Source organism: Callorhinus ursinus, unplaced genomic scaffold, assembly GCF_003265705.2.
Source record: "Callorhinus ursinus isolate GAN/ISIS: 27379988/994484 unplaced genomic scaffold, GSC_fseal_2.0 scaffold1, whole genome shotgun sequence".
In the NCBI taxonomy this organism is placed as follows: domain Eukaryota; kingdom Metazoa; phylum Chordata; class Mammalia; order Carnivora; family Otariidae; genus Callorhinus; species Callorhinus ursinus.
The window spans coordinates 73,995,448-74,235,320 of NW_027397063.1; the positions used below are offsets into that span (position 1 = coordinate 73,995,448).

The 239,873-nt window shown below is 39.7% G+C and overlaps 4 protein-coding genes and 1 non-coding gene across 15 annotated transcripts in view; 4 read left to right on the forward strand and 1 right to left on the reverse strand.

Moving 5' to 3' along the window:
• MCF2L2 (MCF.2 cell line derived transforming sequence-like 2) overlaps positions 1 to 17,775 on the forward strand; it is a 259,995-nt gene extending 242,220 nt beyond the window's left edge. The window contains exons 27-30 of one of the 2 annotated variants that reach the window (XM_073896620.1): positions 10,899 to 10,943; positions 14,122 to 14,210; positions 14,606 to 14,687; positions 14,790 to 17,775. In XM_073896620.1, the coding sequence (XP_073752721.1) occupies positions 10,899 to 10,943; positions 14,122 to 14,210; positions 14,606 to 14,687; positions 14,790 to 14,806 (233 nt within the window). In that variant the 3' untranslated portion in view covers positions 14,807 to 17,775. Of the gene's footprint in view, positions 1 to 10,898; positions 10,944 to 14,121; positions 14,211 to 14,605 lie in introns of both variants that reach the window. The other variant, XM_073896615.1, reaches the window with a different exon arrangement.
• Positions 17,776 to 28,420: 10,645 nt separating this feature from the next.
• On the forward strand, positions 28,421 to 63,935 carry LAMP3 (lysosomal associated membrane protein 3). 6 transcript variants are annotated; one of them, XM_025878028.2, is made up of 7 exons: positions 28,422 to 28,658; positions 35,492 to 36,237; positions 37,326 to 37,454; positions 48,697 to 48,754; positions 52,047 to 52,217; positions 54,071 to 54,206; positions 63,369 to 63,935. In XM_025878028.2, exons 1-7 carry the CDS (start codon positions 28,610 to 28,612, stop codon positions 63,385 to 63,387), a joined length of 1,308 nt encoding a protein of 435 aa, XP_025733813.1. In that variant the 5' UTR covers positions 28,422 to 28,609; the 3' UTR covers positions 63,388 to 63,935. The 6 variants fall into 6 exon arrangements, with proteins under 6 accessions (XP_073752798.1, XP_025733813.1, XP_073752782.1 ...); XM_073896681.1 differs by lacking the exon at positions 63,369 to 63,935 and adding an exon at positions 56,627 to 56,858; XM_025878020.2 differs by lacking the exons at positions 54,071 to 54,206; positions 63,369 to 63,935 and adding an exon at positions 56,627 to 57,068.
• A 6,066-nt stretch (positions 63,936 to 70,001) lies between these two features.
• MCCC1 (methylcrotonyl-CoA carboxylase subunit 1) lies at positions 70,002 to 129,826 on the forward strand. Of its 2 annotated transcripts, XM_025878040.2 has the most exons (20): positions 70,057 to 70,212; positions 71,045 to 71,177; positions 73,904 to 73,950; positions 75,384 to 75,520; positions 79,128 to 79,223; positions 87,552 to 87,673; positions 88,092 to 88,239; positions 88,327 to 88,448; positions 94,507 to 94,618; positions 96,432 to 96,513; positions 103,888 to 104,015; positions 107,146 to 107,329; positions 109,649 to 109,758; positions 113,940 to 114,156; positions 115,926 to 116,012; positions 122,458 to 122,507; positions 125,427 to 125,564; positions 126,906 to 127,013; positions 128,626 to 128,697; positions 129,488 to 129,826. In XM_025878040.2, exons 3-20 carry the CDS (start codon positions 73,929 to 73,931, stop codon positions 129,614 to 129,616), a joined length of 2,064 nt encoding a protein of 687 aa, XP_025733825.1. In that variant the 5' UTR covers positions 70,057 to 70,212; positions 71,045 to 71,177; positions 73,904 to 73,928; the 3' UTR covers positions 129,617 to 129,826. The 2 variants fall into 2 exon arrangements, with proteins under 2 accessions (XP_025733824.1, XP_025733825.1); XM_025878039.2 differs by lacking the exon at positions 71,045 to 71,177 and having other exon boundaries at positions 70,002 to 70,212.
• A 23,233-nt stretch (positions 129,827 to 153,059) lies between these two features.
• Positions 153,060 to 188,550, forward strand: DCUN1D1 (defective in cullin neddylation 1 domain containing 1). 4 transcript variants are annotated; one of them, XM_025878064.2, is made up of 7 exons: positions 153,060 to 153,175; positions 169,345 to 169,561; positions 170,745 to 170,913; positions 173,133 to 173,263; positions 183,705 to 183,787; positions 184,034 to 184,130; positions 185,662 to 188,550. In XM_025878064.2, the coding sequence occupies exons 1-7, from the start codon at positions 153,164 to 153,166 to the stop codon at positions 185,739 to 185,741; spliced, it is 789 nt and encodes a 262-aa protein (XP_025733849.1). In that variant the 5' UTR covers positions 153,060 to 153,163; the 3' UTR covers positions 185,742 to 188,550. The 4 variants fall into 4 exon arrangements, with proteins under 4 accessions (XP_025733849.1, XP_025733864.1, XP_025733855.1 ...); XM_025878079.2 differs by lacking the exon at positions 153,060 to 153,175 and adding an exon at positions 157,356 to 157,376; XM_025878070.2 differs by lacking the exon at positions 153,060 to 153,175 and adding an exon at positions 157,570 to 157,717.
• A 33,921-nt stretch (positions 188,551 to 222,471) lies between these two features.
• On the reverse strand, positions 222,472 to 222,597 carry LOC112834668 (small nucleolar RNA SNORA35). The gene has a single exon (XR_003210987.1). It is a non-coding gene; the product is annotated as a small nucleolar RNA SNORA35 (small nucleolar RNA).
• Between the last annotated feature and the right edge of the window lie 17,276 nt (positions 222,598 to 239,873).

The following is a 239,873-nucleotide window of genomic DNA, read 5'->3' on the forward strand; positions in this document are numbered from 1 at the left end:
TTCTGAACAGACCAATTACTAGTAACAGAATTGAATCAGTACTTAAAAAAACTCCCAACAAACAAAAGTCCGGGACCAGACGGCTTCACAGGTGAATTCTACCAAACATTTAAAAAAGAGCTAATACCTATTCTTCTCAAACTATTCCAAAAAACAGAAGAGGAAGGAATGCTTCCAGATTCATGCTATGAGGCCAGTATTACTCTGATACCAAACCCAAAGATACTATAAAAAAAAAAAATTACAAACCAATATCCCTGATGAGCACAGATGCAAAAATCCTCAACAAAATATTAGCAAACTGAATTCAAAAATACATTAAAAGGGTCATTCATCACAATCAAGTGGAATTTATTCCAGGGATACAAAGATGGTTTAATATATGCAAATCAATGTGATGCATCATATTAACAAAATGAAGGATAAACATCATATAGTCATCTCAATAGATGCAGAAAAAAACATTTGACAATATTCAACATCCATTTATGATAAAAATCTCAACAAAGTATATTTAGAGGAAACATACTTCAACATAATAAAGGCCATATATGAAAAACCCATAGTTAACCTCATACTCAACAGTGAAAAACTGAGAGCTTTTCCTCTAAGATCAGGAAAAAAACAAGGATGTCCACTCTCACCACTTTTAATCAACATAGTACTGGAGTTCCTAGTCATCAGGCAAGAAAAAGAAATAAAAGGCATTCAATTTGGCAAGCAAGAAGTAAAATTTTCACTATTTGCAGATGACATGATACTATATATAGGAAACTCTAAGGACTCCACCCCCCCAAAAAAAACAAAAAAACTATTAGAACTAATAAATGAATTCAGTAAAGTTGCAGGATACAAAATCAACATACAGAAATCTGTTGTGTTTCTATACACTACTAATGAGATAGCAAAAAGAGAAATTAAGAAAATAGGGGCACCTGGGTGGCTCAGTTGGTTAAGCGACTGCCTTCGGCTCAGGTCATGATCCTGGAGTCCCGGGATTAAGTCCCGCATCGGGCTCCCTGCTCAGCGGGGAGTCTGCTTCTCCCTCTGACCCTCTTCCCTCTCATGCTCTCTATCTCTCATTCTCTCTCTCTCAAATAAATAAATAAAATCTTAAAAAAAAAAGAAATTAAGAAAACAGTCCCATTTACAATTGCATCAAAAAGAATATCTAGGAATAAATTTAACCAGAGATGAGAGACCTGTACTTTGAAAATTATAAGACATTGATGAAAGAAATCAGAGATGACACAAATAAATGGAAAAATATATGAAGTTCATGGACTGGAAGAACAAATATTGTTAAAATGTCCATACTACCCAAACCAACCTATAGATTTAATGCAATCCCTATCAAAATATCAATAGCATTTTTCACAGAACTAGAACAAATGATCCTAAAATTTGTATGGAACCACAGAAGACCCCCAAATAGCCAAAGCAATATTGAGAAAAAAGAACAAAGTTGGAGCTATCACAATTCCAGATTTAAAGATTTACTACAAAGCTATTGTAATCAAAACAATATGGTACTGGCACAAAATAGACACAGATCATTGGAACAAGATTGATAGCCCAGAAATAAATCCATGCTTATATAGTTAATTAATCTATAACAAAGGAGGCAAGAATACACAATGGGGAAAAGACAGTACCTTTCATAAATGTTGTTGGGAAAACTGGACAGCTACATGCAAAAGAATGAAACTGGACCACTTTCTTATACCATACACAAAAATAAATTCAAAGTGGATTAAAGACTTAAGTGTAAGACCCAAAACCACAAAATTCCTAAAAGATAACATAGGCAGTAATCTCTTGGAAATCAGCCTTAGCAATATTTTTCTGGGCAAGTCTCCCCAGGCAAAGGAAGCAAGAGCAAAAATGTAAACTATTGGGACTGCATCAAACCAAAAAGTTTTACACAGCAAAGGAAGCCATCAGCAAACCAAAAAAGGCAACCTATTGAATGGGAGAAAACATTTGCAAATGATATATCCAATAAAGCATTACTATCCAAAATATATAAAGAACTCATACAACTCAATGCCAAAAAACCCCAATCTGACGAAAAAATGAACAGAGGACCCGAATAGACATTTTTCCAAAGAAGACATACAGATGGCCAACAGACACATGAAAAGATGCTCAACATCACTGATCATCAGGGAAATGCAAGTCAATACCACAATGAGATACCACCTCATGCCAGTCAGAATGGCTAGCATCAAAAAGACAGATAAGAAATGTTGCTGAGAATGTGGAGAAAAGGGAACCCTTGAGAATAGTGGGGTTGTTAAATGGTGCAGCCATTATGGAAAACAGTACAGAGATTCCTCAAAAAACTAAAAATAAAAGTGCCATACTATCCAGTAATTCCACTTCTGGGTATTTACCCAAAGAAAAGGAAAACACTAATTCAAAAAGATATATGCACCCTTATGTTTAATGTAGCATTATTTACAATAGCCAAGATATGAAAGCAACCTAAGTGTCCATAGATAGATGAGTAAATAAAGAAGATGTGGTATATGTACACAATGGAATACTACTTAGCCATAAAAAAGAATGAAGTCCGGCCATTTGCAACAACATGGGATGGACCTAGAGAGTATTGTGCTGAGTGAAATAAGTCAAAGAAAGACAAATATTCTATTATTTCACTTACATATGGAATCTAAAAAACCAACAAACCAATCAAAAATAACAAAAAAGAAATAACTGGTAAATATAGAGAACAAACTAGTGATTGCCAGGGTGTGGGGGTGGGGAATGGGGATTATAGGTGAAGGGGATTAAGAGGTACAAACTTCCAGTTAGAAAATAAGTGAGTCACTGGAATGAAAAGTACAAAAAAATAAGGTCCTAGAACCAGGTCCTAGCTTGTAGATAAAAAGAAAAGCCCTACTGAACTCAAAGACAGGCCCAGAGGCATTGTCCAGCACCTTCCTTTTACAGACTGGCAAACAGAGGGTCAATTCCACACAAATTTTAGGCGGCAGACCAGAGCAGGGCCTTAGGCTCGTCCCTGAGAGAAGGTGAGACTTCCCAAACAGAACACAGAGACTTCCCAGACAGAACACTTTAGGCAATGGGGGTGGGAGGTTTCAGGATCAGGAATATCAGGACCTTATGTCTGTCTAGCATTTTTCAAAGCTCTGACAGATACCAGATTATCATCCCAGTCCATTCCTATACCACCTTGAACCCTTGGGATTGCTGAGCCTAATAGCCTTGTACGCTCTGGGCAAGGCACCCACACTCTCGCAGAGTACTCTATCACAGCATCTACTATTAGAATTTTATGATGTGTTTATGTTTTTCTCCCCACTAGGCCATGAATTCCTCTAGAGCATGAAGTTTGTCTTAGTAGTTTTAGCTTCCTTTGGGCCTCATATTAGACAAGGGCCTGGCACTCATAGGTGCTCAGTAAATGTTTAGTGAATAAACAAATAAAAGAACTCATTGAATAATCACATCAGGCTGGCAAACTACTCTGCAAGCAGAGTCAGGGGTGATGAGGTTTAGCTCAGGACACATCTCATTCATCTCAGACCTCCAGGGCCTAGCAAGTGTTTATTTGTTGAGCTAGACTAACACAAAGGAGTTACTATTAATAGTCGGCATTTCAGGACAGGGAAGAGGGAAGGAGGGAGCTAGAGTGAGCCAATAAAACAGCTTATGAGAGGATGAAAGGGCATTCCTCCCCCTCACCTCTCCCACTTTAAGACTGGTACCCAGGGGCTCCTGGCTGGCTCAGTCAGTAGAACACACAACTCTTGACCTCAGGGTTGTGAGTTCAATCCCCACGCTGGGTGTACAGATTACCTAAGAATAAAATTTTAAGAAAAAAAAAAAAAAGACTTGCAGCCAGTTAGATGTTAACTGTATAATCCAGCAAGTGGTGTCCACTGACACTTCCCTTGTTGAATATCATGCACAGAGCCGGGCCAGGTCTTAGACTAAAGTGAGGAGGAAGATAAAGCAGGTCCTTGAGACTTTAGGAGAACCCAGGTGAGCCAGCACAACTCCACCTGGTATAGGGAGGAATGCACGTGCCATTCTTTCCTATGGTCCAATGTTCATGTATATTTCTCTAAAACAAAGGCATTGGAGTGGAATTTGTACCCTGGATTGAAAATATGGAAAGAGCTACCAGCAGTAAGGAAGACCCAGTCCCCAGCATACATGGGATTAAAGGTAGGATCCAGTGGGAGAGTGGGGTAGCAAAGGGTGATACCAGCTGCTGAGAAGCTGAAGAAGACATTGCCTTAGCCTTTCCTGAATTATGTGAGCGAGAAGAAAGATATATCAGTTTTCTGCTATTCATTTGTGTAGATTTAACTAGGCTTGAATTAAAATGAAGGGCAAATGTTTCACATTGAAAGTGACTCCCTCTTTGGAAAAGCTGTCCTTTTAAGGAAATGCTTGTAGAGATACGAGCATTCATTGCCAGAATGTCTGTGCTTGGGAATAAAAAGACACCAGGTTGTGGCAACTTTACTTCTTGCTCTATCCAAGATTTATGGATTTCACCTCCTCTCCAAGCTTTCCATGGAAAGGCTAGGAGCACTTGATCCAGGTGCTTCCCCATAAGACTTCAGCCCTGACTTCTTCGTGGGTCAGTTTTCTGGTGGCCAGAATTTGGTATGGGATCACAAAGAAAAACACGTGTGGAAGCTTTTTATACTTTATATTTAATGACATAATAGATTATGGTTTATGGGGTTCCAAATGTGCTGCTTTTGTCGTCATCTTGTCTTTCCCTGCCTGTTTAAACTGGAGATAACCTTTTCCAAAAGACCTTCTACTTTACGCTTTTACCACTGCCCATAATCAAAGTCTTGGGAATTCAGTATTTGAGATTTTGGTTTTGGACTATCATGTAATTACTTTGATGGGACATGAGGTATGTATTCAGGCCTACGATTTATTTAGAAAAGGCCTTTGGAAGGAATTTTAGTTCAAAACACATTTATTGAGTGTCTACAAAGTACAAAATTCATTGAAGAAACACACACAGATCCCACACCCCCACTCAGGGGCAAAGCTAACTTATGTTTCTTGGTCAGACTTCTAGACCTTTGGATGCTAATGAGCATGAAATGGCAAATTAACAGGAAGATGGTTACATAATAAGTAACTGGATGTGCAGTCTTGGTCGACAAATATTAATGGCAATGCCATTTAATAAAGCAGTGATTGTCAGGGCACCTGAGTGGCTTAGTCAGTTAAGTTTCTGACTCTTGATTTCAGTTCAGATCATAATTCTCAGGGTTATGAGATCAAACCCTGCATTGGGCCCCATGCTGGGTGTGGAGTCTGCTTGGGATTCTCTCCCTCTGCCCCTCCCCTACCTAAAATAAATAAATAAAAATAAAAGAGTGATTTTCAACTAGGGTATATATGTGCATTCTAAAATTTTGTATTTGGAAAATACAGACCAGGAAAAGTGAGGCTTGAGAAAAATCTTGGCTGGTGAAAGTTCATAGACTATAATATAGTCCCTAAATTTGCTTTGCATGATAAGGCCTATCCCTCTATGGGATGTAGCAGAATCTCTAGGAGGTGTGAAATTTTTATGTTTTGTTTTCCATGGGTATTTTGTAATGGCTTGTGAAAAAAACATTTTTTAAGAAAAGATAAAATCAGATTTTTATATCCTAAATAATCGGTTTTATCCCCCAATATTGTCTCTAATCAAGTCACATCCTGGCTTCCTTTTCTACTTTGAAAAGTTCAAAATGAAGGAAGACCCCTGATATTGGACCCCCTTTCAGCTGGGGCCGTACAGATGAGTAAAATTTGTGTTGAGAATTCCATTCCAGGTTATTTATTTAACAGGCAACTCTTCAGATTTTCAAGGACTATTAGAAAATTGAGCCTATCAACCTTATCTGGTCCTAAAGTTTATTTTATTCTTGAAGCCTTTAACTCCTTTTTTCATGTGCCAAGAATCTCTTAAAGAGATCTTTAAAAGCCCCTTTGCTTGAAGATATTGGCATACATTGGTCAACACAGTGGCATAATCTATAAATTTACAGACATGAGCCATTTGATAGAGTTATAACTCCTTCACCCAAAGCATAAGTCTGTGAATTGTCCAGGTGCCCTTCTTTTTTTTCCTTCTATCTATCCTGCTAATTCAAAGTGATCAGACTCAAAAGTGTGAGATGAGCAGAAGAATGGATAACATTTAGTTGTGTCTTAGTCTAGAGTTGGCTGTAGACTGTTTATGTTTATGTTATCTGGTGTTATCTGGCGCATGCATGTATGCACTTCAGTGCTAGGAAAGCAGGGTGGTTTCAGAAGTCAGAAAGATACAAGGGAAAAACTGATGTCCTTGTGAACTTACAACTTTTTCACAAGTTAGTTTCACAAAAACCAGTCAGCTCTTCAGAAGATTGGCTGACACCTCAAAACAAAACAAAACAAAGCAAAAAAGACCCCAAAACAAGAAGCAAAACTCAAGAGTTACATTGTGAAAAGTAGTATATAGTGCACTGACAGCACCAAATGCTGGTGATGATAGGAAGCAACAGGAACTCTCATTCACTGCTGGTGGCCATGCAAAATGGTATAGTTTGATAGTTTCTTACAAAAGCTAAAAATTGTTTTACCATACAGACCAGCCATCATATTCCTTAGTATTTACCCAAATGAACTGCAAACTATGACATATCCATATGATGGGATATTACTCAGGAATAAAAAGAAATGAGCTATCAAACCACAAAAAGACGTAAGGAAACTGAAGTGGCAAATTGCTAAACAAAAGAATCCCATCTGAAAATACATACTGCATGATTCCAACTGTTTGACACTCTGGAGAAGACAAAACTATAAAGACAGTAGAAAGATCAGTGGTTACCAGGGATATGGGGGAAGAGGGGATGAGCAGGCTGCACACAAGAGATTTTTAGGGCAGTGAAACTATTCTGTATGATATCGTAATGGTGGATATAGGACATTGTGCACTTGTCAAAACCCACAGAACTGTCCAACACAAAAAGTAAACCCTGATGTAAACTATGGACTTTAGTTAATAATAATGCATCAGTACTGGTTCACTAATTGTAATGAACGTACCACACTAATGCAAGATGTTAATAATAGGAGATATTGTGTAGGGAGCCAATGGAGAGGGGCTATATGGGAACTCTGTATTTTCTGCTCAATTTTTCTGTAAACCTAAAACTGATCTAAAAATAAAATCTGTTCATTTTTTAATAAAAAAAATCACACACAGTAGTGTCACAGGGGCTTTAGACACCTTGCCTACATCATTTTTGTCAGGTGCGTGCACCCACTGCCCAGTTGCTATGAGGTTAGCTGCTAACAGCTCTCAGTTGTGCCCTTCGGAGGAGTGCCCTCAGCTGACCAGAGCTGTCTAGCCAGGAAATGCCTGACAGGTTATGGCCTCCCTCAAGGGCAGCTTTTGGCCAGCCAGCCAATGGCTGACTGATTCGGGGTACAAAATGGGACACCTGTGGTACCATCTATGGTCCAGGGTTTCCCAGGAGATCAGGCTGGCGCTAGACTAGAGCAGAGCCCACTTCTTCCCTGCCCTGTCTTCTGTCCTCAGTGCTCTTACAGGTTTCCTCTGAAAGCCCTTTCTCCACCACTCACTTGTGCAACCTGCTGCTGGGAAACCTGACCCAAGACAGTACCAGGAAAGGTCCTAGAAAGAATGGGATTCTGGCGTTATTAGGTCACTTGCTGGCCAGGTGGCAATGAGGATTCCATTGCTGCTGGTTAGGTGGCGTGTGGAAAGCCCTAGGCCCTGGTTTGTGGTAGCAGTTCAGTTGCTAAGATCTTCACCTGTGGTGATACCTGGGGTCAGACACAGGGGGACAGGGATGCACCAGTTGGTGCAATGTCTCTAGGATTTGAGAAGTTTGGGGAAAATATTAAGTATCAGGACCACAGAATTGGGAGGCTATTGCTAAGCACCATGGATGCACTGAAGAGAGTGAAGAAAGTGACAGCCTCAGATTAACCACCAATTTAAAGCCCCATGTGAGAATCAGAGGGCTTCCTTGCCAGTGTTCAGCCCCTCATCTTCTACAGCATGGCACTCTGTGAGAGAAGGATGAATTCTCAGCCTAGGCAAATGCGCTGCCTGATCATTTGGGGCTCCTAGTGCTAGTAGAAGAGCAGGCAGGTCATGCCCTGATAGGGAAGATGTGGGACTGTAAAGCTTGAGATGAGAACATCTAGGTCTAGCCCCTCTATCCCCCTGGGCTGGCGTAGTGGCCTACCCCCCCCTTGTTGGGAGGGAGACTCTTCTCCCCACAAAATTATGCAGAAGCCTCAAATGAGATGTACATGACAATGCTTGCCCTTCTCAGGATGTGTCCCCACCTTCCTTCCAGAATAATAATTAGCATCTAAATATAACAATGATCTGACTGGGGAAGAGGCACGGAGACCTAGAGACTTAAGCTCAAAATGTGAGGCTCTTTGTATTGTGTTCATGCCCATCAGAGAAGATCCATTGCAGAAAAGGTGCCTAACAGCTAAACCGACTGGATGACTTGGCCAGCAGGTGTCAGCTGGCTTTTGCCTTGGTACCCCAGTGCCTGCACAGTGGGCTCATAGAGACACCTTCACAGCAGAGTGGGAGGCTATGCATGGGCCCAGCAGCATGGGCTTCCTGTTGTCAAGACCGACATAGCTTCTATCACTGCTGACAATCAACTGGCCGGCACAGATGGACACTGAGCTCCCAGTTGGATACTATCCTTTGAGGAGAACGGTCGATGTCATCAGACCCCCTCCAGGCTGGAAAGTACAGTAATTCACTCTGAGCAGGAGTGACATGTGTGCCTTTCCTGCTCACAGGGGCCTCCACTGTTCGAGGACTCATGTAGCATCTGATCAACCATAAAGCATTGCTTTAATGGAGAGACTTGGCCGTCGGCGTATCACCACAGGACTGACCTACAGTCCTACCACACATCACCCCATTTAGAAGCTGCCGGCCTGATAGAGCTGTGGAATAGCCTCCTGAAAGCGAGGATGTGCAACAGTTTAGACATGGCACTGTGGGGTGGGGGCTAGCCTTCAGGATGCAGTATATACCTTAAACCAAGGCCATGTCATGGTACTGTGCCCTCAGTAAGCAGAATATATGAATCTGGGAGGCAAGAGGTTGAATGAGTTGTGACCTTATTCATTATCATGCTCTAGTGACTTGCATAGGGCATTTGTCTTTCCCATCCCTGCAACGTTCGTTAGTCTCAGTGAGTTTAGAGGTCTTGGTTCCCAAGGGGGGAGTTTCCACCAGGGGACATAGTAAGAGTCCTACTTAACTTGAATCTATACCCCCTGCTGCTGCAATTGGTTTTTAGGTTATACCGTTATCATCTCCCTCCCATTCTAGATACCCCTCCTTCTCATCTTCTGCTGGTGGTGTGCCCAGGGGGTGTCCCGGACTCTTGTCTGGCTACTTCTTTTACTTGCCCATTTAGAGTTACAGCTGGGTGTGGAGGTGTTGGGGGATGTTCCAGTGGGTCACCTGAGCATCAAGCACATTCCTCTCTGACGCTGTTAGGTAACAGCCTGAGCTCCTCATGAGGATTAGGATCAATTGCTTCCTCCAGTGTGGCAACCGCTTTTTTTGCCTGTGTGTCTAGTGGCATGAGGATGGAGTGGTGGGACTCCCTATGATGAGGATGCAGTGTTGGGACTCCTCACAATGAGGATGGAGTGGTGGGACCCCTCACCATGAGGATGCAGTGGTGAGACTCCTCACGATGAGAATTAAATGAGATGAAGCTTTCAGATTAGGGCCTAGATGGCTGTTTGCATATTATCATTAGCAGCTAGTTACCCACATTTGTTCCTCCAGAGAAGGAAAAGAAAGGCTTACCCCTAATTTAAAGGCATGTCTCCACCCCACTACCCCGCCCCTGCTTGTGCGCGCGAGCCCACGCCCTCTCTCTCTCACAAAATAATAAATCTTTTTTGAAGTTTTGCATATTGTAACAATAGAGAAAAATCTAGTTTGAAAGAAAAAAATAGTTCGATCATTTGAAATCTGAGCGGTAAGGAGTGGGTGGCCTCCGAACAAGTGAGCTCTACAGTGGAGTGGTCCTGTTATTCCATCTAGTGGACAGCACGGGAAAGGCATGATTTTATCTTCAAAGGTTGTAATTTACCAAAAACATGTATCCTGATAAAAACTCACGGGTTCACTTGTTAATAAGTTTCATTCAGTTTTTAAACCAAAATGAAAGATCAGAATTCCAACACTAAGTTTGGAAACTAAATTCCCAAAAACATTTAGGATTTATGTGATGTATGCTAGAAAGATCATCCACTGAAGGAAAAGAGAATATACACCAGTTCTTAACTAGCATGAATTTTCACAGCCCACCTTTCCCATTCTTCTTATCCTTCTCCACCAACATTTTTATGCTTATTCTGGTACATGGACTGGGAGTGCCCCAGAGACTCAAAGTATACCTTCCCAACACACCACTAGACCTTCACTGGTACCAGAGCCATTCTGCTCATTTTCCAAGTATGCAACTATCACACGGGGCGCCTGGGTGGCTCATTCGTTAAGTGTCTGCCTTCGGCTCAGGTCATGATCTCAGGGTCCTGGGATCGAGCCCCGCATCGGTGCTCCCTGCTCTGCGGGAAGCCTGCTTCTCCCTCTCCTGCTCCCCCTGCTTGTGTTCCCTCTCTCGCTGTCTCTCTGTCAAATAAATAAATAAAATCTTTAAAAAAAAAAAAAAGAATGCAACTATCACTTAAAATTTTGTTGTAATCAAATTGAATATTTTTCAAGGACCTATGTATTTGTGTGTGTATATGTGTGTGTGCGCATACGTGCACACTGTTTCCTTTTACAGCCGTTTATTACCTTTATAATTTGTTTCCTCCTCCAGATATTTATGAGGGTGAAGACAATGGCAAACAAATCTCCCCCAAATGTGAGTAATAATAGCATACTTGGAGTACGCACAGCTGTTCTGAAACCTTCCCTTTAGTATTATTGTAATCACTATTAACAATAATAACAGGTATTATTTATTAAATTCCTAAAATGTACCATTTTACTTTATAAGCCCTTTTGCTAATCTTTATATCAAAACTGCAATAGATATTAATATCCCCATTGTTATAGACAAGAAAACTGGTGCTCCGAGAGGCTAAGTGGCTTACCCAGGACCACACAGCTAGCGAATGCGTGACAAACTCAGAACTGTACTCAGGTCTCACTGACCCCAAAGCCTCTGCTCCTACCCTTGGACAATGGGCCTTTCATTTATTCACTCATGGCATCTGCCAGACCCTGAGCCCAAGATTCTGGGGTCTCCTGAGTGTTGTCACCCCTATAGGACCTAAGACTTAGTCCCTAAGGCCCCTAAGGGCCCATGGCCAGTGAATCCAGGAGGAAGGGATTCAATATGCAAATGACAAAGATGCAGCCGCCTCAGACTGGGAGCTGCGCTTTCATCCCCTGCACTTCCAGCTTGGACTGACGGCCGTTCTCCAAGGTTTGCTGGTTCTGCGAATTCAGAGTCTCTTCCAGGGGGCGGGGGGAGGGGGGCAGTGGGATACTGGGTGAATAGGGTATAGTCTCTGCTGCCAAGAGCCCCAGGACCCTCGGGGGAGACATAGGAGGGCTCACCCGGGGCAGCTGCAGTTTGTGTCCCTTCAGGGGTCTTATGAGGTGATTGTGGGTGAGCCCACCACCTCCACAGCCCCTCTCCTCCTCTGTCTCCCAGAATAGAATGGGACAGAATAGAATAGAACCCAACAGAATAAAGTAGAACAGAATAAAAGACTAGAATAGTACAGATCAGGTGAGCACATCACACCCTGTAAGGGGACTATTGTTCCATAAACTTGTTTTCATTTTAGAGATGTGTTATGTGTGCACGCTGTGTTGGGTGTAAAATGGGCATCTCTCTGTGGCTGCACCCCAAGGAATATAGACAACTTTGGTCTAGGCTAACTGGGGGCCTGGGGGACCCCAGGCATCCCCCACCCTCACCTGTGGTACCGGGAATGAAGGAGGCCATGTGTGGTGACAGTCCCCAGCAGGGAGGTGGCATTTGGGTATTGTCAGCGCTGGGAAGATCATTTCTCTTCCCAGGCTCAGGCCGTTCCTCCCTGAAGGCAGGGAAAGGCCCAGATGACCTCGAAATAATGCAGTCAACCTGTGGCCAGGTGTGTGAGGTCCTGTGTGGCAGCCCTGTGCCAGGCTGAGGGCCCCCTCCCCCTCCGGCTGGGCCCACAGGAGAGGGGCAAGCCGCCACCAGTGCCTGGTCATCATTTTATCCCAGGTGCCACTTCCCTGCAGAGCGGCTGCAACTGGCTGTCAGGTCTCTCAGTTCCTGCACTGCTCCCCAGCCCTGCCGCCCCGGGGGCCCTGAGTGCTCCACGGCTGCCAGAGGCCTCAGGGCCAGGCCCCACCCCTGGCCTCCCAGCAGGTGGCTCTGGGACCCCTGTCCCCCCCACCCCCGCTGTCTCTGGGCCACTGAGGCCATGGCCCCCAGAGGAGCAGCCCTTCCATTCACACAGTGCTGTTGGGGGTGCAGGGGGTGGGGAGGGGGGTAGACTTTACCTCCAACATAGTGTGCACACATAATACATCTCTAAAATGAAAACAAGTTTATGGAACAATAGTCCCCTTATAAGTATGCTGTCCTCATCTGATCTGATCTGTTCTATTCTGCTTTATTCTATTGTGTTCTTTTTTTTTTAAAGATTTTATTTATTTGAGAGATTAAGAGAGCGCAAAGGAGGGGGAGGGGCAGGGGAGAGGGAGAAGCAGACTCCCCGCTGAGCAGGGAGCCTGACCTTGCAGGGCAAGGTCTCCGTTTCCTGCCTTATAGCCTCGCAGCAAGACTGCCAATCCACATCCTCATTGTCTGGTCCCCAGTGTAAGGGGGTCTGGGTTGGATGACTGCCCTAGAGACGAGTCTCTGGGTGTTACTGTGGATGTCCCTGAGTCCCATCAGGAGGGGGGCAGTGGGAGGCACCTCTCTGAGCCAGTTTCTCCTACGCCCTCCACCCCTCACCCTACCACGTGCTGTGCTGGAAATTAAACCAGGTTTACTGCAATCTGAGAGCACTGTGTCCAGCTGCCTTACAACTGTCCAACATCAGGCGGGGTCCCTGGAGGCCTCTGGGAAGGGGCTGCCTGGCCGCTCCCTGTTTTGCTGGCACAGCCCCCACTGATCTGCTTTGGGGAGAGCCCTCGGCCCCAGAAGGCAGCTTGGGAGGCCTCTGAGCAGCAGGTCACGAGAGTTCCCACGTGTGTGATTCCTGCTCACTGCTATAACTGTGCCATCACCCCCAAATGTAGGCTCCTCTGGGATTCCTGTGTCCAGAAAGTCCTCGCCCCCATGCCCTGCTTATGCCCTTCAAGGCCTCACCCCAACCCTGCCCTTGAATTGTCACCTGAACAGAAACTTCGTCCTGCACTCAGAGTCTTGTGGGACTGATTACTCGGCTGCCGCTCAGCCACTCAGCCAACGGAACTTGGTCAAGTGATTATTCCTCTCTCGTCTCAGTTTCTCATCTGTATACTGGAGCTAAAGCTCTTACAGGGTTCTCTGAAGCGTAACTTTTGGCCAACTGACACCCCAGCAGGCACAAAGCAGGGCCCAGTGTCTGGTGGAGGTTGCTGGCATGACTGGCCAGTTAATGAAATCAATTCACTGGAGAGAGAGGCAGGATGTACTTGCTCCTCTGATTTCCCATGGGGAGAGCGGTGACAGAGGCTACCAAGGGAATGGGAAATGGGCCGTAATCAGGGGAGAGAAAAGAGGGCAAGGGGAAAAGAAGGGAGGGAAGAAGGGTGGAGGGCAGGAAGGTCGTCAAGCACAACAAGACAACCATTTTCTTGGAGGACAAGGAAGAGAGCTATGAACACCATGTAGACATGTCTTCTCAGTCACAGTTACAGAATTTTGAGCTGGAAAAGGGAACCTGGAGATCACAGACCTCCACCTCCCCCCAGGTGAGGCAGTACAGGTCCTGGGAAAGTATGAGTTAAAGATGGGGGAAAATGGGTTCTTGGGGACAGGCACTGCCTGGGACATCTGGCCATCCCGTATCCAGCACAGCTGGCCAAATTCTTCCCTTTCTTTCTCCAAGGCTGCTCCAGCAGAGAGTTTATCTCCATGGCAACCTTTGAGGAGCCTGAAGGTGCAGAAGAAATGGAAAAGGAGAGCAGTGCTCTGAGTGTAATTTATTTTCTTCTTACCTCTTTCATTTTTTCCCTCGTTCCTATTCATCAGCTTCTCCTGCCTCTTCCTCTCCCCGTTTCCTCTCCCCTTTCTCTCTCCCCCCTTTTCATGATTCTCACCCAGAAGGACCAGGCCTAACCCAGGAAGCTGAGGTCACTGGGTCTGCAAAGTGCCTCAGACCCTCTCAGCCTAGCATGGCCCCTGTCTCCTTAGCAATGCACTGGTTTCTGGCCATAAATATGGAGCTCCTGCTGGGATCCCGAGTGACCCTGTTTGAGAGCTAGGGTGGGCCCCAACCTGCCGGCGGGAATCACCGGTTGCGCCTGGCCCGGGCTCGGGCACTCCTCGGCACTGCCAACTCTGAGGGTGCACCACTGTCCTCTCCCTTACAGCTATCCGGACTTTTCCAGTTGGACGACAGTTATGAAACGTGTTCCTCCAAATCTGTCCTGCAAACGAGAGAAAGCATCCAGGGTAAGAAAGAAGGTGGCGATGAGGACATGTGAGTGTGAAAGAGGAAAGAACAGTGAGCGAATTGGTTAGCCATCGCTCCCCTGACTCTTCTTGGAATTTCAGACGACAAACAAAACTAAGCCAGTGTGCACCGGCTTGCTCGCCCCGGCGGGGGAGACGGCTAATCTGCGGGCAGAAGCAGTGCGGGCGAGGGAAGGATGCCGGAGGACCCTCTTCCCCAGAGAACTGACACTGGTTCCAGACCACAGCGGCTCCCGGCTCGGCCGAGCCGCCCCAGGCCGCCTTCGTTCCGGGCACAGGCTGCGGCGGGCGCCGGGGGCCGGGCCCACCCTTAAATAGAACGCGGCCAAGGGGCCTCGGACCCTCCGAATCTGCCGCGCTGGCGCGGGGGGAAGGGCCAGGACCACCTTCCAGAGGCCTGAGGAAGGGTCCACCGCCTACCGGCGGAGCCCACCCTCCGGCTGCCGGCGGCGGCGAACCTGGGAGCTGCTCCCCACGCGCCTGCGCGAGCTCCGGGCACTGGGAGCAGGCGTCCGCCAACTCCCGGGCTGCTCCACACGCGCCTGCGACTGCGCCTGCGCCAGCGCCGGGCCTTGCAGACGCCGGCGAATCCCCGGGCTGCTCTGCGCGTGTCTGCAGAGGTTAGTGGAGCCCAGCCCTGGAGGGCTTTGCCCAAGGTTTCCCAGCGTTGGCGCTCTGACTTTGGGGGCTGGATAATTCTTTGTTGGGGAGGGGAGGGCTGTCTAGTGCATTGTAGGCTATTTGGCAGCATCCCTGGCCTCCTCCCACAAGATGCCAGTAAAATCCCTCTCCCACCCGCTCACCCAAATTATGACAATCTTTTTAAAAATGCCTTCAGACATTGCCAAATTTTTCCTCGGGTGGGATTGGGGAGATCTGTTGAGAATCTCCTATCCGAGCCTCGGAGGAGCCGAAACTCTACAGGGGCAGCCCTGTGCTCCTCTTGAATCCCCACAAAAATGTTCCTGTGGTGTTTGTGTTACTTTGTTCCAGGATTGTGTCCTTTCAGAGAGGGTTGGTTACAAGTTAATGTCTGAGGTATTTCGTTTTAGATTTATTTGTTTTAAAATTAGTTTGTTATCTACAGCTATTTATTTTTCGTTTTGTTAATTTTTAGTTAATTTCTATTTTTAGTTTTCTAGTTATTTAATTTTATAGCTTTAAAGTTACTTTGTTTATAAATATTTTGTTTTCAAGGTTATTTCGTTTTTGAATTATTCATTTTCAGTCTCTTATTTACAGCTATTTTAAGTTATACATTTACAAATTAGCTTTAGAATTATTTTAAATTATCTTCACAATTATTAATATCTGAGTTATTTATTTTTATAGTTATTCTGTTTTTTAGTTATTGGAGTTTTTTGAGTTATTTATTTTTACAGTTACTTATTTGACTACTAAAAATTCACTGGAAGTTTTAAAACTATTTTAGAATTATTTTCAGGATAAAGTGTTTTTAGTTATTTTAGAGTTTTTTCCCCTTGTTAATTTTAGAGTTACTTATAGTCACAGTTACTTATTTTTAGTTGTTTTAGATTTGGGCTTGTTTATATTCATTTATTATCTTTTAGTTTTTTGGTTTTAAGTTATTTTCAGTTGTTGCATTTTTGAGCATTATATTTCCTGAATTTTTTATTTTCAGTTTTTGAGAGATTTAGTTTTGAGTTATTTTCAGTTATTCTCAATTATTACTTTTCATTTACATCTTTGCCACTTAAAATTTTTTTCTGTTCTGTATTTTTACTTATTTCATTTTCAGATTTATTTTCAGAATTATTTAGTATTAGAATTACTTAGTCTAGGGGATCCAAACAAAAGAGAGACATGACATCGGTAATTTTAATGGAGAGAATTTAGTATAAAGAATTGTTATGCAGCTATTGGAGATTTTAAGAAGAAAAAAAGTGATAAGGTGATATCATGGAGACGGTAACTGCAAGGCGCAGCTACCAAGGGCTGAGGGAGCAAAGGGAGGAGGTTGGAGGTGGCCCCGCAGAGCTGGGCTTAGCCCTCTGAGGAGGAAGTGCTGCTTCATCGGACAGGTGTCCCAGGAGCTGGAAGTTGGTCTGGGAGCTGCCAGCTTGGTGCTGGTATCTTTGAAAGGGGGGGGTGGGTGATGAGGCTGGTTATGGAAGTGTTGGGAAGATGGCCAACTGCAGCTACTGGAATCAGCTGTTGCTCTCAGGGTGCAGACCAGTTGCTAGGAGGATGCTGACAGGAACTCAGGCACACAGAGGTCCCCCTCTCCCCTCTTACAGCCTCTGGTCAGTCTGCTCTCAGGGTGCAGACCAGTTGCTAGGGTGCTGAGGCACACAGAGGTCCCCCGCTTCCTTCTTACTGCCTCTGGTCAGTCCGCTGCCCTCTTACTGCCTCTGGTCAGTCCGCTGTCAGGGTGCAGACCAGTTGCTAGGGTGCTTAGGCACACAGAGGTCCCCCGTTCCCCTCTTACAGCCTCTGGTCAGTCTGCTCTATTGGCCGAGCCTGACAGACAGTAGCTGGCAAAGGAGGTGAGTGGCCCCAGGCCCCAAAGCAGAGATTAGAAGGGTGGGCTGAAAGCTGAGAAATCATGGCTAATAACCAGCACACTGACCTCTGGAGTTGTTTACTTTTAGAGTTAGTTTTGGAATTGTTAGCGTGATTTGATTTTAACTTTTCACAGAACGTGGGATCTGGCTAAGTTTTTGGTTCCCAGATTTGTTTCTGGAACGCAGTGGGAACTTCTTAAACACCTGAGGACTGTCTCCCATGTGACTCAAGAAAATTACTTCAGAATCAAGAAAACAAAAATAAGTATCTCACTTTGTTCATAAAGAAGCCCTTTGACTTTGTGGCCAAAAAAGGGCAGAGACTAAGGGACAGACCATTAGGGAGAGGCTCTTCAGCACAATTGTCCAACAGGGTGTTCTTTGAAGATTTTCAGAAAGCTATGTTGTGGAGCTACCCTCTTGTGCCCCTTTCCTAACAACAAAGTATCTTTCTCAATGGAGTGTGTTTCACATTTGTAGACTACAATATTGATTATTTGAACACTAAAATAAAGTTATTTCCAAATCCATAGGAAATCTTATCTCCTTCTACTTGCATTTTTTTTCCAACACATATTATTCCATTTTGGCCATAAAACATTTACTTGTTTATTTGTTCATTCTAATCAATACCTATTTCCTGACCACTCCTGTCCTCAGGAAGGTGCTGGCATCAGGAGAGAACAGGAAGGCATGATGATGAGTGAGAAACTCTCAGTACAGTTGGGGGAGACAGATGAGGAAACATCATCACAACACAGTGTGACAAATACTATGGGGGCACGAAATCCTGCCACTGACTTCCTGATGTCATCAGGGAGGGCGTGACATCAGGGCTGGGTCTCCTGGAGCAGGCGTTTTCTTCAGGTGGAGGAGAAGGACATCCTGGTCATGCACAGGCACAGAGGCGTGGAGGAGCTATGTATGGCAGGGAGGATGCATTGACAGAGGCCACTGGGCCACAGGGTTCAGAAAAGTACTAGCGTAAGGGCTGGCCAAGTGCTGGCCCTGGTGCTTGACAGATAAGACCTCATTTGGTCCTCACAGCCAGTCTGCATGAGAGTAGGAAGCAACCTCAAGAGTCAATGCTTTTCCTAAATAGAAAACCTGAATAGACCTATAACCACTAAGGAAATTGAAGCAGTCATCAAAAATCTCCCAACAAACAAGAGCCCAGGGCCAGATGGCTTCCCAGGGGAATTCTACCAAACATTTAAAGAAGAATTAATACCTATTCTTCTGAAGCTGTTTCAAAGAATAGGAATGAAAGGAAAACTTCCAAGCTCATTTTATGAGGCCAGCATTACCTTGATCCCAAAACCAGACAAAGACCCCATCAAAAAGGAGTACTACAGACGAATATCCCTGGTGAACATGGATGCAAAAATTCTCACCAAAATACTAGCCAATAGGATCCAACAGCACATTAAAAAGATTATTCACCACGATCAAGTGGGATTTATCCTGGGCTGCAAGGTTGGTTCAACATCCACAAATCAATCAATGTGATATAATACATTAATAAAAGAAAGAACAAGAACCATATGATCCTCTCAATAGATGCAGAAAAAGCATTTGACAAAGTACAGCATCCTTTCTTGATCAAAACTCTTCAGAGTGTAGGGATGGGGGGTACATACCTCAATATCCTAAAAGCCATCTATGAAAAACCCACAACGAATATCATACTCAATGGGGAAAAACTGAGAGCTTTCCCCCTAAAGTCAGGAACACGGCAGGGATGTCCACTATCACCACTGCTATTCAACATAGTACTAGAAGTCGTAGCCTCAGCAATTAGACAACAGAAAGAAATAAAAGGCATCCAAATTTGCAAAGGAGTGAAACTCTCACTCTTTGCAGAGGATATGATACTTTATGTGGAAAACCCAAAAGACTGCACCCCAAAACTGCTAGAACTCATACAGGAATTCAGTAAAGTGGCAGGATATAAAATCAATGCACAGAAATCAGTTGCATTTATATACACCAACAACAAGACAGAAGAAAAAGAAATTAAGGAGTTGATCCCATTTACAGTTGCACCCAAAACCATAAGATACCTAGGAATAAATCTAACCAAAGAGGCAAAGGATCTGTACTCAGAAAACTGTAGAATACTCATGAAAGAAATTGAGGAAGACACAAAGAAATGGAAAAACGTTCCATGCTCCTGGATTGGAAGAACAAATATTGTGAACATGTCTATGCTACCTAGAGCAATCTACACATTATGCAATTCCTATCAAAATACCATCAACTTTTTCAAAGAAATGGAATAATCCTAAAATTTGTATGGAACCAGAAAAGACCCCGAATAGCCAGAGGAATGTTGAAAAAGAAAAGCAAAGCTGGTGGCACCACAATTCCGGACTTCAAGCTCTATTACAAAGCTGTCATCATCAAGACAGTATGGTACTGGCACAAAAACAGACATGTAGATCAATGGAACAGAATAGAGAGCCCAGAAATGGACCCTCAACTCTATGGTCAACTAATCTTCGACAAAGCAGGAAAGAATGTCCAATGGAAAAAAGACAGTCTCTTCAACAAATGGTGTTGGGAAAATTGGAGGGGCACATGCAGAAGGATGAAACTGGACCATTTCCTTACACCACACACAAAAATAAACTCAAAATATATGAAAGACCTAAATGTGAGACAGGAATCCATCAAAATCCTTGAGGAGAACACAGGCAGCAAACTCTTCGACCTCAGCCGCAGCAACTTCTTCCTAGAAACATCACCGAAGGCAAGGGAAGCAAGGGCAAAAAACTATTGGGACTTCATCAAGATAAAAAGCTTTTGCACAGCAAAGGAAACAGTCAACAGAACCAAAAGACAACCGACAGAATGGGAGAAGATATTTGCAGATGACATATCAGATAAAGGGCTAGTATCCAAAATCTATAAAGAACTTCTTAAATTCAACACCCAAAGAACAAATGATCCCATCAAGAAATGGGCAGAAGACATGAACAGACATTTTTCCAAAGAAGACATCCAAATGGCTAACAGACACATGATAAAGGGCTCAACATCACTTGGCATCAGGGAAATCCAAATCAAAACCTCAATGAGATAGCCCCTCTCACCAGTCAGAATGGCTAAAATTAACAAGTCAGGAAACGACAGATGTTGGCGAGGATGCAGAAAAAGGAGTACCCTCCTACACTGTTGGTGGGAATGCAAGCTGGTGCAGCCACTCTGGAAAACAGTATGCAGGTTCCTCAAAAAGTTGAAAATAGAGCTACCCTATGACCCAGCAATTGCACAACTGGGTATTTACCCCAAAGATACAAATGTAGTGATCCAAAGGGGCATGTGCACTCCAATGTTTATAGCAGCAATGTCCACAATAGCCAAACTATGGAAAGAGCCAAGATGTTCATCAACAGATGAATGGATAAAGAAAATGTGGTATATATACACAATGGAATATTATGCAGCCATAAAAAACCCGAAATCTTGCCATTTGCAACGACGTGGATGGAACTAGAGGGTATTATGCAAAATAAGTCAATCAGAGAAAGACAGGTATCATATGATCTCACTGATATGAGGAATTTGAGAAACAAGACAGGATCATAGGGGAAGGGAGGGAAAAATGAAACAAGATGAAACCAGAGAGGGAGACCAACCATAAGAGACTCTTAATCTCAGGAAACAAACTGAGGGTTGCTGGAATGGAGGGGGGTGGGAGGGATGGGGTGGCTGGGTGATGGACATTGGGGAGGGTGAGTAGTATGGTGAGTACTGTGAATTGTGTAAGACTGATGAATCACAGACCTGTACCCCTGAAACAAATAATACATTATATGTTAATAATTTATTTTTTATTTTTTAAATACTATGTATTCTATTTCTCATTTGGTTGATCCCAGTTAGTGAATTAAAGGATCTGAGAACTCTTTCATGAAGGAAGTCTGTATTTTTTTGTTAAACTCATGATTTCCCAAACCTGTTTGACCACAGAATCCTTTTCTTTGTGGAATGTAACATTCCTTGTATATTAGTAAGGGGAAAGCTGCTGTAACAGAGATCCATCCGTATAGTGCCTTAAAGAATATTTCTGTCTCACAGAACAGCCTGGATTGTGTATGCAGCCTGCTCTGCTCCACAGTCATTGGGTGTCCCAGGTCCTGGTTTTTCCACCATCCTCTAGAACTTTGTCCTTGTATATGACTGAAAGCATGTCTCAGGAATGCCCAATTTCCAGCTTGCAGGAAGGAGAAAGAACTTGGAAGATTGCAGTGTTTTAAGGCCTAGCCTACAAATGTCACACAATAAACACTTAAACACCTTTAGGGGGCTGGTAAATCCAACTGCAGCTCAGGAAAGACAACAGAGTAAAAACCAAATCTCTGATGCTGAGGGAGGGGCAGGAATATGTGCCAGGCCCAGAGCTGCTGGGGGAGGAGGTACTGTGAAGACCACACACAACCTCCCACCCCAAGACCTGGGGGCATAGTGCCTGCATGACTGAGATTCAGTCAGAACTGAGCACTTACCCTTCAGCCCCAGGCCAACTGACAAGCACTGGGCAACAAGCAACAGTGGGCTACTGTGGGGAGAGCCACAGTGCATGCTGAGAGGTTGTCTGACAGACACCAGGGAAGACCTATATTGAGGATGGAGCAGACACTGAGGAAAACATTTGGGCAAACAAGTCCATACCCTAAACACAGGTAACACTTGAGGAGTTGGAAGTGTGTGGTGTACCCAAGGGTAAGTATAGCAACAAGAAACCAAAGATCTACAAGGAATGAAGACTGCAAGAAATCATAATCACATGAGTAAATGCAAAAGCTTTTTTCCCCTATTATTTATATCTCTAAAAAGATAATGGATTGTTTAAATAGAAAATAATAACAATATGTTGTGGAATGTATAATAAGTGCAGAATTAAAATGTATGACAACAACAGAACTGAAGCCAAGATGGAAGACATTGAAGTACACTGTTGTAAGGTTCCTGTATTATATGTGAAGTGATATTGAATCATTTGAAGGTACATTGTGATACCTTAAAGTTATATACTATAAACTCTAGAGCAAACACTAAAATAACACGCAGTTATAACAAATAAGCCAACAAATGAGATACAATGGAATTTTAAAAATGCAACTAATTCAAGAGTTGGTAGAGAAAGGAGAAATGAAACCCAGAACAGATAGGAAAAATAGAAAACAATTGCCAAGATGGTAGATAGAATTATAACCAGTCATATGATATAAACACCTCAATGAAAAAGGAGAGATTGTCAAATGGATATTTAAAAAAAAGACCAACACTGTGACCTGCTTTAACAAACCCACTTTAAGTATTGTTAGATTAATTAAACAAGGAGGCCATCAGCCTGGGGTGGCTTTAGTGCCTGAGTAGCTTAAGCAAGGAAACCAAAACCTATGCCTATAATGCTTCAAGTTTAGGAAACTGAAACCTAAGTACAACCAATCACAAACAGCCAGCTAGATTTTCTCAAAGAATGCAACCACTTAGGTTATAGCCAATCAAATAATTTCCTTGCTTTGTTTCCACCTCTTCTCTATAAAAGTCTTTCCACTAGCTCCTGAAAGTGGAGTGTTCCTAATCACTTCTGGTTTGGCACTGTCCTATTTGAATTGATTTTTACTCAAATAAACAAAAATTTTAATATGCCTCAGTTTATCTATTATATAAAGACACAAATAGATTAAACGCAAAAGAATGGAAAAAGATATACCATGCTAACACTAATAAAAAAAAAAAAGCCAGAATAACTATGTTAATATAAAACAAAGTGGGTCTCAGAATAAAAAATATGACCAAAATAAAGAAGATCATTAAAAAATGATAAAGTAGCTAATCCATCAAGAGGATATAGCAATCCTAACTGTTTACACATCAATAACAGAGCTTCAGAATACACAAAGCAAAAACAGAACTGCAAAGAGAACAAATCCATAATTATAGTTTGATATTTCAACTCCTCTCTTGCAAGAATTGATAAAACAATAGAAAAATGGAAGAATATAGAATACTTTAACACTATCAACCAACTTAACCTATTAACATTTATAGAACACTGAATCCAACAACAAAAGAATATAAACATTGCTCTTAAGTGCACCCAGACAGAACATTGTTATGGGCTGAACTGTGTCGTCTCCTCTCTACCCCACCCCCTCCATGTTGTGTTGGCCTTAGCCTATTGATAGTGATGCTATGGGCTAGAAATGCCTGAGGCACCCACCTGGGCCATATTACTCATAGAGAGCCCCCACAGACATTTCTCTCCATAGGGTCAATGTTGTGACTGGACAGGCCTTTCTGATTCTTATTATGACTTTAAGTACTTCGGCAAGAAACCATTAGGGAACTTTGAGGAACAAGATTTATTACTCACAAGTCCTGGAGGTTACATGGCATATCTGAGAGCCACAAAGTGAGGTAATGGGTAGAGAGAGGCAGAGAGCACAAATCTGGGGCTCTGCTTTGATTAGGGTCCAAGGCTAGAGTGCCTAGATTCACTCTTTATTAGCTAATTTTAAGCATAGAGAGAGAACTAGGGAACAGGAAGGGAGAAAGCAAAAGAATGTTGAAGAAGAACCAAAGTTGGAGGGCTAACAATACCTGATTTCAAGGTTTATCATAAAGCTACAGAAATCAAGGCAATTTGATCTTGACATAAAGACAGAAAATCATATCAATGGAACAGATACATATGGACAACTAATATTCAACAAAAAAACACAGGCAATAGAGTGAAGAAAGGATAATCTTTTCAATAATTGGTGCTGGAACAACCAGTTTTCTATATGCAAAGCAATGAACTTGCATCCACATCTCAAACCATATGCAACCCTCAATAAGATTAATAGTTTTCGCATCAGGAATCACTGAAGCCATAAGGTAGTGAGATGATATATTTAAAGTGCTAAAAGAAAAAGTCTGTCAACTAAAAATTCTATAGCCACAAAACTATTCTTCAAACCCAAAGGAGAAATTAAGACATTCCACATAAATGAAAAATGAGATACTTATCACTAGCAAACCTGCCCTACAAGAAATAGGAAAAGGAGTCCTTTGGGCAGAAATGAAAGATTACTAGACAGTAACTCAAAACCACATGAAGGAAGTACCAGTAAATGTAACTCCATAGGTAAATATAAAAGACATAATAAATATACTTTTTTGTTTGTCTTAGCTCTGGCTGCGATAACAAATTACCATAGACTGGATGGCTTAAACAACAGATTTATTTATCAGTTTTGAAGGCTGGGGAGTCTGAGATCAGGCAGCCAGCATGATTGGGTTCTGGTGAGGGCCTGCTTCCTGACTTGTAAAAACAGCTAGCTGCCTTCTTGTTCAGTCTTCACATGGTAAAGAGCAGTGAGAGGGCTAGCCTTCTTCCTCTTCTTATAAGGACTCTAATCCTGTCATGGAGGTTCCCACCACTGTGAGCTATAATTACTTCTCAAAGGCCCCACCTCCAAATACCATCACATTAGGCCTTCAGTATATGAATTTGGGGGGAACGCAAACATTCAGTTTATACCATTGTTCGCAATTCTTTCATCTGATGCAAAAGACAACTGCATAAAGCAGTTATTATAAACCCATGATGACAGATGTACAATGTATAAAGAAATAATTCATATGGCAATAACAGCAAAAAGTGTGGGGGGCAGGCAGTGGAGCTATATAGAAGTAAAGTTTTTACATGCTGTTGAAATTAAGGTGGTATTCGTACTACAGGCTGAGATGTTCACAGTGGTCTTCAGGGCAACTACTAAGAAAGTAACTTTAAAAATATGGTAAATAGGACAAGGGAATTACAATTGTACACCAGAAAATATCTATTTAATCCATAAGAAGACAATAATGAAGGAGTGGAGGAACAAAAAAAGACATAGAAAACACAGAGCAGGGGCACCTGGGTGGCTCAGTCAGTTAAGCATCTGCCTTCAGCTCAGGTCATGATCCTGGGGTCCTGGGATCAAGCCCAGCATCGGGTTCCCTGCTCAGTGGGGAGCCTGCTTCTCCCTCTCCCTCTGCTGCTGCCCCTGCTCGTGCTCGCTCTTTCACTCTCTCTCTCTCTGTCAAATAAATAAATAAGTGAAATCTTTAAAAAGAAAACAAAGAGCAAAATGACAGGCATAAATCTTACATTTAATGTAATCACATTAAATATAAATGGATTATACACACCAATTAAAGTGCAGGTACTGGCAGAATGAGTAAAAAAACATGATCCCACTATATGCTATCTACAAAGACACACTTCAGACTCAAGGACACAAATAGATTGAAAATAAAAAGGTGGAAAAAGATATACCATGTACAGAGTAACCAAATGAGAACTGGAGTACCCATAATAATATTAGACAAAAGAGATTTTAAAACAAAAATTGTTACTAGAGACAAATAAGGACATTTTCTAATTATAAAAGGGTCATTCTATCAAGAATATATAAAAGTCATTAACACAGAGAAGCCTAACAACAGAGCCCCAAAATACATTAAGCAAACACTGACAAAATTGAAGGGAGAAATAGACAATACAACAACAGCAATTGGAGTTTTCAATACCCTACTTTCAATAATGGATAAAACAATTAGACAAAAAACCAAACAGGAAATAGTCTCGAACACTACAGACTAACTAGAACTAACCAACAACTATAGAATGCTCCAATTTTAACAAAAGCAAAACATGCATTTGTCTCAAATGCTCATACACCATTCTTCAGGATAGATTGTATGTTAGGCCATAACAGATTAACTTGTTGCCTCAATAAATACGAAGCAATTGAAATCATAAGTAGGTTCTCCAATCCTAATGGAATGAAACTAGAAATCAATAACAGAAGGAAATTTACAAATGTGTGGAAATTAAACAACAAACTCCTAAATAACCCTGATAATGGGTCAAAGAAGAAATCACAATGGAAATTAGAAATTAGAAAATAATTTGGAATGAATTAAAATGAAATTATAACATACCCAAAATTATGGAGTACATCTGACACAGTGCTTAGAGTTTCCGGTGGCTTCTGAAACACTCAGCTGGGGCATCTCTTCTCTAGTCAAAGGCAGGAATCCGGATAACTGGAGGATGTCTGAAACCACTCTCCTGAGTAGGTCTGATCCTCAGACCTACTCAGGAGAGTGGTTTCAGACATCCTCCAGTAAATGTTGACTAGATCAATGGTTAAGTCTTCTCCCCTGAAAACCACAGGGCCCTTACCATGTGTCAGGTTAACTCCTGCTTCCATGTACAACTTCCTTCAAAATGTTCAGTGGCCCCATGTCCTCTAGGGTTGAGGCTGAACTCCTCAGTCTGGCTTTTTGGCCTTTCCAAAATGACACTAACTTGACCTTTCAACCATATTCCCCTCTTTTTCTCCAATATTCTCCAGTCAGGGCCATAACCAGTCAAGAGATTTTGCTCCCTGTGTGCTAGGAGAAAGGACACAGACTTCAGGGCTAGGTAGGCCATGATGCAAATCTTAGCCTATTGTATGATGCTGGGTGGTTCAGTTTCCACATCAATAAAATTGGAATTTAAAAAATCTACCTTGAGGGGCGCCTGGATGGCTTAGTTGGTTAAGTGTCCGACTCTTGATCTCAGCTCAGGTCTTGATCTTAGGGTTGTGAGTTCAAGCCCTGCGTTGCAGCCTACTTAAAAAAAAAACAAACCTACCTTGAAGAGTGCCATATGTGTTACACAGTGCCAGGCACATAGTAAAGATTCCTTATATGGAAATAATAATAATAATAATAGCAATAATAATCATAACAATAATATTGCTATTCTCCAATGATCCACATCCTCTATGACCTACAAAGTCTCTCCAAGATCCAACAACCACCAAGTCATCTCTGACTGTACCTTTCCTCATGAATGTAGTTCTAAGCAACAAACATTTGATCAGTCTAGCTATTATTGTATATTAATAAATATTGTTTCTCATCTAGGCATCAAGCAACTTGAAAGTTTATATTATATTCTAGTTTAGAACACCTCGTCAGCAGTAGTACAGCATAGTGCTTAAAATCCTAGACTCTCAAGCCAAACTGGATTCACAACCCAATTTCTTCATTTATTACCTAAGTGACTGGGCAGGTCACCTAACCTCTCAGTGCTCAGTTTCCCCATCTGTGAAATGAGACAGCAATGATAACAGTGCCCACATAGGGTGGCTGTAGGACTTAAATGGAGTAAGAAAAGTGTCTGGCATATGGTATCTGCTTAATTATTGTCTGTAGAATAAATTGACTCAAAGTCCAGAACATTAGGCAGGTAGTTGCTAAAATTAGATCAACCCACACACATTAATCTTCACCTTCCACCATAAAAATCCAGTTTGGAATTACACTACTCACTGTGGTAAATTTGCTTGATTAGAGTGTTTAGGGCAACATAGTAAGATCAAATCACTGTAGCCAAAGTTGTTTTTCAGGAAATTGTTTTGAGACTAAGCTGAAAGCCCTAAACCTAGTAATCAGGAGAGTATCCTAATACACTTCCTAAATGTGTATTCCTCACTGGGACTCACAGTCCTAAGAGATAGACCATCGTTGTTTGGTCTGATTAGTAGAGGAAGGAGAAAGGACATGGAAAGGTTGCCTTTCCAGGATATTGAGTATTTTTTTGTGTTCCAGATAAACAACCTGGGAGTAGGCAATATCATCCCTGTTATACAACAGAAGAAACTGAGGCTCAGAGACATTACCCAAGGTCATACAACTGGTGACCAGATTCAAACCCAGCTCTCCCTGACTCCTAAGCTCGGACTCCTTCTGGTCCCTACAAGGTGAGGTGGCCACGGGCATAAAGCAGGGTTACCTCAGACTTTTCGAGACAGTGCTCTCGCCACTGAGTTTTCAGACTCCTGCTCACCTTCTTTACTCAGGGGTTGCTTTTCTCCTGGCTGAGGAGAAAGGTACTCAAGATCTTAAAGAAAAATGGAGACCCAGCTTCTCAAAGAAGCTGGCACCACCACCGATCCTCCATCTCTTGTGGAGAAATGGTCTCAGATGCCCTTCCCGTTGGCTGGAGTAGGGAGGGGAATTGCCCACCCCTCACAAACACTAAAGGCGGAGATGAATGTGGCTGCTTTCACACAAGGGCCACTTCTGGTTTCTGGTTTCCCTCCCCACTCAGCCTACCCCTTGGGAGGGCGTTTCAGCTACTCGTCATAATGAAAGTGACGTTGGTTTCTCTGCCACGAGTGAATAAGGGGCGAAGAGAGGTATCTTCTTTGTTCCTGGAGCCTGCCCTGGAATTGACCTCGTGCTCCTCAGAAGACCGAGGGGTGCTGAGCGCACCAGCGCAGTGGGAGCAGAGCCGGCCCCTGGTGAGGCAGCGGCTATCTTGGTTCCCCAGTCATGTCCTGGCAGCTGTCTGCAGTGGTGGTGCTTTTCGTGTCCCTGGCTGGTGAGTGACACCCGTGGCTTTCCATGGTGACCCTGCCAACTCTGGTCCGATTTGATTCAAATGCATTCTAGTGCCACGGACCAAGGGAAGACAGGACAGCCTGGAGAACAGCCATGTGGCTTCAGCTAGTGTGGGTATTTGGCTTGGGGAGACCTCCTCCTTATTACCTTAAATACAGGGAGCACCCTTTCCTGTTTCTCCCAAGGGCTTTCACAGTTTAGACTTGAGTCAGGCAGAGTAGGTATCAACTCCAGAAGGCAGTGACACTATACCTGGTTCCCGGATGGGTTCTGGGCACCTTATCAGGGAGAGTTTGGGAAATCACGTAGATTTAAGAGATGGAGAACTGAGCCAGACTTCAGAAATGGGACTCTTGTTAAGCGCATTACGTGTTGCTTTTCCTGTTTTTCTCGAACGGAAGCGCTATGTTTGCATTATATGAACAGTGAATTGTGAAGAGGAATGAGATGCGGTCTGGCAAGCTGTGCCATTTCAGAGAGGTATAAGCTAAGGAGTCAACTATTACACTTCAGGTCAGAGAAGCTGTCTGGGAAACTGGGCTTTTAATGATTCTTTTATGTGCCCACCCCCTGCTTTCACAAAGAGCATTTTCTCGGTAGGACATTGAGTCCTCTTGTGTGTCATTACCTAGTTGCTAGTTAATTCACAATTCCTTCCAGAAGCACTGAGTTGAACATGTGAGGGAACTGCACGGCCCCACTAACATGCTCCATGCAGGGGATGCAGAGGCACTTGATTGTGACATGAATTGTCAGACAGTTGGGTGAAGGGTCAGGCCAGTGTCCTAATCTGTGGCTGTTTTACTTCTGCCACATTTTCAGAAATAGAATTTCACATTCTTCTGGAGGCAAAAGGTGAAATCTAAGCTAATAAAAAGGCAAAAGATCTCAGTCTAGCGGTCACCCTCAGTGACCTGTGAGCAGATGACTAGCAGATTCAGAAATGAAATGAGTGCTCAGTAATTCCCAGGGAGGTAGACAGGAAATACCCTGCTGCCCTCCTCTGAGCTGCAGATTCTCCAGGGTGAACCGAGTGAACAAAGTGTGTGAAGGGTCCCCATTTTCCAGATTAAGGAATTGCTCGTGGTCCCTCAACTAGCAGGGGGCAGCCCTGAGATTTGCATCCAGGAAGCCTGGTTTCAGGGCCTTGCACGCATAGGTTCAAGACATACTTGAATTGGAGATGAGCAAAAACCATTGGACATTTTGGTAAGAGAGACATAGCTTCTAGGTGAACTAGCTCTGTAATCTTTATCCACTCACTTTGCTGCCCTGGTCTCAAATTCCTCCCCCACAAAATGAGGGGATTTAAATTTGTATCAGTTACGTTTAGCTTCAGCTGCTCCTAATAGACAAATAGGAGCAAAATAAACAAGATAAATATGTGTTTCTCTTTCATGTGAAAACAAGTCCAGAAGAATCCATCCCAGGTCCGGCGTGGGAGCTCATTATCGTGGACTCTCCCTCCTATGTGTGACTCCCACCTGCAAGTTCTTTTCATGGTTCTAAATGTCTGCTGGAGCTCCAGCCATCACATGCAATTTGCAGGCTGGTTTGAAAAGGAAAACATAAAAGCAATAGAGTGGTCACGTAGGTGATGGAGTCCCCTTCAAGCAGCATTCCCAGAAGGCCCACATAACCCTATGTTATGGGGTTTGGCTCAAATGCAGTCACACATTCTCACCCAGATGGAAAGGAACCTTGGAGGTAGGGTTCTTTGTTCCGGGCAGCAAGTGCACAGCTTAAATTTGTGGTTCTGTTACTAAGGAAAAAGGGGAGGCTGGATTTGGGAGTAGTTAACCAGCAGTCTGTGCCACGGGACTGGAGCCACTTCTGTATGAGGGTTCTCTTTGAATCTAAAGTCCCACAGAAAGTAACAGGTAAGATTTATATCTTTTTACTAAAAGATTGAAGGTTAAATTGTGAAACTGTAAACAGAATCTTAACTAAGGGCCCACCCCTGTTGCTTCACACATCCAGAAACCGTCTTCCTGCTGCACCCAGCTGGGGCTGCTTCTGCTCCCTGGGGAGGTGCCAGAGAAAGCATTTGGGGGCTAAAATTCAGTTCTCTGCCCCTGGGTGTGGCCACGGGGCTACATTTACTTCCCCAATGTGTTCCCAACTGCAAAGAGTAGCCTCCAAGACCTGCCAGGCCAGTTCCCAGCTGGCCCCTTACCTCACCTCCCTCCTCATGTTCCCATCATGCTTTACCCCCTTGCTATTCTCCAGACCTACCAGACTCTGAAGACCCTGTGTCTTTGTACATACTTTTCCCCTGTCTGGGATACCACTTAATTTCTTGTCCGCCTAAAGAATTTGTCTTGGTGTTGGATTCCCCACCCCACCTCATAGCACTCAGGGCTTCCTTCTATAATAACGCTTGTCACACTGAGGAATGGGGTCCACTTATGTGTCTGCCTCACAAGGCTTTGAGCCCCTGAAAACAAAGACCCAGTGCCTGGCAAGGAGCCAGGCTCAGAAGAAGCTCCTACATATCTGTTGAATTGGGTGTGGCAGGGTAACTAAAACAAAGGCTATCTGGGAAGGACCAGCCATCCGGGAAGTACCTAGAGAAAAAAACCCTTGCATGGTCACTGAGTTTCCCAGGGCTGGGCTGATGAGTCATCTCTCAGCTCCTTCTATAGGTTGTAGGCGAATCCAAACCCTCTCGCACCTCTTCCTGCAGCGCATCATCTAGAGGAGTCCAAGCAATGGGTCTAGGTTCTAGGGTACTTGTTTGCTGAGTCTCCTGAATCCTGGAGAGAAGATGCTAGGGGATTTGGGTTGTGGGTTTGACAAATCAGCATGTGAACTCCAGGGCTGTGTCCTTTTGAGTAGAGGAAGGGTTGAGACAGAGTCTGAGCTATGTCCTGCCCCCTGCCCTCTTTGTGGGTGTCAGACAGACTGGTGAACTTAACTAAACCTTTACAGAGTCAAAGGTCCTGTTTAAGAACTGTGACCCAATTTTGACAAAGATTGGTCATATACTGTGTGGTCATATACATAGACTTTATAAAATAGAGTATTTTTCAGAGCCTTATTTCTATTAACTACCTAACATATGAACTTTCTAGAATGTATTATAATGCACAGTGTACCTACTCCTATCAGTTTTCCATCTAATTACCTGCCCATCTTTTATACCCCACACTTCTACAGGGAGATGGGAAGGGGAGGAGAGAAGCCGCAGAGGGGAAGGAGAGGACTATTAGAACAATATTTCCCAGTTCTATCTGGGAACACACTCTGGTTCAATCTGTAACACACTCTGACACTTGGTCCAGCCACCTGCTGGCCCAGCTTTCTGCCTACCACAAAGCCACACACTATATCAAGACAGCATGATTGCCATCACCTTCAGCCACCCCATAAATACTTCCTGCACACCAAATACATCTTGATGGGTACCATGAGTCATCTTGTCCTGTTTTGGAGGCTGTGTGCTACCCAGTTGAGGATATTCTACTCAGCTGAGAAAGGTTTGCTTTAGTTCATAAGCATATACCATGCATTGTGAGATTTTTTGAAGGATCTAATGATCCCCACCCCCCAAGAGAACAAAAGGCAAGTGGTTTCCAGTCTCCCAGAGTTCTCTGCAGCAATCTTTGCTTACCACTACAAGATATTCCTCAAGAGTCCCTCTGGGAGTGAATTCTCTTTCTCCATAGTAACAGTGTAAACTTAATGGGGTTTCTATTAGGGTCATGACTGAGGAACCAGCAACTCAGATTTAGCCCAAATGAATTGTGAAAATAAATCTTTCACAACTGTCAACCTTCATAACAATCTTGAAAGGAAAAATCTTGCTCCAAGTCCTACCATGCAGGCATAAAGTGTCCACATATAGTGATTTTATGAAGGCTTACAAGGAAAACCTACAGTCCATAAAAATCCACAACTCTCAAGTATCATACATTTCAAATTCTCCAAATGAACATTTTAGATACAAAAAAAAAACCCATTTAGTAATAGTTTCACGTAACTTAATGTCATTAATAAGCCTTTCTTTTTTTTTAAGATTTTATTTATTTATTTGACAGAAAGAGAGAGAGACAGCGAGAGAGGGAACACAAGCAGGGGGAGTGGGAGAGGGAGAAGCAGGCTTCCTGTGGAGCGGGGAGCCCAGTGCGGGGCTCGATCCCAGGACCCTGGGATCATGACCTGAGCTGAAGGCAGACACTTAACGACTAAGCCACTCAGGCGCCCCTAATAAGCCCTTTTAAAGGTTATTCAAGGCAATTTGAACTGGTGCTTTTGTCTTTCTCATTTTTCAAGCCAGCTGTGCAGAAATAATTTATAAGCATTACTACTGGGCTTGAAGTTAGAACTTTTCTTCTGGAAAATAATCACTATTTTATCGTATAAGCTTTTGAAACCCTCACCAAAGACCATCATTATGAGGGTCTGGTGATTTGGCGTCCCTGGAAAGGCACCCTGCTCTTCTTCTCTTCTCTGTTTTTGTCTCCTCTCACCATTCTTCCCAGTGATGCACACCACCTCCACCCCACACCAAATCCAAGGGCAGGCTTTGGTTCAGACAGGGGCTCAAGTCTCACCTCCAAAATTTACTAGGTGTCTCACTTCCAGAATATACTAGTTGTGGGATTATGGTCAAGTTGATGGGATTTTTCTAAGCCTGAGTTTCCTCATCTGAAAGGTTGATAAAGATAGAACCCATCAGAGGGTTTTTGAGAGGAGTCGGTGAAAGATGACCCTTGACCTGAGGCCTGCCATGTAGTAAGTGTCCAATAACTTGGACATTTTATTGCTATTATTATAGTAAAAGTAACCACTTAGAAATATAATGAATGAAAGAGGGAGATAGTAAAGGAGTTTATGGATGATTTTGATTAGATGTGAATTTCAGGATTCTAAACACCAGCATAGAATGATTCCTTTCCGTTTTACCCATGTTTTCCCAAGTCACTGGCCAGCATTGGGGAGCTCCAACTCCAGTGAGTGTAAATACAATGGGCAAATACAATGAAACCAAAGCATTGAAGAGACAGAGCCATCTCTCAGTGTGCCTGATTCCAAACTCTCAAGGAACATCATCTGCATTTTGCTCAGCTTTCGGATTTGCTATGTGCTTGGGACAAGGCAAGGATAGAACTATTCTGGTTGAAAAAGAGGCAGAACCCTTCCACCCTTAAGGAATGTCCCAGGAGAGAACCTGTGACAGTAACACACACTATAGGTACGCTTGATGGTCCAGGAAGTCTTCACTTAAACCAACTTGTTTGAGCCTTACAATAATCCTAGAAGGTCTACAATGTTATTATCCTCATTTACGCATCCACTTATCCATCCAATTCATATGCACTGAACACTTTCTGTGCATAAGTACTGGTAGTGAAAAAAAATACAATAAAAAATACAATCTCCACCTTGAGGTTGCTTTTAATCTAGTGGGAGAGATGCACAGTCTAAATAAATAAACCAATAAATAAACATATAATCAGAGCTATTATTCTGCTGGAACACACTGTGTGGGCAGGCTTACTATTAAATATGTTAATACCATCCCCTCATATCATTACAAGTTGTGATTAGTGCAGTGCAGGCAATGAATATAACACGTGATGGGGAATTGTGGGGTGGGGAGCTATTTTATATAAGGATGTCAGGGAAGACTCTCTGAAGATCTGGCATTTGAGCCAGATGAAGGACTATGAAGGACAGCCCACCAGATGCATCAGAGCAATTATGGCTTAATTTTCTTTTCTACTTGAGAAAGCCTGGGCCATTCAAAAGGTGAAGTAAGGGGGCGCCTGGGTGGCTCAGTTGGTTAGGCGACTGCCTTCGGCTCAGGTCATGTTCCTGGAGTCCCGGGATCGAGTCCCACATCGGGCTCCCTGCTCGGCAGGGAGTCTGCTTCTCCCTCTGACCCACTTCCCTCTCGTGCTCTCTATCTCTCATTCTCTCTCTCTCTCAAATAAATAAATAAAATCTTAAAAAAAAGGTGAAGTAAGAAATGACAAGAACTGGTCTGTCTTTACAAAAACTGACAGCAAAATAAAAAATAGAAGGGAAACAAATCTCCCATCATTGGAGGTATTTATGCATCGATTGGATGAACACGTGGCAAATATTCGTAGGTACAATTCACACACCAGATTAGGGTTTGGACTAGATGATCATTAAGACCCCTTTCAAACCTGGGATTGTATGATTGTATGCAAACTACACAGCTCTGTGTAAGTCTTTATTACCACCATTCATGCTGTCCAGCTCTATCAGGGCATCACAGCAGTACCCCACCCAGGACCACTCTCCATTCGGAGCTGTCTGGATTCACACTAGAAGATGGGGAATGAGGGGGCATCCACACTTAGATTAAGCATGACCACTTTGCGGTGTTAGTACCACACCCTGTACAGACAAAGGGGCTGGACACAGAAGAATATCTGCAGTATGATCACAACCCTGTAAAAAACATGGGTGCAACCCAAACTTTTAAGTTGTGGCCTTGTGGTAGAATCTTTGGTGATCTTCACTTCATTGTTATATCCTTATAAATTTCACCCAAATCTAAATATATGCATATTCCTCATGAAAAGTAAATGAGCATGTTTGGAAATAAAATAAATCATGTTTATCTTCAAAAGAATTAAAAGTAGAACTACCATGTAATCCAGCAATCACATTTCTGAGTGTGTATGTTTATGTGAAGGCAATAAAGTCACTACGTCAAAGAGAAAAGTAAATAAATGCATGTTAATTTGTTGTGCAGAAACATCAAAATGGGGGTGGGGGAAGGAGGCACCAATGTGAATTCTTAGTGTGGTAACACTTTTATTTCCTAATTTACAGGGATTTTGCATTATGGCAGTCAAATAAGAGCAAAAATGTTTCCAGAAACCTCCGACTATCAATCTACAGTAGCAGCAACAGCAGAGGCCACAGCAAAGCCTTTCCTGCAACTAACTCACCAAGTCCCTGGCCAAACTTCAGCAGCCAGATCAATGGATGGTCACGTCCCCTCTCAAAGAGCTGCCCCAACCTCCAGCTCTGAGCCCCCAACCACACATACAACAGTAAAAACTCTGGTAACAACTTCCTTGATAACTACAAACAGCACCCCAACTACCAGCCCAACAACCCACACCCTAGTCACAACCTTGGCCACACCCAATAACTCACACACACCTGCTCCAGTCACTGAGGTTACAATTGGCCCCAGCGCAGCCCCAGGTTCACCGCCAACCACCGTCCCTCCAGCGGCGCATATGACAGGAACCAGCCCACCAACTATCAGCCACACAACTAGGAAAACCACCCAAACCAGTCACCAGACTGCCCTTCCAGCAACTTTGTTCACTCCACCACATAACAGCACAACCAGTCACAAGTCTGCTCAACCCAGTCATGCCCCAGGCCCAACCACAGCTGCACACAATACCACCCAAACGACCTCACCTAGTACCACGGCTTCCGGACCCACTCTTGCACCTCGGGCTTCGTCAGCCAAGACTGGAATTTATCAAGTTCTAAATGGAAGCAGGCTCTGTATCAAAGCAGAGATGGGGATAGAGCTAACGGTTCAAGACACAGAGTCGGTAAGTTGGGGCCATAGGACTGTAACACTGTCTTCAAAAAGTGTTAGTACAGTGTGTCTTGCTGAGAATAGGCATTCCCCTGCATCTTGTGTCTTTTAAGGAAATAAAGGGCTGCAAGCTCGTCTTTCTCCAAGGTGCTCCATTAAAAGATGAATCTGTTTGCATTTAGAAAATGCAAAAATAAAAACTGATAGAGACTGGCTAGAGGAAGGCACACACTAAAACTGTAACTATGCACACCTCTCACTTTTAGCCAACACGGACAGAGTGTTGAGGTGTCCTCCATGTTGACCTCAAGCCTCAGCAACTCTGATGACTTCAAGCCTCAGCAAGTCTCCTGTGAAGTGAGGGGTTTGGCTTACATGGTCTCCATGGTTCCAGCCAGCTGCGACATTAGTATCAAAAATCCAGGTTAACAAGAAGATTAGAAGGGGTGGCGGTGGGGTTAAGATTATTCGATTTACTAAAGGAATCACCATAAAAATAATACTTTCTTTTTCTGCACAGGTTTTATGAAACTTCCACATTCAGGTTTTCATCTGAAGCAGAAGTACATTACATAGCAAGATCTTTCCTGTAGTACCTTGTAACATGTTTAACAAAAATTAAATTCTATGCAGTATGTCAGGAGAAGACTGGCTATAAATGATCTATTGAGGACTCTTACTATGGGAGAACTCCTTTAAAAAATCTTTGAGGGAGACAAACCATAAGAGACTCTTAATCTCAGGAAACAAACTGAGGGTTGCTGGAGTGGAGGAGGGTGGGAGGGATGGGGTGGCTGGGTGATGGACATTGGGAGGGTATGTGCTATGGTGAGCGCTGTGAATTGTGTAAGACTGATGAATCACAGACCTATACCTCTGAAACAAATAATACATTATATGTTAATAAAAAAATTTTAAAAAATAAACAATCTTTGAACGTAGCAGTTTGGGAATGAGAGGTGTTTCCTGGGGACTTTGAAGTTTTTGAGCGAACATGCACTAGACTTGAGTTTCGGGCTCACTTACTAGCCTGTGCTTCTGGTTCCCTAGCTAGAGTTTTCTTTGATATCTCATTGATCTGATCTATTTTATTTGGTTTAGGTGTTTTCACCTCAGAGATACTTCAACATCGACCCTAACGCAACCCAAGCTTCTGGGAACTGTGGCTACCGAAAATCCAACCTTCTCTTGAATTTCCAGGGCGGTTTTGTGAATTTCACATTTACGAAGGTGAGGGCTGAGCTCCTTCATACTAACTGGCTCTAGCATCACTTTCCCTTTCCCTCACCCTGGGGTCCGGTGGTGCAATCCCATACTTCACTTTAAGTTCCAAAGGAAGTAGATCTCAGAGCCTTTTGAGATATTCCCCGATAAGAATGAGGGGCATGGAGATGGAGAAGAGGGAAGTGTCGACATCTTATGTTTGCCTCCTAACCCCTTAAGCCTACTCCGTGCAACCCAAGAAGGCCTTCAGTGCCTCTGAGGGGAGACTTGGCCTTGGGGAACCCAGCCACAGGTGCCCTTTGCAAACCACCCAAAGGAGGAAGTTGTACAGATCAACAGACCCGTTGAAATTCCCAGTGGGCACACAGAAATAGGATTATTCTCAGACCAAAATCAAATGTCACCATGGGTTCTTTCCAACTGTGGCAGGTAAGATTCAGGGACTAACCGGGCACTGGGTTTTCCAGACCATATTACAAAAGGGATGGACAACAGAGTGGAGCAGAAAGACGATGGACATGAGGTCGGAGAGTCTTGGCTGAAATCTGACTTTGTCACTGTTCTCCTTGTGACATCAGGCAGGCAACCTAACCTGTCTGAGCTTTATTTGAACACTTAAGAAATGGGGGAAGGGAATTAAAGACCACCTCTGTAAAGAGCATTGTCCAGTACTTGGAAAATAGATGTTCAAGAGCCAGTAGCTATGATTACAGTGGCTCAAGTGGGTAAATGTCTTGGCGATAAAATGTTGGTCATCCCACTCTCAAAGGAGAGACTTATCCCTGCTTCTCCCAAAGTGCCGTTCAAATAGGCCAAGTAAGAGCTGGCCGGGGTGGGGCGGGGCGGGGGGGGGGGTTGTTGCCGAGAGTACATTTGCAGCTGGGACTTGGTATGGGCCTCCTTCTTACCTGTTGAATGTGACCCCTGAGGTTAGAGGGGTCTTGGGTGGCAGAGCTTGGAGAGGAATGAGCATAAACATAGGCATGAAACAAGTTAAGATTGGCTCTCAGCCATGACACTGATTAGCCACATGATCTTGGACTAGTTGGGGCATGTTTTCTCATCTATAAAATGGAAATAATGACACCTCCTTAGTGGGACCCTTGGGAGAATCAGAAATGGTATATGTAAACTGTCTTGCACAGTGCTTGGTATATAACAATGTTCAATAAAGGGTGTTGACATTCTTAACTTGGTGTCAAAAGCTTTATCCTCCTTGTGCATATGGTTCTCCTTAAGGTGGAGATGCACTGGAGAAGTCAGGGGTTTCCTTTCAGTATCAAATGGGAAAAACATATTCTTTCACACCAGAACATTCTAGGAAGAATATGTGCTCTACTTCTGGACAACTGGGGTTAAACCTACAGAGGGGTCAGGAATTCTTTTAAAGTCACTTCAGCAAAAGGGTAGAGGGTACAGGCATAAGCATCTCTGCTTTAGTTCAGGGCTTGATTCCACCCAGACTCCTGCCTGTGTGAGTAACTGTCTGAAGGAAGGCATCAGAAAACCCCAGCGTTTTTCTGTAGCACACAGTGGCCACTGCCTTAGGCAGGCCTGCAGGAGTTTCTTTGGCACCTTTCAATGTCTCTTTTTGCTCCTTTCCTCTGTCTCTGGATGCCCTCTCTGCCTGCCTTTCCAATGCCTTCAGACTGGATTCTGTTTGATTAAACTCCACCCAACAGTCAAACCCCTACCTTTCTGGAATTCTCTGTGCCGCCAGAGGTATGGGTAGGAAATGAGTACTGAGATAGAGCTAGAAGGACCAGCAGGGCCTCTCTCCCCTCCACCCCTCTTCTGGAAGAAGCAAGGAGAGCCACTGTCCTTGGCCCCAAGTTTGCATTAGCTGCTTTGCCTGAGTCCTGCCAACCAAATTCACTTTATTCATTTCATTCCCCAGCACCAATTCCTCAAGCAGCTGACCTTAGCTCTACAACAAGAGGGAAGCAAAAAAGCTTATAGAAAGCAAAAGTTCCCACCAGACTTAGTCCTTCAGGAGAATTTCCACATTTTAAAAGAGAACTTGTTTAAGCTAAAATAGTGACCACAAATTTGAAGATCACAAGGGCTAAGTATAGAACTTAAGGAGAGAAGTAGGCTAGTAAAATTTTTTTCCCCTTGAAACACGCCATCTTTCTTTTTTATTGTCCCACTTTTGCTGAAGACTTCATCTTCCCATTAAGTCTGTGTAGGAAAAACCCTAGAGGAATGAGATGACAGAGGCAAGCCTCAGAAGTGAGGAAACACAAGGGAGGGGTAGGAAGTGCCCGTCCTCCCCAGAGGGGCAGCCACTCCTCAGCTCCGGCTGGTAGGTGCCAGTGGCTGGGCTGGCCTCCCTCCCTGGGGACTATCACTCTCCTTTATGGTGGACATTCATTCTGGATGACCGGGTACACATTCTGAGTGGCTACGGCCCTACCATGTCAGTTGTTAGATATTTTAGATATCACCTCTCTCAGGTGGTCACAAGAAACCAGTGTTGTCAGATCTTCTGACTATTCAAGACAAGACAGAAATCCAGATCTTTTTATTTTTAAATGCTGGCAACACATTTTTTTTTTTGAAAACTTGAACAAAGCTGGCCAAACAGAACACAGTTGTAAGCCAGATTTGGCCTGTGGACGCTCTGCCCTAACAGGTGGTCTGTGCAAAATGTATTTAAACAGGGAAGCCATCTTGTTTCTTCCACAGGAGAAATGGCCTCAGCAATTCTGTCAGCAACTTTTCCAAATGTGGTTAACCTCTAGACCACATTTCTCAACAGCAATAGTATTAACATTTGGGGCCAGATAAGTCTGTGATGGGGATTGTCTTGTGCCTTGTGGGATGCTGAACAGTATCCCTGGCTTCTCCTTACTGGATGCCAGTAACAACACTCAGCCCCATTGGTGACAACCCCAAATGTCTCCAAACATTGCCAGATGTCCCCTGGGGGGCAAAAATCACCTCTGGTCAAGAACCACCGCTCTAGAGAAAAAGAAAGTCTTGGAAAATAGTTTATGTTAGTTATGACATCATAAGTGTTATAAATGAGAACCAAGTTGGAGAATGGTAAATGGATGCTGGTAAGCAAGCTTGAATTAACAATTTATTAATAGGAGTTTACTGAGCACCTACTGCGTCCTGAACACTGAGCCAGACATTATGGGAGAAAATAAAAGAAATATAGGCTATAGTTCCAGGTTTCAAAACATGCACCATAATACGTAATTTTTTAAATTGAAATACTGCCAATGACAAATGTAAAGAAAATTCTGCCTCCCAAACTGTTCCTTGATGTTGTTCAATCAAGACTTAAATTATCCATGTCATTTATATGTGACCACGGACAAGTCGCTAGCTCTCTTTCTGAGCCTGTTTCCCCCTCTGTGAGATGGGGCCAACCACCACCTATTTTGTTGGGCTGCTGTGAAGGTGAGCCAGGTTAGTGTATCTGGCAATGCTGAGCATGGTGTCTGGCCTGTAGCGTGGTTAGGAGAGGTGGGTTTCTTTTCTCATTTCTCTCATTTCGTTTTTTATTTTTTACTTTTTTTAATTTTTTTTAAAGATTTAATTTATTTATTTGAGAGAGAGAGAGAGAATGAGAGATAGAGAGCACGAGAGGGAAGAGGGTCAGAGGGAGAAGCAGACTCCCTGCTGAGCAAGGAGCCCGATGCGGGACTCGATCCCGGGACTCCAGGATCATGACCTGAGCCGAAGGCAGTCGCTTAACCAACTGAGCCACTCAGGCGCCCTCATTTCATTTTTTAAAGAACTGAGAACCTTTCCATGTCAGTGTCTCGTTTGATTAAGGTGACAAACTAAAAGTTGTTCAGGCTCTCCAGGTGCAAGATAAATAGACCTCCCTTCCCCCACTCCCCACAACTTCCTTCCTTGTTTTAGAACATCTTTTAGTAACTTTGTGTAGAGTTTATTTTTCCATGCTCAACACTACCCCTTTCTCATCCACCTGGCTGTCAGGGCAGTTCAAGGCTTCCAACCCTAACTCAGGGATGGGACATAGGAGAAATCAGTGGGGTGGGGGTGGGGTTGGCGGGGCAAGGGGGTGCAGTACCAGGCCAGGTGGTGTTCTGGCCAGCCAAGGTCTGGAAAGCTAATGCTGCCCACTGCCCTGCTGTTTACCCAGAGCCTTGCAGGGGTATTTGGAGCCCTGTTAACTGAGAGACTCCTGAGAACTGTTACCAGGGTTCAAATGCAAACACCCTCAGAGTGCACTATTTAGAGCTTCCCCAGTATGCTCTATTATTTCATGTCCCATTTTCCCCTATGCTTTCCTCTCTGCCTGGAATGCCCCTCCCACCCCTCACCCCTTTTGCACTCATGCTTTAAGATGACTCATATATCTTCACCCTGTGAAGTCTCCCCACTGCCCCAGCCCCCACCTCCATCCCCGATAAAACTGGGAGGCTTTCTTCTTTTGGTTTCCTGACCCTCCATTGATTTTTCCCGACCTCCATTAATGTACTTATCACACATTTTGCTGTCTTGAAGGCGTGTCTGTGATTTATTCAGAGTGCCCAGCCCTGACTTTGTACATAAGTATATCTTTAGCAAATTATTTGGTGAGGAAATGAATCAATAAAGGAATGAATCTAAATTTCACAGACTCTTGGCCAAGCTGCCAAGAAGTAGATCAGCAGCTCCAAAGAAATAGCCTCTTTGGCTTCCCTTTGCTATATACAGAGCAAAGGTTTCTTGACATAGTCACAACAATGCTGAGCAAAAAAAGGCCTGATTGATGTTGAAGACAAAAATCCACATCCTGAACATCTGGGACTATGAAACTCCCACAATGCATTTTGCTAAAGTTAGGGAGAGGACCCTGGACTTCAAGGTCATTGGTATGCCTTCCAGGGCAGATTGATTGGCTGGTTTGCTCTGGACCTGGTCCTTTGCTAAGAAGGATGTTTAGGTCCCTTGGGGAATTAGGTCCCTTCTGAGGAGATACTGCTGAGCTCTTAGATACTGGTGATGAGGAGCCACTGTGTCCAGCACCCAATCGGTTGAATGGGGGAATGGGACTTGTGCAAGAGGTCCATTCCCATGGACACACCGTAAAAGCTGAAGTACCACAGCTAGCTGTTCAGAGTCCTTAGCCCCTTTTGGCAATGCTGATGGGTACACAAAGGATTTTCACTTTGTTTTCAAGAATCTGGCAGGGTAGATCTTTCTCACTTTCCAACCTGAACCCCAAATGCAGAAAACATCTGGCAGAGAATCACTTTATGGGTATCAAAGGAGAAAGTAGATACTATAAACTATATAATGTGTAGCATGTAATCTCCCTTGCGTTTTGGGTTCACTGTGAATCTGCTTGAAGTTCCCAAACCCTCCACCCCTTCCTCTGTACCCACCTGTCTCCCATCCCCCAGAGCTGAGGTTTCAGCTCTGTTTCTTTGATGAGTAGGCTGTTGAAGCTTAACTTGCTTGCTCTCTCTCTCTATTTGTGGTAGATCTGAGCTCTAAGAAATAGACAAAAAAGGATCATTTGAGCTCAGTGAGAGAGGTTTACTGGGAAGGGGCAATCTAATTTATTGTCACCATGGTGAATAACACCGGTTAAAATTTGAGTGAAGACTCTTAAGTTTTTTACATGGATTCCTTCATTTAATCTTCACATTAAACTAAGAGGTAAGTCCTGTTATAATTTTCCCCATCCTACTGAATAAGGAAAAAAATAAAATTTTTGGAATGTTCACAATGATTTGACAACTCAAACTAGGTTACACGGGAACAAAAAGGTATTTTTTAAATTGGTATTAAAAAAGTCTTAGCAAAGCTTTGTTCTCCCAAATAGGAGGTTAACCGCTCTCTTTATAACATTTCTTTTTTCAAAATTTTTTAAATTAAATTCAATTTAGCTAACATATACTGTATTATTAGTTCAGAGGTAGAATTTAGTGATTCATCAGTTGCATATAACAGTGCTCATTACATCAAGTGCCCTCCTTGATGCCTGTCACCCAATTAACCCATCCCCCGCCCCCCATCTCCCCTCCAGCAACCCGAAGTTTGTTTCCTAGAGCTTAGTGTCTCTTATGTTTTACCTCCCGATTTTCATCTTATTTTATTTTTCCTTCCCTTCCCCTATGTTCATGTTTTATTTCTTAAATTCCACATGAGTGAAAGCATATGGTATTTGTCTTTTTCTGACTGACTTATTTCGCTCAGCATAATACCCTCTAGTTCCATCCATGCCATTGCAAATGGCAAGATTTCATTGTTTTTGATGGCTGAGTAGTATTCCATCGTGTATATATACCACATCTTCTTTATCCATTCATCTGTCAGTGGACATCTGGGCTCTTTCCACAGTTTGGCTATTGTGGACATTTGCTGCTATAAACATTGGGATGCAGGTGCCCTTCGGGTCACTATGTTTATATCCTTTGGATAAATACCTAGTAGTACAATTGCTGGCTCGTAGGGTAGCTCTATTTTCAACTTTTTGAGGAACCTCAATACTGTTTTCCAGAGTGGCTACACCAGCTTGCATTCCCACCAACAGCGTAAGAGGGTTCCCCTTTCTCCACATCCTCTCCAACACTTGTTGTTTCCTGATGTTAATTTTAGCCTTTCTGACCAGTGTGAGATGGTATCTCATTGTGGTTTTGATTTGTATTTCCCTGATGAGAAGTGATGTTGAGCAAAAGTGCTCATGTGTCTGTTGGCCATTTGGATGTCTTCTTTGGAGAAATGTCTGTTCATGTCTTCTGTCCATTTCTTGACTGGATTTTTTGTTATTTTGGGTGTTGGGTTTGATAAGTTTTTTATAGATTTTAGATACTAGCTCCTTATCTGATATGTCATTTGCAAATATCTTCTTCCAGTCTGTAGATTGCCTTGTAGTTTTGTTGACTGTTTCCTTTGCTGTGCAGAAGTTTTTATCTTGATGAAGTCCCAGGAGTTTATTTTTGCTTTTGTTTTAACCAAGTGATTTGTTCTGCAACTTGGTTTTTCATTGATGGTGAGGACCAGGAGTTGACAAGCTGTGGCCCCCAGACCAAATTCAGGCTGCCACCAAAAAATGTACAGTCTTCAGCCTAAGAATGACTTTTACCTTTTTAAATGGCTGGTAGGGGGTGGAGGAAATTGTGTGGAGCCTGGAAATCATATGAAATTCAAATTTCAGTGTCCATAAATGAAGCTTTCTGGAAGGTGGCCACACTCTCTTGTGTATGTGTTGGTCTATGGCTGCTTCTGTGCTACAATGACAGAATTGAGTGTCAGCTACACAGAGCCATGAAGCCTAAAATATTTACCATCTGGCTCTTCACATAAACAAGATTGCCAACCCCCTTTATAGAATAAACTTCAGACCTACTACCATTCAAATTATGACAAATTCTGAACTCCTGAGTCGAAAAAGAAATTTGTTCTAGTTTAAATAAAAGACAATTTCAGAGTGCCTGGCTGGCTCAGTCCGTGGAGTGTGTGACTCTTGATCTTGGGGTTGTGAGTTCAAGCCCCACATTGGGTGTAGAGATTACTTAAAAAGAAAAAGACATTTTTATTTCTATTCTCCTATTTCCATTTCTATTCCAAAACTCTACAGAAAAAGTGGGCACAATTGTCTAGATAAGACTCATTTGGTATCAGTAGCATAAATTATATAAAATTTGGAATCTCAAGGAAACTAAACATCTGTCTGTGCTTTTGTTTACTTGAGTTCACCTAACAAATGCTTTTCCTTTATCCTAACCATGGACATAAGCTCAGGCCCAGGAAACATTTGGCTAATAGAAGGAAACCTGGATACGAGCTCCGGACTCTGTCCTGTTATGTCATTAAGGTGAACTCACAGCAGGGCACCTGGGTGACTCAGTCGGTTAAGTGTCTGCCTTCGGCTCCGGTCATGATCCCAGTGTCCTGGGATGGAGCCCCGAGTTGGGCTCCCTGCTCAATGGGGAGCCCGCTTCTCCCTCTCCCTCTGCCACTCCCCCTGTTCATTCTCTCCCCCTCTCTCTCTCAAATAAATAAATTTTTAAAATCTTTAAAAAGGTGAACTCACAGTGAATGTGAGCACTCTGCCATCTGCTTTGGAAGGACTCACTTTTGGCATTACCCTAGACAGTACTAGTTCTTGGGAAGTAGGAATGGCCCTTCCTATCAGGGCTGGCTTCATGAGCATGTGACTTGTGCAGTCAGCGAGGCCCATGCTTGGTTTAAGCTTTGCTGTCACCTCTTGAAATTCTTCAATGATTTTTGAACAAGAAATTCTACATTTGGGGGACGCCTGGGTGGCTCAGTCGGTTAAACATCTGCCTTCGGCTCAGGTCATGATGTCAGAGTCCTGGGATCGAGTCCCGCATCGGGCTCCTTGCTCAGCAGGGAGACTGCTTCTCCCTCTCCCGCTCCCCCTGCTTGTGTTCCCGCTCACTCTCTCTCTCTGGCAAATAAATAAATAAAATCTTTAAAAAAAGAAAAGAAATCCTACATTTGGGTTTTATATCAGGCCCCACAAATTGTGTAGCGGGTTCTGTTTCCAATAGATGGTTAAATACAGACAACTGCATTTCAGGAAATGTGAAAGAAAGTTCTTGCACAACGAATTTTTTGTCCATACCCACATATCCCATGGAGGTAAATGTAGGGCAGGATCCTGTAGACCAGATTTTGCTTTGTGTCACCTACAAACAATGTGAATTAGAGGTAGATGCCTAACTCCTCTGAGCCTCTTTGTTCTCAGCCGCAAAATGGGGTGATAATATTTATTCTGTCTCAGGGGGCTGTTCTGAGGATCAAAGGAGGCAATGTAGGTGACAGCATGCACTTAGTAAACTGTGAAGCCTTTGTAGAAATACAAAGCCTTTCCTTATGTGAGGATAGATCAAGGAGATGCCACAGGAAGGGGAAGATTCCAGGAGGTACCCTATGGAGCTCAGAGCTGACCTTATCACTGTTCTCCTGCTGTTCCTTAAAGCAATCTCACACTGCAACCCATGCAATTTCAAAAAACCAAGTCATGCTCATGTCACTGTCCTGCTTAAATCCCATCAGTGGATCCTTTCTGCTCTTAGGATAGGGCAGGGGTCTTGCATCAGTGACCTGGGGCCCTGAAGTCTAGGTCTCCTATATGCTAAAAAGGACCCCAAATAAAGAATAACCTGAATAAATGGTTTGTGAAAACAACCGAAGAAGGGCCTGGGTCACAGATGTTCTCTCTAAATCAAATGGATGGTCCAAGCATATTGTTCACCTTGCCTTTGAGACCCAAGAAGGAAGGAGCCAGGTCTTATTCCTCATCTAGGACCTAGAGCAATGCCTGGTCTAGACTGGACATAAGAGAAGTTAAATGCTAGACGTGGAAACAAGAAGCTTGGGGTCATATCTTCCCCTGCCACCTATTAGGGCTGGGACCTTGGGCAAGTCAGTGAGCCTCTAATTCTTCTCCAAGTTGCTGTGAGGATTACGTACGGCATGGCAAAGAAGTGTCTGCTCCAGTGCCTGGCATGAGGTAAGGAGCCAGTATGTGGTAGGTGCTATTCAACAAATTATAGGATCTAGAGTTGAGTGTGTCAGTAGCAGTTACCTTACTAAAGCAGTTTGTATTTTTAGAACCCTTATATTGTGTAGGGAATCATCATTTTACCTATAAATAATACACAAATGTACTTGAATATAGTCAAGATTATTATTGTTAAATTTCTTTACGGCTAGACCTGGAACTTCTAAAGGTAATTCAATTTCAGATTCTGATTTTTGTTGCTCTATCATTTTTTTGCACCTCTTACTTGTGGTTAGTTTTCTAATGAATGTTTATAAATAATAACTAAGTCACCTACTTTTAAAAACCCCAAAATCTCCTTTTTCAACTTACCCTTCTATATCTCAATTCAATTCCCTTTAATATTTCACACCCTTAGTCTCTCAGGAGGTTATAGGGCTGTTTTGTAATGGTTTGTTTTGTTTTTCCAAAAGGGCAATCCCTGAATAAAATGGGGAACACTGCATAATATTTCTGAACACACCTCCTAGGGTCCACTTCTAGAGAACACCCAGTGATCTCAGAGTAAATCATTTTTTTCCAGAATCCCTTATGGTGGCCCCATCTAACCATTTTGGAGACATGAACCCTTTAATCTATTTAAAGCAATTGATACCCTCCCCAGGAAAATGCATGAAAAATTTTGCATGCACTGTTTTTCCCAGAGAGTTTATGAGCCCCATGAAGTCCACCCATGGTAGCCTTAAAGATGAGTGGTCTCGGGCGCCTGGGTGGCTCAGTTGGTTAAGCGACTGCCTTCGGCTCAGGTCATGACCCTGGAGTCCCGGGATCGAGTCCCACATCGGGCTTCCTGCTCAGCGGGGAGTCTGCTTCTCCCTCTGACCCTCTTCCCTCTCATGCTCTCTATCTCTCATTCTCTCTCTCTCAAATAAATAAAAAAAAAAAATTTTTAAAAAAAAAAAAAAAAAGATGAGTGGTCTCAGGGTGCCTGGGTGGCTCAGTTAGCTAAGAACTGACTCTTGGTTTCAACTCAGGCTGATCTCAGGGTTATGAGACCGAGCTTAGCTTGGAGTCTGCTTGGGACTCTCTCTCCCTCTGCCCCTCCCCTCTGCTCTCTCTCTCTAAAATAAATAAATAAATCTTTAAATGCTGAAGTTCTTCCTTTTTTTTTTTTTTTAAAGATTTTATTTATTCATTTGAGACACAGAGATACAGAGAGAGAGAGAGCATGAGCAGGGAGAGAGGCAGAGGGAGAAGGAGAAGCAGGCTCCCTGCCAAGCCAGGAGCCCGATGTGGGGCTTGATCTGACCTGGGATCATGACCTGAGCCGAAGGCAGACGCTCAACCATCTGAGCCGCCCAGGCGCCTGAAGTTCTTTCTTTAAAAAAAAAGATGAGTGGTCTTGGTTTTAATCTCTACCCTAAGATATTCATTACTAGTAAAAGTTTAATGTATACCCCTCCAACCTCTCCACCTTCCAGATGTATATGCATTTTAACAGGAAGAAACTTGGCCTAACTGAAGAGACTTTGGACTGGTGGAATGTGATTTTTAAGCTCTAGCAACAAGTATGCAGGAGAAAAATTTGGGACCAAGAGCAAGCCATTACTTATTATTTATTTATTGTGTGGTATATTTACTTTTTTGAAGTTTTCAGACACAATTATGGTTCCATACCAACACACCCCCAAAGCCCCATATCAAGGATTGAATAGCTAGAATCCTGCCTAAACAAAGTTTGTAAACCAGAATCATAAATGTAAAAAAAGATTGCCCAAAGGTTAACACGCTGCTGTTTTACAGGATGAAAACTCGTATTATATCAATGAAGTGAGAGCCTATTTGACAGTCTCAAATCCAGGTAAGTCGTTAGAGAAGGCCATTCCACCAGCAATGACTCTGTACCTCGGGTTAGCTCATTTTTCAGCCCACTGAATTTGCTAATCTTTGATGCTGCTTTGGAGAAACAGACTGAGAGAGGAACCAGGAAAATGCACTCTATCTTTGTATGCTTCCGTTTGCTCATCTGCTCATGAAGGAGGCGGACTACATTATGTCAGAGATCATTATCAGCAACTCTAGAGAGTTTTGTGACTTTGGGACAGATTTGCTAGTGATGGTGCAGTCTCTTCTGAGCTCCTGGAATCATGCATTCATTCTACAAAAATGTGGATAGTGCCAGCTATGTGCCAAGCCCTGTAAGAGGCAGTAGAAATCCATATTATCCAAACATATGGTCCCTGCTGTCATGGAGCTTACATTCTAGAAGTGGGGAGAGGACCACAGACAGGCACATTAAATTATAATAGACAGTTAAGTAGTGTTAAGTTCAATGAGCAAACACAAGCAGGTTTGGGGGTCGGGGAGGACTGGAAAGATATTTTTAGGTAGGGCCTTTGGGAAGCCCTGAGGAGAGGAAGGCCTCTCTGAAGAGGTGAAGTTTGAGCAGAGAGATAGCCCCATTTGGGGGCATCTGGGTCTGGGGATGCTTTTTTCAGGTGGCAGGAACAACAGATATACAAGTCCTTAGAAGCGAACATGCGCGTGTGTTCGGGGAGCGGCTAGTGCCACGTGTGCCCGAGAGAGTGAGCAGAGTAGCAGATGAGGTTTGAAGGGCATCCAGGCCAGAGCATGTAGGGCTTCTGGGTAAGGCAAGGTGAGGACTTTGGATTTGAGTTTAAAGTATGAAAGGATGCCATTGGAGGGTTTGGTGTAGGGAAATGGTATATCAAATTTACATTGATAAAGATTCAGTTTGGTTGCTGTATAGAGAATGGTCCACAGTGGGGCTAGTTGAGAGAACTCCTGTTAAGGTTTCCATCTAGGAAAGTAATGCTCCCAGTCAAGTTGGGGGAATTTCTCAGAGGGCTCAAATGTTTCTCTGGAAAGCCCAGCCTTTGATAATAAACCATTGCCAGGCACCTTCTCTGTGCCAGGTACTGTACGAAGAATTTTCATGTCTGTTTTCTCCTTCTTAAAATTCTCTTTTGACTGGCTTAAGCTTATCTTATTAAGGAGCCTATACTAAAGAAACTTGCCAAGAAATGAAAACGTGGAGAAATGTCTATTTAAAATACAAGATATATTTTATTGATATTGTTCAAGAGGATGCTGCCCATGATTATTGGTTAAAAGTAAGTAAGATGTCATAGTTGACAACTTATTTTCATATATAGTACCTCACTTAGACAAGTGTACTCATAGAGGCTGGGGAATAAAATATTGTGAATGCTAACATAAATTAGCTAATGTTATCACAAGACATGGCCTAAATTTTAGCCAGGAGTAGGGTAGTAATGTCTCAAGAGGAGGGGAAGGGAAGGTCAGACCAGCTAAGTTAGAGGCTGAGAAAGGGGATAAGACAATTCTAGGTCCTAAAAATCCAGGCTCAGCAGTAGCAGTAGGAGCTATAGGAATCACAATGATGATAATTTGCACGTCAGTGGTGGCGGGGGCGGCATTAGTAACAGTAGTTAGTTGTAATTACAGTGGTAATGACTGTTGTAATGTTAGCGGGAGTGATTGTAGTAGGCCACCCTGGGATATAACACATGATATAGTGGTGTAGATGGATAATTCAATGCATCACGTAGGACATTTGCACGTACATATGCAAGAGTCTACAGTAAATAGTACAGGGATGGGTGGGAAACACAATAGTGTATTGGTTAAGATAGCAGGCTCTAGAGTCAGACTGCTTGAGTCCCAATACCACTTACTAGCTGTAGGCTCTTAGGCAGATGTTTTGAATTCTCTGACTCTCCATTTTCTTGTCTGTAAAATGGAAACAGCAGAACAGATCTCAAAAGATTGTATGAGAATTAAACAGGACAGGGGTGCCTGGGTGGCTCAGTTAGTTAAGGGTCTGCCTTCAGCTCAGGTCATGATCGCCGGGTCCTGGATTGGAGTCCCACACCCGGCTCCCTGCTCAGCGGGGAGTCCGCTTCTCCCTCTGACCCTCCCCCTTCTTGTGCTCTCTCTCTCTCTCTCTCCGATAAATAAATAAAATTTAAAAAAAAAGAATTAAACAGGACAGTGCCTACAGAGTACTTGCTTGCTTCCTGGCACATAGCAAGCAGACACTTAATGTGGGAGGGAGGCTACCTTAGATACAAGCAAACACACCCACAGAGACAGGAAAGGAGGGAGACTTTCAAGCTCCCTCATTAAGAGCCCATGGGTATTCCTTTCAGGCACAACTTTGGTGAATTCATGAAGGTCCATAGTCTGGTCCTCAATCGCAGGAGCTGTCAGCACTCCCTTATATATTGTCTGTCTCTTCAAGGAGACATTTAAACCAAAGTCATGAAACTGATGTATAAAATCAAAATGTAAACATGTACATTTATTGTGCAACTATTTCTTACAGTAACTGCCAAGGGGACTAGACAGTTGGGTCCTCTGGCCAGTGAACTTTCTCCCATTCAAAAAGCCAAGGTATAATCAGAAAGGTGTGGGGTGAATGTAGAATTAGAGCAAATGGAGTTAATTATATGATTAAAAGGTTTACCCCATCTGCCTTGAAGCATATGCTTCCTTGAAAAGGGTGTACCTGTCATAAAATAGCACCAGTCCTTGAGCAGGTCTTTCACTCCCCAACAGCACTCTGGTGGACAGAGATGGGCCTCTCCCTTCTCTGTGTCCCTATGGATGGATGTAACAACCCCTCCTAATGATGGGATCAGCCTGTCCTTTTGCTATATTAATACAGTCTGGTAACATGCAGATGTTCCACTTGGTGACTGCGTATGTCTATTCTGATCCAATAAGGGTTCATGTGACTGTCACAGAGAGCAATCTTACTTCTCTTATTTCTGAGGTTTTTGTGGGCACGTCTCTGTAGTCCCCAAGCACTGACAATAGTACCCACCAACTCTGCCCCCAATGACTCAAGACAACTGAAGAAAAAGTTCCTAAAAGTTCTCACTTCAAAGTTATCACATTCTAATTTATGTAAGTTTGCCCCCATATACTACATAATACCAGAAAAAAGTCCCTAAAGAGCACCAGAGTGGGTCTTCATGAAGAGAAGGCAGAACCCCCTGAAAGCCACATCTCAATGAAGGCCATTTAACTGCACATGGGCCACCCAGTAACAGTTGATACTCAGTGGATATATGCCAAGTGTCTATATTTCATCCTTGTGTTTTCAGAGAAAATTTACCAAGGAATGAAAAGTTCTGTGGTGATGTTTGAGACTGTGGTTGGGCATTCCTTCAAATGTGTGAGTGAACAGAGCATCCAGCTGTCAACCCACCTTCAACTGAAAACAATGAATGTCCAATATCAAGCCTTTGATTTCGAAGATGACCACTTTGGAAATGGTAAGTCAAGTCTTCATCATGTCACAAACAAAAACTTCAGAGACCCAAGGGTAGTTTCAAGTTGTTTTTTGTGTGTGCAGCTGTCAAAAGGGACAAGAATCACATGAGCTTCCTACAACAGTATGGTTCCACAAAGTTTTTAGGGCCAAGTTTCTCTGGCCAACTTTCCCTCCTGCCATTCCTTTGAGTCAATACCAACCTCAAAATCGGACACTAACTCGTTCATGTCCACGACTCTCCCACAGTAGGATACATTCTCCTGGTATGTAATTCTGACTCCTCAGGAATATTTGGAGACTTTAAAGATCCTAAATAGTAGTCATATCTAAAATTCAAGATTTCAGAATAGATTTTTTCCCACGTGCAGAGGGAAAAAAGAAAGTTGCAATAATTCAAGACAGAAATGTACTCTGTTGGGCCCCCTCTTCTCGATTATGAGCTCAATTCCCCTGGCTAGAGCTTCTTTGTAGTTGGTGTTAGTTTCTATGCAACTTCTGCTTTGAGTTCTAACCACTGCAGAGGGAAGCAGGTCCTAGGCAGAAGGCCAGGGACAGACCAGGGTGACTTTCTGAAAAAGCCCTTTTTTCCCTTCTGGGAAAATGGGTTATAAAGATTCCTAGATATGTCCAGGAATTGAATTTCAGTTTCTAAAACATTCTTCTCATAATAACTAAGAACATTATGTATATCTCTCAATTTTCATAAATAGATTTAGCTAGAAGTTTAGCTGTAAATTAAATTTCTGTAATGTGAATCCAACTTCTCTTTGAGTTCCATTATAAAGTCGAAGATGTGCCTACAAAAACCTTCTGATATACTTGCTGGGAAGCATTGAGCAGAGGAAGGATTAAAGTGTTGCTGGCCCGGATCCCCTGATTTCTGTAGATTTTGTCTGAGTCTTCAAATCTCTGCCTCCGTTTTGGACCTTTACCACAGTGCTAAGACAAAAATACTAAAATTTCTTAGTAGGTGTGGCACCCACTTTGTCATCTGGTCTCAAAACTTCCAATTTGGGGAAACTTAAAAATTCATGATGAAGGTTTGAAAAGCATCTGTAATTCATCATGTGATCTAAAAAAATAAGGTATACACTTGCTCTTCCTCCCCCTCTGAACCTCTGTGAAACAGGAAGTGAGCAGGTGGGAAACCTTGTAGTGGCAGAGGTGAGAAATAAAACCTTTCAGCAACATACACTGGCCTCTCTTAGCAGTGCCCATAGGGACATGTAGAAAATTTATCTTTTCATTTTTTCCCTGCCCTTCCTCCCCTTTTCATATAATTATCAAACTTCCACATTCTCAACCCATTTCAAGGAGCTAAAATCCCAGAGCCTGTAAAATGTTTCTCCAGTACCTGGAGCCCCAGGCTGTCTAGCAGCAACCTTTAAGAAGCAGAGTCTGGCTAGAAAACTTTGGCCATGCAATTTGACACAGGTCTCTGTTGCCAGAGTTGGGAAAACATGGCCCCAGAACTTCCACGGGCTTACGGTTCTGATCCTGACTCTCTAGACCAAACCGATGTTTCCCAAAGTTGGATCTGCCTCCCAGCTACAACAGAATCATCTGGGCCCCACCTCCAATGCACTGAATCGTAATTTCCTGGGTGTGGGGACAGGGTATCTGCAATTTAAGATAGCCCTTAAGTGATCACAAGCACTGCACGCTTCAGATCATCGCATTGACCTTCCCTCGTTTTCACCTACCCGTGTGTCTGAGGCAGCAGGTGTGAAGCCCAGCAGCTCCACTCCACCTCTCGCTGGGTTTCCTTCTCTGCGCGGCTGAGGCAGGCAGGCAGAATCAATTCCCAGCCTTGCGGCCAGCTTGTAACACCTGTTACTCTGACTTCAATTGCAGCGGATGAATGCTTCACTGACAGAAACAGGAGAGAAAACCCTGTGGCCGTGGGCCTGAGTATCGCAATACTGCTTGTCGTTTTGCTAACAGCATGTCTGGTGGCCAACAAGAGGCCCAGTACAGGATATGAACGCATGTAAAGCCCCACCTTCTTCAAAATGTGCTAGGTTAAGGCCTTGGGAATTCTGGCTTCATATTCAGCCTGAAGTAAAGGGATCAATTTTTCTAGTTGCCTATCCCACCCTCCTAATCCGATTAGCAAACCTGGCTTTCTACCGAGGGGCCAACGGAAGGCTACGAAAAGGTAGCCCCCACGGCACTTTCTCCTGTTGCACAGGGAGACTGTGCCGTATGGGCTTGAATTCCACTCTCCACACCTGATAATACAGGGCTGGCTTCGAGAATTAGGGACAAGAGGCGGGGACATGAGGAAGGTGCTTGGGGGAAGGAGAAAGCAAACACCTAAAGGGAGAATTGTAAGAAAGACATTTTCAAACTGCACTGATTTTTCTTACACATTTTTAAGAGTCTCAGTATCCAGTTTTTAAAAAAATTTTAGTTTTAAAAAAACAATCCATTTCGAAATAGAATCTAAAGTGATTTTAAACTCTCGGATTTTGCCCAATTCCTGATTTACTTGAATTACAGAATGGTGTTAATAGACTATTATTTTTAAAAAGACATTATATGCTATTATAATGCATTACTAGTAAAAAAAACTAGATAACTTCCCAACATTTCATTTTTTAAAATGTAAAGCACACACCAAAGATCTTGGCAAACAAAAGAGGCTCCATAAATGTTAGTTCTCCAATTTCTTCACCTTCATTTGTTCTCTGTCTCCTTAACATTTTTTTTCTGCTTTGTCTCTGTTTTTCTTTGATCCTTAGTCTATCCTTGTAAATTCGCTAATTTGGGCCATTGTGGGGAGGGGATGAAGGCAAAGCATCAAAACAATCAGGAATCGCAAACAGAACAGGTAGATCTACCCCAGATTATTACCACTTTCCTCTTAAGCAAACATTACAAAAAAATCATAAACCAGGAGATTCCTGATTGGGAAAGAGTGACATGTGGAGGAAAAATACTATCAAATATGGCTTGGGATGTTATTCATGCTTTTCTATTACATTGTTTAAAGAGGAGAATTGAGACACCTGGATGGCTCAGTCTGTTGAGCCCGTGACTCTAGATCTCACCTCAGATCTTGACCTCAGGGTCCTGAGTTCAAGCCCGGCCTTGGGCTCCTCACTGGGTGCAGAGCCTACATTAAAAAAAAAGTAGGAGAATTGAGGTTTTTATTTCGGAGGAAAGGGAGGGTAATGGGCTTCTGGGTGTTTTTAATTGCTTTTACTAACAGAAGTGTTCTTGTTTTTCTGTATTTGCCAGAGGTGCCATTCATTGTTTTTTGGTGGTTTTTTTTGTTTTTGTTTTTGTTTTTAACAGGAAGTTTATGAAACTTGGCAACAGCTCTATAACCACTGCTTATCTAGGGCATGTTCTGGCTCTCCCTGGAAAGATTTTAGCTCTCTCCACTTTCTCAGAAGTGAGAGGGTGGGGAGGGCACACAGCAGCTTCAAGAGAGCTTCAAGAACCCCTAAGATGTTTGGAGTGTCAGGACATTCCTGTTTGCCCCGTACAACAAGAGATTTTGACGATAATCTAGGCTGTGAGGACCCGATGTTCCCCAGAGGGACTCAGGTTTGCCAGCGAGGGTTTGCTTTGGAGAGATGCCCTCTCTCCCCATCTCCAGCAGGCCCTCCAGCAGGTCCCTCCAGCAGGTCCCTCCAGCAGGCATCCACAAATACCCCGCTCCCCCTCCCGTTTCCAGCTCCGCCTCAAGTGTACTCAAGAGCTTCTATACGGCAGAGCATGAGTTGTTTATTCACCCTGCCACTGACCAGCCTGTAGAATGGACTAAAGAAAGGTTACTCTTCTAGTGTGGGGGAATTTCCATGGGAAAAGACGTGGAGTTAAAAATCAAGAAGAGGGGGATAAGGCAGTTCACATAAGTTCAATTTTCCTTTCTACCATCTTCGGTGAGTTCTTTGGAGTGACAGCTGCTGCTTAGAGTCCTGTTATCTACCCCCACCCCCTACCGCCCCATCCCCCACCCATCCCCGCCGCCAATTATCTTTTAAATTACCGTGAATTAACATTCTAGTAAGCAAAAAGAGCAAAGGTTTCATTTGGAAAACTAGTACCTAAAGCCCGACTGCGTTCCTGCCCCGCAGTTCTGCCCACCTACTGCAATGACTTCCGGGGAGGGTCCCGGATTGCGACTACCACTAGCTGCTGGTCGGGAAGTAGCCTCCTCCGCCCCTGGGTTCCTCTGGTGCTGCCTCCGAGTCCTAGTCTCACGGCTGCAGTTCCAGGGGTCCCAGGCTTACTGCAGAGTGCTGCAGGTCGCTTTCCGGGGCCACCTCTCCCTCCCCGCCCCGGGCAGCCCTTCGGGGGGCCTCAGCGGCGGGCAGTGCTTGCCCCTTGCCTTTAGTGCACCTGCTGCTTGCCCGTCCAGCGGGTTTCAACTCCATTTTTCTCTTCTGCCGAGGGTAGAGCATCCTGAATTCACCCCTCTCTCTACAACCCACCCAGAGATAATAGAAACCTTCACGAACGCCCACCTGGAGATAACCTATCCATTGTTAATTTTGATGTATTTCCCTGGCATGAATATTGTTTTACAAAACTGGAGCATACAGAGTACACAATTTGGAATCCTTTGTTACCTGTGCATCATAAGCATTTCTCCATGCTATTAAAGGTGCAAAGTGTCATTATTACCGCTGCTATGAATACGCTATCAACATTATATAATAATTTACTTAATTATTGTGTTGTTGAGAGTTTTTATTGTTTTTAGGTTTTCACAAATATGTTGTGATTAAAGAATTACATATGAATTACAAAACAGACAAGACATTGATTAACAAATGTGTATAAATGTGTGCCTGAATTTTGGTTTTGCCTCATAAACTGTTAAAATGGTTATAATTTATTCTGCAGTACTGATTCTTAATTTTTAACTGATCTCAGACATGGTGGGAAGAAAGGCCCTAATTTACCCAAATGCTATTAAAGGAAACAGAATGTCATGGATGAGATGCTCAAGAACGAGCAAGATGAGGGCTGTGCCTGGCTGGTTCAGTCCGTGGAGCGTGCAACTCTTGATCTTGGGTTTGTAAGTTCGAGGCCTACATTGGGTGTAGAGATTACTTAAAAATAAAAAGTCTTAAAAAAAGAAGAATAGGCAAGATGAAAATAAGCTCTATGACCACTATGCAAAATTACTGCAGCAAAATAACATAAGAATAATATTAGAGCAAAATATGGCTCCAGAGTTTTAGTTTTGCAAGATGAAAAATGTTCTGGAAATGGATAGTGGTGATGGTTGCACAAAAATGTGAATGTACTTAATGTCACTGAAGTATACACTTAAAAATAGTTAAAATGGTAAATTTTATGTTATGTTACCTTTTACCTCAATTAAAAGAGGGAGAGTTAGAAAGGAATATAGTTGACAAAATACAAAGAAAACATAACTTAAGGAACAGAGAGAAATCCCTGCCAACTGGTCTTTGCTGAGAATCAATAAGAGTGTGAATTCCATATAACCAGAGCTCATGGATGAAATGTTATAATGAAAGAGTAAGGTGAATGGGAGTGAACTGATGGACACTTCATTTGTTTTCAGTGTTTTGCTATTACAAATGATGCTGTTGTGAGTAACCATGCACATAAATCATTTCATATACAAGAAGGTGTAACTGTATGATAGATTTATAGACCCATAGTTGTTTAATGCTGTAATGAAAGAGTGAGGTGAATGGGAGTGAACTCCTGCAAGTGAACAAATTGAGTATCAAAGCAACACCCAATAATATATAGAAATAGTAAGAGGCAGAATTGATAGAGCTGAAAGGTGAATTATCTTCATGGAGAGAATAACTGAAATAAGCAGTTAATGCAGATAAAAATTAAGATTATGACATTATAGGGCAGCTGTTAGGTATGGAAGATATTCAGATCAGCTAACGTAAGGATAATTGGCGCCTCTGACGTAGAGAGTTCAAAAACAGAAGGAAGATAAATTTGATGGTTTCAGAGATTTTCCTTAAGATGAATAACTGAAGTTGCACATTGAAAGAGCATAGTGTGTACCAGGAAAAAAACTGACACAGAAAGTTTAGCATTAAGACACATCCAAACTGAGCTATAGAACTTTAAAGATAAAGAACTCTTTGGACATATGAATTCTCCCTCCCCTCTCAAAAGAGCAAATCACCTATAAAGGGGAAAGTTAAAGTTGGTCTCAGATTTCTTTACAATAACATCTAAAGCCAGCAAATAATAGACCAATATCTCTAAAGTCCTAAGGGATAGAAAATGTGACCCCAAAATATTATTTATTAAGGTAATAGGCAGATAACCTCAAACATGAAATAATTCAAAGGATACAACACCCCCCAATGAGCTCTTCTTCAAGATAGTGCTTGACCGTGAAATTGGGTAAGATCAGAGAGAAGCCACATTATAAACAAGGATATAAACAAATCTTTCTCAGGAATAGAGAAGCCACATTTAAAAAAGGCATTTTATCTATTTAAATAGTTAAATATAAAAAGCATTAAACAACTATGGGTCTATAAATCTATCATACAGTTACACCTTCTTGTATATGAAATGATATATGTGCATGGTTACTCACAACAGTATCGTTTGTAATAGCAAAAGACTGAAAACAAATGCAGTGTCCATCAGTCTGGGACAGATACATCCCACAACAGGATACAGTTATAAGTAAGATTGAAAACATACATATTTATGTATGTATAGGAAAGTTACCCAAAATATATTACTGGGGCACCTGGGTGGCTCAGTCGGTTAAGCACCAGACTCTTGGTTTCAGCCCTGGTCATGATCTAAGTGTGGTGATTGAGCCTGGCCTCTGACTCCACCCTCAGCTCAGAGTCTGTTCAAGATTCTCTCTCCCTCTCCCTCCCCCTCCCCCTCTACCCCTCCCTCCACTTGCACTCTCTCTAAAATTAATAATATCTTCAAAATGTATTGTTAAATGAAAAAAAAGCATAATGTACAATGATAGTGAGAAAAGGAGGGAAAAATATTTTTTCATTTTGCTTATATCTGAAACATTGGAAATACATATAAAAAGCCAAATGGTTATGACAGGGGCGCCTGAGATGGGACAAGGGTGAAAGTAGAACTTCCCAATGTACAGCACTTTGTAGTATTTTGACTTTGAATTGTGAATGTGTTATGTGTTTGAAACAATATTTTTTAATCATAGGAATGACAGTTAAATAGAATTGAAATAATGTAAAACCAAACAATGATTAAAAAAATAACTTATCTATTCAAAATTTGAGTTGGGAAGAAGAGAGATAGAAGGGAAACTACTCGTGCTCATCTTTCAAAACACTATCAACAGATAATGTCTAAATTGGAAACACAGAAGATAGAAAACACAGAATGTCTGTCATTTACTTCATAACCCTCTTAATGCATTTCATAATCCTTTAGTGTGTATTTATAATCTCTTTTTTGAACCTTAAGGGGATCTTTTATGAAACAATACTTCTTGTGACAAAGATACATTTATTTGAAGTTTGGTAGCTGTCCCAGTTTTGTTTTAGCTTTTTTTCTTCTATGAAATCAAGTTAAATGAAAATCAGCAATTTTGGTAAAATAGCACTTGCATGATCCTGTATTAATACAAGTACTTGTATTTATTTTTCTACCCATCTGTCCTTGTAGTTGTAAAGAAAGATGCCTGAAGTTATATTGGTTCATGTTTTAGCAAGGATAATTTCTGGGTGGGTGGTTTTCAGGTGATTGGTTTTGTAAGGAGCCCAGGGGAGGGTGGCCCAAAAGGTACCACAATGGCATATTGATTATTTTGAATTGAAGCGTCTTGGGAAACAAGGACATTCATAGATCCTCCTCTGTCACCCTGAAAGCAGGAAATAAATCTCCCATATGAAAGCTACCCTCCCTGTACTAAGAAGTAAAAAGACATCCTTATCACCCGAGAAAGGATCTTTAAAACCAAGAAAGCTATAGAAACAAACCCTGTTACTTTTTACTGATCTGCCATATCAACACAAATTCCACTTAGAATTCTTATTAATTAAAACTCCCGACATCTGTTTTCTTTATCCTGTCAATTCCTCACAAATGTGTTATCTCTTTTGTCTAAAATGTATCAAAACTGCCTGCCTTGGTCATTTCTTTGGGTGTCAATTTCATTATTGGCCCTCTGTGCACACATAATAAAACTTAGGTTTTTTTCTCCTATTAATCAGTAATTCTTAAACCAGTTGGAGGAATCTTGGAGGAAAGAAGAAATTTCTTCCTCTCCTACAGTTTTTACTTTTTTGTGAGCTTTCGTAAATCATCTTAATTATCTATAACGAGAAAATACCATTTTAAAAAAAATGGAATAATGTTTCTTTACGCATACACGTGAGCACGCATATGTACAGAGGAAGCAAATGCCTTCAAGGTTTGCAGTGATTCATTCAAGTGGAAGGACTGCGGTGATTAGATAATTATTTTCTTTGTGTACTTTTTTCTACATTTTAAAAACATTTAAGCAATGTGACATTAAATAGTATAAAACTTTACAGAGAGTAAAAGTTGCTCTCTATGCCCACCCCACCCCTTGCCCAGCATCTTGCCTCTTTTCCCTTCAGGCTCACACGCACATTTGTTTGGGTTCATGCAAACCTCCGCAGATCTTAGCGAACCTCTCTGTCAGCACACTGAGATCTACCACCTTCTTTGAAGTGTCTACTTTATATTCTACTGTATGGATATGCCATTTAAAATCCTGGATGGATATCAAGGTTGTCCACTTCGTTCTCATAAAATGAGATTATTGTAACATTTCTTTGTGTAATTACATGAATATGTCGTTAGTGTAAGTTCCTGGTGGAATTACTTTAGGGTATGTGTTTCACATTTTGTTTTAATATTTTTGTATTTTTTTCAAATCATTTTAATCAAATTAACTTCTTAATTTGTCAATATTCTTTTTTATCCAAGAAATACACATTTATTAATATGTATCTGTAACAGGGGCGCCTGGGTGCCTCAGTCAGTTAAGGGTCCAACTCTTGATTTCAGCTCAGGTCATGAACTCAGGGTCGTGGGATTGAGCCCTGTGTGGGGCTCTGTGTTCAGCGGGAAGTCTGCTTGAGATTCTCTCTCTCTCTGCCCTGCCCCCACCTCATATGTGCGTGCTCTTTCTCTCTCTTAAGTAAATAAATCTTTAAAAACTATATATGTAACAAAATTGTATACTCCAAAAGGGCTTATCATGAAAAGCAACATTTCCCTCTCCTTCCTCTAAGAGACAAAGTACTTTTAACTAATTTTAATAATTTCTTATGGTAACTATCTCAAAAATTCTTTTTAAAAATGTTAAAAAGCTTTCTTATCTCTTAATATATTAGCTTTAAACTACTTATTACGGCAGATAAGGATTTCATTCTTACACCATTCCTTTTATGGTTATATCACTGTTTTTTGCTAAATTAATAAGGTATATAGTATTATAATTATGAAAATATTGTCCACTGCCATGTCAAATAGTGTAGGACAAGCACAGTTCCTGTCTTGTACAGATTTGTTGTTTCCTGGAGTCTCTACCATTCCCTTTCCCCTGGTCCTTCCTGGTTCTTTTTTCTCTGACCTCAGATGAAAATTGATCCTTGGTTCATTTTGATATTGGTTTATGCAAGGATCTCATGGATATATTCTCTTATTTATCCTTTTTCTTTTTCTTATAAAATGTTATTCAAATATTTGAAATTTTGATTAAAAATTTTCTTTGCATATGGTTTAAAACTAAGATGATATGAAGTTTTACCTTACAAATCCTTGCCCTCACCTTGCCACCCATAGGCAATTACTTTTATTGGTTTATCATGCATTCTTATCCTTCCAGGTTTTCTTTAAGTAAATGCAAGCAAATATATCTTCATTTCTTCTTTATTTACACAAAACATTGTAGTACTATATTCATTTTTCTTTGCATTGCTTTTTCCCCCTTGACATATACTGGAGATTTTTCTTTTTTTCTTTTTTATTCGAATTGATGCACAGTGTTACAGTAGTTTCAGGTGTACATCATAGTGATTCACCATCTCCTATGCTATGCTGTGCTCACTGCAGGGATAGCTCCCATCTGTCACCAGACAATGCTATTATAATATCATAGACTATTCCCTGTGCTGTGCCTTTCATCCCTGTGACTTATTCATTCCGTACCTAGAAACCTGTATCTCCCACTCCTCTTCACCTCTTTGTGCCCAGCCCCCCAGCCCCCTTCCCTCTGGCAACCATCAGTTTGTTCTCCTTATTTATAGGTCTGATTCTGCTTTTTATTTGTTTATTCATTTGTTTTTTTTTTTAGATTCCACATATGAATGGAAATCATATGGTATTTGTCTTTCTCAGTCTGACTTATTTCACTTAGCATTAATACCCTCTAGGTCCATCCATGTTCCTGCAAACGGCAAGATCTCATCCTTTTTATGGCTGCATAATATTCCATCATGTGTGTATAGTGCATCTTCTTTATCCATTCATCTATTGGCCCTTATCTATCCTTGAATAAGATATAGATACAGTTCTCTACTTATTTGTGTTCAATCACATTCCCTCGTTTCCTCAGGGCTCTCCATCTTTCTCCAACTGAGACTGATTATATTTTAAATGAACTGAATAAGCACTCTAATGAAATAAAAAGTTTTGACAAATTTATAAACTTTCATTCTTAAGCTCTCATGAATATTTAGGTCTGTTTTCTAATATTTTTAGCTCATTAAAAGCACGTTAAGTGTAGCAAAAATGTTTTACATTTTTTAAAACATGGATAAACATCACATGTTTTCAAGAGATCATGTGTAATCTAACAACAGTCTCTTATGTAAACACGGTCTACTTTGCAGAGAGCACACCTGGAAGAAAACGGGTCTAACAATTATTAAATATCTAATAATTGCCGAGAAGATAAGTTTATCTTATTTAATCCTTCAACAGTTTTACATATTATTTGCTTACTTTATGAATGAGGAAATTGCAAGATTCAAGAACTCATCCCAGTTCACACAGTCAGTGGTGGGATTAAAAGGCAAGGTGCATTGTGTGTCAAGTATACTCCAACTTAAAGAGACCAGTCATATCCTTCCCACTCTAGTCTGCTTTCTGGTCTGTCCTCACCAAACGTTACCCGCTATATTGTATTTTCTCTCTCTCTCTCTCTCTCTCTTAGTGGACGAGTGTTCATCTGACTACACAATTGTGCTTCCTGTGATTGGGGCCATTGTGCTTGGTCTCTGCGCTGTGGGTTTGATTGTCTATGGACTCCGCCTAAGACACGAATCATCTGGATACCAGAGAATCTAATTGGTGCCCTGGGGAAAAGAAAACAATGGGGTTTAGAGAATTCTTTCATCAGTTCCAGGATGTTGGGACGTCCCTTAGAATTAGTCCTTTCAACGACGTAAACCACCATCTTTCACAAAACCCAAGTCATTTCTGATTGAAGTTCAAGCAGCAAATCAATTTCTGCATATTTTTTGTTCATTTTATGAAAGGCCTAGTGAGCTGTTTCAGAGTGAATTCCTGTTTCACAGAGAAAATTTCCTTCAAAATATTTTAACCATTCTAAGTCAACATTTGAGATATGTTAAATTAACATAATGTATGCAAAGTGGTATATGCTTCCAAACTATAAACTAAAATGTCATTTGTAATTAATGCTACCTGTGTACATTGGGGATGTTATTTTATCCTTCATCTTTCCCATTAAAAAAATGCCTCAGCTTTGTCTATAAAATGGACTCCTAGCGCTTTTATTTTCCATGTTTTCTATGATATACATATGTCTGATGACCTACTTGCCTCTTCTTCCACTTTAATTAAAAAAAAAAATCATCAAAAAACCCACCATATCACAGGTTGTCTAGGTTTGATGTGACACCAACAAGAGGAACAAATCAACTTATACTCTTGATGACTCCTGCAGAATCACTAGAGACTAAGAATTCAATGGCTATGGACAACAGAATTCACTAATCAGCAAGAAACAATAGCCCTTAATTTTTGTACGCATCTATGCCAGACACTAGGCTAAGTTTAGATCCATCCCATATAATTCTCACAACTTATAGATGAGTAAAGTCAGACTTGAGGAAATTAATCACCTCCATGTCAACCAGCTCACAAGTGGCAGAGCCAGAATTTGACTGCCAGTTGGTCTGATGGCAAGATCTCTGGCCTTTTCACAGCACGGGTGCACTAAGTGCTGCCTGAAGCCTCACACCAGCACAAGCTCCTTTTTCACAGAGAAATGAATTTCTCCAGAATTATGAGCGATTAGGAGACACGAAAGGAGGACTTGGTGGGTAGTGAAAGAGCTGATCTTTCATAAAGTTCTCTAGCTCCTTGAAGGAGACTGAGGGGCTCTATAAAACAAGGGTTTTTCATTTGTATGGGATTGTGCGGCTGTGGCTCTAAAGATGAAGGAATGGAGGAAACTTCTCAAGTCATTTTTTATTTCTTTGAAAAGAGAGACATCTTCCAACCTCCAACCAACTTTTCTTTCTTGAATGTAGATCCCCCCCTTGTGGTAACTTGCTTCTTCTGCACTGTTACAGCCACATTTTCTATTCTAATTCACTTTATTCTGTAGAGCAACCTGCCAAGAATTGTACTCCTGCTTGTTTTTACAACTAAAGGAAGGAGCTGAGTCTTCTAACAGAAAAGACCACATACCCCTAGCATTCTTTAGGAAAGGAATAATTCAGGTCACCCTAGAGGACATGTTGACTTTGCTGGCTTGTTCTCTTGTGAGTCAATAGGGTTAGCAAGGTCCTCAGTTTAGTCTTAATAGAGTATTGAATTGTAATAAAAGTTTTTGTAATAAAAAAACTTATTTTGGAGGGGAATTTATGTCATTCGTGTCTTATAATTTGATTTTTGTGCTATAAAAATTTTTGTTTACCAATGTAGTGGAGGTTGTTGCTTGAATCAATATGTTAAATCATCTTTCTATAGTTCATTTTGTTCTATTCTCTACTGCCACTTTATTACTAGCTAGGAAGACCTATTTGAGAGAATCTGAATTTTTGAGAAGGAAACCACATTAAAGTTATAAATTAAATCTCCCAACTCTTAGACCAGACTAACTGACTAGATTACTGGTTTACTTAAGTGCTGCCAGTTTATTCATCCATTTATTCATTCATTCAACCAACATCAATTAAGGACTTACTAAATGCCAGATACTCTGGTAGGGGCTCAGATAAATAAGAAGTCCTATATTCACTGTATTAGTCCTGTACAGCTATATAACAAGTTAACTGAAAACTTAGCAGCTTAAAACAACACACATTTATGATCTCACGCAGTTTCTGAGGGTCGGAGATCCTGGAGCAATTTGCTGGGTGTTTCTGGTTCAGGCTCTCTTACTAGGAGGCAGTTAAGCTGTTGGCAAGAGCTGTAGTCATCTGAAAGTGCAACTGGAGGTGAAGGATCTGCTTCCAAGTTCACATCATGTGGCATATCTATAGGAATGCTCACAACATGACAGCTGACTTTCCCCGGGTGAGTGATTCGAGAGAGACTGACCACCTACTCACAAAAGTTATATACCATCACTTGTGTTGAATTCTATTGGTCACACCAACCATCTCTGGTACAATGTGGGAATGAAGACCAGAAGAGGTGGAAATCAATGGGGGCCATCTTGGATGCTGGCTACTCCGGGTCCATTGTCAAGGTTGAATTACTGGTTTACTTTTTGCGGGCAATTCAGGTAAGTAAATTCCAGTATGTACACTAAGAAAAGTGGCTTAATAGGAAACTATACAAAAGGCAATAGGACGGGGCACTTTCTAGCCTGCTACCAACTCTGCCACAAGTATAGCACCTCCCCAGGAGAGCAGCCCCTCAGCCCCTCGTGCTAACAGTCTATTGACCAGCTGCTGCTCAGGCAGACTTGCCTTTTCACCAAGGCTGGTTGTTGGCTTATTGCTCTACAATGTTAACTGATAGCTTTGCCTCAAGGATTTGTTAACTCTTTGTCATAATATAATCCAAAGAGATCTGGACCACACAGATATCCCACCAGGATATCACACTGAACCATTACTTTGATGCCATTATGCTAATTAGACAGGACAAGCACAAAGCAATTATTATGTTGGAAGCCTTGCCAAGACACGTGTATTCCAGGAAGTAGGAGGCAAACCCGATGAAGATTAGGGACCCAGGGGATCAGAGGCATGCCAGATATCCCCTCCAAAATAAAATACAGATAGTTTGCATCTTGTAACCTTTCCACAAAGAAGAAGCCATAGAACCAGGTAGGCCTTTTTAGGGTCTAGAGGCAACATTCCACAGCTAGGAAAATTCCTCTGGCCCATTTACCGGGTGGTATAGAAAACTATCAGTTTTGGGTGGGGCCCGAGGGGGAGAGGGCCCTACAGCAACTCCAGGCTGTAATGCAATCAGCTCTGCTACTTGAGCTACACAGTCAGGCAAACCTCATGTTGGAGGTATCAGTGGTGGGTAAAGGTACAATATGGAATTTTTGGCAGACTCCAGTGGGAATTTCATAACACAGGCCCTGAGCATTCTGGAGGCCATGCCATTTGCTGCAGAGAAATAGATGCCCTTTAAGATACAGCTCGTGGCATGTTCCTGGGTCCCAGAACACTTGACTTCGGGACATTGTTACCACATATCCAGAATTGCCCATGTTGAGCTGAATTCTGTCAAATCCACTAAGTAATGAAGTCAGTTGTAAAATGGGTAACTAGGACAGAGGTCAATAAATTACAGCTCGTGGTTTGGCCACCTGTTTTTGTAAATAGTTTTGTGGAGTATAGCCATGCCCATTTGTTTATGTATTGTCTACGGCTGCTTTATAACAGCAGAGTTGATTAGTTGTAACAGAAACAGGTCCCCAAAACTTAGAATATTTACTTTCTTCCCTTTTACAGAAAATTTGCCAAGCCTCTGGGTAGTTAAATGTTATAAGAAACTGCTGAAAAGTTTTCCCAAAATGGTGTTTGTCTTTCTCTATCTGGCTAATTTTACTTAGCATAATGTCTTTCCAGGTTCATCCATGTTGTCGTAAGTGGCAGGATTTCTTTCTCATAGATGAATATTATTTCATTGTGTACATTTATACTGCATCTTCTTGGTTCATCCAGTTGATGGACATCTAGGTGGTTTCCACATCTTGGCTATTGTGAATAATGCTGCAATGAGGGTGGAAGTGCAGGTATCTCTACAAGGTACTGATTTCCTTTCTTTCAGATATATACTCAAAAGTGGGATTGCTGGATCATATGGTAGTTCTATTTTTAATTCTCTAAGGCACCTCCATACTGGTTTCCATAATGGCTATTTTACATTCCCACCAACAGGGTACAAGTGCTCCCTTCTGTCTACATGCCCACCCACATTTGTGATCTTTTGTCTTTCTGATGGTAGCCATCCCAACGGGTGTGAAGTGATATCTCATTGTGGTTTTGATTTGTATTTCCCTGATGATTAGTGATATTGGGCACCTTTTCACATAGCTGTTTGCTATTTGTATGTCTTCTTTGGAAAAACGTCTATTCTGGTCTTTTGATAATTTTAGGTTGGGTTATTTGGTTTTTGCTATTTTTTATAATTAATGAACAGCTTGCATCACTTCATTTTATTTTTTTAAAGATTTCATTTATTTATTTGTCAGAGAGAAGGAGAGAGAGAAAGCACGAGCAGGGGCAGCGGCGGGCAGAGGGAGAAGCAGGCTCCCTGCTGAACAAGGAGCCCGATGTGGGACTCGATCCCAGGATCCTGGGATCATGACCTGAGCCCACAGCAAACACTTAACCGACTGAGCCACCCAGACATCCCTATTTTTTGCTATTGAGTTGTATGAATTCTTTATACATTTTATGTATTAACCCGTTGGTTTGTAACCCTCCTGGAAGCTTCCCAGGTGCAATCTAAATTCAGCCCCCAATTTTCTCTTGCATTACAGTTCTATTTTTCTTATTTGTGAGAGTTACTTATATATTAAGGAAAATAGCCCTTCATCTGTGATAAGAGTTATAAAATTATTCCCAGTTTACTGTTTGTTTTTTCCTATGTATGTTTTGCTGGGCAGAGTTAAAAAAACTGAATTTGATTAATTTTCTTTTATAGTTTGAGTACTATGTTACACTTAGAAAAACCTTCCCTCTTTTAAGATTTCCCATGGTGGGGCGCCTGGGTGGCTCAGTTGGTTAAGCGACTGCCTTCAGCTCAGGTCATGATCCTGGAGTCCCGGCATCGAATCCCGCATCGGGCTCCCTGCTCAGCGGGGAGTCTGCTTCTCCCTCTGACCCTCTTCCCTCTCGGGCTCTCTATCTCTCATTCTCTCTCTCTCAAATAAATAAATAAAATTAAAAAAAAAAAAGATTTCCCATGGTGTTTTCTAGCCTCTTTTATGCTTCCATCTTTTATATCAATCTCTTATTCTTTTAGAACTTATTTTGATTTTAGGTGTGAGAAGTAAGGATTCAACTTCATTCCCCAGAGAGCTAGCTACTTGTCCCAATACCACTTCTTGAATTATTGAGTCTTAAACTCTAGAATGTATGTTGAATTTTACTAATGACCTGTTAAACATCTATGAATATAAGATTTTTTGTTTTAAACTATTAATAAGATATTAATTATATGAACATTGAATCATTTCTTGTAACATCATCCATTTCATCCAAGTTTTCAAATTTATTTGCTTACAGTTGAACAAAATTAGTCTCCTACAAATCTATAATTTGTTTTCTGTATCTGTGACTTTTCTCCACTTATTTTATCATGACAAGTGTGCATTTTTCTCCATTTACTTTTATTAAATTAGTTAACTACATTATTAATTTCTTTTCTAAACCTCTAGATTTATTAGTTCTTTAGTATTAGTTTCCTTAATTCATTAATTTCTTCTTTTATTGTTACTAATTTCTTTATTCTGCTTTCCTTATGTTTATTTTTGCGTTTTTTAGCCCTTGAATTGGATGATTATTTTACTTCCATTATGAATTTGCTTATCAGCCCTGCTTTAACTATCAGTCCAAATAAGCATCTGTATGTAGTGTTTTCAGTGTTTTTATTTTCTAGATATTTTGCAGTTTTGGTTTTGACTTCCTCTATTTCCCAATAGTTCACTAAAATACTTATTATTATTATTATATTATTATTATTATTAGAGAGAGAGAGCACTCCCAAAGGACAGGATTATTATTATTATTAGGGAGAGAGAGCACTCCCAAAGGACAGGAGGGGGTAGGGGGAAAGGAAGAGAGAGAGAATCTCAAGCAAACTTCGGGCTGAGCCTGAGATCATGACCTGAGCCAAAATCAAGAGTCGGAAGCTTAACCCACTGAGCCACCTAGGCGCCCCTCAACTAAAACACTTTAAAAAAAAAAAACTCGGGTAGTTTTAACTTTTTAAATTTTAGGTTATTTATTTCAGGTTTTTTTATTTTCTCCTTTCTTGAGAATACTAGAAAATATGTGTTTTGCTCTTCATCCCGTTTGACTTTTCCCCCAGGACTCGGCCTCCACCACCTTCTCCAGCCTTTAATAATAAAGGTCAGGAGGCGGGTTCTCCTTACAGCGCGAAGAGAACGAAGGAACCCCGCGGGCCAGTAGAAGGCGCAGCAACCCAGAACCCACAGGCGCCAAGGAAGGTAAGGGCGGACACTGCGTTCCCCAGGCGCCACACCCAGGGGGCCCGAAGAAGCGGGGACCACACGCCCGCGGGTTCGTGGCCGGTTGGCCAATCGCCGCCCTCGACGTCCCGCTCTGTCCTTTGATTGGTTTTGATGGAGACGCCCCCCACGCCAGAGAGGCCTAGAGCTTGACTCAGAGCTGGACGGTGGCCGGTGGAGGACAACAGGCTTGCGGAGCGGAGGCAAGGTTTTGCAGCGAGTAGAAGCACCTGATATACCAAGGAGTCGGAGAGGGACCGTGCTGTGGGGATATGGCCGCAGCCTCTGCGGTGTCGGTGCTGCTAGTGGCGGCGGAGAGGAACCGGTGGCTGCGAGTCCCGAGCCTGCTGCTGCCGCCTAGGTATCGTGAGGTGGAGGGGCGATGGATCTGTGTCTGGGGCAGGGGGCGGGCAGGGCTGGCGGTAAATGGACTCCTGCACTCGGCGAGAGGGGCGCAGGGACCGAGGGTGGAGGGGGTGGGGCGGGACCAAGGGAGGACGGAAGGAAAACCCCAACCCCCTTCGGGGTGTTCTGCTTTCAGTCTTGGCATCAGGAGGGAGACTTCTTCACACCCGGCTCTTCCATTTCCTCCCCTTTTCCCATATCCACCCCGCAGCCGTCTGCCTCTGTTTTTCCATTTTTTTAAAAGAGTTATTTATTTTTTATTATTATTTTTTAAGATTTTATTTATTTATTTGAGAGAGAATGAGAGACAGAGGGCATGAGAGGGGGTTGGGTCAGAGGGAGAAGCAGACTCCCCGCTGAGCGGGGAGCCCGATGCGGGACTCGATCCTGGGACTCCAGGATCATGACCTGAGCCGAAGGCAGTCACGTAACCAACTGAGCCACCCAGGCGCCCCTGTTTTTCCATTTTTGAGGCGTGGGGGAGGGATGGAGCTGGGGCGGCCACATCCACGGTCCCCTCACTATCGCGGCGAGAGCGACGCCGGCTCAGCTGCTAGCATTAACGTGGTGCTTTCACTGCGTTCCCTGCGTGGGAGTGTTGATAAATCCCGGCTCTGGGAGAGGTCAACGACTTGCCCAAGTTTACACGTAGTAAGAAATGGAGCCAGGACGCCCTTAAGCGCCTTTTGGTTCGGCTAGCCCCGGTCAAGTGTCCAGTTCAGAGACTCTTGGAGTTCTTTCTCATTGTTGGAATGGATCAAGTTAAGAAAAGCAAATTTATCTTCCAGAGGGCCGAGAGGCTGTTTTGTCGAAAGTTCTGGGAGGCAAGTTAACTAACCTGACTCCAGATCAGTTTCAAATTGTGAGCTGTAAGCTTCAGTGACGATAACTTTGGCAGTGAAGACACCCTCAGGTTTCCAGGTACCAGGCTTCCCTATCTTGCTTTGCTTCTTCACCCTCCTCCTCCTCACCTCCTTCTCCATTCTGGAAAGAAGGCATAGCTTAGGGCTGAAGGGCGCTCGGGCTGCAGTCAGAAGCCAGGGATCTCAGCTTTGCTACTCACTAGCTGTGTGAGCAACCTAGGGCAAGTTAATGTCTCTGTGCTTCAGCTTACTTACCTAGGAGGAGGTGATGATACTGTTCCTAGAGGAGATAATATTAGTACCTAGGATTGTGTGAGTTAAATGAATTAATACATGGAAAGAGGCTCAAACAACCTTGTGCATATGAATCAATCCATAAATGCAGCCTTTGCAGATTTCCATTTGGGTCAAGTTTTTACTTGCTTTTGTTTTCCACAAGTTACTGTAGAGGTATTTAGATTTCAGTTACTTAATTGTAGGACTAGCCCCAGAGTATAAAATAAGACAGTTGGTAAAAGCAGTGTTAGTGCTCCTTTATCCTCATTTTTCTTTTCTTAGGTTTCCAGGGCTCTTCAGGAGATTACACAGACCCATTTTCTTTCTCTTCCCTCTCCTCAAATCTTCCCTACTGTGTATAGAACTGTTCTCAAGTACCTGTGATCCTGGAAAATGTTAGAGTTGTTAATGGCATAAGGAATTACAAATCTTACCATGATAGAGGGTGGTTACATGTCTTGTAATGATTCTCTAGTATCTCAGAGAAAAGAAATCTGGTGGTGGGATTTTAGAAATGAGAATAAACTGATACAGAAGTTATCTTGAATTAGGGTGGAATTATCTCATGGAAGGAACTTCTTAATTTTGTTTTTTAAGCCGTTGATTTAAGTTGTAGCTTAGATAATGGTGAAAAATGGAATAGCCCAATCAAAACATGGCTGGGATGGAGGATTATGTTAAGTGGTGTGTATGTATGTGATTGTCTGTCTTGACTAGAATGGCAGAAGAAAACTTTAGTTCAGCTGTGGCCTTGAAACTTAATCAGACTTTTAAGCTGAATTTACCAAGAAGCAGCCATTTTATAGATACATCTGTGCAGGACAGGCCTTGAATCTTATTAAAGAAACACGAAAAACCTATCTGAAGAATGTGATGGGAGGATGCTATGAACTAGAAGATACCTTTTAAAGATAAGGAAAAATGATATTTCTCAAAGATCAAGAGAGTGAGGTCAGTGGAATTGGAAAGATGTGGGAAAGCAATAACCTCCTGAGGAAGCTGTCTTGTGGAACTCAAGTGCCATAGCTGTGGGTCTTCCCCCTGCCCCAGCCCTTGATGGATGTCAGTGTCTGATTGAGTGTGCGTCAGAGGCCAGACTGCCGGCCCCACTGTATAATCCCACCTCCTGCACCTCCGCCCCAGTGAAATGCTAGTCCTGTTCAGTTACCTAGATATATACACAGCATATACATGCTACACATACATAGTTGCATAGTATCTAATGTAAATTACGCTTTTTATCACCTGCTTTGTAAATGATCTAAAATGGTTAGTTCTTTATAACCATAGTTTTGCCAAATCTTCCAGATATGGATGGAAAAGACGAAAATGGAATTCCTTCTGCAATTTGTCGTTTTTCCAGTGTATTCTTTTTAGCTGACACCTGATAGGCATTATACTTTTTGTTCCCAAAGTGAATGTGGCCTGCTTTCTGTCAGCTCTTGGTTACAGTTTTGTAACTTACTGTATCAATAGGTATCATGGAACTTAAAAATTGTCTTAGACCTTAGCGAACTTCTACCTAGTTAAGATACCTCAAACAAGTCGTTTAGCCTCCCTGGTTCTCCATTTCTTATTAATACAAGGACTCAGCTTAAATTATATACTTTGACAACTGAAAAGTATCTTCAAGAGCACCTGTTGGAGTCTCCTATCTTCTGTGAGGACACTGAAGTCTGAGTTGTAAAGTGAAAATTGGGTCTTGAGAGAGGGAAAAAAATCTTAGATGTTACCATAGTTACCATACTCTCCAAGGCTCAACCCCTCCTACAAAATCTTAGTATTCATGTTTTTGCATTAGGGGGCCATAATGAAAAAAGCCTGGAGAAACACTGATGTAAAGAGACTTGCCTGGGGTCACCAGCAGCTGGTCGGTGGGGGCTTTCCCAGCCCCATAGCCAGCATTCTTTCTGCTGCCCTTGATCAACTCTCAACTCCTCTTTACTTCTCTGGGCTTAATTGTTCAAACCTGTCTTACCAGTTTTCAGGGGTTGAGTTAGATCGGTATTTTTCAAGCCGTAGTTTGACCAGCGTATTTTATTTAGTAAACTGGAATAGAACAGAGAGTATCAAAACGCAGGGAAACTCTTTTGTCATGAAACTTCTGTTTTGCATGTGGACCAACTTGTGAAGTCAAATATAGTTTTTACTTTGGATTCTAGTCAAAAGGGTCTGAAAAAGCTGAACTGGATGTTCTTGAAGTACCTTGACTTTCTTCTAATTGTGGTGACTCTGTGGCCATATGCCAGCCTCTGGAATGAGCAGGTTAGGTGATCCAGCCCCATCTCAAGGACACGCGGTGCCAGGGAAAAGAGCCAGAACTGTAACTTCCGGTTTCTAGAGGAATTTTCTTCCCACAAAGAAAATCTTATTAAGTTACTTTGTAGGCTTCAGGCTTAACGAAGGTCATATCTGGATTTGGTTTCAAGTTTTAAAAAATTTTGATTCTTTTGGAACTGATCTTGTGTATCCTGTTTAATTATAATTCCATCTGGATTCACTTGATAGGAGTTGGACTTGGAAGCAGAGAACCATGAAGTATGCAACAACCACAGGTACAGTCTCTGCTCTACTTGGCTTTGCTTCAGATTGTGAAATGTTAAATTCCTTAATTTGTGTGTGTAGAATTAGTTTTCATATACTTTTGAAGTTTGGGATTTTCATGATCATTTTCTTAGTGAGTATTGAGTCATGGTTTCTATCTCTTTTTATGTCAGATCTCTCTTGTTCTTGAGTCTAAAACATATACAGAAATAATTGAGAACTTTTTTTTTTAAAGATTTTATTTATTTGACACAGAGAGACATAGCGAGAGAGGGAACACGAGCAGGGGGAGTGGGAGAGGGAGAAGCAGGCCTCCCGCCAAGCAGGGAGCCCGATGTGGGACTCGATCCCAGGACCCTGAGATCATGACCTGAGCCACCGAGGCGCCCCAATTGAGACCATTTAAGTATATGTTGTTATTTCTGCCTCTTTGATCATCTTTAGTGAGGTGAACTGCAAAGGCATAACTATGATGGTCTAAATCAGTGCTTTACAACAGTTCTGTTAAGTAGCAGAATGTTTTTTCAAATAAAATGTTACATGGAATTCCCAACTCTGAAACATATATAAGTGTAACTTGTGGTTGATTGGATGCAGCTTCCTCCCCACAAGACACATACACGCATACGTCATCCTAGCAGCTCTTGTGACAACTCAGGCTCTATAGATCCCCAAAGAAAGACCTTGTTTTAAGTTATATAACTGTACTTTTTGAGAAAAATAGTTATTATAAACTGCCAGGGAACATTTATTTTATGTGTGATGATGGAAGTGCATTTTACATACTGATACAACAAAATGTCCTTATGGCACCGGTATCGGTGTACTGGTACGGTCCTCACTTCCGTTGCGAGAGAGCCACGCATCTCTGTGTATGTGTAAGGGCCAGAGGCGGTGGGCAGAGTGACTGAGACTTCAGATTCTGGAGTGAAGCTGACCTGGGTTCCAATCCTGGCTCCACCATTTCTTTTAGCTATATTATTTCAGGAAAGTTGTATCTCTTTGAGTTGTAATTTCTTTATCTTTAAGATTGATATAATAATAATAGTATCTACTTCATGGGACTATTGTGAAGATTTAAGTCCAGAGTGAGTCTTTAACACAGGTCCTGAGGCATAAGTACTTATGAAAGATTCATTACTGATGGGGGCTTGGGGCTATTGTAATTTGACCTTTGGCATTATCAAAGCATCTTTTCATTTTAAAGTTGAAAAAGCTGAATGATTTAAGAGTTGATGTTAATGAGGGCATCTTGAATTTCAGTGAAGAGGAAAAAAAGGCACTAATATTAGTTAAAACGGTTATTTGCGGCTCTGCTGTGTTGATTTTACCAAAACAAAACAAATGTTTATCGGCTGGTTCATATCATGGGATGTTTATTTTGCTTTCTCATTCTTTGCTCTCTGGTAACATTTGTGTGTGATTTTCATGGTGTTTTAAACAGGACGAAACATTGCCAAACTCCTCATTGCAAACAGAGGAGAAATTGCCTGCAGGGTGATACGAACAGCCAAAAAAATGGGTATACAGTCTGTGGCTGTGTATAGTGAGGCCGACAGGACCTCCATGCATGTCAACATGGTACGTTGTTAAAAACTGAAAGTCAAATTTTGTAAGTGATTGGCTTTTTTTATTGTGTTGGTATTTTACTTCTTTATGTTGACAGTTTATGTTTGTTGTGTTAACAGGGCACAAGTGGGTAAATTCTCTCATCCCTGTTGGGAACGGTTTCCAAACATAACACCAGTTGAACGAAACAGTGTGTTTGGGTTGTGTAGTTGACTTACAGGCAAAGTCCTATCTCATCAGGGGTTGGTTAAGACAGTTCACAGAATGTGGCCACAGATCATACTTTTGAGTGGCACATATCTGGATCCCCCACATACAAGAAGGATCCAGGTTCCAGTCTTAGGAACTACCACTTACTGGCCAAGGGATCTTCGACAAGTCACTTAATGTTTCTGAGCCCTGGCTTAGCTATAAGATTATAACTAAAAGGATCCTACTCCCCTGAGTGTTACCACTTGTTACTAGCTGTTGTTCACCAGCCAGAACCAACCATGGATGAATTCAACTCTCCGTCTTCCTTATGCCTGTGGCAAGACTGAGCAGTGACAGAAGTTCGTGGCAACTGGCCGCCGCTGGACTTTCAGCATTGCCTGGCAGGCCCATGGGCTCCCTGGCCACTTTTCTTCCGCATTCTGTGTAGTGACCAACTCAAGCCTGCTTTGCTCCATTCCAGCCTCTGATTCCCTCTACCCACCTATTCTCATCTGATGATCTTGATGCCCAGAGGAAGAGGAAGTGCACTTCTTCTGTTCGCTGCGTCAGCATCTATAACTCGTCCCGTCCAAGGCTAGGTGTCTTCCTGTGCTCTGGAGTCCTCCTCTTAGCTTTTCAGACATCTTCTGGCTTCTTCTTTTCTCGCTGTGTGCTCTCACTCTAGATCATTTCGTCTCCTAGGGCTTTGCTAACCCTTCCAAATTTCTATTTCTAGCCCATACTCTTTTGAATGTGCTGCAAGTACACCCAGCTGCCCACACGACATCTCCACGTGGATGTGTCACAGCTACCAAACCAGTGTGCCTGAAATTGAACTCCTGACTTTGTTCTGTAGTGAAGCTGCGTTTCCTGCAGACCTCCCTAACCCGGCAGATGGCAATACTGTGGCCCATAAAAGCCATAATGCCAGAGATCTGGGCGTCTTTGAACATCTTCTGTCTTCCCACCACTCTACATGACTTCGCCTTCCCCATTTGGGCATCACCTGGTGCGGTTTATTCTGTTTCCCGAACACTTCTTTCCTCTTCTTTCTGCCCTCTCCCATTGGCACCTTAAGTCATAGCCACCATCACCTTTGCCAGTCCGGTGCCGCAGCCTCCTAAGTGGTCTCCCTACTTGCATCTTGACCACTTCCATGGTATGTTCTACGTTGCAGCCAGGCCAATAGCCTAACAGCAGATATTCTCATCGTGCTCCTCTGCTTTAAACGCCTTAAACCTTTTTTTTTTAATATTTTATTTATTTAATTGACAGAGAGAGACACACACACAGCAAGAGGAAGAACACAAGCAGTAGGAGCGGGAGAGGGGGAAGCAGGCCTCCCGCGGAGCAGGGAGCTGGATGTGGGGCTCGATCCCAGGACCCTGGGATCATGACCTGAGCCGAAGGCAGTCGCTTAACCGACTGAGCCACCCAGGCGCCCCTAAATGCCTTAAACCTTTGATCATCTACTGGATTAGCAAGAATTTAAGAGACGGGTAGTATTGTTGGTTATAATGTGGTTAAAAATTAGTATGTTGATGAAATGTATGTCGGTGATGCCATTTCAAGGGATGATTAACTGGGAGCTATTAAAATGTCATATCCTTCACCCAGCCCTGCAAACGTGCCTCTAGATCTCAGTCCAGATACATGCTCACACGTATATGCAAATAAGGCATTTATGGGAATGTTGCCAGCATCCAGCTTTTTGCCATTATGACCTAAATGTCTGTTCAGAGCTACATGATTAAATCAACTGTGGGACCTCCATCCTGTGGAACGTTGTGCGATTGTTATAAAAAAATGAGGTAGACACATGTGCACTAGCAAGGAAGGAGAGCTCCCAAGACATACTGTTAGTGAAAAAAGCAATTACAGAAGTTTGATCCTGTTCATATAAAAACAAAAACTAAAACTGTATGTGTTTATGTAAATATATACAAATAAATAGGAATATGGATATGGAAGAATATGTCCCAAATTGATCATAGTAGTTCTATCTGGAAGAGGTTTGAAGTGAGGGAGAGGGGCGGTACCAAAAGGCTCCTTTGCCTTGGTATCATTGTTCACGTTCTTTAGAATAAGAATGGATTTGTGTTTTTGTGGAATTAAAAGTTTAAAAACAAAAAAACAATACCCAGAGAACTTCATTATATGTTCCCTTGGGAGAAAATCCAAAGCTTCTGGAGGCCCAGGAGGCCCCCTGAAACCTGTGCTCCCTGGTCTGTCCAGCCACATCTCTGGACCGTAGCCCCTGGCTCACTGGGCTTCTGCCACACAAGCCTGTGTCAGTCCCTCCAATGGACCAAGTTTCTTCCCAGCTCAGGACCTCCATATATGCTGCTTTCTTTGTGTGGGAGGCTGGCCCCCTTCTCCATTCCTGTTCCCAACTCCACATCCTCCAGCCACTTGCCTGGCCAAGTCTTGGTCCTCCCAGAGGAGGCCCTGACCTTCCCTCCCAGCCTTTCCCTGAGCACCCTCAGGCCTGATCATCGGTCTTCCTCTTCACCTGTGTCGTGTCCTTTGTTTTTCCTTCATGGCCTTTATTGCAGTTGTCACTACGTGTGTGGATGTATGTTTGATGTCTGTCTCTCCCTCCAGGCAGGGACGTGTATTTAGTGTTGTGCAGGCAGCTCCTACCTCAAAGCATGCACGGTACATAGTAGGCATTCAATGAGTCTTTGAATGAATGAGTGAAGTTTTCTCTCTGGTCTGCTTCGAGGGCTGCTGTGATTATGTGGAGCTTTTATTTTTTTTTAAAGATTATTTATTTATTTATTTATTTGGGAGAGTGAGAATGAGAGAGAGAGAGCACATGAGAGGGGGGAGGGTCAGAGGGAGAAGCAGACTCCCCGCTGAGCAGGGAGCCCGATGTGGGACTCGATCCCAGGACTCCAGGATCATGACCCGAGCCGAAGGTAGTTGCTTAACCAACTGAGCCACCCAGGCGCCCTTAATGTGGACATTTTAAAGGACAGTGTAAAAAGTAGTTCACCCAAAGTAAAGAGCATTATCGTCATACTTGAATAATTATATACACTTTAGTAAACTTCATAATTTTATTTCTTGCTGCATACAACTGTCATTTTATCTAGTCAAATTGTACACTTTTGGCATTAGATACATTTAAGGTTATTATTGTTACTAGTGATGATACTGTTGCTTTCTCTCCTAAAGACATTTCACTTTAGTGTTTGGTTTATACATAAAAATCAAGTTTGGGCATCCTCTTCATGCAAAAGATTGCAAACTGGCTTATTGTTATAGCAGGCATGAGCTGGTCCTTCTGTTTCTTAATTCTTGCATTGTTCTTGGGGAGCCAGTCTTTTTATTTATAATAATCAAATGACCCTGAAGCCGTTCTGTCGTGTATTAGTGTGTGCTAGCTGTGAGATCTTTTAAGCATGTAATATTCCTTAAACAGGCAGATGAAGCATATTCCATTGGCCCTGCTCCCTCGCAACAGAGCTACCTTTCTATGGAGAAAATCATTCAAGTGGCCAAGATCTCCGCTGCCCAGGTAAGAGTCGTGAAGAGATTTGCAATGTAAAAGGAGTAAATTTTGTACAGTTCACACAAAATTACTTACCATTTTCAGAACTCATTCTTTGTTTTTAGCCATTCCCAAGATTTTTACATTTGATTATGGGGTTGTTGTATACTAGACATGTCCCTTATTCCTCAGTCACTCCACCTTCTCACTGAATCCTGTGCACTTTAGATCTTTTGGAAAACAGGTGGGGAAGGGTTTATATTACAAATTAAAATTAAGAGGGAATTCTGTCCTTCTACCATTAAAACCAGAGCCTAGGAACATCAGATCCTTCGTGAGAAATAGATGGTGCTATAAATTCCGAGAAAAAATAAAATCAAGAAAGAAATCTGTTGCCCTCTGACTTCCCAGTCCCATTCTAGGCCCCACTCCCAAGTTTTCCAGTCTCCCAGGTTCAAAACTCCAATATTATTACATCAAAATAAAATAGGAACCAACTGTGTGGAGTCTTTGTTTGAAATTTCTTCAGAAGTAGTTCTTTATTTTTGAAGATTTTATTTATTTATTTGTCAGAGAGGGCGTGCACAAGCAGGGGGAGCGGCAGGCAGAGGGAGATACAAGTTCCCCGCTGAGCAAGGAGCCCGATGTGGGACTTGATTCCAGAACCCTGGGATCATGACCTGAGCCCAAGGCAGATGCTTAACCGACTGAGCCACCCAGATGTCCCAGAAATAGTTCTTTTTTATCACACAACCAGACTTTATGATTTCTCATCTAGATTTCTGATTCTCAGCTGGTTTCCCTCCTAAGTCCATTACCTATCCAGTGAGTTCTCCATACTATTTAGACAAGTGGTTTTTTTTTTTTTATGTTATGTTAGTAGCCATACGGTACATCATTAGTTCTTGATGTAGTGTTCCATGCTTCATTGTTTGCATATTAACACCCAGTGCTCCATTCAGTACGTGTAGACAAGTGTTTGTTAAACACTAGTTTCATTATTATTCCTTGCTCTTTTTTTTTTTTTAATAACCTCACCCTTTTTCATCCTATCCCCTAGTGAGTAATCTTCCTAGGTTCCTATGGTTACAGGTTAGAGTTCAAACTTGTTAGCCTAGCATTTAAGAGTGTCCAGTATTTGTCAAAACTTTATTCTCATTGCCAGTTCTTTTATTAGCGCTACCATGAACTTTTCTCAGTCTCCTTTATACACATGCTTATTTCTTCTTAGCATTTGCATGTATTATTCACCTGCCTGAAGTACTCTGTTCGCCCTTCTCTGACCCTTCACGGCTTTATTCTCAGCAAGCATTCCTTGGTCTCCTGCTTTGTGCCAGCTTCTAAGCACGGATGCAGCAGTGGATAAGACACATAGTTCCTACCCTGTGAAGCTACACTCTAGTAGGTGGGGCAGACAATAAATAGTTAAACAGGTAAAGAAATAATACAATTAAGAATGTTATAAGTGGTGGAGAAAAGTAAAGCAGGATAAGGGGATAAAGACAGGTTAGGATATACTTTAAAATCGGGTGGTCAGGAGAGGCCTTTCCAAAGAGGTGACAGTTGAACAGAGACCTTGACTGATGAGCAGCCAGCCATATGAAGAATCTGAAGAGCGAGATTCAGGCAAATGCAGTTGCCAAGACTCTGAGATTCAAACAAGCTTGGCATTCAAGGGAGAGTAATATTCAGTGTAGATGGAGTGAAGGCAGTGAGGGGCTGTCATTCAGGATCCAGTCAGGAACACTGAAATTCCATTACATATTTCTTTTTTTTTATTGTTTTTAGGAGAGAGTGTTACTACCTTCATTTTACAGATGTAAAATCTAATGCACAGAAGGTTACCTGATAACCCAAATTATCTAGTCTCCGTAATCAGAGCATGGCCCATGGCATTGTTTGGGAGCTCAGTAGAAATGCAGACTCTTAAGCCTTACCCCAAACCACTGTAATTTACATTTTATGCATAATTTGCATTTTTATTAAAATCCCCAGGTACCTTGAATGCAAAACTTATCATTGAAAGAGAGGATTAAATACAAGTCTCCTGACTTCCAGCCCTATGTTAGACCAGGCTGAGCAGTAGAACTTTGTTGTCCTGCATTTTGGTAAAAGGGAAGGTATTATTTAATCAGAAATTTCAATTAATTAAAAATAGTTTCTTGTAGGGGCGCCTGGGTGCCTCAGTCGGTTAGCATCTGCCTTCGGCTCAGGTCATGGTCCCAAGGTTCACAGGTCTGGCTCCCTGCTCAGCAGGGAGTCTCTTTCTCCCTCTGCCCCTATCCTTGCTCATGTTCCCTGTCTCTTTCTCAAATAAATAAATAAAATCTTAAAAAAAAAAGTTTCTTGTAAGCCAGCCAGCTTTCTTATTTTATCACTGTTTTGTACTCTAATCAGTTATTTCCTTAGAGGTGAAAATCTTCCCCCCCCTTTTTTTTGAGAGAGAGAGAGCAGGGGATGGGGGCAGATGGTGGGGAAGGGCAGGGGGAGAGGGAAAGAGAATCTTAAGTAGACTCTGTGCTGAGTGCAAGCCCTAGCAGGGCTCAACCTCGTGACCCTGAGATCACGACTTGAGCGGAAACCGAGAGTCAGACACTTAACTGACTGTGCCACCCAGGCACCCCTAAAATCTCCCTTTTTAGTGATAGTTTGCTGAGACCATTTTTCAGTTTAAATAACAACCCTGTAGCAAATGAATGATATGCTAATGGGGAATTTATTAACTGTGTCTATCTGGACTAGTATTCTATTAGATGCTATACTAACAAACAATGAAGAAAGAATGAGTAATTTTCACGCACTTTGCCTGGATATTCAAGATTTGAGATGGCTTGTAAACATTACAGGTAGTAATTAAAACAAAGAATAACATCAGAAAAATGAGTAATATGGGACTATTATTGGGTATAGGGGTTGGAATTAAGTCAGAAAACTGAGGCCAAAGAAACCTACTTCAGTTCTTCCTGGAATCCTGATTGAAAAGGAAATTTGGTGGGTTACGATTGAGGAGGCTCTCTAATAAAAGGATACTTGTCAATTAGGGAGTAAACCTCGCTTTAACTTTGAAGAAGAAACTTACTGATCTTTCTGATACAGGACTTTGAATAACGTTTGTCTAATGATTTTGAAAGAAGGTTGCCCAGAATGTAGAATTGTTAATGTAGCCATTTTGACATAGGCATTTTTATGCATGCTAGAGTAACATTTGCATATGAGTTAAATTTCTCGTGATTTGCTGGTGACATGGCTAACTTGAGAGAATCTAGAAAATGTAATGGTTCTGTAGTTCTCTTGATTCTCATTTGTCTCAGATCTTCGCTGCATGGGAAAGATCAGGTAGTAAGTGCTGGTTGAAGATTAGAATCCCCTGAGGAGCCTTTTAAAGAGACTCTTGCCATAGTGCTTTGGGGGCGGGCCCTAGAGTTAGTTACTGGAAGAGAAGCTTACAGGGGTCTTGTGGAATACTAGTGATACTTTGTTTCTTGAGCTGAGTGCTGGTTACACAGGTATATTCAGTTAATGAAAACTATGTTTATAAAAGCTGTATGCTTACGACATGCACTTTTCTGTATGTGTATTATTCTTTAGTGAGAGGTTTAAAAAACTTTTATCCCCTCAGTTGACAGGATTAGTTCCTGAGCATTAATATTTTGTGCAGTGCTCCAGTTTCTTTTAATGTACCACCAGGAATGAATAACTTTATTACAGGCATTTTGAAATCACCGATAAGTAACTTTAATGAATATTGCAAGTTATTTAAATGCTGGTCATCTGTGTAGTTGACCAGAAGGAAATCCATATGTTTAAGTATTGGAGATGTGGATAGGAAATTTTTGCTAATAAGAGTTTAAAGAGTATGACTTGTTCTCTCCATCAATAAAGGACACCTCTCATTTCTGCTTGAAGGCAGAGCCAACAACAACTTTGGACCTGTACATATGCTTGAAAAGTGCAGCAGAAAGGTTACAAAGAATGGAATAAATTATTTTGGCAGAGATTTAAGGGTAGGAGATGACAGTTTCTGTCTTTATTGTTAAAGGCATATTAGTACTATGGAATGAAGGATCTAAATAAGCTTAAAATCCTAGGACCCACCAGGGTGAATTGGTGGCTAAATACAAGCCTGATGGCTAGAGAAATTAGCCCCCTGGTAACAGTAATATTACTGATTTTTCCTTTTTAATATATTCAAATGCTCAAGAATACTGTGATTTGGATATATTAAATTGTTATTCCTAAGAGAAATTAGTTAAAACTTCTTGAGGTCATTCCTGTAATGTGTGGTTGGACTTTTTTTTTTTTTTGCAAGAAGATAGGTACTTTTCTTTTTAGTTCTGAAGGAGAATATTTATCTGGTTCATCAGAGTTCTTTTGAATTAACTATCTGTTCAAAAGAAGGGAAGCTAGCGACACTTTGAAAATGAAATTAAGGAAACAGTTATATTCACAATGACATCAGTAAAAATCAAATACTTAGCATTAAAGTTAGCAAAATTGGTTTAAGATCTATGCATGAAAACCATAACACATTGCTGAGAGGAATTAAAGAAGTTCTAAATAAATGGATAGATATATCATTGGAAGAATCAATAGTGTTAAGATGGCAGTTCTTTCCAAATTGATCTGTAGATTTAAGGCAATCTTGATCAAAATTCCAATAGGCTTTTTTTGGTAAATGTTGACAAGCTGGTCCTAAAATAGCCCAAAGGTCTGGCATATAGTTAAAACAATTTTGAGGGACGCCTGGTTGGCTCAGTCAGTAGAGCATGCAACTCTTGTTGTGAGCTCAGGCGCCATATTGGGTGCAGGGATTACTTAAAAATAAAATCTCTAAAAAAAACAATTTTGAAAAGATGATAAATTTGTAGGGTTTAGACTCTCGGATTTCAAAACTCATTATAAACCTACAGTAACCAAGACAGTATGGTATCAGAAGGAAAAAATACATATGTCAGTGCAACAGAATAGAAAGTCCCACAATAAACTCACACATGTATGGTCAATTTATTTTTGAACAAAAGAGCTAAAGTAAATCAGTGGGAAAGATAGTCTTTTCAACAAGTTGTGCTGTAATGATTGGATATTTATATACAAAAAGATAAACCTAAAATCAGCAATAAACAGGAAAGAGGTGCTGATACATGCTAAAAAATGGATGAACTTTGAAAATATTGTGTTCAGTGGAAGAAGGAAGCCAGTCACTGAAGACTGTATGTGTTGCATAATTCCATTTATATGGAATGTCCAAAATAGGCAAATCTAGAGAAACAGAGTAAATCAGTGGTTGCCTAGGGCAGGGGCTATGTAGGGAATGGAAAATAACCGCTAATAGGCATGGAGTTTGTTTTGGGGGTGATGAAAATTACGTTATTAGATCTTACTCAGTATCTTAGATTATGGTAATGTTTGCCAACTCTGTGAATAATACTAAAAGTCATTGATTTGGCTAAGTTTATGGTACATCAATTATATGTCAGTGAAGATGTTTTAAGAATGCAGTATCACTATGTACAGACTAGAAAGGCTAAAATCAAAAAGACTGTTAATACCACGTGTTGGCAGGGATATGGAGAAACTTAGAACCATTCATACATTGCTGATGGAAACGCAAAATAGTACAGCCACTTTAGAAAACTGGCTGGTTTTAAAAAAGTTAAATATATACTTACCATATTTGACCCAACAATTGCACTCCTGGGCATTTACCCAAGAGAAATGAAAAATATGTTCACATATGTTACTTGTACATGAGTTGTTCACAACAGCATTAGTCATAATAGTCTAAAACTGGGAAAAAATCCAAATGAATGGATAAATAAAATGTGGGCTATCCATTCAGTACATCAACAAATATAAAAAGATCTATAAAAAATGAACTACCCATGCACACAACGAGGATGAGCCATTAAGCATTATGCTAAGCTAAAGAAGCCAGACACATAAGACTCTGCACTGTGTGGTTCCGTTTATATGAGATTTCTAAAAAAAGGCAAAATTGAAAAAGACCAAAAGCAGGTCAGTAGTTTCCTGGTTCTGGGAGCAAGGATTAATCAGTTATGCATAGGGGCACAGAGGAACTTATTCAAATGATGGAAGTATTCTACAACTGGATTATAGTAATAGTTGCACAGTTGTATAAATTTGCTAAATTAATCAAACTATAAACGAGTGAATGTTATGTACTGTAAATCATAAAAAAAAAAGCTGTTAAGACAGGGAAGATGGATGTAGACCTGTTTCACTTCGCCTCATATAAGTAATATTTGACATTTCACATAAAATTACTAAAATTGAACTTTGGTTTAAAAAACATCAAACTGATCAAGCTGACATCAAAATGTGATTATCTAGCATTTTGTTGTTTGCTGTCACTAAGATGTTGGTTTTCTAGTCATATGAGTTTACCAGATGTCTGAAGCGTACCCCCTTTAATTTTGGAACATAACTATTCTTTGGGGTTTTTTTTTAAGATTTTTATTTATTTGTTTATTTATTTAAAAGAGAGAGAGAGAGAAAGCACATGCACAAGCCAGGGGAAGGGCAAAGGGAGAGGAGAGAGAGAATCTCAAGCAGACTCCACACCGAGCGGTGAGCCCAACTTGGGGCTCCATCTTACGACCCCGAGATCATGACCTGAGCCAAAAATCAAGAGTTGGTCGCTCAACCAACTGAGCCACCAGGGCGCCCCTGAAACATAACTATTCTTTGAATATGTTTGTTTTGAAATACTGTTGGGTGAACTTTTTTCTTTCTACATTCTCTTGGTTGTAATTATTATATATTCTTGTTATTTTAGAAGAACAAAAATGCCATCAGGGCTGTTGAGGTTGGAGAGAAAGTTGCTTTATCCCTCACTAAATTGTGTAAGACTGTTTTGCTTTCTGCTTTCCTCTGTATCCTCCCTTTTTGCTGTGAATATGTTTGCTCTTCGGAATCTTACTGTCCTTCAGGTATTGATTTTCCTCTTCTGTGGGCTAGAAAGCCAGACATATAAATTTCTTAAAACTCTGAGTAGGTTGCAAGTGACTAGGTTAACATATGAGGGGGTCCTCTTTCCCAAAGTATATGTAGACTCTAATATATGACCTTTTGTTTGCTTCTTACCTTTTTTTCTGGAAAGGTGATATTGGCAGATAGTGACCTGAAGATAAATGAGGTATTATTGTGCTAGTGTCTTCCTTTCAGTTTTGGGGTACCATGGTTTCAGTTCTAGGCCAGCTTTATATGGAGACAGAGTAAACAACACTCCCCCTGCTACTGTGGAGCCCTTTACTCCTGCTTGCAAATATTCATTGACACTCTACCCTAATAGCAGTATTACTTTAAATTAAAATATAGATTCTTCTGTATGATCAAACAATTTCACTTACAGATCTATACCTAAAAGAATTTAAAGCAGGGACTCAAACAGGTACTTGTACACCGATGTTCATAGCAGTGTTACTCACAAAAGCAAAAGGTAGAAACGATCCACACATCCATCAACAGATGAATGGATAAGCAAAAAAACCCAAAATATGTAATATACACAGTGTTCTATTATTCAGCCATGAAAAGGAATGAAATTCTGATACATGCTACAACATGGAAGAACCTTGAAAACATAATACTAAATGAAATAAACTAGACACAAAAGGACAAATGTTCTACAATTCTGTTTATATTAGGTTCCTAGATTGGGTATTATAGAGACAGAAAGTAAGGTAGAGGTTATCAGGGAACGTGGAATTGATATTTAATGGTACAGAGTCTCTGGGATGATGACAACATTGTGGACACGGATGGTGGTAATAGTTGCACAGCATTGTGAATGTACTTTAATGCCATTGAACTCTACACTTAAAAGTTGTTAAAATGAAGGGGGGGAAATTGGAGGGGGAGATGAACCATGAGAGACTATGGACTCTGAGAAGCAAACTGAGGGTTCTAGAGGGGAGGCGGGGGTGGGGGGTTGGGTTAGCCTGGTGATGGGTATTAAAGAGGGCACGTATTGAATGGAGCAGTGGGTGTTATACGCAAACAATGAATCATGGAACACTACATCAAAAACTAATGATGTATGGTGACTAACATAACATGATAAAACAATTTTTTAAAAAGTGGTTAAAATGGTCAACTTATGTTGTGTATATATTACCACAGTAAAAAGAAGTATAGATTATCTGGTTCAGGTCAGGCTTCAGAACTTCAGCATGAATGTTTCAGATCCCTCTTTAGAAACAGATTCTGATAGAGCCCATAGTGTACTTACCACCAGCGTGGGGAGAGGCTTCCCCAGAGGGAGATGACATCTCCGGCCTCGCACAGCGTGTCAGTGGAGTGCTAGTAAATTTGTCCTTTCATTTTCACTTCTAGGCTATCCATCCAGGATATGGTTTTCTTTCAGAAAACACGGAATTTGCCGAACTGTGTAAACAAGAAGGAATTCTTTTTATAGGTCCTCCTTCATCTGCAATTAAAGACATGGGTATAAAGAGGTATTAATTTCTATCTTTTAAATATAACCATAGGAAGGTCCATTGAAATGGTTAACCTATAAGAGACATGGTAATTAGAAACTTTGGTTGTCATAGGCATTAAGTTATTCATCTGCCACTCCAGTGAGTTACAGAAAACGTTCATCTAATTAGGGTTTCTAATCAATATATGAATTAGTTTTAGGGATTAAAAACAAGGTGGGATGAGCTATCACATGAAAAACTGGATTCCTAGTTATCACAGAAAAACTAATATTTTAATATTTATGTGAATGTTTGTTGTCTATAGTCTTTTCTTTACCTGTGGGTTGTTTTATTTTAAAAAGTTCCATTGTATTTATAGATTGGGCTGTTTTTGTGTTTCTCTTGTATGAAATAACTCATAGAATTGGGTCATCTCACCTTTTTTATTCAAAAGCACATCCAAATCCATAATGGCTGCTGCCGGAGTGCCTGTTGTGGAAGGTTATCATGGCGAGGACCAGTCGGACCAGTGCCTGAGGGAGCACGCGGGGAGAATTGGTTATCCTGTCATGATTAAAGCTGTCCGGGGTGGAGGAGGAAAAGTAAGATTGTGCGTGCTGTGTTTTTCATCTCAGGCTAGTCTTCTTGGTTTTATTTAGGTTGTAGTCATAACTGTCTTGCTGTCTTAGGGCATGAGGATTGTCAGATCTGAAGAAGAATTCCAAGAACAGTTAGAATCAGCACGGAGAGAAGCTAAGAAGTCTTTCAATGATGATGCGATGCTGATTGAGAAGTTTGTAGACACGCCAAGGTGGGTTTGGCTTTTTTTCCGAGTCAGCTTTTTAAAAGTAAATTATAAAAGAAATGCATACAGATTATATAAAATATAAAGTTCTGCTAGTACGTAAGTACATTAAGTTCCCCAGTCCCACCCCCTGATGTAACCACGTAGCGTATACAGTGTGTATTCCTCCAAGCATTTTCTGCATGAATAGAAGTATTTATACATGTACGCACCGAATACAAATACATACAGCAGGACAGCGAGTACAACGTAACGTCGTATCATATGCTAGTATGGCATCCTAGCTGTCTCTCCATGTCTGTAAATACAGGTCTCCCTTATTCTTTTTATTGGGCTTAATGGTTCCATGATATTGATATACCAGTAATTTATTCAATCCATTTATTGTTTTGTTTTTTTTAAGATTTTATTATTTGACAGAGTGAGCATAAGCAGGGGGAGTGGGAGAGGGAGAAGCAGGCTCCCCGCTGAGCAGGGAGCCCGACGCAGGGCTCGATCCCAGCACCCTGGGATCATGACCTGAGCCAAAGGCAGACACTTAACGAATGAGCCACCCAGGCGCCCCTAATCCATTTCTTGTTGATGGAACTTGGGATTTTTTCAAAATAAAAAAAAATTTTTTGTAAGAAATTTACTTTTATCTTAAGGAATTCTATAAGCATCAGTTGAGATGCTCAGAGAATGAGAATAGATACCTAAATTGAGTTGGTAGTGATATGTTAACAAATACTACTACTAACATCTCACCCATATATCACACTTACCATTTGCCACATTCTGAGCATTTTACATATACTAAATAATTTTGCTGTCCTAATCCTAATCTAATTCCTGCAACAATCCTGTAGGTAGGCCCTATTCCCATTTTGCAGGTGAAGACTCTGAGGAACAGAATGGTCATATGACTTGCTTGAGCCAGCTGGGAAGTGGTGAGGCTGGGATTTGAATTCGGAATTCACACTCTAAGCCATTGTACTAAACTGCTTCTCTTGGTACTGCTGTAACAAATGCCATGTGAATTTCTAATTTTTTTATTTTCTGGAATTCTATTTTCATATGTATTGCTTAAAATAAGGAACTATAAAAGCTTCTTGTTTCATAGATTTTTGGTAATTATATATATATATTTGTATTTACATATATATATAAAAGCTGTAAGTCAAGTGACTTTATAAAGAATAATTCTCTTGGGAACCATGAGCAGAGAGGGATTCACCTTGAAGTTAATACACTAAAGCTTCAGGCCCTTCCTTGTGTGAGCCTCTTCTAAGATCATACCTAATTTTGTATTCTTCTTAAATTGTTTTTGTTTCAAGTGCTACAAAACTTTGAACTGTCCCTGAACATGGTATGGTAAGTTAAATTCATTTAGATTTTGATAGTTAAAAAAGTCTACCACCTGTTAGTGAGCAGTAAGGCAAAAATGGAGGAAATTCGAAGGTAAATTGAGAGCTCCCTTTCACAATATGTTTCAAAAAAGAATAGGCTGACTGTCCATATTGGCATGCTCTTGAGTTAGAATTATCGTGGAGATGTCAGCTAGCTATTTCAGTGACCATAACTCAATGCCTACAACGTTTTCTGAAGATGTGAATTCTTTACATGTGAAATGTTAGCTGTATATAACCTCACATTGTAATTTGTTCTCCCAATAGCTGGGAAGCTCCTGGGAATCAAGGACCTGATAGTACATTTCTTTTTATTTTCCCCTGTATATCATCTGGCATGCTACTTTCTTCATGACAGTCATCAATAATAATATTTTTTTGAAATATAGAAGTAATATAAATAGATTACAAACATGGAAAGTAGAGAAGATGGGAAACAAACTCACTCATAATCTCATTCTCCTAATACAAGTAATAGTATTTCTCTATATATTTAATCTGTATTTTCTAATAATAATATTTTAATATCGTGATAATTATACTGTTTTGTATGCTGCTAAGTAATTACCTGTTGAGTTAATGGAGTGCTAGAAGATTGTCAAGGTGCTGCTTATAATTCAGAAAAGTACCTATCAAGATGTTTTATAAATCTGCTCAGAACTATTGAGCTTACCTGAAGGGCTGGGATAGAAACAGTCTTCAAAGTGTACTATTTTGGAGGATAAAAAAGGAAATTGGGTTCCTTTCTCAGTTGACATTCAATATATATTCCAGATGGATTAAAAATGTAAATAGGAAAATAAAAACTGTGGAACTCTTAGAAAATATCAAGGCATTCTTGGTAGCCTCCAGCTGTGTCTGTGTGTCTAGCCAGACCCCAGCAGTGACTGAACTGGAACAGCTGGGATTTGGTGCACCTCCTGGTTCTCAGACAGCAGAATGTGCGCGGCAGAATCTCTTAAGTTAGATAAAGCAGCACAAAAAGAGGATCAGTCAGAAAAAGGAAAATAACAAAAGTGATATGATCACTACAGAAATCATAACACAACACAGGTCCTCAAAAAGTTTCCCTTGTAAGCCGCCCCAGGAATAAGTGTTTCCAGCTTCCGAGAACTCAGAAAAGAGCTGTGCTGTGCCCCTGGTATGTGTTCCTTTCAGAACCTGGAGTCCCTGCTCTACTGACTCCTTCCCTGGAGCAGCTAACACATAAGGGAGTGTCAGTGGAAGTGGTAAAATTTTACAATTGGAATTTGAAAAACAAACCATTTAGTTCCAACATGTAAAGAGCTGGGAAGTTGTCACTCACCTCCAAGAAGCATGTAAAAATCTGAACAAAATGAAAGTCAGTGAGTTTTAGACCTGTCAGAGAATGGGGGCCGGAGGGCAAACCACCACCCTGGAATCTGGACAGCGTGTGAATACAGTGAATCATAGCCAAGAGCCGCTTGCCCAGAGCAGAGCTCCTGGAGCCATAAACTGATAGGGACACTTCTGCGGGGATTATGATAAATTACTGGAGTCTGGGTGTGGACTAGCTTGATAGTGAGAAACTCCTCAAGGTCCAGTGTTAGGGGAACCCCAGATTTTCATGAGTTCTCCCTTCAAGAACACCACCACGTTCTCACAGTGAAAATCCAGGAAAAATTCCCTCCCATTTTGGGGCAGAGGGAGGAGAAAAGTAACCATTTGCGATTGGCCCAGAGTGGTCTGTTCTCCCTAACAAAGGCCAGCTCTCCAAGGGAAACTTTGCCAGCACCTTTTCTGTCCTGTGGGAAGGGCAGTTAGCCAACTCTAACCCGCTCAAGCTTTCCTGTTTCGTGTAAGGAGAGAAAAAATGCTAAGAAACACTTTTGGGGGCACCGGGCTTTCTCAGTCAGTGGAGCATGTGACTCTTGATCTCAGGATCGTGAGTTCAAGCTCCACGCTGGTTGTACAGCTTACTTTAAAAATAAGTAAATATCTCCCTCTCCCTCTCCTGCTCCCCCTGCTTGTGCTCTCTCTGTCTTTGTCAAATAAAATCTTAAAAAAAAAAAAAAAAATACACACATACATCCAAACAAATGGTGCTCATGAACATAGAAACCTGAAGCACACAGGGATACAGGCCCACTAAAAGACCAAGATTTAATCATTAGGTCATGGGATGCGTTCCCTCCCCTGCACCCTTCTACCACATCACCAGGGCCCCAGTATAATAACAGGGTTTCAGCTGAAAGAACTGCAAGACACAGATTCTAATAAGAAGAGTTCTTAGTCAAAGACAACAGGAGAAACAAAACAAGGGCACTAGAGGAAACAAGCCTCTGGTACCTACAACTACTGCAGACATTAAACCCAGTGTCCTAGCCAGATTCACATTAAACTTTACAGTAAAGGTCTGTGTTTACCTTACTTACTGTAAAGTGATACCTCATGTCCAGCTTTTAACAAAAAAATGACAAGGTGTGCTAAAATTTAGGTAAGAAAAAGCGCAGTGTAAAGAGACAAAGCAAGCACCAGAACCACAGATTTTGGAATTGTCAGATATAGAGTTTAAAGTAACTGATTAATATGTTAAGGGCTCTAATGGAGTGTGTAGACAACATGCAAGAACATTTGGGAAATGTAAGTGGAGAGATGGACGCTCTAAGAGAATAGTCAAAAGAAAATGCTAGGAATCATTATACACAAGCAATGAATCATGGAACACTACATCAAAAACTGATGTACTGCATGGTGACTAACATAACAATAATAATAAAAAAAGTGCTAGGAATCAAACAATATAACAGAAATGAAGAATGCAGTTGGTGGGCTCCTCGGTAGACTGGACACAGCTGAGGAAAGAATCCATGACCGAGAACATAAGTCAATGGAAACTTCCCAAACTGAAATTCAGAAGAGAAATAAGAATGAAAACAAACGTAATATCCAAGGTCTGTGGGACAATTTTAAAAGGTATAACATTTGTGTTATTTGAATACTACAAGAATGAAGGGAGCAGGAGAAATATTTGAAGTAATAATGGCCAAAAATGTTCCAAAATTAATGATAAACACCAAGCCACAGAACCAGGAAGCTCTGAGGGCACCAAGCAGGATAAATGTCAAAACATTTTTTGAATCATATTCAAACTGCAGGAAACCAAAGACAAATAGAAAATCTTGGAAAAATCATGGGGATAAGAACGTCTTACCTATAGACAAACAAGGTAAGAAATATATCAGGCTTAAGCAAGAATGGGGGGAGTGAAATATTTATAAAGCGTTGAAAGAAAAAAAAAACTAACGTAGAACTCTGTGTCCAGTGAACTTATCCTTCAAACAGGCGGGAGAAAGAGACTTCCTCAGACAAACGAAAGTTGAGGGACATTGTCATCACAGACTTGACTTATAAGAAATGATAACAAAAGTTCTTCAGAGAGAAGGAAAATGATACAGGTCAGAAATTTAGATCTCCAAAAAGAAAGGAAGAGTATTAGAGAAAGAATAAATGAGGCTAAAATAAAATCTCTCATTTTTCTCTTCTCAATTGATCTCACAGACAACAGTTTGTCCAGAGAAATAATAACAAGAAAGTGTTTGGTGATAATAGCTAAAGATAAATGAAAAGAGGAGGAAAACTCAAGCAGGCAGATCCAAAAGGAAGAAATCAGCTCCTATTATTTTGTCAAGAGAATGTGATGGACAGGTTGGAAAAGGTTAAAATTGAACATTCAGTCAAAATGGTATATCAAGAAACTAAATTCTTCCAAGTGGTTTAATGAAGTGGCTTGATGAGGTGAACAAAAAAGGAACAGAAATGAGCTATTGTGCTAACACAGTACATTTACAAGACCCTTCCTGGTTTTTCTTTTATCATTGTTTCTTTTTGACAATTTTTATTTTAAAAAATCAACAGAAAAAACATTTGCTGGTCACTCATCATGGTGGTAAATATGTGAGGTGAACTACAGAGTGAACATATCAAAATAAACCTACTGAGAAGAATGCTTTCATGTTCACCAAATGGTCTGTTTACCCTTATTTTCCTAAGTGTTCTGTGCATTTACTCTTGATATGATTTCTCATAATTTAACTATTTTAGATTCAACATTAAAGTGCCTTTTTTGTTTTTATGATATAATATTAGTAATATTTTTAAAAAATTAATCCATATTTATTTCTTAACCTTTTTATGGATGAGCCATTGTAATTTTTAGTCTGTCTGAGTTTATAAAATCTGACCATAAGGGTTGATTTTTAAAAATCCCCTGATCATGGGGTGCCTGGGTAGCCAACTCTTGATTTCAGCTCAGGTCATGATCTCAGAGTCTTGGGATCAAGCCCTGTGTCGGGCTCTGCACTCAGTGGGGAGTCTGCTTCAGGATTCTCTGTCTCCCTCTGCCCCTCCCTCTGCTTGAGCTCTCTCTCTCTCAAATAAATGAATAAATCTTTTAAAAAATAATAAAAAATAAAAAATAAAAATCCCCAGATCATAAAAAAGTTTTCATTGGCTTTTCGAGAATACATGAAATATTCTGTTGTGAGATTTATTAGTGTTTTCCTTGTCAGTTTGTACTTGTTACTTGCCCCTACTCTGAGGTCATAAACATAGTCTCCTGTGTTTTCTTATTTCCTAGTCACTTCATGTATGTAATTTTTTTTCTAGAATGTTAATTCTACAAATGGAAACTTTCTCATTGCGTTTTTAAATAGGCATGTAGAAGTCCAGGTGTTTGGTGACTACCATGGCAATGCTGTGTACTTGTTTGAAAGAGACTGTAGTGTACAGAGGAGACATCAGAAGATCATTGAGGAAGCCCCAGGGGTAAGGACCTTGTAAAGAAATTTGCAAGCTTCTCTATAACGTAAACCCCAGTCACTCTAATTTTCACATCAGGAATCTGTGGAGGGAGCGTCTCCTCCAGAATCCTGCTGAATAACTGCTTCCCAGTGGTAGTATAATGATAAGGCCCCACTGGAGCCTTGGGGGATGAGGAGGGGGTTGAAATTCCCAGGCTACCATACTGAGGGCACAGTAGGGCCACGATCCTTCTGGATGGTATCTAGGAAAATCTACTCTGATCCAAGTACAGACTGTCCCTGACTTCATGATGGTTCAACTTAGAATTTTTTTGCTTTACGGTGGTGCAAAAGTGATATATATTTAGTAGAAATACTTCGAATTTTGAATTTTGATCTTTTCCCGGGCTCTCTATGTGGTATGCTACTCTCCTGGGCGGCAGCAGTGAGCCAGTCAGCCGCACAGTCAGGAGAGTAAGTAACTGATACACCTAAACTCGTCCTTACCCGTACCTGTTCTTACACTCTCTGTACTTGATATTCAACAAATTTTGAGATATTCAGCCTTTTATTATGGAATAGCTGTTGTGTTAGATGATTCTGCCCAACTGTAGGCTAATGTAAGTGTTCTGGACACATTTAAGGTAGACTAAGTTAGGATGTTTGGTAGGTTACATGTATTTAAATGAATTTTCAACTTCCAGTATTTTCAACTTATGATGGGTTTATCTGGACATAACCCCGCTGTAAGGAGGAAGATCTGTATCTGACTTATAGTGAGCAATTGTATAATATTTCCATGTAGATTTTATATTGTAATGAGAATGTTTGAGGAATGGATTGGCCTGGTTCATTGAATATATTTTTTATGAAGATTCTTTTATTTTGACTTCTGTTTGAGGCATCCCTAAAATATATTAGTCATCTTCCTACCATAAAGGTTTATTGTAGAGGAGAGAGATTTGCTCTTATTTGGCATTTTTTGCCCCTTTGGAATTAATTGTTTACATCTCTTCGGGTCTATCTCTTGATTGGTTTCGGTTGTCCTCTGGGTCAAGGCCTACTCCTAGAATTACCCCTTTTTGGATTTACATTTCTTTTGAGCCTACTACTGCTGTAGACTTCTTTCCTGTCTAAGGTTTTATACGTGTTCTTTTGTTTTGTTTTTTTTTTCCTAGTAGGTACTTCTAAAAGGTCAGGGATCTGAGGCTTCTGGTTAATCAATTTGTTGTTCTCATACTGTATTCAAATTTTAATTTCTGTTGCAGAGTGTATTATATCGTTCAAAGTAAATGTTAACAATAATTTCAGTAAAGCCTTATTCCAAGTAGTGATTGCTTAAATATATGTCTGTAGAGCACTGTTTTAAAATATTAAAACCTTTGCCTACTTTTTAACCTATATTTCTTTTTATGAACCTTTCTTATTAGCTTGGAATCTTAAGGTTTACCGTTATTCCAAGATAATTATTGGGCACATGGCCCAGATTGCTCTACCATCTTAAAATAAAACAGTGATCATTCAAAGTTTTCATATTGATACATGTAATTGGACATACAGTCATGAAAGGTCTTAGGTAGGTACAAAGGAGATATATCATTATGCTGAATAATATCTGCAGTTCATTGACATTATTAACAGAACCATTAAACCTTGGTATGGGGCTGTTGACTGTGGTATAGGATGTATTTCTTGATGAAATGTATAGCATTAGCTATTTATCCTTATTAACTCTTTAATGTAATATTTGATACCTAGAAATGAAATATTGGATCTTAATGGAAATTTCTAATAGGGCAAAGAACTAATGGAAATTTATTTTAAATATTTTTTTATAGCCTGGTATTAAACCTGAAATAAGAAAAAAGCTTGGAGAAGCTGCAGTCAGAGCTGCTAAAGCTGTAAATTATGTTGGAGCAGGTACGCTAAGATTTACTTTGAATAGAGGAGAAGAAATATTTATGTTCAGAAGGCAAAAGAAACTTAAAACTTTTAAATCATTGTCTTTCAAACAAATTATACGCACATTAAGAAATATTTTACATTGAGACTCAGTATATACACATATTTATGTCTATATACATGTATATTTGGAAAAAAATTCACTAAACAATACTTACCCTAATTATGTGTAATGCTAGTTGATATTTTCTATCCCATTTTAAAATAAAATCACTAAAATTTCTTTTGCCTCTTTTAAAATTAGTAAACTTTAATTTTTTAGGTTCACAGCTAAATTGAGCCGTAAGTACAGAGTTCCCATACCCTCCATCCCCACACTTGGCGTAGCCTCCCCAAGTACCAGCATCCCACACCAGAGTGGTTCATTTGTTACAATCAACAAACCTACAGTGACACATCATTATCACCCAGAATCCATAATTTACATTAGGGTTCACTCTTAATATTGTGCGTTCTATGACATTGTTGTACAGTGTACATTTGGAAAAATGTATAATGACATGTATCCACCATTGTAGGATCATACAGAGTACTTTCAGTGCCCTAAATAGCCTCTGTGCTCTGCTCTTTATCCCTTCCTGTCTTTAACTCCTAACAATCTCTGATCTTTCTGTTGCCTCCATAGTTCTTCCTTTTCCAGAATATCATACAGTTGGAATCATACAGTTTGTAGCCTTTTAAGATTGGCTTCTTTCACTTAATAATATGCATTTAAGTTTCCTCCATGTCTTTTCATGGGTTGATCATTTCTGTTTAGTGTTGAATAATATTCCATTGTCTGGATGTACCACAGTTTATCCTGTCACCTACTGAAGGATATCTTGGTTGCTTTCTAAGTTTGGCAATTATAAATCAAACTATTATAACAATCTATGTGCAGAGTTCTGTGTGGGCATAGGTATGAGCATAGTTTCAATTTATTTAGGTAAACAAGAAGTTTAATCGCTGGGTCATATGGTAAGAATATGTTCAGTTTTGTAAGAAACTGCCAAACTTTCTTCCAGAGTGGCTGTACCATTTTGCATCCTCACCAGCAATGTCTGAGAGTTCCTGTTGCTCCACATCTTCACTAGCATTTGGTATTATCAGTGTTCTATTCTAATAGGTGTATAGTTGTATCTCATTTTAATTTGCATTTCCCTGGTAACATGATTGGAGCATCTTCTCATATGCTTGCTTGCCATCGGTGTTTCTTCTTTAGTGAGGTCTGTTCAGGTGTTTTGCCCAGTTTTTAAATTGGTTTGTTTGTTTTCTTATTATTGAGTTTTACAACTCCTTAGTACATTTTGGATAGTAGTCCTGTATCAGAGGTGTCTTTTGCAAATATTTTCTCCCAGTCTGTGGTTTATCTTCTCATTCTCTTGACATTATCTTTTGCAGAGCATAACTTTTTAATTTTAATGAAGCCTGGCTTATCAATTATTTCTTTAATGAATTGTGCCTTTGCTGTTGTACCTAAAAAGACATCACCATACTCAAGGTCATCTAGGTTTTCTCCTACTCTCTTCTAGGAATTTTATAGTTTCGTGTTCCAAATTTAGGTCTATGGTCCATTTTGTTAATTTTTCTGAGAGTATAAGACCTGTGCCTAGATTCATTTTTTTGTATGTAGACATACACCATATACCATTCCAACACCATTTTTTGAAAAGACTATCTTTGCTCCATTGTATTGCCTTTGCTCCTTTGTCAAAGATCAACTGACTGTATTTATATAGGTCTATTTCTGGGCTGCCTGTTCTGTTCCACTGATCTATTTGTTCTTTTCCCAGTACTTCATTATTTTGAATACTGTAGCTTTATAGTAAATCTTGAACTCAGTGTCAGTCCTTCAACTTTGTCATTCTCCTTCAATATTGAATTGGCTATCCTGGGTCTTTTGCCTTTCCCTATAAAACGCTAGAATCAGTTTTTTGATGTCCACAAAATAACTTGCTGGAGTTTTAATTGTGTTGTTTCTATACAACAAGTTGGGAGAACTGACATCTTGACAATGTTGAGTCTTCCTTCCATGAACCTGGAATATCTTTCCATTTTGTTCTGCCTTGACTTCTTTCATCAGAGTTTTGTAATTTTCTCATATAGATCTTATATATATTTTGTTAGATTTATACCTATTTCATTTGGGGGGTGCTTGTGTAGATGGTATTGTGTTTTTATTTCAAATTCTACTTGTTCATCATTGGTATATAGGAAAACAATTGACTTTCGTATATTAACCTTGTATCCTGCAAGCTTGTTATGATCACTTTGTAGTTCTAGAAGTTTTTCAGTTCTTTTGGATTTTTCTACATAGACAAGTCATCTGTGATGAGACAGTTTTATTTCTTCCTTCTCAATCTGTATACCTTGTTTTTTTTTTTAAGATTTTATTTATTTATTTGATAGAGAGGGCAAGAGAACACAAGCAGGGGGAACAGTAGAGGGAGAGGGAGAAGCAGGTTCCCCGCCAAGCAGGGAGCCCGATGTGGGGCTCGTTCCCAGGACCCTGGGATCTCGACCTGAGCCGAAGGCAGATGCTTAACCATCTGAGCCACCCAGGCGCCCCTCAATCTGTATACCTTGTATTTCCTTTTCTTACCTCATAGCATTACTGGGACTTTCAGTATGATGTTGAAAGGAGTGGTGAGAATGGACATCCTTCCCTTATTTCTTTTCTTAGTAGGAAATCTTCTAGTTTCTCACCATTAAATATAATATTAGCTGTGGGTTCTCGTAAATCTTTTATCAAATTAGGAAGTTCCTCTCCATTAGTAGTTTGTTAAGAGTTTTTATTATAATTAGATATTGGATTTCATCCAGTGCTTTTTCTGCATCTATTGATGCAGTCATATGATTCTTCTTTAGCTTGTTGATGTGATGGATTACATTAATTGATTTTCAAATGTTGGACCAGCCTTGCATACCTGGGATAAATCCCATTTGGTCATGATATATACTTACTTTTATACATTATTGGATTTGATTTGCTAATATTTTGTTGAGGACCATTGCTTCCATGTTCATAAGAGATACTGATTTGTAGTTTTTTTTGTAATAGCTTTCTCTCGTTTTCGTATTAAGGTAATGCTGGTCTCCTAAAATGAGTTAGGAAGTGTTCTGTTTTCTATGTTCTGGAAGAGATTATAGAAAATTGGTATAAATTCTACCTTCAGTGTTTGGTAGAACTCACCAGTAAACCAATCTGGGTCTATTTTGGAGGTTTTGGAGGTTATTAATGATTATTTCAACTTCTTTAGTAGGTATAGGCCTATTCAGATTGTTTCAGAGTGATTTTTTCTTGTGTGACTTTTGGCAGATTGTGTCTTTCAAGGAATTGGTCAGTTTCATCTAGGTTATCAAATTTATGGGCATAGAGTTGTTCATAATATATTTTTAATATCCTATTAACCGTAAAACCTATAGTAATTTCTCTTCTTTCATTTCTGATATTAATAATTTGTCTCTTCTCTCTTTTTTTTTTTTTCTTAAACAACTTGGCTAGAAGCTTATGTATGTTATTGATCTTTTCGAAGAACTGACTTCTGGTTTTATTGGTCTTCTCTATAGATTTTCTGTTTTCAATTTCATAGATTTCTACTCTATTATTTCTTTTCTCTTGCTTACTTTGGAATTAACTTGCTGTTCTTTTTCTAGGTTCCTAAAATGGAAGCTTAATTTTAGATCTTTCTTCTCTTCAAATATATGGATTCAGTGGTATAAATTTCCCTCTAAGCACTGCTTTCAGTGCATCTCACAAATTTTGAAAAGTTGCATTTCTGTTTTCATTTAGTTTAAAATATTTTTAAAATTCACTTGGGATTTCTTCTTTGACCCATGTGTTACTTGGTACTGTGTTATTTAATCTGCAAGTATTTGGGGATTTTTTTCCCAGCTATCTTTCTATTACTGATTTCTAGTTCAATTGATTTTTAATTTAATTGTGGTCTTGAGAGCAAACATTGTATATCTATTCTTTTAAATTTGTTAAGGTTTTTTTCTGTGACCCTGAATGTGGTCTGTCTTGGTGAATGTTCCATCTAAGTTTGAAAATATGTAATCTGCTATTGTTGGATAAAGTAGTCTATGGACATCGATTATGTCCCATTTATTGATAGTGCTATTGAGTTCAACTATGTCCTTACTTTTCTGTCTGCTAGATTTGTCCATTTCTGTTAGAGGGGTGTTAAAATCTCCAGCTGTATTAGTGGATTCATCTATTTGCAGTTCTCAGTTTTTACTCTCAGTTTTTATCCCATGTATTAATACTCTCTTCTTAGGTGCATACATGTTAAGGTTGTTGTGTCTTTTTGGATTATTGATCTATATGGCATTTTTTTTTCTCTCTAAAGAACTTCTTTTAACATTTCTTGCAAGATAGATCCACTGCCAATAAATTTTCTCAATTTTTGTTTATTTGAAACAGTCCCTATTTCTCCTTCATTTGGAAGGATAACTCCACAAGGTAACAGAATACCAAGTTGATGATTTTTTCCCACTCAAGACCTTAAATAGCGCTCCACTCTTCTTGCTTGCATGGTTTCTGAAGAGAATCATATGTAATTCTTATCTTTTCTCCTTTATAGGTAAGGTGTTTCCCCTCCGCCCCAGATTCTTTCAGGATTCATTCATTCATTCATTCATTTTTATTTTCTGTACTTTGAAAATGTTATGCCTAGGTATAGGGGTTTTTTGGCATTTATCCTGCTTGGTGTTCTCTGACCTTCCAGAGGTGTGGTTCAATGTCTCAACATTAATTTGAGAAAATTCTTATTATTGCTTCAATAATGTTTCTGGTCCTTTCTTTTTTATTCTTCTGGTATTCCCATTATGTATCTGTTACACCTTGTCTAGTTGTCCACAGTTCTTGGATATTCTGTTTTGGTTTTTTTAGTCTTCTTTGTCTTTGCTTTTAGTTTTGGAAGTTTCTGTTTTCATATCCTCAAGCTCAGAGATTGTTTCCTTAGCTGTGTCCAGTCTATTGGTGAGCCCACCAAAGGCATTCTTCATTTCTATTACAGTGTTTTAATTTCTAGTATTTCTTTTTGATTCCTTGAATTTCCATGTTTCTTATATTATCCATGTGGGTTCTTGCATGTGTCTACTTTTTCCATTAAAGCTGTTAGTGTACTAATCAAAATGTTTTTAAGTTCTTTGGGGATGCCTGGGTGGCTCAGTCGGTTAAGCATCTGCTTCTGGCTCAGGTCATGATCCCAGCGTCCTGGGATTGAGTCCCGCATTGGGCTCCTTGCTCAACGGGGAGCCTGCTTCTCCCTCTGCCTCTCTCCCCTGCTTTTGCTGTCTCTCTCTCTGACAAATAAATTTTAAAAATCTTTAAAAAAAAAAAGTTCTTGGTCTGATTATTACAATATTTCTGTCATATCTGAATCAGGTTCTGATGCTTCTTCAGTTTCTTTAAACTGTTTTTTGCCTCTTAGTGTGCCTTGTGATTTATTTCTTGATAGCCAGACCTGAGGTACCAGGTAAAAAGAACTGTGGTGAACTGGTCTTTAGTCATGTGGTGATTAGGTGTCGGGGAGGAGAGGTGTTCTATAGTCCTAGGATTACGTCTTAAGTTTTTTGGTGAGCTTGTGCCCTGAATTTCACCAGTGCATCTCGGTTTGTTTTTTTCCTGATTTGTTTTGATTTATTCATTTGTGGGGGACAGGATGGCTGGAGATGTGTATTTCCCTTCCTTCGGTTCTGTTAATTAAGCTCTGATGAAACCCCCATAGTTTAGGCTCTAGTAAAATAGTTCTCTTATGGACAAATCTTGGTCAGAACAGAACTCTGGTGTACTTCAAATGATTCCTTTTCCCCTTCCACTGCTAGAGGGTCAAGGGGATTTTTCTCCAGTATCCACTGTGAGGACCTGATAGAGCTTTTGGAGGTAAAACACAAAAGTATGGGGGACTGTCCTTGGGGATTGTGACTCTCAGAGTCATCCACACTGAGTGTCCAGCAACTTGTCAGTTACAGCAGGTTTTTCCTCCTCTGGTACTTATTCCTTAGAAGTTTTGTTCATGGGTTTCTGTTCCAGTAAGTTGTGAATCTTACTGTCTGGCAAATCTATAATTTGCCTGTCTCTCTGATTTGGGGGGCAGCAGTTTGCCCTGTGACTTCATATCTCTGATGGATCTGAGAAAAATTGTTGATTTTTCAGTTTATTTGGCTTTTTACTCTTATCGGGTTAGAATGGTGACTTCTTAGCTTCTTATGGATCAGAAACTGGAAGTCTTCACTAAATTTGTACAAGGCGCTAATGGGTTATGACTCCCAGTTTGAGAAACAGTCTTAAAGTATATGGAACTACTTTCAGCTAAGTGAAAAAAACTCAAACACAAAACACTATGTAGTATACGATTTCATTTATATGACATTCTAGAAAAAACTGTGGTTGCCTGGGGCCGGTGACCTGGGGCAGGGACTGACTGCAAAGGGGAACAAGGGAATGAACATTTTGGATGATGGAAATGTTTTGCATTTTCATGGTGGTGGTGGTGGTGGTTCTATGACTGTATTCAGTTGCAATTGAAACTCAACACACTTCCCTACACTTAAAATGGATAAATTTTATTATATTAAATTATACCTTAATAAAGTTGGAAAAGATGTAGATTTAGTTGCTAAACAATCTTCCAATGGATCACCAGCTAAAGGACTTTTAAAGGAAACCTCCAAAGCCCACAATCAGGAGAAAAAAATGTTACTATATTTATTCTACTGGGCTAGAGGGAGATGGGATGTCACAGTGTGAGGTTCCAGGGATCTTGGTGCCCTGAAGCCATAACACATGGTCCAGCCATGTTCTCGTTGCTGCAACGGTTGAGACTACTCACAACTTGGGCTTACCCTTTGCTGAAAACCCCAAACATACTTTTCTGTTGCTAGATTTCATGTGGCTCCCTATTTTTTAGTAAGAATCATTTGCTGCTGCAATATGTGAGATATTTTCTTCAGGAAATGCAAAATGTTTACCATTGAATGACGGCAGCATTAAAAGTTGATGTGATTTGTTTCTCTCTCTGGCTTTGGGAGACAAACCATAAGAGACTGTTAACTATAGGAAACTGAGGGTGGCTGGAGGGGAGATGGGGGGGGATGGGGTAACTGGGGGATGGGCATTAAGGAGGGCATGTGATGGAATGGAGCACTAGGTGTTATATGCCACTTGATGAATCACTGAACTCGACCTCTGAAACTAATACTACACTATGTGTTAATTAATTGAATTTAAATAAAATAAAATTAAAAAAATATATTAATAAGAAGTTGATGTGATACATCATAGAAGATTTTGATTTCTACTGACCGTATGCTATTGAAGTGTGACTGTTGTATTTTATCTTTTAGGAACCGTGGAGTTTATTATGGACTCAAAGCACAATTTCTACTTCATGGAAATGAATACAAGGCTGCAAGTGGAACATCCTGTTACTGAGATGATCACAGGAACTGACTTGGTGGAGTGGCAGCTTAGGGTGGGAGTATTTTTTCTGTTAAAGATCAGTCTTGACAATAGGTTACCTGCTAGCCTCCTAAAAGAAGGTGTCACTTTGGACAAGGGTTCAATTCTTGGTGGTTGTCATGAGGACAGGAAAATGGGAAGTTAAAGATGATATTTCATTTGTTGCTGTGACATTATTGTCACTTTATGGACTCCGATTTCTAACCTGTCACTTACCATCATTTCTCTTCAGCATGGGGTAGCCTAAGGCAAGGGGCAAGTGAGATGCTGCCACTGAGGCTTTCTTCTGACCACATTATCTCAACACCAAAGCCTCGTGCTCTACCTGAGGCCACATTATTCCAGGCTAGGCCATCATTTGATTTTAGAGGCAGGACAGATGCTAGCCCCGGTGAAATGAGCTAAGGAAGAGCTGGGAATGAAGAGCCAAGGTAATGGTCTACCAATAGAGTGAGCCACATGCAAGTGCTGACTTGCACACTGCTGTTGCCTGTGGTAGGATAAGTGTAACCCATTCAGAATAAGTGTTTAGAAATTTTTATAGCATTTTTGACATTGCTATGATACGTCTACTATATGTTACAAAAGTATAAGTCTATAATTGTTCCTTTTTTATAAATAGTTTGAGAAACGCTGGCCTGAACTAGAGTTCCACAAAGCATATTCCTTCAAATAAGAATAATACCTTAGTCTGTTTTACTCTCATTATTGAAAACGGTTGATTTTATTGCCTTTTTTAATATGAAAAAAAAGTTTAAGTACTATAAATACTTTTGACCTCTGTAGGATTCTTGGTTCTTTATATATTCTGAATCTAAAATTTTTTTGTGTGTTGTGATGCTAAAGTCTTGATTATTTTGATAATTTTGTCTTTTCAGAATGTCGATGGACAATAATATCATGTTCCTTTTGCTGGTTCCTTGGGGATGATTGGTGGTTTTAGTTGAGCCATTAGATTCTTTGGGGGCCTCTATAGCCTTGGGAGCTAATGAAAACCAGGCACATCAGGCTAGTAGGTGTTAGTAAGTAATGGGAAAATTGTAGCAAATTTAGAAAGTTTTAGAAAGAGTGCTTCTGTTTCCGGAATTCAAGGAACTAATTGAGAGAGTCCAGAATTTTTTTTTTTTTTTAAAGGCGGTGGGGGGGCAGAGGGAGGGGGAGAAAGAGATTCCGCACTGAGTGCAGAGCCTGACGTGGGGCTCAGTCTCATGACCCGGAGATTTCAACTTGAGCCGAAACCAAGAGTGAGATGCTTAACTGACTATGCCACCCCAGCGCCCCAGGAGTCCAGAATTTTGAAATCATGATGGATAAAAGGTTTCTAGGGAAGGGAAGAGAAAGCTTTTGGGCATAAGGGGAACCAGTAGACTTTTATTTCTGCATCTCAAGAAATTGCAAGAGCTTTGAAGGCCCTTTAAAAAGAGAAATAGGCTTTTCTTATCTGGCGGGGGAGGGGGTGGCATTCTTGAACTGATGGATTCCACTGGACCTCATTTACAGTGTTCAAGGCACTTTGGAGTCTTGCTTCCAGGCAGAGGTAAAACCAGGGGCCTCACCATTTGGTGAATTCAAGCTCCAGGATCAGCCTCTGGAGTCAAAGGCTCCCTAGAATGAGGCTGCAATGTTGTCAGCATCTAGGCTGCAGATGCAGGTGGGTAGCCATGTCCAGGGGAAGCTGGGGAGAAGATCCAAGGTCCAGGAGTTCCAAAGATTCAATGTCTAAGCCTGAGAGAACTCACATGGCACAGATTTCCAAGGATCCAGAGGCACGGTTGGGGCCTGTCTCTTCTGAGCTCAGATAGAAGCCAACCTGAGAGGAAAATAGGCAAAGATAAGCCAGGTTGAAATGGGGCTATATAGTCAGAAGTAAGATCACATCATGAAATATGGACACATGGTCCTTCTTGTTTATATCAAGACAAATAGGATTCTTTATTAAAACATTAAAGTGTTTCATTATAAAGGATAAACAATAGCTAACACTTGTGTAGTGCTTACTATATGCACTTTTCTCTGTAGCATCAAGAGGTTAAGAAACATGCCCAGAACAGAGGAAATAGAGAGACAGAATTTGAACCCAGGCAATAGGGCTGCAGAGTCTGTGGTTCAAAACACCATGTCATAAAGGCATTCAGTGTCGTTCATTTTCCTTTCATTCTTAACTGCTGTGCCTCCTGATTTTTCTTATCTACAGATTTAGAGAGATGAAACCTTTGCCTCTGTTTCATGCTTACTTCCTTAGTTGCAAGTAGTGCTAAATTACTTAGTTTCTTCCCCTGTATCTTTTGCTTTCTCAGTTTGTTTTTTTCTCATCTTGGAGGACAATTTAAGGAGAGAGAGAGAGAGAGAGTGACAGCATGTCCTCCAATAGCCTTTTCCAAATTATACTAGTTGAAGAAAGAGAGTTGTTGTATTGGTACATAACAGTCAGTGTGATAGACAATGATGGTCATCCTGCTTATAATCTGGTATCACGCAATATGGGTTAACATAACAAAATTGAAAAACCATCATGTTCCCCTTTCTGTTTTGCTTTATCACTCACTCGGTGATGAAGATGACAAAGATGGGGGCGCCTGGCTGGCTCAGTGGGTAGAGTGTATGACTCTTAATCTCAGGGTGGTGAGTTTGAGCCCCACATTGGGTGTAGAGATTACTTAAATAAATAAACTTTAAAAAAAAAAGGTTAACAAAGATGACAAATGCCACACTTTAGCCATAGCTGTGAGTGTAGTCCTAAACACAAACTAATAATTAGCTATAAAAAGAAGATTGGTTTGGTAACTGAGCACTGATGTTTTAAATGAAAATGGATTATCTTGCCAAGAAGAACTTTAATTGTATTACATTGAAAAAACAGTGATTTTTATATTTATAATTTAGTCATCAGTTCACCTGCTTTCTCTACTTTAAAGACTCTAGAAATCCATTGTACTTAATACATTATTTCCAAGCTGCATCTGTTTTTTAACCTATTTTTGTTTTTGCCTCAAACTCGGGGAGGTGAGGAAAATAATAGTTTTTATTTGGCTTCGTTATAAAGCCTGAATGCACATTTTCCATGGAAAAAGGCAAGACCATCAACTTCCCAAGTCTCGTAGGTGCTGTAAGGGGGATTTTCATAGAAGCACGTCTTTCACCAGATTGCAGCAGGAGAGAAGATTCCTTTGAGCCAGGAAGAAATAACTCTGCAGGGCCATTCCTTTGAAGCTAGAATATATGCAGAAGATCCTGACAATAACTTCATGCCCGGGGCTGGGCCATTAGTGCATCTCTCCACCCCTCAGGCAGACCTTTGCACTAGGATCGAAACTGGAGTGAGACAAGGTAAAGTGAATTCAATGAAAAGTCTCGGTCTTGTGGAATTTTCGGTGCATTACTATTTCTGGACAGCATCTTTTCCCTGTGTCTTATGGAAATGTTTAGTATGTTTTAGAATAAAGGACTTAATTGGTTTCTCATTAATCTTTATTTTTCTTTCTGGAATAGTTATTTACAAAAAAAATAGCTAGTATTTTTACACAATACGCCCTTTGTTGAAATGTAGCAGTACTTGTTCAAACCTAAATAACAAACATTTTGCGTGTACTGTTTCATATTTCTACTCTGCCTAGTTCTAAAAGTGATTTAAGGCACTGATCCCCGCTATGCCCAATGCCCTCTGCCTTCAAGGGACTTAGAGTCAAGCTGGAGAATTAATATATAAACTCAGTGCAAGCGAAACAACAATAAAAGAAAGAGAAATAAAACAATAACAGCACAAGAGCTGTCATAGCGTGTGATTACCAGCAATGGTCATAACAGTTATTTAGCATGTACTGTGTACTGTATACACTGTTCCAGGTGACTTTTTTTTATATGGGCTGAACTACCCTGTGAGTAGGTGTTATTATCACCCCCATTTTCCAGATGAGGACCCCAGGGCACAGAGAAGTTAAGTGACTGGCCCAAGGTCACCCTTGGAGCCAAGATTCAGACCCAGTCTCTCTGGCTCCAGAGTCCATGCTCTGAGCTCCTGCCACCTTGACTTTAGCTGCCAGAGAAGTTATCCGGGTGATGAATGTTGAAAAGCAGTTCTCAGGATTAGAGGTTATGTTAGGCCAATACAGCCCGGACACATTTTGAAGAGGAAGTGTGGAGTGGATTTGAGTAGGCAGATTGAACAGCACGCAGAACAGTAAAGAAAGGAGAGCTTAACTCCAGGTGTGGTGGAGGAACTGTAAGAAAACATGTGGCCGGAGAAAAGGGGTCAGGATGGTGAATAGTTGGAGGTGCAGCTGAGGTACAGGTTGAAAGCAGATCACATAGTGTCTTGAAAGCCAAAATGAGGAATCAGGACCTCTTGAGGACAAAGTGGAAGAATTTTGAGAACTCTGACTAAACCACAGCAAGATTTAGTAGTCAGTGCCTTTTTTTAACTTAATAGCAGAACACTTTAGAGAGAAAAGAGAACACTCGCAACGGAAAAGAAAAAATCTGCAGGGCAAGCAAAACTTGCAGTGTAATTTAATAAAGGTGCTCAAAGGATAACAGAGGTGTAATTCCGCGAAGGACTCCCAGATTCACATCTCGGCACTGAGAGCATCATCTACTCCAAGAATCTTCCGCAGCCCTCCTCTTCTGCGTTCCCCGAGCCCCTTGTGTACTCCTCAGGCACTTTCCTTATACTGTTTTACAGTAACCTTTTACTCCTTGTCTAGTTTTCCCACTATATTTGTAAGTTTCTTCCATGTTATATTTGCAGCACCTTACTCAGGCCTGGGCCTAGAAGTGTTCAGTATGTGTTGGTGAGTGATGGGGTGGATAGGTGGGTGGGTGATGGGTAAGAGAGTATAATCTAACCCCTTGATTTTATAGATGAAGACCCTAGGGTTCAGAGGGGCCAAGTGACCTGCCAAAAATCACACAAAGGTCCTAGAACAGTATTCTTTATAACATACCACATCCTTTTGACTTGAACCATTTTTAACCTTGAACCATGAGATGTGCACGGTTCAGTTTTTTGGTTTTTTTTTTTTAAAGTATTCCAGCTAGCAGCTTGGGTGGCATAGGCTGGCTTACAGCTGGGTCTTCATGTGCCTGGCCCTGAACTTACGGGACTGTGTGGTTCAGATTCTTGTTCTCTAAGACTCTGTCGTAGCAATGATAGCTGCTGTTTGTTTATTGGTTCTGCCAGGTATGGCATTTGGCCTTTTATTGTCAATCCTCCCAAGAACCCTACAGGATAGTAGGATTGTTATACATATTTTTCTGATGAGGAAACTGAGGGATGGAGGGAAGGGAATGCTAAGGGCAGAAGTGATTGTGACAGGAGAGGGTAGAGGCAGTTTGAAGACTTACAAAATGCAAAGGGAAAAGAAGGTTTAGAAGAAGGTAGGATGGAGAAAGCCAGCCTGTGTGTTATTGGATAACTGTTTTCGGGCCTGGTGCCCTTGGATGGCCATACTCTCCTCAGACTGGTGGTAAGTTTTTAAACCCCTTCAAGCCTCAGCTCCTCATGAATAAAACAGTGGTAACGATATCTGTCATGCAAGAGCTCCTGAAGATCAAGTGTGAAATGAGCATAAAGCCCCAGCAGAATGTCTTGCATGTCATATTTTATGACTTTGAATTTTGACTGTGGTTACTGTGATTTTTCAATTTCAGGAGATGAGGTTTCAGTGCATTATGACCCCATGATTGCAAAGCTGGTTGTATGGGCTGCAGATCGCCAGGCGGCCTTGACGAAACTGAGGTACAGCCTTCGTCAGTACAATGTGAGTGCCCTGGGGCCATGTTGGGGACCCTGATGATCTGTGTATCTCCACAGCCAAGTATGTCCGTCATGATTGGTCAGCCTTTGTCCTTGTCGGCTTATTTCCACCAGTTACCCAGATGTCAGGAACAAACTGATTTCACATTCCCATGGGTCAGAATAGAGTTTAATGACTTTCTGATTGAGCTAGAAAAGAAAAATTGCAGGGCTAAAACTGTTAACGTCAGTGTTATACTTCAGTGAAATCTGATATTAAATTCATATTCATCCTGGTAGATAAGGCCAGCTACACAAGTGTGGCGTACAGTCTGGTTTTATTTTCCCCAAAGGAAAATAATTATGTTCAGTTTTATCCATTTGACGGAGTTTGTTGCTTTTTTGTAGCACATTGATTTCCTTGGTGCAGTAAGCCCCAAACCATACTGATGTAGCATCATAGAAGGATTTATTAACCCATGACATCCAAAGTGTTATATGTCATTAATTTGACCAAACTTCTCATCTCTGTGGCTCCAACCACACAGGGCTCCCCTTGCCATTCCTTAGACACACCCAGCATGGACCCATGTGTTCCTATTCTCTCTTCCAGAATGTTCTTTCCCCACATGATCGCAAGACTCCCTCCTCACCATCCTCAGCTCCTGCTCATTCAGAATCCTTCCCAGGCCTTCTCCATTTTTTTTTTTTTTAAGATTTTATTTATTTATTGAGAGAGAGAGCGCGAGAAAGAAGGCATGCGCATGCGCACATAAGGTGGGGGGAAGAGCAGAGAGAGAGAGAGAGAGGGGGAGAGAAAGAATCTCCAGCAGACTCGCGTTGAGCACAGAGCCCCAACGCAGGGCTCAATCCTACAACCCTGAGATCATGACCTGAGCTGAAACCAAGAATCAGACATTTAACTGACTGAGCCACCCAGGTGCCCATCCATTTTTTTTTAAATTGAAACATAGTTGATATATAATGTTATATTAGTTTCAGGTGTACAACAGAGTGAGTCAGTTCTATACCTTACACAGGACTCACCACAGTAAGTGTAGCTACCATCTGCCCCCAAAGTTATTACAGTATTATTGACTATATTCCATATGCTGTAGTTTTCATCGCTGTGACTTACTTACGGCTGGAAATTGGTACCTCTTGATCCCATTCATCTATTTAACTTATCCCCTCATCGCCTTCCCTGCTGGCAACCATCAGTTCTCTGTTTATGAGTCTGTTTCTGTTGTGTGTTTGCTTTGTGTTTTAGATTGCACATGTAAGTGAAATCATACGATATTTGTCTTTGACTTATTTCACTTAGTATAATAACCTTCTAGGTCCATCCATGTTGTTACAAATGGCAAGATTTCGTTCTTTATTATGGCTGAGTAGTATTCTGTTATGTGTATACACCACATCTTCTTTATCCTTCATCTATAGATGGACTGGGGCTGCTTCCATATCTTGACTATTGTAAATCATGTTGCAATAAACATAGGGGTGCATTATCTTTCCTAATTCATGTTTTTGTTTCATTTGGGCAAATAGCCGGCAAATGGAATTACTGGATCATATGATATTTCTGTTTTTAATTTTGGGGGACCTTCCATACTATTTTCCACAGTGGCTGCACCCATTTACCTTCCTACCAATAGGGCACAAGGGTTCCCTTTTCTCCATGTCCTTACCAACAGTTGTTATTTGTGTCTTTTTGATGCTAGCCAGTCTGACCGGTATGAGGTGCTATCTCATTGTGGTTTTGATTTGCATTTCCCTGATGATGAGTGATCATGAGCATCTTTTCATGTGTCTCTTAGCCATTTGTATGTCTTTTTTGGAGGAAAAAAAATGTTCAGGTTCTCTGCCCACTTTTTAATTGGATTATTAGGTTTTTTGGTGTTGAGTTGTAGGAGTTCTTTATATATTTTGGATATTAGCCCCTTATCAGGACACATAATTTGCAACTATCTTCTCCAGTTCTTCTTCCTTTTTTTTTTTTTTTAAAGATTTTATTTATGTATTTGACAGAGAGAGACATTTTGTTGATGGTTTCCTTCCCTGTGTAAAAGCTTTTTAGTTTGGTGTAGTCCCAGTAGTTTATTTTTCCTTTTGTTTCCCTTGCCTGAGGAGACATATCCATAAATATGTTGCTAAAGCTGATATCCCGAGAGATTACTGCCTATGTTTTATTTTAGGAGTTTTACTGTTTCAGGTCTCACATTTAGATCTGTAATCCATTTTGAGTTTATTTTTTGTGTATGGTGTGAGAAAGTGGTCCAGTTTCATTCTTTTGCATGTAGCTGTCCTGTTTTCCCAACACCAGTTATTGAAAAGATGGTCCTTTCCCACTGTATATTCTCGCCTCCTTTGTCATAGATTAATTGACCATGTAAGCATGGGTTTATTTCTCGGTTGTCAGTTCTGTTCCATTGATCTTTGTGTCTATTTTTGTGCCAGTACCATAATGTTTTTATTACTACAGCTTTGTAGTGTAGCTTGAAACCAGGTCACCCCATTTAAAATAAGGCCCTTTGCTCTTCTCTGTCCCCTTAACCAGCCTTATTTTTCTTCATATGGCCTGACATCATATTAGATATTTGTTTATAGATATTGTCTGTTATCTGTCCCTAGAATGTAAGCTCTCTGAGGTTTCGTTCCTCATCGTGTCCCCAGTACCTGGATCAGGACCTGGCACCTAGCGGTGCTCAGTAAATGTCTATTAAATGAATGATTGGATGAATGAATGAATGAACCCAAGGCTCAGATAGCTGGTTTTACCCTTGATCCCATTTATTGGGCGTATGTGGGTTCATTTCATACCTTTTCATTTTTACATCGGTGTGTAAAGTTTGGGTTTTAGTGTCGGAAGGAAGTTCCTTTGAGGTCATTTAATCCTATCTCCTCCTCAGTGTAGCAATCCTAACCTCAGTTTGCAGTCTTCCTATTTTGTGGGCATATTCTGAGTGGCAAGTCCTTCAATATCTTGCAAATAAATCTCATTTAAGTTTCTTAACATTTATCACTTTCCTAGCCTGAGTCAATTAAATATATCCATGTGACCTACCCTAACATCATTTCCTATTTCCTCTTTATCATAGAGTAAAATGTAGTTTGCTACATTTTGAAAAATGTATCATAAAATACAGTTTTAAGTGTTAAGTCCAGATAGATAGTGATGGTGAAGTGGGTTGTTTTGTTTTGTTTTGTTTTTCCTACAAGTTGTCCTAATGCTGCCATGTGGTACCTTAGTAGGTTTTTTATTTTCCTTGAGAGTTGTCCATTGTGGAAAATACTTCGTACAAAGAGCAGATGCCATAGAAATGATTTTCTCTTTTTTTTAAATTTTTTTTAACACAATGTATTACTTGTTTCAGGGGTAGAGGTCTGTGATTCATCAGTCTTACACAATTCTTAGCGCTCACCATAGCACATACCCTCCCCAGTGTCCATCGCTCAGCCACCCCATCCCTCCCACCCCCCTCCACTCCAGCAACCCTCAGTTTGTTTCCTGAGATTAAGAGTCTCTTATGGTTTGTCTACCTCTCTGGTTTCGTCTTGTTTCATTTTTCCCTCCCTTCCCGTATGATCCTCTTGTCTTGTTTCTCAAATTCCTCATATCAGTGAGATCATATGATGCTTGTCTTTCTCTGATTGACTTATTTTGCTTAGCATAATACCCTCTAGTTCCATCCACGTCTTTGCAAATGGCAAGATTTCAATTTTTTGATGGCTGCATAATATATATATATACATATATATATACACACAATGGAATATATATATAATATATATATTAGTATATATATAATAAATTTATATACATACACACACACACACACACACCCCACATCTTCTTTATCCATTCATCTGTTGATGGACATCTAAGCTCTTTCCATAGTTTGGCTGTTGTGGACATTGCTGCTATAAACATTGGGGTGCAGGTGCCTCTTCGGATCACTACACTTGTATCTTTGGGGTAAATGCCCAGTAGTGCAATTGCTGGGTCATAGGATAGCTCTACTTTCAACTTTTTGAGGAATCTCCATACTGTTTTCCAGAGTGGCTGCACCAGCTTGCATTCCCACCAACAGTGTAGGAGGGTTCCCCTTTCTCCGCATCCTCGCCAACATCTGTCGAGAAATGATTTTCTGAATATGTTGTTTTCCCCACTCACTGGGGACGTGTGCTTTATTCTCTTCCCAGATTGTCGGACTGCATACCAACATTGACTTCCTTCTCAGCCTGTCCGGCCATCCAGAGTTTGAGGCTGGGAACGTGCACACAGATTTCATCACTCAACACCACAAGGAACTGTTTCCCAGTAGGAAGGCCACAGCCAAGGAGTTTTTATGCCAGGCAGCTTTGGGTCTCATCCTCAAGGAGAAAGCCATGTCTGATGTTTTCAACATTCAGTCACAAGGTATGGAATGCTTTTCTCTTTGCTCTGCTTGTTAAGAGTCTGTGAATAAGCATTGGAGGTGCTTTTCTTTCTTTATGCCACTCTTGTGTCCCTTTTCTTCTCTCAGCGATTGACGCTGTCCTTTGCTAATGTGGTTTTTAGTGTGAAGTAGAGTAGATTCACATTTCACGGATGTGCCCATACACACTTTTTAACCCATTAAATAAAACTTAACTAATTGCCTAACAGTGTTGAGATGGGTCTTTTTTCAACCAAACACTAGTTCTTCCTACACCCTGTGCTGACTCCTTCCAAAGCTTTTTTAATTCACCACTCCTCAAGGGCCTACGTTGTTGTATTTTCTGTACCTGTGGCAACTTCCTGGGTCCTAGGGACTAAAGACAGAGCACTGGAGACTCTCAGGTTCTCTTGGGTTACCTGAGATTTATCCTTGCATTATTTCCTCCTTTCTTTTCCATTCTGTGATCAAATTTCTGATGAACTAGAGACCTAGGTACTTCCTCGAATCGGAGAATCTGAGCACAGGAAGGACCAAGGCAGAGATTCGTCCCGGTTGGCACACGCACACATCTCTGCTTCAACACCCCCTCTAAGCTGTTGCTCAACCTCTTCTTAACACCTGAGGAAATTCGTAACGAGAGCTCATTCACCTGTTATGGTTTCAGTCAGTTCTTCCTTTAAAAGTTCTTCCCTCTAAATTGAGCAAAATCTGAGCTCTTCCCAAACTTGCTCCAGAATATTTACTGTAGGCTAACTCTGACCTTTGGAGCAAATAGGGAAAAAAAAAAAATTAATCCATTTATCTCTTCATTATTTTTAGGATTATTATATTATAGGGTTTTATTATTAGGATCTTTAATTTCTAGATTCATTCAAGAAAGTTATATTGAAAGCTTAAAATATATAACTACCGCTTTAGGAGATGTGTGCTCTATTCTCATTTTGTCCTTTTACACTAAATGAAATGCATCTAAATATGCCCGCACGGTGTTCCTAAGCCTGAACATAGCATTGTTAGAATTGAGTATCCTCTTTTTTTTTTTAAAGATTTTATTTATTTATTTGAAAGAGAGTGAGAGAGAGAGAGCACGGGGTGGCGGGGGGAGGGACAAAGGGAGAGGGAGAAGCAGACTCCCCACTGAGCAGGGAGCCTGACCCGGGGCTCCATCCCGGGTCTTTAGGATCATGACCTGAGCCAAAGGCAGACGCTCAACAGACTGAGCCACCCAGGCGCCCCAGAATCGAGTGTCCTCTTACTCTCCTTCCTTTTTACAATTTATAACCGACACACATAGGAGCTTCAGAAGAAATTGCTTCAGTTCAGCTATGCTGTAACTCCTGGATGTTGTCCAACAGAGGATGAGCACACAAGCCTGTGGGCGGGACGAGTGATGCAGAAAGAGGCGAGGCGAGAGAAGAGTAGTGAGTGGTGGAGATTTTGGTGACCCAGAATGCATTTGCCCAAGAAGGGGAAGACCACTGTGCCGCTTGACCCCCGGAGGAAGAGTGTTGAGGCTGCAAACACTCTCATTTTTCAGAGAAGCTGGAATTTTTCATATGCCATTTCCTGAGATATAAATGAAAGTATTAATATGAAAGTATAAATTTAAAGTTAATAGGAACAAAGAAGACACATTTGAGCTGCCAGCGTAGGGCGGGTGTTTTACGTTTTCTTTTGTAAGGTATGAAGTCAGGCCTGATGTTTGTAAATTTGTTGCTGAATTTTAATTTTTTAATTAAATTTAATTTAATTTTAACTTTTTTCCTAGACCAGTACTCACCGTTTGCATCCAGCAGTGGAAGAAGACTGAATATCTCTTACACGAGAAACATAACTCTGAGGGATGGCAAAAACAGTAAGTAACGTTTTATGAAGAAGAGGAGTATGCTTCATGGAAATATATCGCGTTCGCCTGGAAGAAAAGGACCCACCCTAGTCATGGGTCCGTCAGTTACATTTTTTAAGCTCCCCAGCATAACCATCGGTAGGAATACCAGCATTGATTGGCTCGGGTGGTGCAATTAGTGGTATTTTTCTTTTTCCTTTTCCTGTATTTTGTAAATATTTGAAAAATATGTCATTAAATATACTAGCAAAATGACGAAAATGAAATATGCCAAGATGTTAGGTGACCATTGGGTAGTGGGATTTGAGGTGATTTGTACCCCCCCTGCACGCTCGTGCGCGCACACACACACACCCCACTTCTTTGTACTTTCTTTCCCTTGCAGTTTTCCTTCAGCAAGAATGTACTACTTTTAAACAAGAAAAACAATATCCAAAACTACTCTGGGGAGGAGGATTACCCGCCGTTCAGGCATTGTTTCAGGTCGAAGTGGGTTATTGAGGAGCCATGATTTATTAAGTGCCCAATCACATGTAAACTTTTGTCTTCACCAAAATAGGGGCACCTGGGTGGCTCAGTCGGTGAAACGTCAGCCTTCAGCTCAGGTCATGAGTCATGACCCTGGGCTCAAGCCCGGTGCCCACTGGGCTTCCTGCTCAACAGGGAGTCTGCTTCTCCCTCTCCCTCTGCCCCTCCCCACCACTCGTGCTCTCTCTCTCTGTCTCTCACTCAAATAAATAAATAAAATCTTAAAAACATTTTATCTTCACTGTAATTGAATGAGGGGGAGTCCCTGCCATACCCATGTACAGCTGATGAAACTGAGGCAGAGAAGGTGAAGTAACTTACTGAAGGTTAGTGACATTGATATCCAGCCTTTCTGACCTTGACTCCTGTGCTATTTTTACTTTTCCAGTGGAAAATAGATGTTTGGCTGCAAACTAATTTGAGTAGGTTGAGGGTGGGACTGATTTATTGTAATTGAAGCCAGGAGAGGCTGACATCGAAAATTTTAAATTTTTTATAAACTTGTGACTGGAACAATGTACCAGAGGGATCAGAATCCCTTGATAGCAGTATCCCTTCTGCTGCAGGACACTTTGCATGGGAAGCCAGATGGGTGCAGAGTCAGAGCTGGGGGGCTGCATAACCTTGAACATGAGGTGTCATTGAACTGTGAAAGCTCCATTATAAAAACATGCCTACCAGGTAGAACAGAATCTTCCTGCTAGCTTATGGTAGTACCCTCCTCCCCAGACAGAGTAAGATCTTTATCTAAACTCTGTGTAGACATCTGTTCAGTTTTTAGCAAATTCCTTTTTCACAGAAGTTGATTGGGTTACAACTCTTGAGATTTTTTTTTTTATCCTGAACCTGGATGGTCTTTACCTTCAATGTATTGAGTACCTGGAAAAAAATGTTTGCAAACATCCCTTATAGAGTCGCATTCTGCAAATGGTTAACCTATTCATTTTATGCTAGCGTGGTTATTCATTTCATTCTTAAAAAACAGCCCCTCCAAAATCAGGGATTATCTTACTCTAGACCCCTATATACTGAATAGAAGTCTCAGTAGCAGTAAAGTTTCAGTGGCCTCTTCAGCCTAAATTAAACAGAAAAATCGCATGTGTGATTGAGATTCAGATGAGCCAACTGTGTCATTTGGTATGGATCTTCACCAAGGCACTTAGCAGTGTTTTGAACTACACTGCATTTCTTGGAAATTTTTTAAATTTTTAATTAAAAAATGAATACATTATTGAAAACCAGCATGATTGCTGTTCACTACATTCTTTTGGTAGTCTTTTTCAACAATAACCCAGCTTTCAGAAATGTTCTGGTGGGTCTCTGATAAATGCTAACTAACAGTAGCCATGATTGAATAAGTGAGTACACCAAACAGGAAGTCTTAAGGGCCCAGAAGCATTTGTGAATTTAAAGTAGAACCAACTCTTAATGAATGATCTCAGTGAGAATGATCAAGTATTCTAAATATTTAAGGCTTGAGAAATTCCTACTTTGTTGCTAGTGGCCATGCTTCACAAAACCCTGCCCTACCCTCAATAATAAGAATAAGAATAATAGCTAAGATTTATTGAGTTGTTTTGTATATGTCAGATCTTAAGTGCTTTCCATGGATTATTTAATTACCATTTTCAGAATAGGCCAATGAAATTGGTGTTATTATTAGTGTTAACTTCATAAATGGGGAACCAAAGCTTAGATTAATAATTTTCTTAAAGTCATTCCAAAAGTAATTGGTGGAGCCAGAATTCGAACCCACACTCCAGGGTATATGCGCTTACCTAACACTGCACCATGGTACACTTACATACTTTATTAAATATATGAGGATGGGGCGCCTGGCTGGTTTAGTTGGTTGAGCATGCAACTTGATCTCAGGGTCAGGAGTTCAAGCCCCCTGTTGGGCATAGAGCTTACTTAAAATTAATTAATTTAAAAAAAATAGAGAAATAAGAGGATATTTAACGTTCTCTTGTGGAGATCTAGAGATAACTAGGGGAGGGAGGAACAAGTTCAGTTACCCTGTAACGTATGAAAGAATTTATTCCTTTGGTGCAATTGTAAATGGGATTGTTTTCTTTATTTACCTTTCTGCTATTTCGTTATTAGTGATAGAAACACAACAGATTTTTGTGTATTGATTTTCATATCCTGCAACTTTGCTGAATTCATTTATTAGATCTAAGAGTTTTTTGGTAGTCTTTAGGATTTTCTATGTATAGTATCATATTATCTGCAAATAATGAAAGTTTTACTTCTTTATCAATTGAATGCCTTTTATTTATTTGTTTTCTTGTCTGATTGCTGTGGCTAGGACTTCCAGTACTATGTTGAATAAAGGTGGTGAGAGTGGACATCCTTGTCTTGTTCCTGACCTTAGTGGGAAAGCTCTCAGCTTTTTATCATTGAGTATGATGTTAGCTGTGGGTTATCGATAGATGAATGGATAAAGAAGACATGGCATATATACACAATGGAATATTACTCAGCCTTAAGAAAGAATGAAATCTTGCCATTTGTGACAACATAGATGGACCTAGACAATATTATGCTAAGTGAAATAAGCCAGAGAAAGACAAATATCATATGATTTCACTTATATGTGGAATCTAAAAAATGAAACAAGTGAATAAACAACAAAGAGAGAAACAGACTCATAGAGAACAAACTAGTGGTTGCTGAAGGAGTTGGGGGCAGCGGATGAAATGGTGAAGGGGGGCTAAGAGGTACAAACTTCCAGTTATAAAACAAGTCACATGAATGAAAAGTACAGCATAGGGAATATAGTCGATAATATAATACACTTATGGTAAGCATTTAAAAATGTATATAATTGTTGAATTCACTATGTTGTATACCTGAAACTAATTTAATATTATATATCAACAATAATTCAAATTTTTAAGAAATTTTTTAAAAAAGAATTTAGAATTTTCCTGGCAATGTGTTCACTATGATTCTGTTGACTTTCATGTCAGCTGAATACTTTTCATATTTCATAAATCGAAAAAAAACCCTAATCTGGTATAATTGAATGCATTTTCTCCTCAGAAGGGTTAAAAGATATTGGCAAGATATAGGTTGAAGAAGGTTCATTTACTAATATGTTCATTTTAAAGTTTTCAAAAAAATAGATGTTCTGAGTAATGTGAAGAGGAAAAAAAGATGTCTTTGTCCCTACTTTCCTCTCTTAAGGAATTTACCATATAGCAAAGGAGAAGTGGGTATGTTGGGAAGATAGGTGGTGTGGTGGTTAATGCAAACCATGGGGGTTCATGGGGGGCACAGTCGTTTAGGTGTCCACAACTCTTGGTTTGGGCTGAGGCCCCAAGGCCCCTGAGGGTCATGGGATCGAGCCCCGTGTTGGGCTCCACACTCAGTGCGGAGTCTACTTGGGACTCTCTCTCTCCCTCTCCCTCTGCTCCTCCCCACTGTGCTCTCTCTGTCTGTCTCTGTCTCCCTCTCTAATATAAATAAATAACTCTTTAAAAAACTAAAACTAAAAATAATGTAGACCCTGGAGTTAGGCTGTTATGGGTTTGATTCTGGTTCCTCTGTTGTCTGTGACCCTTCGGGAAGACATACACTCTCTCTAAGCGTCAAGTGTCCTCAGCCATGAATGGGAATGATAGTGATAATTACTTCCTTGGGTTACTGTGGAATTAAATGAGACGATACACAGAAAGCTTGTTGTGCAGCATATACCAAGCAGTCCAGTACACATTAGCTGTCATCATCATCATTATTACTCAACTACCCCTTGCTACTATTGAAAGACAAAGTGGATATATATGTCACATGTTAATAAAAAAAGGTGGAAAAAGAAATAAAATTTTAAGGTGGTTGCAAAACAATATGTATAAGAATATACTATTTTTATAAAAAAATGTAAGTTTGTGCATTCTGAAAGGACACATGTTAAAGAGTTTAACAGTAGTTACACTGGGCAATAGAGAGGACTTTCCCTTTTTACTTTATATATTTCAGTATTTGATTTTTGTGAACAGTTTTATTTTTGCACTTTTTTTTAAAAACAGCTGATAAAGAGGGGTGCCTGGGTGGCTCAGTTGGTTAAGTGACTGCCTTCGGCTCAGGTCATGATCCTGGAGTCCCGGGATCGAGTCCCACATCGGGCTCCCTGCTCAGCGGGGAGTCTGCTTCTCCCTCTGACCCTCTTCCCTCTCGTGCTCTCTGTCTCTCATTCTCTCTCTCTCAAATAAATAAATAAAATCTTTAAAAAAAAACAAATAAAACAGCTGATAAAGAGAAAAATCATTCTATTATAAAACTGGATGAGGAAAGAATCATAATGGTGTTTTATATGCAGATGTCTATCTAAATGTTCAGAGGAGAGGAAATTCATTCCAGCTAGACAGACTTTTCCCAGGGACCATGAATGGGTATGATGTGAACACAGGGCGAGGTTTCAGTTTGGTGGGGCTGGGGACTGACAACATAGTGAAGGAGGAGCATGAGCAAAGAGGCACAGTAGGGGGAAGACTGGAGGCACATATGGAGAACATTGATTTGCCCATTTTCCCATTTGGTTGTCATATAGGCTACGTAGAAGAATGGTGGGAAATAAGACTGAGAGTTTAGGGCCTTCAATACCAGGTCTGGTATTTTGAATATGGTGGAGACATGCTAGGAAGCATCAGCTGGCAGGGCTGAGAAGGAAGCAGGACGTCCCAAGAAGACCTCAGAGTTACCCAGGCCTGTGGCCTTCCCCCTGAGTCAGGGTCGAGCGATGGGCATGAGAGGAAGAAATGAATAGGACAGATAGGGAAGAACTTGGGAGCTTTGTAGTCGACTATCGCATGTGGAAAGTGAAGGAGAAGGTATGGATGACAGGTTTTCAACCTGCAGGACAAGGAAAATAGTAGTGCCAGTCATGGACCTCCCAGGGCGGGAAAGAATGCAGGCAGAGTGGGTAGATTTATTGGACCCACCATGTTCACTTTAAGGTGCCGATAGAGCATCCAGCTGGGAGTGACTAATCAGTTCTGGAGAAGGAAGGTCAGGGCTGGAAATAGATTTGAGCTGGCAGCATCAAAATGGTAGTTAAAGTATCAGGAGTCTATGAAATGACTTTGGTCTGCATTCTTTATACCTCAAAACTTTTGATTTCCATCTCCTAGGAAGGTCTTTTTTTTGCCCCCATCTCCTAGGAAAGCCTTTAACCAATTCTGTGTTCACATGATACTATGAAATATATTGTATATTTGTATGGTCTGTTACAGTTTACAAAGCACTTTCACATTTATTAAGTCATTGTAACATTCTCATACCCATTTAATGGGTCAGAATGGACCAGGAAATCAGGACTCTGAGATTTGAAATGACTTAGTCAGGATCACAGAGGTGATCATGCGACAGATGGCAGATTTGGGTCTTAAACCAGAATTTCTCTCTCCCAATTCATTGCATTTCCTACTTTAACATTGCAACTTTTCTTGTTGAAGGAAAAATATCTAAAATAGCCTACAAACATTAAAAGAGCTAAAACTCCATTTTTAAAAAAATTTTAATTCCAGTGTAGTTAACATACAGTGTTTATTAGTTTCAGTTGTACAATATAGTGATTCAGCAATTCTATACATTACTCAGTGCTTATCAAGATAAGTGTACTCTTAATCCCCATCACCTGTTTTACCCATTTCCCACCCCCCACCCCCCGCCGACGGTAACCACCAGTTTATTCTCTATAGTTAAGGGACTGCTAAAACTCCATTTAAAAAAAAAAGAAAAAGAAAACTTTGAAATTCACCTTTTTTGGAATCTGCCTATGGATTTTTTTTTTTAATCTTTATTGTCAGGTAGTTAAAAGATGTTGATATCTTTTAGGTTGAAAGAGATTTGTAGAATGTCAGTTACTGAATAAATGAATGCCTTCTAATTTTTCTTCAATTTTCCCCCCTTTTCCATAAAGATGTAGCCATAGCTGTAACATATAACCATGCTGGGTCGTATAGCATGCGGGTAAGTCTAACTGGTTTTGTTCCACAGTTTAAAGCTAAATCTGATCTCTCTCATACCAAGGAGGGTCTTTTTTTCACACTCTGGTTTCTCCTAAGCCGGTGACCAGTATGACTATAGTTAGAGGCTGTCATGTGCTTTTATTTCAGACCGATTTGGGGAAATTACCCCCTCTACAGTTCTGATTGTCTTCTCAATTTGTCTGTGGTACCCTTAAGAATGAAAACTTGGTAAAAGAAAAAAAAATAGTAATAATAGCTTTGAATCAGACGCCTGACAAGTCTCTAAAGTATGTGCATGTATTTACATCTAAAGCAGCCGTTCTCAAACTCTTTGGTCTCAAAATCCATGTACACCTTTAAAAATTATTAAGACTCCCCGAAGAGCTCTTGTTTGTGTTAATTACATGTATTAATATTTACCATTTAGGAAGTTAGACCGAGCATACTTTTATTTTGTACTGTTCTTTTTAATGTATATTTTAAAAATTATATGTAAAATTTACCATATTGAACATTTTGGAGTTAAAGACATTAAATATATTCACATTTGTTTTACAAGCATCACCACCACCCATCTCCTCTTTTCTCCTCTTGCAAAATTGACATTCTGTACCCATTAAACAATACACTCCACTTGCCCCTTTCCACCTCCCCCGCTCCCAGCCTCTGGCAACCACCATCCTACTTTTTTCTGTGTCTATGAATTTGACCACTTTAAGTACCTCATATAAATGAAATCATTCAACATTTGTCCTTTGTGATTGGCTATTTCACTTAGCATGTCTGTAAGGTTCTTCTACGTTGTAGCATGTGTCCAAGATTCCTTCCTTTTTGAAGTGGAATGATATTCCATTGCCTCTATATACCACACTTTGTTTATTCATTCATCTCTTGATGGAGACTTGGGTTGCTTCCACCTTTTGCCTATTGTGGATAATGCTGCTCTGTACATGGGGGAAAATACCTCTTTGAGACCCTGTTTTCAATCCTTTTGGGCATATACCCATAAATAGAATTGCTGGATCATATTTTTAATTTTTTGAGGAACTACCATACTGTTTTCCACAGTGGCTGCACCATTTTACGTTCCTACCATCAGTGGACAAGGGTTCCCTTTTCTCTGCATCCTCGCCCACATTGATTTTCTGTCTCTTTTTTCTTTTTTATAATAGCCATCCTAATGGGTATGAAGTGTTATCTCACTGTGGTTTTGATTTGCATTTCCATAATGAATAATGTTGTTGAGCATCTTTTCATATGCTAATTGGCCGTTTGTATATCTTTGGAGAAATGTCTATTCAAGTCCTTTGCCTCTTTTTTTAAATCAGGTTGTTTTTTTGTTGTTGTTCTTGTTGAGTTGTAGGATAAACTGAGAAAATTTAAAACCTAAGATTTACACAAGCACATGTTCCATTAGCTGTCAGGGTGGCATTATCACATGTCCTGCAGTCTCTAGAAAATCCTACTGTATATTCATGAGAGAATGAGGGTTAAAAAAAGGCAAGTAACATTAGTATTATTATGAAGTAGTTTGACTTTGTGGACCCTGAAAAGGGTCTTGGGGACCCCAAGGTCATACTTTGAGAATCTCTAGTGAAAATGTTCATAATAGTCCTCAATTGAAAAGTCCATTACACTGGCAAAATGAAATGCTGAAAGGAATTAAAAAACATAAACAACAATGTGAGAACTCAACCAAATTCATAAATAGTAAGGTACAAATTCAGAGAGCAGAATAAATCATTTTAAATATGAGCCAAGAGACTTTAAGTCCTACAAAAAGAATTGATTGAGGATATGCTGTGTATCTGCCAATGCCATGAGATACCATTTTGTTTCACTGAGATTCAGAAAAACTGGAAAGTACCTATTTTAGTATAGGAGAGTGGTAATTCATATCAGTACCTCTGGTTTGGGGACCCCTTTCTTTTTCCCTTGGTAAAGTCAACTACAGATTTGTTCTAATCTGCTCTTTGAACTACATTCACAAATTTAGAATGCGCTTGTGTAAACCTTTAAACAAAACTGTTCCCGATCTAACCTTTTTGTCCTGAGAATTTCACAAACATTCAAACGGCTGTTTTAGTAGGTTACAGAGCCCAGTAAATGTCATATTTAACTTAGGATAGATGAGAACCAGTGTATAAATACTGCAGTGTAACCTGGTTCACCTTAGCTTCTATAATATATTTGAAAAGAATAGCCACAGGACTTTGACAGTAATCTCGTGGGAATTGAAATGAAAAATAGAGAAGATTTAAATGGATTTCCTGTGTGTAGAGGAATTTTTTTTCTTGAGTATAGTATATGTGAGAAAATATTTTTTTAAACAGAAAAGTTTCATGTCCCTTTGTCAGCTTCCTTGAAAGATCAAGTGTGAAATCTGTTTTTTGGCATTCTCTCTTACAGTTAGAAAACTGTGGCCAGTCTCCAGCTAATTCATCTTCTTAAACTCAAAACTGAAACCCATAAATTTTACCTCCATGTTGGGGAGATAAAAGATATACCATCTAATTGTGTGGTTCTGGCTTTTTTCTTTACTGACATTGGCATAGTAAAACCAAATTTGACTTCAGGTACTCAGAAATGAATACTAACATGTAATAGAGTCAACTGAATTTTAATAATCTTGCTTAATTTGTATTTCTATTTCATGTTTTTATTGTTATTCTTAAATGAACATTTATCTGTAGCATTATGGTGCTATAGATAAGTTATCTGTTTTTTTAATTATCTTGTGCTGTTTCTATCTAGAGAACTTTGTTTATGAATCTTAGGGGAAAGTTCATACATGGCTTTTTAAAAAAATATTTCACCTATTTCCTTTTGAAACTATTAATAGTAAAGAATTCTGATTTTATGAATTCTGTGGGGTTGTTTGTTTATTTTAAGGATCTTATTTTTCTGTTTTTATTTTCAGATTGAAGATAAAACTTTCCAAGTCCTTGGTGATCTTTGTACTGAGGGAGACTGCACTTACCTGAAATGTTCTGTTAATGGAGTTGCTAGTAAAACTAAGCTAATTATCGTGGAAAACACTATTTACTTATTTTCCATGGTAATGTCTCTTTTTTTATAATAACACTGTTGAGGTTTGGGAGAACATTGCTTGACCAGAGGCATCCCACTGAAACATTAGAAAGACCCTGCTTCCTTCCATCACTGCTGTGACCGTTCCTCTGTGTCCCCCTCTCCACTCTGTTTCTTTGCCACATTCCTGCCTTCCCTAGTTCTTTTGTTCACAGAGCTCCTCACTGATAGATACATATTCATTTTCTTCCTTTAATTCTGAAACACGTCCTTACACCCTTCTTGTCAAAAGGTATCTCACTGCCCAGTGCGCAGTATTTTCTCAGGGATTTGGTGCCTGAATACTTTCCCAACCCCATCCTCCTGGCACTTGGAATTCTGGGGATTTGGGAGGAGGTGACCACTGAGGGAAGAGTCTGTGGAGCCAATATTCCTCGTGGGGAAGGTGGGCAGTAGGAAGGTAGTGGGGGGTTAATGGTGGTGTCTTAGCAGTCAAAGGATGGTTGATGATTGAGGCAGGCGTGGCATAGATTTGGGTAGGAGCATGTCTTCTGACTCATTGCTCCCAGTTAGGAGCCTGCTGCCTGATGATCCCGTAGTTTCTGCATGGGCAGAAAAGAAAATGGATTATCAAATACACTGTGGCCTCTTCAGAGTCTTCTCACATTTGAGAACCATCTTACAGATCATATTCCTTTGTGATGAGATGCCTGTAGTATTCTGGTAATTTACTTTATACAGAATCAAGGATGATCTCACTTGATCAGGCATTCCTTTCCATAGTTATTCTGGTAACAATATGGTGGTGGAGGCAGTATAGTGGAGTGGTGATGAGTAGGAGTTCTGGAATGTGAAATCCCGGCTCTACCTCAGCAGCTGTGTGAGCTAGGGCAAGTTAAACTCTCTGGCTTCAGTTTCCCCTTCTCCAAGCAGGAAAAATAACAGTACCTGGCTACCTCATAAGCTTGCTGTGATGATCAATGACTCTCTCTCTCTCTCTCTCTCTCTCTCTATATATATATATATATATATAAAACTGTTAAGAACAGTTCCTGGCTTAGAATAAGCACTTGATAGTGGGGATGCTGTTCAGAATGGCTTTCAGACAGTGGCTATCTTTTATCAACAGTTATATACCTTAATTCCTTTAATCCCCTATGAGGCATGATGCCATTACTCCTTTATAATGGGAAACCAAGACTAAGAGGGGGTTAGTAATTTGCTTAAGGTCACAAAGCTTGATTGGAACCCTGGTATTAAAGATGACTAATATTTAACAAATAGCTTGAAAACAGTCATTACCCTGTTAATTAATAAAACTACAGTGATTTGATCTTGATTTCATTTCCAGTTTGGTTTCTGTTTATAGGAAGGAAGTACTCAGATTGGCATACCAGTCCCCAAATACTTGTCTTCAATGAGCTCAGATGGAACTCAGGAAGGTACCATAGCTCCTATGACGGGTACCATTGAAAAGGTAATCATGTGAATGTATGTAGAAGGATGTTCAGTAAGGCCCAGTAAATGGCATATACATCATTTTTCCCTCCCCCAAATCTTTCTCATTGGAAAGCATCCTATTCAAGAAAATAAGAGACTGGGGCACCTGGCTGGCTCAGTCGATAGAGCATGTGTCTTGGAGTTGCAAGTTCAAGCCCCATGTTGTGTGTAGAGATTACTTAAAAATAAAACCTTAAAAAAGAAAGAAAACAAAAGACTGTATGACAGATTCAAGTTCTATGTTCAGTCTTCAATGAAAATACCCATTTACCTAATTTATGATACTGTTATTTTTGAAAGTGGGAATTTCCATCAAAGTACAAATAATCTAAATTTGTTGTTTTATGATTAAAACGGAACATTCACCAAGTATTATCCAGGTCTGTTTTTTAATGTTAAACTTAACAGCAAACAATTTATCACGAAATAACATTTTTTCTAATGTACATAATTGCATGTGTGTTAAAATGAAATTTGAAAGGCTGGTACTGGTGAAGAACAACGAGGTTTGGTGTTGAATGCTATATGTATTCAGAGTTATGATCCATACTGAAATAACTTCAAATGGTGGCGGATCAGTAGTAACCTTTTTATACACTTGAATATAGTAGAGTACCTTTAAATGCATCTAAGTCATAAAAATTCAACACTATATTCTTGGTACCCAAAAAGAAGGAGAAGAAAATAATCATTTAAGTAGTGAAAGTGATTGCACCCACCGTTCCCCTCTACAGATGTTTGCCCCAGAGGGAGTATGAGCTCAGAGACTTGGATCACTCAGTCTCTGTTCCCATGGACATTCCATAATGTGGGCATCCCTGCACATCTGTGGCAAAAGATGCACATTTTCCCTATAGCTGCCCCCTAGACCATGCATTTCATCAAGCACAATCATAGCATCACCCAGCATTGGGTGATTTGGGGGCTTTCAGAGGTGTTTCTCATTTTTCACACTTTGGGCTCTACACATTGACTTTAGAACCTAACTCCACTGGGTGAGGTTTCCAAAAACTGCTTCATCACCATGTTAACCAGGAAGACAGCTGAGACATGGGATATATGAGTTCATTTATACATGTAAAAAGGAAAATAAAGATTTTTTTCCAGGGTTGCCAATAAGTTTAATTCTTTCACATGAAGATAGTCGTCTATGCATTTACCACACAGGGGCCTCAAAACTTGGAGCACTATCCTAGACCACCTATAAAATCTAGAAAACAAAGTGTGACCCTCCACCCTGCCTATGACATTTAAGTATGTTGGTTCTTCCTTGGTGGTGGTATGGCTTGTCTGTACATTCATGAAAACACAAAAGGATCTCAAGATGTATAAAGCATATTCATCTGATTCAAGGAAAACTAGATGGTTTGGGGATGGAAGTGAGGAGCTAAGCAGTGTTCCCCACTGACAAGATGCCCAGCAACACAGATTGACCTGTAGGTCTCTGATTTGCCTCAGCACACCTGTCTTTGGCAGATAAGACAACCACATGGATCCATACTTTCACTGTGTACATTCGTACTCCAACTCTGCGGACTACGAGGAGCCTCTGTGTTTTTCAATATTAACCTGTCACTCTTAATTTCTAGATATTTGTGAAAGTCGGAGACAGAGTAAAAGCTGGAGATTCTCTAATGGTTATGCTTGCCATGAAAATGGAGGTAATGAAATCACAAGTTCACTTGCCAGTTAAACTTTGGGAACTTTCAGACCTAATTTTTTTTTTATTGTAAGTTAATACCATTTTAAATATTAAGAGCCACAGGTTGATGGAAGCATTAACTGCAAGACATAAAACCAAACCACCCTTCTTTTAAATACATTTTCATTTTAATTTTGTGAAACTGCACCTGTCCATTCTGATACTGAAATTAAAGAAAGTATCCATAGCTTAAATTCAGACAGTTCCCCCCAGCTGACTGTTAAACTGTTGGTATTTTCTAAGGCCAAACTTGGGATGCCAAGCATCAGTATCAAGGTGAAACCTCAGTCAAACTAGATGAGCTGTTGAGGTTTGTAGATGGTTAGAAATTGTAGACCAGTAGTTCTTAGCCTGTCCACATAGTACAATCACCTGATGGGGAAAGCTTTTCAAAACTACTGCACCAGACTGGCTGAATTGGGATTCCCCTGGAGTGGGGCCTAAGGATTGGTAGTTTTGAACAGCTTCTCGAGTGAGACTCCGTGGTGAAGCTTGTTGCGAATTACCAATAAGGCCAGAACTTCCTGATCAGTGACCTTGAGTGTGTTGCAGGTATGTAGAATAGTGACTCCTCACAACTCCAAAGCACACCATAAAAAGGTTATTTTTCTCTGAGTGCTGTGGTGTAAAAAAAGCTTGAGAAACATCAGAACAACTGGCTTTATTTTTCACTTTTCTCCTCTCTTGCCTTGCTGCATGCTCAGTCTTCACTGGTATTGCAGTCATTGCCATGTCTTGTGTCCCTGCAGCACACCATAAAGGCTCCAAAGGACGGCACGGTCAAGAAAGTGTTCTACAAAGAGGGTTCTCAGGCCAACAGACACGATCCTTTAATCGAGTTTGAGGAGGAAGAATCTGACAAAAGAAAAGCAGAGTAAACTCCATCAAAGAAATGCTCCATTAAGCAGTACCTTCAATATAGTATCTCTACACCAAAAAGAGAAAGTGCCTTCCTGCTTTTCTCAGAGTCCAATAAACAGCAGTTTTACTAAATGATTGTATGATTAGGCTAAAACACATTTTTATCTTTGAGAATCATGTACTTGGGTCACCAACACAATAAATTATCTCAAAATATTTCATACTAATAGATTGAATTTTACTTTTTTATTGGAAGCTAATAGAGTTTGTTTCTGCCTCAAATTTTATACACTGTAGTGTCTTTTAGGAAGGCGGGTAGCACCTTGATCAAAAGAGGAGGACTGGAAGAGAAAAGGTTGTTTAAGTTATTTCCCACTTAAAATCATGATGAAAATGGACATACTTCAGAGACAGAAGCAAATCTGAAAACATGATTGAGTTGAACGTAATTTTCCTGGGGCACCTGGCTGGCCCAGTCGGTTAAGTGTCCGACTCTTGATTTCTGCTAAAGTCATGATCTCAGGATTGTGAGAGCAAGCCTCCCGTCCAGCTCCACATTGGGTGTGGAGCCTGCTTAAGATTCTCCTAGGGAGCTTGGGTGGCTCAGTCGGTTAAGTGTCCAACTCTTGATTTCAGCTCAGGTCATGTGGGATTGAGCCCTGCATCAGGCTCCCTGCTTGGTGGGGGAGCCTGCTTCTCCCTCTCACTTTGCTGCTCCCCCCCACCCCGCCCCGTGTCAAATAAAATCTTTAAAAAATAAAAAAATAAAAGATTCTCTCCCTCTCCCTTTGCTCCTCCCCTCTCACTCCCTCCCCGCCCCCCGAAAAAAAAGAAAGAAAAGAAGATGAATGGGGCACCTGGGTGACTCAGTTGGTTAAGTGTCTTTGGCTCAGGCCATGACCTCAGGGTCCTGGGATTGAACCCTGCATCAGGCTCCCTGCTCAGCAGGGAGCCTGCTTCTCCCTTTCCCTGTGCCACTCCCCCTGCTTGTGTGTGCTCTCTCTCTCTCTCTCTCTTCCAAGTAAATAAATTTTAAAAAGAAAAGAAAATGAGTAAGGTGTGTTCTACATCCAAAAACAGATCTGCCCAACTGAAGTAGAGGGTATTTGGGGGCTATAAGAGAGGTTGGAGCCAGACTAACTGGTAAGGAAGAGCCCTTTTGGATTTTATCTTGCAAGTGGCAGTTACATTGAATTATTTTTTAGCAGGGAAAACAGGAATTTGTAGAAAATTCATCTGGCTAGTAGAGCCCTTTTAAGAAATTTTGACATTATTTCACAAGGTTGAACATTTGCATACCCTTTGACCTAACTTCTAGAAATGCACAAATGTACTTGTGCACTAAGAATGTTCATAGCCACATTACCCATAACATTGGAAACAATCCCAGTTGGTTGGCAGGAGAAGGGGTAAATAACTCTGGTATGGCTCACAGTGGAATACTACGTAACAACAAAATAAACAGGCTAAGAACATCAAGGCATGTGTTTTGGAATCACAGTTAAAGACAGGGGTTAGCTTCAGGTATTAATCAGGCCAGTGGTTGAGACAGGTGAGACATAAAAAGACAGATGCAAGCTGCTGCTAATGTTCTAGGGCTGAATGGTTGGTTGGTTATATTTATCATGCAATTATGTTTCATAACTAACATGTTACACAGAAACTTCATAATTCAAATAATACTTATAAAAATCTCATCTGGCAGCAATATGCATGTGGATGGAGGAGGAAAAGACTAGAGCCTAGGAAACCAGTTAGGAAGTTCTTACAGATACTTAGGCATGGGGTAATAAAGGACAAGGCCATCTCAATCAGAGCTTTTTTAAATCTTTTTAACAACAGAGGCTTTGCCCCTATCCAAGCAAAACTCTCTACAAGAGGGAAAAGGAAAGGTGCTCTGGTGAATAATTAGGGGTTGCTGTTTTCTCCCTTTCATCCCTTTCATGGAACAAGATCGAGCTCTCAATTTCCTTGTTACTTGACTGTTGGTGCAGAGAAGGAATTTAAAGCCCGCCAGCCCAATTACCCACATATTGGTGGAATCCTTTGAGAGCATCGCTAGCTGGGGTGCTGTGTGAGCAGAGTTCCTTTGCATGTGCCTACATCCTTTCCTTCTAAAGACAGAGCATTTGCCTTATACCAGGGCCTCTGGAAACCAAGATGGCAAGGAATGGTTTTTACTCCTGCCCTAAATAATGGGAAACAGGATCCAGCTATGTAGAAGAATGTACTCTAATTGATAGTATGATACACCGGTGCACTAGGTGCCATGGCGGGGGCCAGATGAGTGGCGTAATCACTTCTACTTGGCTGGGAGGCTGAGGGAGAGGTGGTGACATCTGACCTGGGCTTTGGAGTACAGCCATCTGCCCGCGGCGAAAGAAGGTAAGGTAAGGCCGTCGCAGGGAGAGGGACTAGCGAGGGCTAATAATAACAGTAAGGCGTGAAAGTACACACGCTGTTCGGGGCACAGAGCCACGCAGCTCGGGCTGGATCATCGGGGGCGCGGCAGAGAGGGGCTGGGCAAGTGGCTGCCCAGCAGGGAAAGGACTTGATCCCGGAGGCAGTTGGGATCCGTGGAGATTTTCGAACTTTTCAAAGTTATTTCTGTCCACAGTCAGGAGTACAGACTGGAAAGTGGAGAAAGACCGGAGACAGTCCAAAAGAGGCACCAAATATGGATGCCTGAGGGCGCCTGGGTGGCTCAGTTGGTTAAGCGACTGCCTTCGGCTCAGGTCATGATCCTGGAGTCCCGGAATCGAGTCCCACATCGGGCTCCCTGCTCAGCAGTGAGTCTGCTTCTCCCTCTGACCCTCTTCCCTCTCGTACTCTCTATCTCTCAAATAAATAAATAAAATCTTAAAAATATATATATATATGGATGCCTGAGCAGGATGGGCCAGGTGGAGAAGACAGAGGTCGGTACATATTTCCACGACTTAAAAGTAGCTTTTCTTTTGGGTTACCTCCATTTGCAAGCATGGGTCAAAACCCTAGTTGTGTGATTGGAAAAAAGCAGTTTTCTCTCTTATCTCTGACAATAGCATTCTGGATGCATTGTGTTCAGATCTAGAATAATGAAGAAAACAACAAAAGTTAAGACGTTACTTTTTAATCCTTGGTGAGGCCACATAGCATTGTAGTCAAAACAGCCTTGGGCGTTAAAATTCTGGCATTCAGACCCTTGGCCTTGCCACTTACTGGAGTGTCTTGGGGAAAGTCACTGACACTCTCAGCATCATCTGTAAATGGGGGTGGCAACACTACCTCACAGGATCGTTTGGCAGATTAAATAAGAAAATGTACAGTGCCTTTAGCACTGTGTCTGGAACATCATTTATTTGCAACTGATATTATTAAATTTTAACTGCAGTTATTGCTCCAGAGCAATTAAGGAACTGTTCTAAATTCAGCTCAGCTGCTTATCCTTGCCAGCAAAATTCCCAGGTGCTGGGGTGGTGAGCAACCCCACCTGGACATGCATCACTCTGTCCCCTCTTCACTCCCTCTCCCAGGTCTAGCCGGCTCCAGGGTCACGCAGGCGCTTGTCAATCACAGGCAGATTGTGATGCTGTCTGGGGAAGGCCCCATGGTCCCCACCCTCTGCGACAGTGGGCTGTCAGGCTGGCATGTCCTAGAGCCTGCGTGCTGATGGGACGGCAGCATGCCCAGAAGCAGCTTGCTTCTTGCACAAAGGATGGGCTCCATCTTCCAGTTGTCACACGTGTGTAGATGGCGCTGGAGCAGGGACCGTCCCTGTCTGGCTTCAGGCTCCGTGTGAGTGGGCGTCACCATTCCCGTGGGGCAGCCGAGTAGGGAGGTCCCTTACTGGGGCTGAACTCATTCTTTGTTTTTTCCTCCACTACTGGCTTCTCTTCTCACCCTTGCACTTAACCATTCTTTTTTTTTTTTTTTTTAAGATTTTATTTATTTATTTGACAGAGAGAGACACAGCGAGAGAGGGAACACAAGCAGGGGGAGTGGGAGAGGGAGAAGCAGGCTTCCCGCGGAGCAGGGAGCCTGATGCGGGGCCTGATCCCAGGACTCTGGGATCATGACCTGAGCCAAAGGCAGACACTTAACGAATGAGCCACCCAGGCGCCCCAGCACTTAACCATTCTTAACCCTCAAATCATTCTCTGAGGAATATTAGAAGTTGAAATGTGCATCTATGTTCCACCTTCTGTTGTGGTTAAGATATTTTACAGTGTTGATAGTAAGACCTTGCCCTTCTGTCGCACCTTCCGTCAAAGGATATCTAAAAGCACCCCGAGATATTCACACCAAGCTTCAAGATACCCAGGAAGAGGGAAATGTGATTTAAACTGTGTGGTGAGAGGGAAGGAGATGGATGTCCCCAAATGCTTTGCTCTGTGTCCAGAGCAGGGAGCCTTGGGTCATTAGTGCCTTCCCGCTAATGACACACTGCTCCCTGCAGGCTGGCTCCGGGGAGCTGCAGCCTTGGGGGAGTGGTTCTCCTCCACCAGACTCTAAGTATAGGGCATCCCTGGAGGCTCGGCCCACGCTCCACAGCTCTCAGAGTCGCAGGCTGGGTGGGAGCAGTCTTGCCCATCCGCCCCCAGCCCCTGTGAATAACCCTGGGGACACCATTCCTTCTGGACCAGGGGGTGCCTGGATTGTTAGCATATCATAGCCGATACCAAAGATTACCCTGTCCCTCTGACATTTGTCTCCTCTATGCTGGATCACGGGAATCAGAATGCCCTGGTGCCTCTAAGTGGCTCAGTCTCCTGCAATGAGTGGCAAGGACAGGGAGCACCCGCCCCTTAAACCTCCAAGTCACAGCCCTGACGTAACTCCGTCCCACCTAAGATGGCTAACGTCATTCTCTGTACAGACCACTCCTCATAAGCTTGGTGCTAAACCCTTTGTTTAGATTAGAAATAAATCCTCGTTCCAAATCCATCACCCCCACCAAAACCAAAACCAAACCAAACAAAAAACAAAAAACCCACTAACAGCAACAACAAAAGATAATTTGGGGCTTCTCTCTCTTCTCAGTTATTCTTACTCCTTTATCAGCACCACCTATGTCATAAAAGCATTGTGGTTTTGTTCCCATTCCTGAAGGCAGGTGGCATGTTAGTCATAATTCAGACTCGCATCCCACCTACGTTCTCCTGTTGCTCATCTGGCCCCACCGGGACCTTCCATTTCTGATATGCCATTCTAAGCAGGCTGCCTCATGTGCGGTGGGCAACCCTTGCTCTCAACCTTCCTTACTCCACTCTAGGCCAGACCCATCGCACACCTGAACCCTAGAGTCCTTCCACAGTAATACGATATGTCACACAACTACTGAAGATCTATGTGCAAGATAAGTCACAGGGCTTTAGTTCCTTGGCCATGTGAATACCATTGGTCTCTTCTCAGATAAGTATTAATTTAATTTGTGAATAGGTAATACCTGCCCATGGTTCAAAATCTAACATTGTATACTAAAAGGCATACAGTGAAAATCTCCCTCTTACCCACAGCCTCCTCACCCCTGGCAACATTTAGTTGCTTTTATTTGTTTGTTGTCTATCCTTCCAGTGTTTATGTGCGCAAAACCAAATGCAACTCTATTATCTAATTTCCAACCTACTACAATAAAGGTCAAGTTCTGCACTTTGCTTTTTTAACCATGTGTCTTAGTGATCCTTCCATAACAATATACAGGGAGTTTCCTTATTCTGTTTCATAGCTGCATGGTATCCCATTTGTTCCACTAAATGGACATAACTTATTCAACCAGACACTTATTGGTGGACATCTAGGTTATTTTCAAAGCCTTGCTATGACAAAAAAAAAAAATGCAGTGAAGAACCTGACAATATTTCATTTTGCACATATGCAGTTCTGTTAGGATAAATTCCTAGAAGTAAATTCCTTGGTTGGAGACTAGTAATGAATTATTGAAAAATTAAGCTAAAACCACCTACATTTGAGGGTAGTGGTACCGTGCCCACAGTAACAACTCATTTTATGATGTACTGATATTTTATCACCAATATTGTCCTCATAGAAATTTGAGGGAACTGAGATTCTGAAAGTGACTTCCACACAATCCTACTTCGCATGGTTGTTGCGACCAAAACTGAAACTAGGGCTTTTCATTCAGAAATTCCCTGCTTTCTATGTATAATGCTGCCTCCTGAATTAGCAAGGCAGGGGGACAGGCAATTTTACTCAACCAGAACTTATCATTTTCTGAAAACGTTCCTTCCTTGGCTGAATATCTCGTCATTCTTTTAGATCTCCACCTGGAGAACTTAATGGTACCATGGCCCCCATGCTTGTTTGGCCAGAGAATCACAGTTAAGCTACTTGCCAGACCATCCTACTTAAAAAGTCAGTGCAACTTCAGGTGGAACTGGTACTGGAAATTAAAACTGTTTTGTTCAGAATGCAGGTTAACATTAAAACACCCTGCAGAGGCACCTGGGTGGCTCATTTGGCTGGGCATCTGACTTGATCTCGGCTCAGGTCTTGATCTCAGGATTGTGAGTTTGGGCCCAGCATGGAGCGTACTTCAAAAAACAAAACAAAACAAAAATACCCTCTGGACAAACTGATCTTCTGGTGGCCTTATTTCCAGAATAAGATCATTCTCTTGAAACTGTAAGAGAAATACCATGTTTCAGCATCGACGAGGAATTTGTTAATTTCCCAGATAAAAACTGTGGTATTGGGACGTAGACAGGGGAGCAGGCAATGTGATCTAACTTTCAGAGATTTTTACTTCATTAAAGGACTTTGGAAATATCTGATATTTGGAAAAACTTAGATTCAATGTGGTTTAGGTCTTTTAAATAGAAGGGTAAAATTTTGCTCTTCTTGTGGAGAATTGTGGAGACAGATTAAAAGATATGACTCATCAAGTTCAAAATTTCACTATAAAAACTGAAAGAATTTGTTACTTTAAAGACAACTTCCAGAGGCACCTGGGTGGCTTAATCAGTTGGGCGGCCGACTCTTGATCTCAGCTCAGGTCTTGATATCAGGGTCCTGAGTTTAAGCCCTGTACTGGGCTCCACAATAGGCATGGAAGCCTACTTAAAAAATAAAAATAAAGACAACGTCCACAGAGAAGAAACTGATGGTTGCAGGAGTGAGGGGTAGGGGGATGGGCAAAATGGATGAAGGGAGGAGATTTAGTCTTCCAGTTATAGGGTGAATGAGTCACAGGAATGAAAGGTACAGCATAAGGAAGAGAGTCAATGATATTGTAATAGTGTTGTATGGTGACAGACCGTAGCTACACTTGTGAGCATAGCATAACACATGAAGGTGTCCAATCACTATGTCTGAAACTAATGTGTCGACTAGACTAAATTTTTTTTAAAAAGGCAATTTCCTCATCCTCTGCTTTATTTTCTTATATATTTTTGCAGACTTTTATTATTTGCTAATGTAATTCTTTAAAAAAAAAATCTGACTTAAATCAATGTATAAAAAAGTTAAAAACTACACAGTGGAATCCACATAAGACAACTTTGTGGGCAAAAGAATTTGTCCCTTCTTCAATTTGAATAATGTACACACACACCCAGAAATTTGATTTTGTTATTAAAAGTGGTTTGATCTCTTAGAGACACTAATAGAACCCACAGAAAAATATCTCAACACCTTAATGATGAGTTCTTGATTCACGCACCTGTCACTCCAATCGGGCATGCCTATTGATTTGACTGGTGTGTTTCCCCTGGTATGAAAAGCACAAGGAAGCCAAATCATAATGACAAGCGTTCTTGATGCGCAAGGAACTAGATAAAAGGAGTTTGGTGTGTGGTATAGGATCTAACAATTTGCTGCATCTCTCCCCACAAAAGGAATGCTTACCAGTGGCTAAAGAGCCCCAAATGGTTGAAATCATGCTACCAATTTTCTCTTCTGGGATTTCCTACTTGCCCCTGTTTCATCTACTCGCCCCCATTTTATTAACATATTCTTTCTTTAGATTTATTAACACCACCATTAACCTATTTTCCCTAAACTTTCCTCATGATAGGAAACACCTGGAGTGCTTGACAAAAATAGATTTCTGAATAGAAATTTCTAAGGAAAGGCCTGGCATTCTGTATATTTAACGAACACCCAGGTGATTTTTACCAGGGGGTTTGGGAACAATTAGTTCGGTGTATCTCAAAATGTAATGTTCCTACAAAGCACCTGCTCCTGATTCTGTTGGTCTAGAGAGGGTCCTAGATTCTCCATTCCTAACAAGCTCCCCCGGCCTCTGGCCAGGGGACCGACCCCATTTTGAGTAAGATGCTGCAGTGGTTTTCAAAAGGCGCTCCTGGGCCAGTGGCCTGGGCAGTATCGCAGAACCTCCTAGAAGGGCAAATTCCCAGCCTACACGTAATGAATCAAAAATTCATTGAGGGTGTGATCCAGCAGTCTGTTTTAACAAGGCCTCCAGGTGAGATTTTGATGCATACTAAAATTCAAGAACCACGGATCTATAGTTATGCTTAGCTGCTTGCTACTGCTTCTGATTGGGAGGTTATTTCATTTGAGATGACCCTTTGTACATTTCTGATTTGATTCACGATATCTGCCTTTAGATAGTTTAACTCCATATGGGGTGATACCTTACTAGCACCTTTGTCAAGTGTGCGGGAAATATTGGCAAGAAACGCATCTTAGAGTATTTGGGGGGAACTTATTCCTTGTTATCTTTAATTTGTATTAATACAAGGTAATCTGTCAGAGCGGGGTTCACAAATGCTTAAAGGGACCAAACACTCAGGGAAGACCTTTAAGTGAAGCGGCAGGGTTTCAGGGAGGAGGTCTGGCTTCAGAAAACAGGGGTACCTCGGCTCCACCCAGCAGGTGGCAGGCCAGGTGGGGATGTGAGCCCAGAGGGGTCACATCTTCCAATTGCTTATGAGAAGCCAGAAGAAGCCAACTTTTCACGGGAAATCTCGTGATTTTTAAGTGTTGGCAAACTATTCAGATTTGTTGTAAATATTCTGTGTACCTTACAAGCGAGGTTTCTGTTAGCAACTCCACATTGGAGGGACTGGTTAGGGAGGTCATTGATTCATTGGCCTGGCTCATAAAGAAGAGAAAGCCGGCTCCAGAGGTCCACTGCTGGGAAACCCAAACCCAAACCATTTACCATGCTCTTGGGAAAGGCCCATCAATTCCTCTCTCTAAGTAGCTCCTGGAGCAGCTGCAGGTTTGAGCTCATAGAAATATGTGGAGGGCGCCTGGGTGGCTCAGTTGGTTAAGCGACTGCCTTTGGCTCAGGTCATGATCCTGGAGTCCCAGGATCGAGTCCCGCATCAGGCTCCCTGCTCGGCGGGGAATTTGCTTCTCCTTCTGACCCTCCCCCCTCTCATGTTCTCTCTCTCTATCTCATTCTCTCTCTCAAATAAATAAATAAATAAATCTTTAAAAAAAAAGAAATATGTGGAGAATTTATGATTGGAAAATGGACAGTGTCACGTTGTGTGATCCATCTGGGAGCAAAGAATATCTTTTTTTTTTTTAAGATTGTTTATTTATTGGGGCACCTGGGTGGCTCAGTTGGTTAAACCGCTGCCTTCAGCTCAGGCCATGATCCCAGGGTCCTGGGATCGAGCCCCACATCGGGCTCCCTGCTCATGCAGGAAGCCTGCTTCTTCCTCTGCCTGCCGCTCCCCCTGCTTGTGCTCTCTCCCTCTCTCTCTCTCTCTCTCGCTCTCGCTCTCGCTCTCGCTCTCACTCTCTGTCAAATAAATAAAATCTTTAAAAAAAAGATTATTTATTTATTTATTTGACAGAGACACAGCAAGAGAGGGAACACAAGTGTCGGGGAGAGGTGGGAGATGGAGAAGGAGTCTCCCCGCTGAGCAGGAAATCTGATGCGGGGCTTGATCCCAGGACCCTGGGATCATGACCTGAGCCCGAGGCAGACGCTCAATGACAGAGCCACCCAGGCGCCCCTGGAAGCAAAGAATATGTAATAGTCAGGATAGCTCTGCCTTGGGGCAGATCCAGATTCCGTGAGTCCTGAGACTTATACAATTTGGAGGGACCCTATTTAAGAAAAATATGTGAAATGATGAATGCAAAGTTATCTATGAAAGTACAAAGAAATCTTAACCCAATGTGGGAAATGTTTACTCTTGCAAATTTTACAAAGAGCAAATGCCTGCTTCTGCCTGGGAAGGGCCCACATAAACAGGGGCCTTGGGGCATCCTGGGTGTCCTCACATACCTGCCTCCGTCCTGGTGACCACTGGGATGCAGGCAGGGGCTAGGATGGGACTGGACGGGTTGGTGTTCTGGGTGCTGGTGATGCTCTATTTCTTCACCTGGGTGGGAAGGTGGATACCAGGGAGTTTATTTTACAACAATGTGTTCAGCTGTTCGCTCACATTATTTAGAGTTTCATGTATATTTCATAATTTGAAAAAGCATTTGGCCCTTTTTTAAGTCAGCAAAAATAACACATTTCATTGGGCAAAGAAGTTCTTCAATAAACATTTGTTGAATGAATGCACAAGTAAATGAATGATTTCAAATCTATTCAGCCACTATATATCACGGGCCTAAATGTGTAAGGATCCCCGCTAAGTATTGTGTTATTAAATACATTATAGTAGGGCGCCTGGGTGGCTCAGTCCTTAACCGTCTGCCTTCGGCTCAGGTCATGATCCCAGGGTCCTGGGATCGAGCCCCGCATCGGGCTCCCTGCTCCACGGGGAGTCTGTTTCTCCCTCTGCCTCTGCCTCTGCCTCTGCCCCTCCCTGCCCGCAGCTCCCCTTGCTTGTGCTCTCTCCCTCTCTCTGTCAAATAAATGAAATAAAATCTTTTTTAATAAAGATTTAATAAAGATTTTATTAAAAAAGATTTTATTTCATTTATTTGAGAGAGAGAGAAAGTGAGAGAGAGCACGAGAGGGGAGAGGGTCAGAGGGAGAAGCAGCCTCCCCACCAAGCAGGGAGCCCGATGTGGGACTCGATCCCGGGACTCCAGGATCATGACCTGAGCCGAAGGCAGTCGCTTAACCAACTGAGCCACCCAGGCGCCCTGAAATAAAATCTTTAAAAATAAATAAATAAATACATTATAGTATTTGCTATTTAAGTAGAAGGAGAAGTAAAAAAAAAATTTTTTTTAAGAGAGAGCGCTCATGCTTGCACCAGGGTTGGGTGGGGGTGGTGGCCAGAGGGAGAGAGAGAATCCTGAGCACACTCCACGCCCAGGGGCTCAACCCAACCCTGAGATCATGACTTGAGCCGAAATCAAGAGTCGGATGCTTAAGTGACCAAGCCACCCAGGCGCCCCTAAATAAAATTTAATGAAAGAAATAAAATAGGGGTACCTGGCTGGATCAGTCGGTAGAGCATGTGACTCGATCTCGGGGTGGTAGGTTCAAGCCCCACGTTGGGTGTAGATCTTACTTAAAAAAAGAAAGAAAGAAAAGAATTATATTTTATTTCATCATTTTAAAAAGTTAATCTTACTTTTTACTATTGTTTTATATATAAAACTAAAACTATAAAAATATAAATATTGTTTTATATATAAGCTAGATACGGGCTTTAAAAAGTAAAGATTTAAATTTAATACCATTAACCAAAGTTCTATTATTTTTAGCTTTAAAAAATTTTAATCTACAGTCAGGTAGAGAGAACACAAAAACAAAAGAAATTGGTATTTATTTAACATATTCTAAAGGCCAAATGAATAATAGTTTTAAAATCATGTGTAATTCCACACACTAGCATAACCACTATTATTATTTTATTTCCTTCAGCATTTTATTTATAGGTACACTTTTTACATAAAGTCATAGTGTCCAGGGGTGTCTGGGGTGGCTCAGTTGGTTAAGTGTCTGACTTTTGATTTTAGCTCAGGTCATGATCTCAGGGTTGTGAGATCCGAGCCCTGCATTGGACTCCGTGCTTGGTGCAGAGTCTGCTTAAGATTGTCTCCCTCTATTCCCCGCCCCTGCCTTCCTGATCCAGCTCTCTCTCTCTCAAATAAATAAATAAATAAATAAATAAATATTTAAAAAATTCATAGTGTCGGGGCACCTGGGTGGCTCAGTCGTTAAGCGTCTGCCTTCAGCTCAGGTCATGATCTCAGGATCCTGGGATGGAGCCCCGCATCAGGCTCCCTGCTCCGCGGGAAGCCTGCTTCTCCCTCTCCCACTCCCCCTGCTTGTGTTCCCTCTCTCGCTGTCTCTCTCTCTGTCAAATAAATAAATAAGATCTTAAAAAAATAAAAAACAAAAAAAAATTCATAGTGTCCATAAAATTTCAATCCTGATTGTTTGTACCTAATACATCATAAGCATTTTCTATGTTGGTACATGGTCTTCATAATTCTAATTTTAAAAACTGCACAATTTTTCCTTAGAATATAATTTATATAACTATACTTCTAATCTTAGACATTCAGATTTTTTAATTTTTGCTATTATAAAATAATGCAGCACTTAACATTTTGATGTACATAGCTTTCTTTTTTCATATTGTCATATGCCTCAGGATACATTTCCCTCAATTTTCTTTTCCCTATAAACCCATGTATTTCATTTGTGCACTCTAAAAAAGAACCAGAATTGGAGTGGAAGTGAGAGAAGGAAACAGGTGGGGTGATGGTACAAAAGGGAACATCCCTACGCAGCGATATTCAAAATTGTTCACCTTGATTGAATCCAAGACAGAACTTCAATTTTTTTGCATTAAGATTCATAGAACACATTTTTCTCCTATCAGGGATGTTCTACATTTTGTTGGTCACCGTGGATATTCTGTCCAAACTGACAGAGTAGGTCACTCTCTGGAGAATCCATTTCTCAGGTTGTCAGAAATTATGATAGCTGTCAAGAGAGATTTTTAGTAGCCAAATGTTGCAGATTTGCAATTGCCTAATCATACTCTAGATGACATTTCATTCCAATTTAATTGAAGAAATTGAGCATCTATATTGTTTCTATTTTCTGTATCAAAAATCTGGACAAGTAGTGTGGTGATTTTTTTTTCTGATTTGTGAATATAATTGCGTGAAGAGTCATAAAAAGCTTTTATTATACATTTACTTAATTACCTTTTCTGTGAAGTCTGGGCAAGACACTCAAAGGCAGGCATAAACAAAACACAGTCCCTCTGCTCAAGCAGTTTATATTTTATTAGGAAATCAGGAACATAAACCTGAGTCAATTAACCTTCTAAGTAAAGTTTATGTTCTTAAAAAATATATATGACACTCCTGGGAAATGTAAACACAAACTGGATACTTGAAGATCTTGAGGAATTATGGTTACTTTTTTAAGTGAGCTAATGGTATTGTATCTTTTTTTTCCCTAAAATCCCCTTCTTTTAGAGATATGGAAATACATACGAATAAAATGTATTATATATGAGATTTGCATCAAAATTATGCAGGCCATGGGAATGGATGGGGTATAGATGAGACAAGGCTGGCCTTGAGTTGATAGTTGTAGAAGTTGGGGGATGGGTACATTTGGGTGATTTTGTCTACTTTTGTATATATTTAAAAACTTTTATAAATTATTACACCGTATTTAGCTTTCCCCGGACTGTGAAATCAAAGCACTAAATATGACTGGAGCCTCAATGATCTACCATACACAGCACATTATACTCTCTCAACCTTCATATCCTACCCAGCCAGCCTGCCTGGCCTTTCTTCCCGGGCCTCTCCCTGACTCTTCCGGTCAGCCTGGTCAGCTCACAGTGTATGCCCTGCATTACTCAGAGACCCCTACCTGGAAGGGAGATGTTGACAAAGAAACTTGGTTAGTGAGAAATCGGGCTTACTTTGACCCCTGGTTGAACTTCAAAATCTATGTTTATTTGGGAATAAAACAGAAATGATTCAACTTATGAATTTCCTCAGGGCCGGTGGAATCCTGAATTCTCTTAGATGAGTTTATTCATTCTAAGCTCTAATTGAAACCACAATGTGGAAACCGGTTGGCTCTTCTCTTATATATTCTGTTAGAAGCAGCAACATCTGCCAGCATCTCAATTCCTGCTTCCTTGGCATTGGGTTGAATTAATCAATAGAGTATATAACTAACACACAAAAAAAGCCAAATAAAAAATCTTCCAGTAAAGCAAATGGAAAATTACAAAATAAAAGCTTAATTTTCTGCAGTTTTTCAAGTAAGGTAAAAGAGATTCATTTTTCTTTTGATTTGAATTGTTTTGAATTAAAAATGAAAGTGATAGTATAAACCTGGGATACTCTCGGGAACCATTTCTTTTGTTGTATTCCCTGTGTTGAAATTGTTCCCTCTTAATTCATTGAAGTATATCATGATAATTACCCAAGTCACTGTTATTAAATAGAAAATCTGATGCTACCATTTTTTGATTTTAGGTTCATCGTAGACAGGATGATCCCATCAGTGAGAAGGGAGTTAATTTTTAATATTTTGAAGGCTCGGTTTCTAACATCTATTCTAATTTAAATATCCAGTTTAATGGTTGCCAACCTCTTTACCTTTTAGATTCTCCTTAATTATTTCTATCAACAGGAACTTTTGGCATGAAAACAATTTTTTTCCCTAACAAACAACAGGTATTTATTAACAAGTCATCAAGTAACTTCTCCATTTTTTTTAAGTAATCAAAGAACACAAGCAGTTCATAATGAGCTTGGAATAATATGTATTACCACCCTAAACTAAAATAGCCCCAGCTAAAAGGAAAGAATTTCAGTTTGTTAGCAGGTGAAAGCTTTTATTTTTTTCTTTAGCCAAGCCATTTCTGTTGCTTTTTTACATAGTGAAAATGGTCTGCGATCTGTATTACTACCTTTGCAAACTGTAGTTGGGGTAATAGCTCTACTCATTAAATTATATCATTCAGAGCTCCTATAAAAGAGTCTTGGTAGCAAAAAAATAATAGGTTTTTTTAAAGATGACTTTTTCCCCTTCTCATTCATAGGCGTTATTACACATAAAATTGCGTGAACTAGTAAATAATCTGTTGGGTATATGCTTTCTTACATTTTTTTCCTTCTGTGTTTTCTTGTTGTAAAACCGATGTCCCTGGCTATTGCTGGAGAGGAGAGGCATCCTGAGGCTGACACATGGACATGGGCTCACCAGGCAGGCAGGTGGTAAAGCAAGTGGTCTATTTGGAAGCCCTTTGTCTCCTTACCAACTGTCTCTTCTGCCCCTTGAGTGTTCAGCCTGGTTCAGTTCAGTTCACTGGGGGTAGTGCTAGGCCAGCAGACAATACTTTAGGAGACCTAAAAATGTATGACACATGGTCCCTGACTTGGAGGACGTACAGTCTAGTCATCAGTAGAGGAAAAATGACGTGGGCAGATACCTAAGATGAGAGGCAAAATGAGCCAAGTGCTCTAGGGATTTCAAACAGCCTGCTTGGGTTGAACAGGTGTGTGTGTGTGTGTGTGTATTTGTACGGGGTTGTCACTTCTAGCCGTAGGGGCTGAGGAGCATGATGGAGGAACTGGATGTTGAAAGAAGTGGAAGCCTATGGAAGGTAAAGATAGGGAGATGGGGACAAGGGTGCTCCTGACAGAGAAGCAGAAACATGAGATCATCTGTCTTGTCTGTCTATCTACGGTTCCAGGGAATTGGTCTTACACAATTGTGTGAGCTGGTTAAGCTGTCTCTCTGAGCCATTGTCTCCGTGTCTAATGTTGGAACCTGAAAGCCACCATACAGGCAGTCAGGAAGGGATGATGGATGTGAAGCAGGGGAGATCAAGAGAGGGCTGGAAGCCACAAGCATGAGATGGGATTCCGTGAGGATGGACTGAGAGTTGTGTCAGTTCCTGTGACCTCTGACCTTGGTGTCAAGGCTGTTCTGCAGAAGTGAGGACCCTAGGTCACAGAGCCAAACACAAACACCTGGCTCAGGAGTTAGAGAAGCTGAAGGGAGAATCCAGGGCAAAGAAGCGAAACTGCAGGCTTAGTTGCTGCTTCATGCCAATGAGGTGAATCAGCACGTTAGCCAAACTGTGTGAGCCACAAAAATGGCTGCTTCCCTTCTGCCCTCCAAATCTCCAAGAATCTTCCCAATGGCCCACCCTAATAGAAAAATACAAGAAAGGAAATTCTGGGAAATGTAGATCAGATGTATTCCATGCCATCACAGCTTGTATCCAGAGTATGGAGCTTTTGAAAATTAAGCTAAAGAGTTAAGATGATATCAACATAAGTGGCCACTGGAATTTTTTGAGCCAGAGGAACAACAATGAAGCTGACCTTAAGGACAATGAAGTGGTGAGCAGGACAGATTGGAGTGCCTAACTCAGGAGCTCAGAATGCTGGTAAGTGGTAACAAGGGGATTCAGGAGGTTGGAGTAGAAAGGAAAGTGGCAGAGCCGTGCCTAGAAATTTCGCTGCTGTGGCCAGTGCACGAAGCCTGCTTTTGTGTGTTTGGGGAAGAGAGAAGATCTACATACAAAGCATTGCCTGCTCTTGACATTGGTACACTTGTCCCATCCATTTTATTCAGCATTAAAAATTTCAATGCCCTGGGTCAAAGTCCCAAGTTTGTGACCCTAGAAATTTGTGGTCCTGAAGAGGAGATCAGTGGATATTTGTCATGTTTTGACACCCAACAATAGCAATTGAAAATCCTTTTTGTGTTTGGGGAATTTTCCACATTAAGGATCCTGCTGGAAGCCAGTACATCACTCTCTTAGCTGACTTTTAACCTAGGGAGACTCCAATTTGTAAGAGAACAGGAGGAAACAGGCACCAAACAGTATCACCTTTTTATTACTGAATAGTATTCCGTTATATGGATATACCACATTTTCTTTATCCATTCACCAGCTGATAAACATTTGAATATTTTCTAGTTTTTGTCTATTATATACAATGCTGCTATAAACATTCTTCTACATGTCTTCTGGATACACATCTAATAGTGCATTGCTGGGTCAAATGGTAACTTTAAGTTGTAAGAAACTGCCAAACTATTTTCCAGGTTTCCATTTTACATTTCCATCAGCAGTGCATGAAGATCAGATTTCTCTACATGTTCACCCAAGCTTGGGAAGGTCCATCTTTTTAATTATAGCCATTCTTATGGATGTGTAGTGTTAGCTTGTGGTTTTAATTTGCGGTTCCCCAATGACCAATGATGTTGAATTTCCATATAAATCTTGGGATCAGCTCATCAACTTCTACAAAGCCTACTGGGATTTTGATAGGGATTGCACTGAATCTCTGTAACGATTTGCGTGAGATTTGCCATCCTACCAATATTGAGTCTTTGAATCCATGAACAAGGGATATTTCTCCACTTATTTAGATCTTCTTTAATTTCTCTCAGCAATGTTTTATAATTTTCAGTGTACAAATCTTTCACTTTTGTTAAATTTATTCCCAAGTATTATTTTTTGATCCTATTGTGAGTGAAATTTTCTTAATTTTAGATTGATTGTTGATAGAATATAGAAACACAATTCATTTTTAAAATATTGATCTTGTATCCAATGGCCTTGATGAACTCATTTTTTTGTTCGAGCAGCTTTGGGCAGGGGGTGGGGGACTCCTTAGAGTTTTCTATGTACAGGACAATATCATCTGAGAATAAAGACAGTTTTGCTTTTTTCTAATCTGGATACCTTAAAACTTTTTTTCTTAGTGAGTAGGCTAGAACCTCTGTTCAAGGTTGATTAGAGTTGGAAAGAGCAAATATCTTTGCCTTGTTCCCATTATAGGGAGAAGCATTCAGTCTTTCACAGTTAAGTATGATAATAACACTAGGTTTGTTTTGTTTGTTTTGGGTTTTTTTGTAGATGCCCTTTATCAGGTAAGGAACTTCCCTTATATTCCTAGTTTGTTGAGAATTCTTACCATGAATGGATGTTAGGGTTTGTTAAATGCTTTTTCTGCATCTGTTGAGATGATTGTATTGTTTTTTTTTAAAATCCTTTTTTTCTCCATCACTTTTTTTTTTAAAGATTTTATTTATTTATTTGAGAGAGAGAGAATGAGAGCTAGAGAGCCCGAGAGGGAAGAGGGTCAGAGGGAGAAGCAGACTCCCTGCTGAGCAGGGAGCCCGATGCAGGACTCGATCCCGGGACTCCAGGATCATGACCTGAGCCGAAGGCAGTCACGTAACCAACTGAGCCACCCAGGCGCCCTCTTTTTTTTTTTTTTTAAGGTTTTATTTATTTATTTGTCAGAGAGAGAAAGAAAGCACAAGCAGGCAGAGCAGGCAGAGGGAGAAGCAGGCTCCCTGCTGAGCAAGGAACCCGATGTGGGGCTCGATCCCAGGACCCTGAGATCATGCCCTGAGCTGAAGGCAGGTGCTTAACCAGCTGAGCCACCCAGGTGTCCCTGATTGCATTGTTTTTGTCTTAATCCTATTAATGTGATATGTTACATTAACTGATTTTCAACTATTAAACCAACTTTGCATTCCTGGGTACATGGTCATGGTATATAATCCTTTCGTACATTATTGGATTTAGCTTGCTAATATTTTTAAAGGGTTTTTGCATTTATGTATTAGTCTGTAGTTTTATTTTCTTTGATATCAGGTTTTGGTTTCGCATCAGGAAAATACTGGCCTCGTGGAATTGACATTTGCCTTGCTTCTATAGACAGGTAAATAGAATTTGCATTATTGTAATTTTTGCATTTATTTGTTTTTCATTTTGAGAAAGAAGTTTCATAAGTTATTTTTAAAACAGAAACTAGATCTTATCTACCGGCTTGACCACCAAAATTTAATAGATGTTTCATCTGAGAACCCATGCAGGGTCCTCTATTCACAATGTTTGTTGATTGCAGACAGGCGCAGAGACAGATGGCATGCCAGAGACCTAAGTACCTCAAAGCCAAACTTCCCAACTGATCACAGACAGAAGAGAAAGTTGCCACCTTCTTTTTCTCTACTGTAATGTAGAGGGATAGAAAAACATCTCCTGAGTAGTCATGGACCATTGCTGTAACTTCTTATCATAGCCCCTTGAGATTTGGGGAAGAAATATGATAATTATATATATAACCAGTCAAGCTCGCTCTACTGATCAAAGTGTTTCTATTTTTTTTTTAAGATTTTATTTATTTATCTGAGAGAGAGAGACGGAGCACAGCAGGGGGAGGGGCAGAGGGAGAGAGAGGACAATGACAAGCAGACTCCCTGCTGAGTGGGGAGCCCAACACAGGGCTCTATCCCGGGACCCTGAGGTAATGACCTGAGCTGAAGTCAGATGTTTAACTGACTGAGCCACCCAGGTGCCCCCAAAGTGTTTCTAGATGCCAAAGCCATATCAAGTGTCAGAAGAATCTGTGTGTTGATCTAGTGTTTGGAAGGAATTGACTATCTAGCCAGTGTTTCCCTCATCATGTAACCTTAATATTTGTTATGATCATGGTTGATTTGGGTTATTTTTCAGTGTATGAAGCATAAAGAACAATCACAATACTCTACATGAAGGTGACTTTTGATTAAAGAGACATCCAAATGTAACAGGAAAGAACTGCTTTTTTTCCAAACATCACTTTAAATGACTTTTTTCTTCTGAAAACAAACGAAGTCACCTCAGACTGAGACTCACTGGTATTCATTCTTTAGGCCACTCATATGTTACCTCTTCTAGAATGAGCAAGTGCCTACCACAGCATTACCTATGCGGTCTCATTTACTCTTCACACAATACTCTGAGGTGTAGGTATTTTATAGATGAAGAAACTGGGGCTCATATTAAGAAATATGCCAACATCACCTTTTTTTTTTTTAAGAGCTTATTTATTTGAGAAAGAGAGAGATAGCAACAGAGATCACAAGCGGGGAGGAGAGGGAGAAGCAGACTCCCCGCTGAGCAGGGAGCCCGACGTGGGGCTGGATCCCGGGACCCTGGGATCATGACCTGAGCCGGAGGCAGCCACTTAACCGACTGAGCCACCGGGGCTCCCGGCCAACATCACCTTTATAAGAAAACGGTGGAGTCTGGTTCCAGCACAGATCTAGGTAAATTGAAGCCCACTCCCTCCTGCTGTACACAGCCCCCCCCCCCCCCCCGCCGCCGCCCACGGTCCTGCCGGGCTTCCCAGATGCGTACCTGTACAGCTGTGTCAGAGACCCTTTTCCCACCCCCCCAACCCCCCAGTTTCCACATCGTTTGGTCATGAGTTCCTGGGGTGGGTAGGCAGGGATGCCAGGACTCTCTGGTTCTTTCTTTGTGTTTCTAGTACTTCATACTGTGGCTGATGTGCAGGTATTCAACGAATGTTGAAATAATGACTGAGTGAGAACGATTTTACCTCCTAGGCTTTTGAGGAAAGCTCAGATATGAAGGAAATCAGGAATTTATCTAACCCAGCCTTGCCAGTCAGTGGAGTTGAGGCTCCAAGAAGACAGGTGTGATCTGCCCAGTCATCTGGAGAGAGCCAGATTAGAGCACAGTTGTCCTAGGGGTGCCTGGGTGGCTCAGTCGTGAAGCGTCTGCCTTCGGCTCAGGTCTTGATCCCAGGGTCCTGGGATCGAGCCCCGCGTCCGGCTCCCCACTCGGAAAGGGACCTGCTTCTCCCTCTCCCGCTCCCCCTGCTTGTGCTCCTGCTCTCGCTGTGTCTCTCCTCTGTCAAATAAATAAATAAAATCTTAAAAAAAAAAAAACACAGTTGTCTTAGTCCGTGGCTCTTTCACGGAACGCATAGGCCGGTTTCTGACGTTTCAAAGCTGATCCTGCCCCTCAGTTTGTAAGGTATATAAATGTAACGCACATGTAAAAATAATAACAAGGGATCTGAATCTTAAATCATGTAAAGATAACATTTCAGGAAAAAAATCCTAACTACAGTGACTTCATGAGGGACTTAACACTATTCATTACTTCTTTTGAGAAATCATCCATCTGAAGGATTAGAATCAAATCTTAAGACTCTTCTCAGCTGAAACATCAACCAAACACCTGGCTCTGGGTTGGCGGACTAAGAACCTGGGCTCTGAGCCAGAGGCTTCACCCAAGGTGTGTGGCCCTGCCCTATGCGCCCAGCCTGAGTGAGGTATTTTCTTACACATTTCACAGCTCTGTTGTTACTCGGTGGGTCACGAATGAAAACAATCCCTTCCTCTCTCCTGCCCCCTCCCACTGGCTGTGCCTTCCAGCCAGACCTGATCTGCCAACTGTGCTGTCACCAGTGCTCACCCACCAAGCCCGACCCTGGGCCACCATGCTCCCTCCCCACTCAACGGCCCCCCCCACCCCTTTCAGGTCAGGCTGTCAACAAAATCAGGGGACATCTTCAAATTCTCTAAAATTCACTGTTATGTTTCAAAGTGGTGGTGTGCAACCACAACATTTTCCTTCCGGTCGGCTGAGGGTGGCCGTGTCACACATTTTCTCTCTGAAGAACTCTGCCCAATTGTCTCCTTTCCCACGTGTCCTGAAGGGTCCTCACAACACATTAACCCATCTGGGCTTCACTTGTAGATTCCTTCATTGACTTCCTCTTTCTGTAGATTTGTTTTCAAAATGATAATCTCACAATAGGAGCTTCTTTGTGATTTTCATAGTTTTTTTTCTCTTTCATAGGGTTGTAGGCTAATCTGACCCTGATATTAATTCATTTTAAATTCTACAATATTTGCACAGAAATCTTCCCTTTCACCAACTCTTCTCTCTCCACCCATCCCAAATAAGGTCTTTGAAAAGGGTGACCTATCTTAACGGAAAGGGAGAAAATGGCACGTACTTATTTACTGGGTACCGTCTTACTGTATAGCCCTAAAAAAACCCCTCAAAACTCTAAAGCGGCTATGAGATGTGTTTCAGTGTTTCATATATCTTGTTTTGATAGAAAAATACACAAATCCCATTTAACAGGATGACATGGGGGGTGCCTGGGTGGCTCAGTCGTTAAGCGTCTGCCTTCGGCTCGGGTCATGATCCCAGGGTCCTGGGATCGAGCCCCGCATCGGGCTCCCTGCTCGGTGGGAAGCCTGCTTCTCCCTCCCCCACTCCCCCTGCTTGTGTTCCTGCTCTCGCTGTGTCTCTCTCTGTCAAATAAATAAATAAAATCTTTAAAAAACAAAACAAACAAAAAAACAGGATGACATGGTCAGGGCCAGGCCAATTATTGGTGTGTGGTAGGTATTTATAAATTTATATGAGTGATTTTCCTAGTTTGCTATCTATACCGAAAACATTTACTTCATATATATAAACATATATACTTGTTATTAATAATTCATTGATTATATGTATTATTTTTGTATAATATATTTAAAGAATTCACATTGCCTTCTTGCCAAATTTTTTTTCTAGTTGAACTACATTAGCTTCCCCAATGCTAAATATTTTTGTACTACTGTTGGTTATATATAGATATAACCAATTTATTTTGTTTTCATTTATTTCCTGGAAGTAAGAGTACTTATTTCTCCCACTTGTCAACCTTCTATTTCCAGGCCAGACACTGTCTGGACCTCCTGTGCTGGCCGATGTAGTAGCCATTACCGTATGTGGCAACTAAACACTTGAAATGTGACTAGTCCAAACTAAGATGTACTTTAAGTATAAAATACAGATCAGATTTTAAAGACTTGCTCTGAAAGAATGTAAGCTATCTCAATAATAGATTGAGTACATGTTGCTATGCTGATATTTTGGATATCTTAGGTCAAATATTAAAAACAAAACAGGGGAAGCCTGTTTCTTTTCACCGTTTTCAGTGTCACTACTAGGGCGCCTGAGTGGCTCAGTTGGTTAAGCGACTGCCTTCGGCTCAGATCATGATCCTGGAGTCCTGGGATCGAGTCCCACATCGGGCTCCCTGCTCAGCGGGGAGCCTGCTTCTCCCTCTGACCCTCTTCCCTCTCGTGCTCTCTATCTCTCATTCTCTCTCTCAAATAAAATAAATAAGATCTTTGAAAAAAAAATAAATGTCACTACTAGAAAATTTAAAATTTCATATGTGCCTCACATTTGTAGCATGTGTTATATTTGCCATACAGTGCTAGTTTAGGTACTTCATACACTTAGAAATGAATGAATGAGTAAATGAATGAGACAAGCTATACTTTCCTGATCTTTGAGGACACCTCATAATTGTCTACCAGGAAGGAATCAAACAAACTCAGGGTTTGATCGAAACTTAACTACAGTTCAACCCAATCTTTTCATTTTGTAATTGAGACTACCCAGGCCCAGAGAAATTTGCATGCCCTCTGCACTATCCACTGAATAAAGACAGGAAAGCAAGGTGTTGATTCAATACCAGCATTTTTTCTGTCATCATCAGTGGTAAATGCCTTGGTGAAGATATCCAAAGTATCCAGGGACGAACACTCTGGATTCTAGAGGACTATCAACTGTACTACCTGTAGAACTATTTCAGCCTTTATGATTACTCTCTGCAACTGACCAGAGCCCTCTAAGACAGACACGTAGACCAAGCTGCAGTCTCATGTGGGAGGGACCAAGCTGGGCGGGGCGGGAAGGTCCAGAATGGACACCTTAGGACATTGTACATTGTGACATCATCAGTGATGGTCTCAGATGGCTTCCCACTGCTGGCCCTCCAGTCTCAGCTGTTACTGCGAGTCCATTCCCCTACCATGAGTGTGGAGCAGCTAAAATCAACAGATCCACATGTACCTTGAGGTGACAGACTGGCTCTGGGGAATACTCCCTTTTTCTGTTTAGAGGTGCCCCTTCGGTTGGCTCTTTTGTGTGAAGAGGACAATGGTGCTCATTTTTCTAAGGACAGTCCTGAAGGATAAGGTTTATCCTTTTGTCCTGATTAAGGATTCATATTCAAATAGTGCAGAATGTGGGGGAAAGAGTCCTAGGCAGCCATTCATTTCTCCCGCAGCACTGATCATGCTTACTAGGGAAAGGAGGGCCAAAAGGCTTCCGTTTCCTCCCCTCCCCCGGTGAGTTAGGCACGAGTCTGGGGCTACGGCTCTCACGTTAGATTCCCTGCAGCCCCACTAGTTCCCATCCCTGCCCTGGAGGCCCAGTCCTTTAAAATATTATCATTCTGGGTCGATAAGACCGAAATGCCACGTTTTACTCAAACTAAAATAGGTTGCGTTGGTCAGTCTCATTTACTCCTATGTATTTATAAATAGGCGGGCTTGAATTCAATAAGCACATTTATGTAAATGTTGGGCAAAATTGAGTCCACCCAAGTGAAGTGTGGGAGGGTGGTGGCTGTGCATCCCAGACTAGTGCCTTTGAACTGTAACTATGTATACATGGCTACCCTGCAGGCTTAATTTTAGCTAGATGAACTACCAGAAATGTTAGCAATCTGTCTCTTCAGATTACTTTTGCTCTTTCTCTTTGCTAAACGACAGATTTTAAAAGTATGGAATCCTTGGTTTCACATGTTTCTTTAAACAGAACTGTAACAATTTTATCAGCGATTATATTTATCTTAACATGAATTTTTAAGCATCTGAGGCAACATTCATTTTCAAATAGTTGCATGTTTTACCTTGAAAAGTTATACTATCTATAAATAGTCTATATTAATTTATCCATGTAGCTATATACAGTGAATATACATGTATCCATGTACTTTGTGTGTGTGTTATATAGAGAGATGTGTGTGTGTGTGTGTGTGTGTGTATACACACCACATATATGTGTTATATAGAGAGAGACACACAGAGGGAATAAGGATAGTAGATTTCAGCTGGATGGTTCCATCTTATTTCTTATTTTGTATTGAGATTGTCATTTAGGAAATAATCTTTACAAATTCTGCTCTTAAAAAGACCTCAAAGTCTTAAATATCTGAAACCTCATGACAAAAAAGTAACATGAACATGTTAATGAATTTTCCTTAGTTGATCAAATATTGTAATTCATGCTTTATCTTCAGGACTTTTCCATTTCAAAAATGATTGGGACAATTTTAACAAATATGTTTCTCTCAATAATGATGACTGAGTAATAATTCTCCATTTCACATTCAGTTCTGTAGCTTGTAAGTGCAGTAATGGGTACAGTTGCTACTACATTTACCATCTGACCATATGGTATAACATACATCTGCCAAAGAGGACAGACATTCTATTACAATAACAAACAACATAGGCATAGTCTTAAGGCAAATCGACAGACATCAGACATCTTCTTTCTTTTAATTTATCCAACTATTATCACGTAGCACATACCTATGTCATATATGTCAGATACTTGCTTTGACACTGAAAACTCCAAGATGTGTGCAGCTGGTTCTCTGACCTGGAGGAGTACATAGTCCGGCAGGGGAGGTGGTCATGCAGGCAAATGACTATCCTATGATGTCACGATGTCCTATGTGTAATAGAAGCATATACAAGGTGTCATGAGTGCAGAAAGAAAAACAATGCCTAACTGCTGGAATCCAAGAATGAACGAGGTCAGGAGATAATCACAGAGAAGACGGTCTTTGAATTGAGTATGAGGTCTTGGTAGGAAATACAGTGTGGCGGTTAAAAGAACCGTCTGTAGCCAGACTCTATGGGTTTAAATCCCAGCTCTACTGCTTACCAGCCAAGGAAGCTTAGGCATGTTATTTAACCTTTCTGTGTTTTAGTTTCCTCCTCTGTAGAATGGGTATAATCACTGGGCACAGTTCCTAGGGCTGAGGTGAGGATTATGTGAGTTAATGTGTGCCATGGGCTCAGAACAGTGCATGGCACATGGAAAGCCCTCGATCAGTATTAGCTCCAATGCCAGGGATAGCAGAATGAGAGAAAGCAAGGAGACACAAAGGATCATGGCAGGCTTGGCTTGTCAAAACTGAAATTTGAGGTGTATTTGTGTGGAGGGTGGTGGGAAATGACAAGGATGGTCGACAGATTATGGCAAGAGAGCCTCATATGCCACACCCATGAGGCTCATATTTATGGGGCCTGTAGAGAATTTTAAGGAACAAATTCAGGTTTGTGTTATAGAAAGATAACTTTGGAGCAATGGGGAATGAGTAGAGGCCAGATTAGTTAAGAGGTTACTGATGAGAAGAGATATGATCAAGGCTCGGCTGGGGGATGGAGGGTAGGGTGGAGATTCAAAGTTAAAATTGATAAGACTTGGTGACCGATTAGATTAAAGGGTTGAGGTGGAAGGAGTTGTGGATGACTCTTGGACTTCTGGTTTGGGTGATTTGGTAAAAAGACTGGAGGAAAAGCAGGCTTGGGGATCAGGTTTGGGATTTGTCAAAACTGATGGGCCTGTGACGTGACCAAAATTAGTGTTTACGCCTGCTGGAAGTCAAGATTCAGTACTCCTCAAGATCGAGGTAGCAGCTGACATTGTGGGAATGTGAGTGAGAGCATGATAAAGGTTGTATACCGGAAGAGATTCGGGGATGGTTTGGGAACATTTCTGAGCCAAAGAAAGCTGAGTCAGCAAAGGAGAGTATTCATAGAACGAGGAGGAAAATGTAGAAGAAAGTGGAATCATGGAAAATGATGCAGTGGAAATTCGAGGAGGAAGTGTTCAAATGTAGGAGAGAGGTTAGGTAGAATGAGAACTGAGAATTGTACTTCGGATTTGGCAATTAGAGAAAGAGCTTAAGAAAACCCATGAGCTATTACCTCAGTTAAGTGTAACAGAGTGGAGAAAGAGATACAGTGAATCCTTTTCATTAAGACCCTAGATGTTAGTTAATATTTCAGGTCAAATCTAGGGGAATTCCTGGAGAACATCCAGGGATGTGGGCCAGCTTCAGGCTGGCTACATGAAGCAGATCTGGCCTGTCCTCACGGAGCTATTTACCCAGAACCTAGCCAAGGGGCTGTGGTGACCAGAGGTTTGTCTAAGTAGAGGTCTGGGAGCTCCTGATAAATGGCTGGCTCCAGAAAGTGTTAAGTGGCCCTGGGGCGTTGCCAAAAAAGTTCTGTGGCTTTGATAAGAACTTCAAAGCCCTGAAGTTAACAGAGTTGATCTGGTAGCTTGTGCCCGTGTTGGAGGGAAAATGGGTGTTGGTGAGGATGGTGTTAACAGGTTGTTTCAAGTTGGTTCTGTTCTGGAACACATCCAGACTCTTGGCTCTGTCTTAGATGTGATTTTTCTGATTAGGTTTGCTTCATCACCTGTTTTCTTATTTCCTTCATGTATGTAAGTGTCTCATCTCTCCAACGGGATACTCAATTTCTTAAGGGCAGGGACCACACTCCAAACAGTGTTTTGAACTCCCTGTAAGCACATTCTTGTCCAGTTGAACCCTAGCTCAGAATCCTGGTATCTTCAGCCTCACCGGACTTAGAACCAAGAATAGGTCAAGCCTCTACAGTGCACCTGGCATGACGTCAACCATCAGCGCAAAACAACAAAAAACCAAAACTTCCACAGTTACTTCCCAAAACTTATCCTAGTAAGGTTGAACTGAGGGGATATTTAGAGCAAGCAGTAGGTGTTGATACTGCAACTTTTGCCACTCGTTGGATGCGCTGGGCCTTGACTCCTCAGGACCCCTGGCCAAGAACTCCAAGGCCACCACACTGGTCTCCCAGCGGACACTTAGGTTCGGGAAGAATCTGTGCCATGCTAAAGGACGTTACGGCTCCCACGTGGCTAGACTAAGGTCTCCTCTGGTATGTCCACACAGGGGACCTGATGCAGTCTGGATATGGTAACTGGAGGGGGGGGGCAAAAAAGGAAATACAGGGTGGAGGTGTTTTCACTTTTTTTTTTTTTTTTGTATTGATGGGGAGGGGTGGTTTGGGATGGATCTAGCGCCTCAGCCCTATCCCTTCCAGTCTCCCTCGGCTGCTCAAGTTATTGGCCACCGCTCGTCCTCTCCTCGAAACGGTGTAGACACGGCCCGCACCGGTCCGACGGCGGAAGGAGCGCGTAGGAAGCGGAGGTGGGTGTCCCCCGGCCCCCCACCCCGCCGAAGACCGCCAGGCGCGGCGGGAGGATGTCGGCAAGCGGAGGGCGTGCGTCGCCCCCCCCTCCTCCCCCGCCCGCGCCCCCCGCCCTGGGGGACCCCGCGCCCAGGGGAAGCCCCGCGCGGGTGCCGGACGCCCTCCCCAGTCCCTCCGCCTCCCCGAGGCCCGGGGCTGCCTCCTCGGGCCGCGCCGGGGCCGCCCGCACTGCGCATGAGCGGGAGCCCGGCAAGCCCGTGAGAGGAGCCGCCGCCGCCGCCGCCGTCCATTCGCTGCGGAGCCGGAGGAGGAGGGGAGAGGCCTGGAGGACACCAACATGGTGAGGCACTGCGGCCGCCCGCCCGCCCGCCCCGCCGGCTGGGGGCCGGCGCAGCTGCGCACCCCCGCCCCGCCGCCCTCCGCCCTGTGGCGACCCCGCCGCCCCGAGCCTCGGCCCACGGCCTCCGTCCGCTCCCCGGAGGGGCTCTCCTCCCCTCCTCTCCCTTCCTCCTTCGCCCCTTCCCGCCCGGGCGCCGCCGCTACGCGAGAGCCGAGGAGGCGGAGCGGAGCTGGGCCTAGTCGGGAGCCCCGGGGAGTTTGGGGCGCGGGGCGCGGTCCACGGTGCCCCTCGCCGGGCCCGGCGCGGGTGGGGGAGGCGTTGGGGCGGGGGGAGGGGATGGGGCAACGGCCCTACCCTGGCCGGGCCCCCTCGCCGGCTCCATTGTGTCTGGCCGGGGACCGGGCTCCGGGGTTCCGGGTGAGGAGCCTCCCCCCGCCCCGGAGCCGGGGCTTCCCCCTCCGCCCCGCCGGCGAGAAGGAAAGACTTTCCCGGCGCTCCTCTCCCTCCTCCGCTCCCGGCTCCAACACCCCTCAAGTCTCCAGGCAGTTTCGCTTGGGGCGGGGTATTAGCCCTTTTCCTTTCTCCATCACCTCTTGTTGCGTCCCATGCTTTTGGAAAATGAGAGTTTAACTGGCCAGTTGGTGGAGGTTATAGTCGCCTCTCCGCCGAGAACATGGGAAACCGCTGAGCTTGGGGGACGTGGTGGGGGGCGGGGAGTACGGAAGTGCAACCTGTTCTCATTTCATAAAATTAGGAGAAACAGACTTGCTACCTTTTGAGCACATGTTTAATTTTCTTGGGATGGGAGGAGTAATTGCTTTATTATGCCAGTTAAAGACCATTTGTGATTTTTAAAAAACAGTTTGTCAAGTTATTTCCCTCTTTTTTGTTCGGGGCGGGGGAAAAAGTCTTACCAGCTTGAAGAAGTGGTAGTCAAGTTATCTGTTTACATTTTGGTAATCTTGTACCTGACTCTTTCGAGTTCTCTTTTTTCCAGAAGTGGTATTTGGCGTTATAGTTTGAGCATGAGTTGAATTCCATGCAGGTTACTGTATGAATAGACAGTAAAAATGATATTGTTGTCCTTTTGCTCATGGGGAATATAAAGGCCTCTTTGAGGAGGGTGTATGTGTGTGTGTCTGTGTTAAGGGAATGCCCCAGTATCTTTGTTTTTAGTTGGGCTTATTTCTGCTGAATAACACTTATCTAGCTCCAGCCTCTAACTTGGCAGAATTTTGGTGTCATGTATGGATATGTGGTTCGGTTTGTCATATATTCCATGGTAAGTTTCATGAAAATTTGTCATTTGTACTTGTAAGAAAACTTTGCCATAAAGTACAGGTTAATGTTTGGATTGACATTGCAGTATTCAAAGATCTACTATGGCGTCTAAACATTTTCTAAATTTTTAAAAGTATTTTTTGAGGGTCATAGGCACTACTAAAGTTTTCAGACTCTTGGCATGTAGATAAACAGTAAGTTTGAAGTAATGAAATGTAATTCCCTGGTAAACACTCTGTGAGACTGAAATGTGTTCTGTTCATAATAGTCTGTAATTCAGCAACATCCTCTAGAAACCAGGCTCTTCATAATGCTCATCACCTGCTCAGGAATTCAGGATTCATGTGGTTCATGCAAGAGTTCAGCTTGGATTGGAGCTTGTAAACTTCTGTCCTTTTGTTAATATTAAATTAGCTAGTTTTGGAACTTAGCCATAACTCATCTAATGATACCAGTAGTGGCAACATATCACTAATTTAAAACACTTTCTGTGGCTGAACTCAGATCATGTCACTAGAATTGTCTTGGTATGCTCTTAGTTTAGAAACTATAAATCACCACGCACTCTCATAGAAGTTAGGCCGTAAGATTTTTCTAGTTAAGTTTTTCATCATAAATTTATAATTGTTTCTTGATATAATTTTTGGGCTAATAGTTCTCAGTATGTGTAGCTTAGGCTATTTCCAGAAGACATGTTATTGTTAATTCTAGGGTAGGCTTAAATGATAGGATATCTGAAATATTTTGTATAAAAAAATGTTCAGTTAGCCCTGCCTGACACATACACGGACCAAAAATAACTCCCAAACTAGACAGTATTATGTTAATTTCTGAAAATCTTTAAAAAGTATTCAAAATTTCTGGGTTTTCTTATTTGTAAGATGACAGGATTGAATTTGATTTCTAAAGTTCTATTCATATAAAAATTTTGACTAATTTCATCTAATAGATGTGTAAGGAGTATGTGTCAGCTAACCTACTAAATTTTTATAGATGCATGGCATAGGATTTTTAGACCAGAAATGGTTCCAGAGATCATCTGTTTTACTCTTCCTCCCTTTTACAGGAGAAGAAATTGAGGATCAAGGAGGTTTTGAGGTTAAGATTTGCAAAATTACTTGTTGCAGAACTGAAACTTTTTCTCCCGGTTTACTATTTCCGCCAGTATTTGTGGTACATGTTATCTCTTAACTCACATGGGATCTAGAGAAATTGTTGAAAATTGGATTTGATATTAAATTACATTATTCATTTAAGTAGAGGAAAATCCATGTGTTATTAATGAATATGTTAAATAACAAATTTCAGATGGATGACTAATGATGTTAATTACAGTGCTTTTAATGGCTTTTTAAAAAAATGTGTGGACTTCGAAATTTAAGATTGTACTTTCAACAAATAGAGTTTATAAGTCCAAATGAATGTAGTCCTGTTTGTCTCTTTAGAACTTATTTCACAGTCTTTTGCATATCCACAAGTAAATTAAAGGAGGGCCTTAATTCATTTCAGTAATCATTTATTAAAACACTTTGTGCCAAGCACTGTTCTGGGCACCAGGAATGTGTGTGTATATGTGTGTGTATTTTTTATGTTTCACTGAAAAAATGAAAATCCCTCCTCTTGTAAGGGCTACATTTTAGTAGGGAGACACAAATAATAAACATAGTATATATTTTTCTTCCATGTTAGAAGGTGTTAAGTGCTATGGGAGAAAACAGTGTTAAAGAGGGATATTGGGGGGAGAGGTGGGGGCACAGTGGTAGTGGATTTGCAAAATGGTGTCTACACCACTGATGAGGTGAATTTTGAGGAGACTAAGAGATGAAGGATTAAGCCATGCAGAAATGCGGTAAGACCAGTGTGGCCGGAGCAGTGTGTATGGGGGGCACGTGGTATTTGGGCATTAGAGCTGATGAGGTCTGAGTGGTAAGGAGTAGAGATGGGTAGGTGTGGGTGGGCATTGTAAGGATATTGGGTTTTTATTCCAAGAGAAATGGGAAGCCACTGAAGGACTCTGAGTGATATGATAGACTCTGTTTCTGTTTGTCTATAGTGTCCAATTACAATATTATAGGCAATTATTTTTTTAAAGCAGTTTTAAAAAACAAAACCCTTACTGTAATTTTTTTTTTTACCTTGCAGCTTCTGTGTATAGGGTTTTCAAGTCTGTTTAAGATGACTAGTATTCAGTAAAAACCTAGTTGACCATTGAGTTTACCTAACCATGCTAGTTAATAAAAACAACAAAACCTCTTCTATAGATTTGCTTTTGAATATGTTCTAGTAGTTTGTACATAGTTTAATAGCTATATGCAGAAAGTTGGGCCTCTGGGGAGAAAGAAGGACATTAACATTTATTGAGAACATACTGTCTGCTAGTCAGACAAATTTACAACTGTTATTAATTTTTAGTCTTGAGATGGGTATTGCTACGTCCTTTTAACATACCTGGAAATGGAGATTTAGTGGTTCTAAATGATTTGACCAAGGTTAAAGAACTGGTATGTGGCAGAGCATGGCTTAGAAGCCTGGTCTCTGATTAACACACTTTATCTGTGCCCTCCCCTCCCCTTTTTTTAAACCGGCAAATGCTCTTTCAGTATAGGTGTGGAATTTTTGATTAGTTTCACTCTTGTTTCTTCCTTATCATATTTCCTAGTGACCTAGTTGTTTCTGTATCAAATGATCTAATGTAAACATTTAAGTAACTGAAAAATTAAAACTCTTTTGGTACATACAGTAAAAAGTTGAAAGTAAAATTAACTCTCCTGGTGGTGTTTTGTTTTGTTTTAAGCTTAAAAAAAGCTGAGCTCATTTGGGTCAAGTTGCTGTTTCCATTATGGTCTTATAGGTTGGGGTCAAGCATAATGAAAATCTGTGAGAAAGCTCCTTTTTAAATTTCAGCGTGGGGTGTTCAAGTTTTGTTAGTATTAGCCATGACATTTGATGACGAGAAATAGTTCCAAATAGGATTCAGTTGCTTTGTGGACACAAATAAGCTCTTGAATAACCTGCTGACTATCTAGTTTACCTAGTTATTTTAGGTGTACGCACCCCACCTAAGAAAAAGCAAAAACAGAAGAGAGAAATGCCACTAAAGCATTTTTCATCACTTTGTTGAATCCCTTTTATATAATTAGTACCTAATCACTAATGGTGATTAGGCTGCTTGTTTGCGTTGTAAAATTTTAAGAGAGATTTACTTTTAAAGGGTTCTTTTCTAAAGAATTCTATTGCATTACACTTTTGAATCCTTCAACACTGAACATGGTGTTGCTGAAGATAAATTGCTGAAGTTCATGGCCCATATCTTTGTTATATTAGGATATTTTCATCTCAGTAAACATTTAGAGTGCTTATTTATTATTCATAGGGTTCTAATATTTTTGGATTTAGGATTTGAATAGATACCAGATCTTAGAATTAGGAGATTTTATTTTTCAAGGATCACTTATTCTCTTTATAAAACATATATCATATGACTTTTGAATGCTAGTCATTACTGTAAGTTATTTAACTATGAAACTTTTAAAATCTCATTTAATTCTTTGTTTTTTTGTTTTGTTTTCACCTGAGTAATCTTTTTGTTAATTCTAGATTTCTTTAGAGAAGATGTTTTTGTTAATTCTAGATCTCTTTAGAGAAGATGTTTCTGGAGAGGAGAAACAAGTTTAAATTAGCTACCTGACTGCTTGTTAGAAGTTCAAAAACTAGTTTGGGGGAATCAATTGAAATATGATGGCTAACACAAGTATTTTAAGGAGGTTATTTCTATCCTATTATAGATAATCAGGAATTAGCAAAAATAAGTTCTTAATAGAACAGTCTTGCTGAAATCAAAACATTCAGTTTACAGTGGAAGTCATCTTTTGAATAATAATTCTTAGGGCGAGGAGAAGAAAATCCTTTAAATTTCCATCAACAGAATACTTTTTTTAATATATTAAAAATTTTTTTAAATTTTAAGTAGGCTCCACACTCACCGTGGGGCTTGAACACACAACCCTGTCAAGAGTCTTGTGCTCTGCTGACTGAGCCAACCAGGCATCCCTGGGATACTTTTTTAAAACCTGTGAGGAAAATCATATCGAACCAAACAAAATTGAGAAACATGGAAAACCAGTTTGAATCTTACAAGTATACTTTCTGTGATAATTTTTCCGGTGAATTGCTATTTCTAAAACGTTGACTACAATAATTGTATAGTATAGTATAATTCCACATTCAATTTAGTGTTGGTACAACACCTCTTAAAGAAGAGTTTATCACTGAAAGTACAGGAGGTTTATGGAAGAATGATAAGAGACACAGACCTAACCATAAATAATTATTCTAAACAGATTATAATTTAAAATAATAGAGTGGGGTTTTTTTTGCTTAATATTTGAAATTGTACACATTTGCTTATATTTTGGGGGTATAACCTACACATGTGTTTGTATTTTCTCTGGGTTTCAAGCCTTCTCATTGGAAAAGGAAATCCTGACTTTCAATACCCCCCCCCCCCGTTTTCCATCTCTACATTTAAAGCTATAGATTGTGGACAGCTCTAAAAATAGACTATGACATGACAGTACACACATTTTTCTTCCTGTTGAATTACTTTTCTTAAAAAAATACCCATCTCCCTCTTCTCCCCTCCTTTTCTTCCCAAAAACCCTAAAAGGGAAGTTCCATCCTTAAATTAGCCTTCTATTTAGGTTGTGAGGGAATGCTTAATGGGTAATTTTTAGTCAGAATGCAGATTGTTTACATGAGATTGGGGAAGGGTCACTTGATCACTTAACTTTTCCATAAAAATAGGTGAAGAAATATTGCTCACACCCCCCCCCCCTTTTAACACATAATTAGTCAGTAGTTGCACTTTTGCCCTTCCTGTTTTCTCTTTCGCTTGACAATATGGAATAAATGGAAAGACTGCATACCCTGAAGCAAGGCACCAGGGTTTCATTCCTAGCTCTGCTACTTTTTGTATACGTCTATCTTTAGATAAATCGAGCTCTGGGGCTTGGTTTTCTCATTGGTAAAATGGAATCAATGATAACCACCTTGCAGGATTGTTAATAATTAAATACCTAGCACAGTGTTGGCACACAGTGGGAGCTCAAATGTTAGCTGCTAGTTTTCTGATTATGATTATTTTACTATTTGCATAAAATCATTTTTTTTCCTCTGGAGTATTCTTTCCTTCATGGACTTGAAAGGAGGCCTTACTATGTGCTAAGTACAGTTCTAAGAATTTAACCTGAATTAATTCCTGTAACCTTCACACCCTGTTTACAGATGAGGAAATTGAAGCACACAGAGATTAAGTAATTTTCCCAAAGTCACACAGCAATTAAGAGGCATAGGTAGGATTAAAATCCTGCCAATCTGGTTTGAGAGTCTACACTAATCATATACTATCTCTGTGCAGGTAGAGTGGTAGAGGATTTCTAGGTTCTACCTAGATTCTTAGGCTGACTTTCCTGCTGAACTTTGCCCCTGGGTGAAAGTCTTCTCTCGGAGTGGGTAGTCTCATTAGTTGAATTGGTTTTTCTTCTCACTTTTGGCTTCAGACCTATAATCTTACCCGGACTCTCTGAGTGGTTTGGTATATTGGTAACGTTTGGATATTATCTGCTGAATGATATGTATGTGATATGATACTATGTATCATATATGGAAAGTATGATTTTTCTGGACTTAAACTAGCTCTTCAAAGTTTCAGGTAAAGTTAAACTGTTAATCATATGGTAAACACATGAGAATCAATGTACAGAGCTTTTAGTGAGAATTGAGTGATCATTACAGTGGTTTGATTTTTTAAAAAAGATTTTATTTATTTATTTGAGAGAGAGAGAGCATGAGAGAGAGCATGAGAGGGAAGAGGGTCAGAGGGAGAAGCAGACTCCCTGCTGAGTAGGGAGCCTGATGCGGGACTCGATCCCGGGACTCCAGGATCATGACCTGAGCCGAAGGCAGTTGCTTAACTAGCTGAGCCACCCAGGCGCCCAGTGTTTTGATTTTTAAAACATGGCCTTTTTTGAGCTAGATTCATCAAATCCTGAGAGAATTAGAATTGAGTTAGAAAATTAATTCCTTTAAAAGTGCAAAGACCTTAGTATCTTTTTTTTTTTTTTTTTTTGGAGTTCAGACTGAATTTGAAACTTAAGAGTGAGAAGATGAAAATTCAGAATAATATAAATAATTAAATGTATCTTTAATTTTAATATTTTGCTTTAAAAAATATTGCCTATTGAAATTATTTCCATTTGGAATTATTAGGACTTAGTTGACTAGGAAATAATTTTCCATATTCATTATTTTTCTTGAGGGAAATACTTAAGAGGAATTTTTTTAACATTATGATCATTATTTTTAGTGTAGAGCCTAAGTCCCCATTCTTTTTTTTTTTTTTTTTAAGATTTTATTTGTCAGAGAGCGAGCACAAGCCAGGGGAGCGGTAGGCAGAGGGAGAAGGAGGGAGAAACAGGCTCCCCGCGAAGCAGGGAGCCCAACGCAGGACTGGATCCCAGGACTTTGGGATCATGACCGGAGCTGAAGGCAGATGCTCAACTAACTGAGCCACACAGGCATCGCAAGCTTTTCTAAGTCCCCATTCTTCTATCACAATAGACTTTATATGTTCAATGGTAAAATGTACTTGACTCTATGATACTTGGCTACAACCAAAGTATTTTTTTCAGATAAACTATTTTACTTTTATATAATTTTTAAAACAATTTTATTTGAAAGTGAGCGAGAAAGCACGAATGGGGGGAGGGGCAGAGGGAGAAGCCAACTCCCCACTGATCAAGAAGTCGATCCCAGGACCCTGATCATGACCGGAGCTGAAGGGAGACGCTTAACTGACTGAGCCACCCAGGAGCCCCATAAACTATTATTTTAAATGTGATTCATAAATTTCTTGAGTGGAAAAAAAATTGCAGATATTCTAGATTTAAGTATTAAACAATACGTGTTGATGACCAGATTTTTTTATTTTGGAAAGATGAACAAATAAATTTTTTTACTGTCCAGATTATAATAGTATCTCTAACTTTGGTGACCATATACAATTGTAATTAGCTTTCTGTTACAAAAGACAACACTTCTCTCCTTTTTTCCCCTTCCTCTCACTCCCCTACTCTTCCTCTCTCCCCCTTCCTTTGGTCCCCCCCCTTTTTTGCTAGAATTAAAAATATATTCTATATTTTATACATTTTACATATTTCAGTACTGAATTAACTTGAAAATTTGTCACACATTTGAGTACTGAAGATTGTATTATCTGATCTTATTTAATGATTTAGTTTAACTAGGATTTATTTAAAAGGAACAAACTAAAAAAATCTGAAAGTGAATGACATATACTTATTTGAGTGCTGAATCATTGTAGTTGTCACATGTTTTTGCTCTTAGGAAGATCCCCACTGCGTTTGTAGTAGAAATAGAGAAAATCCATCTGTTTTTGTCTTCTACTTCAGTTTTCTATCCACCCTCTCATCCCCTGTAAATAATTTTTTGCTGGCTAGATATCCTTTTTCTCTTCCTTCAGTTGATAGAAATTTAAACCTTTGATGCCATACTCTTAAAATCAGAAAACCTTGCCTGATGTCCCCATGTAGCCTGGGAAAAGAGGGTGGGAGTGTTAGAGGTCTCCTAGAGGTGTGGGGAAGGGGCAACTCTATGTAGTACACTCCAGCTTTACTCTAGGACAGCTTTTGAGACTACAGAGTTGAGTATATCCTCCCTAGTAGGGGAGCACGTGGTTAAGATTGATTCTAGGCACAGAGAGCTGACAGAAAAATGGTAAGAGTGCAATATAAGTACAAGAAGGGGAGGGTACTTACCAGACTTTGCAGGAATGGGATTGCTTATTACTTCTTGGCCTAGCAGAAGCCCATCCTATCAATTCTGTGCCAGGTTTCACTCATTAGTCTTAATGGTGTTGGAAGTGGGTGGCTACAGCCCTTTTCCTTAAAATATATTGATAATGCTGCATAACTGGAAACTTAAAATAGTTTAATTTATATATACATAGACATTATTTATTACATATACTTTTTTCAAATAAAATAATAGAGTTAAATTATTCATTTGTATAATTTTGTGACTAATTTGTGTGAGATGATTTTTTATCTTTGCTCCCCAGTTTTCTCATCTCTGGCACTGTGACAAGAGTCATTATAGACTGAACAGTGCTTTTGGCTTGCATAAGTGACTTAAGCTATATTTTTCCTTCCTCTTTTCAACAAAAATGATTCAAGTTTCAGGGAACAGAGCACTGGACGTAATATTGTATGATGAAACCCCAAATAATGCTGATTGTTTTTCTGTCTCCACCTTTTAGGGGAATGGGAAAAAGTTAATACAAAGAAGTTAATTCAGGCTGAATTAAAAAGTAATTTACAGGATGTAGCCTGTAATTGGTATATACTTCAGATTAATCTCCCAACACTTTTTACAACCTTATTACAGTGGTCACTGATGATCATAGTGACCATCAGATACTTCTGTTCTTCAAAGAAAAATTAAAATGTATGTCAGTGTACTGTCTCTCTCAAGGGAAAAAGGTATACTAATTTAAAAATAGTATTTCGTAATACAGGTTGAAATCAAGGTGGCTTCCTTTCATTTAAAGAGTATATTAAAATAAGACCAGTATCTTCCTTGGCATTTGCTTTCTTTGTGGGTTTGTTGCAAGTGAATAATAAATCTGAGGAGCTATTTTTCAAAAGGGAAGAATCCTAGACATCTGAGAGATGTGTTGTATAATGTGATATGAGTTATCTGGTTTCCAGAGGTGGTAGAGTTATTTAGTGAGGTAACACGAGGTTAGTGAATTTGTAGTTTCTCAAGTTTAATGGAGAACAGAGGTTGAGATTTTAATTCGTAATCCTAGAAAATAACATATTTACAGAGAGAGAAGAGTGTGGCTGACAAATCAGACTCCAGGGCATAAACATTTTTCATACCGTAAGAGATAGGGTTGGTTTTCATATTTGATTTTGCATATTCTTATTTTTATTCTGTAATAGGTGGGGAAATATTTATATCTTTGGTAGTCTTTTTCTTGAAAATCTCAAAAGGCTTATAACTACATACAGCACGCACTGTGGTTTGTGGAAACATTTCTAAGACGCAGATTCATGAGATCTTTCTGTTCTTGTCCCATTTCTACTAATAATAACCTGGGTGATTTTTGAACAGATTCCTTAACTTTCTGGGTCTTCTCATCTGTACAGTCAGGGGATTGAGGTTTGTGATCTGTCAGTTTGGGCTAGATCAAAGATGCTCGGGTTCTCAGATGTGTTGCTTAATCCACAGAACCGTTTCTGTCTATTAATGTGTGCCCTACTCATGTGCTTTTTTCTCCTTGCTGTAGTAGCTCAGCAAGAACCCAAGTACTTTGCTGAGAGATGGTGTTAGGACTTGGTAAGGGGAAGAATAATAGTGGGGAGGCTAAAATTGTGCACAGGAGACCAGGTTGGATGGGAAGAGAGGGAGAACATGGTGTTTGTTACTGGGAGAGTAGAGGGCCTAATTGCCCTGCTTTATTTTGCACAGGGTTCAGGTCAGATGAGAAATGAATCTGTGTCAACATAAGGCAAGTAAGAAGAGGTTATTACAGCAGAGAGCCTGTTTGGGGAGAGCCTCTGCTAGGCTCAGGCCAAGGGAAAGAGGTGATTCTTTCAAGGGAAAAAAAGAAGAATTCTATTAAAAATTACCTTCATTGGAAGGATCCAGGGTACTTGTTCATATTGCACTGCTTTCTATTTGAATGCAAATATGGGGAAATTCTATTAATAATTATCTTGGTTTCTGAACACCACCAGGAGATATGTAGGGTACTCATATTTCATTTCTTTTTCACATTTGGTAAAATAGCAAGAAAACAAGGGGTGGGGTTGGGAGAATTGTACCCTATATCCTTTATAATGGGTTTTAAGACTGCTACTGACACCTGTTAATCTCATTGTTCCCTGGGGTCATCGCCTCTTCTGGCTTCCTAGATAATGTCACTTCTTCACCACCACTCCTTACACGTCCCTTTAGAGCTTTGTGCTTGGTCAAGCACTTCCCTTTCTAGAGCCTTTATGTTACGTGCTCAGGATCCACTTTTAGGAGAAATGCAGGGTAGTTGAATTTCCTTTACCTTTTAATTTCTTCTGTAACATAATACCAAATTTTGTGTTTTACATTAAAAAATTTGTCTTCTGATTAATAGAACAAAAATAAGTCTTGACTTAAAATATTTTAATATTTTATGAGGAAAAAGTATTGCTAAGAATGATTAGTTAGCCATATAGATATAGTCATCTGATTTTACATAGTTTCAATTTATTTTCTGGTTTCAATAGAACAAGTTGAAATCATCGCAGAAGGATAAAGTTCGTCAGTTTATGATCTTCACACAATCTAGTGAAAAAACAGCAGTAAGTTGTCTGTCTCAAAATGACTGGAAGTTAGATGTTGCAACAGACAATTTTTTCCAAAATCCTGAACTTTATATACGAGAGAGTGTAAAAGGATCATTGGACAGAAAGAAGTTAGAACAGCTATACAATAGATACAAAGGTGAGTGCTTGTGACTTTAAATATTTTGAAGCAGGTTTTCCACAGTTACATGCTTATGGGAAATCAGGCATACATAGAACACAAATTGGGTGAATGTGTCCAGCGTAGCTCTGTAGATCTTAGAATTACTATCGGGAGATCGGAGAGGAATTCTTTCCCTCTTTTCACTAAAATTTCTTCTTAGCCTCTTTATTTCTTCCTCCCTTATCCTTCCCCTTTTTTCTTCCCCCAAGATCCAGTTTTAGAATAGTGACTGGGGGCCTGAATTTGTTTCCCCCCATTTTCATAAAATTCAGCTGAACTAATTTAAGGAAAACCTGCGTAATAATTTTAACAACCTTTAAAGAACTATGAGGTAATGCTTTAAAAATGTTAAACAACATATAATAGATGAATAAAGAAGAAGTTAATAGCTTCTCCCTCTTTATTCTCCTGAGGGAACCAATATTTAATAGCCTGGTGTGGATCCGTCCATATCTTTTATGTTTATGCAGAAATATATATACAGTTTCTTTCAAAATTTTTCCTGAAGTGGAATTACATTTTATGCTTAACTCATGCCCAGAAGCCAAAAGATATGCATGTTTTTTATTTCTAGAGATGTTAGCAAATCACCTACAACTATGCACTGTATGAGTGCCTCTTTCTCCTTGTATTTGTCATTACTTTAAATTTTTGCCATCTGATAAGTAAATATATTGATAGTTGGGTTTTTTCTTTAATTTGAGCAACAGATGTTTATATTGAGATTGGGATTGAATTGCAGAGTTATAGTTTTTCTGATACTACGAAATGATTGCCATTATAAAATGAACTTTGCTGTAAGAAAACAAGAAATTCTGTTCATATGTTCAGAAAAAATCCTTTTTTCCTATATAGGAATGTCTGATTTTCTGAGTGTATATGAGTATGGGACATTTTTCACATGAATAAATAAAACTTAAAAATCAAGTGTCCATCTCCCCCCCCCCCCCATATCCTTCTGTTCATCTCAAGAATGCCATTTCAGGGACAAAGTGGCTTTAAATGTTATAGTGGGAAAATATGTTAGAGTATTACCATTTCATATTTCTGATCTGTTGTGAACATTTTTTAATGGAATTTAGAGCATTACTTTTTCCAGTTTTAGGCATAGCATAATAAAGTATGGCACTAATTTAATATTGCACTGTTGTTTTTAAAGATCCTCAAGATGAAAATAAAATTGGGATAGATGGTATACAGCAGTTCTGTGATGACCTGGCACTCGATCCCGCCAGCATCAGTGTGTTGATCATTGCATGGAAGTTCAGAGCAGCAACACAGTGCGAGTTTTCCAAACAAGAGTTCATGGACGGTATGACAGAGTTAGGGTGAGTATATACTTACCACAGGAAATTAGGTACATTACTATGAGAATTAACTGTGGAACTGAATTGTGTTTTGAATTTGTCAATGTCAATTTTTAAATTTACCAGCCTACAAACATTGGTATAAATAGAAATGGGCTAGTATGCTAGCTCCTTCCCATGTTACATAGTTTTCTGGGTTTGTCAAGGTTTCTGTGTAGTTTAGCCTATTCCACTTGCATTATGCTTTTATCATTCTCTAAGGAAGTTTCATTAATATTAAAATAAATTACTGTGCCTTAATATTTAACATGGATAAGTGAAATGAGCTTTAGTTTATTTCTCACTGTGTGGTTGTGAACTCTGAATTTATAAACAAACTCCTAGAATGTAAAATCTTAGAAGTTACTAATTGCTTTTTGTTCCACTTACACCTTGAATTGCTGATTAGCTAAATGTCATGGGATAAATAAGTTAAAAAGTCATGGGTAGAGATTTTACCTATGGCGTCTAGTTGTCTGAAGTTAATGAGAATATGAAAAAGTATTCAGTCTATGGATAGGTAACGGGTTGCTTCCCTTTCTGTTTTTAGTGAGTGACAAGTAATAATAGCTAACAGTTGTTGAACATTCATTTTTATTTCAGGAACTGTGCTAAGTAAGTATTTCACCTACACAACAACTTTGTGAGAGAAGTAGTGTTCACCCAGAGATGAAGAAAGTGAGGTACAGAGAAATTATGGAATTAGGTAGGGTTAGAACCAGAATTTGAACCCAGGCATTCTGATTCTCGAGCCTGAGGGACATTCTAATCAGTCAGGGTCCAGAAAAGACACAAAAACCATGTCAGTAATTTGAACAGGGAAAATTTAAAAAGTGGTATTATGTAAAAGAGGTAAAAGAAAATTCTAAGTATAACAGAAGTGGCAGATGCAGGAAGCTGCCATCACCCTTGTGGCCGTGGGAAGTGAGCAAGGAAGGAACGTAGAAATGAAAGACATCCCTGCAAGGCTGAGATTGAGGAGTTCCGAGGAGAGGGTGTGGCTGCGGCAGGAACGTGGGGCCTGCGGTGCTTGCTTTTGCCTGCCACTCTGGTAGAGAAGAAACTGGCTGGAGGCCACCTGGGGCCGGGCCATATGAGTTGTCACCCTTGGTGAACACTGCTGGGACCTCCCAGTGCACTGAAAAACCCTTGCTCTCTGCAGAAAACAGACTAGGAGAGGAGGGAAAGTTCCTTCTTCCTCTTCCAGCCTCTCATCGCCCTCTATTGGTAGAACCTAACAGTGAGCCAGCTGGTAAGAAAAACAGAGCCTCAGGATTGGTAGTTGACTGCAAATAGTCTCAAAGTGTAGGACAAAGAAGGGTAAGTTTAAAGTTGAGGAGCAGTAAATTAATAACTGGTCTAGACACTGTGTTCTGCTCCCAAGCCAGCCCTATCCTGAATTTGCTGGAATTTTCTGTACTAGGACAGGTTCCACTAGAACTTACTTTTTTTTCATTTGAAACTGAATTCATATAAAATGTAATGAACTTCCAATCTACAAACTAATGAGCTGGAAGGTGTTATGAAGACCATAGAAGGGAAATAAAAGCAGAAATGATTAGAGGAAAAACGGAATGCTAGTTTGTGGAATCTATAAAAAAGAGGATTTCTGCCTTCAGGCTATTATGTGGAAAGTAGGATGGGTACATAGACCCTTTCGGTTCCTTGGAAGTTGAATGCTTTGCAGATGTAGAAAAAGCTTAAATACTGATTTGAGAAAAGCAGTTAGAGATGGTAGGGGGTTCAGCTTATATTTATTATTATAATACTTTGTATAACAACACCTTTTCAAGGGGAATGCTTTCTCGCCTAAGCAAGAGACTATGCTTTCAGTTTGAGGGCTAGACATGTGACTTGTTACCAGGTAAGGAGTATCTACTGCTGTTTAAACTGGTGATTGTTATGGTGATTACTATACATTGTATTCACTGTGGCTGACTTCTACAATTTGGGTGTGTTGATAGTCCAATGAATTACATAATTAAAAGTAATACTCCATTGCTTTTAAAAATGGTAATTCTGACATTTAACACTCCAGACCTTTACTTCCTCCAGCTAACCCCATACTTGTTTATGTAATGTAAAAATATAAAATTTCAACTGATTTTTTAAAAGTTCTATGAAATAAATATAAGCTATCAAGGTCCCTTAATTTATGGTGAAAAAGTTTATCTTTTATAAACTTTAATTTTACAATGTAGATGTGACAGCATAGAAAAACTAAAGGCCCAGATACCCAAGATGGAACAAGAATTGAAAGAACCAGGACGATTTAAGGATTTTTACCAGTTTACTTTTAATTTTGCAAAGAATCCAGGACAAAAAGGATTAGGTAAGAATTTTTTTAATTGGTGTTTGAAATATATTAAAATACATTGACAGTGTCACTTTTGTAATTGAAAGTTTTGTGTTTCGAGCATAAAGTCATCATGAAAATACCAGTTACTGAGAAAAAATGAGGACCTTTTAGTTAATCAGAAAATACATGTAGAATAATAAGGTTACCCTGAATGCCATATCTGAACCTCTGATTTTTTTTTTAAGAACTATAATACAGAAAATAAATAGTTGTTAAAATTTCACTGACATACATATGTACATTTATTTACTTGTTTATATTTATGTGTATAGGTATTTGTGTATATTTATTTATTCTCTAGAAGATATTGTAGGATCATAGGGCCATAAGTTATTTCACTATGGGTCTGTAGAAATAGCATTGTAAGATTTCTGAGTCATAGAATGCCAAAGAAATCTATTCTTTTTGGCTATGATTAGTTTGGAAGCTATAAGAAAGAATAAAAATGAGGATTAACAAGTATAATCTTATCCAGAAATCTGTCCATAATCTTCCACTCGTAATAGTTTAGATCAATCAATTTGTGCTGTATGTAATATCCATACACTTGCTCTGGGGATGGCTAGGGGATATGGAAGTAAAAGCTACAGTGTAACTTACAGTTTACCTAGAAAGATTTGACAAAAGGCGGTAATACATAACAATAAATGTGTATGAGGGTTTTAGAGTAAAATCAGGAATGGTTGGGAAATGCTTCCTGGGCAAGGTGAGATATGAACTGAAGGATATGGTATTTGACTCCACAAGGGAAGATAAAAGGTGCTTGAGAGGATAGTTCTGAATGAATATCTGAAACTTCAGAAATAAGCTTGGCTTCTTTGTAGAAGAGAGAAAACGTTGATGTGATTTTAGTGGGAGTGCTTATTTGGAAATTAAGTTGGTGAGACATTGTAAGGCTTGACAACCACAGGCTTCCTTTAAAAACAGGGCAGAAAAGGTTTAAATTAGAATTTGTGGGCAGTAGGGATGCACTGAAGATTTTGATGATGGCAATATCCTCCATTTACTGTGTGCCTGGCAGTGTGCTAAGTACATAAACTGCTTCATTTCATGTTTAACAGTTTTATGAGTTACTCTATTTTTCATTCAGTAATTCATCACCTGCCATGTGCCAGATACATAGTCATAGAGTGCTAGCCATTTTTCTTTCCTGATTTTGCAGATGAGGAAACCTTCATGTGCCTACAGGAAAGTTAAATAACTTACCCAGTGATGGAAGTGGGTTTGCTTTTGATTTTGAAGATAGTAGTTGGAGAGGCTAATAGGGGCCTCTTGCACTAATCCTTCTCTATATTTTAAGTTAGAGGGGAAAACACACTGAGGAAAGGATGATGTGAATAGGGATCAGATGAGGAAGTCGTTGAAAGCTAGTGAGGAGGGGGTAAGTGCACAACATTTGTATTGGAGATTTGCCCTGCCGAGTGACTGGACGTGATTGAACTGATTGAAGATATACAAGATATCTGTAAAGCAACATTAGAAATAATGAAGCCTCCTTTCCAGCTGATTCTTCAGTTTAGTTTGGATTTTCTTCTTGCAGTAAAATTCCTCATTTTGCAGGCAAAATAAGCTGGGATGGATGATACATTGGGTTAGTTTCTCTACTATCTGTGGCCATCAGTTAACTGGGCTATTTTTTTCTAGTTTCCTCCTTCCCACAAATAAAAACTGATTAAAATTTTTGAATTTATCTGTATACACTACAATAACTTTTTTTGTGTTTAGAAATGTGCCAGAATATTTTGATAAGATTAAACAAAATGTTATGACTATAAAATGTTGATTTAAATGGGCTGAATCTGTTTTTTTAGTTATATCCCTTTCCCTTACTGAAGCAAAAAACTAATGATATTTTGGGTTTTGATAGTCAATCTTAGTTTTTATTATATGTGGTAAAAATAAAGCAAAATTAAATTTTTATTAGATAATGGACAGATAACATAGTAAACTGGAATTTTGGATGATAGGGGAAATTGCAAAAAATTGTACAGAATTAGATTTAAAAATTTATTATCTAATGTAGAGTACTGAACTTAAAATTATAATATTGTTTAATGGATATAGAGTTTCTCTTTTGCAGGATGAAAAAAGAGTTCTAGAAATTGGTTGCACAACAGTGTGAATGTACCTAATACTAACTGAACTGTACAATTAAAAATGGTTAAGATGATACATTTTGTTACGTGTATTTAACCACAATTTTAAAATTGTTTTAAAAAAACCCATAGAATGTATAGCCCAGAGTGAGCCCTAATGTAAAATATGGACTTGAGTTAATAATAGTATATCCTTATTGGCTCATCAGCTATAAGAAATATACCACCCTACTCAGTTGGTTAAGCGACTGCCTTCGGCTCAGGTCATGATCCTGGAGTCCCGGGATCAAGTCCCACATCGGGCTCCCTGCTCAGCAGGAAAGTCTGCTTCTCCCTCTGACCCTCTTCCCTCTCGTGCTATCTATCTCTCATTCTCTCTCTCTTTCTCAAATAAATAAATAAAATAAAAAAAAAAAAATATACCACCCTAAAGTAAGATGTTAAAGATAGTGGAAACGGGGGTGGGGGGGTAGGGGGAGGTGGGGAGGTATATGGGAACTGTACTTCTCGCTCAATTTTAAAACTAAAAAATTCTTAATTTTTAAAAAAGAAAAAAAAACATAATAGGAAGACAAATCCTAGTTTCTCCTTTTGTTTTGCCTTGGTGTTGGGTGTCAGGAAATGTAATGACTTGCTTAGTTGAAGAACTTAATTAAAAAGAAAACCGTTTTCTTGACAGCCGTTCTTAAGGGCTCACAGGGCTCTTAAATTACAGTATTTGGCAGACAAGAATTAGAAGATCATAGGAGAGGAGGTGAGGCCCAAAACAAATTGGCAAAGTGACGGTGACAGCACTATGGTTTATTTATAAATAGCTCTGCTAGTTATAATGCAAGCTGGTGTTTTCCATATTTTCCCATTTTCTATAACTTGATTTCCTTTGACACCAGGATAGGGTGCTCCCACTATCACTTGTCTGCTTCAGTCACCTGGCATTTCTGATAGCCTTCTGAATCTTAAATTTGAAAGGGATTTCATAAGTTGTCTAACCTGTCCAAAGTAGCATCCATAGCTAATGCTCATTTAGTTTTTACTTTGGAACATCCAGGGATTGGACACACATTGTTTTAGGAAGTGGTCCGTTCTTATCACAGAATACTCCTACTTCTCATCACACAGTTCTTCCTAGTGAAGTGAGCGTCTTTGTCTTGCTAACTTCTACCACTGCTCTTATTTGTCCTCTACCGCAGCATGGAGGAAGTCTGACCATCTAAATCTGCTGTCACTTACCCCCTTCTCTCTTTTTTTCCCCAGGTCAGCATTCCAATTATTTTAACTGTTCTTCATTTGAGAAGACCTTTGTTATTCCTGTTACTGTCCCCTGCCAGGCACATTTCCAATTTCTCAGATTCTCTCAAAATAGAGCTCTTAAAGCAGAACATAATACTCCAGAAGGAGGCTGTTTAATGTAGAACGCCATGAGTCTGTTATTTTTTGTGACTGTTCATTCTATTTGGCCAAAAATTACATTTGTTCTTCAGCAACCATGCCATTTTTAGGACCATCCTGAACTTTTATTAGACTAAAGATCATAGGTTATTTTCTTGTGAACTGTGGTTCAGCTAGAATCTCATACCTGTGCAGTTGATTTAAAAAATTTTAAGATTATGTTAGACATTTACTTTAATATTTAGAAATAATTTTATAGAGTGTTTTTAAGGTGTATTTTCATCTATGTAATCCTACTTGAGCTAAGTAAAAAACCTATCATCCTCTTTATCATAAAGATGGAGAAATTCATGGGTAGAGAGGTTGACTTACTAAGGTCACGTAACTTTAGAGTTGGTAGAACTGGGACTCAGTCTCAGGTCTTCTGGCTCCACATTCTGCATTTTTTTTATATTATGTTGTGCTAACATTTTTTTTCCTAAGTATTTCTAAGATAAATGAAGATATTTCTAAGTAAATGAAGACATTGGGAATAGGATTGTTAGTCACCATTCCATCCTCCCTAGTGAGTTGGCAACATTTTGTTTCCCTTAGGGACAGTATTTGGATCCAGTCTCAGTTCATTTCTATGTTCATTCAGCACTCAGTTCATCACCTTTTATGAAATCCCATGTTGCCTTGTTGATTTTGTTTGACAGTGGGATTACCTCACATTTTTAATTTTACTATAGGGCTTAAGAATTCATTCTGCAAGTATCAGTTTTAGGCAATTCTGTTATTTGCTTGTCTCTTTTTCTCTATTTTCCTTCTATTTATTCTAACTATTGTTGCCACTTGTTACCTTCTTGTTGAATTTGCTCTCTTTTCCAATACTACTTCAGAATCTATAATAATAATTTAAGAAATTGTTAAAAATAAATAATAGTGATAGTAAGGACTCATATATTATTTACCAGGCACTGTTCTAAATGTTTTATGTCTATTAACTCATTGAATCCTTAGAGCAACCCTGTGAGAGTAGGTACCGTTATATTTATTTTAAACTGAATTATAGAGAAGTGAATTCACTTACCCAAGTTTCCTTAACTAGTGGTAGGGTTGGGATTTAAGAGGCTAACCTACTATTTTAAACCACTTCTCTCTAGCTGGGCTCTTCTCTCTGTCACTCAGACATTTCTATCTAAAGGGCAGTTTTTCGTATGCATGTGGCAATTGCCGTTTTATCCCTGTAGAGTCTTAGGCATTTCAGCTCTTTTTTTTAAGATTTTATTTATTTATTTATTTGAGGAAGGGAGAGAGAGAGAGGGCATGTATACTCACATGAGCAAGCCAGGGTGGGGGGCGTAGGAAGGGGCAGAGGGAGAGAATCTCAAGCAGACTCCTCACTGTGTGCAGAGCCCAACGTGGAACTCGATCTCAGGACCCTGAGATTATGACATGAGCTGAAACCAAGAGTTGGAGACTTAACCAGCTGAGCCACCCAGGCGCCCCTGCATTTTAACTCTTAATTATAACTTAAGTCTTTTTGAGTATTCCTTTTTCATTCAGAAGTATTTATTGACTCCTTACTCTGTGAGCATAGAGTCAGGAGCATCTTGTGTCTGTCTGGGTGAGTTTGCAAAGTCTTCACAAAGATGATTAATTTTTTTTTTTCCACACTGCAATAGTTAATTTTATTTGTTCAAGGGCTCATATTGCAAGCATTAAACCAAGCATGGGCTTTGATTCTGTGAGCCCAGATTCCCATATTTGGGAAGATAAAAGCAAACTGTGATCCATGTATATGGATGAAAAACTAAAGGCTCACAGTTAATCACATTGTAGTTTTAAATTTCTATAGCCTGGAAGCCAGAAGTCATAGATCTTTTAGGTCTTTTCTGGATGTCCCTCAAGGTATCTGCACTTTTCTTGAGCTGGGTAAACTCATCATCCTTCAGCTTCTGGTTGAGCACATTGGTTAAGCCCCGAGTGTTCAGGATACACGGAAGGCTCAGGAAAACTTCACCATTGTTGACAGTGTATGACTCCTGGATAGATTTTTCAACATGGATTCAGTGAGATCAGCCACACTTAATCCAGTAGCCCAGTTGGTATATCCTTTTAGCTTGATGACTTCATAGACACTTTCAACCACCATCTTACGCACTTCTTCCAGTTTTCACTGTCATTGTCTGTTCCCATTTCTGGATTCGGTTCCTGAAGAGAAATACCTGCCACATTCACTCCACACAGCCACACTCGAGTTGCCATATTCTCCCAAAATCCATCCATGGCAGCTGCTGGGATGAATGCCAAGTTTTTCAGCCATAAGATTGCAAAATCTAGCAGAATACAGATTACACCTACTTCCAATCACACAGTGCTTGCGTACTTAGTTTCCAGGTAACGTATGTGAGAATATCCACTGGGTTGGAAACCATAATTATGATACAATCAGTACTGTACCTGACTACCTGCAGAATAATGAATTTGAAGACATTAATATTCCTCTGAACCAGATTGAGCCGGCTCTCTCCCTTTTGCTGGCAGACTCCTGCAGTCACCACCACAATCTTAGAATTGGCAGAGTAATCTTTATCTGCCACAATTTTAGGTGTCTAAAGAAGTAAGCTCCCAGGTTGCAGATCGATCATTTCTCCTTTGAGTTTATCGTCTAAAACATCCACACGGGCAAGTTCATCAGCTAGAGACTTTCCCAGAATGCTGATGGCACATGCCATACCAACTTGTCCAACATCCATTGCAGTGATCTTATGTTTGGGGCGGTTGCCTCTTTTTCTGCAGCTGGTGCAATCAGATTTTCCTTAAGAGTTGCCATTGTGCCCAGAGAGAACCGGCTGTAATAGTTGAGTGAGAAAGACAGTGTTAGCTGTGTGCATCTCCTCCAGTGCAGGATCTGCAAGCAAAGATGATTAATTTTTGAGCCTTGAAGAATGAGTATATGTTTTCAAGGCCCCCCCCTCAAAATAGAAACCATCTCTTTTGTGGCGAGATTAGCAAGTTCAGTTGCTCAGAGGTGAGAGACATAGCACCTTTGAGGAACTGCAAGTAAGTTCATTTAACTAGAAGTGTAGATTTTATCTGAAGGCAATAGGAAAATTATTGCAGATTAAAAAAAATTTTTAGTAGACATTATTTTTTGAGCTGTTTTAGGTTTACAGCAAAATTGAGTAGGAGGTACAGAGATTTTCTGCCCCCACACATACATAGCTCCTTTCCACTGTCAGCATACAGTGGTACATTTGTTACAGTTGTACCTATATTGATACATCATTATCACCCAGAGTTCAGGTTTACATTAGGGTTCACTCTTGATGTTATACATTCTGTGGGTTTGGACAAACATAATAACAACACATATCCATCATTATAGCATCATACAGAGAATTTTCACTGCCCTAAAAGTCCTCTGCTTTGCCTATTCATCCTTTCCTCACCTGGCAACTGCTGATCTTTTTACTGTGTCCATAGTTTTCCTTTTTCAGAATTAGCCTTTTCAGACTGGCTTCTTTCCCTTAGTAATATTAATATGCATTTGTTTTCCTGCATGTCTTTTCAGGGCTTCATAGCTCATTTTGTTTTAGCACTGAATAATACCTTCCTTCCTCTGGATATACCACAGTTTATATAATCTCTCTATCTACTAAAGGACATCTTGGTTGCTTCCAAGTTTTGGCCGTTATGAATAAAAGCTGCTGTAAACATGTATGTGCAGGTTTTTGTGTGGACATAAGTTTTGAATTCATTTGGGTAAATACCGAGGAGTGCGATTGCTAAATCATATGGTAAGAGTATGTTTAGTTTTGTAAGAAACTGCCACACTGTCTTCCAAAGTAGCTGTACTATTTTGCATTCCCACCAGCAATGAATGAGAGTTCCTGTTGCTTCACATCCTCGCCAGCATTTGGTGTTGTCAGTGTTTTGGATTTTGGCCATTTCAAAAGGTGTGTAGTGGTATCTCGTTCTTTTAATCATTGAGGAATTTTAACATGGAAGTGACACCAAATTTGTATCCCTGAAAGGTCCATATGAAAGCATTGTGGTTCTTTAAAAGGAGTGGAGTCAGAACTAAAGGAACAGTGATTGGTTATGAAGCTGTGGCAGTGATTTAGCTGGACATGAAGAGGACCCTAGCATTGGTCCTGCTGGTAGGGATGGAGAAGGTAGATTTAAAAGGTACTTAGAAGCCAAAATGAAAGTGCTTCGACTGAAAGTGTGTGATAAGGAAGCAGGGAGTTTCTCTGTCAATTCTGAACACCTTTAGGGGACATTTGGAAATGTATGCGGGTGTTTTTTGGTTGTCATAATGATTGAGGGTTTCTTCTGACATTAGGAGGGTGCTGAATGTCCTGCAGTGCACAGGGCAGTTCTTCACAATGTGAAATTGTGTTTCATTGAGAAACACTGTAGGGTGAGGACACTGAGAGAACGAATAGCAGGTCTGTAGAGGAAGACAGTGAGTTCAGTTTGAACTCTGTTGAATTTGAGCTGTTTATGGATACCCAGTTGAAGATGTCCTTAGGCAATTTGATATATGAATCTAGAACATAGAGATAAAAGATTCAGATTTAGGAGTTGTTGAAGACAGTTGAGCATATGATGTGGAAAAAGGTAAGGGTTTGAAAAATCTGCGGGTAGTAGAAATGGTTATTGCTGACATACAGTGTTACAGAACACCAACGTGGAAGGGATGAATGGAGGAAGGGGTGCCAATAAAAGAGAAAGAGAAAGCCAAAGAGGACAGAGGAAAATAGAGCACTATCAATTAAAGCTGAAAGAAGTGACAATTCCATCTAGGAGGTGTATTCAGCTTTGTCCGGTATGGCAGAGAGCCAGGTAAATTAAAGGACATCAAAGTGTTTATTTGGCAGAGATTACTTCCAGTAGAGTGACAGAGGTACACGCTAGTTTACCTCTGTCAAAGGTAGACAGAGGTACCTGTCTTTGCAGGTGTGGGAGGTGAGGAAATGGGGCAATGAATGTAGATTACAAATACTCTTCCTTTACATCCTAAACCTTCAAACATCATACACATACACTTCCATCCTTGTCAGATTCTTTTTTTAGTGTATCGGCTGACAAAATAGGTGTCTCCTGGTTTGTAGTTATTTGAGTATCTCTGTTGTTTCTTATCCTTATTTTGTGAAAATTAGTTGAAAAGGACAAAAAATGCTAGCAGTAGTAATAAGCTCAGTTAGAAATTTCCTTCATTTGAAGGGAAGAAGATCATTAAGCATGCTAATAACAGCCATTGTACTGCACTTGAGCCAGACAATTAGTATGTTTAGTTGTTGAAGAAAAGAACGAAATTAACCTGAAAGGAATATTGGCTATCAAGCCTTAAAGACTGCAAAGATTAAAAAGGTGTTATGATTAGGAGTTGGTGTCATATTTCTAGTTTTCTTAAAACCTGGGGATCTGAATTTGACTTTCAGACTTGCTTTCAGGAGCACATTATGTATAAAAGTAGAAGACTCCATGTACTGTTTCAAGATTATCTGTGAAGGGAAGGAGAAAGAGGGTAGCTAGTTAAGGGGATGAGAGAAAGTTTTTTTTTTTTTTTTTTTTTTTTTTTAGTGGTAAGTTGCTGTAACCTGAGCATATTTCTTTGTGAAGGGGAAAAGGCCAGAAGGCAGGGCAAAGTTGAAGATGTAGGGAGAGAGGAAAACTAAATAATAGATAAGATTCCTGAAGAGGCAGGATGGTATTGGCTTGAGAACATTGGTGGTAAGGGCTTATCTTTGGAGAAGAGAAAAAAGTGACACCTTTTCCACTGAGTTTGAAGGAAGACGTAATGATGGATTTGAAGGTAAGTAGTGCATTTGCACATGGAACTGTAGGAAGTTCATTCATTCAGCAGTTTCGGAATGTGTACTGTGTGTTTCAGTCTACTCATGTGGGGATATGCAGTCCCTATCCTTGAAGAGGTGAAGGTCCAGTGCCGAAGGGGGATTTTTTGCCTTATGGCCTATATATTGTTCTTTGAGTTAGGATGTGAGCCTTTTTGGAGTCTTTTCCCTAGTCTCAGGATTCTTCAGATTGTCAGGGTGGTTTGGAGATCATATCTGAAAGGACTTTTAAGTTATTTGGGATGTAATTTTTCCCAACCTGGAGATGTAAATTTACTCATAAAAGCTTGATACTTTCTTAACAGGTTTAGTTCCTTGAAAGAGATTATAGTTCTTTCTCTCTGTCATGACAGGTATTATACTTTGTCATGTAGCAATATGGCTTCACTCTGCTCCAAACCCAATTAAATAGCCATTTATATCATCTTCATCAAACTTTTCCAAAAGCAAATCTTAGTTGACGAGTTTTAATTTTTAAATCTGTATTCTTAGTGGTCTCTGAAGTCAGGATCAGTCATTGTGGAAAGCAGTCTTTTGCATTACAACCTGTAGTTGTACATTGGTCGTTCTCAACTGGGGGCACTTTGGCCCCCGCCCCCGGCACGTAGCTTTGGCAATGTCTGGAGACAGTTTTGGTTGTCACCACTGGGGGTAGAATCGAGCTGTGGGTAGAGGCCAGGGATGCTGCTAATGTCATAAAATATAGGACAGTCCCCCACAGCGAAAAATTATTTGGCCCCAAATGTCAAAAGTGCTGAGGTTGAGAAACACTGATGTACGTTAACATTTTATGACTTACCTAGTCTTTGCATTATCCAATTTAGGCTTCAGAAACCCTGTGTGAGGTAAGTGGTAGTATTCTTCTTGCCCTGCAGGGACTATTCATTAGTGAGGGAGGGCAGGATACAAACCTTGGTCTTGTCTGTATATAAAAATTTTACGACACAAGTAGTCAGGAAAAAAAAAAGTGTTTTTTTTTTTAATTTTTTTTAGGGCTATCTTTGGTCTTACCTGTGTTTTTTTTGCAGGGATAAATATTCATGGGATTTGAAATACATAATTTATTTTTTAATGTTACAGATCTAGAAATGGCCATTGCCTACTGGAATTTAGTGCTTAACGGAAGATTTAAATTCTTAGACTTATGGAATAAATTTTTGTTGGTAAGTTCATGTTTTCTGCAGCTCCATCTTTTCTCTACATTTTTACTTTGTTTGAAGATAAATTAACATTTTTTAAAGCTTGACTAACTCATCTCAGAGTGTGTAGTGGACATAGAATGAGAAATTTGATTACCAGAATTTCATTACACAAGTTATTTTGCATTCTTGAATTTAGCATCATTTGGGCAGATATTTTGAAACTCTCCTTGGTGATTTGGATGTTTTTTGCTTATTTTTTAAAAATAGGAACATCATAAACGATCAATACCAAAAGATACTTGGAACCTTCTTTTAGACTTCAGTACAATGATTGCAGATGACATGTCTAATTATGATGAAGAAGGTAATGAACGTTTTTGCCTTAGTAACTTCGGTTTTGTTACTTTATCACATACTCTTGAACCTCTTATCTACTTCTGTTTTTCTTGGAGTTGGATTTCTGTCGTCTGACCTCTTATGTGTGTTCTTCTGAATGTATAAAATGCCTTTGTCCTCTTTACTAGCCTATATTGTTCTGTTTCTTTAAGTACCAACTCAGTAATCCTGTCTTCCAGAAACGCATGAATAGTTTTCATCCATGTTTTAGATTTTCAGTTTACTTTAGATTTTCAGTTTACTCATTACTCTTCTTAATGTACTTTTATATTTGTGTTTTTATTGTTATCTGTCTTGTCTGTGAACTTGACTGTAAACTCAAGTTTAGTGACTTTGTTAAATTTGAAATGTACTTCAGCTGCCTACTGTAGTACTGTTGACATTCAGTAAATGATCATCAATTGAATTCTTTTCTGATATTTTTTTTTTAAAGATTTTATTTATTTATTTGAGAGAATGAGAGATAGAGAGCACGAGAGGGAAGAGAGTCAGAGGGAGAAGCAGACTCCCTGCTGAGCAGGGAGCCCAATGTGGGACTCGATCCCGGGACTCCAGGATCATGACCTGAGCCGAAGGCAGTCGCTTAACCGACTGAGCCACCCAGGCGCCCTCTTTTCTGATATTTTTTCATGTGTGTAAAAAGATATTACCATCCACTACGAGGACCTTGCTTTTATTTTTTGAGAAGTGACAGTGGTTTACATTGATTTCCTCACACATCCTTACCGAGCTTCCCTTGAGAATTAGCAGGGTGCATTTTTGAGATTGTTGAATAGACAGAGGTACTCTTTGAAAAATCTCCAGTGACCTTGGCCTCCTTAAAAGTGTCCTGGAACTATTTAATCTAACCAGAGATGATGTTATTTTTTTCTCTTTGTTTTCATTATGATGTATGGTCTCCACTAACAAGTGAGAAATGGCTAATCCTGCATATTACTGATGATAATTGTGCTTTCTGTTAGGCCTTACATAAAACTGGAGAACTTCCTGATTTGGAGGTTGGCATGTGGATGTGTAGAGGCATGCATATATGCAATTTAAAACCTTTTAGTAATTTATTATCATGAAATCGGATAGAGTTTGATATTTACTGTTGATTTCCCTTGTAAGTTTGCCACAAAATGCCTGGAGACTTTCTTCTTCCTACCTAACTATACTCAGTGCTGGCAGCATGCCATTATAGCCTGGCCATTTCTTAGGCTGCCAGTTCAGTGGCCTTCAGAAAGCCAGGATACTCTTGATTGATTACCAGAAGAGTTATTTATTATTCAGAGGATAATCAAGTTTTAGAATAATAGAGCAGAGAGAATATAAGGAATATTTTAGGTAGAATCTCTAAAAAGTCAGAATTTTGGAAGTCTGATCAGTGGGAATATTTGTAATGATCTACTTTAACTGTTACGGGGAAGGTATTTTAAAAAGTAAAGGATTCTCTTTAAAATTTTATTTCTGCTTTTCCTCCTTTCTTTGTTCCCATACTCTTTTTTTTCCCCCCCCAGGAGCATGGCCTGTTCTTATTGATGACTTTGTGGAATTTGCACGCCCTCAAATTGCTGGGACAAAAAGTACAACAGTGTAGCACTAAAGGAACCTTCTAGAATGTACATAGTCTGTACAATAAATACAACGGAAAATTGCACAGTCAATTTCTGCTGGCTGGACTGAACTGAAGATCAATCCTCACAATTCAGACTGAGGGTTGTGTCAAAACTTTAAGGATACATCTTGGACCATATCGTATTTCATTCTTCTGATGGTGGTTTGGGCTTGTCTTCTAGTCTGGGCCGCTCTAAACATTTATAATTCCAACATTGTGGATTTCATCTTATATCTGTGGACCATCCTAGTTTATTCTCCCATAAGTCTTAGAAGCTTTATGGTGATTATTTTGAGGTTTCCATTCTTGCATAAAGCACAATGCTGTCTTCATCAGAAAGCAGTTTGGCATAAGAATTAAACATATGAACATCACAAACAATTTATAAAAACTTCTTAAATATATGCTTTGGGCTAGTTGCAAAGACTATGCTGATAGCACTTCCAATGAGAGTGATATATTTAAGTGTACCAGATCTGGAATGGTGTTTTGGTTTGGGGGGATTTTTTTTTTTTTTCCCTGGCAAATCACATGTATTGTTGATGTGAGTAGAGTAACATGTCAAAATAACCAACGTGAAAAATTTTTAGGATAACTTGGTGTGCCTACCTGAACAATTTATTGTGTTTCAGACCCTCGATTTCAAAAGGTTCCACAGAACTAGTCTGCACTTACCTTACCCATGTTTATATATAGTTGTCTTACAGGGAACTTTTATTTAGGAAATGTCTGCATAATGTTAGATTCTACTCCTGTCTACATTATGCAATACATAATTGGATTTCATTATGATTTTGAAATGCTTATATGCCTGTCGAATAAGTTAAACTATTTAATTTGTTTTGAATGTTTTAGATTGCTACACAATACAATATTCTAAATTTAGGCATGAGGGTTTATTTTTGTTTTTTGTTTTTGTTTTTGTTTGTTTTTGTCAGCACACTATGGAACACAAATGAAATTCTCTTAATTTATAAGAAGATAGTAGGAATTAAATTTTGAAAATGGTCATGATGAGCCATGAAGTTCAATCCTTATAGGTACTGCTTTCAGACAAATAGTCCATTTTTGATGACTTCTTATTTTGTTGAAATCCTTTAACTGCTAATCACTGTGGTTGCCAAATACTTACTTCAGGAGCAAAAATTTTCAAGCAAGCATGTACTTGATGCAAAATACCAATCTGGCTTTTATTTTTGTAAATTATTTAGTTTCTTCACCTTTTTTGTTTCGTTCAAATTAGCTCAGTTTTCACATCAAAGCAGAATCCTATCTTGTATTATTTTTTTCATTACAAGACCCATGAACTGCTTTCGTGCTGAAAATGCCTCATTTTTCTGTTCACTTCCTGACATGTGAAGGGTTTCTTGCTTTCTTAAACATTTCTGTAAGGCAAGTAAAAAAATGTAAAACTTCATATATTGGGTGACTTTGGTCTTTAGCAGGAATAGATTTTGCTTGGTATATCCAGGCAACTCTCTAAGGTCCGATGTTAAAATTATCAAAGGAATATACTTCAGAACAGCAGTATGTTTTATGTAGATGTGGAAATGATTTTAAGAAACAGTGATATCTTACAACTGCTTTTTATTTACACAGTTTCTGAAATTGAGCTTTCTTCATAGATATTATATTAATATTCCAATCATAACTTTAACTCAAGAATATAATTCTACCAAAAGAATATTTTGAAAACTTCTATTCAGGTTACTAGAATTGGTTATTTTAAAAAAAAGAAAAAAAAAAGAATCCTGCTGCTTTCAGTATTTCCTGATTTCATATTTGTAAATATAAAGAGGAACTTCAATTATGAAAAATTTAAAAAGATATATATATATGTACTATTTTGTTTTTTGTCTTGAAGATTTTGAGTTATGGTATTGTTTTCGGATTGATTAATTCGAGTATGCTGTGTTTTAAAGTGAGATCCCATTAGCTTTTTTTTTTTTTCCCCAATATAAATGGTTTTTCTTAGAAGTCTGATAATTGGTTCATGGCTTAGTGCCTTGGGTTTACAGACTTTTCCTTTTAAACGCAAGACCTTTTTCAACAAAATAGTGTTTGTCATCATTTTGGTACTAAACATTTATAATTACTGTGTAATTATAAACAAAAAATACATAAAGCTTTGAATATAATTATGTAGCATAAAAGTTAAGGTTGTTCACTCTATGATGGCATCTTAGAATTAAACAATACTATTACTAGGGCTGAAAAGAGAAGACTGGTTTAATGTGGTGTGATTATTTTGAGGATAAATGTCTGGTTACAGGGAATATTTTGTACTAAAAAAATGCTTATACATATGGCTCTGTATGTGTGTGAGTGTGTCTGTGAGAGTGACAGGTTGAAAGAGACACACATGCTCATACACACACACACACCTTGAAATGCTTTAATTCATTAGTGTTTCAGTCTTCATTTTGGTAACACACACACACACACACACACACACCACACACACACACACACACACACACACACACCTTGAAATGCTTTAATTCATTAGTGTTTCAGTCTTCATTTTGGTAAACTCCCCAGGCTGATTCTTTGTTTTAAATTGAACCACAGGTACAGTTTCCTTTTTGCCAAATGTCAAAACAGGTACACATTTTAAAATGTAATGCTTTTTAAATAGTAAAGTGTATAAAATTAGAAGTGCCCACATATAAAAATACTTGAGATCAAGATTATCTTTAGTGACTATCATCTGCAAATCTCTGTAAGTTCAATTGTGCTTCTTACAATCCCTGTCATATTACCAACAGAGGCAATAAAAGCTTCAGTGAAATTGCCATGACTAAATCTTTTCACATATTATTTCAGTGTAATATTCTTAAAGACTAAAATATACCTTAAACTTTTCCAGGAAGAGTAATTATTCATGGAAAGAGCATTGTAATGGCAAGTTTTGGGAAGAAAAGACATGCCAAGTCTTGTTTACTACATTTTTAAAATGTTTACAACTATACTGGGCTGCTTTATTTAATTAACAGTACTGTAGTTGTGTAATATGGCATTCGAAGTGCGTGTTCTTCATTAGACTTTTAAAAAGTTTTAATGAGAGAAAGTAAATAAAATAACATGGGAAATTTTTTATATAATATCCTTACTGGGGAATTCTTATTTAAGCAAGGTTATACTATTTTTTTTTCTCAGAAAGATTTAAGTGAATGAAGTGTTAATCTATTTTTTATTTGATGATAAGGAATTTGAGTAGTTGTAGCTAGTTTAATGTGCACTTTGCTTAGTTTTTTTAAAACATGTTACTATTAAGACAACGTATTGTAAACCTGTAACTTTTACATATGAATGACAGAAGAAAGTTAAACCTAATGAAAGAATTTTGGAATGGAAAAGGAAAGTGGTGCTGGGGAAATTTATTATAGTTCACAAAGTATGCCTTTGTAAACCTGAATCAACTTTTAGCAAGAATTAATTTATATAGTTCTAAATGTTAAGTTGTATATTTAATAGAAAATAATTATTTGGCACCTCAGCAGTTTTCTTTAAATGTTACTTTATAAAACTTTTAACAATATGATTTATATTGAATACATAGATGTTTTGATAAAATTTTATCAAATTTGATTATGTAACGATAAAATGTTTTTAAAATGTGAACTATTTAACATATATCTTAATAACTAAGGACACAACACCTGAATTGTGATTTCTACATAATGTGATAATTAGGGTTCAAATTATGGCTCATCATTTAATTGATTATAAACGAGTATATTTCTAAACTCTTTACTTGCCTCCATTTTTACAGTCATAGAGCAATAATTTCTATTTTTATTTCATAGAAATGTGGTGAAGTTATATATCATGATACCTTTGATTTCTGAGGGGAAGGGGTTTATATTTTGTAGTTGATATAAACTTGAAAATTCTTAATAGTACAAATCCCCTTTTCCAGGTTTATCCTTACTATTTGTTGCCATTTTGGTTGAATATTTGCTTGATTTGTATCTGATTCTGGAGGCAGATAGTGCTTTTTTTTTTTTTAAATTCATAATACAGATACATAAATGGTTTTACCAGAGCATTCTTGCCATCTTATTTTCCTTTACTCCCTGTTGGGTAATTGGCGTTTCCTGCTGACCAACTTATTTAACTGCTTCCCACTAGGCTCAATGTTCTGTGTTCCTGTGGCTTTTTGGCTGTTCTTTGGTTGATCTTTTAAAATCTGTCATAAATAAGGAAATTATGATAAAAGGTACACAATCTTTGGAGTAGATGGAACTCCTAAAAAGTAATGTATTTATGGAGTTTAAAAGACATTATTTTGGGAATTATTTTATAATTACTTTTTAAAATTGAGGTCCCAAAAAGTCTTATTTTTTATTTAAGTATATCCAAGTTTTTCCTATGCGTATTGCTGAAATATTCTCAGTTTAATTTTTTTGTATTTGTGCTGTGCTGAAATGTGACTTGTAATGTAGGGCATCGGTTTTTAAGCCATACTTTGAGGCTGCTATATTCCATGAGGTTGGGCCATGGAAGCAGGGTGCCTCTTCCACTTTATCCATAGCTTCCTACTTTATCTCTGGCAGGTTAATGGCATTTCATATGAAGAAATTTGGTTTGAGAAAAATGTTTGGTTAAAAGAAATTGTTTTTTAATGTCTGGCATAAGCGGGAACATTACCCCTTTGGCAGAATTTTCAGCGGAATGGAAAGAGATGGAGTTAGACCAGAATTAAAGCAGGTCTGATCATAGAAGACAGCAACTGCTTTGAAAGAAGAATCAATCAAATAATTTTAAAGAAGAATTTTGAACCAAAGTAGTTGAAAGCAAAGCTTGATTTGAAACAGTGAAGTTTGAAACTTGCCAGAGGCAGTATGTGAATGGCTTAATGATGAAACAAAACAAAAGGGATATTTTGTATTTAGAATGTATATGTTTAGAAGCATGTTCAATATAAATATTTACTTAAAATTCTAGCTCAAGCTATGAAATACTCTAAGAAAACTTTGTATTTAACGGAAAACTGGGGCAATACCAAACAAGATTTTTACAAGAAGGAATAGGGTCGGGCATACTTTCAGGGGGGAAAATGGCTAAGAGAAAATGCTAGTGTAGTCTGTAGACAAGGATTTGTCTTATAGTTAAGGCACATAGATAGCTAAAAGAGTAATACTTGATCAGTAAAGATTAGAGATGTATGTACTTGGAATCCTTTAAAAATAGCGTGTTTAGGTTTCAAGCAAATGCTAATACTATTTTTAATCCTGAGAGTAGGTTAGAACTCATTCTATTGAAATTAAATAAATAGGGCTGTCAGCCAGAACTTTAAAATAGTCGTTCCAAAGACTTTGGTGTAATGGTACTTAAAAAAAAATAGCTTTATTGAGGTATAACTTACACATGATAAAATTCACCCATTGTAAATAAACAATTTGATGGTTTTAGTAAATTTTTAGAGTTGTGTAACCATCCTCACAATCCAGTTTTAGAGCATTTCCATCAGCCCATAAAAGCTCCACTCATGGTCCTTTGCAGTTGATTCCTTCTCTTACCCCCAGCCCCAGGCAGCCACTTTTGTCTGTTTCATAATTTTCCCTATCTGGAAATTACACATGAATAGAGTCAGACAATTTGAAGTCTTTTGCATCCAGCTTCTTGGCATGATGTTTTTGAGGTTCACTCAGGTTGTAGCCTATGCCTGTACTTCGTTCATTTAATTGCTGCATAATCTTCCAGTGTGTGGCTGTACAACATTTTGTTTATTCACCAGTTGATGGACATTTGGATTGTTCTTATTTTGGGGGTATGATGAATAATGATGCTATGAACATTCACATATATACCTTTGTGTGGACGTAATGTTTTCATTTCTCATAGGTAGATTCCTAGGAATGTCATTGTTGGGTTGGTTGGAAAATTTTTGTTTAATATCCTAAAAAAAAAAAACAAAACCTGCCAAATCTTTTCCAGAGTGGCTGTAACTATTTAAAAATACTCCTGCCACAATTCATAAGCATTGCAGTTTCTTCACATCCTTGAGAATACTTGTCTTTTTTTAATTGTAGTCATTCTAGTGGGAATTTTAAGTGTGCAGATTATACCTCGCAATCCTAACTCGTGTGTCCATAGATTGGATATGCAGTGTGGGTGAGCATAAGGTGCCCTGAGGATCACTGTAAAATGACTTATAGACGTGTACTTAGTTGAAGGTAGTATTTTCTGTAGCCAATGAGAAAAGTTATTCTAGCCTTGCAGTGGGAGTGTGCTGGTCCCCTAGAACTCTGCCGAGGAGATGAAGTGCGTAGGTGAGTAGTGCTCATGGCTGGTGCTTGGTGCTGTTGTGTGGATCATAGTTGATAAAGCTACGAGTCAGCCTGCGACTGGTGGTAATATTTAAAACATTGTACAGACATTGCACTGCATGGATATGTCACAGTCTCTTTAAGTTTCCCAGAGCTCTTTTGCTTTAAGATAACTGGGAATTTCTTAAACTTGTAAAAATTTGGTTGGTATCATTTAGTTGCCGCCAGCAACTTGTGCTCTTACACATAGTGGACATTGGAGTAGTGCTTTTTAAATTCTTAATAGAAAATTCCAGACATACACAGAAGTACAATAGTATAATGAACCTACTTCAACATGATGAATTTATGACCAGTCTTACCTGTCTATATGCCACCCATCTTTACAACCCTGATTTATTTTGAAGCAAGTCCCACATAGCAGATAATTGCATTTGTGTTTCGGTATTTATATCGAAAAGATAAGGATGCTTAAATATAATCACAATACTATTACCACACTTAAATGTTAACAATTTCTTAGTAATTATCCAGTCAGTATTTTAAATTGTCTTATTCTTTTTCCAGTTCAAGTCAGAATTCAAATAAGGTCCATACATTGCATTTATCTCTGTAAATCTTTTCACCTATGGGTCCCCATATATCCCAACTCCTTGCCTTGGAATACGTAAGTTTGAAAAAGCAGTGGTTGCTTTAAATTTTTAAGTTTCTATGCAATTTATATTTAAGGTGACGTGCTTAAAAAATGTCTAACTTGAAAATATTTTGAAAGTTAATGAAGTGTTTAAAAAGCTTTAATCAAAAGATGTTTCCTTAATTTAAAAATACAATGGGTCATGTATCCAGAATATATAAAAACCTCTTAAAATTTAACAATAAAAAGACAACCCATTTTACAAATGGGCAAAGAATCTGAATAGGCATTTCTCCAAAAAAGATCTACAAATGGCCATTATATACATGAAAAGATGCTCAACATTATTAGTCATTAGGGAAATGCAAATCAAAACCACAGTGACCACACCCACTAGGATTGCTTTAATTGAAAAGACAGACGATAGCAAGTGTTGCTGAAGGTGTGGACAAACTGGAACCCTTGCACTTCGGTGGGAAAGTACAGTGGTGCAGCTGGTTTGGAGCACAGTTTGGCTGTTACTCAAAAAATTAAACAGTTAGCATATGATCCAGCAATTCCACTTCTAAGAATATAAGAGAATTGAAAAATATATATTCACACTCCAGCCCCTGGAAAACACCTTCTACTTTGTGTGTCTATGAATTTGATTATTTCAGATACCTCATATAAGGGAATCACAGAGTATTTGTCTTGTTGTGACTGGCTTATTTCACTTAGCATAATGTCTTCAAGTGTCATCCATGTTGTAGCATGTGACAGGGATTCTTTTGCTCATGGCTGAATTATATTTCCTTGTAGGTATATACAACATTTTTGTCAGTGGACATTTGGCTATTGCTAGGAAATGAAGTGTACACATATCTTTTGGAGACCCTACTTTCAGTTCTTTAGGATATATACACAGAAGTGGGATTGCTGGATCATATGGTAGTTTTATTTTTAATTTTTTGCGGAACACCCCCATACTGTTTTCCATAGCAATTATACCATTTTATACCATTATACCATTTTACAATCCTGACAACGCACAAGTGTTCCAATTTCTCCACATTCTCACTTTTTTCTTTATACTAGCCATCCTAACGGGTATGAGGCGACATCTATGGTTTTATTTTGCATTTCTCTGATGATCAGTGATATTGAGCATCTTTTTATATACTTGTTGGCCATTTGTATATCTTTGGAGAAATGTCTATTCAAGTTCTTTGCCCATTTTTGAATTGGGTTATTTGATTTTCTTGTTGAGTTGTAGGAGTTCTTTTGATACTCAAGATATTAACCGTCTGGTCTAACATGTTAAGTCTAATGTTTCCATATTGATTTCCTGCCTGGATGATCTATCCATTGATGGGAATGGGATATTGAAGTTCCCTACTATTATTGTATTGGTACCCATTTCTCCCTGTCTGTTAATATTTGCTTTTTAAAAAAAACTGTGGGCATCCTTGTTCCTTTTCTTAGAGGAAAAGTTTTACGTCTTTCACCATCAAATATAATGTAAGCTGTGGGTTTTTCTTTTTTCTTTTCTTTTTTTTTTTAAACAAATGCCTATTTTATTTTTATTTTTTTTAAGATGTTATTTATTCATTTGAGAGAGAGAGAGAATGAGAGAGAGAGAGCACGAGAGGGAAGAGGGTCAGAGGGAGAAGCAGACTCCCTGCTGAGCAGGGAGCCCGATGTGGGACTCGATCCCGGGACTCCAGGATCATGACCTGAGCCGAAGGCAGTCGCTTAACCAACTGAGCCACCCAGGCGCCCTGTGGGTTTTTCATATATGGTATTATGTTGAGATAATTTCCTTCTCTTTCTTGTGTGTTGAAGTTTTTTGTTTGTTTTAAATTGGGAAAGGGTGTTAAGTCTTGTCCATTGCTTTTCTGCATCAATTAGGATGATCATGTGGCTTTGTCCTCGTTCAGTTAATGTGGTATATTAGAATGATTGAATTTCGTATGTTGAACCGCCCTTGCATTACAGAAATAACTCCCACTTGTGGTGTATAATTCCTTGATGTGCTGTTGAATTTGGTTTGCTAATATTTTGTTGAGGACTTCTGTATCAATATTCTTCAGGGATATTGGTCTGTAGTTGTCTTGTGTTTCCTTGTCTGGCTTTAGTATTGGCATTGCTGGTCTCACAGAAAGAGTTTGGAATTCCTTTTCTTCAATTTTTGGGAAGAGTTAGAGGAAGATTATTGTTCTTTAAATGTTTGGTAGAATTCTCCAGTGAAGCCTTCTGGTACTGGGCTTTTCTTTGTTGGGAGGTTTTGATTACAGATTCAGTTTTTTTTTACTAGTTATTGGTCTGCTCAGTTTTTCTGTTTCTTCAGTATTCAGTTTGGTTAGGTCATATGCCCATTTTTATATTGAGTTACTTATTATTGATGTGTAAGTGTTCTCTATATATTTGAAATACTAGATCTTTACCAGGTATATGATCTACAAATATTTTTCCTTTTTTTTTTTAAGATTTTATTTACTTATTTGGGAGAGAGAGTGAGCACACAAGCGGGGGGAGGGGCAAAGGGAGAGGGAGAAGCAGACTCCCTGGTAAGCAGGGACCCCGATGTGGGCTCGATCCTAGGACCCTGAGATCATGACCTAAGCCGAAGGCAGATGCTTAACCAACTGAGCCACCCAGGTGCCCCTCTACGTATATTTTCTATTCTGTCTGGGTTGTCTTTTTACTGTGATAGTGCCTTGTGGCACAAAAGTTTAATAAAATCCAATTTATTTTTTTCTTTGGTTGCTTGCACTTTAGATATCAAATCTAAGAAACCATTGCGTAATCCAATGTCAGAAAATGTACAGTTATGTTTTCTTGTAAGAGTTTTATGGTTTTAGCTTTTTATGTCTTTGACCTATTCTGAGTTGATTTTTGTATATTGCATGAGGTAGGGGGGCAAATTAATTCTTTTGCCTGTGAATAGCCAGCTGTCCCCTTACCACTTGTTGAAAAGACTGTTCTTTCTTTCCCCATTGAATGGTCTTGGCACCCTTGTTGAAAACCAATTGCCCATAAATGTATGGGTGTATTTCTGGATTCTTAATTACCATCAGTCTGTGTGTCCTTCCTTATGACAGAACCACATAGTCTTGATTCCTTTAACTTTGTAGTTAAGTTTTGAAATTAGGACGTAGGACTCCTCCAACTTGTTTTTCAAAAAAATTTTTGGCTATTTTAGGTCCCTTGCATTTCCATACAAATATTAACATCAACTTGGCAATTTCTGCAAGAAAATGCAGCTGGGATTTTGGTGGTTGTGTAGAATTTGTAGAACAGTTTTGGAGCATTTGTAAGTTTTGTGTCCATATGATGTTCTTGATTCCCAGTGTCACCATCTTTTAAGTTTTCATCACAGGATTGCCTAAGTTCCTGTGGCTTCCTATATACTTTTAGTCTGTTTTTCTTTCTTTCTTTTTTAAGATTTTATTTATTTATTCATGAGAGAAAGAGAGAAGCAGGCTCCCAAGGAGCAGGGAGCCCGATGTAGGACTCGATCCCAGGACCCTGGGATCATGACCTGAGCCGAAGGCAGACACCTAACCATCTGAGCCACCCAGGCACCCTAGTCTGGTTTTCTTCCAATCACTTATTCTTGCTGTTACCAGCATTACTTACCTAAAAGGCTTAATTAAGATCCTTTGGTGACTCCTCAGATCTTTTAGAATTTATTCACTCATTCTAATAATATTCTAAATGAATGTCTCTAATCCCTTAATGTGTTAGGCATTATCCTAAGAATACAGCAGTGAACAAAAGAGAAATAATTGCCCTCATGGAGCTTACATTCTAGTATAAAATATATATATTGTGATATATAGTGAGAAGTGCTGTGGAGGGGGAAAAAGCAGGGAAGGGGACAGTGGAATGTGCAATTTTAAATAGGGTAACCAGGGAGAGCTTCATTGAGATAGCTGAATACGTAAGAAATGAAGTCATAAGCCATGCATATATCTAATGAAAGCTTGCAGTCATTGCAAATATCAGCTATAAAGACTGAGTTGGCAGCACATATGAGGAACATCAAGTAGGCTAGCAGGCAGGAGAGGAAGGAGTGAGGAGAATAATAGGAGATGAGATCAAAGATAACAGTAGAGAGGTGCCTGACTGGCTTAGATCATGCATTTCTTTATCTCGGGGTTGTAAGTTTGAGCCCCACGTTGGGTGTAGAGATTATGTAAAAAAAATCTTTTTTTTCTTTTTTTAAAGACTTTATTTATTTATTTGACACAAGCAGGGGGAGCAGCAGCAGAGGGGGAGAGAGAAGCAGGCTCCCTGCTGGGCAAGGAGCCCGATGCGGGACTTGATCCCAGGATCCTGGGATCATGACCTGAGCTAAAGGCAGACACTTAACTGACTGAGCCACCCAGGTGCCCTAAAAAAATAAAATCTTAAAAAAAGATAACAGGTAGCAAATCGTGTGTGGCCTTGTGGGTCATTGTTAGTGCTATGGCTTTTACAGTGAGGTGGGAAGTCATTGGAGGGTTTGAGCAGAGTAATATCAGGTCAGTACTTGAGATTTAACAAAAGTGCCTTAGCTGGTATGTTGGGAAAAGACTGTGTGTTTGTGTGTGTGGGAAGGATAAGGTGAAAGCAGGAGACCGTTGTGGTAGGCAGTCTCTAAAACATCCCCAATGATCCTTGCCTCATGAGATTCACACCCATGTGTAATCCCTTCCACTCCAGTGTGGGGTGGGCCTAGTGATTTGCTTCTAGTGAATAGAGTATGGCAAAGTGATGGGATGTCATTTCTGAGATTAGGTTATAGTCTCCATTTTGCATGTTCTCTCTTGCTCTTTCACTTGCTCACTGTTGGAAGCCAGTTGCCATTTTGTGACCTGCCTTTAAGAGAGACCCATGTGGCAAGAAACTGAAGGTGGCCTCTGGCCAACAGCCAGTGAGGACCCAAGGCTCTTGGCCCAATAACCCAAGGCTCTTGGCCCAACAACCCACGGAGAACTAAATCTTGCCAACAACCATATCAATAAGCTTGGAAGCTGATCCTCTCTCAGTTGAGCTCTCAGATGGGCCTGCAATTCTGACTAACAGCTTGACTGCGGCCTTGTGAGGTACCCACTTGAATCTGCACTCAGATTCTGGATCCACAAAAAATGTGAGTAATGCCTGTTGTTTTAAGATGCTAAAGTTTTGGGATAATTTGTTACACAGCAATAGATAATTAGTATGTCAACTAAGAAGTTAATGCAATTATCCTGATGAGAGATGATGGTGACTTAGGGCAGGGTGATAACAGTGGAGCTATTAAAAAAAAAAAGTAGTTAAATTCTGGATATATTTTAAAGGTAGATCTAACTGGATTTTCTGAGGAACTAGGTGTAAGTGAAGGAAGGAGTAATGTCATAGAAGAGGAGAGGTTGTCACTGTGTAGCAAGAAAGAACTCAAAGATTATTCTAAGGTTTTTGGCCTGAGAAATTGGAGGGATGGAATTGCTATTAATCAAGATTTAGAAGATATGGGAGAAACAGGTTTTGTAGGAAAAGATCAGGAGCTCAGTTCAGGGTACATGTTTATGATGCCTATATAAGCCAGTGAAATTCTGAGTAGAGATCACCAAGAATGAATGTGGACAGAAAAGAGAAGTTCAAGGACTGAGCCCTGAGGCACTCCAATATTAAGAGATTGGGTGAGGGGCGCCTGGGTGGCTCAGTTAAGCGACTGACTTGATTTCGGCTCAGGTCATGATCTCAGGGTCATGAGGTTGAGCCCTGCGTCTGGCTCCTTGCTCATCAGGGAGTCTGCGTGAGATTCTCTCCCTCTCCCTCTGCCCCTCCCCACCGTGTGCACTCCCTCTCTCAAATAAATACTAAAAAAAAAAAAAAAAAAAAACGGGTGAGTGTGGAGGAAATAGCAAAGAAAATGGATGAGCTACCAGTGATGGAGGAGGAAAAATAGAAAAGTGATATAGGAGCCAAGTGAAGAGATTATTCTAAGGAGGAAGGAGTGATTGATAAACTATGTCAAAGGCTGTAGATAGTGCAAGAAAAATAAGAATTGCAAATTGAATATTGGATTTAGCAACATGAAAGCCATTCTTGACCTTGATGAATAGCTTCAGTGGAGTAATGGAAGGAGAATGCCTGTTTGGAGTCGGCTCAAAAGAGAACTGGAGAAGAGGAGTTGGGATATCAAGTACAGACAACTCTCAAGTAGTTTTGTAGCGAAGAGGAGCAAAGAAACAGTGTGGTAGCTGGAAGGGGAAGAGTAGATTTTGTAAAGATGGGAGGAAAAACAAAATGGTTGTATGAGAAAGCTGCACTGGGTAGAAAGATGGATGCTATAGGAGAGAGGTTCCCTGGTGAGTTGTCCTAGATAAGCAGGGTAAAGTTCTGACTGTTAACATCCAACACCCTCTGCATGTTACCCTCTGCCTGCCTCCCAGCTCATGTGCACCATTTGCGTAGTTGGGTTTTTGCACCTTGGAGGCTTTTCATGTTCTTTCCCCGGTGTGCAGTTTCCACTTTCTATACTTTTTCCTTTAAATGATTCATATTAATTTTTACAATAGCACAGCTTGAGTGTTATCACCCTGAGAGGCTTTCTCTGATGCCTCAATCTGATTTAAATGGTTTTCCTCTGTGCTCCTGTACACTTTCTCTGTATTTATTCTTCTTATAGCACTTACCACAGTACTTACCACACTGAGACTACTTGTGTATCTCTGATTAGACCATGAGGGCAATATTGATAACAAGGACCATGGCTTACTTGACTCTGAATCCTTGGCACATACAGTGTTTCACACACAGTGAATATACACTAAGTCTTTGAAAGAAGAAACTCAAGAACCCTTGAAGTTTCTTCAGTTCTTGTGGTAGATAAAAGCTCTAGCAATGAAAGATAGTTGACTTTAGATTTGAAAATGGTATTGACTAATTAAGGAGAAAATATATAATTGTTCTTATTGTCTGTGGGTTCTGTGTTTGCGAATTTGCCTACTCACTAAACTCTATTGGTAACCCCCAAATCAGTGGTTGCAGCAGCTAGGCAGGCATTTGCAGCCTTGTCCAGAGTGGCAAAAATTTGGCGTTGCCTGTTGTGCGCATTCCTAGTTGAGGTCAAACAAGGTGATACTCTGCTTTCATGTTTTAGCTCTCATACTGTAAACAAGTGTCCTTTTCTTGATATATCCGGTGCCACATTTTTCATATTTTATGCTTTTTCAGGGGATGCTTTTGCTGCTTAAAATGCCCACAAGTATCATGCTGAAGTGCTGTCTGGTGTTCCTAGTTCAAGAAGGCTGTGATGTGCCGTACGGAGAAAATACATGCATCAGTTAAGCTTCATTCAGGCATGAGCTATAATTCTGTTTGTTGTGAGTTCAATGTTAGTGAATCAACAATATACATTAAAAATAAAAATTGGGCTGCCTGGCTGGCTCAGTTGGTACAGCATGCAACTCTTGATCTTAGGGTTGTGAGTTCAAGCCCCATGTTGGACGTAGAGCTTATGTTAAACATACACACACACACACAAACATATATTGAAATGTCTTTAAAGAGAAACACAGAGCAAGTTTATGTATTGATTGCTTGATGAAAATGTGACCAGAGGCTTGTAGGAACCTAACCCTGTTTTCTCTAGGAGCAATGGTTCATTATTTGCAGCAACTTTATAACATAACTACTATGAATGAGAACTGACCACAGTTTGGCCTCATTCTGAAGTTGCGGGTCACATTCTTCCCACTACTCCCTACAGATGGGAAAGTAGGTGAGTTTTTAGAAAGACATTTTTTTAAATTTAAATTCAATCAGTTAACATACAGTGTATTATTAGTTTCAGAGGTATTAGTCAATTGGAAAGTAACCCTAATCAAAATGACTTTTCATTCATAACTTCCTATTATGAAAATTGGGTCTGAAGCTACCCCACTCAGTCTGAGGGGGAAAGGCAGTGCAGTAATCCCAAAGAGATGTAATATCTTGGAGCTATGTGAGGTAGCCATGAAGTTCTCTTATTACAGGTAGGTCAGATGTGAGTGCCTAAGATGTTCTCAAGTAAATTTGCCCAGAGACTGTGGTTATCTTTGGCTTCCCAGACTCTAGAAATTTGGAGTCATCACATGCTTGATAAATGAATGACATTGTTAACTATTTTCACATAAAAAGAGAATTAGTATTAGTGTTGAGATTTTGAAAAACATTTCCAGCATTAAAAATGTAGCTTTTTTTGGTGAAGTGCCCCTCCTCTTCTGTGTTTTGCCTCCATTTTTTGAACACTCACTAAGCTTCATATTGTGCCGAGGGCTTTTACTGACACTATATTGTCCAACCTTCACAATACTGTGAAGGGCAGGTATTCTTTCCCCATTTCACAAGGAGAAAAAGGAGGCTCCAAAAGGTTAAGTAACTTATAACTAGCTATTAAATGGCAGAGCCAAGATCTGAACCTAGGCTTAATTCCAAAGCCTTTAAACATTGTTAAAGTTTTCCAGTTTGTAGAACCTTATCTCTACCTTACAATCAACACATGAATGAGAAGTCTTAAAAGTTCTGAAAGAACTGGAACTCTACTGCAGAGTAGCTATTTCATATTGCATTTTATAGATCATTTTAATTTTTGAATCACTAAATTCTCAGTACTTTTTCTTTTAAAGGAATGGATGGATTTACTTTTTATCATTAGGGTTTTTATGAATTCACCATAGTGAGAACATACTGCTTTTGATATATGGGATAGAGACATCATGGGATGATTTCTGCTTATTTCCCATAAGCAGCTTTAGAGGTGGTTATATGAATAACCAGTTATTTAATGTGTACATCTGGATATTAGCTTAGTAGAGGTGGCAACTGTTGAGAATGGTTGTCTTTCCATGGTTATATTCTGGCAAGTATCAGAAAAACAGATATGGCCTTGATTCCACTACTGATCATTGTGAACTTGAGGGTAAGTGTGTTTCAGCTGAATCTGTTTTTACGTCTGTCAAATGAGGGATCCTTCTCTATCAATAATCTCTGATTCCATAATGCCCTCATGTGAGACACATGCAACAGACTATCTCCAATCTGTTGGATCATTTTCTGGTGGAACAGAGGTAATTGAGTAACCTGAAGTGTTAAATAAAACCTAGTTCCACAAATGCAGTGACAAAGTCCATCAAAATCGGTTCTTCTCTATTTCCATAGTAACTTGTAGATGGTACACAGTTACCTGTCTGGGACATTGCTTGGTTCCTGCCTATAGTTAGGTGGTAGTTATATGACTAAGTTCTTACCAATAGAATAATCAGATTTGATGTGTCTTAGTTCTGGATTAGTGCCTTAACCATCATTATTTTTCCAAATATTCTCTTCCTGTCAGTTAGAACCCATGTCAACTCAACTCCACCCATGCAGATGGTGACAGTGCCCTAGGATGGTAGATCATCAGGACGAAAAATGCAAATCCCTGAATGACTTCACAGAACAAGGCTAGCTGCTGACTGGAAGTCTCCACAGATTGTAATCACAAAATGTTATACCTCTTCTCTTTAATACTCTTTATTGTTGTTGGGTGTCTGTTGCAGCAATATGGCCTTATATAACCACTACATGTGCTGAATGTGAAAAATTTTTCTAAGGGAAACAAGAAAAATTTTGAATTGGATAATCAGATGCTTTGTATTTCCAGATTTATTAACAAATCTGTAACTTGCTTACAGACATGAAGAAAAGAATGTTTAGCTCACTTGTTCACAAAATTCAGTGTATCTGAGTTTTTTTAGCTTATTTTTAATGCAATCCCCTAGTCCTACTTCTAGAGATTCTGAATTGGTTCAGCAGAGCTGGAGCTCCAAAAGAAAAGGACCCAGCCTCATGAAGACCTAGCAGAGAACATTCCATGCAGAGAGAATAGGACTACAAAATCCCTGAGGTGTGAATGGATTTGGTAAGTTTGAGGAACAGAGGGGAAGGCAATGAGGTGGCAGCTCAGTGAGTGAGAGAGAGTGTCATGAGATGAAATCAGAGGGGCAGGCAAGAGCCACATCATAGATTATGATTTTGTGAGCCAAGGAGTCTGAAAATTTTTTTTTTAGTCTGAATTTCTAAGTGCATTGGGATACTTGTTGGGTTTTTAAAATAAGGAAGCAAAATATTTGAGTTTTGCTTTTAAAAGATGACTCTAGGGGTGGCCTGGCTGGCTCCCCTAGAATGTGCAACTCTTGATCGTAGGGTCATGAGTTCAAGCCCCACATTGGGTGTAGAGCATACTTAAGTAAAAAGAGGACAGATTCTGCTGTGCGGAGAGTGGTTCCTAGGTAGATAAGAGCTTGGTGTCTAGACTAGAGGTGACGCTGGTTTGAACTGGTGACAGTGGTAGAAGAGAGGTGGGCAGATTAGGGATATATTTTAAAGGTGGAATCAAAGAATGTAACAATGGATTATGTGTCAGGGGAGAGAAGGAAAGACATTTTTAATGGGAACAGTTGTGTGGATGATGGTGTCATTTATTATGGTGGGAGAAAACTGGATTAGAAATGGGAAGAAAATCAAGAATTCTGTTAGGGTTAGACATTCATGTTTCTTATTCTTCTCTCAAAACAAACAAGTCAAAATAAGTAATGCTCCAAAGTATAGCCAGATCTTTTTAATGTTTCTTGTCTGGATGCTGTGAGCACTTTTGGGTAGGATAATTCTGCACTGGATCTGAGTCCTGCATGTTTTACCCCAGGAAATGAATTACTGGCAGATTCCTTCTTTCCCAGTGTGACAATCCAAAATGCACATATTTATTTATTTTTATTTTATTTTAGTAAGTTCTATGCCCAATATAGGGCTTGAACTCGCAACCCTGAAATCGAGTCTCATGCTGTACCAACTGAGCCATCCAGGCGCCCCACAAAATGCACACATATTTTAAAATGCGCTTGCAGGGTAGTTCTATTCCAGGTTGTAACTCTAGTGTACCTTTGCTAGTGCAAGGGGTCCTTATGGTCCTATGTGTGTGTTTTCTCAAACAATGAATAGTAAAAGTACAACTTATACCATAAATTCTGTAAATTTTTTTGCATTATGCTTATGGGCACTTTGCCCAGGCCAGTTCATTGTCCAGGCCAATTCATTCTATTATTCTCATTCTTAACTATCTGTCTTATGCCACCACAATTAATTGTTCATTTTTACTAACAAGAAATTTAAAGTATTAGAAAAAGAACCATGTAAAAATCACAATGTAGTGACATTTGTTAGTCTTTTTGAAAGTACAAATCTGGAAAGAATGAAGAATGTTGGAAATGGTAAGTGTGGATAACTATAAAAGACTTCATAAAATATTAATTTCTTAAATTGTTCAAAAGCAAAAAATATTTTGTTGGGTTTATAAAATATAAAAGTAAATATATATAACAATAGTAGAAAGGATTGGAAGAGGGATAAATGGAATTATACTGTTGTAAACTTCTTACATTATAGATGGAGTGGTGTAATAAATCAAGATAGACTGGTCCAAAGTAAGGATGATATATTTAAATACTAGGAGGAACCTCTGAAAATATAGATATAACCAAAAAGCCAAAAGAGGAGACTGAATGCTGAAAACTAATAAAATCCAAATGAAGGTAGGAAAGGAATAAGAAAGGCCCAAAGTAGAGATGGAATAAAAAGAAAATAAGGAGCAAGATGGAAAGTTTAAAGGCAAATATATCAATATTTTTAGTGTACATCAATGGGCTAACCACCCTAACTTTAAAAAGAGATTGTTGGAGTAGATAAAAAGCAAGACCCGAGTAAATGCTTTTATATGACAGTCATGCTTTAAATATAGAGACACAAATGAGTTAAAAGGATAGAAGAAGATGTACCATGTAAAGAATAAGCATAAGAAAAGTTGTGTGGCTATATTAATATCACTAATTAATAAATTTTAAAAAGGACATTTCATAATGATAAAAGTAACAATTCATCAAAACATAACAATCCTAAATATGTATATCCCTAATAACAGCTTCAAATTGTATGAAGCCAAAACTGACAGAAATGGACAAATCCACAATTACACTTGGAGATTTTATCATTCATCATTCAGTAATTGATAGAATTGACCAAAAACAAATCACAAAAATAAAACAACCAAAACAATAACAAAAAAACTAGCATAAGTACAGAACTGAAAATCACTGTTAATCAACAAAATCAATTTTTTTTAATGTTTCAAGTTTTTATTTAAATTCCAGTTAGTTTACATATAGTGTAATATTAGTTTCAAGGGTGGAATTTGGTGATTCATCACTTACATATAACACCCAGTGCTCATCACAAGTGCCCTCCTTAATGCACCATCACCCACTTAGCCCATCTTCCCACCCAGCTTCCCTCCCGCAACCCTCAGTTTATTCTCTATAGTTAAGAGTTTGTTTTATGGTTTGTCTTCCCCCCTTCTCTTTTTTTCTTTCCCCTATGTTCATCTGTTTTGTTTCTTAAATTCTGCATATGAGTGAAATCATGTGGTATTTGTTTTTCTTTGACTGACTTGTTTTGCATAGCATGCTACACTCTAGCTCATCCACGTCATTGCCAATAGCAAGATTTCATTCTTTTCTATGGCTGAGTAATAGTCCATTGTATATATATATATATGCATATCTTCAGTAGTTGGATATTTGGGCTCTTTCTATAATTTGGCTATTGTTGATAATGCTGGTATACACACTGGGATGCATGTGCCCCCTGGAATCAGTATTTTTGTATCCTTTGGGTAAATCCCTAGTAGTGCAATTGCTTAGTCATAGGGTAGTTCTGTTGTTAACTTTTTGAGGAACCTCCATACTGTTTTCCAGAGTGGCTGTACCAGATTGCGTTCCCTACAACAGTGTAAGAGGGCTCCCTTTCTCCACATCCTCGCCAACATCTGCTGTTTCCTGGGCTGTTAATGTTAGCCATTCTGACAGGTGTGAGGTGATATCTCATTGTAGTTTTGATCTGTATTTCCCTGGTGATGAGTGCTGTTTAGCATCTTTTCATGTGTCTCTTAGCCATCTGTATGTCTTCTTTGAAAAAATGACTATTCATGTCTTCTGCCCGTTTCTTAACTGGATTATTTGGTTTTGGGGTGTTGAGTTTGGTAAGTTCTTAATAGATTTTGGATACCAATCCTTTCTCAGACATTTCATCTGCAAATATCTTCTCTCCAAAGGTTGCCTTTTAGTTATATTAATTGTTTCCTTCACTGTGCAGAAGCTTTTTATCTTGATGTAGTTCCAATAGTTCATTTTTGGTTTTGTTTCCCTTGCCTCCAGGGATGTATCTAGTTAAGAAGTTGCTATGGCCAATGTCAAAGAGGTTTCTGCCTGTGTTCTCTATGATTTTGATGGTTTCCTGTCTCACATTTAGGTCTTTCATCCATTTCGGATTTGTTTTATTGTATGGTTTAAGAAAGTGGTCCAGTTTCATTCTTCTGCATGTAGCTGTCCAGGTTTCCCAACATCATTTGTTGAAGAGACTGTCTTTTTTCCATTGGATATTCTTTCTTGCTTTCTCAAAGATTAGTTGACCATATAGTTGTGGGTCTATTTCTGGGTTTTCTGTTCTGTTCCATTGATCTGAGTGTCTGTTTTTGTGCCAGAACCATACTGTCTTGATGACTACAGCTTTGTAATATAGCTTGGAGTCCGGAATTGTGATGCCTCCAGCCTTGCTTTTCTTTTTCAAGATTGCTTTGGCTATTCGGGCTCTATTGTGGTTCCATACAAATTTTAGGATTGTTTGTTCTAGTTCTGTGAAAAATGCTGGTGGTATTTTGATAGGGATTGCATTAAATGCAGAGATTGCTTTGGTAGTATAGACATTTTAACAATATTTGTTTTTCCAGTCCATGAGCATGGAATGTCTTTCCATTTCTTTGTGTCATCTTCAATTTCTTATTTTCTTATTTTTTATTTTTTAAAGATTTTATTTATTTATTTGACAGACAGCGAGAGAGGGAACACAAGGAGGGGGAGTGGGAGAGGGAGAAGCAGGCTTCCCATGGAGCAGGGAACCCAACGTGGGGTTCGATCCCAGGACCCTGGAATCATGACCCGAGCCTAAGGCAGACGCTTAACGATTGAGCCACCCAGGTGCCCCTTCAATTTCTTTCATAAGTGTTCTATAGTTTTCAGAGTACAAATCTTTTACCTCTTTGGTTAGGTTTATTCCTAGGTGTCTTATGGTTTTGGGTGCAATTGTAAATGGGATTGATTTCTTGATTTCTCTTTCTTTTGCTTCATTTTTGGTGTTTAGAAATGCAACAGATTTCTGTACATTGATCTTGTATCCTGCAACTTTACTGAATTTGTGTATCAGTTCTAGCAATTTTTTGGAGTCTTTTGGGTTTTCTGGATAGAATATCATGTCTTCTCTGAATAGTGGAAGTTTGACTTCTTCCTTGCCAATTTGGATGCCTTTTATTTTCTTTTGTTGTCTGATTGCTGAGGCTAGGACTTCCAGTACTATGTTGAATAACAGTGGTGAGAGTGGACATCCCTGTCTTTTTCCTGACCATAGCGGAAAAGCTCTCAGTTTTTCCCCATTGAGGACGATATTAGCTATGGGTCTTTCGTATATGGCCTTTATGGTATTGAGGTTTGTTCCCTCTGTCCTTACTTTGTTGAGGATGCTGTACTTTGTCAAATGCTTTTTCTGTATCTATTGAGAGGGCCATATGGTTCTTATCCTTTTATTAATGTGGTATATTACATTGATTTGCAAATATTGAACCACCCTTGCAGCCCAGGAATAAATCCCACTTGATCGTGGTGAATGATCAGTGTATTGTTGGATTTGATTTGCTAGTATTTTCCTGAGAATTTTTCGTTCCATGTTCATCAGGGATATGGCTTTGTAAATTCTCTTTTTTAATGAGGTCTTTGTCTGGTTTTGGAATCAAAGTAATGCTGGCCTCAGAATGAGTTTGGAAATTTTCTTTCCATTTCTATTTTTTGGAATGGTTTCAGAAGAATCAGCATTAACTCTTCTTTGAATGTTTGGTAAAATTCCCCTGGGAAGCCATCTGGCCCTGGACTTTTGTTTGTTGGGAGATTTTTGATTACTGATTCAATTTCTTTGCTGGTAATGGGATTGTTCTAATCTTCTATTCCTCCTATTTCAGTTTTGAAAGTTTATATGTTTCTAGGAATTTATCCCTTTCTTCCAGATTGCCCTATTTGTTGGCATGTAATTTTTCATAATATTCTTTTAATTTTTTTGTATTTCTGGGGTGTTTGTTGGGATCTCTCCTATTTCATTCATGATTTTATTTATTTCGGTCTTTTTTCTTTTTGATACATCTGGCTAGAGGTTTATCAGTTTTATTCTTTCAAAGAACCGGCTCCTATTTTCACTGATCTGTTTCTTTGTTATTGTTGTTTCTATATCATTTATTGCTGCTCTAATCTTTATTATTTCCCTTCTTCTGCTGGCTTTAGGCTTTATTTGCTGTTCCTTTTCTAGCTCCTGAAGGTGTAAGGTTAGGTTGTGTATTTGAGACTTTTCTTGCTTCTTGAGGTAGGCCTGTATTGCTATGTAATTCCTTCTTATGACTGCTTCTGTTGCAACCCAAAGATTTTGGAGTGTCATGTTTTCATTTTCGTTTGCTTCCATGTATCTTAATTTCTTCTTTAATTTCCTGGTTCGCCCATTCACTCTTTAGTAGGATGTTCTTTAACCTCCATGTATTTGTGGTCTTCCCAAATTTTTTCTTGTGGTTGACTTCAAGTTTCATAGTGTAGTGGTCTGAAAATATGCGTGTGGTCTGAATATATCTGTTAAGTCCAACCGGTCCAGTGTGTCATTCAAAGCCATTGTTTGCTTATTGATTTTCTGCTTAGGTGATCTCTCCATTGCTGTAAGTGGGGTGTTAAAGTTCTCTATTGTTGTAATCAATAAGTTTCTTTATGTTTGTTACTAATTGATTTATATATTTGGGTGCTCCCTAGTTGGGGGCATAAATACTTACAATTGTTAGATCTTGTTGGATAGCCCCTTTTTTTTGATATAATGCCCTTCTTTGTCTCTTGCTACAGTCTTTGGCTTAAAATCTAGTTTGTTTGATATAAGTATGGCTACTCCAGCTTTCTTTTGATGTCCATTAGCATGATAAATGTTTCTCCATCCCCTCACTTTCAATCTGCAGGTATCTTTAAGTCTAAAATGAGTCTCTTGTATGCAGCTCATAGATGGGTGTTTTTTTTTCTTTAATCCATTCTGATACCCTATGTCTTCTGATTGGAACATTTAGTCCACTTACATTCAGAGTGATTATTGATAACATCAATGTTTATAGAACATTACATTCAATACCTGTAGAATACACATTCTATAGCTGGTACATTCTCCACATTCTATCATGTACTTGGTGTGATTCCGATTGGGATTGCACCGAATGTGTACAATTTGGGAGCAACTGACATCTTGACAATATTTATTATTCCTATTAATAAACATGGAATATGTCTCCAATCTATTTAGTTCTTCTTTGGTTTTGTTCATTAGAGTTTTACAGTTTCCTCATTTAGATCTTGTACATATTTTGTTAGATTTATACCTAAGTACTCCATTTGTGCTAATGTAAATGGTATTGTGTTTTTAATTTCAAATTCCACTTGTTCATTGCTGGTAAGTAAGAAAGTAATTGACTTTTGCATATTAACCTTGTATCCTGCAAGTTTACCATAATCATTTATTAGTTCCAGGGGTTTTTTTGGTTGATTCTTTCAGATTTTCTTCATAAACAATAATGTCATCTATGAACAAAGACAGTTTTATTTCTTTCTTCTCTTAATGCATTAGCTGGAACTTCAGTACAGTGTTGAAAGGGGTGGTGAGGGGGACAGCTTTGTCTTGTACCTGATCTTAGTGGGAAAACTTTGGTTTCTTACCATTAAGGATGTTAGCTGTAGGTTTTTTGTAGATATTCCTTAACCAGTTGAGGAAGTTCCCCTCTGTTCCTAGTTTGTTGAGTTTTTACCATGAATCGTTGTTGGATTTTGTCAAATGCTTTTCCTGCATCTGTTGATAAGATCATGTGATTTTTCTTTTTTAACCTGATGATATAATAGATTATGTTAAAACTGAAAGGGAAAAAAAAGGAAAATTATTAAGGTATAACTGACATACGGCACTGTTTAAGGTATACAGCATAATGATTTAACTTTATTATTGATTTCCAAATGTTGAACCAGCTTTGATATCTGGGATAAATATATTTGATTTGCTAATTTTTTAGTCACTTTTATAAACATCTTATTTATTTGAATAAATTTGTCATGGAACATTGTGTAAGTTTAAGGTGATACATTTATTTATATATAGTGTAATATAATTGTCACTGTAGCAACATTTATCACATTATATAATTATAGTACAATATTATTGTTTATATTCATTATACTGTGCATTAGATCTCTGTGGCTTATTTACTACTTATTTCAAGTGTGTACCCTTAAAGACCATCAATCTTATCCCCTCCATCCCCTGATGATTACCATTTTACTATTTCTTTTCTTTTCTTTTTTTATTTTTATTTTTTTTTTTAAAGATTTTATTTATTTATTTGAGAGAGAGAATGAGATAGAGAGAGAGCACATGAGAGGGGGGAGGGTCAGAGGGAGAAGCAGACTCCCTGCTGAGCAGGGAGCCCGATGCGGGACTCGATCCCGGGACTCCAGGATCATGACCTGAGCCGAAGGCAGTCGCCCAACCAACTGAGCCACCCAGGCGCCCTCTTTTCTTTTACATGTTTGACTTTTTTATATTTATTTCTTCATTTAGATATCACATATAAGTGGTATCATGCAATAGTTGTCTTTCTCTGACTTATCTCGCTTAACGTAATGTTCTCAAGGTCCATCCTTGCTGTTGCAGATGGCAGGTTACTCTTCTTTCTCATGGCTAAATAATATTCCATTGTGTATATGTACTGCATCTTTTTCATTCATCCATTGATGGGTATTTGGGTTGTTTTCATATCTTGGCTATTGTGAATAATGCTACACAGTAAACATGGGAATGTATGTATCTTGTTGAAATCCTGTTTTCATTTCCTTTGGGAACTGCTGGATCATATGGTAGATTTATTTTTAAATTTTTGAGGAACCTCCATATTGTTTTCCATAGTGATTGGACAGATTGACATTCCCACCAACAATACAAGGATTTCCTTTTAACCACATCCTTGCCAGCACCTGTTGCCTCTTTGTCTTCTTGATGATTAACATTCCAACAGGTGTGAGGTGACATCTCATTGGGGTTTTGATTTGCATTTCCCTGATGATTAGTGGTGTTGAGAACCTTTTCATGTGCCTATTGACCATTTTGATGTTCTTTTGGAAAAAAATGTCTGTTTAGTTCTTCTGCCTATTTTTTAAAAATTTTTTATTGTTATGTTAATCACCATACGTTACATCATTAGTTTTTGATGTAGTGTTCCATGACTTACTGTTTGTGCATAACACCCAGTGCTCCATGCAGAACATGCCCTCTTTAATACCCATCACCAGGCTAACCCATCCTCCCAACCCCCTCCCCTCTAGAACCCTCAGTTTGTTTTTCAGAGTCCATCATCTCTCATGGTTTGTCTCCCCCTCCAATTGCCCCCCCCCCGCATTCTTCCCCTCCTGCTATATTCTTTTTTTTCTTAACATATATTGTATTATTTGTTTCAGAGGTACAGGTCTGTGATTCAACAGTCTTGCACAATTCACAGCACTCACCATAGTGCATATCCTCCCCAATGTCTATCACCCAGCCACCCCATCCCTCCCACCCCCCTACTCCAGCAACCCTCAGTTTGTTTCCTGAGATTAAGAATTCCTCATATCAGTGAGGTCATATGATACATGTCTTCCTCTGATTGACTTATTTCGCTCAGCATAACACCCTCCAGTTCCATCCACGTCATTGCAAATGGCAAGATCTCATTCCTTTTGCTGGCGGCATAATATTCCATTGTGTATATATACCACATCTTCTTTATCCATTCATCTGTCGATGGACATCTTGGCTCTTTCCACACTTTGGCTATTGTGGACATTGCTGCTATAAACATCGGGGTGCACATACCCCTTCGGATCCCTACATTTGTATCTTTGTGGTAAATACCCAGTAGTGCAATTGCTGAATCGTATGGTAGCTCTATTTTCAACTTTTTGAGGAACCTGCATACTGTTTTCCAGAGTGGTTGCACCAGCTTGTATTCCCACCAATAGTGTAGGAGGGTTCCCCTTTCTCTGCATCCCCGCCAACATCTGTCGTTTCCTGACTTGTTAATTTTAGTCATTCTGACTGGTGTGAGGTGGTATCTCATTGGGGTTTTGATTTGGATTTCCCTGATGCCGAGCGATGCTGAGCACTTTTTCATGTGTCTGTTGGCCATTTGGATGTCTTCTTTGGAAAAATGTCTGTTCATGTCTTCTGCCCATTTCTTGATTGGATTATTTGTTCTTTGGGTGTTGAGTTTAAGAAGTTCTTTATAGATTTTGGATACTAGCCCTTTATCTGATATGTCATTTGCAAATATCTTCCCCCATTCTGTCGGTTGTCTTTTGGTTTTGTTGACTGTTTCTTTTGCTGTCCAAAAGCTTTTTATCTTGATGAAGTCCCAATAGTTCATTTTTGCCCTTGCTTCCCTTGCCTTTGGTGATGTTTTAGGAAGAAGTTGCTGCGGCTGAGGTCCAAGAGGTTGCTGCCTGTGTTCTCCTTTAGGATTTTGATGGACTCCTGTCTCACATTTAGGTCTTTCAACCATTTTGAGTCTATTTTTGTGTGTGGTATAAGGAAATGGACCAGTTTCATTCTTATGCATGTGGCTGTCCAATTTTCCCAACATCATTTCTTGAAGAGACTGTCTTTTTTCCATTGAACACTCTTTCCTCCTTTGTCAAAAATTAGTTGACCATAGAGTTGAGGGTCCATTTCTGGGCTCTCTATACTGTTCCACTGATCTATGTGTCTGTTTTTGTGCCAGTACCATACTGTCTTGATGATGACAGCTTTGTAATAGAGCTGGAAGTCCGGAAATGTGATGCTGCCAGCTTTGCTTTTCTTTTTCAACATTCCTCTGACTATTCGGGGTCTTTTCTGGTTCCATACAAATTTTAGGATTATTTGTTCCATTTCTTTGAAAAAAGTGGATGGTATTTTGATGGGGATTGCATTGAATGTGTAGATTGCTCTAGGTAGCATTGACATCTTCACAATATTTGTTCTGCCAATCCATGAGCATGGAACGTTTTTCCATTTCTTTGTGTCTTCCTCAATTTCTTTCATGAGTATTTTATAGTTTCCTGAGTACAGATCCTTGTCTCTTTGGTTAGATTTATTCCTAGGTATCTTATGGTTATGGGTGCAATTGTAAATGGGATTGATTCCTTAATTTCTCTTTCTTCTGTCTTGTTGTTGGTGTATAGGACTTCCACTGATTTCTGTGCATTGATTTTATATCCTGCCACTTTACTGAATTCTTGTATGAGTTCTAGCAGTTTTGGGGTGGAGTCTTTTGGGTTTTCCACATAAAGTATCATATCATCTGCAAAGAGTGAGAGTTTGACTTCTTCTTTGCTGATTTGGATGGCTTTTATTTCTTTTTGTTGTCTGATTGCTGTGGCTAGGACTTCTAATACTATGTTGAATAGCAGTGGTGAGAGTGGACATCCCTGCCGCGTTCCTGACCTTAGGGGAAAAGCTCTCAGTTTTTCCCCATTGAGAATGATATTCGCTGTAGGTTTTTCATAGATGGCTTTTATGATATTCAGTTGTGTACCCTCTATCCCCCCATACTCTGAAGAGTTTTGATCAAGAAAGGTGCTATACGGGCGCCTGGGTGGCTCAGTTGGTTAAACGACTGCCTTCGGCTCAGGTCATGATCCTGGAGTCCCGGGATCGAGTCCCACATCGGGCTCCCTGCTCAGCAGGGAGTCTGCTTTTCCCTCTGACCCTCTTCCTTCTCGTGCTCTCTATCTCTCATTCTCTCTCTCTAATAAATAAATAAAATCTTAAAAAAAAAAAAAGAAAGGTGCTATTCTTTGTCAAATACTTTTTCTGCATCTATTGAGAGGATCATATGATTTTTGCTCTTTCTTTTGTTAATGTATTGTATCATGTTGATTGATTTGCGGATGTTGAACAAACTTTGCAGCCCAGGGATAAATCCCACTTGGTCGTGGTGAATAATCCTTTTAATGTACTGTTGGATCCTATTGGCTAGTATTTTGGTGAGAATTTTTGCATCCATGTTCATCAAGGATATTGGTCTGTAATTCTTCTTTCTGATGGGGTCTTTGTCTGGTTTGGGGATCAAGGTAATGGTGGCCTCATAAAACGAGTTTGGAAGTTTTCCTTCCATTTCTATTTTTTGGAACAGTTTCAGAAGAATAGGTATTGATTCTTTAAATGTTTGGTAGAATTCCCCTGGGAAGCCATCTGGCCCTGGGCTTTTGTTTGTTGGGAGATTTTTGGTGACTGCTTCAATTTCCTTAGTGGTTATAGGTCTGTTCAGGTTTTCTATTTCTTCCTGGTTCAGTTTTGATAGTTGATACATCTCTAGGAATGCATCCATTTCTTCCAGGTTATCTAATTTGCTGGCATATAGTTGTTCATAATATGTTCTTATAATTGTTTGTATTTCTTTGGTGTTGATTGTGATCTCTCCTCTGTTATTCATGATTTTGTTGATTTGGGTCATTTCTTTTTTTTGATATGTCTGGCCAGGGGTTTAGCAATCTTATCAATTCTTTCAAAGAACCAGCTCCTAGTTTTGTTGATCTGTTCTACTGTTCTTTTGGTTTCTATTTCATTGATTTCTGCTCTGATCTTTATTATTTCTCTTCTCCTGCTGGGTTTAGGATTTATTTGCTGTTTTTTCTCTAGCTCCTTTAGGTGTAGGGTTAGGTTGTGTATTTGAGACCTTTCTTGTTTCTTGAGAAAGGCTTGTATTGCTATATACTTTCCTCTTAGGACTGCCTTTGCTGCATCCCAAAGATTTTGAACAGTTGTGCTTTCATTTTTATTGGTTTCCATGAATTTTTTAAATTCTTCTTTACTTTCCTGGTTGACCCATTCATTCTTTAGTAGGATGCTCTTTAGCGTCCATGTATTTGAGTTCTTTCCGACTTTCCTCTTGTGATTGAGTTCTAGTTTCAAGCATTGTGGTCTGAAAATATGCAGGGAATAATCCCAATCTTTTGGTACCGGTTGAGATCTGATTTGTGACCTAGGATGTGATCTATTCTGGAGAATGTTCCATGGGCACTAGAGAAGAATATGTATTCCGTTGCTTTGGGATGGAATGTTCTGAATATATCTGTGAAGTTCATTTGGTCCAGTGTGTCATTAAAGTCTTTATTTCCTTGTTGATCTTTTGCTTAGATGATCTGTCCATTTCAGTCAGGGGGGTGTTAAAGTCCCCCACTATTATTGTATTGTTGTCAATGTGTTTCTTTGCTTTTGTTATTAATTGCCTTATATAATTGGCTGCTCCCATGTTAGGAGCATAGATATTTACAATGGTTAGATCTTCTTGTTGGATAGACCCTTTAAGTAGGATATAGTGTCCTTCTTCGTCTCTTATTACAGTCTTTGGTTTAAAATCTAATTTGTCTGATATAAGGATTGCCACCCCAGCTTTCTTTTGGTGTCCATTAGCATGGTAAATGGTTTTCCACCCCCTCACTTTCAATCTGGGGGTGTTTTTGGGTCTAAAATGAGTCTTGCAGACAGCATATCAATGGGTCTTGTTTTTTAATCCAATCTGATAGCCTGTGTCTTTTGATTGGGGCACTTAGCCCATTTACATTCAGGGTAACTATTGAAAGATATGAATTTAGTGCCATTGTACTGCCTGTAAGGTGACTGTTACTGTATATTGTCTGTGTTCCTTTCTGGCCTATGTTGCTTTTAGGCTCTCTCTTTGCCTAGAGGACCCCTTTCAATATTTCTTGGAGGGCTGGTTTCGTGTTTGCAAATTCCTTTAGTTTTTGTTTGTCCTGGAAGCTTTTTATCTGTCCTTCTATTTTCAATGACAGCCTAGCTGGATACAGTATTCTTGGCTGCATATTTTTCTCCTTTAGCGCTCTAAATATATCATGCCAGTCCTTTCTGGCCTGCCAGGTCTCTGTGGATAGGTCTGTTGCCAATCTAATGTTTCTAGCATTGTAGGTTACATATCTCTTCTCCCGAGCTGCTTTCAGGATTTTCTCTTTGTGTCTGAGACTCGTAAGTTTTACTATTAGATGTTGGGGTGTTGACCTATTTTTATTGATTTTGAGAGGGGTTCTCTGTGCCTCCTCAACTTTGATGCCTGTTTCCTTCCCCAAATTAGGGAAGTCCTCTGCTATAATTTGCTCCAATGTACCTTCTCCCCTTCTCTCTCTTTCTTCTTCTTCTGGGATCCCAATTATTCTCATGTTGTTTCGTTTTATGATATCGCTTATCTCTCGAATTCTGCCCTCGTGATTCAGTAGTTTATCTCTCTTTTTCTCAGCTTCTTTATGTTCCATCATTTGGTCTTCTATATCACTGATTCTCTCTTCTGCCTCATTTATCCTAGCAGTTAGCGCCCCCAGTTTTGATTGCACCTCATTAATAGCCTTTTTGATTTCGACTTGGTTAGATTTTAGTTCTTTTATTTCTCCAGAAAGCGTTTCTCTAACAACTTCCATGCTTTTTTCAAGCCCAGCTAGTATCTTTAAAATCATGATTCTGAACTCTAGGTCTGACATCATACTAATGTCTGTATTGAGTAGGTCCCTGGCAGTCAGTACTACCTCTTGTTCTTTTTGTTGAGGCTATTTTTTCCGTCTTGTCATTTTGTCCAGAGGAGAATAGATGAATGAGAGAACAAAATGCTAACAGGGTAACAATGTCCCCAGAAAATATACTCTAAACAAATCAGAAAAGACCTGAAGCTGGGGGGAAAGAAAGGGAAAGAAAGAAAAAAGAAAAAAAGATAAAAACAAACAAAACAACAACAAAAATAACAGAATATGATCAGATATGATCAGGCTGGTGCATAGATCAGTGCCACACACTAGATTTTGGGTGTGTTTTGGTCTGTTAGAAGAAAGTGCCTCCCAAAATTTTAAAGAAAGAAAAACATGTATGTACAAAAATAAGGGTTGATATGACGAAGGGATGGAATATGACTGTGAAGATGAAAATTATAAAAAATTTTATAAAAGGAATTGATAAGTTGTTTAAAAAAAGAGGATTTAAAAAAAAAAGGAGAGAATGTGATCAGGCAAGAGACTAGAACAAAGCCGTACACTAGATATTTAGGGTATATTTTGATCTGTTAGAAGAAACTGTACCTTAAACTATTAAAGAGAGAATAACATATATATATATATGCCAAAAATAAGGGTAACTACTATGAAGGGATTGAATATGACTCTTCCAGAAAGTGGTCACTTTTCTGTTCAGACAGTTGCTGCTATTCTTATCTTTGATCTCCTGTGGAGCTCGTAGGTGTTCAGAATGGTTTGATCCCTATCCAGCTGAATTCCTGAGACCAGACGAAATCCAGGTCTCCTACTCCTCTGCCATCTTGCTCCGCCCCTCTCTTCTGCCTATTTTTTAATCGGATTGCTTTTTGTTAAGTTGTGTAAGTTCTTTGTATATGTTGGATATTAACCCTTTATCCAATACATAGTTTGCAAAAATGTTCTCCCATTCTGTAGGTTGCCTCTTCATTGTATTAATTGTGTCTTCTGCTGTGCAGAGGCTTTTGCATTTGAAATAGTCCCATTTGTTGATTTTTGCTTTTGTTGCTTGTGCTTTTGGTGTCATGTCCAAAAAATCATTGCCAAGACCAATATTGATGAGCTGCTTCCTTACATTTTTCTTCTATGAGTTTTATGGTATCAGGTATATATTTAAGTCTTTGATTCATTTTAAGTTAATTTTTATGAGTGGTATGGGACAGTGGTTCAATTATATTGTTCTGCATGTGTTCTCCAGTTTTCCCAGCACCTTTTTTTGAAGAGACTATAATTTTCCGACTGGGTGTTCTTGGTTTCCTTGTTGAATATTAGTTTACATGTTTGGATTTAATTCTGGGCTCTCTATTCTGTTCCATTGGTCAATGTGTCTGTTATTGTGCCAGTAGCATACTGTTTTTATTAGTTTGGCTTTGTAGTATGGTTTGAAATCTGGACATGTAATACCTTCGACTTTGTTCATTTTTCTCAGGATTGCTTTGGCTATATGGGGTCTTTTATTGTTCCACACAAAATTTAGGATTGTTTCTTTTCTTTTATATCTGTGAAGAATGCCTTTGGTATTTTGATGGAGATTGCATTGAATCTGTAGATGACTTTGGGTAGAATAGACATTTTAACAATTCTTCTGATCCACACACATGGATGCCTTTCCATTTGTTTGTGTCTTATTCCATTTCTTTCAGCAAAGTCTTGTAGTTTTCATTCTACAGATTTTTTTACTTCCTTGGTTAACTTTATTCCTAAGTATTTTATTGTTTTCGATGCTGTGAATGAGATAGTTTTCTTTATTTCTTTTTCAGATGTTCATCATTAGTTCAAAGGAATGCAACTGATTTCTGTATGTTGATTTTGTATCCTGCCACTTTACTAAAATCATTGATTAATTCCAACAGTTTTTGGACTAACTTTTTGGAATTTTCTATATATAAGATCATATCAGTAAATAGTAACAATTTTACTGTTTTTTGATTTGGATGTCTTTTATTCCTTTGTCTTGCCTAATTGCTCTACCTAGTACTTCAGTACTACGTTGAATAGGAGTGGTGAGAGTGGGCATCCTTGTCTTGTTCCTGATCTTAGAGGAAACACTTTCGATTTTTCTCCATTGAGTATATGTTAGCAGTAGGTTTGTTTTATATAATCTTTATTATGTTGAGGTAAGTTCTTTCTATACCCAATCTGCTATGAGTTTTCGATCATGAAAGGATGTTATATTTTGTCAAATGCTTTTTCTCTACCTATTGAAATGATCATGTGCTTTTTATCTTTCATTTTATGTATGTGATACATTATACTTATTGATTTGCATATCTTGGACCATCCTTGCATCCCAGGGATAAATCCCACTTCGTCATGGTATATAATCCTTTTAATGTGTTCTTCAATTTGGCTTGCTAATATTTGGTGAGAATTTTTGCATCTATATTCATCAGGGATATTGGTCTGTACTTTTTTCGTGGCATCCTTATCTGGTTTTGGTATCAATATAATGCTGACTTCATAGAATGAGTTTGGAAGTGTTCCCTCCTCCTTGATATTTTGGAAAAGTTCAAGGAACATTGGTGTTATTTCTTTAAATGTTCTGTAGAATTCTCTAGTGCAGCCATCTGGTCCTGGAGTTTTCTGATTATAGATCCAGTCTCTTTACTATTGGTCTTTTTTTTTTTTTTTTTTCTTCCTGATTCAGTTTTGGTAGGTTGTATGTTTGTAGAACTATATCAGTTTCTTCAAGGTTATGTAATTTGCTGGCATATAATTGTTCATAGTAATCTGTTATGATCCTTTGTATTTTTGTAGCGCCAGTTGTAATGTCGTCTCTTTCATTTCTCATTTTGAGTCTTCTTTCTCTCTTTCTTACTCTACCTAAAGGTTTGTCAATTATCTATCTTTTCAAAGTACCAGCTCTTAGTTGATCCTTTTCATTATTTTTCTGGTCTCTATTTCATTTGTTTCTATTCTGATCTTTATTATTTCTTTCCTTCTGTTAACTTTGAACTTAATTCGTTCCTTTTGTAGTTCCTTGAGGTGTAAAGTTATGTTAAGATATTTGTAATTTCTTAATATATGTGTTTATTGCTCTGAAATTTTAGAATTATTATTTTTTTTTTAAAGATTTTTTTTTTATTTGAGAGAGAGAGAGAATGAGAGAGAAAGAGCACGAGAGGGAAGAGGGTCAGAGGGAGAAGCAGACTCCCCGCTGAGCTGGGAGCCCGATGTGGGACTCGATCCCGGGACCCCAGGATCATGACCTGAGCCGAAGGCAGTCGCTTAACCAACTGAGCCACCCAGGCGCCCTAGAATTATTTTTATTGCACCCCATATTTGATATGTTTTATTTCTATTTTCATTTTTTTAGTTATAGTTTTTTATTTCTTTTCTTTTCTTTTTTGGTAGGCTCCTTATCCAGTGTGGGGCTTGAACTCACTACTCTGAGATCAAGAGTCACACTTTCCACCAACTGAGCCAGCCAGGTACCCCTTACTTCCCTTTTATTTTCTTCTTTGACTCATTGGCTTTTAGAAGTGTGTTGTTTAGTTTGTACATATTGGTAGATCTCACTTTTCTTACCATTGTGGTCAGAAAAGATAGTTATTATGGTTTCAATCTTCTTAAATTTGTTAAGAAATGTTTTGTGTCCTATCTATCCTGGAGAATATTCCATGTGCACTTGAGAAGAATGTGCATCCTGCTGCTCTTGAATGTAATGTTATGTATATATTTGTTAGATCCGTTTGTTTTAATGTGTGGCTCAATTCTAACATTTCCTTGTTGATTTTGTCTGCTTACTCTATCCATTGCTGATAGTGGAGTATTGAAGTCCCCTACCATTATTGTAATGTTGTATATTTCTCTCTTAAGATCTGTTAGTATTTGCTCAATATAGTTTGGTGCTTAGGTATTGGGAATGTATATATTTATGATTGTTATATCTTCTTGATATATTGATACATATCTTCTTGATATGTATTGACCCCTTTATCATTATCTAATGACTTTGTTTCTTGTTACCCTTTTTTGCTGGAAGCCTATTTTGTCAAATATAAGTAAGATTATGCCCACCTTCTTTTGGTTTCCATTTGCTTGGAATATCATCTTTTATCATTTCATTTTGAGCCTCTGTATGGTTTTAGAACTAAAATGAGTCTCCATTAGACAGCATATAGTTGAGTCCTTTTTTTCTTTTTTAATCTGTCCAGCAACTCTGTTCATTTTGATTGGTGAGTTCAATCCATTTACATTTAGGGAGATTATTGATTGGTAAGGATTTACTACTGCCATTTTATCTTTTGCCTTCTGGTTATTTTATTTCTGCATTGCTTTTCCCCCTTGTTTCTACCTTTGTTAAGTTTGTGGCTTTCTATGGTGATTTGTTCAGACTCCCTTTTTTTTTGTGTTTTGTGTTTCTGCTCTAGAATTTTGCTTTGTGGTTATCTTAAGGTTTACATAAAACTTATTGTAGATATAATAGCCATTTTTTGGCTGATAGCAATTTATCTTCATTTGCCTTTTTCACCCTTTAACTCTTTCCCTTTTGTTTTTGGTGCCACAAATTATCTCTTTTATGCTGTGATTTTTATTCCCAAGTTATAGTAATGATATTTTATAAATGTTGTTTTCCTTTTACCTTTGTTATAATTATTTAATATGCTATTCAAAAAAGGACTATGGCTTTCTAATTCTATCACCTTAATCAGTATTTTGTGTACTTTCTTCATTTCACCTTGAAGAGCTCCCTTCAACATTTCTTTAAGACAGTCTTGTCATTGTGAGCCCCCTCAGCTTTTGTTTATCTGGGAAAGCCTTTATTTCTCCCTCAGATATGAAGGATAACTTGCCAGATAGTCTTTTTGGCTGGAAATTTTTATTTTTCGGTACTTTGAATATATATCATTCTACTCTCACCTGGCCTGTAGAGTTTCTGCTGAGAAATCTGTTGATGGCCTAGTGGGTTCCTTTGTAGGTTACTGTCTTTATTCCCCTGCCTACTTTAAAAATTTTTTTTATCATCAACTTTGGACAGTTTTAACTTAATGTGTCTTAGAGGTCTTTTTGTGTTGAGATAAGGTGTTGTATTAGCTTCATGGGCTTGTATATCCAGTTCCATCCCTAGGTTTGGGAAGTTCTCAGGTATTATTTCGTTAAATATGCTCTCTGCTCCTGTTTCCCTCTTTTCTCCTACTGGTGTACCATTAATCTTGTGTTGGCTCTTCTAATGGAGTTTGAAAGTTTTCCTAGGGTTTCTTCATTTAAAAAAAATCTTTCTCCTCTTCCACCCAAAACATTTCTGTATTCCAATCTTTGAGCTCACTTATTCTCTTGTCCAACTGATCTACTCTCTTTCCAATGCTTTTTAATGCATTCTTCATCTCATGTATTGAGTTCTTTAGCTCCAGGATTTGATTTTTGTTTTTAGAATTTCAATCTCTTTGGTAAAGTATTCCTGTTCCTTAATTTTATTCTTGAGATCATTGTACTGCTCTCTGAATTTTCTTGTATGTTATTGAATTTCTTGATAACAGCTATTTTGAGTTCTTTGTCATCACAGCATTCCATGTCTTTGGGTTCAGTTGCTGAAAAATTCTCATTTTCTTTTTGTGATACCATATTTCTGTGATTTTTCATGGTGTTTGATGGTAAGTGCCTCTATCACCACATCTGAAGTAGCACAAACACCATTCATATGTAGGTAAGGTTTTGTTTGTTTTGATTGTAACAGCTCAATTAAGTCCACAATTAGGAGCCTTCCTTTTGTTTTCCAGAAGGTGGCATGATAGCACAAGTTTTCAGTTTCTTTTTACCAGCACTGACTCCTTTGTAAGATTGGGAGCAGCATTCAAAAAAAAAAAAAAAGTGGTGGGGCGCCTGAGTGGCTCAGTCGTTAAGCATCTGCCTTCGACTCAGGTCATGATCCCAGGGTCCTGCGATCGAGCCCCGCATCAGGCTCCCTGCTCGGCGGGAAGCCTGCTTCTCCCTCTCCCACTCCCCCTGCTTGTGTTCCCTCTCTCGCCGCGTCTCTCTCTGTCAGATAAATAAATAAAATCTTAAAAAAAAAAAAAGTGGCAACAGAGTCAGGGGAGGTAGGAGGTGTGTTTGATATTTGGGGCTTTGGGTGTGCCCACAGCCCCACAGGGGGACCCTCCAGTAGTGGGGATTCCCTGAGGTTCACAGGCAGTCTTCTTGCAATAATCCCAGAGCAGATGGCAGGAAATGCATTCCTTCAGTTTTCTTTGCCTTCTTCCTTTTCCCTACCCACCCCAGTCACTGTAATCTCTCCTCAGAGCAACAAGTTTCTCCAGCTGCAGCATGTATGGCCAGGTAGACCCCCACTCACCACTTTCACTCTCCACATCCACTGCCAGAAATGTTGTGCTGGCTTGCTGCTGCCTACCACTCCCCTGGATCCTCAGCCTCCTCTGAGGTACACAGGTTCCTGGATCTCCTAGGTGTCACTTTTTTGTATGCAGAAGCCCCTTTTTTGGGTTATGGATGTGTGATTAGTTGTAAATTGAAGGGGAAAGAAAAAAAAGACATGCTGTTATGACGCTGACATCACTCCTCCTGATTTGCTAAAATTTGGATTTTACATGTATGTTCGTAACAAATATTGTTCTGTAGTTTTTTGTTTTTTTCCCTTTCTTTGTCTTTGGTGTGGTATTTGGGTAATGCTAGTTTCATAGTATGAGTTAGGAAGTATTCTCTCTGCTTCCATCCTCTGAAAGAGATTGTAGAGAATTGGTATAATTTCTTCCTTAAATGTTTGTTAGAATTCAGCCACCTGGGCCTATTGCTTTCTGTTTTGGAAGGTTATTGATTGGTCCCATTTCTTTAATGCATCTGGGTCTATTCAACTGTCTATTTCTTGTGTAAGTTTTGGCATATTGTGTCTTTCATGGAATTGGTCCCTTCATAAAGTGTATCAAATTTGTGGGCATATAGTTGTTGATAATATTTATTATCCTTCTAAATGTTCTTGGGGCCTATAGTGAGATCTCCTCTTTCATTTCTGATATTAGTAATTTGTGTCCTCTTTTTTTCCCCTTTAGTTAGCCAGGCTGGAATCTTACCAATTTCATTGATCTTTTCAAAGAGCCAAATTTTGGCTTCATTGATTTTTTTTCTATTGATTTCCTGTTTTTAATTTCATTGATTTCTGCTCTAATTCTTATTTCCTTTCTTCTGCTTACTTTGGACTTAATTTGCTCTTCTTTTTCTAGTTTCATAAAGTGGAAACTTATTGATTTAATTTTATTTTAATTTTTAAAAAAGATTTTATTCATGAAAGACAGAGAGAGAGGGGGAGAAGGGGGAGAAGGAGGCTCCCCATGGAGCAGGGAGCCCGATGAGGGACTCGATCCCAAGACCCTGACCTAAGCCAAAGGTCAACAGACTGAGCCACCCAGGTACCCCTAGATTATTTTTAGATATTTCTTTTCTAATATGCATTTAATGTTATAAATTTCCTTCTAAGCACTGTTTTTGCTGCATCTCACAAATTTTGATAAGTTGCTTTTTCATTTAGCTCAAAATATTTTAAAATTTATCTTGAGATTTCTTAACCCATACGTTATTTAGAAGTGTTGTTTAATCTCTATATATTTTAGGATTTTCCAGTTATCTTTCTGTTATTGATTTCTAGTTTAGATACATTGTGGTCCAAGAGAAGACTTGTATGATTTTTTTTTTTTTTAATTTGTTAAGGTGTGTTTAGGGCCCAGAATGTGGTCTATTTTGGTGAATGTTCCATGTGAGCTTGAGAAGAATTTGTATTCTGTTGTTGGATAAAGCAGTCCATGTATGTCCAACTATATTTCAGTTGATTGGTATTGTTTAGTTCAGTTATATCCTTACTGATTTTTCAGCCTGCTGGATCTGTCCATTTGATGATTAGACTCATCTGTTTCTTTTTGCATCACATAATTTGATGCTCTGTTGTTAGATTATTATATCTTCTTGGAGAACTGACCCCTTTGTCATTATGTAATGTCCTTCTTTATCACTGATACCTTTCCTTGCTTTGAAGTCTGTTCCTTTTGAAAATTAGATAGCTACTCATGTTTTCTTTTGATTAGGATGATAAATTTTTCTCTATCCATTTGCGCTTATTCTATGTGTGTCTTTATATTTAAGGTGGGTTTCCTGAACATAACATATAGTTGGGTCTTGTTTTTTGATTCACTCAATCTCTTAATTGGTATATTTAGACCGATATTCAGAGTGATTATTGATATGGTTATATTAATATCTATCATATTTATTAGTTTTCTATTTGTTGCACTTGATCTTTTTTCCTATTTTTGTCTTCCATTCTTTCTCTGGTTTTGTGTTTTAATTGAGCATTTTCTCTGATTCCATTTTTTTCCTCCTTCCTTACATATTGGTTATATTTCTTTTACAAATATTTTTTTTAGTGGGTGTCCTAGAATTTGCAATACACATTTGCAGCTAATCCAAGTCAACTTTCAAATAACACTTCACAGGTAGTGTGAGGACCTTATAACAACACAAAAATCCTTCCTCCAGTCCCTTATGTCATTGCTGTCATTCATTGCACTTAAGTATGTTAATATATAGCATAATCAAAGACATTGTTGGAATTTTGAACAAACTGTTAAGAAGTTTTATTTTACCTTTACTTATTCCTTCATTGTTCTTCCTTTATTTAGATCTGAGTTTCTGACTTGTATTATTTTCCTTCTCTCTAAAGAAAAAATGTTAACACTTCTGGCAAGGCAGGTCTACTGGCAACAACTTCCATTAATTTGTGTTTGTCTGAAAAAGTTCTCCTTCACTTTTGAAGGATAGTTTTGCAGAGTACAGAATTCTAGGTTGGTAACTTTTTCCTCTCAATACTAAATAGTTTATTTTCTTCTTGTTTAGATGGTTTCTGAACAGTTGGATGTAATCTTTATTTTTTTTCCTCTGTAGGCTAAGATGTTTTTCCCTCTGGTTTCTTTCAGGATTTTATCTTTTTCTGTAATTTGAAAATGATATACCTAGGTGTAGTTTTTCTGGTATTTATCTTCTTTGGTATTCTGAGTTTCCTGAGTCTGTGATTTGTTGTCTGACATTGGGGGAAAATATTATTTCAAATTTTTCCTTTCTTCTTTTGGCATTCCAATTACACATATGTCCTACCTTTTGCAGTTGTCCCACAGTCCTAGGATATGGTTTTTTTGTTTTCTAGTCTTTGTTCTCTTTGCTTTTGAGTAGTCTGTTGATATATCCTCTGGCTCAGAGATTCTTTCCTCAGCTGTGTCCAGTCTAATAAGCTGACCAAAGTCATTTTCATTTCTATTATTGTTTTTTACCTCTAGAATTTTTTTCGTTCCTAGGATTTCTCTCTGCTTATATTGCCTACAATTTCTTGCATGCTGTCTATCCATTAGAGCCATTACCATATTGATTGTAGTTTAAAATTCCCAGTCTGATAATTCTAATACCCCTGCTATGTCTGGTTCTGATGGATGCTCTGTCTCTTCAAATTGTGTATTTTTTGCCTTTTAGTATGGCTTGTAACTTTTTGATAGCTGGAAATGTACTGGACCAAAGAAACTGCTGTAAATAGGCCTTTAGTAATGTGGTAGAGGGAGAAGTATGCTATAGGTCTATGATTAGGTCTCAGTCTTTTAGTGAGCCTGTATCACAAGACTATCAACTTTACAAGCGTTTCACAGTAGCTCCTTCCCTGCTTAGGTGGGACAGGATGGCTAGAGTGGGTTAGAGTTGGGTATGTCCCTCCCTCCATGACAGGTTCTGGTTAACTGGTTTCCTTTGAGGGCAGGCCTTCTTAAAAACAGAGTACTTTGGCATATTTTAAAGTTGTTCCATCCACCCCTCTCCCAACACACACCCCCTAGCTGCTGGAAGCACAAAGGAGTTTTCCTCTTCTATTTACTGTGGGAACCTATCCAAGCTTCTGAATGTAAATCTCACAATGTTTATGGCGCCCCATTATGACTGGGTTCCTTGGAGTTTAATGCTCAGATTTGTCCATGCCGAGCCTCCAGCAATTTGCCAATCACAATTCAGGTTTTCTTACTCCAGCACTGATTCCTGTGTTGGCTTCTGCTCCTTCTTTTTGCTTTCAAACTGTTCAGCTTTTTACTTGTTGATAGGATGTAGTGGTGACTTCTAAGCTCTTTAAATAAATGTGGAACCAGAAACAAACTCTACAGTGCACTTGGAATACTTACCAAGAAAATCAAATGTTGGGTTTTTATATATTCCCAAGGATTGAAATCATACAGAGGATATTCCCTGACTATAAAAGAATTGTAACAGGTTAAAAAAAAAGCCCCCCAAATATTTAAAAATCAATAATCACTAAAACACTGACAAAGCTTAATTTAAATTTAAAGCTTAATTAGTATAAAAATTAATAAATAGTAAAAAGGGATAGACAAAAAGTTACAAAAATTGACATCAAAAACAGAACATGGCGGGAAGAGTAAAAATGTAGAGCTTTAAGAATGTATTCAGGAGTGCCTGGGTGGCTCAGTCAGGTGTCTGCCTTCACCTTGGGTCATGATCTTGGGGTCCTGGGATACAGCCCCACGTTGGGGGTTTGCTTCTCCCTCTGTGCTTCCTCCTGCTTGTGCTTTCTCAAATAAAATCTTTTTTAAAAAGTACTTTAAAAAAATGCATTCAAACTTAAGTTGTTATATGTAAGCCTCACAGTAAGCACAAAACAAAAACCTATAGTAAGTAAGAGAAAGGAATCTAAGTAAACCACCTACACACAAAATCATCAAATCACAAATGAGTACAAGAGAAGAACAAAGTAACTACAAAAGAGCCAGAAACCAATTCACAAAATGACCATAAGGACATATCTATATCAACAATTACTTTTAGTGTAAATGGACTAAATTTCCAATCAAAAGACACAGTGGCTAAATGGATTAAAAAAACAATATCCATCTATATAAGGCCCACAAGAAACTCACTTCAGATATAGGAACATACACACAGACAGAAAGTGAAGGGATAGAAAAAGCTATTCCATGCAAATGGAAATAAAATGAAAGCCAGGGTAGCTACACTTATTATATTAGACAAAATAGACTTTAAGACAAAGACTAATAAAGAAGAGCATTACATAATGATAAAGGGGCCAATCCAATATGAGGATATAACATTTGTAAATATTTATAAATATGTGCCCAATCTAGGTACACTCACATATATACAGCAAATATTAACAGATTTAAAGGGAGCAATTTACAGTAGTACAATAATAGGGGACTTTAATACCCCACTTTCATCAATGGATCATCTAGACAAAATCAATAAGGAAACATTGGCCTTAAGTTACACATTAGACTAGATGGACTTAATAGAGATATATAGGTCATTTCATCCAAAAGCAACAGAATACACATTCTTTTTAAGTACACATGGAACATTCTCCAGGATGGGTCATGTTAGGCCACAAAACAGGTCTTAATAAATTTAAGAAGACAGAAATCATACTGAGCATCTTTTTCAACCACAATGGTATGAAACTAAAAATTACAAAAAGATAACTAGGAAAATCACAAATATGTGGAGATTAGACAACATGCTACTGAACATCCAAAGGGTCAAAGAAATCGAGAAATCAAAAATACCTTGAGATGGATGGAAAGGAAATACAACATAACAAAACTTTGGGATGCAGCAAAACCAGCTATAAGATGGAAGTTCATAGTGATAATTAAGAAGCAAGAATTTCAAACAAGCAACCCAACTTTATACCTCCAGTAGAAAAAGAAGAAAAAAAATGAAGCCCCAAGTTAGTAGAAGGAAATAAAGCTCAGAGTAGAAATAAATGAAACAGACTAAAAAGAAAAGATAAAAGATCAATGAAAATAAGAGCAGGTTCTATGAAAAGATAAAATTGACAAAACTTTAAACTCACCAAAAAACAAACAAAATAAAAAACCCTCAATCAGAAATGAAATATTACAGTTGATAACACAAAAATACAAAGGATAAGATACTCTGAACAATTATGTGCCAACAAATTGGACAACCTAGGAAAAACAGATACATTCCTTGAAACATACAACCTACCAAGACTGAATCAGGAAGAAATAGAAAATCTAAGCAGACTATTTATGGGTAACAATATTGAATCAGTAATCAAATACTTCCCAACAAACAAAAAGTCCAAGACCAGACAGCTTCACTGGTGAATTCTGCCAAACATTTAAAGAAGAATTAATACCAATCTCTCTCAAACTCTTCCAAAAAATAGAGGAGAAGGGTATACTCCCAAACTGTTTTTATGAGGCCAGCATTACCCTGATATCAAAACCAGACAAGGACACCACAGGAAAATAATTACAGGCCAATATCCTTGATGAAAATAGATGCAAAAATCCTTAACAAAATATTACCAAATTCAAGAATACATTAAAAGCATCACACACCATGATCAAGTGGAATTTATTCCACAAATGCAAAGATAGTTCAACATTTACAAATCAAACATGATACACCACACTAACAAAATTAGGGATAAAAATCATATCAATAGATACAGAAATAATATTTGACAAAATTCAACATCCTTTTACAATAAAAACTCTCAACAAAGTGGTTATAGAGGGAATGTACCTCAACATAATATAGGCCATATATGACAAGCCCACAGCTAATATATGCAATACTGAAATTCTGGAAGCTTTTCCTCTAAAATCAGGAACAAGGCAAGGATGTCCACTCTCACCATTTCTATTCAACACAGTATTAGAAGTTCTTATTATAACAACTAGGCCCAAAAAAGAAAAGCCATCCAAATCTGAAAGAAAGAAGTAAAATAACTATCTGCAGATGACATATTATAAAGTCCTAAAGACTATACCCAAAAACTGTTACAACTAATATATTCAGTAAAGTTGCAGGATAAGTATCAATCAATATAAAAAAAATCTATTGTACTCCTATACACTAATAACAAACCAACAGAAAGGGAAATTAAGAAAACTATCCCATTTACAACTGCATCAGAAAGAATAAAATACCTAGAAGTAAATTTAACCATGAAGGTGAAAGACTGAAAACTATAACGCTGATGAAAGAAACTGAAGCCACAAATACATAGAAAGATATTCCATGTTCATGGATTAGAAGAATTAATATTGTTAAAATGCTCATACTACCCAAAGCAATCTACAGTTTCAATGCAATCAGTATCCAAATTCCAATGACATTTTTAAAATTTAAATTCAATTAATTAACATATAGTGTCTTACTCATTTCAGAGGTAGAGTTCAGTGATTCATCAGTTGTTTATAACACCCAGTACTCATTACATCATGTGCCCTCCTTATGCCCATCACCCCATCTCTCCACCCCCCTCTTCCCTCCAGCAACCCTCAGTTTGTTTCCTATGGTTAAGAGTCTCTTATGGTTTGTCTCCCTCTCTGATTATGTCTTATTTTTCCCTCTTTTCCCCTATGATCCTGTTTTGTTTCTTAAATTCCACATATGAGTGAAATCATATAATTGTCTTTCTCTGATTATTTTGCTTAGGATAATACCTTCTAGTTCCATTCAACCAAATTCCAATGACATTTATCACAGAAGTAGAATAATCCTAAGATTTGTATGGAACCACAAAAGACCCTGAATAACAAAAGCAATCTTGACAAAGAAAAAAGCTCAAGGCATCACACTCCCTGACTTCAAAGTATATTACAAAGCTGTAGTAATCAAAACAGTATGGTATTAATGGGACAGAGTAGAGCACCCAGAAATAAACCCATGCATATATATGGTCAGTTAATTTACAACAAAGGAGCCAAGAACATACAATGGGGCAAGGACAATCTCAAATGATGTTGGGAAAACTGAATCACTATCTTACATCATACTCAAAACTAACTCAAAATGGATAAAAGTCTTGATGTAAAACCTGAAATCACTGTAAATCTCCTAGAAGGAAAAAAAAAAAGGCAGTTAAGCTCTCTGACATCAGTTTTAGCATTGATTTTTTGGATTTGACCCCCAAACCAAAGGCAACAAAAGCAAAAATAAACAATGGGACTACATCAAACTAAAAAGCTTCTGCACAGCCAAGGAAATGAACAAAATGAAATCAACAAAATGAAAAGGTAACTTAATGGATGGGGAGGAAATATCTGCAAATCATATACATGATAAAGAGCTAATATCCAAAATATACAAGTAACTCCTACAACTCAATAGCAAATAAATCAAATAATGTGATTAAAAAAGGGGCAGAGGATCTGAATAGACATTTTTCCAAAGAAGACATACACATGGCCAACAGACACATAAAAAGATGCTCAATATCACTATCAGGGAAATGCAAATCAAAACCTCAACGAGATGTCACTTCACCCCTGTTAGAATGGCAAGTATCAAAAAGACAAGAAATAAGTGTTGGTAAGGATGTGTAGGAAAGGGAACCCTTGTGCATTGCTGGTGAAAATATAAATTGGTGCAGACACTGTGGAAAACAGTATACAGGTTCCTCAAAAGATTAAAAATAGAACTACCATATGATTAGGCAAGTCCACTTCAGGGTATTTATCAGAAGAAAACAAAAACACTGACTTCTGGGGAAGATGGCTGAGTAGGAGGACCCTAAGCTCACCTCGTTCCACAGATACAACTAGATAACATTCCCATCAGTGTAAATAACCCAGAAAATGGCTGGAAGCCTGGCAGAACAAGCTCTTCACCTACATATAGAGAAGAGGTTCCATGAAAGAGGACAGAAGGGTGGAGATGCAGTTGGAAGCTAAAGGGACCTGTGGGACTGTCAGCAGGAGGGAGGGACACTGCGGGCTGGAAAAGGGGAGTGAAACAGACTTAACCAGGAAGCCCACACAGGAAAGATGAATCTTCATATAACATTTGGGTCTGAAAACCCAGAGAGGCTTAATTTCATAAGTTCTTATTATCAGTCGGACTTAAAATCTGGAACTTTAAAAATCAGCGTGCTTGGCTCTGAGAGAGCCAGGAGGGCAGGAGGAAACTGAATCCCTGCCCTTAAAGAGACGGCCCAAAAGCTTTGCAGAGATGAGGCATAGAAGCAGCAGTTCGAAAAATGCCTGGAGTATACAGGGAGGAGATTTGTTTACTAATTTCAAAGCATGTGCTAGAGGGGCAGGGATCATTGGAAGACTTCTCCAGAACAAAGGAGCTGGCAGGCACCATTCCTCCCCACCTCCCTAGCCAGCATAAACACACAGCCACCTGTGGGAACCAAGCAGTGCCAGCACTCCCTACCTAATTTGCTAACAGTGCCCCCCATCACACTCTCTCCTGTGGAAACGCCTCCTCCAGACAGGCCTCTGCTCCAGATCTCTTCCCACAGCAGACCCACACAGAACTGGCTAACGCTGCTGCACGTCCCGCCCCACACACTTCTGATCTGCCCCCTCTAACGTGCTCTTGTCCGGAGCCCATCCAAAGCAGTGCCACAAGGCTGGCAGTGTGCAAGCACCCCTGATGGGGCCAGTACCACTCCGAAGTGACTCCTGACTCAGAGAGTGCAAAAGATAGCCACATACAACGATCTGACTGTGGCCCCAGCAGTGCACTGAGGGCAGACAGCTGGTCTGGCTGCAGGCTCCATCCATCAACAAAAGCTTCTCAGAGGACAAAACAGGGAAAGTGCCTTGAAGTTCATTGCTGCTTGCATCTCTGACAAATGCCTGGTCAGACTCAAGCAAAGCCCAAGGTGGCCCCAGACTGGCCCACTAACAACAGAGGAACCAAACCCTGCCCACAAAAGGCAAAGAGAGTCACTGCAGACAATGGGACTGAAGGAAAAAGTGGCTGAGCCACAACAAACTGGACAACCCAGAAGAAATGGATAAATTCCTACAAACATACTATCTTGCCAAACAGAACCAGAAAGAAATAGGAAATCTGAACAGTTTACAAGTAACGAATTTGAATTGGTAATTAAAAAAAACTACCAAAAAATAAAAGTCCAGGAGCACATGGATTCGTAGGGGAATTCTACCAGGTGTTTAAAGAAGAGTTAGTACCTATTCTCCTCAAACTATTCCAAAAAAAGAGAAGAGGAAGGAAAGCTTCAAATACATCCTACAAGGCCAACATTACCCTTATACCAAAACCAGACAAAGACACCATAAAAAAGAACTACAGGCCAATATCCCTGAGAACATGGATGCAAAAATCAACTAAATATTAGCAAACTGAATCCAACAATACATTAAAAAGATCATTCACCATGATCAGGTGGGATTTATTTTGGGGATGCAAAGATGGTTCAATATTCGCCTATCAATCAACATACACCACATCAACAAAATGAAGGATAAAAATCATATGATCATCTCAATAGATACAGAAAAAGCATTTGACAAGATTCAACAGCCATTCATGATAAAAACCCTCATCAAAGTGGGGTCAGAGGCAACATACCTCAACATAATAAAGACCATAATATGAAAAACACACAGCTACCATCATGTTCAATGGTGAAAAACTGAGAGCCTTCCCTCTAAGGTCAGGAGCAAAACAAAGATGTCCACTCTTACCACTTTTATTCAAAATGGTACGAAAGTCCTGGCCGCAGCAATTAGACAAGAAGAAATAAGAGACATCCATATTGGTAAAGAAGTTAAGCTGTCACTATTCACAGACAACATAATACTATACACAGAAAATCCTAAAGACCCTCCCAAAAAACTACTAGAAGTAATAACAAATTCAGTAGGGTGACAGGATACAAAATTAATACCCAGAAATTGGTAGTGTTTCCATATATTAATAATGAAGTAGCAGAAACAGAAATATATATTTTTTTCAGAAACAGAAATTAAAAAAATACCATTTACAATTGCACCAAAAAGATTAAAATATCTAAGAATAAACTTAATTGAAGAGGTGAAAGACCTGCACTCCAAAAACTATAAAACACTGATGAAAGAAATTAAATATGACACAAATGGAAAGATACTCCATGCTCATTGATTAAAAGGACATTGTTAAAATGTCTATATTACTCAAAGCAGTCTCCGCATTTAATGCAATCCCTATCAAAATACCACCAGCATTTTTCACTGAACTAGAACAAACAATCCTAAAATTTGTATGGAACAGAGCCCAAATAGCCAAAGCAATCTTGAAAAAGAAAAGCAAGGCTGGAGGCATCACAATTCCGGACTCCAAGCTATATTACAAAGCTGTAGTCATCAAGACAGTATGGTTCTGGCACAAAAACAGACACACAGATCAATGGAACAGAACAGAAAACTCAGAAATAGACCCACAACTATATGGTCAACTAATCTTTGAGAAAGCAAGAAAGAATATCCAATGGAAAAAAGAGTCTCTTCAACAAATAATGTTGGGAGACCTGGACAGCTACATGCAGAAGAATGAAACTGGATCACTTTCTTAAACCATACAAAAAAACAAATCCGAAATGGATGAAAGACCTAAATGTGAGACAGGAAACCATCAAAATCATAGAGAACACAGGCAGAAACCTCTTTGACATTGGCCATAGCAACTTCTTAACTAGATACATCCCTGGAGGCAAGGGAAACAAAACCAAAAATGAACTATTGGAACTACATCAAGATAAAAAGCTTCTGCACAGTGAAGGAAACAATTAATATAACTAAAAGGCAACCTTTGGAGTGAGAGAAGATATTTGCAGATGACATGTCTGAGAAAGGATTGGTATCCAAAATCTATTAAGAACTTACCAAACTCAACACCCCAAAACCAAATAATCCAGTTAAGAAACGGGCAGAAGACATGAATAGTCATTTTTTTCAAAGAAGACATACAGATGGCTAACAGACACATGAAAAGATGCTAAACAGCACTCATCACCAGGGAAATACAGATCAAAACTACAATGAGATATCACCTCACACCTGTCAGAATGGCTAACATTAACAGCCCAGGAAACAGCAGATGTTGGCGAGGATGTGGAGAAAGGGAGCCCTCTTACACTGTTGTAGGGAACGCAATCTGGTACAGCCACTCTGGAAAACAGTATGGAGGTTCCTCAAAAAGTTAACAACAGAACTACCCTATGACTAAGCAATTGCACTACCAGGGATTTACCCAAAGGATACAAAAATACTGATTCCAGGGGGCACATGCATCCCAGTGTGTATACCAGCATTATCAACAATAGCCAAATTATAGAAAGAGCCCAAATATCCATCTACTGAAGATATGCATATATATATATACAATGGACTATTACTCAGCCATAGAAAAGAATGAAATCTTGCTATTGGCAATGACGTGGATGAGCTAGAGTGTAGCATGCTATGCAAAACAAGTCAGTCAAAGAAAAACAAATACCACATGATTTCACTCATATGCAGAATTTAAGAAACAAAACAGATGAACATAGGGGAAAGAAAAAAAGAGAAGGGGGGAAGACAAACCATAAAACAGACTCTTAACTATAGAGAATAAACTGAGGGTTGCGGGAGGGAAGCTGGGTGGGAAGATGGGCTAAGTGGGTGATGGTGCATTAAGGAGGGCACTTGTGATGAGCACTGGGTGTTATATGTAAGTGATGAATCACCAAATTCCACCCTTGAAACTAATATTATATGTTAACTAGAAGTTAAATGAAAATTTGAAACAAACAAAAGACAATGAGATTACCTTAACCAGAATGGCTAAAATAAAAAAGACAAGAAATAACAGGTGTTGGCAAGAATGTGGAGAGGGGCGCCTGGGTGGCTCAGTTGGTTAAGCGACTGCCTTCGGCTCAGGTCATGATCCTGGAGTCCCGGGATCGAGTCCCGCATCGGGCTCCCTGCTTAGCGGAGAGTCTGCTTCTCCCTCTGACCCTCTCCCCTCTCATGCTCTCTATCTCATTCTCTCTCTCAAATAAATAAATAAAATCTTTAAAAAAAAATTAAAAAAAAAAGAATGTGGAGAAAAAGGAACCCTTGTGCATTGTTGGTGGGAATGTAAATTAGTCCATCCACTGTGGAAAACAGTATGGAGGATCCCCCAAAAATTAAAAATAGAAATACCATATGATCCAATAATTCCATTACTGGGTATTTACCCAAAGAAAACAAAAACACTAATTTAAAAGATATATGCACGCTATGTTTATTGCAACATCATTTACAACAGCCAAGATATGGAAGCTACCTAAGTGTCCATCAATAGACGGATGGACCAAAAAAAAAAAAAAAAAAAAAAGAAATCTTGCCATTTCTAATGACCTGGATGGAACTAGAGGGTATTATGCTAAGCAAAATAAGTCAATCAGAGAAAGACAATTATCATATGATCTCACTTATATATAGAATTTAAGAAACAAAACATAGGGGAAGAGAGGAAAAAATAGAACAAGATGAAATCAGAAAGGAGACAAACCATGAGACTCTTAATCATAGGAAACAAACTGAGGGGTTCTGGAGGGGAGGGAGATGGGGACATGGGGTAACTGCTGGTGGACATTAAGGAGCGCATATGATGTAATGAGCACTGGGTATTATATAAGACTGATGAATCCCTGACCTCTACCTCAGAAAACAGTAATACATTATATATTGAATATAAACTAAAAAATTGAAAAAAAAAGGATGGATAAGGAAAATGTGGTATGTGTACACACACACACACACACACACACACACAAATATTATGCAGCCATAAAAAAAGAGATTGTGTCATTTGAGACAACATGGATGGACATAGAGGGTATTACGCTAAGTGAAATAAGTCAGACTGAGAAAGATAAATACCGTATGATTCTACTCCATAAGTGGAATCTACTAAAGAAAAAGGAATAAACAAACAGCACAATCAGACCAATAAATACGGACAATTGATAGATGCCAGAAGGGAAGGGAGGTTTGGGCAAAATGGATGAAGGGGAGTGGGAGAAATAGGCTTCCAAGTATGGAATGAACAAGTTATGGGAATGAAAGTCACAGCATGAGGAATATAATGTAATGGGACAGATGGTAGCTACCCTTGTGGTGAACATAGCATAATGTATAAACTTGTCAAATCACTATGTAGTACACCTGAAACTAATGTACCACTGTGTGTCAACTATACTCAAAAACAAAAACAAAAAAGTTCTGTAAGCCTCAGAAGACAAATATGGTCCTGCTCTTACATCTTAATTTTATTCCAGTGAGACTTGTGTCAGGCTTCTAACCTATAGAATTTGGGATAATAAATTTGTGTTGTTTTAAGCTATTAAGTTTGTGGTAATCTGTTATAATAGCAATAAAAAGTAACACCTACTAAAAAATATTCCCACACATAAAAAATTCTAGGCCCACAATGGTGAATTCAAAATATTAAAAGAAATAACACCAACCTTACATAAACTCTTTCAAAAAAGAGGGGAGGGAGGAATACTGCATAAATTGCTTTATGAGGCCAGCATAACCCTAATACCAAAACCTGATAAAGACATTATAAGAAAATGAAATTACAGACCCTATATCTTTCATAAGCACAGATAGAAAAGTCCCTAACACGATATTACTATACCAAACAGCAATATATAAAAGAATAACATTTTATAACAAAGTGAAATTTATTTCAGGGATGTAAAGTTGGCTTAACATTTGAAAATAAACTGAAGTAATCTACCATAATACCAAACTGAAACAAACCAAAAAATACGATCATCTTGATAAATGGAGAAAAAGCATTTTCAAAATTCAACACCTATTCACAGTTCCCACCATGTCTATTTAATTAACATTACACAGGGAAGTTCTAGCCAGAGCAATAAGGCAGTAACAAGAGACAAAGAGCATGAAGATTGGAAAAAAATACCGAAACTGTCACTTTTCTCAAATGACATGACTGTGTATGTGAAAACTTAAAAGATTCTACACAAAATTAAAAATCTAGAATTGAATGAATTGAACAAGGTTGTAAGTTAGAGTCAAAGGTATAAAAATTGCATTTCTGTATTCTAGTAATGAGTAATTTGAAAATAAATGAAAGAACAATTCCATTTACCATAGCATCAGAAAACATAAAATTTTATCTTAACAAAGTTTTGCCAGATGTCAACACTGAAGACTATAAGACATTCCTGAGATAAATTAAAGACGACCGAAAATAAATGGAGAGATACATCATGATTATGGATTAGAAGACTCAATATTGTTAAGATGTCACTTGTTTCCAAATTGAACTATCCAAATCAAAATCATACCATGATTTTTTGTTTTAGAAATTGATCATCAGCTGATTTTTCAAAATCTGTATGGAGATTAAAGGACCTAGGATAGCCATAATATCTTGACAACAAAGTTGGGGAACTTTGATTACCTGATTTCAAAGTTCAGTATAAAATTATAGTAATCAAGGGGCGCCTGGGTGGCTCAGTCAGTGAAACGTCTGCCTTTGGCTCAGGTCATGATCCCAGGGTCCTGGGATGGAGCCCTGGTTGGACTTCCTGCTCAGTGGGGAGTCTGCATTTCTCTCTCCCCCTGCCCCTACACCCTGCTCGTGCTCTATCTCTCCCTCTCTCAAATAAATAAATAAAATCTTAAAAAAAACACAAAACCATAGGGACGCCTGGGTGGCTCAGTCGGTTAAGCGTCTGCCTTCAGCTCAGGTCATGATCCCAGGGTCCTGGGATAGAGCCCCACATAGGGCTCCCTGCTCAGCAGGGAGCCTTCTTCTCCCTCTCCCACTCCCCCTGCTTGTGTTCCCTCTTTTGCGGTGTCTCTGTCAAATAAATAAAATCTTAAAAAAAAACAAACTATAGTAATCAAGATAGTGTGTTATTGGCACAAGAATAAATGAATAGATCAGAGAGCCCAAAAGTAGATTTATGTTTATAGTCAGCTAATTTTAAAGATCTTATTTTATTTTAGAGAGGGCGTGCAGGAGCAGGGGGAGGGGTAGAGAAGGGGGGGAGAGGGAAAAAATCTCAAGCAGGCTCAGTGCTAAGTGCAGAACCCCACACAGGGCTCAATCTCACAACCCTGAGATCATGACCTTAGGGGAAACCAAGAGTTGGATGCTTAACTGACTGAGCCACCCAGGCACCCCTACAGTCAGTTTATTTTAAAAAGAGACACCAAATGAATTCAATGGAGACAGAATATTTTCAACAAATGTAGCTAAACCAAACAGCCTTACAGGGGTTAGGAGGAAGGAAGATCCTTAGTCCTTGCCTCACGCCCTACATATAAATGAATTAGAGACAGATCATAGACCTAAACATAAAAGTGAAAACTGTAATGCTTTTAGAAGAAAACATAGGAAAATATTTTCATTACTTTGGGTTTGACAAGTATATTTTAGACAAGACACAAAAACATATAACCATAAAAAGAAAAAAAATTGGACTTCATCAAAATACACCACTTCTTCTGCAAACCAAAGTCACCATTAAGAAAATACCCCATGAACAACACAGGGGTCAAGGGCACTGACCACCTGTGCACAAATTTCCACTTTATAACTTTCGACTTCTCAAAACCTAAGTATTAACAGCTTAACTGTTGGATTGGACGGAATAACATAAAGTCGATTAACATATACTTTGTATATGTATTATATTCTACAATGTTAAGAAAACTGTAATAGAAAATATATAAAACTGCCAATAAGCATATGAAAAGGAGTTAAACATCATTAATAATCATGCTATAGATATAACAGAACTGGAACTCTCATAATTGCATATGAATGCACATAAAATGGCATATACAATAACTTTGGAAACATTTTCAGCAGTTTCTTATAAAATTAAACATAAACCTAACTTGTGACCCAGCAATCCCAGTTATTTCAAAAGAGAAATGAAAACATGTTCAGAAAGAAAGCTCATAACTTTATTTATAATCACACCAAACTGAAAATAACTCAAAGGTCCATAAATAAGAGAATGGACAAATTACAGGATATTCATGCAATGGAACATGACTGAGTAGCAAAAAGAAACCAAGTATATATGCAACAATGTTGATGAATCTCAGTCATTTTGAGCAAATGTAAAGTTCTACATGTTCACTTTTACCAGATGTAAAAGTGAACATGTATAATTCCACTTATATGAAATTCAAGAACAGGTAAAACTACTCTATGACAATAAAAAAATAGAAAAATGGTTGCAAGGGAGAAAGGGAGGAATAAATTCATTGGAAAGTGGCAAAAGGGAAAGTTTTTGAGATGGTGGAAAATTCTTTATCTGGATTGTGGTAAGGATCACACAGATGTATATAGATTTGTCAAAAGTGATAGAATTCTAAAATCTATGCACTCCACGGTCCACAAATTTTACTTGAGGACAAATCATTTCCCCTGATTTATCAGAGAGCTATCTATCACTTCCAAAAAGAGTTGTTCACAGAGACATATTTACTTATCCCCATTTATAGCAGCTTTGTCCTTGAGTCAGCTCTTCAAAAGAAAACTTGACTTGTTTCCGAATTCACTAAGTCTTCTGGTGAAATGTTGCTCATAAAGTTTTATTTCTTGTCCTAAATTTCTAATTCAAAAAACATTACTCATCATCTTGTACCATAGAAGTTAAAGACTG

Excerpts from the sequence above, each read along its gene's own strand:
- MCCC1 (XM_025878039.2), top strand. The coding sequence starts at position 70,124 with ATGGCCGCAGCCTCTGCGGTGTCGGTGCTGCTAGTGGCGGCGGAGAGG. Across the intron at positions 104,016-107,145 it reads TGGTGGAGTGGCAGCTTAGG|ATTGCAGCAGGAGAGAAGAT; the intron begins GTGGGAGTATTT and ends GTCTTTCACCAG. Across the intron at positions 114,157-115,925 it reads TTTCAACATTCAGTCACAAG|ACCAGTACTCACCGTTTGCA; the intron begins GTATGGAATGCT and ends CTTTTTTCCTAG.
- DCUN1D1 (XM_025878057.2), top strand. The coding sequence starts at position 158,961 with ATGTATGGATATGTGGTTCGGTTTGTCATATATTCCATG. Across the intron at positions 170,914-173,132 it reads GACGGTATGACAGAGTTAGG|ATGTGACAGCATAGAAAAAC; the intron begins GTGAGTATATAC and ends TTTACAATGTAG. Across the intron at positions 184,131-185,661 it reads GTCTAATTATGATGAAGAAG|GAGCATGGCCTGTTCTTATT; the intron begins GTAATGAACGTT and ends TTCCCCCCCCAG.
- LAMP3 (XM_025878020.2), top strand. The coding sequence starts at position 28,610 with ATGTCCTGGCAGCTGTCTGCAGTGGTGGTGCTTTTCGTGTCCCTGGCT. Across the intron at positions 36,238-37,325 it reads CGGTTCAAGACACAGAGTCG|GTGTTTTCACCTCAGAGATA; the intron begins GTAAGTTGGGGC and ends TATTTGGTTTAG. Across the intron at positions 52,218-56,626 it reads AGATGACCACTTTGGAAATG|AGCATCCTGAATTCACCCCT; the intron begins GTAAGTCAAGTC and ends TGCCGAGGGTAG.